General features: G+C 41.8%; 5 protein-coding genes across 7 annotated transcripts; 3 read left to right on the top strand and 2 right to left on the bottom strand.

The window, feature by feature from the left end:
* Positions 1-10,236: 10,236 nt before the first annotated feature.
* Positions 10,237-35,517, bottom strand: LGI2 (leucine rich repeat LGI family member 2). The gene is made up of 8 exons (XM_067562545.1): positions 35,321-35,517; positions 34,255-34,326; positions 31,189-31,260; positions 26,542-26,613; positions 25,820-25,891; positions 24,532-24,701; positions 16,764-16,928; positions 10,237-12,203 (listed from the first exon to the last, which is right to left on the bottom strand). The coding sequence occupies exons 1-8, from the start codon at positions 35,515-35,517 to the stop codon at positions 11,386-11,388; spliced, it is 1,638 nt and encodes a 545-aa protein (XP_067418646.1). The 3' UTR covers positions 10,237-11,385.
* A 24,190-nt stretch (positions 35,518-59,707) lies between these two features.
* On the bottom strand, positions 59,708-121,439 carry SEPSECS (Sep (O-phosphoserine) tRNA:Sec (selenocysteine) tRNA synthase). 2 transcript variants are annotated; one of them, XM_067562563.1, is made up of 11 exons: positions 121,263-121,439; positions 113,342-113,496; positions 110,366-110,484; positions 110,118-110,276; positions 107,633-107,786; positions 100,040-100,142; positions 96,137-96,266; positions 95,930-96,021; positions 84,998-85,091; positions 84,191-84,281; positions 59,708-59,833 (listed from the first exon to the last, which is right to left on the bottom strand). In XM_067562563.1, exons 1-11 carry the CDS (start codon positions 121,374-121,376, stop codon positions 59,812-59,814), a joined length of 1,233 nt encoding a protein of 410 aa, XP_067418664.1. In that variant the 5' UTR covers positions 121,377-121,439; the 3' UTR covers positions 59,708-59,811. The 2 variants fall into 2 exon arrangements, with proteins under 2 accessions (XP_067418664.1, XP_067418663.1); XM_067562562.1 differs by lacking the exon at positions 59,708-59,833 and adding an exon at positions 80,941-82,760 and having other exon boundaries at positions 121,263-121,432.
* Positions 121,440-126,424: 4,985 nt separating this feature from the next.
* Positions 126,425-157,637, top strand: PI4K2B (phosphatidylinositol 4-kinase type 2 beta). Its single transcript, XM_067562561.1, has 10 exons — positions 126,425-127,048; positions 132,034-132,191; positions 140,441-140,641; positions 141,734-141,865; positions 145,489-145,642; positions 147,916-147,983; positions 148,607-148,706; positions 150,377-150,510; positions 151,754-151,813; positions 155,924-157,637. The coding sequence occupies exons 1-10, from the start codon at positions 126,775-126,777 to the stop codon at positions 156,095-156,097; spliced, it is 1,455 nt and encodes a 484-aa protein (XP_067418662.1). The 5' UTR covers positions 126,425-126,774; the 3' UTR covers positions 156,098-157,637.
* A 3,307-nt stretch (positions 157,638-160,944) lies between these two features.
* On the top strand, positions 160,945-186,384 carry ZCCHC4 (zinc finger CCHC-type containing 4). Its single transcript, XM_067562543.1, has 13 exons — positions 160,945-161,081; positions 162,785-162,903; positions 164,278-164,360; positions 165,201-165,476; positions 166,109-166,189; positions 166,489-166,561; positions 169,291-169,441; positions 169,976-170,076; positions 177,145-177,266; positions 177,463-177,538; positions 181,711-181,762; positions 182,696-182,840; positions 185,392-186,384. The coding sequence occupies exons 1-13, from the start codon at positions 160,979-160,981 to the stop codon at positions 185,519-185,521; spliced, it is 1,512 nt and encodes a 503-aa protein (XP_067418644.1). The 5' UTR covers positions 160,945-160,978; the 3' UTR covers positions 185,522-186,384.
* An 8,579-nt stretch (positions 186,385-194,963) lies between these two features.
* On the top strand, positions 194,964-232,614 carry ANAPC4 (anaphase promoting complex subunit 4). 2 transcript variants are annotated; one of them, XM_067562559.1, is made up of 28 exons: positions 194,964-195,228; positions 196,352-196,457; positions 197,385-197,517; positions 199,060-199,134; positions 199,296-199,322; positions 199,409-199,453; positions 208,731-208,815; positions 209,325-209,435; positions 210,122-210,205; positions 210,447-210,533; positions 211,475-211,539; positions 211,635-211,677; positions 211,777-211,853; positions 212,333-212,433; positions 212,507-212,558; positions 214,826-214,881; positions 215,498-215,544; positions 219,923-219,979; positions 220,187-220,243; positions 220,890-220,983; positions 222,184-222,281; positions 222,785-222,846; positions 222,939-222,977; positions 223,061-223,162; positions 223,778-223,855; positions 224,777-224,947; positions 225,730-225,853; positions 226,286-232,614. In XM_067562559.1, exons 1-28 carry the CDS (start codon positions 195,121-195,123, stop codon positions 226,499-226,501), a joined length of 2,400 nt encoding a protein of 799 aa, XP_067418660.1. In that variant the 5' UTR covers positions 194,964-195,120; the 3' UTR covers positions 226,502-232,614. The 2 variants fall into 2 exon arrangements, with proteins under 2 accessions (XP_067418660.1, XP_067418661.1); XM_067562560.1 differs by lacking the exons at positions 194,964-195,228; positions 197,385-197,517 and having other exon boundaries at positions 196,372-196,457.
* The last annotated feature ends 53,283 nt before the right edge of the window (positions 232,615-285,897 follow it).

The following is a 285,897-nucleotide window of genomic DNA, read 5'->3' as shown; positions in this document are numbered from 1 at the left end:
ACTTAAGTCAAATTCTCGTTCCCAGTCTCTCTCTTTCTCTCTCTCTTCAGATCCACAGAGATCTGGAGTTCTGCAGTGATAGCACATTCATCTTCTGTTGGGTAGAGAAGAGACTGTCTGATGTTATTCAGCAGTAATCATTCTGGACACTGAAGAACTTACTGACAAGCTCCAAAGGAAGACCTGTCAAGACCTGCTTGGCTAGAATACTGCCTGTCTATCGGAGGGATGGATGGTTAAAGTGGAGCAACTGAAGGATATTCTCGGTGTCCCAAGAAAAGGTAAAAATAACCCCAAGATGTAAAAATCTGTTAATGCAATGGAGGGCTTTATATGAGCTGTAGGCAAGGGGCAGCAGCTAAGGAACAACAGAACAGTGAGTGCGAACATTTGTCACTGCAGTAACACGGGTGGGTAAGGGAACCATCTTGGATGCTATGTTACAGCTGGTGCAGAAGGCACATAAACAGCTGCATGAGTCACTCAATTCTCCTAATTACTGACCTCTCCTAGTTATTCCAGCACTTAATATGGTGTGCCATCTCCCAATACTCTCTAAATAGGAGTAGCATCTCCCTCAGAATAGGATGCTGTGTTATGTGGTGTTAGCACACAAACTGCTGAAATTCATGGCAAGTTCATTGAGGTAGTGTAGTATTGATTTTAAAACATTTTGGCACCATGAAAGATATGAAAATGTAACATTACCTGCATATTGCGGTGAGGAAATGAGAAGCACTGGATTAGGCTTGTCTTCACTACATGGCCAGGTCAATGTAAGGTATGCAAGCTACGTTACACAAGTAATGTAACTGAAGTCAACGTACTTTACATCGCATAGCCAAGCTGTCTTCACCACGCTTCTTGTTCTGGTGGAGTACCGGAGTTGATGGGAGAATGCTCTGCAATCGACTGAGCATGTCTTCACCAGTGATCATAGAATGAGTGGCTTTCTACTTGCACTATTTTATTTTTTCATGTTGCAAATACTGTTTACTTTTGGCTTGTGTTCTGGGACTTTATTTGACAACCCCTTTGATCCATGAATTTCTAGCATCTGTCTATCTCCCACAACATGGATGCTGAAACTAGGTACAAGCTGCAATTTTCAAATGCTATCAAGATTAAATGCTTTAACTCCCTCCCCCCTTCTTTTCTGTACCTTTAATAAAAAGTTAAAGTTTTTTAATGGTATTTGCCATGGTACTAAACAGGCTGAGGTCTCTGTAAACCAAATCAAACCCAGACCCTGGTTTAATACTGTTTAATGATGACAGTGAAATGTTCATGTTAACACCTTTGATTCTTTGGGCCCATATATTCCCTCTAATTAATACAACTAGGCTAGGCAGCTGAAACTTTGATTACCATATAAAACGTTTAATCTTGATAGCATTTGGAAGTTGCAGCATGTACCTAATGCAGTGGGCTACTCTTAAGCAGTGTTTCTCACCAAGAACATGTTAAATCTGTGCTCCATAATCAGTACCGGCTACTAGTTGGGTTTTTTTTTTAAAGTGAAGATTAATGTGATAAGCTATGAAGCCTGAAATGATTTGGGCCACAGCTACTTGAGCAACTGCTGTTCTCCCCATAGGATACCATAGCAGTAACTGTCTCTCTCACATACAACACTAGGATTTATGTGTAAGGCAGCTGTCATCAGCATACAGATGCCACTGCAGCCCATGCTTCCTCCAGGCTGTTTTCCATTAAACATGTGAAGTCTGGAGCCATATACTTAACCAATAATGGATGGTAAATACTTTATTAACCACTGACCTTGCATTTACCAGAATGAATTGGAGAAATAATTGCAAGAGAACTCCTGCAGCTGGAGGATGATTCAACCCTTTATAGGACTGCTGAGTTAGTTAAAAGAATTGAAAAAGCTATTAAAGTTAGAAAATCATCACTTTTCATACAATCCAGTATAAATGTGCAAGCAGGAACTAGAAATGAGATTCAGGGGGGAGGCTGCAATTGCAAATGAACAGAAATGCAGGCTGCATTACCAAAAGCAAAACAAAATTATTTCAGCATGGTGATGTCAGTCTTTCCAAAATGCCCTTCAAAAATGCAAATTGCAAGCAATGTAATAAAAAGGGCATTTTGCTAAAGCGTGCAGATCATGCACAGATTAATTAAGCATCAGTTAGGGTGACTCTGAAGAAGAAGAAAGTGATGTGGATTTCATTCTCTCTGTGACCTCAGGAATGAGCAGAGGCCCTAAGTGCACTGTAATTAGTAGCTATGCAGGGACAATATTTAATAGACTCAGAATCTGCATATTCTGTCATTGCTGAACCTTCAGTTTATTTAAAAACCCCTGTCACAGGGTACATTCACAGCTAGGGTGTGTCCTCCTGGCTACTCTGGGAATTTCTGGTCTGACACTACTTTCTGTCACTCCTTAGCATGCCCTGCAGCCTCTCTCAGCGACTTAGAGCACTCGCTCTTTATAGCGTGGCCCCCCAGCCAGGTCACACTGCATTTTCCCATTCTTGAAGGTGTATCAAAGTCTCTCCATGCCAACTGTCTCAGGTAACCTTCCCATTCGCTGTCCTGACTGCCACTTCCCCAGGGGCTTGTAGGGGAAGCCAGGTGGGTTCACCTGCCCACTACTCTGGATTCCAGCCCAGGGACCCTACAACCTGCAGTCAAGGTCAGCACTGTCCCAAATCTCACTGCTTTTCCCTGGGCTGCTTCCTACTTTATCTCTATCAGGCTCCTTCTCCACCTTCCTTAGGGTACCCCTTCCCTCAGGCCTAGGGTCTCCAGATATCTAGTTTCTGCCTGATTTCTTCCTTTCCCTTTCTCTACACAGAGAGTGACTGTAGGCTTTCTAGTCTCAGTTTCCTAGCTTAGTACCAGCCCAGCCTCCATCTGCTCAGCTGAGTTTTATCTTCCATTAGGGTTTGTCTAGCCAGCCTAATTCTCCCCCAGATTTGGCCTACTAAATTAATTAGCCCCTTCCAAACTACCTGATCCCTTCAGGTGAGGTGGGGAGTGAACCCCCGCCCCCCCTTCCCCCACACATCTAACCTCTTACTAAATCTTCTCACCTCTTTCTCCGCATTTAGAAAATCTGACTCTTCCTTTCTCTCCTTTCAACTGAAGCACTTGCCTACAGCCTGGTTATCTCTAGTCTTGTCTACTGTAGGCTCCTCCTCTTTAGTCTTTCTTAGGCCTTCCTCTCAATCCATTCAAAACACTACAGAAAACTTATCTTCCTTGTCTACCAATCAGACCATACCGCTCCCCTCTTTGGATTACTCTTTGGATCAAGTTTAAGCATCCTACATAACATCTGGGCCCTCCTCTCATATGTTCCCCCTGGTCGTTTTTCACTCTGAACATGGATACCAGCCTCAACAACCCCTTTGACTTCTTTTTACACTCCTGTCTTTGTACATTCTTCTGTGGGATGACTTCTAATTCCCAGTGCACTAGGCCACCACCTCTCCTCATTTAGCACCCTCTTGAAGACCCATTTCTTCAGTGGGAGGAGGAGGGATTGAAAATATGAGATTAAAAATGTATCTAGGGCAGTAATTCTCCAAATGTTTCATAATGTGCACCTCATCTTAAAAGAGAGGTTGTCTTCTGGACACCTCTCCTCCCATTCATTACCTCACAGAACACCACCTCCCCTATTCATGATTCTGGATGAGTTATGAACCCTGTGGTAATGACAGCAACTGGTTACATGGAAAAGCAGTATACTAGGAACCTATTTCAAGTATTCTTAGCTGTCTATTCATGTGATTTAGCAGTTGGAAGTGAGGAGAGCCAGCATCATGTGACAAGTCAGTACTTTCATAGCTTTGAAGGACAGAAGGGAGCATTAGATACTCTATCGTGATCTCCAACCTTTGCAGACCACAGGTGGTCCATGGATTTGAGAACCACTAATTTGTGAAGTAGAGGATTCCGTCTAGATCTCTCAGCATGAGGCTTTCCACACTAGGTAGGTGAAAAAGCCTGGCTAGAGCTACCTGCAGTGAGAAATAGGAATAGAAGCCTTAAGAGAATGATACTTTAGGAAACACCAGGCATCAGGATGAGGATTTTTGGGAAAGAAATAGAAAGCCCAGCAAGGGGATGTATAAATGTGGGGAAAGACTTGTTTTGATTTAAGCTTGTGCTTCCACTGTAATGTTGTTTTAGTTAACAAGGCCCCAAGGAGTGCTGTTATTTGACTGGCAAGCAGCTGGAGACAGTTTTTGAGAAGCCAAGAAGGGGAAACTGAGGCAATGGCAGGGTCTGACAGGAGCTCAAGTAAAATCTTGTTCAATGTAAAAGACATTTATGGTACTCTAGGTCTGATCATAAATTATAAGGGACTAGGGCATAGGCAATCTGGCCTAGCAGTCACAGCTGGGCTGCAGTCTACATATCAGGGATGGTAGTCAGTGAGCAGGGATCAGAGGACTCTCTAGACCAGCTTTAATAAGCAAGAGTCAGGGTCAAAGTTAGACCAGGATCAGAGAGCAGAGACAGTACTGGGCTGTAATCAGGAGGCAGGACTCAGCATCAGCGTCAGGCTGGAGTCAGAGACCAATGGGCTGGAGTCACAACAGACCCAAAAGCCATATCATTGCCCAGACAACTTGCTGGGCCACCCTCCAGGGTTAAATAGGGTGGTGGGCCAATCAGTAGGCCACAGGGTACAGTCACCTGGCTCCCTTGGGTGGGACTTCCTGTGGTGCCTATTCTCCACAGTGCTCCCTGAGTACACCACTACATTACCTCCCAGTGGTACAGTGGAAATGTCAGTTGCTCAAGGCTCTACAGCCTTGCGTTCTAGTCCTCACCTCCTTACATAAATGAGCATAAAGAAAATTGGGTTATTCTTGAAAAACAGAAGGGGGATGGAAGGAACATCTCTAGATTTTTTTCAGATATGATGTATTTAATGATAGAAATTCTAACATTTATTCTTGTTATATCTGAATAATTTTGAAGAATATAATAAAATTCATCAAGTCATAAGGAAGAGTAAATTTTAGATACAAACGCCCCTAAGGTTATTTTAGAGTTTGGTTACTACTATACCTATTAATTATAAATGTATGAAATCTGCTTAAGTATCTTACAGTTTGAAAATTCAGATACTTTTCTGGTTTTGTTATTTTTTTTAAAGACAGGAGAGGAGTTACATTTAATGCTAACTGACTAGATCGGGAAATAGTAGCTGCAATATACATGTGATAATACTAGGGTAGGTGTAAGGAAAGCATGTGGGAGGCAGCAAGAGAACAGCAGGATGTTGGAGAGCTGAGGTATCTTGAGTAAAGAAATCAGCTTACTTCTACTGATTGTTCATTACTGCAGCCAAAATACAACACTGAGTCTTTCTGCACAGAGTGAATAATAGAAATCAGAGACGGAAAAGATGTGTTACGTCACCTAGTGCATCCCCTTGATGGTACAAAATATATTGCTTTCTCCATTCTTGTTTTAAATATTTTAAGTGGTAGAATTTCCACCATTACTTTTGGGAGCCATAGAATCATAGAATTTTAGGATTGAAAGGGCTCTTGAGAGGTCTTCTAGTGCAGTCCCCTGCATTCAAGGCAGGCCCAAGCATTATCTTAACCATCCCTGAGAGGTGTCTGTCCAACCTGTTCTTAAAAATCCAATGACGGAGATTCCACAACTTCCCTAGGCAATTTATTCCTGTGTTTAGTTATTCTGACAGTTAGAAAGTTTTCCTAATGTCCAACCTAAACCCCCCTTGCTGCAATTTAAGACCATTGCCTCTTGTCCTATCATTAGAGTTTAATGAAAACAATTTTTCTCCCTCCTCCTTGTAACAATCTTTTACGTACTTGAAAACTGTTATCATGTCCCCCTTCAGTCTTCTTTCTCTAGACTAAACAAACCCAATTTTTTCAATCTTCCCTCAGAGGTCATGTTTTCTAGACCTTTAATCATTTTTGCTGCACTGCTCTGGGCTTTCTCCAATTTGTCCACATCTTTCCTGAAATGTGGCGCCCGGAACTGGAGACAATACTCCAGTTGAAGCCTAATCAGTGCAAAGAAGAGCAGAAGAATTATTTCTTGTGTCTTGCTTACAACATTCCTGCTAATACATCCCAGATTGATGTTTACTTTTTTTTGCAACAGTGTTATACTGTTGATTCATATCTAGCTTGTGATCCACTATGACCCCCAGATCGCTCTCCGCAGTACTCCTTCCTAGGCAGTCATTTCCCTTTTTCTATGTGTGCAACTGATTGTTCCTTCCCGAGTGGAGTACTTTGCATTTGTTCTTATTGAATTTCATCCTATTTACTTCAGACCATTTCTCCAGTTTGTCCAGATCATTTTGAATTTTAATCCTATCCTCCAAAGCACGTGCAACCCCTCCCAGCTTGGTATCATCCACAAACTTTATAAGTGTATGCTGATAGTAGCACCATGTAGGTTGTATTTCCCTAGTTTGTTTATGAGACGGTCATGCAAGACAGTATCACAAGCTCTACTAAAGTCAAGATACACCACATCTACCAATTCCCGTCTATCCACAAGGCTTGTTACCCTGTCAAAGAAAACTATTAGGTTGATTTGACATGATTTGTTCTTGACAAATCCATGCTGATAGTTACTTACCACCTTATTATCTTCCATGGCTACTACCTATTATCCTCCCTTAATAAGACTCTAGTGCAGGATCTGTTACGTGCTTCTTAGCACAGTGCACTCATGCAGACACAAGCAAGAAACAAATCTTTATTTAACGAGCTATTGGCTTCTGGGTTGTGGTCAGTTTCTCGGCTCTTTCCCATGGTTCTTTTAGCACACACTTAGTTCAGTCATTAGTACCTTGTCATTGTGAGCCAGCTGCACATATGGACACAAAGACTGGCTTGTCCTTAATATTTGGTAGTAGTAGGGAATAGACACAAGATTATTTGCTCCGCAGTTGATTTGAGGAGAGTTGAGGTTCCTGAATCACACATGTCGGATGTCACTCCCATGCTGTTCTGCTGGAGCTCTGGTGTTACTGCCCTGGCGTAGACTATAGATTGTTGTTTTGGCAGACCTTGATGTTAATCATAAAGAAAGACCACAGGCTCAGTTTGGTGGTGAAGGCTCGGCCAGGTTTATTATCAACAAGACACGGTCTCAGTGCCCCATCCAATGAGTTACACATACACTAACCCATGTATGCTGGTGACAAGCTCAATCAACACAGTGTTGTCTCCTAGGCCAATATGAAACTGTCCCTTCTACCACTCTCCTTTTGTACATTGATGAAAACAAGTTCTGTATTACACTCCAGATATTATCAGTTACCAGTCTTGTACCTGATAGTTCAAACACAACATCCTCATCCGTTATCCTGTCATTCCATTTTTATCTTATTAGGCATCTTACTAGGCACCTATCCAGTACCATCCTCTTAGGAATATGGTTACATGGTTACCATTTTCTTAGGAATGTGCTTTTGTTAGCTTATACCTAGTGCTTACTATTCTAACAAGGCCTACTTTGGTTCACAGCCTTACTGCAGTCCATACTTTTAACCATGCCTAGGGCTCCATCAAGGCCTACAATATGTAGGCTCTAGTCTATTATTATTGAAGTCTGCAGAAATTCAATGTTGTTTTGGGAATATTCCTTGGGAAATCTAGTCACGACATAGTTACCTTACCACCTCATAGTGGGTGCTTCAACCTTCTGAGCAAAAAAACCCATCATTTTAACATACAGAATGCATCATTTCTTGTCTCATTAACTACTTTTTATTCATATACTTAAAGAGTACATATGTGTATTAGTAGCACAGATTATGTCATTATCTCCTTACCAAAAAGAGCTAAATGTATATACAGCCTTAAAATGCTCTTCCATTCTAACTTGCATACCATATTAAATGTATTTTATATAAATTACTGCATTTTACATAAGTTTATGCATTTTAAAATACATAAAAACTGTACCAAATGGTATGTTGTGTTGTCCTTTGCCAGGGTCCTTGTACTTTCCTGATGTTTCTGATAGTTTCAGTGAAATGATAGGGTGTGCATAGTTTATTTACTATTCAAAAACAAAGTTATATTACAGAATATATGCAGTGGAGATAATATAGTAGCTGTATTTGGATAAACAGAACAAAACTTGTCCTTTGCTTTATTGATGTTTTGATCTATATGTTTTAGAAGCTTGGTTACTTTCACAACAAAATCCAACACCTCCTTTTACCCCTTTTTTAATTTCAGTTTTCATGGTTGTGTTGTAGATCAGCTCCTTGGTGCAGGAGCAGTGGAGAAGAGGACTCACAAGGATCCTTCCCAGATACAATATTTATTTAATAATGGGAGACAATGTAATCCCTTTCCCTGATCCACTTATTTTCCTTCAACCTCCCTCCTAGTTCCTTTGATCTCACTACACCCTTGGGCACTATTCAGCAGAAAAGTTGGGCAGCCTTCCAATTACACACTCGCTGCAGAAGCTGTGAAAGGGCTGATGATCTCAGCTCTCTGGGCAACCGACCTATTCAGCAGAAACATCAGTCTACCCAAAGAATCTGTTTTCATCAGCTCTTCAGGGCCCATGTGAATGAGCTAGCCTCTATAGCTCGCTTTGTCCTATTATTACAACCAGGGCTACAGAGACAATGTTAATTTCACTGATCCTAATATAGCTGAGCCTCAAATCCCTTTCATTCCCCTCAAGTGACTACCTCTCTCCACTCAAAAAAGATATAGTCTCTTGCCATTGGACAAAAAAAAATCCCTGATCACCATCATCTCTTTTGAAATCAGGTCATGGACTTCAGGATCCATTTTTATTGCCTTTACGTTTTCTCATTTAGGGACTTAGGGATTTTTCTCATGATAGGGACTGTGCCTAAAGAGGCCAATTGTGTATATTTCAACACTGGCAATGATCCCTGAAAGAAAGAGTTAGCACACTGGGAAATGATCCTCTTGGACAGAAAACAAACATGTATATACATTTTCATACTGAATAGATATAGAAGAGCAGCTACCTTATGTACAGACAATGTTTTCTGACAGCTCCCAGATTTAAAGAGCCATCTACATTGTGGTTGTTCCAATACAGGTGCATCGTTCATTGATAAGGCTTCATAAAGCCAGCTGGAATAACTGAATAAATCTGGTTGGCTGTCAGCCATGTGGTTATCATATCTTAGTCACATAGGACTCATTAGCTTAGTCCTAGAAGAGCTATTAATGCAACCAACCACAAAAGATCTGCCTTCAGCAACTAAAGGCCCAATCATATTAGGGGATGAGCATCCTTAGCTCTGAGTGAAATCAATGGGAATTGAAGACCATTAGCACCTTGCAGTAAGCACAGAGTACCTCAGAAGACAGCATCATTTAAAGCCTCCAAAGCTTTTATATTTAGATAAAATAAAACCTGGGATTATCAGCTAAGTGGAAAATATTCTTAAATGAAATTTACAAATTCAATAAAATTAACTATTTTTCTGGCAAGCCAGTAATGTTTTGATTTCATATAATCTAGAGCATGTTCGATGAAAGCCATGACACTCCAGGTCCTTGGTGGATTATTATTTCAAGGAGAAGAGCTGTCACATCCTAATCCTCTCATGCAGTACTGCTTACATGCTTAGCATCTTTACATTTGCATTTGTAACATGTTGCTACTTATCCATGATGAGAAAAGTTAGGCTCCGTCAGTGCAGTGAGGCTGTGATAACCTTGCCTGGGGAAGGATATTGACCTGTTTCATTTGTTCATCTTACTTTACAAAGCCTTATAAATTGTATAGAGTGAAGTAAAAACAGTCTCATGATAAAGTAGAAAATTTAATATGTGAATCTAATATGAAAATATAAAGTGACATTTGTACTGGTGAGTCAGAGAAGGTCTCTGTTATAATATAACTGTCTGTAGAGTATGTAGAGAGTATGGAAAGTATGTAGAGAGACAGAGTGCTTCCAGCATAAGGCTCTGTTCATTTGACTGAATGCACAGTCCCTCTCTGCCATCTTGGAAGAGTGACTATGCATGGCAGGACTGACCTATTGGTGAGGATGAATGAACATTATAGCCTGTATTCACCCAAAAATGTTTTTAAAAGGCTGCTGAATATGGTTTGGTTCTGTATCTAATAGAGCTTCCATAGCTTGGCATCCCCAGAGCCTTTTGTCAGCTGGATAGGCTGGGGTGATCTAGATGAAAATTCTTAGTTAGCACTGTTGTCTTATTGCTAACATTAGCAGTAATCTGAAGCAGCTACAGTCAGTGGACTTGATTATACCAGAGGAAAATGTGGTCCTCAAATGGTAGGAGGATCACCCAAAATAGAGTTTGCCATTTTCAGAAATCTAATTTAGGAAATGAAGAACTTTATGGAATGAAATGCTCTCTTTATGCATGGAATACCTACAGCAAAGGCAACACCAATACAGACTTCCCTGCACTGACCCATGAGTATGCTTCAATCAAATGTAAGCAGGACCTCCTCTAAGCGTGAGAGAGTAGTTCAGTTTCCATACTCATTAAAATCTTTGGCACACTACTGAGATTGCCAGTAGGGGTGTGACTTAGTGCCAGTTAGAGAGTTTGTATTTGTGAAATAGATACTTATGAACTACAAATTGGACTAAGACCAGCTGAGTTCAGATATGCCATCAAACGACTATCAGCCACTTTCACTCACTATTGACCTGAAGCTGTTGGAAACCCATTATCTAGAAGTGAAAGGACCTTTATTTCATTGCCATCCAGTCACCCACAGTGAGTTTTTTTTACCAACACTTTCTCTTTTAAATGAACAGGAAGATATCAAATAATTTTAACTTTCCCTCTCATCTAGTATCAATGTGAGTTAAAACAATGACCTTGGTTTTATTATAAAGAACAAAGATAGATGCTCCCCCTCAATCGCAAATAACCAAGATGACCAAAAAACATTTTTGAATGTTGATGTCAATATATACACTTCATCAACAAATATGTGCAGTAGACTTTAGTCATAAATATTATTATTGAAATGTTAGATGTAGAGGAAAGAATAGTTTCCATGTTTGACATTGTTTTTCTCCTCTCTTGTATCTATGAGATGTCCAATCTAATCCAATTTCTTAGATAAAACTCACATAGCTGTGTTAGATACCAGAATTAAGCCTAATGCATTGCACACTCCTCTGAATAATTACAGGTTTTAAAAAGGTCTTTAAAAATGGTAAAATGGACATGTCATGCAGTTAATCAATCAGTGCAATCCCTGATTAAGATGCAAATTCTAAAAGTTCAGAAAACTTCTTACTAGTTCCACAAGTGCACCCTATTTTTGGAGATGAATAATCTGTCTTTTTTTGTTGTTTCTGTTAAGTGAAAATGTCACTGTACATGAGTTTCACTCCAACAGCCTTCATAAACTCAAGTCAACAATTATATGTTCAAATATCTGTGTGTTTCCTTTAAAACTGGAAGCAAAGAAAAAATCTCTTCGATCCGTTGACACAGCTGTGAAAGAGCGAGGTGCCTGCACGTAGATTTCTTTAAATATTCTGAAGAGGTTCTTCTCGTTATCCCACTGGTATATCTGTGAGAAGGTGTAGTCACTTCCCAGAGCTAGGTAGTGATTATTCTTAAAGGAGAAAGGCTGCAGTGTCATTGCCCCTCGAGATGGGAGAGCCTGTATCTCCACAAACTGCTTGCTATTCCACTTCATCACTCTGGAGTCACCAATAAATCTTGTGAGCGTAATGTAGAGGCTGTTTTGCATCCTAAAGCTCTTCACAGCCAAGACATCCTCCATGTTGGGGATTTCACTGTGTGGGACAAACTTTTTTGAATTTTTGTTCCACTGAAGTATAATAGGAACCTGTGAACGACTTGACAGGATTAAATGAGATTTTCCATCTATATCAACAAACTCAGCATCTGTGTCCCTGAACCACTCATGCAGAGACTGGTAAGAGTAGAATCCTTTGCTATTCCATTTATAAACTGTTGACAGACCAGCTTTAGAGCTATCTGCTATGACAAAAAACTTTTCGCTGTCTATCTGAAACAACTCTATATCATTTGGCTTGGAAATGCGTGAGACTTCGATGTCCTGGAATTTGACAAACTTTGTCCAGCTTTCATCATACTTGTAGATGTGCGAGCCACCGAAGAGCTGTGCCACCACCACAAAGACCTGGTCATCAATCAGGATTGCTTTGCATCCCACAATGGACTGACCTGTTGCTCAAACAAAAAGCAAAAATACTAGTACAGTACAATTCAACCACTCAAACAAAAAGCGAAATTTACTAAATTCCCTCCTTCTTTATCCCTCATTTTGTTGTCACTGCTACCAGTTTCTTTCCATGTTCTACATGGCAGCATGAGGCAATGCTTTCATTCATACTGCATGAGGCATATCACATTTTTTGGTCCAGCAACAGGTGAGGAAAGATCACCTCAGATATTAAGGAACAGCAGGGTTCTCAAGTCATGCAAGGGTGATATATCCTGAAATGCAAATTCATTTTTAGCCAGAATTCCACTTTTTCCTCTTGTCCAAACACCTCCCTAACTCCCTCTTCCCCATCATATCCAACAAACCTAACTGAGCTGGATTTTATCACCTGGAAACAACAAATTTCGAGATTGGTCAGTTCTGGCTCAGCTGGATTGAGGTAATGCATAATGTAGTCCTTAACAACAGGAAGTGGGAATTCTTCCAGTGTAGTGATGTTTGATGTTTCCATTGGAAGCACTGTAGAACCTCCTCTCAGTTAACCAGAGTGAGGTATACTCTCTACCTATTTTTCCAAGAGGGTCTGAATGTGACTTCCATTAATGCCAATGGGAATTATAATGGCTGTATTCTCAGACAGCAAGTTGAGAAAGAGAAAATAATCCAAAAATACAAAACTCAGCTCTACTTTTTTGTTGTTGTTGTATTTGCTAAAACTTTCCAAGTACTTTTCTAGAACTTCCAATTTTTGGAGAAAAGTATGCATCATATACCATGATAATGAGTATGGAATAAATGCTTTACGATTTTCAGTCGCACAGTAGAGCAATGCTGTGTGTAAACTTCTATAGAATGAGTCCAGAAGTTGACCATAATTGAACTCAGAATACTTTGGAATACAGCAATTGCCAGACTGAACCAGACCAGACTGTTGATCCTTATTGATAAATATCAGGGCAGGATACAAAATGCTTGTCAGGAAGGTGACAACCAGACCAATTTGTGGAAGTGCTATACATGGGAAGAAAGGAATTCTTCTCTGGCACATGAGGTTTAAATGAAACTGCACCTATGTGCATGAAACTGACAAAGCAAATATACAAAACACTTGCACTAAAATGACCCTTCCATTGGCATCCTATGTGGGTCCATAGCTCTTACAGATCTGACATGTGCTGTTTTGTTACCCTTCCAGCTCTGATATATGTACTGATATATGTACAGCTGTAAATGTTGTTCGTATTTATATATTCATGAATTAGAATCCTTCTCAATGGCGAGTTGTCAGCTGTGAGACAAGCTTTCCCCCACTTAGACATGTGAATTTGGAACACAGAATTCCCCTTCTCCCCCTACTGTTTCACAATTATTTTTAAAACATTTTTATTCAATATTGTTATGTTGAAAGGTGCTAATGGCTGCCATCAGGGGGTCTTGGATCCAAGACATTTGCAGAACTCATTAAAGCCAATGGGTGTATGAAACACTCTCTGTCTGACTCAACAGAGGGAGCAATAAAGCCCCTCTATGCAGTAAGAACAGCTGCTGACAAGACAGACTACTGCCCAAGGCCATAAGTCCCATGACCAGGGCACAGCTAAGCCAAGGGTTTCCCTGGTTGCCAATCCTGGGGCTAAGATATTGGTTACAGGCTGTGTGTATTGAAGGGGGCAAGTCAGTAGAAGGAACTGTGACAGTGACCCTGAGAGGAAGCATAAAGACAGTTTCTTGGGCACAGAACTTGCTGAAGTGGCAGACTTGGGGATTTCGGAGCAAGGAAATTGCCTGCTGTTGTTTGTTTCCTCTGTATTCAAGAAAGCAACTCTGTGTACATTTTTTGTGAAGAAACAAAAGCACACAAGGATACGCCTGACTCATATTGCTGATTTCTCATCCAAATGGAATCATCCTGCAAGGCCCTGAATTCTGACTAACCATTCAGGCCAAAGGGACAACACGATTTAAATTCGAAAGCAGCTTTCCATTCTTGTCGGGTTATCAAGCCATTCATGTGTAATGCGCCAAATCTGCATTCCTGAAACACAGCTGTTGTTTCAAGGCATGTCAATTGAGCACAATGAAGCGAGCTGGGCCAGTGACATGAAGTCTTTGAAATGTGCACATTTGGAGTGTATTCTGAAGCCCTGTTTTAACATTGTGAAATTCAAGTAGGTAGAAACATTGTTTTGTGAAGGGTTAACAAACGCCCTTCGTACCCTCTCTCCTTATGCCCCTGCTTCTAATCCAGTTTTTTTTCTTGTTAAATTCCTGTGTAAATTCAGCAAAACATAATCACTTATACTTAACTTCAGTATCTTCCTGTACATGCTGTATAAAGCTGTAAAATAACCCTAGGTGGGTAAAGAGGTTTTGGAAGGCTACACCTCCCTAAACAGCGGCCACCAGAAGTTCCCGCTCCATCTCTCCTCCCCGCCCTCGCCCCCCCCCACTCTGCCACAGGCCCCACTCCTGCTCAGCCCCTCCCCTGAGAGGTGGGTGGGCCCTCGAGGGAGGAGTCTCAAGACCCTCTCACCAAATGCGCCGGGATCCTGGCTTGTGCCTGGCCTTTGCAGGGGCTGGCGCTGGGCACTGAGGTGCCACAGGGCATTGGCTGGCTGCGCAGCACCACAGGAGTGTTCTGCATGCTGGAGCTGAAGATTGAGCAGCTCCAGGAGCAGGGAAGTGCTCACTCCCCATCTGGGGAAGTGCTCACTCCCCCGCTCACTCCCCGCTCACTCCAGCGCTCTGATGGTCCCCAGCGCAGGGCATGACCTGCTCCCCGAGCGGCTGCAGTGGGAGAGAACTGGGGGCATGGCAGAGAATCAGCACGGGTAAGTGCTTGCAAATGGTGCTAGAGGTGTCCCGGAGGAAGCACCCTGGGTCAGGGACAGCAGGGAAGGCAAGGGTCGCAGTGGTTTTGCCCCAGGGCAGCTGCAGCATCCCCAGCCTGTTTCTCCCCCCAGATGCACTGGAGCAAAACCACTGTGACTCTTGCCTTCCCCACTGTCCCAGGACAGCCCCCATAGTCAGTCCGTGACCCAGGGCACTTTGGGAGCACCCCGCCTCTGAGACCATTTGCAAGCAGTTACCCATGCTTATTTTCTGCTGCGCCCCCATCTCTCTCCAGCTGCAGCCGCCCAGGGAGCGGGCTGCACCCTGTGCCAGGGTCCCTCGGAGTGCCAGGGCCACCAGGCGGGGAATGGGTGCTTCGCTGCTCCCGGAGCTGCTCGCCTCCAGCATGCGGACACTTCTTTGGCCCTGTGCAGTCAGTCAGTGCCCTGGGCCCCTCAGTGCCAGCACCAGCCCCCACAAAGGCCGGGCACAAGCCAGGCTCTAGGAGTCTTTGGTGAGAAGGTCTTAGAACTTCTCCCTTGAGGCTCCCGCTCGTGCCTCTCAGGGGAGGGGACTGAGCGGGAGTGGGGTCTGGGGTGGAGCAGGGGTGGAGCATGGGCAGGGCTTCAGGGGAGGGAGCCATGGTCTGAGCGGCGGTGCCTCCCTGCCCAGCCTCCCCAAAGGCAGAAGTCATGTGCTGCCCATGAAAATAACTTTGAAGAGAATTCCCCCGCATCCTTTCTAAAGGGAAATATTTTATTTCTGCAACAGCAAAATAAAAAAAACTAAATCAAATTTATCAAAATACTCCTCTCCCTTATGACTGTGCAGTCCCATTGATTTCAGTGGGGTTGCAGAGGTATAACAGAACAGAGTTTGGGGCTCTGCATTTATTTGCCGGTGTGGTAGTTCGTACCTTTGAAGGTCAGCATGAAGGCAAGATGTACATCCCTGAGCATTAACAAGTACATGATGCCAACTTAACCCTAATGGTTAATCTTCTAGGTGAACTGTACATGGAAGAGCCAGATAGTGCATCAAGAAGATTAGTTTGGGATTTCACACTCTCTAGATCTAATGAATGCTGTTAGAATGGAAGACTTCAAAAAGGATAGGTACTTCAAACATTTTACTGAATTAATATTGTGCCTACATAATCTGCCTCCGGTGGGGTCCTTATACCATCCTCTGAAGCATGTAGTGCTGGCCAGTCTCCAAGTCAGGAGACTGGACTAGATGGACCTTGGGTCTGACCGCATATGGCAGTTCCCATGTTCCTGAACACAAGGTCCCTATCTTGCAAGCTGTTCTACAAGGACAACCCCTGTGTGGAGGTCCCACTATCTTCAGAGGGGCTTGTGGGGATGTAAGGGTCCACTCAAGAAGAACAATTTACAGGAGCAAAACCCATCCCTGTCTACCCTGTCCTTTACTAAAGGCTAAATATCACAGAGACAAATGCCAAGTTTGTGTAATCTGTTATGGTAAGAGCTGTATCCTACTAGAAAGATGGGGCACTCTGAGCAATCGGTCTAGTCCACATTATGGTCTTGATCCACTGACTTCAATGTGGGGGTTCAACAATGGTGGAATGATAACAGGATATAGCATCAAGTGGTCACTCCATAAGGCATCGGTGAATTCCGTATCCCAACTCTTCCCTTCTCCCATTACACACTGATGATACAACCAGTTCATGAATAAATCCGATATAGTCCTGTGTGTACCTGTGATGTTGTCATAACTTCTGAAATTCATTTCAATGTGATCCCATTCCAGTACCATGCAGTTCTCCATACTAGGCTGTGCGATGGCTACGTACACATCATTCTTAGAGTTGAATGTATCCACTGAAACTGACTGGTACGGCAAAATCTGATGAACAACAAAATCTAGAAACAGACATTAAAAAAAATTACAATAAATCCCCAGTTGAAAACACAAAATAGTTGACACATGGTTCGTGTTTTCTAATCAATACGATTAGAAACTATTTTAGGATTAAGACCTCTGGCTTTAGGATTAAGTTTGTAACAGCCCTAACACAGCGAGTGTCAGTGAGTGACAATGAGGCATGCAGCAATAGGAGGGAATAGTTTGGTCCTCTGTGCAGTGTAAATTTCTCTTCAGAAATGCAATTCACAAGAAGATAAATACATGTCATTGGTGTTAGTGGCAAAATCTGCATTCTCTCTTGCCTGATAGCTATGAAATCAGACCACTGTCTTGCCTAGAAAGAAAGCTAGAAATTGTACTATATAGGAGTACTGTATATGATTAGAACGTAAAGTGTGAAATCCTGGCACCACTGAAGTCATGGGAATTTTGCCATTGACTTCGACTGAGTTAGGATTTCATCCAAAAAAACCAAGACTCCAAGTTCAACAGTAACTTTTAATATGTGGTCACTTATTGCTACGCACTGCGTTTTACACATATGCAATAACGAGATTTTTTTTTTTAATCTGAAGCTGGAATTGAGCCCATAGTCTGCATTTGCAAACTGTTATTTATTCAACATAGACATTTTTGCACATTTCAAATTAAAGCAGAGAGAAAGTGAATTCCATTGTACACTTGCCTTGGGATAACCCCATCCCAGCTACCCCACACCTGCAATGACAGAAATGTATGGCAGGAAGGGGCCTTGAAAGGTCATCAAGTCCAGCACCCTGTGCCAAGGCAGGACCAATGGAACTAATGGAACTTTGAATAAAAAAAAACTGAATAAAAGTAACATTTAAAGGGACACTCTGAAGCATATTAGGTTTAAAGTTTGGCCTATCTTAATGTTATCATCTATTGGAAAACCTAATCTGGCCTCTAAAGATGAAGTTTCCAAAGCACCTAAGCAAGTTGCATGTCCAACTCCCAAGTGCATCCTTAAGTCTCTTTTGAAAATCCCAGCCTATGTCAATTTTATTCTAAAATTGAGCCTACAGCTGATTTTATATGTTGCAAAGCAGGAGACTCAGGTCTGAATCTGATACTTGTTTTGTAGTAATAGTAAGGTGGAGGGTCAGAGCAGGTGACTGTTATGAGGAAAAGAGACTTAGGGTGACACCTGTTAGCTAGTGAAGAGCAGCATTAATAGAGCTCTGAAGGGAGCTCAGGTCTAGATTGGGGGACACAAGTGCTGTATACAAATAGGGGAAAAGATGTATGTGGGAGAAGATGCGTCTTTCATTAAGATGAAGATTCATCTCAGACCCACAGCGACCATTATGTCCGAGGCTCCCTATGCCACGCTGTACATGCTAACTTTTCCTATTTAGGAAGGGCCTGATGGCCCATGAATTTTAGCAATATTTAAATCACTCTGACTCTTAAAAAGACTCTTGCCCAGTTCTGTGCACTTCAGTGGTGGTTAAAGGCGTGTACCTATTTCCTCTCCAAAGTAACTATTAATTGCTTCCAAAAGCTGGCCTTTACCTCTATGCACACTTGAAAGGCCCACCCTGGGGGAATCATACTGCAGACAACAATTAAATAAACAGAAAATCTACCACACCACAGATAAAAAAAGAAAATAGTCACCATTTTTCTGGTGACTACGAACAGCAAAGCGTGAGTTTTTGCAGCAAGCTCTCCTGCAACACTGAAAGAGCAGATCCTATTTCCAAACCCATGTTTATTTGTGCTGATAATATTAATGATGCTGGTGTGAAAACAAGTACATTTAGAAAGCAAGGGTGTTGTTATCTTCAATTTCATTGGGAACATTAAAGGATTGGAGAAAATTGGTACATAAAATATATGGAGAGTAAAAATAAACGAAAGCATAAAAATGTAGTTAAGGATGAAACAGTAACTCTAGCTCTTACTTTTAAACATGTATTTAAAGTTTGTGTGTCACAGTGGGGCACTGGCCCGTTAAGAAAGAAGAGGCCATTGTACCTGTGTCTCATCAGCTGCTTCCCAGCTGGGGTTAAGAGATGGTACCTGAGCCATACACATGGGGAGACACTGGCAGGTGAGAGCTGTCTGGGAGTTAGGGGATTGGCAGGTGAGAGTTGCCAAAGATCAGGAGACTGGAGGTCTCCGAGGAAACCTGCAGAAAGCTATGCAGGACCTCTCTGGAAAGAGGAAGGAATTGCCAGGAAGCCAGTGCAGGGGTTAGAGAGGGCTGAAGGCCCAATCTGAAGTTGGAATTGAGCCCATAGTCTGCATTTGCAATCTGTTATTCATTCAACATGGACAGGGAGATGCCTGCTGGTTCTCTGAGCTGGAGAGCTGAAGCTGGAGGCCAGTGAGGCGTAGTGAGAGATGCCGCAGCAACGCTTTGGAGGTGAGTGCGGTGAGGGGTGCTGGAACTGCAGAGAGCCTAAATGTTGTGACAGGTGCTGGGGGTACATCTTGATAGACTGTTCGGGACTTGATTTGTTATGGGACATTATCTGTAATAAATTATCTGTTATAAATTAACCTTACAGGCACATTGGTCATGCTGAGGCCTGACGCTCAAGGGTGCCCCAGATAAGGCCGCTATATCACAATGGGATACAAAAGAGGGGGGAAATTAAATGAAATGGTATTTGTCAGGACATCACAACAGTTTTGAAACAGTCTCAGGGCAAATGTATGAAATTGCTGAATTAAGACAAACCTGTCCATTGGCATCATATGGTCCACAACTTGTTCAGAAATGATACTATATTGACAAAGCTATTTTGACTCACACCTAACACCGGGTTTATTATGTCACTGGATCAGTAACAGTGAAAAATTACTGATCAAACTCCCACTGAATCAACAGATAAATAGGTCACAGTAACACAATATTTTTACCACATATTTAAAAAAGACCGTCCATTGTAGTTGGTACGGAGTTACGCAGTAAAAACTGATGCTGACTTCTGTCCTCAAACTTTGACTTTATGGGTTGATTTGCATTTTCACTAAGGCCCCTTTATACCACTCTACAGTAAAGAGGCCATAAAGTGGACATAAGGGTTTATTCACATAGGGACACTCAGGGCTCATTTAGGGCAAAGTGCAATAGAGGGGTGTGATTTGTAAAGCATTCCAACGTGTTGCACTCTAACAGGTATGTATAGACGCTGTTGACTTGCTCAAGAATGATACACACATTAATGTGAACCAGGTACATTTCAGAGCATGCCAGCAGGGTCTACATGAGGGAGTTAGAGTGTAGCATATTAGAGAGCTTTATAGATCTCACCTCTCTAGTGTGCTTTGCCACATCATGTAGACAAGCCCTCAGGAAAATTAATCCAAATTAACTAAAGATGTGAATTTAAAGCAGATTAGTTAAAATGACTTAAACCTCTGTGTGGACAACCTCTTTCCGAATTAAAGTGTCCGTAATTTGATTTCTTTTAAATTAATTACATTAGGTTAAACAGACTAAAGACCACTTTAATTCTGAATGACACACAGGGGTTTAATATAGTTTAACTAGCCCACTTTAAATTAGCACTTTTCATTAATTTGGATTAGTTTTCTGGATTATTCCCATGTAGACAGGCCCACTTTAAGTTCTCTTTACATTGCCAGATGTGCACCCACTTTAAGACCTTTCTATGCCGCCAGAGATGTGTAAAAGGACCTTCGTGTAAAGCGGGCCGTATAAAAATAAGCTTTAACAAAACTTGGAAACAGTCTTTAAAAATAAACAAGCATTGCTTTGCAGTTTTTGCAACCAAACCTCTGCAGCCTCGGGCCTTTGTAGGAGAACTTGAAAGTAAAATTGAAAAGTAGAAATTAGGAGCAAAAGTGAAATAGATTAATCTATTTTCATGGTCCAAACTGTGAGACATGCAAAAACTAACATGATAAAAAAGTTAAAAGTAAATTAGATTGTTAAAAAATTAGGGCTATCAAACGATTTTTAAAAAGTAGTCACGATTAATCTGTTTCAATCGCACTATTAAACAATAATAGAATACCATTTATTTAAATATTTTTGGATGTTGGGGGGAAGTGTGTGTGTGTGTGTGTGTGTGTGTGTGTGTGTGTGTGTGAGAAAGAGAGAGAGAGAGAGAGAGAGAGATAACGAGAGTGACAGAGAGTGTATGTGTGAGAGAGAGACAGTGTGTCTGTGTTGGGGGAAGTGTGTGTGTATGTGTGTGTGTGTGTGAGAAAGAGAGAGAGAGTGTGTTTTGGTGGATGTGATTGACAGCGTGCTCTCTTTAAGCAGAGAACTCACCAGACTGAAAGCTTGTTCAGACAGCAGCAGCCGCCAGCAACTCCCATTCTTGACCCAGAGGGCAGCACCACAGACCGGCTCCCTGTCCCGCCACCCTGGCTCAGCAGAGATGGGATACATGGGCGGGGGCGGGGAGGAGAATGGGGATACCCTGACATCAGCTCCTCCCCACTCTGCACAACAGGGGCAGCTTGGCCAGAGCCAGCTCCAAGGTGGGGGGCGGGATGCAGGAGGGTAGGAGCAGCAGGTGGCTGTAGATGGCAGCAGAACAGTGGGAGGAAGAGAGGCACCCTGAGCATGGAGCCCAGGGTGATGGTCCACCTGCCCTCCCTAAGGCTAACACGGGCCCCCTCCCACACACATACCCATGGGGGTTACAGCCTGGCCCCAGTAAAGTGTACCTTTTTCCCCCTCCCATGTGGGGGCCCTGGGAGCAGGGCAGTGAGAGAAGGGGCACTCCTGCCCTGGAGGCATGCAGCAGCACCCTCTGAGCATGGTGCCCTGGTGTGTGATAATGCTCGTTTAAAAAAAAAAAAGCACTACTTTGTTTTGAGTTAATTGCATAAGTTAACTGAGATTAATTGACAGCCCCAGTTAAAAATATTTCAGTTTTAATAATCAATTGTGTTAAAGAGTGTTTTTTAATTTTGTATCATCCCTTTGCTTCACTCCTGTTCTTCTGTTCACCAGATCTGCTATGCCAGTGGAGCCACTGAGATGCAAATCTTACTAAACAAATTCCTGTTGAAATCAAAGGTATTTTGAAAGTTACACTTATTATACATGTAATGCTTGATTGAAGAGTATAACACGTTGAAAAGTCTGGTAAACCATGCATGAGAGGGAAAGATGATATTGAAGATAATGTGAACAACTTTGTGAATGTGACTTGTACTCAGGGATAGGAACAAAAAGCAGAGTAACCATCTGTCCTTCAATGAGTAGGAGAAGGGAGAAGAATACATTTAGCACTTACACTATGTATTATAATTTCAAATAATTGTACTAACATTAACTTGCAAATTAATTAATCATCACAGAACAAACAAAGGGAAATTGAATAGACGTGCTACAGTGGAACAAGCTATTCTGCAATAGCTTGGACACTCTTATTCTGCCTTTTCCTTATCTTACTTAACACACTTTGGAAATGGATTAAGAAACTAGAAACAAGCACTTTTATTCCACAATTAAAATGTCCATACAGGGAGCTATTCCATAATAGCTACTGCTTTTTAAATTCCGACTCTGCCTTATTCTGGAATAACTTCCCACTGTAGACAAACCTTAATTCTCACTGTACAGATAGTGAAAGTAAGAGCAGACAGACTATGCCATGTGCCTGATGCCACAGACAGAGTCAAGGCAGAGTATGGATTAGAGCTCAGATGTAGCGCACTATGCTGCCTCAGCCATGGTGCACTCCCTGAATAATTTTTTCTCTATTCCAGAAACTGTTTTCTCATAAAGACTGTACCCCTCCAAACATCTTTTAAGGAGGCCCTATGTCAACGGCTCCACCTTTTCTACACTTTGCACTCATGCTGTTATTAAAAAAACTGGAAGGCATGTTGCTGACTGTGCCAGTGTAGGTGAGGTGACATGCTCTTCTTCGTTCAGGTCAACTAGCAACTGATTGCCTGGGGGAATTTGAAAATATCCTATACTCCCCTGTGTCAACACTTCTCTGACTGCACTTTCACAAGTATACAAGCAGTCAGTCATTACACCACATAAAACCCTAGCCTCTAACATAATCCCTAGAGCATATGGGGTCAGATTTATCCCCAGTGTAACTTCATTTACACCAGGCCTCTGAAGTTACAGCAGGAATGAATTTTGCCTATGCCAACTGCACAGTTACACATATACCATCATACATATACAGAGAGAGTAGGTCTAAACCAAATCCACAGCTAAGACAACGAGAGTTCTGTGGCACTTTAAAGACTAACACATTTAACATAAACTGTCTAAAAATATTAAATTTGTTAGTCTTTAAAGTGCCACAGAACTCTCGTTGTCTTTCCTGTATACAGACTAACACGGCTATCCCGCTAGAACAAATCCACAGCTGTTGTAGATCAGGATAGCTCTGAAGATCTGGCTGTTAAGGTTTACACAGCTCTAAGACAGTGCTTGTGTGACAGTAACCTTTTAATGAATGCTGATTGAGGCAAATTAAACTTTGTGTTTTAGCATCATTGTGGATCAGCAGACACAGTAATGGAGATTTCTGGTACAGTCACAGCAATTTCAGTGTTCTGTTTTTGACATCAGTTTGTCTACATAAGGAATTATCATTTTTCACCTCTGCTGCTTCTCCTGACATACCGTGGAGCTTTAATTTAGAGTTTATTCTTTTTTACTTTTGATATATCCATGCCTTGGCTTGGAAGCTTATCTTTACTATACTGGCAATCAATTTTTATGTTGTCTCTTACACAAGATTTTAAGAGCTCTATTGCATTCCTGATAGCTTGCTTTTGTAGAGTTGGGAACTCAAATACCTTTAGCATGACTGCCATTCCTTCAGGTGAAAGAGAGAAGGTAGATGAGGTAATATCTTTTACTGGACCAACTTCTTTCAGGTGCAATTTGCTCTCATTATATACAAGAACAACTTAACATTAGTGGCTGATGTTCTTAATACAGTAAGATTATATTCAAACACAGATAATTGATGGTTATGTTTGGTCTGTAATTCTCTTCTGACAGTCAGAACTTCATGCAAGTTTGTCTCTACGTCCTTGAGAATGCTTTTTACTATCTAATATAAAACAAATATCAGGTTCCTAAGCTATGCAGTACTAGTATTATCCAATATTTCTCTCCATTCTTATGGATCTATATAACTAAGTGCTGGAAAAACTGCTGACACATACTTGTGATAGTGCTACTAAAACTGTGGCCTAGTGAATGAAGACAACAGGTACAGCGGTATTATTTAGCATTCTGTGAAATGTAGATTGATTTCAGGAAGTTCTTCTGACATAGATACATGGCCTTATTCCTGACAACAGCAAGAGATCTGTGACTGAGAATTGAGTCACAGAGTCATGATGAAATTTTATGGAATTTGAAAGTCATAGCTCTTGTCCCTTTTATCACTTAATCCAAATAAAATCTCATCTACTTACTTTGGCTTTTAATGTAACATTCTCAATGTTTAGGCTTGTTCTGTTATTCTAAAGTGTTTTATATAGAACACTCTTCTCCCTTCTCCTTAAATCATCCTGACATAGAGTCAGAGTTAATATAGAGTTAATCTAAATTTCTAATCTTTAGTCATTTGTATTATGCTTAGAAATATAGATTCTGAATACCTGTAGTGGTGCATTCATAATCAAAACTTGTGACATCATTTAACTTCTTATCCTGATATTCTGCTGGACCAATACAGAGGACATCAGAAACAGTGGAATTTGTCATCTTTAACCACAAAAACAACCACTTGGCTTTGCAGTCACACTCAAATTTATTTCCCCTTAAATCTCTAAAAAAACACACAGAAATAAACATATTTGAAATGGTTGGAAGTAACACGAAAACTGCAGAATTGTTAGCAGCTTGACATTTAATTCAAAAGTAGTTGAATTGTTTTAAATTGATTCTGAACAGAGAATGGAAAAGATTTTCCATTTATTATTCTGGCTGTATTGTTTTTTACACTTCACTCAAGCATTGTTTATAGCAAATACAGACCCCAATCCTAGAACACACATGTGTAACTTTCTGCATGGAATGGGTCTATTCAAGTGCTTCATATTCATAAGCATTAGCAGGATTGGAACCATAATTCACTAAATCCTCACAACTTTTCCCATTGTCCAAGAGCTCCACTGAAATGTCTAGATTCCCTTGCATACCATTCCAGTACACAGGTGCCTGACAGTAACAGTCTTATCAGTGATGTTTCTATGTTACATTGAAACAAAGCATACAGAAACTAATTTCACAAACATCTGAAACATTAACAGTGTATTTAAATTCTTAAAGGGTCACCATCAATGTGAAGTCGAGTCAAGTCCAAAAAATAAGCTATCTGGAGTTCCAGGTACAATTCCTGCTCCTGAGCATCTTGACAATGTTTGTGGCTTTATAATCACATTTCTTACTTTAAAAAAAATGTTTTGCTCTCCCTTGTTGCTGTGTGAAAGACTCTGGCAGACAATAGGGGAAGCTGAGTAATCACAGGAAAAATATTGACTCAACCTGAGTAAAGTGTTGTCAAATACCAAGTGAAAAAATAGGGAAAAATCTTGTTTTATCTAATCTCTTTCAGTAACCGTAATTTTAAGGGCTACTTGTAGCAACAGTAGATTAAAAAATGTTCTCACAAACTGATTTAAATTGATGGTGTCCCTTCAACTCAAGAATTTTCATGAAACATCAGAAAATAAGTAATAATGTGCACTATTGTGATAAATAACAAATGAAATCTAATTTAATCCTACTGAGCAAATAATTTTAAATGAGAAAGCTAATACAACACAATAAGCATTTGTTTGTAGCATGGATTTCAGCTACAAAACAAAAAAAAAATAGAAATTAGAGCACAGATTAATAGAGTCATAATGACAGGCAACCAATAAAAAGTTTTTCATTACTTACAGTTCAATCAGAGAATCTAAATCACTGAAGACATCCCTTGGCAGAGCTTTAATGTGGTTATTAGCCAAAGAACTAGAAAAAAAAGTTAGATCTTAACATAGTTATTATCTTGACTCCTTTCGAGTCTAATGTCACTTGAATAATGATTTGACATCGTCTAATTCCTAGCACTGATAATGACCAATGGGATCATGAATGAATTAAACAAACATTGTGCTTCCATTTTGTGAATCTTTGCTAATGTGTGAGAACAGAAAGTGAAGATGACTAGAAACAAAAGGGAAATTGATCAATCTGTTTTTATTGTCCAAGAGGAATGAAACACACAAACAAGCAGTAAAATGCTAAGAAGTAAACAGAATTTTAACCATAATTGAATATGTAGTATCTAAGGTATTACTAATAAGAACTGCTTGCATAAGTAAAGGTTGCATATTCAGGTTGTGAGTGTGTGTAACTTAGGTGAAAACCCTGCAGTATCGTCAGAACAATTAATATTTTTAAACTTACTAGAAGCCCTGTTGTAACAGTCTGAATTAGCCCATGTGCAGAGATTAAGATGGAAATGTTCTATGCAGCACAAAAACGAGTTTTCTTTAAAGGAGCGAGAGCCTCCACCATTAACAGTAAAAACAATTACAGAAGTGCTTGAGGCATGAGTCTTGGAACATCTGGTTTTATTCAATGTATAAATGCTTTCTAAGAAGTGTTAAAGGACTTACAGGTGAGTCAGATCATGAAGGCCACGGAATGCATTTCTTGAAATGGTTTCTATTTTGTTTCCTTCAATAAATCTATACAGAAAAATAAATATATATTTTAAATTTCTTAATTAACAGTATTAATATTTATGTTTTAACCTGTCACCTCCTAACTTAGTAAGTGTCTGCCTAGGCTCCTTCATATATGAAGCTGAAGAAATCTCAGTAGAACTATTTACATTCCCTTTTCCTCTCTCTTATGGCCAAAGCACAGAAGAAGAAACAGGTGACAGACAGAAGAAGAGAAAGAGTGTAAGGGAAAGAGCTGAAAAGAGAAGAAGGAAAAGCATGGACAATGTGGATAACCTTATTCCCCACTTCTCAACTAGTTAATCATCCTCTGTGGCGTTCTACTGACAGACCTGAGGGGGAGTTGGCAGGGGTTCCACAGTGCTTAGCAGTGCCATTGATATGCTTGGTGGTGTGAAGATAGATTGTAAACTCCTTTGGACAAAGTAAGTTAAGAACAAAACACAGATAGATAGCAGCAGTAGACAGCAGCAGAGAGAGGGAATAGGAAAGGAGTGGGACAAAAGTGAGGACAATAAGATTAACCTATCTACATTTCAGCATCTGGACTGAAATCCTTATAGTCTCCTTGGGGCTACACCTTGTGGGGTCATCACCAGGACTGGCCAGGGAAATTGCAGAATGACTTCCTACATTTAGAGGAACTAAGATGTTGGAGAAATAATTTTGTTTTGGGGTTAGTGTGACACTTTGTACCACAAAGCAGCACACTTGAACACCCATATTCACCATGGTGATATGATTATGATATGTTTTATCCAAAATATGCCTTGTGAGGTATCATTTTAAAAGTCTTGACCTGTTGAACATATCCTATTGGATTGTATGTGCTATCATTATATGTGAGGTTATGAAGTATTGCTGTATATGTTACAGAAATATCCTGTGAGGTTGGGAACACCCACAACCAGTCTTTCAGTTATAACAATGGAGTAGCCAGACAGCATTAAAGGCTCATCAACACCCATCAAGAAAAGAATCCATTATCTGGGGGTATGTCTACACTGATGGTGGCAAAGTCACCGCTGTCTGATCGACCTTTCTGGATTGATTGAGCAGTCAGTGAAGACCCGCTCAATCAATCCAGAAGCTGACGCTGTAAAACCACCTCCTCATGTAGCGTAGTGCTGCGTCTACGGGAACGTGGTTCCCATCGGTGCAGTGCAATGAAAACACCGCGCAGAATGGAAGCATAGCAGTCAATGGGAGTTACGCAAGCTACTATGCATAGCTTACATAACTCACATCGACTGCTGCCGAATCGCCAGGTAAGTGTAGACCAGGCCCCAGAGATTTCTCAGAGGAGGCACATATGCCATAGGGGTGTACAAACCCAGCTCACAGCAAAGATCTTTCCAGCAAGCTGGAAGAAAGTATAAAATAAGGGAAATGACATAATCACTTGGCCTGTCTCACCCTTCCCTTCCCCCATCCAAACACCTGGAAGAAGGACTGGTAGAAATTTTTCAAGACTGAATTGAAGGAGTTTGGTCCCAGACTGGAAAAAGGGTCCAGTCTCTATACTGAGGAACAGAAACCTGCTTGTACCATCTGCTTGATTAAAATCCTGTTTAGTTTGTAGAATTTAGACTGTGAATTTATTTTTATTTCTTTGATCTCTATGCTTGCTACTTACAGTCACTTAAAATCTATCTTTCTGTAGTTAATTAACTGTTTTATATTTTATCTAAAACAGTGTTTTGGTTGAAGGCTTGAAAAATCTCAGTTCAATTTACAAAGGCTGGTGTGTGTCCACTCCACACCAAGGGAGTGGTGAACTTAATGAATTTACACTGCTCAGTCTTCAGACCAGTGCAAGACGATACAGTTCTGGGGTGCAAGGCTGGGGAGCTGGGGAATTGGCTGGAACTCTCTATTGTTGATTCATGAGTGACTGGGAGTCATTCATGTAATTCAGTTGGATGTCTGTGTAAGTGCCGTGCCTATCAGATGTTTGTAACTGGACATCAGCATCACAGTTTTGACAGGCAGCCGTCTGATAGGACAGAGGGCTTAGGAGTCCCACAGTCCAGGTTGCACCCTAGAGACCCTGTCACAGTTAGAGAGCAAAGTCAGCTGCTGTGAGTAGTCACATTGTCCTTGGCTCTTCACTATCTGTCTAGGTTCTTATATTGGTGCCCATCTCTGCAGTAACTGTTCATCTTCATGAAGTCACAGGGACCCCTCTTCACATCAAGAGCATAGATAAGGACATAAGAAAGGAGTCAGTGTACTCCATCAGAAGGTTGTCTCAAGGAATGAATTTAATCTGCACTCCAACAGGCCAGATTGTCCCCAAACACCATACCCAATGCAGCTGGAGCTACTTTCTCATCCTCTCAAGAGACAGAAGGCTTTTCCTGCCTTGCCAAGATCTGTTGCCTCCTCAGTTGGTGTAAATAACCATACCTTCATCAAACTCAATGTTTCAAGAGTGTGAAAGTCAGAGTTGGGACTCAGTAACTGCATGGCCCAATAAAGATAGATTCCTGCATCGTTGAATCATAGAGGTTTAGGGTTAGAAAGGACCGCAAGAGGTCATCTAGTCCAATCTCCTGCTCAAAGCAGGACTAACTCCAACTAAATTATCCCATCCAGGGCTTTGTCAAGCTGGGTCTTAAAATCCTCTAAAGACGGAGATTCCACCACCTTCCTAGATAACTCATTCCAGTGCTTCACCACCCTCCTAGTGAAAAAGTTTTTCCTAATATCCAACCTAGACCTCCCTGCTCTACCCCCTAATCATTTTTATTTCCCTTCACTGGACTCTCTCCAATTTGTCCACATCCTGAACCATCTTTGAAGGTACTCTTCAGTGAGAATGCACCTATCCCTGACCGTATATTAGCCCAGTCCTTTTTCAGAGCTCCTAGGCTTATCTGTTCAGACACTATTAACATAACCTTGTAGTCTTGGCAGTATTTATATATACTGCTCTTTATATATTTGCTCTTAATAGTGTAGACATGATGTAGTTATTTTTAGCGACATTATCTGTTGTGCATAGTCCCTTGGCTGCCCTCCTCCTTGATCACTTATTTTATACACAAAGAAACTTTCTCATTTGTCAGAGGTTTCTTTATTCCCTATTCTGGTCTGGTTTCCGATACAAGGGAGAAATTGAATACTGGCATACTAATGATGCTTAGCATTCATGTGGAGGAAATAGAGCTGTGAAGGTTCAATTTACAAAAGGTGGAGGTGAGGTTACTTGGCAGGAGGAAACATTTTGAAGAATTGGCAGAGATATTGATCACAGCTTCAGCTTTGAGCATCTCTCCGGCAATGGCTAAAGGGGGTTGCAGTCTTGGGGTCTTGTTAGATTTATCTATTTCTTGATAGAATGCCACCTTTGATCAATTGACTAACAGACTCCATCCTTTTCTTTCAAATGTGGGGCCAGGCCACTGCATCTGTCATGACAAACATAGGCTACTGTATCACGCTCTATCTTGGGTTCATCATTAGCACACACGGAAGCTTAAGCCAGCCCACAACAGACCCAGATCTGAAGGTTTGTACAGTTTTTTGCCTTCCACGGGCTTTTTACATTTTGATGCCTCCACCTGTACATCTGATTAATGTCTAGATAGCCACTGCTGCCACTGAAAAATCCAGGTGAAGTAGAATCATGGATTCCAGCATATGTTGTTTACCATATTCCACTATTTCTGGGTCTGTTACTTCTATTGCTGGCTGCTCCTCCATACTATAATATTAGTTCTGAATGCACCGCTTTTAGCAACAACTGCCTACAGACGTATAAAGGCATTAGCAGAGGTTAGCGTTCATGACACTACTCCAGGCAACAATATGATGCTGAGAATCAATAGAAAGGGAAGTTTCTTTCAACACCAAAAAGTTATTGGAGGAGTGTATCTTGTATCCAGAATGTGTTCAGGCTCTACAAACCTGGTTTCAGATACAAAAGCAGATGAGTCTTTGAAAATCCCTTTGAATGTGAAGTGAGGCTAACCAGACAAGCGGATGAATATACTTTCTAAAAAGAGAAAGAAAGGGTAATGAGAAAGAGGAAATGAAGCAGAAATAGAGGGAAGGAGTATACTAAGCTAAGAAGAAAGAGGATGAAGGATAAATGTAATACAGGGGGTGGCAAAGATATAGCCAAGAACGAGTGGGAGGGGAGAATGAAGAAAAAGCGTATCTTGGCTACACCAGGCAGTAACTGTGATACTCTGCATCTCACCTGCTGGGAGTCGTCAGCAAGCCATTATCTACTGATTGAGATTTCAAATTCCTCTACTATACTTTAAAAAAAAATGGAATTGTCCTGCAAATCTAGCACCAGTTCTAGATTGCCAGCCCCCTTTCAATGAATTGTGTCTATACAGAGTCACCCCAGCATGTATGGCACATTGTAAAAATACTCTACAACATCGGAAAAATGATAGGCAGCTGTATGAGACATTTGAACAGAAAATGGAACATACATTCCTCCATTTTCCTTGGCCCTGGTAATCACAGGGAAGACTGTTTCTCCAAGGCAGGACTTTTGGCAACTCATCAGAATAGCTCGATTTATAAAACACTGGCAAATACGTAAAATATAGAACTTACAGATACTCTAGATGGAAGAGACCAGCAAAGGCATCATCTCGTATGATAGTAAATGAGTTAGAGTTCAGCAAGCTGAAAATGGAGAGCAGCCATTAGGAAAGATTCTGAAAACCTGACACACAGGATTATGCCAGTTACATTTATTGACTATCATCAGACTAATCTGACTGACTCAGGTCCATATTATCCCATCAGTGCTGCATGTGGAAAATATTATGGAGTGCTGCTTTAAAAAAATCGATAGCATAATCTGATTCCGGTTAATGTCTTCCTTGCTTTAGAAAGTATGCTCCATGTACCTTGGAGCTCATCTACCTTGGTTGAAAGTCACAGTGGGCTAGATTTTCTGGTGCGCTAAGGCTACCTTGTACCAACTCAGTGGTGAAAAGTGGCCTTAAAGTGGCCAGAGACAATGAGCAGAGAATTCCCCTTATATTCTCTACCGGCTGAGGCAGCTTTGCCTCACCCAAAGAATCTTACATCAGTAGTGTAAGTTAGGAAGCGTTGGAGAGGAGCAACTCTAACTTGTGCCAAGGCTGTGAGGCTGGGGATCAGGGAGCTACAACCAGCTTCAGCTTTGAGGCTCTGCTCAGTGTGGGGTGGAGAATCTGCCCTGTAATGCTTGCATTCAAATGCATATGCAAGTATCTGATCAAAAATATGCTCTCTTTCTTCATCCTGTTCATCTGTATGAAAAGGCAACCTCACTCAAAGGAAAGACTACTTCTATAACCTCATGGGGGCTCTTGGAACTCCCAGCAGCTACAAGTGAACATGTCTGCATTTATCACTTATTATAACCACTTAGTGATCCTCTTTTTGCATAGTTTTAGGCATTTTACTAAAATTAATTTGGAAAGCTAATGAATATGAAATGCAAACTTTCTCAGTGTTCCTAGGTCATTATGCTAATTCTAGACAAACACTCATTAAAATAACCCAAAGAAATCAGAAAGATTGAGATGGCAATTAAAATAAGGCCCAGTATTGCTATTTTACTAACACATTAGAACCAGTACCAAAGGCTGCAACTAGCAATGGTTATTTCAGTTCACACCTTAAGCTACTTCCTTCCTATTTTGAATCATTCAAATTCCTGTGTTTGAAAGGCAAAATTATAGAATACATTAATTAGCAACATTTGACCGGGAGGGGGGGTCCAAGATAAGTGGTTAGTATGGCAATTAGATACCCCTCCCCAATTCTGATCTCCCCAATAACCTCAACAAATTAACCAAGCTGCGGCTCTTCCTCCTCCCCCAATAAACCATCTGACACCCCCATTTTACAAAATCCTCCCCTGGACATCTCACCACTACTCCCCTACAGCCCCTCTCAACATTGCTCTCACCTCAGGACACAGGCCCCTACCTGCCATCTCCTTGAAATCACAGCAGGCCAGGACCTCACTCCCTTTGCCTTGGCCTTCCCTTCCTTGGGACTCCTCACGCTGCTTCTGAGGGGTGGAGGCCGGAGCTCTGCACTGGGGCTGCGTTTGCACTCCTGCTCTCTTGGGGAAGTCTCCTATTGCCCCCAAGAAGGCACTATAGGAGCCTGCTCTGATCTCAGCCTTGCTCTATACTTTCAATGAAGGGAAAAGCTCTTTCCTTCCCCTGAGCGCACTCCACGGCCTTGTCTATAGTGAGAAAAAGCACCATATTAGCAAGCATGTAATACTTAGCACAATGTGAAACATGGTTTTTCCCTTAGCGCACACACAAGTGTTTTCAAATATGGCAGCTGGTTGGTTAACACGTTTTTCTAACTTGATGCATTTTCCCACTATACACAAAGCCATGGGTGCTGCTCTGCTGAAGGTGCTAGGCTCAGCCAGCTCCACCCTTTTCTGGGTGCACTCCATGGCGCTGCACTGAAGGGGATGAAGGCCTCTCCTTGTCCTGTCTTCCCTTCACTCCCCAGTGTCCTCTCCATGGTGCTGCTGGAAAGAAGGGGGAAAACAAAGGCATTTGACATAATTTTAATTGTTTGGTTTTGCTTATTCAGAGAAATAAAGATCAGGGGATTTAAACTAGTGCAGCTTAGCCCCATTAATCCCACATCACCAGACACCACCTAGGGCTATTCTGTGTCAGCTGACTCCAGTTGTAATGTATCTATCTGCTATCTACTTATATGGCACCCATGACTGTAGTGCCGTACAGTCTTTTAATGTATTTGTTCTCACAACACCCTCTAACACCCTCTATTTTCCACAGATTTACTGATGTGGCACTGAGGCACTACTACCAAGAAGATCTAAGTGCCTAAATTCCTTTTGAAAATGAGACGTAGGCTCCTAAATCAGTTCGGCATTGCAATACTAAGCACAGCAACACCTAAATACCAGTAAAAATCTGGGCCAGAGAGACTAAGCAGCTTGACCAATGTCACCCAAGAAGTCTGCAGCAGAGCAGAGAATTGACCATAGGGCTCCCATGTTCGGGCTTAACACCCTAACTGTTCTTCCTACAGAATAGTCCCCACTTCCTAGACAGGTTAGTTGGGAGTGGAACCTGGCAACTCCAAGCCCAATACTTTCCTCTAGGCCCCATTCAACACAACGCAATTTGCTTAGGAGACTTTGAGCTCTTATGGTTAGTACAAACTTCTCCTCTCAAATGTATTTGAATGATCTGAACTCTGACAGTCCTGTCTCCCTAGAAGAGCAAATCACCATTGATATCAATAACTGCCCCACTGTGAACGTCAGATTCACTAGCATAGAATGAACATGATATTGGAGTTAGACCAACCGTGTGACTCCAAGAGGGGAATTCTAGCCTAAACTTTTTTAGTATGGGCCTTAAAAGGAATTTAAAACAGCAGGAAAACATATTGTCTTCATTTAGTAAATTAACAAGCATTTCTTAAACTGTTTTATGCCATATTGTCAATGAAGCAAATTCATCCCTGGTGTATTGTTACACCACTAAAGTCAATGGAGTTACACCAGCGATTAATTTATCCATTATCTTCTCTTCAAAGATACCACGGTGCCCATATCTAGGAAAATATCGGCAAAAGTTTTAGTTAGAGCTGTGTTTTGTTGGGAAGTGCAATACTTACAGCAGCTGCAGGGAGGGCAGATGGGAAAACATTCTGTCCTTGACTTCAGAAAAGGTTCCATTTACCAGGCTTCTGAGAGATAAGAAGCAGGAAAATCCAAGAACTAAACAAGGCTCATTATCATCACTTCCCCTAGCAGCATCCCAATATCCTTCCCATTGGTTGGCCTGGCCCCTTTTTATAATATCCCGACAAATAGGGCCAATATTCATGTTTAAAAGATGTTTAATTCTGCTCCTGTTCCTGCTTCTCCCCACTAAGCTTTGAAAGTTCCCTTTTCACCGTATCCTCACATTAATCTTTAATACCATGCACTTTCAGCCTCTTGGCAACCTCACTCCATGGGGGGGAATGTTTTGTCTGCCCACTTGTATTTTTGGATTTTTACAGAGAAGGAAGAAAGAAAGAAAGAAAGAAAGAAAGAAAAATAAAATTAGTTTGTGTGTTTAACAGGATTAACCCTAACTGGGGTTTAAAAGCTCATGAGATTTAAAAGCAGTGCAAGTTAAATACATCCTCATTTCCAGTTCTACTCACATTAAAAATGCATCTAACTAACTCTCAAGTTCCTGAAGTCTGTGTAGTCTTTTTGCCAAGGTAATAATGCCACATAAGCGAATTACCGGGGAGTAAATCATTCTTTAAATCTCCAGCACTTTAATATGGCCACTTGCCACCTCTCCGGGTACATAAGATTTACACACGGTAAGTACATATATACATCCATTTTCCTTGCTACAGAATGATGTAACCAAGGTTTCTCACTTGAAAAGGTCTTTCAGATATAAAAATCGAACTCCTTCGCAGCTGCATGGCAGTACAATATTTCAGCAATGGAAAGCACAGACACTACCATACACTAATTACATTGCACATTACTGGGATCTTAGCATCCATCAAGAAGCCAGCATCCAGCAGGGAAACTAAAACCCCAACTTATAGAAAAGAAACCCAAACCACAAAGAAGGAATGGAGGGGAGGGGGGGGGGAAGAGGAGAGGAGACCCCCCCCCACCCCACTCCTGCTGCTGCCCAGGAGAACTCTGGTGAAGGGAGGTTTCACTTACAAGGAGCTGATGTCGCTGGGGACGATTCGCGGCACCGCAGGGGATCCCACACAAATGATGGATTCTTTGGTGCAGCTGCATGTGGCAGGGCATCGGACTGGCTTCTTCACCTGTGCACGCTGCAATAGGCATGCCACTGCCAGAACCAAGAGGCAGAGAGAACCACTGCTGCAGCCACTGCCTCGTAGGACAGCCATACTGTTCCCTCCTCCTCTTCCTCGTGGTCCCCCTTTGGCCCTGCACCCTCAGCCTGAGCACTGCTTCTGCTGCTGCTCAGGAGGCTGGGACAGGAGTAGGAGCCAGGCAGCATGCTGCACCCTTATGCTCAGGCTGAGTGTCTCTCTGCAGCAGAAGCAGCAGTAGCAGCACCAGGGCTGCTGCACTAGACTCCTGCCTCCTGACATCAGCACTTCAGCTGCAGCCTTTTCGGTCCCATGAATAATTTATCAAAGGCTCTATTGCGAGGCAGAGTTTAAAAATAATCCCCCCAAGTAGCCAGGGCTCAAAGGACTCTGTTTCACTTTTCCCCTCCCCCTTCCCTTGGTTTCTCCTTGAACACTCGAGAGGAGAGGACGCAGCTGGGTCACCTTGCGGGGGAGGAGGGGAAATGATGTGGGTGGTATATATGCCATATACATGACTTGGGCCAAATGTTCATTTCCAGCGCTGGAAGGGGTGCAGAACGTCCCAGGGACCTGGCACACGGGGCGGGGGGGATTCCAGGCCTCACATTTACACACTGCATATCAGTACCTTTGTGCAGAAGTGGGGAGGGTGGGTGTGGGGATGGTATTAGTTTAAATCATTTAAAGACCCCCCTTCAAATCACTAGGTAGTGGAAACAGCATTTTATGAGATTGGAAACCCTGTGACACCCTTTCATGATTTCCTCAATTATTCTCTGTAAAGTGTAGGGCTGACAAAGGTCTCAGTGCTGGGCAATACACAAATCTGAAGGCAGTCCCTGCCCCAAAGCCCTTACAGTCTAAATGACAGATGCACAGAAGATGGGACACACTGGGATACTCAGATGGGAATAATGTACAAGGTTATTTTTTTTCCCACTTCATAATTATTGTAAGCTCATATCTGCTGGGCATTATGGAAGAAAGGAATTTATGGGAAGATTAGGAGCAAGAGGGTGGCAGGGCAAATTGGCACAGTGTGGGAAAGTGCACGGAGATGGGAGTCGGAAAAGAAAACAAGGGGCGTTACTTGGACAGTAGAACAACCGTTGGGTAATACAATGGGTCACAAGATCTGAGCTGCAGGGTCTGGCCGGTTTGTGCAGGGCCTTGAAAGTGAGGAAAAGGAGTTTAAACTTGATTGTAAGAGGCTTCTGGCAAAGCTGGGAACTGAGCACAGAGCTGATTTTCAGTCCACAAGACCGTCCTTCCTCCCGATAGCTCTAATACCTAGCCCTTCGCCCTTTTCCTCTGTAGCCTTCAAAAGAACTCTACAAAGGAAGGCAAATACCAATACCCATTCTACAGAGGGGGGAAGGATAGAAAGAGGATGTCTTGCCTAAATTACTCAGTAGGTTGGTGGCAGAGCCACAAACAGAACCCAGATCCTCTGGGTCTGAGATAATTGCCTTGTCCACAGGCCCTCATTGCTCGCTATGATTTTGAAGGTGTCCATTCCCATACTAACTAGGTGCCAGAGTGAGCAGACAAGTTACCCCCAACAGCCGGCAAATGCAAGCATTGACCAACGCAAGGAGTTGTGGTGCTCTGAATCACAGGATATGTACCCAGATAACTGTATTGATTCTCACAGCCAGATATCGTCACATGGGGCATGACAGCCATGTGCCAATATCAGCAATGCAGTGGGTTACACAACTGCATGTTGACTAATCTGTGACTGATGGTCATAGTCATGGTCATGGTTATGGTTATGGTTAGCATGCAGTGAAGCTATGTCCTGAGGGCATGTCTACACTGCAACTGGGAGGTGTGATTGCAGCATGCACCAGCCTACCAAAGCTAGCTTTGATCGAGTTCACTCACTAAAAATAGCAGCGCAACCAGTGCAGCACAGGCAGCAATGTAGGCTAGCCCCCAACTATAATCCCAGCTAGGACCTTAGATACGTACTTGGACAGCTAGCCCTTGCTGCCGCCTGTGCCATTGCAGCTCCGCTGCTTTCATTAGCAAGCTAGCTCAGTCAAAGCTAGCTCAGGTTGGCCTACGTGTGTTGCATTTGTAACCCAGGCCTGACTTGTGTGGCACCTAGCCCCAGCTAGGTAGCTTTTAGCTCATGCAGTAGAGGCTCATAAACTAAGCTTCAGAGGCCCTAGGTTAGATCCTGTCACTGACGATTGGCGGTCTGTCAGTGTTACACAATCACACCTCAACTGCAGTGTAGACATACCCTTAGAGCAGTGGTTCCCAACCTGTGGCCCGGGAGCCAAAAGTGGCTCCTTGCTGGTGTAGGCTCCTTGCTGCAGCCAAGGGGATGGGAGATCAGTGTTCCCCACCCCCTGGATGTAGCAGGGAGAACGGCAAAGCGCTCTGCCTGGGTCCATAGGCACTGGGATCCCTGCTGGAGCCAGAAAGAGGGGAGCACTGATCTCCCGTCTCCATGGCTGCAGAAGGGATCCACTGCTTAGGAAACTAGGTGGAGCGCACGAGGCTATTGGGGCTGCAGCCAGGGGGATGGGAGATCAGTGAGGAGGCAGCCCCCTTGCTGAACTCCTTCCATCTGGCGGGAGCGGGGGGGAAGAGAGGAGCACTGCTGGTGGAGCAGCCAGGACCCACCATGCTTGAGGAGGGGCAAGACTTTAAAAATCAGTGCTTTCTGGTTTGGCCTGTACTTAGCAGGTCACCCACCGCGACTTAGCTCCCTGCCAGGCCATGTGCTTCAGTGTGTAGTGACAGTCACCCACCTACACTAGTGCCCTGTCTGTGAGTGTGTGACATACTGCGAGTAATCTGTAGGTGTAAAATAGTGAACGTAAAAATGAGCACAGTCGCATCAAACTGTTTACTTCAAATATGTAATGATTTGTAGTCCTTAATGGTGTATAGATCAATACATTTTTATGAGTTGATAGACTGGTGGCCCTTCAGGGTTGTAAAAATGGTATTTGTGGCCCTCGAGCCAAAAAGGTTGGGAACCACTGCCTTAGAAGCTTCCCTGACTGATCAACTACCAACAGCAGTGGTGTTGAGTGATGAGAAGGCACACCTGCTCTCTCCCAGCTCGTGCTAGTCCCAGTGGATGTTCTATCCACGCAAATAACTGAGTCTCTGCGTTTGAAGTTAACAGACTAAAGGCATAAAGTGCAATACAATACAACAAAACAAGCCCTATTTAGGCGACTACAGCAGTGTGTAGTCTTTAAAGCTGGGCCACTTCACAGAATCGTGTCACTTTCAAGAGTTTCTTTGCAATATTCCACACTTTATTTTATGTGCAGAATTGTCCCTCCTCCAGTCTCTGGAGCACTTCAGGTCCCTAAATACACCTCTTCTGGCCTTCAAAAATGACAATTTGGTTTCAGTTCCAGGACGATGCTATCTAAATAACAAGCAGACAGAAGCTAAGCAATGAAGCTAATTTGTGTGCTGGAAGGTGCTTGAAAAGGGTTAATACTGTAACTATAGTGGCATAGCTAAGGAGCTGCAGTTGTGCTGCTGTAGTTTAGATGCTTTCTACACAGATGGAAGCAGTTTTTCCATTGCTGTAGGTAATCCACCTCTCTGAGAGACTGTAGCTAGGTCGATGGAAAATTTTAAAGCAAAGAATAATTTTGTAAGAAAGGTATCAGAAAGAAAAAGCTATAAAACTGATTTACCAGAACAGCTGCAATGTTGCTGCAAACCAGAAAAAAAAAAAGGCCACCATGAAATAAAATCTTCTAAAAACCGTTTCTCAGTTTGATCCTGTCCAAGTGTTTAACAACCACTAGACCTTATGCCAGTACATATAATTCCAGGATTTTGATACTGCCACAAGGTCTCAAATGTCTACAAATTCTATACTGAATTTAATAAAACTTCAGTGGGATATACACTGAAGTTCATCCATACAGTTGTTTATACTCCTTACCCCAAAAGAGCTTACAATCCAAGGGCTCAATTCTGCCACTTTTACTCATGCTAAGCAGTATCATACTTTGCAAGTAGCCCCACTGAAATCAACAGGACTAATAATAGCCAGGGACTATTATAATAATTAAAGGTATGTAATTTGATGTAATTTACCAGATTAGGTCAAATCCTGCTTTACATCAAAGCAGCACTTCTACATTAGTATCAATATAGCTGCATCAACAGAGTTATACCTGTGCAAATGTCTCTAATGTAAACAGAACCTAAATTACAAAACACCAAGGAACAAAAGACAAGAAAGAGAACAGTTCAGTTAAGAAAGCACGTGGGTATTATCAAAGGGAAGAAGAAATGCAAGAAGGAGGAGAGACAAGAACAACAAGACTGTTCTGGCAGAAGGGTCAGCCCCATAAAAGATGCAAAACCAAGAAAGAGAGACAAGGCAGCAGAACAACTAAAGGAAAGGGAAAAGCAAGATAGCGGGCAGAAGAGAGAAATAAGAGCAGAGACATGCTTGGGGGCAAGATTATACAGATGAGAATGAGTTATTTGAATTTGATACAGTAAAAGTTAGGGAGTCAGTGAAAGGATTCAAGGGGGATGGGGGTGACATGGTTGGAGTAGCAGGAAAATATTACTATAGAAGTAGTATTTCAGCTAGACTGGAGTTGGGAGAGATCAGAGTCAGAAAGGCTGGACAGTAATCAGGTCTCCAATGAATCAATGTTGTAGGAGACTGTGATGGTGTGTACACCCATGCCTTGAGAAGGTTAATGTGGGCCAGAAGGGGCCAATTAACCTTATATGCTGCACCCTGAGGGGAACCAGGGATTGATAAGGGCTAGTGGCAGATGAAGCCCAGCTGGGGCAGGAGCTGCAATGAGGTTAAAAGCCAGAAAGTGAGAGCAGGAAGAGAGTGCAGGGAGAAGCTCAGAAGTCATCCCCTAGAAGAAAAGGGTGTTTGCTAGGGACAAGACAGAAATCCAAGGGGCAAATAAACTCTGGTCTGGGGGAATCTGGTAAGAAGCCAAGAAGGGTGAAGTAGCTACAGGAAGTAGAGGAATCTTTGGTAATAAACTCAGAGACAGGCTCAGGGATAGGAGCTGGGGTAGGAAGGACCCCAGAGGTACAGCAGTGGGTCTGAGACTAAGCAGACCTGGATTACTAGCCATAGGATCCCTGGGCTGGAACCTGGAGTAGTGGGTGGACCCAGGTTCCCCTACTAGCCCCTGGGAAAGCAATACTGGACCTGGAGATGTGGAATAGAGGGCTGTCTGAGGCAGCGTCTGGACAGCTTCCCCAGTGGGACTTTGTTAGCCTAGAAGCAGGGAACTACACAGTGACCTGGCTGAGTGATGAAAAGCAAACATCCTGAATGACAGAGAGGAGCTGCAGCATAAGAAACCAACAGAAGATGGCATTAGCTGGGGCAAGGGCTAATTCCCAGTCACAAGGAGGTACACCTGTGATGAGTACAGACACCCTTAAAAACCCACCTGCCTGCTCAAGGCTGCCCCTAGACCAAATGGCACCCCAGGAGAGGAGTGTCTTTGCCCTGCCCCTCCATTTGTTAAACTTTTGAATACCTTATTTTTTATTGCATATGTGGTGACACTGCATGATTTGCATGTATGATTTATCCCTGTCCTATAAGAAGATAAATTTGCACCCTAGGATCTGTAAATCTGTATATATTCATGCCATATATAAGCAAATAAAAAAATTCATTTCCTCTAAGCTTATGGAAACTTTTTACATTTAAGAATAACTGAAATCAAGAAATTGAAGTGTGCACCAACACTGGGTGGACCAGTATTAAATAGCGTTACCGTAGCTGACAGCCATAGAACATTAACCCCAGTCCTTTAGTTCAAAAGGTCGCTTTTGCCCTTGTGAAATGAAGCTTCAGAGAGATCCAAAGACTGGCCAATGGCATTTTCAAGCGATAAAATGCAAGCAATGTCTCTCTCATTGGCCACCGTTGATCGAAGATTGCTTTAATAAGCCTGAGGTTTGAAAACTGCATGCACCACTCGCAACTGTGACTGGCAACAAGAGCAAAATCCTCAAAGCTAGCCACACATTAGGAAAAGTGTCCTTCAGCTCTGCATCATGAATGAATTGGAGAATGTGGAGAGTGCTGCCCATGTGGCAAAATGGGATGGATGTTGTCCAATTTGACATAGAGATCTTTATCGGACATCCAAACATTCCCCATGTGTCAGCATCTGGTGACTTCTCTAACTTTTTGTAGATGAGGTGATTTATTTTTTTTTAATGTAGATTTGGAGATGCACCTTTAAGTCGTCTCACAAATAAATGCAGTCAAGTGTACATGAATGATCATGCTGTCAACTGTCCATAGGCACATGAATTTAAAATAGGCAACACAATCAAAAAAGCACTCAAATACCTCAGTGATGAGCATGAGATAAAAATCAGCACAGATACATTATAAAGATAGAATAGGTCATGCATTTAACTAGTCAACACAATCAAGTGTGAACAAGGACATGCAATTCCTGGATCACACATTAAGGGCAGTCACGTACAGCTGAATTGTGTGCTCATTCAGGTGCCTGGTGGGAGAATAATTTTAAAACGTTTTAAAATGTAAATGTTCTGATCATCTAACTGCCCTGGGCTCAGACACGCACCTTGCCACGTTTAGAAGGTCATGGTCATCACTCCTGCTAAGAGGGCCATTTTCCTCCTTTTCCCTTTCTCCTAGATCTCTGCCTGCCCATGTTTTCTGACACATCTTCACTTGTGAGGAGGGATGGGCGCATCCAAGCTTGGTGTAACCACTAAATAAAGAGCACAATGAAATATCTCCATGTTTATGAACTGTTTCTCCAGGTCTTGCAACGCTGTCCCCAACTCACTTACAATTTCTATCCTCACATACTCCTTTGACTAACAATGTCTCCTACCTGATCAAAAATAATGTCAGCCTGGTCCAATATCAGCCTGGTCCATAACTAGGGCTTATAAGCACTATGGAAAGACAAATAATAAACACTTCAATATATCTTACTAAAATGTCCTGACTTTGGCAGTGTACAGAAAGCTGTTGATTGACTCACCCTAAAAGCTTCATGGCAATGAAGACTGGGGAAGGAATGATCCTTTATCCTTTCACCTATGGTCATTTATTTTAACTTGGGCTGCTCACAAGTGAAAATGATTTTGGTGCTGTCATCATTTACTCTATTTAGCCACACTACAAAATTTGGAAACATTCAGGCAAGGGGATAGTGTTATAAGAATTGTTTCCTCCAGTTAGGGATATTAATTCACTTCTGACTCTGCTAGAAGAGAGTGCAAGAGTCCTCTGAGTAATATTCATATTGCTGAGCATTTTCCTTCTCTTCAGTGATGGGTGATTTTTTTTTTTCGTTGATAGCTTGACTTGCTACAGGAGAGGGACTACAAAGTGCTTTGTTATGCCTTATCTTGAGTCTTTTTCACTTTCTATACTGAATGCTTAGTCTGCTTGTTCAGGCTTAAAGACCCTTAGCTTTTGACTTTTCTACTGCATGTTACAATTCCAGAAGGTGTCTGTTGTGTCATAACAAGCCTCTTTCGGTGAGGCAACAGACCAGTTTTCTCTGTTACATTCCCAGGACTGTTTTAAACTGGGCAATATATTAAAACTTTTATTGGAATCCAACAAACAAAACCATAGCTTGCAAAAACCTGGAGAGTCTTCCAGGAACACCAAAGCCTTCTGCAACCACAACCTGCTCACCAGAGCTGTATCCCTCAACCTCTTCAGCAAAGTTCCAACTCTGAAAGGGACAGGATGCTGGAAAATATAACCCTAGCTACCATTCCATCCAGTTCTTATACCAAACATAGTCTACATTTCCACTAATACAAGTGCTACATATAGACCCCTCCATGTACACACACGGAGGGGGGATCTGCACCTAGAGAAGAAGAGAGTTCATCTTCTGTTGTATGCTTGCCCTTGCCTCTCCCTCTGTGGAGACTTTGTGGGGTGCCAAATCTATGGATTTGTAGAGGAGTCAAAGTGGGGAGGGGGGATGAAGGGAACCATCTGGGTTCCTCCAGTCACTTCCACACACAAATCCACAAGGGAAACCAGCAGAGATTAATACACCCTGTGGCCGTACTAACTTAGTCTATTTTCCTCTCCATGTGTAGAACCACAGCTCCTCTAGAGGTACAGCCACACGAAAGTTTAACTTGAGTTGACTGATGCTAATTAATTCTAGCTACCTACACTGTAGGTCTGGACACTCCACAAACATTTGTTTCAAGAGACAAAATGTGGTTTACACCAGGCAAATCAACTTTTGTTCAAAAATCATGGGCTCTTTGGCTGGAAACTTAAAACCATCTAAAGCCTTGAAATGATGGTCTTTAGTAACTATATCATTTTTGCCTGGGGAGAAAGGAACAAGTAATTATTTCTTCACACTCTCTGATTTAACATATACACCCAGGATGAAATTCCAACTCCACTTAAGTCAAATTCCGATTAACTTCAGGAGACCCAGGATTTCAGCATCAGTGTTTAAAAGGCTTTTTGATTATTTTATTAACAGGTTTCTTATTTTTAAGACTTGATTATTTGTGATTAATAGTTTCATGTTATGTAATTTATGCCAAATTTATCAATCAATGATATTCCCATATCTGGCAGCTACAAAATTAAGGTTAGAGATAAGGCATGCATTTTCAACAGTCAGAGCAATTAATCATTAGAACAATTCATCAGGGCATGTGGTAGATTCTACATCACTTTAAATCAAGACTGGATGTCTTTCTAAAATATACGTTCTATCTCACACCAAGATATGGGCTTGATGGAGAAATTTCTGGGTGAAGTACTCTGGTAGTGTCATGTGGGTGGTCAGATCAGATGAACATAATGGCACCTTCTGGTACCTAATATAGAAATCTATGAATAAAAAAACCTGTGCGATTTCTTTGATGGTCAAGTTAACTACTTACTTTCCAAGAGGGCTGTCACTGGCACTTCAAGAGACAAGTGCACCCGTGACTCATCAGTTGGCCACAGTTGGGCTTAAAAGTGATCATTTGGGCCATAAAGGGAGGAGACTGGCAGACAAGAGTTGTCTGAGACCAGTAAAGACAGAGCCTGAGACCTGGAGAGTTAGATCCTGAGAGCATTCAGAGATAGGAAGCAGCAAGGAAGAGCTGGCAGGAATTGCACAGCAGAGTTTGGAAGGAGAGCAGTAACTGAGCTGCTGCTGAGAACTGACCAAAGCTGGGAACTCCTGTGGTCTGGAAGCCTCAGGCAGTGACACCCAGGAAAAGGGAAGACCCAGCTTGATTGAAGAAGATGAGCCTGGAAGCAAGAAGGTTGTTGCAGGAGGATCCTTTGATCAGGGTCTGTGACCAAGAAACCCCTACTTGACAAGGGGCTTACAGGAATGTCCTGGGTCTGGTCTGTCCAGTCTAGCTCACCAAACAATGTTATGTGAAGTCTTAAATGAAAGCTGGAGTCACACTGGTCATTACTATCATTGTGAAAAGTAGGTACTTTGTAAGGAGTTTTGTAGGTACGTACTGAAAATGTGTTCTTAGATTCTGTATCAGAGCACAGCTGGAAAAACAGGTTTTCTAACACACAAAAGAGGTTTATTTACTTGTCTCTGTCGGCTGTTAATTAAGCATTGTAAGCTAATACATTTACATATGGTAAGCAGAGAAATGTGAGGTCAACAGAGAAGCAGCACCCAGGAAAATTTAAGCCATGAATAGTTATTCAATCTGAGTACAGACAATGAACTTTGGGGATATAGGCAGGAGGCAAAAAAGACACCCACTTACCCTGCACCTAGGAAGTAAAGAAGCAGTGCATTTATCATCACAAAAAGAGGATCTCATCCTCACTTGATTGAAAAACTGCAGAGACATTGGGTGAGAGAATCCTTCTTTAGATAGGAGGCTAACCTGTTTAGTTAGTTTCTAAAAACATGTTATAAGTTTGTTTTATATGTAACCATCTGTCTCCAATATTCTTACTCACTATCATGTGAATCTTTGATAATAAACTTGTTTCCACTATAAACATATCTCAGTGCTGTGATATTAAGCTAGGTGCCAAGCCTGAGTTGAATCATACAAGTTGGTATGTATACGGTTCCTTTGGGGACAGCAGGTCTAGTATTTCTGTGAGTGTTCAGTGGATAACGGGCTGAACACTACAGGAGAATGCTTCAAAGGAATCCATGGACTGGAGTGCATCAATTGTTAACCTGTAAGGCAAAGTAAGGGCTGGGAGAGCCCAGAAGAGTGCTTGGGAGGCTAACAGGCTGGTGGTATCAGGGAGCTGACACCCAGTGAAGAACAAGCAAGACTTCCTACACTGGAGGCAGGGTGTAACAAGGTGACTCAGTCCTCAGTACCCAAGCAATGTCAGAGGCCTGGAGGAATGGAACACTGCAGGATGGGAAGACCTGGGGGTGAATTCAAGAGAAGGGCTGCAGGAAGACTGGTCACTCTCAGGCAGGGAAGTTTGGAGAGGAGCCCTAAATCATGGGCAAAAGAAACAGGGAGCAAAGTGCTGCTATTGAGTCTCAGGTGGGTGACTTAGAGGTAATATCCCTGGAGAGAGGAATGGGAAAAACCTGCTGTACCTTTATGTTTATGTAAATTGGAACATGGCTTTGTTACAAGGTTTGGAGGAATTACTGCACAGGTGTAAGTGAATTAATTATGGCCAGAGGTGGGCTTTGTGCTGGATGCTGACTGTCCCTTTCATGGGCAAACAGAAGGGGAAACTGAGACAGATGCTCCTGTCATGCTGCAGCCTGCTGCAGGAAGACACCCTCAGTGGGGATTGCCCTGTCACAAGGGGATATTAGTTTTTTATGTATTCTGTCTAGCAATACTCAGACCAGTGCTTTTTTTTTTTTTTTTTTTTTTCTTGTTGGTTGAAAATTGGCCTGGAATCCATGAATTCCCCTTTTTCATGTTAATTATTTATATTACAGTAGCATGTAGAGACTTCGAACCAAGCCTAGGGCCCCGCTGTTCTAGGCACTGTACAAACACTTAGTAAGAGACAGTCTGTGCCCCAAACAACTTACAGACTAAACAGTCAAGGCAGTAAAAAGATGGGAGAAAGGAAGCATTACTAGCTGCATTTGAGAGAAAAGAAACTGAGGCACAGAGCGATTAAGGCCTAATCCAATGCTCATTGAAGTCCTTCCATTGACTTTTCTGGGCTTTGAATCAGGCTCTAAGGCACCTAAATACCTTTGAGAATCTGGGCCAATCTCCCATTGAAATTAATGGGAGTTAGGCACCTCCTATATACCTTTTTGAAAACATGGGCATCAATAATTTGTTCAAAGTCATAGAGAGTCTGAGGTAAAGCCAGGAATTGTACCAAGATCTCCCAAGTTCCAGCCAAAAGCCTTAACCATAAGACTACGTCTTCTGAGAGACTTCACTGGGTAGCATAAGATGAATTATTCAAATGTTCAGTTTCCCATCTGTAGAATGGGAGTGGTAATATCTAACTCATAAGGCTGTTATGAGGATTCATTAGTTAATGTTTGTACATGACTTAAACATATAAGGAGCCTATATAAATGCTAAGTATTATTAAAAATAGCTAGTATCAATCTGATGCAAGCTCCAGTTAATCTTGAAAGTACCACAGTACATTCTGAATTTAAGATGCTAATTACACCATTCTTTATTTGGAAGGGGGCTGGGAGAAACAGTTCCGATGAGATCCAAAATAGATACTGAACACCTTGTTTATTTTGGCAAAATAATACTTGGCAGTGTCGTTGGAAGATTTCTTTATATACATCCTATTTTTCCCGTAATTTCAATCCATTGCCCTGGTACCCTCCTAAATAATTCTTATTTAGCTTTTGTATTTACATCACTGGACTATTTGTAGATTTTGTCCCCCTTCGGGTCTTTTAATCTTTTTTCATAAATCAGTCCATCAAAGCTCCAAAACACTCTTTGTTGTTGCTTTTTCCTAAATTTCCGCCAACTTGTCTTTTTAGTTACTGAAGTGATCAGAACTGAATGCAACTCATGCATTACAGTGTATAGTCCATTTCCATAAAGGATACCATCAATTAGTTTTCTTTTATCCTAATACCATAAATTATTATGACATTAACATATCACGTTTCAGCTCTAAATCAAATAATAGAAGTCTGGTGGGAGAGGTTGCCACTCCCATCAAAGAGGGGTTAAAGAGCTCTTCTAGGCACAATCAACTCCAACTTGGCACATCTATGAGGCCTATCAAGCCTGGAAAGGAATGGCTCCTTAAAAGGAAGGATCCAAGCCCAGTGCAGGGTGGCACTCTGAAGTAAGCAAGGGTGGCACACAAGTGCCATAGCCCCACACAGCAGGGGCTGCCTTCCAGGAAAGATGCTGAAGAGCTTCTGCCACTGGGCCTCTGGACCAAGCTAGTATAGATGAGCCTGCTGGTGAAGGAGAAGGGAGCTCAGATAAGTGTGTGCCCTGGGCCTTCTGAAGATGGCACATGGGCCATTTTTACTATGTTTTCTTTTTCAGGCCTGGTCTAAACTATAAGGTTTGGTTGACCTAAGTTGACTAGTTTCAACTTAGTTTTGCATGTGTCTACACATGAATTTGTCTCCCACCAACATAAGCATCATGTTATAGTAACACAATACCACCTCCCTGAATGGTGCAGAGGCACTGTCAACCTACTTCTGTCAATGTAGTGGAAGTGTAGACACTGCACAACTTGTGTTGACCCTAACACTTTTCTGGCAGTTGCCCCACAGTGGCCCAATCCCTGTGACACTAGTTGCACCAGTCACAATTTTGAACTACACTGTCCAGGGTCACAGAGACCAGGAGCTGCCCCTTGCTAGCCCCTCACCCCCCTTAAAACTCCTAGAGTTTCTGAAATGCCACTTTCTGAATGCCCACCTTGGCAAAAACACCGACTAGCCCACCATTGTGAACATTTGACCAGACCAGCTCCATGCACACAGAGCTACTGGAGCTGTTCCTGCCTGGAGCAATTACTGTTCTCTCCCATTCTCTCCGCAACTAGGCCATACGCACCATGGCTCACGCTGCAGAGGAGTACTGTAAATGCAAGTCTCATTCTGATGGCTCCATGCTGGAGGGCTAGGATGAGCTCAGCACACATCTCCAGCAACGGGGCCTTTCTCATCTGCAAGTTCTGCAAGTTGCTCATCATCCCAAACCCACATAACAATGCGATCCCACCAGTCAGTGATCATTTCCAGGGCCCAGCAGCAGTGGGGCACTGTGTGCAGCTGTGGTGTGAATGCCTGGAGCAAGCAACCTGGCATTTTTATCTGCTGTGTTCATCCAGTAATGGTCAAACATCTCCTTCTTGCTCCTCAGACAATGGGTGGTAGCAGAATTCAGCAGAAGTTCCTCAGATACAGGTGAATCGTGCATCTTCTCTTGGCAACAGGTATTAGAATTGCACTAGGCTCTGCAGGGTCCGGGCTGCTGCCAGAGAGATGGTGGAGACCGAAAAAGAGCATGGGATTGTGGGAGTTTTAAAAATAGTGCAAAAATTATGGGATGGAACAAACATTAGGGGCTGGAGAAAGTGACATTGAGGGAACTTGGCCCCTTAGTTCCCAGAAATCCCTCAGCGAATAACTAGAATCACACGCAGCACTGCAAAAATGTCCCACCCGGCACTGCACCGGATGGCAGCAAGGGCGGACTGGGATACTTACCTGTGATGCATCATGGCTCAGCCACTCACAGTGAGCACACACACACTGCTGAAACAAACAGCATGAGCCGGAGCAATAGACACACTTCAGCTGCTGTACAGCAATGTAACTTACGGGGAACCAAACTTTAGAGTGTAGACATGGTCTTAGAGCCCAGAGGGCCCAGCCTGGGCCCCTCAGACGGGCCAACTTCTCTACTGATCATGTTCTGTAAACCAACCTGGTTAAAAAGGTACAAATTCCTATGTAGATACACTCAGTTACATGCCTTAAATGGATTTTAGTTTCATTTGACAAGTTACAATCACAAACTAAGCTTATTTAAGCAAGAGTTAAACTGGTTTACGTTCATCTACATTATGGGTTTGGTCTAGTTTTAATAAGAGAAATTTTAAATCAATTTTGTCAATCAGTGCAAGTTTTCTAGCATAAACAAGGCCTTAGACTGCTATGTCTATGTTGACACACATACATAAGTGGCCTGTATATGTGGGAAGGCCCTGATCCAGCTATCACTGAAGTCAAGAAGTCTTTAATTTCAGTGATGCAGTAGCAGGCCTTGAGTGCCCAGCAGATCCTGCTGACTTCAGTGCCTGACACGGTTTACAAATATTGCCTAGGGCTGATAGCCCAACCCCTCCCAGCATTGGAAAAGTCCTTTGCAGTGGCTTTAACTTTGGCTTTAAAATTGTCCTTAGTTTTTGTCAAGAATGTCCATTTAAAATTTTTCAACCAGCTATACTGGTCTGTTCACCTGCTAGGCAGTCAAATGAGGGACACCCCATAATGTTTTTACTCTTTAACTGCTGCTACATATACTCAACCTTAACTCCATTGTAATACAATTTGTTTGTTTGGGGAATACTGGCTACATATACGATAGGAGAAACTGTATGGCAGACGCAGTAAAACAGATCACTATACACACCAGGGGCTGAGTTGTGGATACCAGACTTCCCAACTTTCAAGTGGTTAAAGTGGGACACTGCGCCATTCAGGTCTGGCCCATCTGCTGATGTAGGAGGGGTGGATGGGTCAAACCTGAGTAGCACTGCCACCATACACATTCGGTTGCAATGCCACTTGGTTTGGGGGCCCTCTCAAACAGGAGACCTGGGATAAACCGCCCTGCCTCTGGGTGGTCCTGAATGTGGGAAATATTCTCTTCAACCAGGACAGGCAGGTCGGGGAGTCAAAGGGGGGCAGTCCTGGGATTGTTGGCAGCTCTGGGACAGTGGTATTGTGAATAGGGACTGAAACTTTGAATTTCTCGACTTCCATGTGTTTAAACTCCCAACAATACAGAATTATTTGGGGGAAGGGGTTACAGCACATATATATATTCACATACCTACCTATAGAGACTGTATTTTCTCTCTTATTTATATACCAAGTGTATGCTTTATAAACCTTAGCGTTTTGCAGTGCTTCACTGTAATCTGTTTCATTCAGTAGTTACTCTCACTCAGTAAATGCACAACAGCCCCGCTGTTCTAAATATAGGTTGCCAGGTAAATTGTAGCATAAGCTCATTTGAATGCAGAACCCTGTGTAAAAGTGATAAGAAGCCAAATGCTCCTAGGAAACAGCATAAATGAAATATGGCATGCAGCAAGGGAGATATTTATAGAAACAAAATATCAGCATTTTCCACACATTTACACAAAGCAATTTCAGTCCTTTCATTGGGGGGGAAAAAAAGAAAAAGCACTGGCACTCACTTATCCTTTTCCCTGCAGTCACATATTTTGCCCAGAAAGCAATGACAATGTGGAAAACCTCCCGGTCATTGCAGATTAAAGATCAATGGCTACATAAAATAGAGGCTGTCGTATTTTTACTCCTAACATGTCTTGGTAATAAAAATGTTGTTTTATTAAATGAGGTGAAAATCTTGCTGAGAGATAGGTTTATCTTCCTGGACCTTACACTCAGCACTCAGAGCAAAAGTCTTCTAAGAAAGGAAAAATTATATCTGCATTTGAGTTAGTTGGGCCTCTGGATTAATTAGCTAATGTTTGGAAAGTGCTACATCGGGGTTTATTTATTTGAAAACGACACTGCTCCCTCTCCCCTCACACACTTGTAAGAGAAATGGTATTAACTAGGGGCTCTATTGTGGAATTTAAAACCCTGAGTCCATTTTCTGTGAGTGTTCTCTGCCCTAGCAGCAGGCGCCACATGAATTCTTGCTAAATGCATTCTGGCCAACTGCGCCAAAATGCTTCTGCAGTGCATGCCAGAGCAGGAACCATGAGCCCTCTTAAAAGGATTAAATGTTTGCTTTCCCCTTGTGCTAGGACTACTGCACTGGCTGGGGAAGAAGGGGCTGAGGGTAGAGATCCAGCCCCTTTAGACTGTTTAGTATAGCTACTGGCTCTATACACCACCTGTCTTTGGGTAGATCTACACTTAGAGTGGTGTGAAGAGCACAGACTCTGAACACCCAGCTAGCAAGGGCATGAAGAGCAGTGTAGACGGTGAGGCACAGTTTAGGCCATGTTGAGGCTATGACGTTTTGCTGACACAAGTTATGTCGGCATACTTGGCTCTTTGCCTCGGTGTTGCATGCACTCACCCGAAGAGTTTATGTCAATGCACAGGGCAGTGCACCATGGGTTGGTATCCCTTCAGCACACTGTCTTTTGGTTAGTTTTGGCAGTGCATTGTGGGGCAGAAATGAGTCACACCCGGATGACTGGGAACAAGGGGACAACTTCCCATAATGCAATGATCTCCATCCCATAATATTATTTCTAGCCCATAATTTTCACACCTATTTTCAATTTCCCACAAACCCACATGGGACATGTCACTGTCTGCCATCTCTCAGAGATGCATGGAGTCTGCACAGCGCTGCACGACTGTCATGAGCATTGCAAGGATAGGATGCACGATCCTCCGGTATTGGCAGAGCCACAAGAACCACCGCAGGGAATAGGATGATTCCTTGGAGGAGAGATTGCTGTGGGACATAGTGCGAACCAATTCCTGGTGGTTGGTGGCGTTCACAGAGCAGCTGCCGATGGTGAAGCACTGCTTCTGAGTCTGAGAAACAAGCACAGACAGGTGGGAGAGCAACGTAATGCAGGTTTGGGATAACGAGCAATGGCTGAAGAACTTTTGAATGCGCAAGGCCACGTTCCTGGATGTGTGTGCAACCTCGCCCCAGCCCTCCAGTGCAGGGACACCGAACAAGAGAAGCAAGTGGCGACCACATTCTGGACACTTGCAGCACTGGAGTGCTACCAGTCAGTAGAAAGTCATTTTGAAGTTGCAAAATCCACTGTGGGCACCGTAGTCATGCAAGTGTGCATGGCCCTTAACTGTCTCCTACTACACAGGCCTGTGACCCTCGGCAATATGCAGGATGTAGTGGATGGCTTTGCAGCTATGGGGTTCCTAAACTGCAGGGGAGCAATAGATGGCACAAACACACATCCCTATTTAGGCACAAGTCCCCCTTGCCACAGAGTACACCAACAGAAAAGCCTACTTTTCCATGGTTATGCAAGCTCTGGTGGATCACTGAGGATGCTTCACTGACATCAGCGTTGGCTTCTTTAAGAACACAGGACTGTTCAGAAAGCTACAAACAGGGGCCTACTTTCCCAACTGACCATTGCCGCTGGTGATGTTGAAATGTTGAGCCTGGGGGATCTTGCCTTCCCCTTACTCCCTTGGCTCAGGAAGCCGTACACAAGCCAAAGAGAGATTCAGCTACAGGCTCAGCCTCATAAATCCTCCCATCCCTTCTCCCCTAAAGTGTTAAACAGGACATGCTCATTGGCACTTTTGCTTCAGCGTGTTTGATCACAGCACAGCTAACGGCACCAGCCAGGGTGAGTTTGACCTACCTGTGCTGAGGGAAACCGGGAGGTAATTGCTGGGATGCATGAAACTGAGTATAGACACGGACTGAATTTTGGCAACATTTTCCACAGGTGGTGGCTTTAGCTGATATCTCACTCCTGAGGATAACAAAGGCAGAGAGAGCACGGCTGCTACTGCTATCCCAAAGTCACCTGCGCCTATACGCCACCAGTTGTTTAAGGCAATGTTGCCTGCCAAAGTTATTGCTGAATGGCGTGTGAAAGTCTCCTTCCATGAAGGAAGAAATAAGGCTGCAATCCCTAGAAATCTTCGGGGTAGAATTGCTGCTGGTCCCTGTCATACTCCTTTTCCTTCACGCCCTGCACAATCTGCTCATCGATAACATTTCTACAGCTGGTTCGGAGCTGTGCCTGCACAGACTCTTCTCTGTCCAGGCCCAGGAGATCCAATATTTCCTGTCTACTCCAGGCAGGAGTGCATCTGGAGCACGTAGCCAACATGATGAACTTGGCAGTTGTACATACAGGGGAGAGCTGCTAGGTATGCTCGCTCAGCTGGACAATCAGGAACAGCCATTTCAAAAATGCGCAGAGGTTATAAGGGGGAGGGGAAGTTCCAGTCTCCGTGACCCCTGGGCAGTGGAGTTCACAAATGTGACCAGAGTAGTCAGTGTCAGGCATTGTGGGACAGCAGCTGGAGGACTGTTAGGGTCAACATAGGTAATGCAGTGTCCACACTCATGCTGCGTTGACCTACATACATCTATCGTGGCTCAGTGCTGCTCGGGGAGATGGTGTTACTATGTCAGCGTAAGAGGGTGCTTACGCTGGTGGGAGAAAACTACGTTTTCTAGTGTGCACAACTAAGTCGACACAAGGTGGCTTATGTCAACCTAACTTTGTAGTGTAGACCAGGCCTTAAGATAGCAGAGTGCCCTACATACCTGCACGATAGGGTATATACCATACATACCCAAGCAGTGCCCCCCAATGTACACTAAAAATAGCAGTGGAGAGTCCCACTGCTGACGCTTTCCCTGCCACAGTGAAAGCCTTTGGCAGTGGGGAAAGGCTTTGGCAGGAGGACAGCAGCAAGGAAAGGCTTTGGCAACTGCATTGAGGTGGAAGTCCTATAATGACTATGCCACTGTGATCTGAATATCTGGGGATCACTCGGACCAATGGGGGGAGGGGGAGTTCTCTTATCACCTGCCGTGTAATTTTGGATGCCTCCCTGCTATGCTGCTATGGCTCAGAGCCCTGATACTGGTAGCCAGCCCACAAGCATCTAGTCTTACCCTGGCTCTCACAGCCCTGTTTCTTCTTACAGGGTGACCCCAACAGTCCTTCTGGTCCTGAGTATCCCCAAATCTGTCTACCCCAAGTTCTTAATGACCAGACACTCAGACTTTTCTCCTGTAGTTCATCACCCCTGAAGGAGTGAAAACAGCCCAGTTACCAGTTCACTTTGAGGGAGATACTCTTCACAGTTTGCCCAACAGATTTGTTTGGGATAACAAACAAAAAGTGTAACAGAAAAATCATGGATTCAAAGTGAAATAGTAAGGACAAAAACACATATATGCTACACAGCCAATAAACAAAAACACAACTTCAGGCTTTACACTTCTATATATACTAATTCCCTTTTCTAGTATAAATTACCTATTGCCTCCCCTGTTTGCTAGAACCTTTCCCTGCAGACCCTTCTCCCTCCCTCCTTCCCCCGCCCCACTGGCCAGAGCCATACACTACAGTGAGTGTGGAGGCTGCCTGCCTTTCACTGAGGCATGTAGCTCCATGTACCCTACATGCCGTCACAAGCGTAGCAAGGTCTTTGTGTGCTAGGATCACAAGGACAGAGCATGGTGACCCTGCGCAAGAGAGTGGGAGCTCCTTGTGCCTCCCCAGTACAGAGCTAGTTACAATTTAGCCTTTACTGTTTGGCAGAAATAGCAAACCATATCCCATATCATGGGGTGTTGACTTTGAAACACAATGGTGATGTTTTTAAGGCTCTGATTATTTGGTTATGCGCACCCTTGACCTTATTCAGGTGAGTGGTTCCATTTATTTCAATGGGACTATTCACATGCGTATCACTGAGCAGTTGCCTAAGCATTTACAGGATTGGGGCATAAATATTGCCACTATTAACTATTTCACTGCTGTTCAAAGCATGGATACATTATGGCAATCTACTCCAGGTACTGCAAATGGTATTTCGTCTTGCCATCATGAGTAGGTGAAGGTTGGGATACAACATTCTTTTCCACTCTGACCTTTGGACTTAAACAGTTTGCTACCCACAAAACGTTTTTGCTCTGAGAATACAGGGAGAATGACAAGTAAGAACCCAAGAATCAATTTAGTCATTTATTGCTCCTTTATTATAAGAGAATTTTAATAGAAAGCTCTGGTAATAGGAAAAACAAGGCAAAAATATTGTAGTTGATCTTTAACAACCTAACATAGCTTGAAAACATAAACCAAAGAAAAAAATGAAAACAACTAAATCAACAAATAGCAAAGACAAAAAATGTGTGTGGTATCACAACTGAGTCAAGATGCTTTAAATACTTTAATGCTTTAAATGGAATCTAAGTCCTTGTCTATGCTAGAAAACTGCACGGGTTTAACTAAGCTGCTGCAATTAAACTTGTTCAAATCACTGTTTTGACTTTGTCATCATTAGAGTACTTAACTACCTACCAGCTATCTAAAGGTTAAATAGGGTAACAAACAGGTTCCTGGTTAGTGCTCAGTAGGTGTAGATGACTTACAAAGTATAAAAGACAGTTCAAACCACCAGTCAACTCTTTAACAATACAATAAATGCTGTATGGCAGGAGTCACCAGATGGCTGTTACAAATAGTTTTACAAGTTCTTTAAGTTACCATTTAAGCATTACTCAGTCCTTGAATAATGCTGCATTGTTGTTAATTTTATGAGGTATTTCCTTTTCTAGGAAGCATTGCCAGAAGCATGAGAATTTGCTCACTGCCTAAATATCTCTAACTAGAGTCAGAGCTGCTACCTGGAAACTGGATATTAGTATTTTGTCTGAGATTCCTGAAAAAGGGTATTTACTGTATGCTGTTTAACCACCCCTGTTCCAGGACTGGATTATATAGTGTAAAATAAAGAAGTTGCACCAAAAAGATACCCAGACTGCACATAATTGATTTCTCCTTGAACAAGAAAGTTAACTGCAGGACCCTAACATCTGCTACTGCTTGGCAACAATACGTAAAACTCTTTAAGTAAACGCAGCTAAATAGATTAAAGAGAAAATAAGTGATCAAGTTATAAAAGCCTCTAGGCCTTATCCTGACACTGCTGTAAATTAGTAGCACTTCCACTGAAACCACTATACTACTGTAAAACCTGTGGGAGACAAAAATTAGACCCTCTATATCTGGATCAGGACCTCAGTCTTCACCCACAAAATCATGATCTAAAGCTCACTGAAGTTAATGAAAGGCTTTAGGCCTTATCTACACTAGAGAGTGTTGTCAACAAAAGTTATAGTGATGATCAAAAAGCGCTATAATTAAAACGCTTACGCCTATACACACAGCACTCGTGTCACTGAAGCACGTCCACAGTTAGAGCTCTAGCACTGACAATGAGACCAGTGCACTCTGGGTAGCTATCCCACTGTGCAACTCGCCATCTTGTGCCACTAGGAGTTGTGGGAAGGTGGAAAGGATCACAGTGTATCAGAGGTGCAGGCTCAACATCCCATTATGCAGTGATTTCTGTCCCATCATTCCATGGGTTTCCTACTGTGTTTCGTGGCATTTTTCAATGGCCCCAGTTTCCTGTGTACCCACCATCTCTATCTGAAAGGATGGATCCTGCACTGCTCTCCACTGTTGTCGTCAGTGTTCTGAACACATCGCGGCTGGTCGCACAATATATCACGAGCTCCCACTCGGAACAGGAATCCAAGATGCCTAACCTGCTGCGTGCCATGCAAACAACGCTGGATTACTGTTTGCATTCACGGAGCACCTGCACACAGTGCATGGCTGCTTTTGGGCACGTGAAACAAGCAGTGGCTGCAGAACTTTCGAATGCGCAAAGCCACCTTCATGGAACTCTGTGTAGAGCTCGTGCCTACCCTGCGATGGAAGGACACCAGAATGAGAGCTGCCCTCTGGTGGAGAAGTGCATGGTGATCGCCGTGTGGAAGCTGGCAACTCCAGATTGCTATCACTCAGTCACTAATCAGTTTGGAGTCAGGAAGTCCACCGTTGGCTCTGTGTTATTGCAAGTGTGTAGGGCCATTAAATCACAATCTGCTATGAAGGACTGTGAGTCTTGGAAATGTGAGTGAAATAGTGGATGGCTTCAGTGATGGGATTCCGTAACTGTGGCGGGGTGATAGATGGCACACATATTCCAATTTTGATCCCAGTCCATCTTGCAACAGAGTACATCAATAAAAAGAGGTACTTTTCCAAGGTACTGGTGGCACTTGTGGATCACTGTGGGCATTTCATTGACATCAGCATGGGTTGATCAGGGAAGGTGCATGGTGCACGCATCTTCAGGAACACTGGCCTGTACAGAAAGCTGCACGCAGGGACTTTCTTTCCAGACCAAAAGATTCCAAGGGGGAGTGTTGAAATGTCCATAGTGATCCTGGGAGACCCAGCCTACCCCTTACTGACATGCCTCATGAAACCTTATATAGGCAACCTGTATAGCAGCAAGGAGCATTTCAATACAGGTTGAGCATGTGCCAAATGGCGGCGGGGGAAGGATTGTAGTGTGTATACCACCACTGTTTTGGTGCAAAAAGCTGATTTTGGTCAACAAAAGTCTGTAGTGTAGACCAGCCCTTATATCAGGCTCTTAAAACCCAAAGTGGCGTAGGGGGACTGATCTCCCAGCCAAAAGGGATTTAGTGTTTTCAATTCATGCATCTTTTTCCTCATGTCAGATTTCTCTCTCTCTCATTAGGTATCTTGACTACATGTTATCACCCATAAATCACAGAAATGAGATAAAGAAAACCATTCTATGAAAAAGGCTTTTACACAATAAGTTAACTTAACTTACCTTGAGTTCAATGAGTTACAATTTGTGTTTTATTGTTGTATCTTTCAATTAAAGAAAAAGACAGTAGGGAAGTAACCCTAATAATTATCACTACAAGGAATATAGGCTGAACTAAAAACCCTACACAAAATATCTGGTACAATTTGAAGATTGTGCAATAGAAGGCCAAGACGGGGCTGTGATGACTGATGAATTATTACTCCCCCCTGGTCTTGAGTCTTTTAATAAGGGCTGAGTACGAAAGCTTAAATCCTGGAAAAATAGAGGATTTACTTATCCAGTTAAAGCTCCATTATGAAATGAACCATAGTGAAAATATGCTAAGTGGTAAATCTACTGCTTTCTCCTAGGGAGTGCTGACTCTTTCTGTACTGGAAGAAAGAAGTGAAGCTCAGCAGGGCTCTTTCAAATGCTCTAATATACATATGTATCCCCAGTGTTACAGCTACAGAAGAACTAAGTATATAGACCTCATCAGTGGAGACATGGCTCATCAACTTCCATTCTTATGATGTAGTCACTTACACTTCATGACAACTCCACAGGTCCCCAGAACAACTGTATCTGCAACATTGACATTAGCTGAAAAAATACAGCACCAAATGCTCCTCATCTACTCAGGAGTAATTCCATGGATTTCAGCTGAGTAACTGATTTACCCAGTGTGACTGGAAGAATAATTCGTCCTACAATATCTGCTAGCTGCAGTGGCATGTCACACTGAACTAGGGAGTCAATGAAAACATGGAATCAATCAACTTGAATTTTGGACCCAATGAATTCCAAGAGTATTCCTGTTTACGTCAAAAGACTGTAGCCAGCAGTTATTCTACATCTTAGCATCATTTTGCCTTCCCTAGAGTTGCTATATTCTGTGTAGCTTCATTTCTTTACATTTCCCCTTTGCTTTTCACAATAAAAAAAATGTTATTTTTGTGAAGATAATTTGGAGTGAGTAATTATATTAGCGCAAGTACACAACCTTGTTAGAACAAGGGAAACACCATTAAGGAATGAGGAGTTTGACCAGGAACAACAGAACCTGGCTAGAGTTTGCAACCGAAGTCATGGGCATGGGAATCTCATTCCCAAAAGGTTTTGCCAGGATGCTAGCTGCAGCCAATTGGAGAAAAGGGAAAGCCCAATGACCAAGAGGCAAGGCCACTGTGCGGACCTGAAGGTGACCATAGCAAAGGAGTTCCAAAAGTGGCTCTACCAACATTGATAGCATGGGTTGGAAGGGGGCATCTTATCATGCAAAGTAAAGTTGAACGAAGATCCTCCTAAATGATCACTTGTTGGAGGAGAGAAGGGAGTATGTTATACTGAATTTAATAAATGTTAGCACAATTTATTGGTGAAGATGTAGAATGGAAAATGTTGTTTGTTTATTCCTAAGTAAGCCTATGAAGAGAGAGGAGAGCAGTACTGCTCCTATGATGTGTTAATAGTTACAAGATAAAATGTGTGTGTCACACCCCTTGATATCTCAAGACTGTGGGTTCCACTTCAGGGCAGACGGTTCAATAACAGTGAAGTTAACCCAGTGCCAGTTGTGGCTTTAACTCCTTAGACATACCAGTTAACTGCATGGCTTATTACCTCACTAGGCTTTTGCCAGCCTCAAGACAGAGTTTAAACAGTCCCCTTGAAAACCCCAGTACATCTTGACACCAAATGAACCTCAGTGATGTTGGGCCCGTTTACTGTAATGTCATAGAAAATCCAAGTTCCTCTGGTCCAAAGGGACCAGACACATATCACTGGTCAGTTCCTTCTTAGATCTCCCTCTTGTACCCAATCACGCAATGCTCAGTCCAATCCTGTAATAAACGTATGTAGGCTTTATTAATTGAATGAAAATGAAGCAAGAGATATTTGCACAATGCTAAGAATACTAAAGACACAGTCAGAATAAGGTTATCTTATAAAATTTCTGTTCAACATAATAAGATCTTATAGGTTCAGCTTCTGAGGCTTATCCCAGATCTGGCATCTAGAAGTCCTTTACCTAGAAGACAAAGTCCTTGCCTCTTAAGATCTAGTCTGGTAAAAAAAAATCTTGTTCTCTTCCACCAGGCAGCTTTTATCATTAACCCTGCCATGTGACCATTCTAACTCCAGAGCTCACAGGGGTCTAGGGGAAGGTCCATGTGGTAATTCTTTGGTGAAGTCATCCTGTGTGATTCCTCCCTGGATGGACGTTTCACCTTCTCCACTGTCCTATAAGCTGGTTATAACTGCTGTGTTGAGAACTGAGGCATTTCCTCTAGACGCGTTGCTACAGTCATCCATTCACTGGCATTTAGGAAAGTCCAAACACTTCGCATTTTACCACAGTTTTAACAATTTAATAATATTCTACCAGCATTAAGCCTGACAGACTCCTTTGATGCATAGGCCTAGAGTTTGCCTAAGTCCCCAAAGTCACAGGTTTGTAAAGATGGGATTCTCTGTTTGCACTCTATGTCTGATGTATTTTGGATTGATTTTGAATAAGACACACAGCACTGGGAAAATATGTAGATTTGAATATAACAGGCAAAGACCCAGTTTTAGATCTGCTCCTGCTCCTACTGACTTGAATTAGAGCAAGAGAAAGCAGACAGAGATGAAGAATGCTACTCCTATATTCATTTTGCTAATGGGTTTACAAAGAACATGCATGCTTAAGCATCACAATGTAAACAACAAAACAAAAAAAAATGTATAATACAAAGACTTATGCATCCTTCACAAAGTTGACTCAATCGGTCAAAATGTAAATTGCCTTTGGTATTTGCCCACCATAAGTAACCGTTTAACCTGTGAGACTGTCCTACATTTATCAACCACCTCTTCAGGAAAAGCCTAGGAGTACAGATGTCTAGCACTCCTGAGAGGTTTTTAGATTAAGGTTTTATAAATGATAGATGATAAATGATGCAATGCTCCTGAGGGTCATTTAAAAAGAAGTAGACGAGGCTTGTTTGTATTTACAGCTCTATGTGCTTACTTACTATCATTAATAATAATAAACCTTTATTACAGCAGTGCTTGCGGACCAACCAAGAACAAGGCACCATTGTTGTAGTCACTGTACAAGCACAGAGTAATAGATGGCCTCTGCCCCGAAGAGCTTACACACTAAATATCTTACTTGTTCATTTGACTTTGTGTTATTTTTTTGTAAGACTTTTGAGAGGAAAATGAAATTCCTTCTAAAGAACAATACTTATGGAATCCCAGCAAGAATTTAAGAGGATTGTTGGAAAATATTGTTAGGGTTGTAATTAAGGCCTAAAATTAAAGTGTTCCATCTTTGCTTCACTTGCACTGCCTCCTCTTTGCTTGACAAATTGCACTCAGAGTGCTCAGACTGAATTGCAGTTCAAACAAGTGTTAATTTTAGTATAAAAGCCTGTGTAAAGAGGCTTTAATTAATGTCTATTAGAAGCCATAGTCCTCAACCAAAATGGTGCTGAGCACCTGCAGCTCCCTTTGGCTTTAGCAGAAGACTCCTTGAGGGTGCTAAACACTTCTTAGGGTTAGCCCATATTTCTGCAAACCCTATTATTACATACACAGCCATCAGTGCTTTATCTCATACCTTTGTTATCTTTCTTTCATCTAAAAACTAGTTAAATAAAGGGCACAAGCAATAGTGAACAATTCTGTTGGGACTTGCTTGTTCATGATCTGCCAGTGGAAGTAATCAATATTCTACTTATGTTACACTCCATTTATGATCACAACTTTGCCTGAAATGCAGAGTGCATATTTTACGTCTCTCTATAGTATGCATGTATATTGTTTACAAGTCTTGGAAGAAAGGTTGGCCTTAATTGGAGGTTTCTTCATGTTTGATGTCTTTTTTTTTGTTTTGTTATTTCTGTATGCCTTAGAAAATGTCAGGACTGCAGGGTGCTAGTTTAAAAGTTCTTCTCTGTTATGAGTATGTTTCAAAGTGAAATCTAAGAGAAAATCTTTGGGTGTGGTTGGAACCAGTATGGTTTAAATGGTCTGATTTTGTGGCATTAGTTTTACTAAAACCCATTCAAACTAAGCATAAATTGTTAGTAACTGCTTATTTTATTTCTCCAGAAGCATTTCTCAGGGAATGTCCTCTCTTCAAGTTGTATGTCTTCTGTTGCTTAAATCTTTGCAGTGAAATTGAAAGTGGAGCTCAGTGTGCTCTATACTGAAAGGGAAATCAACACCAATACATTAGGAAACAGATTACTCTCCAATTGGGAGTATATATGTAGAGGATACTGCTGTTCTTGACTCTCTAACCTGTTAAACCTGGAAAAGAAAGATCTACTATGAGATACAGCCAAATAGAAAATGAATGAGCTGGGTGAGTTCTGATTCAATGGTAGTATTGGAAACATTCATTATCAAAATGTTATTTCCAATAGGCTACATCTTGAGAAAGGAAGGATTCGTTTGAAGAATTTATATAAACTAACAATCACTCTGAGTTATTTGGCTAACTTTATAGGAGCTGGATGAGCATTGCTAAGACCAAAGAGTTAAATGTGGGGCTGCATGGTAAAGAAGGGGTCATTCAAATAATATTGCAGACATTCTTTAGGTTTGTATGAGAAGTGCCTAATGGCAGTGCTGGAAACAGACATCCTCTGCTGTGCCTATCCAGAGAACAGGTAGCTGTAGGGTTAATGGCAGTGTAGTATTACCCACGACGTTCATCAATGCATCTCCCTCCTGAGCTGGAGGAAATTCACAAGTTTATGCACTTTCCATTGTCCATTATGTCCTGGGCCTACACTGAGATTGCCAAAGGGGCTAGTTAGTCTACTCTAAAGCATGAGATTGGGAGCCAGGAACTCCTGAATTTTACTCCCATCTCTGCCACACTCTGGCCTTTGGCTTTGTACTTATAAATCCTCTTGCAAACATTATTTAGTTCTGCCTCACAGCACTCCATGAAGTAGGTAAATATAATTACCCTAATTTTAGAAATGCAGAAACTGAGAGGTTAAATCATTTGTCCAAGGTCACACAGCAAGTAAGTACCGCACCAGCATAGCAATCAAGTGTCCTGACCCCCACACTTATGCCTAACCACAGTGTTACCTCAGGCACATCACAAACTTTTTGGGCCAGAACCTCAGCTGGTGTAAATTGACTTTAATGGAGCGAGGCCAATTTACACCAGCTGGGGATCTGGCCCTTTGTAGCTCAGTTCCCCCCCATAGGACATACTTAGCCACTTCACAGCAGTGCTGAGGGAAATGATGATCCAAAACCAGTTCCCTGAAGTCCACCAGCAAGTGCTCCATGGACTAACAATGATCCACTGACCACAGTTCGAGATCTGTGCCGCTAGACAAACATGCAGGAGGGGACTCACACGCACCATACAAATGGACAGACTCCTTCCATATAAGGTTAGATATTCACAAATGCAAATTTTCAAGCAAAAAAATTGCTTCCGTTTTTTTGCATGTGTAAATGCAAAAGAAGTCCATTTTCCTGAAATGCTGTAAAACCAAAAAAAATTTATGGGGCTTCAAGGTCACATGAACTAAAATGGCAGAATGTTTCAGACATTTTTTGTAAAAGCATTTTGTGGGTCAATTTTGCCCATTTCGGATTCAAACATTGGGAGTTTACTTGGCCTTTCAGAAAGACTTCGGAAAAAGCCACTCATGGTCACTAGCAACTTTATCAAAATTTGAACCAGGGGCCTGACTGTCACCCTGACACACTGAGTTTCTCCCCACCCCCACCAAACATTGATTATACTGTTATGTTTTCTACCTAGATATGTATATGGCCCTTGGTCCAGATCAATCAATGGAAGTTAGGAGCCTTAATACCTTTGTGTATCTAGGCCCTTGTCACTAAAGAATCTGATACACAACTACGTACTTTAAGTCCAAATGGCTCTTCATATAGATTAAGGCAAAACAAGAAAAAGCAAATGTAAACACTTCAGAGAGTGTTGTCTACACTAAGGCTTTTGACAGAAAATTCCCACTCTTGCTAACAGCTAAATCAGTATTAGCGATTCTGGGAGCCCTCATGTAATGGCTCTCCTAATCCATGCCACTTACCACAGTGTCATTTAAACCCACCCAGAGCAAGTCTAACCAATACAGCGCTGATAAAAGCTGCTGTCACAGAAGCCTTGCTAATTTAGAATGCCCAGCATTGCTAAACGCTGGTGCAGCTGGCTCATGAGAGAGCATAGCACGTCTCTTCTGATACTGAATACACCTGAACTGAACACAAAATGACAGCTGCCTCCAGCCGACTCTTAGAAATGTAAAGCTGTAGCATGCAGAAAAACAAAATGATACGTTCCACAGCAACAATTCTGCACAGACTACAGTTACAAAAACAAAATGTAGTGTATGAGAGCAACCTACTAAATTAAAAAAAAAGGAGAGAGAGGCGCTGGGAGGATGAGAAAATTTCCCTTCAAAAAATAAGTTGTACTTCCCAATGTGTTTAGTCCAGGAGCACATTTATTGTGCATATGCTACTGTTATCCATCTTGCTCAGAGAACTGTATAGATCAGTGCTATGCTGTCATTTTGACTAAGAGACGGACATTGCTGCAACAGAGTGACAGCTGAAAACCTGCATGACGACTGATTCCAGTAGCGTCTTACTCCATTTCAGCTAATGAGAAACCTGTGCTCTCATAATACTACAGTTCATTCCACTTTTATTGAAGTGCTGACTTCTAATTGGCTGTTTAATGTTCTTTTTTTTTTTTAAATCAGGAAATACGGATCAGCATTTCAGCAAGCTGATATCCAGGCAATATTTGTCACAAAGAGAAACGAAGAGTTGCTTACTCTCAACACACATGCTGGAGAGGAGTAAAATTAATGATCTTATCAGGTAAAACAGGTGCTGTGGTCACATTATCAAGGTCGCTAGCACTGAAAATACTCTGAAAACTTAACAGTGGTATGTTTCCAGCAAGGTGCTGGAGTGTTGTAGAGATAATGCGCTCAGCTTCCTGGGGAAAAGAATGCGATATGTTTTACAAAAACATCTTAATGGCAGAGCATGGTGGACAGGGAGAAGGATGTTTAATCTACTTATCCTTTGGACTAAAATGTAAAAAATGGGTCCAATTCCTCACCTCCTTGCCCTGCGTGCAATCTGTACACCTGTGCAAAGTGAGTGCAGCATATATGTTAAATGCTATCAGATCAGAGCAGTTGATTATTGCACAGGTGGAAATGACTATACAAGGTGCAGGGGCAGGGATGAATCCAGCCCAATGAATGCAAGGTTATGGGGTTATAAGAACAAAGTGACAGACTTAAAAGTGCAGTTATGGTGACTAAGTAAAAATGGCATCTTCTTACTTAGCAGAACAGTTCCCTGAGTGCATTCTGAGTCGCATCTTCTTGCTTCCATGACAAAAATACATTTTAATTACCTTCTATTCCTGGTAGTTGTGCAGAACTATCACATCTACAGGAAAGAGATGAACTCTTTTCTGACTCATACATCAACAGAATGTAAACTAATTTACAACTGCTCAATTCTGACCCCAGTTACATCTATACAATCCTATTGAAAGCATTAGTGTTGCACAGGTCAGAATATTTGCTTCCCAGATCTTTACTGATGATGAAGCCTGAGCAAGAAAGAACAGTTTTTCCTGTCAAAGAAAAACAACAATTCTTTGCTTGTAAACTTAAATACAGTCTGACCTAGAAGTCACTGACCTACAGTCATCGTGAAAGCTCATGGTAATGTTTACAGTCACTTTTCAGAATAGAACTTCACCTAAAGGAATAGATGAAAATCACAGACAACCTTCTCTGACTCCAGCTGAAGTAAGCAGAAAGACTCTCATTGATTTCAAAAGGACTGGAATCAGACCCATGATTCCTAGTAATGTAGGCTCAGAATCCTAAGTCACTATCTCAGAGAGGTGAGAGGCATTGGTATAAAAAGGTACAAAAAATTAATATGGTAGACTGGTGCTGTCTTTTCCTGAAAACTAAGGTGCTGCATTGATACAGCTCATGAATTTGACATTCAGCTGAATTTTTCTAAAATAAAAACAAAAAACTGAGCATTACAGTTTGTGCCATCTGCATGAAATACAAACTCAAGTTACAATGGCATCAATTATATCATTATTAAAAACCATTTCTGAATCAAAATCCATTTACTAATAATAAAGCCTAAAAAAAGCTGCCTGCATGTGCATATGGACCTGCTGCCTTTGTGTGCATCAGTCAATTTCATGCCTATGAAATTCTGCATCCAAGGGGATTGTAATATACTGGTAAGCAGTTTTTTTCCTGTACAGTAACATTGTAAACTTGGTTCAAAAACACATACAGAGCAATAATGGGGAAAAAATGCAAAGGAAAATTCACCATTATTGGAAATAAAATTGTAACATGTCCTAATATTAACAGGTGGACACTAATTCTGGTAAAATAAGCAAATGTGTATTTAGATAGTATTTACTGACTCTAAAAGAGATTAATATTTATCATGCGGTGGAAGGTCATGGCCTTATTATAGCTATTCATTCAAATCCTGTCGAAAGACACTCTGCTTCTACAATGCCCCAGGAAGCATTCAATTCCAGTGCAATTTATATTTTATTAAAACATACACACACTCTCAAAATATGTATGTATAAAAACATACCTTTAAGCATCTTGCCTGTTTGCTGCCCGCTTCTTCTAACATTACAATGATAGCTGCTATGCAAAATCATAAGCTAGATAAAAGCATTGTAATTTCACTGCTGGAGAATCTAGAGGAGGAAGATGGACTGTCAGAGATTGTTGAACAGCTTTGTATTTATACAAGGGTTATTACACTATATTGTAAGAAAGCTTATAAAAATACTTCTATTTAAATCTCATCTGTTGGAAAATCCTTCTTTCTATATCTACATTCCTTTTTCTGAGCATATCAAGGGCCAAACTGAAAACCCGTTGCTCACACTAGTAGTTCCATAGACTCCAGAAGGCCTACTCATGGAAACATTATTGACAATTATTCTGTTTATTATAGTAGTGCCTAAGAACCAACCACGACTGGAATCCCACTGTGCCCCAGAGTAACTCTCACCAGTCATTTGTAATCTAGGACTAAACAGCCTCTGTTTGTTCAAACCAAAATGCTCAATCATTCTGCTTTGCCCCGCATCAACGTGGAAATCACCAGCAGTAAACTCTGAAGTGACAAATTCAACTTGGGGTGTTATAGTGATGCAACTCATGGGACTTCAGTCCAGTTATTCTGATATACAGCCATCCGGGGAGGAAATGAGGCCCTAAGCATTTTTGACAGTTTATATACAGCAAGAAGAACTTCCAATGTCAACTTGTAAAACAGTAGACTGAAGAAAAGGATACAGTCTACATGTGAACAGCTGACAGCAATGGAAGATGCCATTTTCTTTTTAGCCACAGATTGGGTACAATCTGGTCAGTACAGTAGAAGCTTTTTCACACTAATATGGCCAATCACCTCATAATCTACCAGACCTTCCTAAATCTAATGCTAGAAGCTACTGCTCTTTTTTCCCCCTCATATTTCTGCTAAAACTTTTTTCCCCCCATAATCCCTAAATTCACAAGAAGAGTGCCTGAGAAACAGTACTTGGAGAACAAAGTCAGCAGCAACAGTGCAAACTTCCCCCACAGTGTTCTGACAATTTGACTTATTCCTATCCAGAGGAGACCACTGAAAAGTGTGGGAGGATAATTTAGTGTTTTGGCTCTTTGGCTCCTTTGCTTTCCCAAGCAGTGTCAACTGTGATGCACACGTCCATCTGCTGACAGCCACCATACTCGCTCCACATATAGTAGGCCAAAACTTAGCCAGATTTATAACTTTCCCACTACTGACGGGCTAGATTTGAATCCAAAATCTAAAAATCAAATGTTATGTCTCATTGTTGGTCCCTGTAAAAGGGGTTGCTCACCAACAATGCCTCCTAAGGGTCAGGCAGGGGTGCAGCGGGTTGTCTCCCTCCCTTTTTAGTTATAGTTCTGTCTTGTGGGGGGTCTGTCCCTTTTTATGCGACTCAGCCACTATCATCCAGATCACAACCTCCCAGTCCACCCCTTTTGGAAGTCTTTCAGTGCTTGTAAAAGCTTTAGGGCTTTCATCTTAGTTCAGGAACTTTGGGGTCTGGGCTCTTGAACAGTCAGGGTCATCCCCAGCTGGATTTCCTGAAGTAAAGGCGCCTGTTGTCACATCTTTTGGAGTTGGTAGGTGACCCTCTCCACCAGGCTTCAACCCAGGGCACAATGGTGGGAGCTAAGTTGTGAACATTGGGGTGCTCAGCAGTTGCCTCCCTGGATTGCTCCTACCTAAGTCCCATTTTTTCCCATGGGGTAAATTGAAGAACCACAAATAAAGTTTGACCTCTGCAATCAGTCACCGGTCTCTCCTTCGCAGGCTTTTTCAGGTCTGTGTGTCTGGTCTCAGGCAATGAGTGCTCCTGGGCTGTCCTTCCCCAGAGCTCAGATCAGCAGTCTACTCCCTTCAACTGCTTGCTCCCTCTTAGCTTTTCTGCTTCCCTTTTTAAATTCTGCCCCCAGCTTGTACAGGCTTTGCAGGGTAGGGCTGCCTGGCCCCAGAGCTGTTCCTTAACCCTGGCTCTCCAGTGAGGGGTTTGTATACCTACATAAAAATCCCTACAAAAAGAATGCAGTTTCTATATCAGATCAGCTGTGGTATCTTACTGAAGCATATTATTGAAGTGTGGCATGGAGATGAGGACTCCAGATCAATTGGAACTAAGATACAACCATAAAACTGATTTTAACTGTATCATGGATATAAAACTTAAGTCCCAGAAAGGAAAGTTGAAAGCTCGGTACAGTATGCCATCAAGGTGGATAGATTTAGGATACTATTTCTTTGGTATGACAGTCATTGGATGGATTGTGTGACTGGGCGCTCTCAGCAGCCCCAGATCACTGACATTGCGGAAGGCTGCAAGCCCAGCTGAGGGCAATTATACACTGTCTGTTGGGGGGATTGTGAGAACCTGGGTGACAATCACAGGGCTAACAAGGTAGTTGAGGAGAATATAAGGGGAGGAAACAGGAAGCAAAGAACAGCTCAAGAGGAACTCAGGAGGAAGCTTAGAGGGAGAGCCTGAGAAGTGAGGGCTGTAAGGAAGCCCACCTTTGCTGGAAGCTTGTATTGCAAAGAATTACTATGCAAGAGAGAAATAAATACACAGCTTGGTGTAAGATAAAACAGCCAGTGTGTGTTTGTGACTGTGAAGCCATCTGAACTGGCCAGGCAACAAGGTTTCCTAGGCAGTGATGGAGGCACCTTGTGACAGATGGCCAGAGACAGTGGTCTTTAAACCAATATGTTTTAAATAGAATGATTACAATGCACCCTAGTATGTATCACTATTATTTACAAAGGTAGTTTTATAAATAAATGAAAAGCAACAATTTTTGAACACACACACACACACACACACACACACACACACACACACACACACAGTACAATTATTCAAATATTGGTTTCTCACCACAGGTCCTCTGTTTAATACCAGAGGAGGGTGGGTCACTTTGTAACCAGTTAAAGTCTGTAATTGACGTGGTTTAAGAAAATGATTGTCAGCTACTTAAATTGTCTTACTTGGGATTTCAAAACAACTTCGAGCCAATTTTATTAAAATGTTACATTAAAAATAAGAAGTAATCTAGATACCCCTAAAACAAAAAAGTGAAAACAGCAACTTAGTCTTTAAAGCATCATGAATAAAAGGCTGTAACTCATCTATCATCCATCTGTGGATTCATGTAATATTTCTTCAATTAGATTTATTATCTATTCAGCAGCAGAGGACTGAGAACTGCTGATACACTGCAGATGAGGACATTTGTTAGTCTCTGGACTCCAGCCTTTCCTAAAAAAATGATGATCACACAATATAGATTACTTGGCTTATATGAATATTAAGCTGCAATGCCAGCATTTGCATTTGCAACATTACATTTTTGCTTTCTTAGGCTCAAGAGAGTTTGTTGCATCTGGTAGACTTTATTTGCTCTGTTTCCTATGCAGTCATTTCAAAATATGAACATATAATATGATTACTGCACAATTGGTTCTCAATTTTGTTTATCTCACAGATAGTAAGAAACTATTACTTACCTTACAGCAATACTGGTTCTTTGATATGCATTGTCCACACATATTTAACTTTTGGTGCACATGTGCTCTATGCATTTGAGTTCCAATTTTTTCAACACCTGTGTTAATTAGGGTGTGGGGTGTTGTGCCTGCACCCTGAGTGTTCTTGAGCCTTCAACAGAGGGCATAAAGGGTGGGGCTACCCAATCTGCTCCTTTATTCCTTCCCCAATACAGCATACAGATGTTATCAGACTCCTGGTAGCAAGAAAGGCTGATGGATCATGGAATATATAAGGGCTACGCATCTTTTAGAACCACAGTTACTGTAAGGTAAATAACTGCTGTTGCTTCTTTGAGTTCTTGGCCATTTATATGCCACTGTTGGTGACTCTCAAGTAGTGACGAGATAACAGGAGGTGGGAAAGATTCTACCGAAACAATGATTGTAAGCTCTGCCAAAATGGGCATCAGATCTTGATACTTATACTGTAAGTAATGCTGCATAAACATGCACAAAACCCCACATAGCTGCCTACATATCTGTAGTACTGGAGCATTTCTCAAAGAAGCTATGGAGGCTGCTTGAGGTCTTGTGGAGTGGGCTGTCATTCTCACTGCTGGGTCTAAGTTGACTATTTCATAGCACAGCTTAAAACCTGCAAAAATCCAATCAGAAAGTCTCCATGTTGATATGGCCTGACCTTTCACCCTATCCCCTTCAACTACAGATAATCTGGGGAATGCCCTAAATAGCTTAGTCTTACACAGGTAGAAGGAAAGTGCATTAAGAATATCTAGGGTGTCATTTTAGAACCATTCCTTTGCTGGAATGTGGCTTTGGAAAGAAAACAGGCATTAAGTATTACATGCTCAAGATGGAAGTTGGATTACTTCTGTGAGATCTCCAGGTTACTCTATCTTTATGATAAGCCACGTATGCAGATCCTGCCAGGCAAGGAGGATCTTTCCGGCTGGCGTTATTGCTACTAAAAAGGATATTTTGATGGATAGTTGAAAGAAGGAATACGCAGCTGGTGGCTCAAAAGATTAGACCCATCAGTACAAAACTGAGATCCAAAGGAGGGGGAGGCTCTCCTCTGACTGTGGGATATACCTGCACAAGGCCTTTCAGGAACCTAGCTACTGTAGAGTATGAAAAAAGTAGACTACCACTGAACTGGAGAGTTGAAAGCAGTGCTAGGTGGACCCTCAGAGCACTCAATAGGTACTCCAGAGTTCTTTAAGGACAAAAAGTAATCTCTTATACCTAGTGTTTAAGTTTGAAATGCAGACAACTGGTGATGGTGGTGTGCCCAGATAGGAAATCTCTTCCACTTGGCAGAGTAAGAAAGCCTTGTAGAATGAAAATGTTCGGAACTTTATTGGACCAGGTCCTTTCTACTGATGTTAACCAGCTACCATCCATGCTGGGAGATGCAGGGAAAGTGAATCTGGATGGAGGATCTGTCCATCTCTTTGAGATATCACATCTGGCTTACCAGGCAGTTGGACTGGAGGTTGAGTGGAGAGATTCATCAGGTCCAAGAACCAGAATTGCCTGGGCCAGGCTGGAGCTACCATGATCATCTTGGAAGAATCGTGCCTGAGTTTCTTGACAATCTCAGGATCAATGGAATTGGAAGGTAAACATACGTTAGACCTAGGGAACAGGGATAAGGAATGTGTCAGGACAGAGATCCCTGGTTCTGCCCTCCACTGGAGCAAAACTTGTGGAAATTCTTCTTCTCTTTGGTGGCAAAGATGCCTATGGTTGGATGACCCCACCTGAGGAATATGTTTTGAATAAATAATGGTATCCTTTACTGACCACTCATGGTTGTTTGCAAACTGTCTGCTGAGGTGATCCAACAGCATCTTTTGCAAGACTGGCAGTAGTACAGTTATTGAAGTAATCTGGTGACAGATACAGTAGTTCCACAGATGCACAGCTCTTGACACAGAGGACTGGTTCTTGCTCCCAATTGATTACTTATATAAAACAAGGCTGTAGTGAAGGCATCATGATCTGAATAATCAGGCTTTTCAGAACTGAGAGGAAAACTGTGTTCAGTTGATGAATGCCCCTTAGCTCCAACATATTTATGTGAAGTCAGGTTTCTTGAGAAGTCCATAGGTCATGCGTTGGAAGATTGTCAGGGGACTCCTCTTACTAGAGTGGAGGCACCTGTCACCAGTGTCTTTGATGGAAATGGTCGAGAGAGGGGTACTCACTTGCAAACTTTTAGAGGGATCTTCCACCAAGTTAATGACAAGATTTCTGGAGGTACCTGCATATCTAGGGGTGAGGTCTGTTGGACTGATATACAGACTTTAACCATCCTTGCATACTCTGAAGGTGAAATATGGCATGCTGAATTATATGTGTACAGAAGTCCACGTGCCCTAGAAGCCTGAGACAAATTCTCACAGAAGTCTGCGTATGATCTTGTAGATAGCTGATCAGATCTAATATGACTTGGAATCTTTTTGGGGGCAGATAGGTCATTGACATAATTGAGTCCAGAACTACCCCATAAATTCCATCATTTGAGTAGGAACTAACACTGATTCATCTTTGTTTATTTTTAGTCCTAGGGAGGTGAAAAGTGGCAGATTTGGTTGTAAGGAGTTGGTGTCTGTTGTAGGAATTTCCCATAAATGAGCCAATCATCTAAGTGTGGGTAAACCGGAACTCATCTTCTCAGGTAAGCTGCCACTGCTGCTAGGCATTTTGTGAATACCCTTAATGCTTTTCATAAACCGATTGGCAGGACCCTGTATTGGTAGTAGGAATTGCCCACATGGACATTAGATATTTTCACTGGGCAGGATAAATTGCTATACAAAATTAAGTATCCTGGAGGTAGAGAGCTATATACTAATCTGGTGAATCGAGGACGGAATTACCAAGGCCAGAGCCGCCAGCCGCCACCCCCCAATCATGAGCTTGCAAATGAAGGTGTTCAGTTGTCTAAGGTCCACAATCCGAACCTAGGCCCACCCTTCTACTGTGTTCTTGAGGCACTTCTTCCAGTGCGCCAAGATTTAGAAGTGACTGCACCTCTTGATTCATAGAACATTAGATTCCAAGGCCAGAAGGGACCATTGTAATCATTCAGTTTGACCTCCTGCATAACACAGGCCATAGCATTTCCCCAAAGTAATCCCTGTTTGAACTAGAACAGATCTTAAAAAAAAAACAAACAAAAAACACATTCAATCTGGATTTAAAAATTGTCAGTGATGGAGAATTGACCACTATCTTTGGTAAATTATCCCCATTAAAAACATACATCTTATTTCCAGTCTGAATTTGTTGGATCTTGTTATATCTCTGTCTATATCAACTGTTGGATTTTGTTATATCTGCTAGATTGGAGAGCCCTCTATTATCAAATTTCTGTTCCCCAGGTAAGTACTTATAGACTGTGATCAAGTCATTACTTACCCTTCTGTTTGTTAAGCTAAGTAGCGGGAGCTCCTTGAGTTTCACAATAAGACATATTTTATGTACATGTTCTTGTGAGAGCAGGCCCTAAAAAGGGCCTGGGAAGATGGTTGGCGACTGTTGATTCTGGACACTTTGTGATCAGTGTGGATATTAGTGAGACACGGTACGCCCGATTTGCAGATCAATAAGGTTTAATGTGCAAGGTTTTCTATAAATATACTAGTTAGATACAAAGCCTAAAATTAACTACAATATATCATACTCACTAAACCTGGAGAGCTAAGCAGTTACTCAGAAGGCTGTATACAGGAACAACTTTCTTCAGGGGCCCTGTCAGGGAGTCAGTGGACCCTCTGGTCCAACCGGCAGCACCTGCGTGGAGTCAGATGCTGATGGAGCACGCCCCTTTGTCTACTTATACCCTTCCATAAACAACCTTCACCTAATTATTCTCTACTCATTATCATATATGCTAATTACCTACATTGGGTTTCCACCCTTAACTACATTTCATTCTTACCATGATAATTGGGGTCGTCAAAAACAACATCTGGTGATAGGAGGGGTGGAGTAAAATATGCCCCTTGGCAATAAAACAGTGTACCCCAGACATTCAAGGATAACTTGTTGTTCCCATCACCGTTATCTATATGCAGCTGCAAACATATAGTGTCTGCATTTTATCTTGATATGTGCCATGGTATGCAGAAACTGCGACATCTACAAGGTTATTCAGTCTCTGCCTGGAAGATTTCATGCTACAGGGGTCAGAATAGCCAAGCAAGCAACTGAAGCTATGCTAGGCCTGTAGGACGGTGGTCAAGCAACTCAAATTGTACTGGGCCTCCAACAGTGACATTCTGGAATTGTACGGAGTAACCCACCTCTATGATTTCTAGGATGTAATGATTTGCAGCAATTCACACCCCATGAAAATAAAATAAATGATGCTGAAATGGAGGGGATATATGAGGGAGATCCAATACAGGTTGTATAACATTCCCAGCCAAGGAATCAAATCTTCTACCTTGATGATGATGATGAGGGCTGGTGAGAAGACAGGGTGGTGATGTGAGGTTTCCTCCTCTCAAATTTCTGGCACTTCCTGGGTGGTTTAGGCCCCTGATGTAGTTGAGACTTAAGTGGTTTCTCTTTGATGCAGGAGTGTAGACTCCTAAGGACCTCAATGTCATTCAAGAATCCTCATCAGTCTTTACATTTAAAAATCTACATCCTTCAAATGGACAATCTTCAATTGTAATGTTTACCTCCTTAGGGATTCCTGAGGATGGGAACAAAAGGATTTCCTCATGACAAATGAGGAATCCATAGATTTGGATGCTGTGTCTGCAGGGTCCACTTGAAGAAATGTATATATGCTAGAAGTTGCCTCTTCAAGCTCAAGGACTTAAACTCCTCTCTGCCATCTTTATGAATCCTGTCAGCAAACTTGGAGATAGTGTCCTGTGATAGGGCAAGACCCTTCTGTCTCCCTGCACAAATGGTTATGACATCTCCAGTCTGTAACCACTGTGTACTTTATATGTGTTATATCAACCACCACCCTCTTACAGTCCCACACAGCAGTTCTATTCACTGAGTCATACAGTCACCATCTTCCCCTTTTGCCAGAGGGAAGAGATCTCTCCATGCAGATATCTCCCTTTACTCTGGCCCTGCTGGTCTGCCTCTCTCAGGCTGATCTAGTATTTAGCCTCTTCTTCCCTCAATGAGGTCCTCTCAGAGAATAAGATTAGGGTTGGAAGGGAGCTCAGGAGGTCATCTAGTCCAGTCCCCTGCTCAAAGCAGGACCAACCCCAACTAAATCATGCCAGCCAGGGCTTTGTCAAGCCGCACCTTAAAAACCTCTAAGGATGGAGATTCCACCACTCCCTAGGTAACCCATTCCAGTGCTTTACCACCCTCCTGATGAAAAAACAAGGTTACTTACCAGTAACTGATGTTCTTCGAGATGTGTTGCTGATGTCCATTCCATTATAGGTGAGTGCACGCCTCCATGCACAGTTACCCAGAACTTTTTTCCCCTTAGCACATCCCGTAGGGCCAGCTCTGGCGCCCCCTGGAGTCCCGCACACATGCTGCGGTATATAAGGTGCTGCTGGCCCTATGCCCTCTCAGTCCCTTCTTTCTGCCAACTCCAGCAGCGGGAACGGGGTTTTGGGTTGTGGAATGGACATCACCTTGCACACGAGGTGAATGACCCTCAGCTCCTTCACGTTGATGTGCAGACGCCTCTCCTCCCCCAACCAGAGCCCCTGAGTGCCTAGTGGGCTCCCCATCCTACATCCGACGCGTCGGAAATTAGGGTGACCAACGGAACCAGTTCCCTGAACGGAACGCCCTTCATCACTGCCCTTGGAGTCCTCCACCAGTTAAGGGAGGCAACCACTATCGCCATGCACTTGGTGAACACCCTTGGAGCCAAAGACAGGCCAAAGGATAGGGCTGTAAACTGGTAGTGGGAGCCAGCCACCGTGAAACGGAGAAAACACCTGTGGCTAGGGAGGATAGACACATGAAAGTATGCGTCCTTGACATTGAAGGCAGCAACCAGTCTCCTGGATCCAGGGAAGGGATTATGGAAGCTAGGGAGACCATGTGAAACCTGAGTTGTTTGACATATTTGTTTAGATGACGCAGGTCTAATATGGGTCTCAGACCCCCCTTCACCTTGGGGATGAGGAAGTACCTCGAATAGAACCCCTTCCCCCTTCTGCCTTGAGGGACCATTTCCACTGTTCCCAGGTTGAGGAGGGTGTCCACCTCCTGCCAGAGGAGTTGCTCATGAGAGGGGTCCCTGAAGAGTGACAGAGGGGGAGGGTTGTGGGGGGGGGGGGGTAGACGTAAACCGTAGGGCATAGATCCCTGAGACTATCCCAAGGACCCAATGGTCCAAAGTGATTTTTGCCCATTCGGGATAGAAGGGCCTTAACCTGTTTAGAAAGGGGCGGGGTGGACCCAGGAGAGCAGTTGGGGCGCCACCCTCGGGTGCACCATCAAAATTGCCTCTTCTGGTTGCCTGATCTCCTGGGGGGCCCCTGCTGGGGAGCTGAGGACAAGCTAGGGGGCTGATTTCTTCTTCTAAACCCCCTATTCCTATAGGGTTGAAAAGGCCTGGGCGGATGCCTTGGCTACTGCTGCACCTGGGGCCATGACTGACACCGGGAAAACTGGGGCGTGTAAAGGCCCAGGGAGCGAAGTGTCGCCCTGGAATCCTTAAAACCGTGCAACTTTGCATCGGTCTGGTCGAAGAATAGGGCCAACCCATCAAAGGGGAGGTCCTGAATAGACTGTTGCACCTCCAGGGACAGGCCCAAAGATTGCAGTCATGAGCACCTTCTCATAGAGATGGTGGAGGCTATGGCCCTGCCCGCCGAGTCAGCAGCATCATAGGACATCTGGAGCACTTCTCTAGCTACCGTGGTTCCTTCCCCCACAATAGTGCTAAACTCTGCAGCCTGGTCCTGGGGCAGAGCCTCAGCGAACTGCCTGAGGGAGTCCCACAGGTTTGAAATTATATCTGCCCAGGAAGGCCTGATGGTTGACAATCCTGAACTGCAGGCTTGCCGTGGAATAAATCTTTCTCCTAAACAAATCCAGCTTCTTATTGTCATTGTTCTTGGGTATGGACTCTGGCTGACCTTGCCTGTCTCGCTGGTTAGCAGCATCTACTACCAGGGTTCCCAGGGCAGGGTGTGTGAACAAATACTCAAACCCCTCGGCTGGGACATAATATTTTTTCTTGGCCACCTTTGACGTAGGGGCGACCGAGGAAGGGTTTTGCCACAGGGACTTTACAATCTTAAGGACCCTTTCATAGACTGGGAGGGCCACTCTCGCTGAGGCAGCCACCACCAGCACATTAAAGAGTCTATCTTCGGCCTCTTTTAACTCCTTCACCTCCAACCCCAAGTTGGAGGCCACCCTCTTGAGCAGCTCCTGGTGCGCCCTGAAATCCTCCAGTGGTGCCAAGTGGTCCCAGGAGACTGCCTCATCAGGTGAGGAGGAAGAGGACTGCTAAGGTGCGTCCTGCGGGTGCGCCCCCTCCTGGTGAAGGGTTGCATCCGCTGAGGATCCCACCATGGGGTCCAACTCCTCGTCTGAGGAATGGTGTCTATAGATCTTCTCCTGTGTCGGAGGCACGGACTGCACCCCCTATGACATAATGGATTGGGGCCCCGGCCCCACCAGGATACCCCATGGGGCCCAATTATCAAGCAAGTCCAAACATGGGGAATACTACTTGCTGAGAGCAAGGCTAGTTCCAGCAACCGTCACGGGCGGAAAGAAGGAACTGAGGGGGTGTAGGGCCTGGCAGCGCCTCGTATAGCGCGGCATGTGCGCGGGGCTCCAATGGGGTGCCAGAGCTGGCCCTATGGGATCTGCTAAGGGTAAAAAAGTTCCAGGTAACCATGCACAGAGGCGTGCATCTATTCCACCTATAGTGGAATGGACATAGGCAGGCACTTGAAGGTTTTTTTCTATATCCAGCATAGACCTCCCCCACTGCAACTTGAGACCATTGCTCCTAGTTCTGTCATCTACTACCACAGAGAAAAGCCTAGCTCCATCCTCCCTATTGAGGGGAACTAATTGGATTTCCATTGACCAGAGTGCTGGTTCAATTGCTGGTCTCAGCACTCTGTCACAAATCCCAATTCAAATAACGGTACTTCACCAATACGGTCTGGTAAGTGGTGATTCTCATTAGTAGGCTTGATGTTGGATAATATTTGTGGCCAACTAAATATAGTTTCTTGGACTCCTTGTTTCAAGGTGTTGTTTTTTGTTGACTTTGTCTAGTTTTTTCTTTAGGCACTGTGACAATCAGCCACTTAGGTGCAGGGTCCATATAAAATTGTTCAAAGCTTAGGAATGGAACTCAGGAGCAGCAATCTGATCTTTTAGGATATTGGTGCCAAAGAAGCATGCATCTGCCAGCATACGTTACCTGGCTCTAAGAGCCCGCTGTGATGGGCCACACAGGATTGGAAGGGGTTAAGGTGGCCAGGTAGGTCAATTAACTCCCCAGGCCACACCTGGATGAGCAGCTAGGAAGCAGGGGTTGATTAAATGAGGCCCAACTGGGCAGGAACAGGAGGGGCCTGTATAAAGCTCAGGGTCTGAGAGCAGTAGGAGGCTGCAGGAAGACAGGCTGCAGTCACTCCCTGAGAGGAGGGAAGTGTGTTCAGGACTAGAGAGAGTAGTCCACACTTGGTCCCTGGGAGAAGGGATTTGGGGGCTGACAAACACAGACGGGGGAAGTGAGGAAGGTAGACAGCTCAGGGGAATAGGAGCAAGGAATAGCAGTGTAGGCCTTGGCTGAGCTGGACCCAGTGTAGAGGGTGAACCTGGGCTCCCCTACCAGTCACTGGGGACAAGGGAAATACCAGGCAGGTAACAGTGGACTGCCTGGGGATGATTTGGTCTGGGAAAGACTTTGTTACACTACATCACCCCCCACTTCCCAGAAGCAGGAAATCACGTGGTGACCTGGCCACGGGGCTGAGTCACAAAGAGGAGATTGCAGTTCCTGGAGTGAGAAGGGCCACAAGGTGAGACAGGATAGGTGAAGACACTTCCAGAGTAGAGTGCAATACCTGGTAGAGCTCATTCCCAGGAGGGTCAGGAGGAGGCGCCACCAGTGGTGAGTGAACCCCATGACACCTTCATTGATGATCATTTTAAGACATCCAGGCACTGAGGTGTGAAAGATGTCTAAGAGCTTGTGCATCTTCTCCTGGACAGCTTCCACTGGTATCAGCCATCCTGAGCAGCAAGTCCTGGAATGTCTTGTAGTTGTCTGGAGGCAAGGTAGATGTCACAGGTACAAAGACTCATCAGGAAATGATGATGAGATGGGTGCTTGTATGGGATGGTCCTCCACCTGCAAATCCTCCTCAGAGCTCTGACCACTCAGTTCAGATGGCAGCACTGCAGTCTGAACTGACTGTAATGCACCTCTGTGAAGTGGTGGGGAAAGGAATCTAGACCTGGACTGGGATACAGACTGGCCTTTTAGGGTACTGTCAGGCCTACAGAATAGATGGCCGGGGGGGGGGGGGGGGGGGGGGGGGATAGGAAGGGGGAAAGCTACCAGGGTATAATGCCCTTTTAAAATCTCTTGTCTGATGTAATAAAAATGAACTCTAGACTCTTCTCTGGTGTATACTGTCCTGAATAATCCAGGCTCCAGGGAATGAAATGGCGACACCTCCCCCTTATTATCAGAGCTTGAGGAAGAGGAGTACTGCAGAGGTGGAGTCATTCCATCTGGAGTGCTGTGAACACTCCCAGGCTCTACTCTGATATTACTGATGTATTCAGAACTGGTGTAGTTGGTACTGGGGTGAGATACCTTCAGTATCAATAATAGCAGTGACTGATATTCTTCCAATATAGAAGAGACCATAAGGTCTCTTGATACCATTCAGAATTTTAGTACTGAGTATCCCATCACCACAGGCAAGTGAATGGAAGGTGTCAGTAGCAAGGGCTTTGGTACCGAGAAGTCAATAACAGAGTTTTCTGAGGTACCAAGGAAACCAGTCTGGAGGCAAAGTGAATGATGCATGAATACGTGGGCTTTGAGATATCCCCTCATAATGCCTCAGGAAGGGGTATCTGGTTTCTCAAGGAAGGTCTCCCGTGAAGGAGACCTGGATCTCCTGTCTTTTGTCCCCTTGTCCCTTGAGGTTTTTTACCAGTTAAGGATGAATCTTTAGAAGTGGTTGCTTCAGATCCTCAAGCAGAGCGCCAACAGGCACACTTTTTGAGAATCAGTGCTCTGGAATTTTGGCCCAGGGTCTGACGACAGATGTGGTGACCTCTCCAGATGTACTATCTCTTTGGGTTCTCTTTGAGAAAGATTTACAAATGGCACGCCAGTTCTGTGCCCCTTACCCAGACACAATAAGCATCAGTAAGAGGCATGACTGCCTTGCCTTATGTTCAGCCATAATGACAGGTCCCACTAACAGGGAAGCATCCCAGGCAAAAGAAAAAACAGATTTCTTCTTCTTAAGATGAAAGGAAATGCTCTCAAGACCTCTAAAACTAACATTATCTGCTAACTATCTATCTATTTACAATACAATGGACAGACCACACAGTGAGCATGTTGAGACATTGCACGTTCCAACTCACAGGCACAGATGTAAGAAACTGGGTGGTTGGGATCACCCTCCACACTTTGGAAACTCAGGGTTTAAGGTTGGCCCCCAACGGACATGATGCGCATCAACAGTGCAACATATGTGGACAAGCACTTAAACAATTTGCTTGAGCCTCTAAAATGAGATTTCCAAACTAGATGACAAAAAATATGCAATGCTGCAAATACAAACATATTAAAAAGTTTATTATATGTATTTTTGCCCCAGATCATTTAAAGTAAGACATTACAGGCAATCTTAGTACACAATTTATGACATGTCAAACATTCAGGAACATCTAATTAGCACAATTTATTATATGGTAAAGCACAACTAAAGCACTGCATCTCGCACACCCTGAGACGAAATTGCACTGGCCCCCTTTTGCCCTTAGAACCACTCCCTCAGCCACTTAATTTGGTTGTCTTTGAGGAGCTGTGGGAGGCCCCCTGGCCTAACTTCTTCCATTTTGTTAAGAGTGCAGTTGCTCAAGTTCACCATGTGATCATCAGGCCAAAAGTCAGTTCACCCCTGCCCTCCTGTGAACTTTGTGGCTGGTGTGGTAAAGGAGCTTCCCCTTTCCCATACAATCTCACTATAAAATTTTCATGGAAGGCAGCCATTGTCACCCTTTCCCTCTCACCCTGCCTGCAAACAGAGCTGTCTCTATTCTATCACCCCTTCTAGCAGCCGTGCTATGAAACTCTGCCCACTTCCAGAGGCTACTCTCATAGTCTTGAGGCATAGTCTTGTAAATAATTGGTTATTACAAGGGAAATGTGGAAAGACGGTTAGTAACCGAAGCATCATTAGAATGTACATTACTTATTTTATTTTAAATACTGGCAGATAGTGGTCAATGACTTTATAATATTCCTTTATGAAAAGCATTCTGTTTAATAATTTGGCTCATGTATCTTTTGTATAGAATTAGCTCCGCATTGTAAGCAACCAACACAAAGATTTGGTAATTGTTTTCTATTTATTTTTTTAAAATCACTGGCATTTGGTTTATTGAAATCCAATTTCATTTTGTGTTACTTACCATATCTTATACCCACAGTATGTGGCCTCAAGAGCTTACAGTCTAAATTAAAATGTGACATGATGTAACAAATGACAGTGACATAGCAAGTGAAAGTGACAAACAGTGGGGTGAGGAGGAACAAGAGTAGCAGGGCAAGGGCAGATCATGATGGTACAAGGTTTGTTTTTTTTTAAAAAAAAATTAAATTGTCTTGCTTCATGAGGGCATTTGCTGAGTCTTCAAAGTGAGTCGGAAGAACAGATCTGACTGCAGAGAGGGTAGGCCTTGTAGGGCATTCCAGGCATAGAGATTAGTGTTGGGGGAAAAAGCCGTTTGGAAGAAACAGACTAATGGGGCATCAAGGCTGGTGGCACTGGCAGAGTAGAAGGGTAGTTCTTTGCCCAACTCCAATCACAATGGGGCAAATTTACTTCTAGACAAAGACCCAGCTTAAGGCCTCCAGACCATTGAAGCCCTCTTTTGTATATTTAAGTGGATTTTAAGTGGTGTAAAAGCCTTGTGGCTTGTCCTCTGCACGGAGGTGAATGTCACCCAATAATTTTTTTAAATTTGAATTTCATCCAAGTTTTATTTAAATGAGGGTTAAAATTTCCATTCCCTGTATTGCATATTCCACAATGTAAATTGGATACAAACTTCACACATTCCAAGCAAAAAAAAGAAACCCAAAACTTTTTATGTTCCAAAATCTACATCTTGTTCTAGTCTTCAGTCTCTCCCACACCTGTATCTTTATTACAGTTACCCATTTCAGACACATCTTTTCTATTGCTCTTTTCTTTTCTAAAAGTTTTCATACACTTATCCAGTTTTTTTAGGAACAGGTCTACATCTTGCTTTTTCATTCCAATTGCTGAAGCAGCATTGAGGTAAGCACAGGGATAGTTATTTGTATGTGACATAAAGCCTTTGAAAGTGTGGTCATTCACTGTTTGCAAAGACCCAAGGGGAACCACTCTGAAACAAACAATCACAATTAAATTAAAAAAACTCAGGGCTATTTACAGGAAGTGCAGTATTCTGAAATAACTTACAAGCATTTCTATACATAAAACCACCTGTAAATTATAAATAAGTTCATGTAAAAGTACCTGATCTGAACCCATTATTAAAGAACTTTAAAATTAAGAACTACACAAGCATGGGTACAAATAGGACTGGAACCTTTGAACTTGATGAAACCCTGAACTTTTCAAAGATGGTATCTGTTGAGCCAAGTCTATCCAAAGAGGACTGTAATAGCAGGACAAATGAAAGTAATCATCAGGCAAAACAAAAAACCCCACCAAATCTAACTGCAGTACATACAGATTTACTGTAGTTTATCTGTGTTGGAAGCGGAATAATCCAAGCTAATGAAGCATGTCTTCTGATGTGAAAATACTCAGCTCTGCTAGAGAAAGTGACATTAACTCTGTAGCAGAAGCTAGTACAACAGCAACAATATTCAGATGAAGGAATTCTACCAAAACAAGTTTTAGATCATCCTCCTCTTCTAAAAGGTTTAAATTGAAATAATTAAAAATGATATGGCCTGCATTTCCCTTGCCATGTACTGGTATTTCTAGCAGTAAAATTTTTCCACCAGCATTGGCTCAAGCTGTGGAACCCTCTTTAACCGAGTTAGTTCTGGAAGGTGGAATTTTCTTTCAAACTACAAAAAGCAACGAACAACATTAAAGTTTATTAATATATTTCCCAGGTGTTTGGCACAAAGATGATTTTTTTTTAAATACAGCTGAAGCCATGTTAAATATTCCTATAAAATACAAACCTCGGTCTTTATAAAGTACAGTAATGGCTTCCACAACTACTGAAAGACACATTATTACTCATTTGTATTGTGTTGGCACACTTAGAAGACCCCAATTAGGGATCAGGACATTGTGCTAAGCATTACTGTTAACATAACAAAACAATGTCCTTGGCCCCCTAATTCTTCACAATCTTAAGATTAGTGGGAACAGGTGCTACAGCAAACAGATGGGGATAGTACAAGGTAACATGGTAATTAGCATAGTAATCAGTGGTCATAGCACACCAATTGCCTAACTAGCATTCAGTGTTTTGCAGGCATCCTGACAGAGGTAAGTTTTAAGGAGAGATTGGACAGACATTATGTAGTTAGGGAGTTCCTCATATGTGTAAGCAGCAGCATGGGAGAAGGCATGAGAATGCTTGTGGGAAAATTTAACTAAAGGACAGTAAAGGCTGACAGCAGCAGAATGAATGATGTATCACTGACTCTTTACAATCAGACTCAGATTTGTACTAGAGATACATATGTACACATTATACCTCAGTTAGTTTGTAAAGTTCTAAGAACCATCACAGCACAGTAAGTTTCACTGAATATGAGAAACATTTAAAATACCTCAGATGCTCACCTTGCTCCTGAAACTTGTCTTGTGAAAAGCATAGATCCAAGCTGAGTGACAGCCATGTCACTGTGTTCATATAGGGTCTCTAGGGACATAGCTGAAGACATAAATAGCTGTGTTATAACAACTATAATAAAGCTCCTCTTTTACCAGAAATGAACCACTGATAAGTTTTATCTAACAACGGTGACCTGGCTAAGTATGTGGATTAGAATACAACTAAGATGAACTTTCTTACAATTATATTTAATTCTTTTCAGTTTTCTACTAAATATATCCATTCCTTATTTGATTAGACTATTCATACAGCTGAGATACAGTGTGGAGGAGAAGTTCCCATTTTCCATATTCAGCAGAGTTATTGCTTACAATGAAAAACCTAAGTAAATAAAGAGACTCACTAATAGTCTATTTTACTGAGGTTCAGCACCAACCAGTTGTGGTTGAAATACCTATTAAACTGAAATAACTATTAAACAGTATAAAAATAAATAAATTGAAACTATTTATAATATAGTATTAAATGCTATCATGTCAGTCTTTTTACTGTCATGATTAAACTAAGCAGAAGAATTGCTTCATCAGAAGCAATTATGTATATAAATACAGAGCCTGAGTCACTACGGCACTACTCCACTCTTAGGCTGAGGAATACCATTGATTTCAATGGTCTCACACTAGCATAAGAAATGGAATGGAGGAGTGAATCATATGCAAGCCCACTGTATGCAAACCTATCTCGTGCTTGCAAATTATTAAAAATATAGAAGATATCAGAAGTGTTGGCTTATTTCAATAGTGAATGGTAATTACCTAAGGAAATAGGGTTGTGTGATGTGTTCAACAGCCTCTCATTGTAGACTTCTGCTAGCTTCCTCAACTCACTTGAAAGATAGGTAAACATTTCCTGGAAAAAGAAAGTAATTTTCAACTAATTTTCTTTGTTGAGTAGTTAATATCAATTTCAGAAAGTTGTCTCTAGAATATATCTTAAAGTATCCATGTGATTCCCCAGTTCATATGTATTAAGCTTCGGCAATTTATGAGAGTCAATGTGTCAGTCTGCCCTTCAGCTGTGCATGGAAGCACCTTCTTTTGTAGATCTCTCCCCGTACACAGAGGGGTGCCAGTTACCTGCCTTCCCTCCTGACCTGATGCAGCAATTCCATGTGGGCCAGCACCTGTGCTCAGGATTCCTATCAATCCCTCTCAGGCGCTGTAGAATTTACACAGAAAAGGTAATCCTCCCTTGAGGAGATTGTTGCAGCAAGGCCCTTCCCTGGATCCTGCTGTGGGAAGGGGCAGGTTGGCCTTGTTGTGATAGAGGCTGCATCGCCAAACATAACAGACCACGTACTCCCACACCACCTCTGGCCTCAGCTATTTACCACCACAGGGCATGGCTGCCAGGAAGCCAGTGCATTAGGGCAGTGTTGCCAAAGCCAAGCCAATACAGGGTTGCAGCCAGGCCGCTGTGCTTTCAGGCAAGAGCTTTACCATAGCTTGGCATACCCTGTCCCCCACAACAAAATGCTGTGGGGGGATTGCCACGAGGAAATCCTTGAAGAAATGGCCAGATGCAAAGCCTTTTTTTATGGTCTTTTACCGGGGCAGAGGACAAACTGGCCCAGTGAAAACAACACAGCAAGAAAATCAAGATATCATTCCTCAATGTATATTTTATATTTCTTGGCGAACACAATATTTAACATTTATTTAGTGTCCTTCATCCTGAAGGAGCCCAAAGCATTTCAAATGTACATAACATATAGCACCACTGAATTGAGGATGGCAACCAACTAGTGCATAGCTCTGGAGGTCAACCAGATGTGGTGGGAAGACAAGAGGGAAATTTTGGCCCATTATGGCATGACAAATTTCTACTCTTAGAAAAGTCCCACAGCATCTTTCATATCCAAGAATAGCAGAGAGGACTATAGCTGTAATATTCATGATATAAGAAGCTGAACCTTTGGTGAAACATGATGATATCTTTGAGAACAAATTCTATTAATAAATAGTCACTTCAAAAATGTAACCCTGCATGATGCCGAAAAATAAAGAGGAATTAGCATTCCTTTCATCCATCTTTTGTAGATTCCCAATACAACTAAAAACTACATTTCAGAGGTGTGCATATTTTGTTCCCATTAATATCTGATAAGGAAATATTCTTGTTTCTGACTAGCTGAAACAGTTGTGTGATGAATCAGAATATTTCTACTGTTTAGCATCACATATTTGAATACAAAAAACTGTTACAATATTAACTCTTAACCAATCAGATCAGATGCAAATCTTTGCTTTTTGATCGGTTTAAAGGTAAAACAGTTGGGGGGTGAGGTGAACACTGTTTTACCTTCACTGATGGTCAAATCATGCCAAACTGCTACTTGCACTGTTTTAATCTGGAACAGCGTTAGTGTAGGAAAAAGTGCAGTTTGGCAACTGCCAACTGTTCATTCCTCTTTTTCTGCATAAGAAGGACAATAGGTCAACAATTGGTCTGCCTTTACATTAAGCAAGAGACCATTGGTATGGGTATGAATGTAGCCACACGCTATATTCTCCTCCACAGTCGGTAATGCCATGAAAATAGTTCCCCTTCCTGTCCTCTTTCTGGGACAAGTAGCTGCAGCTGTTGCTCATGCTTTCTAAACATCATAGATGGGTGTCAAAAGTTCAGATGTCATTTTATCAGACAGTTCCTTTATTGAAAAGGATCACAAAAGCAGAGATGCCTATGTGAATTGCCTAGCTATCCTGGATAATGAATATGCGACATCATGACAGCAGGAAAAAAAAAATCCTGCACATCACAGTTGCTTCATGTCTTCAACTAAACAATTCAGTACTAGTGATGCTCCCCTTGCACCTCAGCACAGAACACACATGGAGAAGAGTCAGAACACCACTCTTCCTAACACCTCCTATGGCCTCTAAGTTGTCATTTGCAGCACTTCACATCCCATCAGCACTCTGTGTGTGTTTGTTTGTTTGTTTTGCAATGGCAAACAGGTTTCAGGTTTGGGTAACCTCATTTCTGGTCATCAAGTATCAGCTTGTTCCTCCTCCTGACCACAAAGATTTTGTTCACCATTCACTTCAGTACAACTGTCCTCTTGCTACTTCTCCCTATCATTTTTTCTCATGGTCATTGCTTCAGCATCCTCATCAATTTCAGGACCTGATAAAAAATTCTCCTTTCTACCATCAGCAGACTAGCATCTTCTGGAAGTGGACCATCATCCAACCCTCTGACATGTACCTCTCTGACTGATACCATTTATATTTGGTAAATTAAAGATACCTTTTTAGGTAGCACCTCAGAGATTTTACACCTGCTTTTCCTGGGCCACTGCAATTAACTGAATTGCAGTGTCCAGCTTAGAGAAATCAACTGAAAATTACCCTCTTAATCACATGGAATGGATTCACTCAGACACACAAACAATATCATGTCACCTACCTAAATGAATCAAGCTACCTTGAAGTTCACTGACAAAATTAGCATGAAGCTTTTGAGATGTCCAGTTAAAGCAAAAAAAACTTGAAAGAAGCTTCTCTGGGCAGTTAGGAGGACTATAAACTTGTGGCAAACCATTGCTGCTTTGTAGTGGCAGTTTGAAATCAAACCGAATACTTCTATAGTTTGAGTACAACAGCTTGCACAGTTTGCAGTGGGCTTTATTTACAATATCATTTTAGAAACTTAAAAGTAACATTTGTTCCTTTATTCAGGCACTTTTTCTTGTTCCTCATGGAAGACAAACACCATATTCATTTGTTATTCACTTTCTTGTCACAATGAACATCAGATACGCTGACCTGGTTGACGGCTTCCTGCTACTCACAATGTTAGTCCGCACAAGCGCCAAGCAGCCTTGCTCTGCCTCACTCAACCACAAAGCTTCCATGCCGTCAGATACAGAGACATGAGGTTCAAGCGGAGCAGGTGGCCATGCTCCTGTGAGATCCGGTCCAGGAGCATTAGGAGGCTGATAAGCTTATCCGCTGACAGGTGCAGGAAGGTAGAGAACTAATGTTGTCACGGCCATGTCCGGGCTACAGGGATCATCCTCGCTTTGTCCCTCCTGACCTTTAGCAGCACCCTGTTGATCAGGGCCATGGGAGGGAAGATATAAAGCAGATTCCTCCCCAGGGAAGGAGAAAAGCATCTGAGAGGGATCCTGGGCTGTGCCCGAGGTATGAGCAGAACTAGGGACATTTTCTGTTGAGCCTAGTTGCAGACAAGTCTACTTGGGGAAACTCTCACTTCTGGAAAATGACATTCAGGTCATCAGGACGAATGGACCATTCATGATGGTTGACGAAGGATCTGCTCAAGTGGTCCGCCAGCTTGTTCTGTGAGCCAGGTAGGTAAAATGCCTCCAGGTGAATGGACTGAGCTATGCAGTAATCCCACAGACTCAACGCCTCCCAGCATAAGGGGGAGGAGCAAGCTCCACCCTGTTTGTTTATATAGAACATTGCCGTAGTGTTGTCCATAAGCACAGAGATACATTTGCTCTGCAGGTGGGATCAAAATGCCTGGCACACTAAGCATACTATTCTCAACTCTCTGACGTTAATGTGAAGGGTCAGTTCGTCTGATGACCATAGGCTCTGAGTAGCCACAAGTGGGCTTCCCATCTCATATCTGAGGCATCAGTGACCAGAGACATCGAAGGAACTGGCCTCGTAAATGACCTCGCACACTATGTCATGTACAGTGGCCATTGCAAGGCGAGGATCTCTGCCAGTGGGATTGTATGTTGCATATACCGACGCCAGCCAGGATTGGAGGGTCTCAGTCTGAGTCGAGCATGCTGTACCACATAGGTACAAGAGGCCATGTGACCCAGAAGCCTAAGGCAGTTTCCTGCTGTGGTGATGGGAAAGGTTCTTAGACCATTTATGAGGGCTTTGATGGCTCTGAAAAGGCTCTCTCAGAGAGAGCCTCTGGCCCGGGTAGAGTTGAGGACTGCCCCTATAAATTCTATTCTCTGCACTAGTGAGAATGTTCACTTCTGCTGGTTTATCAGGAGCTTCAGGTTCGAGTAAGTAGGCTGAACTAGTCTTATGTGCTTTTCTACCAGTTCCCTGGAGCAGCCCCTGATCAGCCAATCATCCAGGTATGGGTAAACCTGCACTCCTGCTTTCCTGAGGGAAGCTGTCACCACTGCCATGCACTTCATAAATACTCTTGGAGCTGTCGACAGGCTGAAGGGTAGCACCGTGAACTGATAATGGTTGTGACCAAGATGAATCGGAGGTATTTCCTGTGGCCCCAGAATATCGGTGCCAGAGCTGTCCCTTGTAGGCTACGGCCAGAAGGAAATGGAGGTGCCGGTAGGGTCAAAAGACTCCTTGCTGCCTCATACATCTCTGGCATCGATGGTGCTGCCAGGGTCAAATCTCTTTCATGGCTCATCCTTAGCGGGGAGTCCATGCATACCAGACTCAATGGTTCCCTCTCTGGGGCCAGAGTCAACAGTGCCATCTGGCTGACAGCTGTCAGAGTGGTCTGGCATGGATCTCATTCTCTCCGTGTTGTTCTTCATTGGGGAACATCCCCAGTCAGACTTCTTCATCTTCTTCGGCACCAGCGATGGGGAGCAGTGCCGCACCAATGGTACCAATTTTCTGGGCACCAGGGAACTGTTACAGTGCTGGATGGTCAGTGGTGTATTGTGCGTCTCTGGAGCCCGAGGACCAAACCTGGATTTCTCCCCCCCCCGGGGCCTCATTCCTCCCCTCCCCCGTGCAGGGCAAGAGGAGTCCCAGCACTGCCCCCCAGCTGCCCAAGGGAGAGGGGAGTTCTGTACCGGGGGAGCAGGGGTGAGGCCAGGGGCAGTGCAAATGCAGGCTTGGCTCCGTTGCCCCCTCTCCCCCACACTTACTCACTGCACGATGCTCACCTCTCCTGCTGCAGCCCCACAGCCTGGCGCTGGCTCAGACGGGGCGGCCTCACTCCCCAGTCGGGGGAGTGGGGTGAGCACCAGGCCAGCCCTTCACGATGCATAGGGGCATGCTCAGAGCCTCCTGCGCCCCCATCCCCTTTGCATCATGCAGGGCTGGCCCAGCACCGCCCACACATTGGCACCTGGGAGCTGGTCCCCCCCTCAGTATGCCACTTTGGATGGTCATCGGTGCCGATGTCCGGCTCTGCTGAGGCTCTCTGACTGAGGCCAGGATGCTCCTAACTGAGAAGATGCTCGGTGCCAGGACTGGTTGTCACTCCAATGTGGGGCGAAGTGCAGCCTCCATTAAGAGGAATTTTAGCCTCCTGTCCCTATCTTTTTTCGTCCTTGGCTTGAAGTTCTTACAAATCCGCCACTTCACCAGGACATGTCCCTCTCCCAGGCACTTCAGGCAGCTGTCGTGTGGGTCCCTTACCAGTATATTCTTTAGGCAAGTCGCACACTGTTTGAAGTCCTGGGATTAAGGCATGCCCTTGGGGCCCCGAGCAGGCTAGCCCCACAGGGCACAGATTCTACATACATTAAGTGTTCACTTTAATTAACTATTTACACTCTATTTACAGGAAAACAACCACTGTGGCATATCACTTATGAAGCAAGAGACAAACAGCGTTCCAATGACCGTCACCGACGGAAAGAAGGAACTGAGGGGGCGTGGTGGGTCGGCAGCTGCCTATATACCACACCGTGAGGGCGCCACTCCAGGGGGGCACCAGAGCCAATCCGGCAGATAACACTAGGCAAAAACTTCCGACGACAGTGCGCATAGCCTGTGCACATCTACATTGGAATGGACTTGAGCATGCATTTGAAGAAGAACCTGGGTACACGCATTTTCATCAAACTGATTGAAAACCTCTGTATACAAATTTAAATGTTCTCCTGTTTTTGTAAAATAGCATGCCCTGCATTTTAAAATTTTTACTTTCCATTTAACAACATTTAGATCGTCAATGAATAAATCACAGGCTAAGCAGTTCACCGTACAATAAATTAATGGCTTTTCAGATTTGACAACCTTTTTTTTTTTTTTTTTTTGGGGGGGGGGGGGGGGAGTGTCAAATCTATAGTTGACCTCTATTATAAAATCTTTTTCTGCTGCATGGAAAATGTATAAGTACCCCAAGCAAATATATACAATGAGTTCATACTTAAAAGAAATGTAGCTGAATACAATTGATTTTCTATGTGGTAGGCACTATAACTCAGTTTTTAAAAGACTTATTATACTAAAAGGTGCATTGAACTACTTACACAGTAAATGTCAGCAAAATTGCTAGAGGAAAGAGTGAATGAAAATGTGAAACACTGTACCACAAAACTTTAGCTAGCTATTGAGGTAAATGCTGTTATATGAAAATTTATTGCACTTTGTCTGGCATTCCAGTTTGATTTTAAAACCCTAAAACAAAACATTGTGTTAGGCAACCTGTAAACACATAGTAAGAGACGGTCTCTGGGCCAACTAATATAAAATGCATTAATCAACATGTGTCACCAGGTCTTAAGTGTGATGATGGAAGTGACAGGGCTAGAAGAGTCTAGAAAGAAAAAACTGCTTTTGTTCCCTCTCTGGAGACAGCCGAACAGTGGTAAAGAAGGTGCTTGTGATCAGTTCTTCCTCCCCAGACACACTCACTGTTTTTGTCCCTTAAATAGACATCAACCTGTCACGTAGGTTTATGAGGCACTTGCACTCTTGGGGTATGTCTACGTTGCAATTAAACACCTGTGGCTAGCCCAGGCTTACTTGGGCTAAGAGGGTTGGGCTAAGGGGCTGTTTAATTCTGGTGTAGATGTTTGGGCTCAGGCTGCAGCCTGAGCTCTGGGATCCTCCACCTCACAAAGTTCTAGAGCCCAGGCTCTAGCCTGTGCCCGAATGTTGACACGGAAATTAAACAGCCCCTTACCCCAAGTCCTGTGAGCCCAAGTCAGCTTGCACGGGCCAGTCATAGGTTTTTAACTGTAGTGTAGACATATCCTCAGATCCCTTCACTAGTCTACCCATGGTCACATGACCACTCCCGCCATATTGCCGTAAACCTCTGGGCCCACCCATTCCATACACACTCCTCTCTCTGCCAGATAACATTTTACCCCTGGAGACAGCTCTCCCCAGTGAAGGGCAGAAACTGAGTAGTCTGGTTCTTGCTTCCCTCTGTTGCAAGAGATTATTCTCCCATTTTTTTATTTTTTTTTTAAATCTGGGCTCTTCGTTTTGAGTTGAGCTCAAATAACCTGAAGTAACATTTGATGTGGATAAGGATAAGCTAAGAATAGACCAAAAAAATACTTGGAGCTTTTTTAAAGCCTCACTTATTTTTTGAGTAGATGTAGGCTGCACCAATATAGAAAGAAGTACTCACTGTCAAGCTATAAATAGCTCCTGCTGAGAGCATAATAGCTCTGCCTCTGCCTTCCCAGAGCATAGTCAATAAACTATCACTATTAGATTTTTACAGTTCAGAAGCAAGCACATTTAAACAAAAAAGGTTCTTATTTCTACCACAAATCCAATAAAAGAAACATTTACACCATACATAAAGTATGTTTATAGAGTATAGCCACATTTTGAATAAAAAGATTTGCCTATTGAATGAAGTTGTAAATATCTACTGTTTTATTCACTTTAGAATCCTAGTTCCAGGAAAATAATGTGATTGCTTTTGAAATATACAGCTATCCAGTAAGGCATTTTATTTGCTAAAAATTACCATATTATTTGTGACAACAAAGCTGACAACAAAACCAACTTTATAGAAAGACATAATTAATTTGTTTAAGATTATTTAAGGGAATGGGCGGAAGGAAAAGCAAGTTGATTTACTTTTGATGCAAACATGCATCATTTCTGAAAATATATACAAATATTCATAATACAAAAACATTACACAATTTATTTCAAAGGTAACACATTTTTTAAGCATTCCATACACCACAGGTCTTCAAACATTAATTGCCTAGATTGCCTCCCGTCTCCGGTTCCCACTCTTAATCTTATTCACAACTGCAACATTCCTGTGATAATTATAGCAACTGCATATGTTCAGCTAGGCTGCCTCTTCCTCCTCCTCCACACATCAAACTTTACAAGAAAGATTTTGGATTCCTGTAGCAACAACTGAAAACAAAGTAGTAGGATCCAGGACCATGTGACCTGCCAGATCTCCACAAACCATCAGCAAGTGGTCTGCTGATCAGTTTGAATACCTTTGGGTCTATTCTAAATAAAGGAATGGAACAGATGCAATAAAAGAAATAAAAGATATCTATCTATTTTAAGCTTAGGTAAGTTACACACAATTTCTGTCGACATAATTACATACAAAAAAAAATGTTAAAAATATTAAGGTGGCAAAGACAAACATTCAGAATTTAGGAAATGGAAGAATCAAGGGTACCTAAGCAAACTTAGATAGGCCCCCTTCAGTGAATGCACTACATCACATCTTGGCCAACAACACAAAGGAAGTCTGTGGCTGAGTCCGAAACAGAACCTAGCTCTTTTTGAATCCCAGATGAAAGCCCTAAAGAACACATCTCTCTTTGTGCAAACCTCGATATCATTCACTGCCCATCTGGGGCACTGAATGAGACAGGGATCCTATAGAACAATAGTATATGATCATGTAATTAAAGACCATCATATAATTCAAGCACACAAAGGAGCTAGATCCAGAAAAGGATTTAGATATCTGTGACTGTAGGCACCTAAAATAACAATTTAGATCCCCAAAATTCCTAATCCTTTGATCTGCCACCTAAATTCCTAACGATAAGGTGCCCAGTAGTCCCCTGCCTAAATCCTTCTCTCTCTCACCCCACTCATGCCTAAGTATGACCATGTGGGATTCTCAAACCAAGCGTTCCCGGACAGCAACGTCTACCACTGTTGCGAAATCCTGTGGACCAGCCTCTGGAGGGGACATGATGCATGCTTCACCAGTGGCTTATACAACCATTTGCTAGGCTGCAGAGGAATGTTGAAAATCAGGAATCCTGAGTTTGAATCCCAGCTGTTAAGGGGATTATAGCCTAGTAGTCTGGAGCATAGCCAGATATATATATTGAAACTTTCATTCTGAAAGGCAAGTGTGGCTAAATGGATGAGACTTTGATCTGCCATGTTAGAGATCTGGGTTCTAATTCTTAACTCTGCCAGACATGACCTTGTGTAACACCTCTCAGTTACTCCATCTGTAAAATAGGACAATCATACTTGTCTGTTTCTTAAAATATGACTATAAAGGTCCTGTTAAATAATAAAGACAATGAAGTGCACAGAATTATTAAAGGCAATCAGTGGAAGAGCTGAAATTAGAATTAATTGTCACCTCCTAGTTACCACTCATCACACCTTCTCTTAGGCGAAAAGGAGGGCTGCCACTACTAGTGTATCTCCATTGTCCTGTTCACTTGAGGTTTATTAGGAGCTGGAAGCACATTCAGTGCAAATTAAATATTCAGAGATTTTAGAAGTAAATGTCTCACAAGCTCTACTGAGTATGTGCAAATGGGGATTTTCAGAGGTTTATGACTACCACATGAATTTTCATAGTAACAGCAAAAGCAATCTCTGACTCCAATTATCCCCTACTGAATTTTCAGTTTGGGCTTCAAACCCTGAAAGTGCTACAGATCTTAAACGAAACAGTTAAGGGGGCTGAGGGGGAATTAACTTACTGAACTTTTTCACAGAAATAACGCCAACTTTTTCTGTTGAACCCAAACAAAACAAAAAAATTCAACTTGTGGCAAGGAGCAAACAGAGAAAACGTCAGTCTAAATGCTTTAAGTTTGACAAAGTTATAAGCAACGGAAACAGAAGCATGTAATGAAAAGTTTCAGGCAAATTTAGGCACTGCTACCCCCTCTACCTATAATGAGGTGGTTCTCAGTTTGTAGAATGTGGCTCTCATGAAAAAAAATTGATACACACAGTTCAGGACTAGCCTATACAGTAACTAGATTACATACAAAAATTACTTACATCAGCAAGTAAACCCTATGTCTTCATTAATTAATTATATTTACAATTTGAACAAATCACAAACTTTCCAGCTCTTTTGTTCATTAGTCAAAATCTAGCTAATTACTGTATGCCAATTTATTTGTGTATCTAGTGACTAAAAGTGTTAGATGGAATTGTATTTGAACAAGAGAGACTATGACATTCAGACTGATTTATTTCACCCAGGTGACGTGCAAATAGATAACGGACAAGAGACACCACATCCCAGATCAATGCAAAATAAAACAATAGAAGATACAGACACCTACATAAAATCCACTCCTCACAACTTTCTTTTAGGTCATGTGTTACTGATAGTTGTAAAATGCCTGAAATTAGATGGTCCAACCTAAAACAAAACCACTGCCATTAACTCTACTACAAACTGTTTTCAAGTTTCAAATAGTATTCCTCCTGTGAGCTGTGTGCTTTTGAAGCCAAATAGTCAGGCCAAACATGTGAATCTTTATTTTAAAAAATTGATCCATTGTTGAAGCAATTTTGTTTTCAAAGTCAGAACCAGCCTGGAATTTGCACTGCTGTTGCCTTCAGAAGTAAAAGATCTATTTTGGAAGTCACATATATTTTTAAACATTGATGTATCTGGTTCCTGAAATACAGTAAAGAATTTTCTAGTTTAGGATCCAGTGATAAACAGGCAAACTGTGTATACTCATATGTGAATGCTCCTGGGCTGAAATGTGACTGTGTTTACAATGAAAAAGAAATGTTGTTGGCCAAAAAACTTACCTTTCTCTCTTTTAGTAGCTGTCTGTAGCCACTTTCACCCAGGGACAGTAGCGTAATGAGGACATCTAAGGAAGGAGATGCTGACGCTCTTCCTGAAGCAATCACATACGGATTATCCTCTTACACATATATTTGTACAAAGAGAGGCATTTATTCACGTTCTTTGTTGTTATTTCACAAAGATGAATCAATCTGTAAATTATTTACCTGGGTACATCTTGCTGATATCCTGGATGAAGGAATCATTGAAGCCAGCAATGATAGCACCACCTACTGGAACCATAAAATTTTTGTCCAAGCTCTGGATGAAAGCATCTATTCTACCTACTCGAGCACCCTAAAGAAAAAAAAAACCACCACAAAATAAAACAAACACACCCCTCCATATACACCTTAGGAGCAAGGATTTGACAGCATCCTGTTGTATTATGTTTAAAAATAACAGACAGTGAATTACATTAATAAAACACTCTCAGAAAATACATCAAAGCTAAAACAAAATTAAAAATTGTTACAGTTCCTTCTTTTAGTAGTGTTTGCTAAGAGCATTGTTGCATTGCTACAGTTCACCACAGGTTCATTCATCTGTAATTCAGTTATGAATTCCTATTTTGCAAGGAATTGGAACACTGAACTAAGTTGAAGTCTTACACATTGTGGTACATTTTTATAGTACTGCATGGATTTTTAACTGTATAATTCCAATAAAAGTCAATAACGCACAACATTTCAAAAATTTACCCAATAAAGTCTCAATTTTGAATTATATTTTTAATATAAAAATGGCTTAGTGTGGCTATGTTTAATTGAGAAAACAGTCTTTTCTCAGTGCCGACACATAATTCTCATTAAAACCAGTGGGTGATTGTAAGAGAACACTCACACACCGTCCTTTCCAAGATTTCAGTTAGTTGTATCTTATATGATACAATATAATACCTATATAATTGCCTATAATACAAAGATCCAAGTAATTCCAGTTCTGCAAAAGGGGTCAAGTTCCCCCAAGAGAACACACTATCATTATATCCAGAGGACTGTGTATTCTCCAACACACAGGATATAAATTCTGCAGCAAGGCACCGATTTCTAAAGCACAAACCCTGTGAATTCAGAGAAATCCTATACTAATATCTGTACAAAGTACAGAAATGTATTGTCACTTCTAGTTTTTAAACAGCTGTTTGGGTGGGGAGTGGGAGGGAGGAAGCCAAGGGGCTTGGCAGCTTTTTGGTGGGGAGATGAATGCCAGAGGTTTAGCACTTGCATTTAGTTGGGGAAACGGAAAAGTGGGGCAGCTGACTGAGAACAAGATCTTTCTTCCCACACTTCAAAAAAAATCAGTTGTTTTTCTCCTCACCTTCCTATTCCTTTTTGGTTCCTTGGATCCATCCTTCTAAGCATTTATTTTCCAGCATTCATCATAGTACCTATGAACCATTCATTGATCTATTAGTATTGAGTATGTACAGAGGTAAGTGGGTGCCCTGGGAACTTCATGTAGTTTCCTCTTCCATCTATATCTATCATTGCACTGGAATGAAGAATGGAATGCCCCAACATCCCAATCTCTTGAGGATGATGGTTGTCTGGGACCTTCGAACTTCTTCTTCTCTACCCCGGGGTCAATTGTTTTCCAGGACATCCCATACCACTGGCAAATTCTGCTGCTGCTATCATGGAATGCATAGGCTCTTGACTATACCCTAAAATTAAATTCTTCCTAAATTATATAATTTCTACTGAAGAAAATAGATTTCTTTTGTTAACAAACTCTGAAATAATGACTTCAATCAAATGTTTAAAAATATATCATAAGAAATATAGCAACAAGCCAGAAAGAAATGCACAGCCCAATACACTAATGCATGTAATTGTGCTTTTCAGTATTTCTTGACAAGATTATAATTAAAAATAACTTTTTCCATTTGAGATGAAACAGGAAATTAAATTTCTTAACATTTTGATGACGTTAAGTTTAGCCTATAATAATATAGTTTCTCTGATACAAAACCCTCATGATCTGTCAGATAATACTCAGCAATTACACAGCCCCATCCAGGTGAGGATCAAAATGCTTCACTACTACATTTCACAAAACCACTGTAATGGAGGTACAAATAAACATACCAAGTAAATTATAACACATCAGACATTGATTTTCCATCCTTACGTGTCAAGTGTGTTTTGCCAAGGGCCTTCTACCACTCAAGAGCACATAGTAGCCATAATCTCACTTCAAATGTTGTTCTTTTTATTTAAAAAATGCTTTTGAAGATTAAACAAAATTTTATTAAAGGGTCATCAACCTGAAATCTAGTCCAGTTTAAAAAATAAAAAGGTAGTTTTAGACACTAGACTCAAACTAACATTCCCTCTCTGTTCTTGTGATTTTTTGAAAAATAGGGATTGTAAAATGTTTTCTCTATCCTGTTGATGTGTGAGAAACAAACACAAGAGGAAATATTAGAATTGATGACATAAAAAGTGTTGTCAGATGTACAAAATTAAACATGCTGAAATATGTCTTCTCCTCTAATCTCTTTCAGTTACAGCCATATTAGACGTTATTTATAACAACAATCAGTAAAACATTTCTCAGAAAGAAGGTTTAAGTTGACAGTGTCCCTTTAAAACAAGCAATTTCCACAAACTTCTAGTAAAAGGAATGTTAATAACTAAAGACTTTAGAAGTCTGTTCAACCTACACTTCTGAAGGTGCTGTTGATGAAACAACACATGCAGATTGCAACTACCAAAATACAAGAGTTTTAAGGGCTTCCTGGCTGATGCTGCATGGTAGGCAATTTCCATTTAATAAACAACCCCCAAAAACCAAACAGGCATTTAAAAATATGTGGTTATAACAAAGCAGCTTTTTCACTGCTGGTCAGTCGTTCCTTTCCATGGGACCAGGCTATAGCAATTAACAAGGATGAAGTGGGTATTGTAGGATGTTGCTGCACTCCTGTCTCATTCCTTCAGTTAACCCACAAGTGCATCAATAATAATATGGTTAATAATTCACATCTTAAAGGGGGTCTTCATTTATCTTCAAGTATGTCCATTATTTTATATGTAATTGTTTTAATAAGTTTAGGAAGTAGTTTTAAGAAGACTTATAAAACATATCCTTTTGCTATGAAAAGTATTTCTGAGTTACAAAATGAAGTAAAGATAGGGGAAAGTGTCATGTTCCAGATAGCATAGAAAAAGTGAGCACATATTTGTTAATTTCTTCTTCCCCCTCATTTCTAAAAAGGATTATCTGGACTATTTAGTTCCATCCCCAACTTCCCCACTTTCAGAAGCAGTTTGCTTGCCCAGCTGCCAGTTTTAACTCATTTTCTTATATAAAAATGACATCTGGAATACTGAACAGCCTCCAGCTTAATTTTTACATGAGAAAAAGAATCAGAAGTAACTAAAAGGGCCACATACCGTTTGGCATTTGAGGAAAGAAACAGTTTGAAACTCATTTTTTTCTCTTACATAACTCTTCTTTTCCTTACTCTTCCCTCTCCTACCTTTCCTCTCCTCAGCCTCAAATTCACATGGTGCATTATCTTTGACAAACTATTTATGTATACTTTATTGATTTAGCACCATGAATACCCTGAAGTCTCTTCCATATTTTTGCCAATTAAAAAATCCCAGGTGATTTGAAAAAAACTAATTTTCTTCCTGTTCTTTCAATGTTACTTTGTATACTTCTGATTTTAAAGGGTGAAAAGTAATCAGGAGTTGATGAATGCTGCTTCAAGCCCCTAACCACCATAAGTTGGGAGGAGCCCAAATAACCCTTCATTTTAGACTAAAAGGGGTTTTGTATTAAAAAGCTTGATGGAGACCAATTCTGTATAGATCGGTGACGCTCAATCTGGCCTACCGACTTTGTGAGCAGTGGGGAAAGCAGCTTTAAAAAAGTACTCTCTGTCCTTTGAATCTGCTCAGGCATGCAAAATTGCCTAGGATTAAACTCAAATCTGTGAAAACATTTGACAGAATGTGCCCGTGTTGTGCATTTTGTAGTTCCATATAATTGCATTATCAAAGGTTAACATAAATATATAATTTTAAAAAGGCTCATTTGAAACACAAGCCTCATACCTGCTGGATGAGATGCATACATTTTGAAGACTGAACTCCATATGCATTGTTGACAATATGAGGAATGTCATAATTAGCACAAATCACAGCCAGTTCTTCCAGCCTACAAACATAAAAGTGCAATTTAGATAATCACTTAGAACTGAACACAGTAAAATTATGGTATGAGTCAGGCCATTTAAGGACCAGTTAATGCAAGGTCAAAATGGGGACAACTGTGGGAAAAGGAATCTTCTTCACTATTCTATTAGGGTGAACTGAAGCTGGGAGTATACTGCCCAACCTGGGTAGACAGATATGTGCTAGCTTTGCTTGAGCTACTACATTAAAAATAGCAGTGGGGACATTGTGGCATGGGCAGTGGCACAGACTAGCTGCTCGAGTAGAGGCCCGAGTTCAGGGTCCGAACTCAGGTGGCTAAGCTCAAGCTGCAATGTCCACACTGCTATTTTTAGCTTGCTAGCTCAAGGAGAGGTAACATGTCTCTGTCTACCCAGGCTGGGAGGCATGCTCCCAGCTGAAAGTAGACATACCTTAATATTACAGTTGTGACCTTATAGTTAAATGGAAGGGTTTTTTTTAAAACTAACATTCTCAGGTACGTACACCCACTCTTTAACCTTTTGGGCTGGGCTCAAATTTTTCATGCTTAACATCAGTCCAGAAGAACTTTTTGGTAAATAGCACTCCCAAAAAAATCTTCATTGGGGTTGCTAAATTTTTTTGGTTTATTTTTTAAAAAGCATGTTTCAGCTTACTGTATTTTTTCAATTTTTTTATTTTTTTTTTATTTCACTCAACACCAAAAAGGCTTTGACTGAAGTTTCAAAGTCTGTGTGGGGGTCAAAATGTCTAAAGAGATTGGAAATAGCCTAGGACAGGGAGCCTTTCACCTTTAGGTTCTCAGTTCAATCTAACCCAGCTGGGTAGTGACTAAAATCGTTACTGTCTGATAGCTGTTGAGTGCCCTATATTTAATGGGTTGGTAGTCTCAGTACAAATCCTAGTGACCATATTTCAAAAACCACCAGCACCTTTGACATCAATTGGCACTCGTTTGCATTCTAAGCAGAGGCTTAGTAGTAAACTGGCATGGAGGTAACACTATCCTCTTGACAATAGAAAGTGGTTCCTCCATAAGACGGGAGAGAAGTATTGACATCTATGAGGAGAATCATGCACTACTGCTACTCATACTGTGGGAAATAGACTTAGGGCTTCCATTACTCCAATCTGGCACCTTTGACCACCAAATTATTTTATTTTATACTTGGTCTGTACATGAACCTACAAGAATGTGTGTTTTGGAACTGAGGGGTTTATACAATTTTAAAGTAAAAAGCCTAAAAAGTCAAATAATGTTGCACATAAATTATTACATCTTCAGATGAATACAATATAGTAACCAAAGTAAGTTGCAGTTGTGGGGTCAAAAGGTGATGCTTAAGGTCCTGAATACAGGCAAGCATGTGCTTAAGTCCATTGACTTAAGTGCTTTCTCAAATACGGGTCTAAAAGAGGATGGCCATACTAGTTTGAGTACGCTTAATTTCAGCTGAGTTTAACTTAGTCCTAGTTAGTACAATACTTGAACGGCTGGTATTTTTTTGTGTATCGGTATTCTCTACCATCTACATGTTATTTTACTAGATACCAATAAATTATCCCTTTCCACTAAGTTGAATCCTATACTCTTCTTTTTCAAAGAACTATCATTTCAAGATTTTCGCCAAAATCTTTCCTTTCATATCTCAGATAAACTATTGCTAACAAAAGAGGTTTTCCTTAGCCTTAATAAATAGTCCTGTTATTGTGGAATGCAAAGATCCATGGATCAGCATCTTCCTGGAATTGATTTCTTATAATCCAGATAAACTTTCATTTACCACATAGGCTCAGATGCTGCAATGAGCTCCATGTGGGTGAACCTCAGGCCCCACTAAAGTCTATACAGCTCTGCACAAACAGGGGTTCACCCTGCAGAGCTCACTTCAGGTTCAGGGCCTCTTGTATTTTTTAACATCCATACTTTTAGTACATTGAGAAGGGTTCCAATTATTCTGGCATCTCTCTCAAATCCCTGGATTTCCCTCCAACCTGTGTACATTTCTTAACTTTTCAAATATAATATTTTCAAGAATAAACGTATGTGCGAAATACAATTTAATGCAATGTTAAAATTGATATTCCTTAGAAATTAGGAAACAAAGTTTTCACAGCATTGTTTTATTCTGCCTCTTGCACATACAGTCTCTCATTGCTACATATCTGCATTAATATAAAACGTAAGACAGAATATATTAACCTAATATTTTAAATAAAGATGACGTTCCTTTGCACTGTATTTCCTCAATTGTCGCACTATCCACTGTTGTTGGTTCATTTAATGTTAGACCCCTCTTAATTACCAAATGCTAAACTCAGAGTTAAGGTTGCTGAAGTAAATAATTTAACCCTCACACACACAACATACTGGCAGTATTACCATCAAAAACCTAATTATTAGAAAGATTGGAAACAGCCAGTTAAAGATACTTACATGAATATTCTAATACTCTTAAACAATTAAAACATTCAATTAAAGACCATATTTGGCATATAAAAAAATCACTTCACATATCCACCCTTAACTATGCTCAATATTACATATTAATGAAATCTTTCAGGAAACATCAATAACTTTGTAAGTATATCTTGTGGGTCAGAATTAAGAGTGTTATTGGAATATGGGAGATGAATTTCACATGTTGATACTGTCATTCTGATCAGCTGCACCCAAAATACTGGTCAGGCTCATTTCCCAACTTCTAAGGAGAAGAGTTCCCCTCCTGTGGACTTCCATCAGTGTGCAAGTTTTACTAGCTTGAAGTTTAGGTGTATATCAAAGGAAATGCTTGCCTTCTGGGGCTCCTAAGCTTCAGCGGAGAAAGGAACCTGCTTCAGTGGACAAAGGAACCTACTTTCTGCTGAACTTGGAGGTACACCAGGCAGACTCCTCCCCTTTTTCCTACAAGATTTTCCATTGCATAATCAGGGAAATTATCTGTATAATTCTGTTTGGATGTACATGTAGCTGATGAATAACAATTTGGACAACAGAAATTGTATGCCAAATTATTATGTACTAGTATTTCACATATAAAGTTTATCAGTGAACTTTTGACCATTAAAAAAAAAATCTGCTTCCATGGCTTAAATATAAACATCAAAGGATCTAGTGAGTTTAAACAAAAAGCATTAAAGGTAAGTTCAGATACTACACAAAACTCTAAGCCCATTTTGTGGTTTTAGGATCAAAAGTTTTCTATTTTTTAGAAATGTTGTTCTCTCCCCTGTTGTTCTGTGAAAGAACATCACAAATGAGGGAAACTTTATTAATTATTTGAAAGAAACAGTGCAAATGACTATACACAAAGTGCTTTTAATTGAAGAAGGTAAACAAACAGAAAAAAAATAAAAGTATGTTTTCTCCTTATTCTCTTTTGCCTATCTTCATCTTAGGGGTTACTCACAGCAACAGTAGATAAAATATTGTCAGAGAAGTGATGTCTCTAAGGAATGGGATTTATAACAATGGTGTCTTTTTCCACAGACATAATCAGGGTGGGGCAAGCAGGGCAGCGGCCCAAGGTGCAAAGCTGGAGGGGGGGAAAAATGGGGTGGCATGGAGGCGGGAGCATGCAGGGTAACATACTCCCACACATTTCTGTCTTCCATTTAGCACAGAGGTTTTCAAACTATGGGGTGCGATACCTTCGGGAGTATGAACACTGTTTGAAAACCATTGCCTTCTGCCAGGAGCTGGTGGATTGGAAGCTTGTGGGAGCTGCTTGGCCCGCTTGGGCCCCTGGCTTTCTGCACTGTAGGAGTGGGAGCGCTGGCTGGCTGCTCGGCAGCCCTCTCTGCCCTACTCCCTGAACTGGGCCACCTCTGCATGGCTGGGCGTTCTCAGGCATGGTAAGCGACACAACTCCAAGCTGCACCTCTCATGCACTCTTGCCTCTCCCCTGAAGGAGCCCAGCACGGTTGGCAACACCTCCTGGAGCTGTCCCCTGCCCATGGAGCCTGGCTGCTATGAGACGCTCAGTGAGATGCTCACTCAGCAGCAGCAGAGCAAGGAGCGCCAGGGCAGTGGCAAGCGAGTGCCTCGGGGAGCATCTCATGGCAGCCAGGCTCTGTGGGCAGGGACCAGCTCCAGGGGGCATCTCCAGCTGGCCTGGCTCCTTTGGGGGAGAGGCAAGAGTGTGTAAGCAGCGCAGCTCAGAGTGGTGCCTGGGGCACCTGGCAGTACAGAGGTGGCCCAGCTTGGGGAGCAGGACAGGGAGGGCTGCCAGGCAGGCAGCCAATGCCCCGGCTCCCACAGCACAGACAGCCAGGGTTCCATTAGCTTCCATCAGCTTCCAATCTGCCAGCTCCTGTTTCCCCTAGGGTCCCCTAGGGTGGCGTGCCCGAGTTTGAAAACCTCTGTTTTAAATGGAAGGCAGAAATCTGTGGGAGCATGTGACCCCACGTAACCCATCCACACGTCGCCTCTAGGAGGCGCAAATATGCTTGCTCCCCCCCAAGTGCTAAAATCGCATGTTATGGGTCTGCTCTTTCCAATAAAGAGAGGTGATTAAAAGGGGCATACAACGTGTTACATGGGCTGGCTTGCGTGGGGGGGCATTTAGTATACTGTGTGACATCAGTATGGCAGAATCATAACGATTCATGTGAGATCTATCATGTCTGGTACTGTTAGAAAGGATATATCATGCTGAGTAAGATAATAATACTTATGTTAATGTATTACATGAAAAGTGAAAGTTATGGATGCATTTGATATTTCTGTATGTCAATTTGGGCTGGCTGGGACACACTCAGACAGAAAGGCGGCAAGACAATAGCCTGCTTAAGGGCCCATTAAGACACTTACAGAGGCAAGGGACCCAGGAAGAAACCCCAGGCATATCTGAAGAGTCACCAAGATTGGCCCATGTGACTCTCGACTCCATATTAGTTCTTGTGACTTTCCCCAGGCCGAATTGCCCAGGACAGAGGGTATATAAGATCAAACCACAGAATCCATTTTGTCTATGTTCCTGTCCAGTCTGCAGACACACACCTATCTCTGGATCAATTCATCTTGCAACTGAACCGAAGGACTTAGACCCATCCAGGTACTGGATGTGTACCAGAGAGAACTATACAAGCCTGCAACTCCACATTTCTTCCAGAAACCTGATGTATATGGACTTTTAATCATTTGTATATCTGTGATTGCTCTAATCCTTTAACATGGTTTATATCTTTCTTTTTACAATAAACCTTTAGTTTTAGTTACTAAAGGATTGGCTAGCAGCGTGATATTTTAGGTAAGATCCAAACTTATATTGTACTGGTACTGTGGCTGACTCTTTGGGGTCAGAGGGAACCTTTTTAGTAAAGAGCATAGAGTTTAAATAACTGGTGTCTTTATTGGACCTAGTGTTGATTGGGGAGCCTGGAGCTAAAATGCAGTAAAGGGGACTGTGTGCATTTGTGTACTGGCTTCTGTGGAGATTCAGAAGTGCAGTCTGTGGCTGGTTGTGAAGTCTGACTTCAGTGCCAACCACCAGTGCTGGGAGAATCTGCTCTCCTTTTACAGCCTGCCCTGACCTTGGCATTTTCAGGTGGCTGACCTGGCATGAACGGGTCACACAATGAACATAGGCTTAAAAAATTAACCTTTATTTTTAGAAGGTCATATCTCATGTAGCATGTACATTTTAAAAAATGAAACATGTCATTTCAGCTCATTTCTAGACAGAGGATTAAAACAAAAATGTATGTTTAAAAATAAACATATAAAAAGGTATTCTTCTGGAATGTTGTATGGGATTTACCTTCCTTTTAAGAAGATGCATCTTGTGACCTTTGATAGTTGGCAGTATCCCTTTAATAAAACGTTCAGAACCCTGTATATCTGTAGTATACTCTAATGTAGCCATCATATTTTATCTGAGTCACAGGAGACAGAACACTACCATATCAAAGGAGGCGGCAAAGGAGTCAAAGAAATGTACACTAGTTCTAAAACAAACTATTTGATTTGGTAGTCTTGATTCAAGCTAACCAATACATTTTCCAGCTCATCTTCAGGTAATGTTCATAGTATTCTGACAGAATTATTAGTCCCACTTTTTACTTTCCTTCTACCAACACGTATAAGTGTATTATTTTTAACCCAATAAATCAATATAATTTAAGATTGTTTTGACTAAGTAGGATAACAGAGTGAAAGATATTTCTCACTACCCATTTTTCATCTGTAAGATGATAGTATTTCATTTAAAAAAAATCACACACATTCAGCTATACATTTCCAGGTATCAAAGTAATTAATGAAAGAAAGAAAATAACAACAGTAGTAAGGTTATTTAAACTTGGTATAATTCCAAAACAAAATAATTCCTAATGCTCAAGTTAAGGTACTATATGTTTTCAAAAACCTAAACAATAAATATTATTAAAACCTACACTTCAAAAAATTTTTACTGTGAACACAACTGAACCCACAAATATATATTTGTATACTGGCAAAACCCAGTATTTGTATTTATTATTGTCTATTTGCATATACAGACACCTATTTATATTCACAAAAGCAGGTTTTCCAAGCAACAACAACCAGTCTCATTTTGAAAATCTGTCCAAACATTCTGAGTGTTTTTAATTTCTAGTTTCCAGAACAAGAATTCTCAAAGATTTCATAGTGTGGACCACCTCTTAATACAGTGTCTCAAAGACCGCATTATCTCCCATTCTTGATTGTGTAGTTCATCTCCCTTGTCACTAGTGATTAAATAACATCCCTGTGGCAACTACAGTAATAGCTTACATGGAAATGTAATATTAGGAAAGAATGTAATGTATGTTAAGCTTATTTTAATTTGATTTAACAGCTGGAAACAAAGAGCCAGCATCATGTGATCAGCCAGGAAGTGCTCAAACCAAGGTAAACCACAGCAAATCACTTTTTATATCAACGCAGTACATCTACATTTTGGGTTTGCAATGCTGCAGCTATGCTAATATATTTACACTGTCCTAAATTAGGATTTCTGAATTCTCACAGAGCACAGACACCTCACCTTGGGCTACAAAAAGGGTCAAATGAGAATAATTCATCCATGATCAGCAAACTAAAGGAGACAGAAGCACAGGGAATTGTAACTAAGAAAATGTGACCTCTGACTTAGCAGGGCAGTTTCTTTTGTATGTTCACAGAAGACTTTTGTTACTCACTTCTGTGGAATCACTGAAAACTGCTGGCTACAATCACATTTATATCACCGAAAGCAATGAGAGATTATTAGCCTCAGTCACGTAAGAAAAGGAAGATCTGCCCTATTTCTTGTCCTTCCTTTTCTGCTCCTCCTGGTATGATTTTCTGCAGAAGGAGCATTATTTCCATCCTCATGCTCCCTGAATTCCAGAAGGAAACTTTCACGGTCGTGTCTATTTTGCTTCATTAACTATCGACAATAATTAAGCAATTTTAGGAAGATGAGCATAAATGTGAAGATTATTAACACAATGAAAATAGCTACCAAACATTACATGAGGATTTACCTGTCAGGTACCCTTGGAGCAAAGCAAGATGTAGTAGAATGAACACAGAGAACGTTTTCAGCCCCAAGATCCTGGATTTTAGCCTCTACAGCCTTCAGGTCTGTGCGCAGCTCATCACCTTCTAATACATTCTCTATCACCACTGGCTCAAAACCTAATCCAGCCAATAAAAACAAGACATCAGTGTGTATTGAGCAGTAATTTTACATGTCTATATCTTCAGACTAGATGCACATTTGTTGGCTCTGATTTAATTTCAGATTTTTTTTTATTTCTACTCATTTTTTCTGGTAACAGGCTACTTCAGAGGCTCAGAATCATTTAGAATACTTATACATAAATTATTTTGTTATGTTGTCAATGTAGCAGACAACTACACTGCAGCCCACTGGAGAGCTTGGGCTTTAGATAAAAGCTAGTGCCCTTTGCAAGCTGAACAATGTAGCAGTAATGGGTTCAAGGTAATCTCCTTTACTGAAGCAGATTAACCCTTTCACTCCCAATTTATTTTTTAAATGTTCAGGATGAGGGAGGCAAGTGAAATCAGTCAAAAGAACTTCCTTTCAAGTTTCCAAACATCTGGTCTATTAAAGCATAGTGCCGCAAAAATCTTGCTAAAAATACAAATCACATTGCTTCTCAAAAATAAAACCAGTTTGTAGAAAAACCTGTAGTTAAGGCTGCATCTCAACTTTCACCAAAATCCTCTGTTTTTACTCATTTACAACTCTCTACAAAATACTCCTCAGAGCCTGGAAATGTCCACGTTTGGTCTCATCCTAAAATTGACATTTTTGTTTTTGGAAAACCTGAGTGAAGTTTACTAATCCATTTTTGAGTTAAGTAATCCCTGAAGAAAAAAATCACATTAAAAAGAGTTTTTGTGCCTAAACAAGTCTTAAGAGTCAATAAAAAAGTTGAACTTCACAGCTGCAAACTTCATATGTGGCTATTTCTCACTGAAGATCATACCCAAGATACAGTGCATTTGAAAGAAATATTTTAAACACATTTACATTAAAAAGTTTAAAACTTGTTTTTGTGCACATGTATTCATTTATCAGTTGTGCCACTACCTGAGGTACTATGCAGTTGCATGAGTCCATAGTGCCACAAGTAGTTTTTTTCAGTACATGACAAAATGACATCATTTAAAATTTGCAGAGCTACTGAAAAGCTTAATTATGCATGTTAACTATATGAATAGAGCTGCAAGTTAAGACTCTATTATTATTAAAATTCCAAACACTTAGTATCGAACTAGTAAGTTTCAAACGAGACTTAAATTATGGTGTGATTTTGAGAACCATACATTTTCCTCCACAATGGGTCTAGCAAGTTTAGCCTCCATACTTTGCATATCAATTAACAGGTAAAGAGAAAGGCACTATAATCTTCTGTGTTTCTTTTTCCTCCATCAGTTTTTGTTGAATGGCATACAGCAAACAGGAAAAAATAAAATAATTTAAACAACTATCCCCAAGCAAAATAAGGATTAAAAAGTAACTTTCTATTATGGAGGGAAGTCACTGATCCATCTATATCTGGTCACCTATTTCTGTAACATTTGTACCCTGTCTTTTTTAATTAATTATAATTTCTTATTTAATTTTCAAACACCCCAACTTGCCAATTTTGGCAGTCCATTTCACACATTAATTTTCAACTGTGTAAAGAAGTTTGTACTGAACTCCCATCAGGCCTGCTCCTTCTCCCAGGGCTTCTTCAATTTCCACTCTAGAATGGAAGCATCAGTGTGGGTCTTCCCTCCTTGGGCCATGCCTCAGCTCGAGATGCAGGGATGAAATTCTGAAGTGAGCCCCTGTCCACAAGATTTTGGACTAGACAACCTGAAACTATCATATTGAATTAGTTACTGTTGACCTAGACTGGTTTCAGACTGGTGAGGTAGGGTAAGAGACCTTGCATGCAATTGCCATCCCTAGACATCCAGTATGTGCCACTTTTTTTTGAGCCATTATTCTTTCATTAATTTTGTGACATCCATCTTATTTAAATCTTCAATCATGTCTCTTCTTACGCTCTTCTTTCTTACTATAAATCTATTTTTCTTAACCTCACCTCGGTATATAAGCAGCCATTACAAATACCTGAAATAAATAAATAATGTTCCATACAATAAGCTATGGTCAGAGAATGCTATGCCTGCCTAGTTAAACACTCAACTGCTGTCCTCTTCTGAACTATTTCCAATTCTTTGGTTTCTTCTAATATGGTACCTGAAATTGGGTACGATATTCTAGACCTGTTCCTCACTTTCCTTTTATGCAGTCATATCATCTTTATCTCTGAACTCTTATTACACATCCCAGTACTCTATTTAGATTTCTACACTTGTCTATCTGATTGCTTCCAGACACCAAGTTTTATGAATCCAGCACTATTATCAACAGGATAGTTTTAAACACATGTAGTACATATTAAAATGCTACATTATATGCTCAATGCACCTTCTTCCCCTTACCTGCAGTTATCATAGATTTAAAGCAGGATTTCTGGTCTATGCGTGGCCAAATAATATACTTCGCTTTTGGTCTCTTGTGCCGCAGCGTTAAGAAACACAGGGTTAGACTCATGCCAGTTGCCATAGGAACCACAAAACAATTGGTCACAGTCCGGACACCTGTATATAAAAAACAAATCAGGTAAAAACAAAGTATTTGCTAACTGCCATATGTACCCACAAAAGAGAAATATTAATTTCACACCTACCAGCCATCTTTATTATGTCCAGAACTACTGAATTAGTAAGTTTGTTCAAAAGGCTAGAACCTGCTGCTTTAGGCTGGACAGCAGAAATATCTCCTGACCTTCCAATTCCATGGATTAACCTGACCCAAAAAGGTTGAAAACATATATTAAGAATTTTTCAAGTCCTAAAACAATATTTCTTGTTTTCCGAAGAGCATTTAGTTTGATAAATATAACTTAAAATGTCTTATCCAATGTACACCAAAATCTGACAACGAATTTCATTACAATACATTTTATAATATTAACACAAAATTGGCTATTTCACTCACTTCTGTACAGTAAGTCAACAAAAACAACATCATCTTAAACAAATAAAGTAATTGAGAAAGCCTATAATAGTGATTCCTTTCTCCACCAAGTAGATTTACCAAAGAAAGTGCAATGAAATTTCAACAGTGCCTGATGTCCCTCAGATTGTGCTACAAATGCTGGCACACTTTGCACACTCAGCACCCATATTTTCCGAAGAATAAAAATCAGTAGTATACAATGCAATGTATACCCATGGGATTTTACAGATGCTTTACCTTCTAAACATTTCACATCCGTAGAGCAGTGAAGTGGCTCACGTAGCTTTGTTAAAAATAAATTTAAAAAACATTTAAATGTAAATGCACTACTTTGTTTCCCTCCACATCTTCTCTCTACCAACCCCACATTCTACCACCTCCATTCTATGCAGTCTCATCTTTCTTCGGTTCTTGCATCTTTCTGACACCACTCAAATTACATTTATAAATATGGAATATTATTTAGCACCTTTAAGGCTTGAAGGATCACATAACCCTTTATAATCTACACACTTACAGAAATAACTTCACCCACTGGTGAAATGCAGCAGCTGCCTAAGAAAGCTCAGCAACAGTATACTTCTGCTGAGGCCTTTAATTCCGTTTTTGTCTTGGGAACAAGGAGGACTCCAGCCATCTCTGAAAATCAGATGGATTGGAGAGAACTCAGAACATTTAGGACAGTGGCTTTATATCTGAAGCTTTTTTCTCCCACTTCCAGTGTAATTACAGCAACAGTTAATTGGTTTGATAATTGAAAGAAAATTACACATAATACTCACTTTACAGTTACAAAAATGCTTTCTCCCCACGCTATGCTCTCAATAGCTTTTCCTTACTGGTCCCCTTTTTCTCAGAGCTAGTCTACGCTTAAAACTTACATCAGCACAGCTGTATCAGTACTGCTGTGCCACTGTAAGAATACTTGTGTAGCTGCGTTTTGTCGATGGGAGAGTGCTCTCTCGTGTACATAAGAAAACCACCTAAACAAGCAGCAGTAGCTATGTTAGTGGGAGACACTCTCCTGCCAACATAGCGCTGTACATACAAGCTCTTACATTGGCAAAATTTATGTTGCTCAGGGGGGTGTTTTCTCATACCAATCAAAGTTTTGCTGGCATAAGTGCTAGTGTAGAAAAGGCCTCAGTCTACACGTTCGCTTTCTCAACCTAGTCTGTGTGTCTAGATGCTGTGCTCGCTCTGCGAATTCATTCTTTTTAATATGGCTGAGAAGAAGAGATTGCCTGACTCTTCCTCCCACCCTTTAACTTATCTATCTAATTGGCAGGAGAAATGAGTGGGGATGGAATTAAGGACTCCTCTTAGCAAAATTCCTTCTCTCTCCCATTGCTGAAGCTAGTAGGTATAAGTGGAACATAAAGTGACAGAGCTGTCCCAGCCCAGCAGCAGCTGACATCCTTGGCTCTGTCATCTACAATATGTTCAGCTCCTAGTCTACCACATTCCTTTAGAGAGGCCAGGTATCAGCACTTTTGGAAGGAGAGAGCAAGAAGCTCTGAAGATGCCTATGATCCCATAGCTCAATCAAACCAGAGACTGACTACAGAATTGAGTAGGTGGGATGGGAGAAAGAAGCCAGAGGTGATACCTCCAGGTCTGTTCTCCACTAATTATTCCTTAACAAGAATTGCAGGGGCCTTTGAAAACTGCTAGATCTCTCTGACCATGCAGTAAATTTAAAGAAGTGCAATTTAGATCAAGAAGTGAGGGAAAATACCATATCTAGTTGCAACTGCAAAAGGAATTTAGTTCAATGGTTTTCTTTGCAGGTCTCCCCTATTATACTTGGCCAAACTGAGCTTAATTTATGAAAGTGGAATTTACTAGAATCCTGGTCTCTAATATGTCCTTTGCCAACACTTCTGAGATGGGAATTCCAGTTAATTTCACTTTACTGATGTTAGAGATGACATAATAGAACACAGATAATTGGCATAGGACAACAACCCAGAACAGTGGATCTAGATAAAGCAATGTCTCTAAAATTCAATATCCAGTGCAGCCATCAAGTGTCGGAAGACTCAGGATTTCAAGCTATTAGGAGCCCTCTCTTCCCATAGTTCTGCCTCCTTTGAATGAATCAATTTTAATGGACTTGGTTTATGGTCGTGTCAATTAAACTCTGTCATAAATGCAGTTAATAATTACAACAATCAATATGCAGGCATTTGGATGCCAGGGATCTTTTCTAATTAATTATAATATTTAGAAGAAGGGAGATGTTTTGAATATACTAATGGGTTAATGCTGTGCTCTATAAACTGAATTTTAAAGCACAAGTAATACAGAACTTATTTTTTAACCATGGAAGTCTCTTCTTCCCTTCTTGCTTTGTCATGTGACCAGTCAGAATTGCAAAATTTTGAATAAGCACAATTTCCTTAAGGGCAAAGTTGTGAAAACACATTGAAAAGATAATTTTAACAAAAGAGTTTTTTTGTTACATAACTTTTCAATGATTTGCTAATGGAAAAAACAGTATATGAAACTGATGTAAATTTTCTGTAGTGAAATTTTGTTTTTCAAATGCTTTCAAGCTCTCTGATAACAAGACATATTAAAATGAGCCCTTTACAAACTTTAATAATAAAACATTAGCATTAAAATTCCCTGTCAGACTTACCTGTAATGCCGACGGGCAACCAATCCTGATGCTACTCTTCCTTCCCTCTCACCCACACCACAGTTGCCCAGAAAATTGTTGCTATCCATAATGGCAAGTTCATGAAGAAAGAGTTCAATGGTACTTTCATCCCATCCATCTTCAGGACACTTGCCCTTCAGAAAGAATTATAATGATAATAAAACTACTGCCTAGACTTGAATAATTAAAAACTGATGACAAGATTTCTTTTAGCAGATTGTTTATTTATTGATTTAGTATCTTCTTTAGTGCACTGAGCAGATTTAAAGCATTATAGAAATCTTCTAGTCTCACCTTCCTACTATCTGGAATTGGAACATTTAATAATAAAAGCCATATCATAAACTCCTCCTCTATGCAATGCAATTTGATATTAACGCTCCCAAAAAGAATAAAACTAAAACGTATTGGTCTCCAAGTACAGTATTTTAGGATGCATAATCAGAAGCAGCAACCAGCAGTTAGGAAGTTCCTTATAAAGGATATACAGGATATTTGGTGTACTGCATGTAGTTCTAGTCCATTATGACTATAACACTGATCAAGAGACATGGAGAAGATAAAGTAAAAGACAACAGAGTAAAGAACACTAATGATCAAAGGAAGTTAAAAGTAGTTTCAGGTACTACACGTTTTCCTACTTATTTTTTCCTCTTTGTTACTGTAAAAAGAGACTCACAAAAGCACAGGAAACTGACTATTTATGCTGGGGAAACAGTGAGATTGACCAAAGTTCTTTACATTCTTTTGTGTAGTAAACTCACCTTTGGAAAGTGCTCAGAGATCCTTAAATAAAAAGCACTCTGAAACCACAAAGCTTTACTACACTGCCACAAATAGCTATGCAACAGTTATTCTCTACTTCTTTCAGAACGTTTTAAAAAAAACTAAATAAAAGAGGCTATCTTCCGCTAATCTCCTTCAATTATCTTAGTTATTTGTTGCAATAGTAGGGAAAAAACGGTAGACAAACAAATTGAGATTTTTAAATTAAGCGTGTCCATTTAAAAGGTCAGAAAATTAGGTCTGAACACACGAGAAAAGAGTAAAGGAGGCACCTCAAAATTCCACATTAATAACAGGGAGATTCACTGATAATTACTGATTTCAGAATATTTTAGAACAAAAACAATAAAAATCAAGGGTAATGAATCACAATATGTACTTATACCATACATTTTACAAGTGAAATTTCATTTCAATTATAAATAATACTTTATAGTATTTTAGTAAATATTTATTAATGTACAAGGCTTGAAAAATTCATTCAACCACTTGCCAGTGGCAGATGGAGAGCTTTCCCTGTGAAGTGTGGGGTCTAACCTATTAATTTTGCAGAATTTAAACTTTCAGTTAAGGCCTGGTCTTCAGTACACAGGTTGACACAAGACAGCTTATGGCAATCTAGTTGTGGATGCGTCTTCACTTAAATTTGACTCCCACTGACGTAAGTGTCCTGCTACTCTGATTTAATAATACCACCTCCTCAAGCGACACTGAGTCCCGGTCAATGTAGTTAGGTGGACATAGCGTGAGTGTAGACAGACACTGTATTATTTATGTCGTCAGTTACTGGCCTCCTGCAGCTGTACCACAATGCCCCAAACTGACTGCTCTGGTTACAGTTGTGAACTGTGGTGCCCAGGGGTCAGGGAGACAGGAAACCCCCTTCTGCACCCCATAGCCCGGCAAATTTTTGAAATTCCTTTTTCTTGGTGGCCCTGTTTGACGAGCACACCTAGCAGCCCTCCAATGTTAAGTGTAACTGTCTAGATGACCATGTCAGCTATATGCTCTTGACTGGCTCTTGACTGGAATGGACAGAAGATATTAGATCTTCTGAGCCTGTGGGGAGAAGATGCTGTGCAGACACAGGTCTGAACCAGCTGTAAAAACATGGCTATCTACAAGCAGACTGCTCAGGAGACACAGGAGAAGGGCTACAACAGAGACCAGCAGTGACACGTGAAAGTCAATCGATCCGGTGCCAAGCTGCAGAAAGTCGCTTTTACCAAGAGCTACATGCCATCCTTGGCAGAGACCCCACCACCATCCCATGAAGAAGAGCACCATGGATACTTCTGAGGAGCCCAAGTCACAAGCCCCTGAATGAATGAATGAATGAATGAATGAATGAATGAATGAATGGTGAGGAGGAGATGGATGAGGATGAGGAGGAGTATGGGGAACAGACAACCAGGGGATCCAACTGTGCAGCGAGCCAGAACCTGTTTTTTACTCCATCACAGTCCAGTCATTCTTGACGGTCGAGCATTGGCAAGCCTGAAACAGAAGAAGGAATCTCTCGAAAGAATCCAATTTGCTTTGAAATTACATAGAGAGAACCCCCAAAGTAGCAGGAAACATCTGAGGATTTACTCTTTTTTACTTGTACTAGAAAAGGTAGTGACACAACCAAAAGAGGCAGATTGTTATCTGCTTTTCATTCCTCTCTCGAGTTAGGCAGAGGGAGCCACATGGAGCAATTTATTTATGAGCACCAGGATGTCTCATGAATCCTCCATAGAGATCTTGATGAAACTTCCATGGGGGTATGCTGCAATCCTGTGCTGAAGGTTTCTGGGGAGGACTGCCTTATTTCTTCCACCATAGTAGGGCACACTCCCACTCGTCGATTACTTCAGCAGGCACCTTTGCAGTCCACAGACAAGCAGCATGTGGGCCTGGTGGCATCCGGACAGCAGCAGCAGCTGTGCTCTCTCTGCCTCCGTTATCCTCAGGAGTGAGATAGCAGCTAAAATCACCACCCCCTGTGCAAAACGGTGCTGGTATTCAGTTCCATTGTCCTATACTACTAGAATCATGCAAGCAAGCTATTCCCCAACCCCTGAAGGGCCATACTCACCACGGTTGGTACTGTGATTGGTGTCATGCTCTATCAATCCCAAGCAGGAGAGAATGTAGTGGTTACAACTATTGGGGAGCAAGGGGAGTGAGTTCAGCATCTTAAGTGTCAATTTCCATCATGCATACACTGACAGTGATACCTCTGTGTGCAGTATCTGCAGTTGCTGCCATTTCAACCTTCAGGGTCTCCCCCTCCATACCCGCTGAATGCCTGAACCAAATAAGGAGGAGAAAGAGGAGGACTCGGGATGACATATTCCAGGAGATCCTGCAAGCCAGTGTTGCATCAGAGGATGAGCCCAGCGCCTGGAGGATCACTCTTTCAGACACCATAAAGAAGCAGAGTGGAGGAGAAAGGCACAGCAAAAGGAGAGGGACTTGCAGCAGGAGATACTTGTGTTTCTCAGACAGCAAACAGATGCTGCAGACTCTGATGGAACCTGCAGATTCAACAATCCCGTGCTCGCCTCCCTCTGAAGCCCATAGAGAACTGTATATTGGGACATCCCTTCAACATTCCACATGGCATCGGGGATTTGTGCAGTACCATTACCACACCCGGCAAGATATTAAAGAAAATCACAGCTTCACGTACATGAACCAGTGAAATCCACAGTTAGTGTATGTGTACCTGAAAGGGAAATGACTGTTTCCCCTTCATAAATTCTGTTCCCTTAATTTATTAAGTTTTAAATGTTTTTTTAATTGCCTGTTTCATGTTACAGAATACAATTCTCTTTTTGGAACAAAATTCATCTTTATCAGTTCACAGCATATGCTGGCTGGTGCTGAACAGGTCTGATAACAAACAACTTCCTGCTGCTGCACTGTGTCACAGGACCCGTAACATCATTCACAAACAATATTAATAGGTGTATTGACAATGTTATAGCTACATACACAACAATCGCTGCAAGATTCATTTGGGGCTGCAAAAGAGCAAGACCAGGTAGAGCACACTACAGTAGCACACCCTACTCTGGTTCACTATTAAAATATTCTTTCAAAATCCCTCTGTGCTGTATAGCTCCGCTTTGAGCTCTTCTAATAGTCCTTGTAACTGGCTGTTCAAATTCAGCAGACAGCCACTTTACCTCCATGCCGGCAGAAACTTTTCTCCCTTTGTTTTACAGATATTACAAAGGACACAGCAGGCAGTTATAACCACTGAGTTATTTTTCTCCTTGAGGTCCAATCTTATAAATACACAATTCCAGAGACCCTTCAACCAACCAAAGGCGTATTCAACTGACATTCTGCACCGGCAGAGCTTATAGGTGAAGTGCTCCTTGGTGCTATTGAGGTGGCCAGTGGATAGCTTCACGAGCCATGGAAAAAAGGGGTAGGCTGGGTCACCCAGGATCACTACTGGCATTTCAACATTCCCAATGGTAATCATTGGCTGGGAAAGAAAGTCCCTACTTTCAGCTTTCTGAATAGTACTGTGTTCTTAAAGATGCACGCATCATGCACCTTCCCTGATCACTTACACTGAGGTCAATAAAGCAACCCCAGTGATACACCAGTGCTTGCATAACCACAGAAAAGTAGCTCTTTCTGTCAATGTACTTGTGGCAAGGTGGCCAGGTGCTAAAATAGGGATATGCATGCCATCTATCAACCCGCTGCAGTTCGGGGACCCCCCTGCTGCAAAACCATCCACTATGCATATTGCTGAGAATCATAGTCATGCGTAGCAAGAGGTGATTAATGACCGTGCACACTTGCATGACAACGGCCCCTGCAGTGGATTTCCTGACTCCAAATTGATTTCTGACTGACTAGTGGCAATCTGACATTGCAAGTTTCCACAGTGCAATCACCACCTGCTTCTCAATTGACCATGTAACTCTCATTTTGGTGTCCTGTGCTGGAGGGCTGGAGTGAGATCAAGACACAGATTCAGGAATGTGACCTTGAGCATCCAAAAGTTCTCAGCCAGCACTCGTCATCCCATACCTGCATAATGATGCAATCCCACTAGTCAGTGCTTGTTTCTCAGGCCCAGAACTAGCACTCCACCATCTCCAGCTGCTCCCTGAACACCAACAACTACAATGAATGGGTTCTTTCTATGTCCCACAGCAATCTAGCCTTCAAGGAATCATCATGTTCCCCATGGCTCCTCTTGTGGCTCTGTAAATACTGCAGCATCACATGCCCTGTGTTTGCAACGCTCATGACAATAGTGCAGAGCTGTGCAGACTCCATGCTTCTATCAGGGACAGTGGACAGCAAGGAGGGATGTGTGGGTTAGTGGGATTTTGAAAAAAAGGTTAAAAAATTATGGGATGCAGATCAAATTATGAGATGGAGAAAACAACTTCCCAGAATGCAGACCCCATGCTCCCAGTCACCCCTCCATGACTTGTTTTGGTCCCATCAGGCACTGCAAGAACTTCCCAAAAGATCATGTGGCTGGATGGTGGCGAGTTGCACAGTGGAATACCTCCCAGGATGCACTCCGCATCAATACAAGCGCTCCTGGTGAGGATGCACACTGGTGACACAAGAAGCCACATGTTCACACACTCGAGTGATGTAAAAACTGCAGTAGCTGTATGCTGATATAACTTATGTTGACATAATTTTGTAGTATAGACATGGCCTAAGTGCTAAAAACAGAGATTTTATAGTTGAAATCTGCCAAATGTAAACTGACACTGTGCTGCCTTTCTTGGGGCTTGTCAATCCCTAATTAACTCCATTCAGAAAATGATGCCTTCTTTCTTAACTCATGTCTGAAGACAAGCCCTCCAGACAGAGTGCACCTATGAGGCTCACAACTTCACCAGGCAGCAGGAGAATTAATTTAACAAGATTCTGGTCAGTTTCACAATTGATACTCAGAGTCCTACCCGCAACAGTGCTATCACAAACCATGTTGGTATCAGGTTGCTGCTTGTCAAAGCCATGAGCAGCAGCCAGATCACTGCAGTTATTCACAGTAGGGCTGTGAGAAGGGACTTGAGAAAGACCTAAATATGCAGTAGTGTCTCAGGCCCCTATCTCAGTGGCAGCAAGAAAGCTCAGGAGTGGGAAAAGGATAGAATTTTGAAGACCCACCCCTTACAACCACTGGGAATATTCTGAAAGGGAGGAGAGAAAGCTCCTTCTCACTTCTAGGAGTTAGGGGATGGAATTTCAAATTTATCAAACCCATTCTAAGAAGAGGTTAATCTGAAATAAGGAGCCCTCAAACAGGACAGAAAACAGGTAAAAATCTGAGCAGCAGGTAAAGGCTATGCTTCTCATAGGGCACTGGCTCCAGATCTTGCCCATTGGGCATCCCCTCATTTGTCTTTGTGCCTCTTGTTTATAAGTATCTAATAATTTTTTTCAAGCCATAGTAGATTCTGCAAAAATACTGAAGTTAGTTTACACTAGAAACTGCACTGCTATAGTGTAGACTTACGCACTACAAAATTATGTCATCCTAACTTACGTTATTAAATCGCTTGTGCATGTGCATACATGGTTTCTTAAGTTAGTGGTGTGCATCCTCACCAGGAATACCTGTATCGATTGTATTGTCAGTGTAGGGTATTGTGCAACAGCTCCTGGAGGCCAGTAACAGTCGACATAAGCAACGCAGTGTCTATGCTGACACTGTGTCAATATAATTACATCCACCATGACTCTACACTGCTTGGGAGGTGGTGTTACTAAATCGGCATAGAGAGACACTTATGTCAGCGTGAGCCAAATTTAAGTGGAGACACTTCCACAGCTAGGTCAACACAAGGCAGCTTACATCAACCTAACCATGCAGCATAGACCAGACCTTACTTCAGCAACAGAAGGACTTCTTCCCCTACTGTAATAAATCTAGCTCTCTAAAAGGAATTGTTCAGTTGATCTAGCTGTGTCTACACTGACTGTACGTCTTCACTGACAGCAAATTCGCTGCTGTCAGACCAATCTATCCAGATCGATTGAGAGGTCAGAGAAGACCCGCTCAATTGATCCGGAAATCGACACGTTAAAACCACCCCCTCAACTGGTGTAATGCTGCGTCGACAGGGATACATTTCCCATCAGCACAGCACAGCGAAGACGCCGCGTAGAAGAGGAGTTACGAAGTCAACTGGAGTCATGCAAGCTACTCTGTGTAGCTGGCATAACTCCCATCAATTGCTGCTGAATTTCAAGGTAAGGGTAGACCAGGTCTGGGACTTAGGTTGGCTTAACTAGGTCTCTCAGGGGAGTGGATTTTTCACACCCCTGAGAAACATAGTTAGGTCGACCTAACTTTGTAGAATAGACCAGCCCGTGGTAACATATGGGGCCCCAGCAAAGCGCACTGCTAAGAAGCAGGAAGACAGAAACTGCTAACCTGCTTTGAGTACATATCAGCAAAGCTCTAGCGACACAATGCTGAAGCGAGACCAGGTGCTGCATGGCTATTTTGTGGGATATATCAATGTTTTGAGTATACCACTGCAGGAGGTCTTACTACGACATAATGGGCCTTGGGGGCCATAAAAACAATGCATTTTCCCCAAGGCCTTCCATGTGCTTCACAAAGGGGCGTGTCCCTATGCAAAGGAACAGGCGAAAGGCGTTGAGTGAAATGATGAGGCAGCTGTTACACGGTGCCATGCTAGCTGTTATCTCACTGGTTTCTCCTATTTCCCCATCCATCTGTCATCTCTGGAGTTACACTTAGCTTGTAAACTCTTTGGGCGCAGGGGCTGGATGCCTGTTCTGTATTTGTACAGCACCTAGCACATCCCCATGGCTGGGCTCCTGGGCACTATGGGGCAGACAAAGCGTAACCAGGTTGCATGTCAGGGAAGGAGACAGCAAACACGCTCTCCTGCCCTAAGAGGTGCATTGGGGGTCAGGGGACCTTTGCTGGGGTTCCTCACCACCACCCAACCAAGTGCCTCAAGCTGAGGTCAGGGAGGGAGGGGTTGCTCCGAACCACATCAGAATCCAGAGCGAAGACAGCAGAGACGGAGGACGCGCGCTGAGCGATCGACCTTAGAACCCACGGGCAGAGGCGGGGGTGAGGGGGAACGACCGTTACCTGCTCCAGCAACGCCCGCAGGCGCAACTCGTGCGCGCGCCGGCCCTGCGCCCCCTGCCGCACGTAGGCCGCGTTCACCAGCCTCTCGCTGGCGCCGAAATTCTCAACGTTCATGTCGGAAGGCGTGGGCGGGGAAACTGAAGACTAACACGTTCTGATCAGACGCCAGGCTGCGTCTATCAGTCTGTCTCCTGCCGCCGACGCAGGCGCGCGGCGCAGCCCGGTGGAACGAGAGCCGTCATACCACGTGACGTGACACTCTCGACTCACAGGCTGGCCGTAAGCGGAAGCATGGGCGCGCGCACGCGCGCGCGGATAGCGTGCGGCGCCGCGACCCCTGGCGGCGGGTTGTGAGCGCAGCGTCTTTCTGAGGCGCCGAGCGTTCTACGGCTGTGCCTCGCGGGGGCGCTGTTACTGCTTCAGCCTGCCCCGACCCCGAGCTAGCCCCGCGACGGCCGAAGAAGAGCTCGCAGCCGGGGGGAGCGGACTGCAGCGGAGGTGAGGCGGGTTCCGCAGCATGTGGAGGGCCGCAGACCCCCATGCTCTGCTCGCCGCTGCCCTGAGCTCAGCCAGAGCGAGCGAACCCGGCCGGGGGAGCGGGCTGCTCCGGGCACGCCGGCCGCAGCCATAGCCGAGCCGAGCGGTGGGCTGTGTGGAGCCCGCAGGGCAGGACTGCTCATGCTGAATAGCGGGGCGCGCTGGCTGCCCTGCCCTGCCCTGCCCTGGAGCGTACTCCTTGCCATTGTGTCCAAGCCTAGCCAGACCTGAGTGCACACGTTAGAGAGGTGATCGGTTTTGTCAGCTCGGGAAACCCTGGCTTTTTTTCTGTACGAGGGAGGGCAGGGGAAGCTCGCCACTGTCTTCCTGTCCTGCAGGGGGCTAGCTAATAATCCTAGATCTCCAAAGTGCTCACACTTCCCTGGCTGTTTAACTTTAAACCTGGGATTGGTCCCCTTTGTGGTCAATGGGATTGCTCACAACTCTTTGTGTGGACACAATTATCAAGGTGCCTTCTGCTAGAATGGCTGTTCCCCTAAGAATGGAAATAAACTGAACCACTATAGTCTGTGAGCATCTTTATAGTGGTATAGCTCCGGCCATAATAGGGGTGTTCACTTTAGCTATACTGGTCCAATTAAAGTGGTATAACTTTTGTGTGTAGACAAGTCCTAGTAAGTGGGTTATTGAATAGTCTTTCATTTGGGCTCCTAATTTGTTTGGTCCCTCCACCTGTGGAAGTTTGTATCTGTTTCCCCATATTCCCTGCTTGTGCACAGCATTTCCAAGGTCAGTTATGTCTTTGAGACCAAAAGACTTGGAGATTAAGATAAACATTCTTTAGTTTAAAAACAAACAAACAAAACTAAACTGGCTTCATTAGCGGAGAAAGCTGTTGAGCTATCTCAAACCCTTACACAGGAGCCTTATATTTAAGTAATTTTTAAAAAACCACTTGAAACTATGATTTTATCAAAATAAACTTCTCAAAACTTGTGACAGAGCCCACATTCATTAAGACTTTGTCTATGCTAGAAAGGGATTGCTGGCGCAAACCAGCAAACCTTCCTAGTTTATTCTGGCAAAAGAGTGCTTTTACTGATATAGCAGTTCCAAATGAAATAAGCTATACCAGCAAAAGGACATTAGGGCTTTTGCTGGCATAACTGTTGGTTAGGGATGTGATTCCCCACCCCAGGACATAAGTGTGCCAGCAAAACTTTTATGTGTAGACCAAGCCTAGAATACCCACTTCATGACATTGCCAAGCAATTTACAGTATTAAATTATTGTATTGAAACCTCTTCTTTGATGCACTCTAAAAACAACCAGAATTAGTCCTAGAGACAGTAGCACCCTCTGCAGTCCTATGAACCCACCTGAAATACATAAGATGTAAGGCATGTACAAAGGCTTTGATCCAGCAACCCCATATCCTTATCTTTACTTATGAGTTAAAGTTAAGTGGGATTGCTTACATACTTAGTTAGGCATGTGTGTAAATATTAGCAGGATTGGTGCCATAGATTGTGCCTAGAAGACTGCATTTTGCATAGTTCTGTGTGTTGCTTTACATTTTGTATTATAAAACAGACAGAAACAAAATATATTTTACACTTTAATTTCACCAATGGGATAGATAGTTTTATATTTACACTACATGAGACTTATGCATTGAACATCAATTTTTAAGTATTTAAAGTATTTTATTAAAATATATTTGTTTTATTAAATAAGTGATACAATATATTTAATATCAATAAGTGTTTACTCTAAGATTTCCTTTTAGCTTTTTAATAAACTTCTCTGGCACCTGTATTAAAAGGCCACTTTACTTAAGAAACTACATTTTTAAACTCTCCTGAGTGATTCCTTACTTAATGGTATATCTTGACTGCAAAGTAAATTTAAATCTAAAACTAGACACAAACAATGCATTGAAACAATGTTTAGGTTGAGGCATAAATCCTCAGAAGCAAGCAGAAATTAAGTTAAAACTGCTAGAGTCACTTTTATTCAGCCCAATTCTGTTTAGGTGTTGAGTATTGTTTCTGTAGCTGGTCAGTTTAATCACAGTGAACTGTTTGTTAATCAGAATTAGCCCTGTTTCAGTTTAATTTGCTCTCAAGCACATAATTTTTTTTTGAATTTTTAATTATTTGAAATAATTAACAATTTAGTATGAAAATATTTCAGGCTATGGATTGCTTGCCAACTCTGTACTGTTTTGAGTATTTGACATGTGAAATTCACTATTAGAACTGTTTGTTTCCTGCCTGAGTTTTATAAGCAGGAGGAGTGCCCAAACATTTTTGGGGGCTTTCATTTTGTCAGGATGAGGTTGGAAGGACTAAAAGAAGAGAGAGGAATTAATGGATCTGGAATTTTAGGAGCAATGTATTCTGCCTGTGGGAGGGTGGCATCCCCACAAAATCTCTTCTAGTTTAGAATGGGTTTGTTTTTGTTTGTTCTTTTTACACAAAAGAAATAAAGGACTGACTGACATGTATTTTTAAAAGTAAGCTTTTAGAATAGGTTCCTAAATTCATAATTCTGATGTCTAGTTTAGAGCAAATATAACTGACCCCTTAAAACTTACTTTTGAAGTCTTATCTGGTTCTTCCACTTTCTAGTTTTATGTTTTAGATGATTAAATAACATGGGAAACATATCTCTGACTCTACTGAACCATAGCTTTAATCAGCTTGATTAACAACTTATGAGGCTTGTTGGTGAAGTAATGTTAAACGTATCTGAATAACTGTTGGCTCACAGTTTACTGTTAATAGATTGTTATACCGTCTATGTGAGCATAAAAGAGCCATTCTAAATGATCTTTTCTTAGAAATTAAAATACTTTGAGTTATACTTGGAATGTTATGATGCACTGAATTAATCTTGATTCCATGCAGTAAGGGACATCTACTTATTTTGTTGTTCTTTATTTGAAAGTATCACAAGAGGGCGCCCGCCTCAAGCTAAAAACTCACTGAATGTGAGTGAGCTACCATGGGGATTTACTTCTATTTGTGTTTATCCTCTTTTTGTATTTCCTCTCCTCTATGGCTCAGAAATGTGAAATATACACTATTAATACGTAGACAGTGAGATACCCTAAAGGGTTAGTTTCATGTTCAAACTGATCCAAAAGGTGGTGGTGATGAAATAATCCAGATTTTTCAGCATTTAAAAATATACGTTTGTTAATCCAGAAACATGAGCTGCTAATTTGAATTCCATATGAATAGTTTGTAAATGTTTACATTAATAGTACTTATTATTTAATAATAGACTATCCATGTTTGAGGCCTGTACCCTAAGTCAGTGAGTGAGCTATCATGGAAGATTTTTAAGTAGGAGTGTATGAGCAAATCACAGAACTCCCATTATGTAAACAGAGGATCCAAACTGTGTTAACATTTCCAGTATACAAAAGTGAGGTAGGAAAGGAAAATATGTTTAGTATATCCTCCATTATTGGAAGTAAGAAATCCCAAACTTGTTAGGAATCTCCTAAAGGGGGTTCTGTCTCACCAATGCTACAGGACAGTATTGAAACATCCACAAAACTCTAGTAGCTAACTTGCCTATGTGGAGAAGCACTGGGCCTAATTATTTACTGTGCAGAGTGGGTGTAAAATTTCCTGCCATTCTGGTTTGGTGGCTTTTTACACCCACTTTGCACAGGGATTAATGACTATATAATATGCAAAACTGTAAAATAAGGCCTATTATCTTTTGTCTCCATGTAATTGTTTACTGGGCATAAAGGGACAACTCATTTGGGTTTACATTAGGGTCCATTATGCTCATCTTCAGCAGAAACAAATGAAAAGAAATGCAAATATGAAGAGATTCAATGAATTACAGATATTAATAGCTATATGAGCAAATTATACACAAGGTGGCTCCAAAGTCCATGACAGCAGTTAAGCTGAGATAAAAACCAAGCATTTGACTGGCTGTTAATTTTTTCAGTGATTGATTAAAATAACTTTCTTTAGGTTTTTCAAGCAGCACATTGAAAGCTTGCTACAATTTCATAAAGTGACGCATTTCCCACAATGCATAGCCCTCATTTTATCTGAATAGATAGACAATTGACTTGCTCACACTGCACTGAAGAGGAGAGAATAGTTTGGGATTCAGGAAAAAGCAAAAATGGTGGAATGTTTCTGTTCAAATGGTCAGCAATTAAATAGATGTGTTGTGTGATAGTTCCATATTTAGGTCTCAAAATTAATAATCTATGAAACTGAAGGTAACAGTTCACACTTGCTAGAATATAGTCTCAAACTGCCTGCAAATTGACATAATCTCATCAGTTACACTCAATTTATGTATTCAGCATTTTCTCCCCCTCCCTCCATGAGAGCTACAAGCTTTTTAAAAATAAAACGTAGGTTCTGGGGTCTTATTTGGCAGCAAGCGGTCAATGCTGTAGCAACTTCATGTATCAGTCTCACGAAACGCAGCCAGCCCAGGACCGTATAGATCGCTTCCAATCCGCCTGGCCGTATGGGGGCTAATCTAGCATTACTGGAGCTGGTGCCTGAGCCCCCACATTCACTTTCATCATCTTTCATTCTCGTGCTTTGAATGTGTAAAGAGAGATGTTGTCAAGCGTCCCCATGGGCGAAGAAGCCGGGGCTGGGTCTCCGCCTGTCTGTGTGTTCATGCAGCCCCGGGGAACGCAGCTCTCCCCGTTAAAGCGCGTGCGCTCTAGATCGCTCCCTAGGTGGGCTGAGGGGATAAGGGGAGGCTCAGCGGCCGAGTCTCTCCCGACGGTACCCCCGGCCTGTCCCTCCCTGCGCCTGGCTCTTTAAGTCAGGTAAATGCTCGCGACTCGGCGCTACGTCCCTCCCCGGCCACGGTGCGCATGTGCACGGAGGACGGAGCGAGGAGAGCTGCGCTGCTGCGCCGCGGAGCTTGCTAGTCCTGTCTGCTCAATGCGTTCCCCCGGCGGGGTCTGAGCCTGCCCGGCGGCTCCCAAGATCGTACCCGGCGGGCGCCAATGGCGGAGCCGGGCCCTGAGGAGCCCGACGAGCGGCTGCTGCTGCTCTCTGAGGCGGCGCTGCAGGACGGGCCCCTCGCGCGGGGGCTCCACGGCGTGAAGGCGGCTCCCGGCGGGGCCGTGAGGCTCGGCGGGGCCTTAGGGCTCAAGAAGGAGGAGGGGGACACGGACTCCGAGGGGGATGGTGAGGAAGAGCCGCTGCTGGGAGCATCTGCCGCCCGCCGGAGCCGGAGAGCCGGTGCCTCTTGGGACCGGGAGACCCGCATCGCACCAGGTGCAGCCCGCTCCACGGCTCACAGGGGAGTCCCCTATCCACACGCACTCCCCATCCCTGTGGGACGGCCCCACTTATCTCCACGGCGCCCCCCCTCGAGTCTTATTTTTTGTTTCCTCCTTGGGAACGGGGACATTCGCTCCGCCCCCTCGTGCATGCCTTGTCTTTGGGTTTGTTGATCCCTTGGATCAGCGTTGATTCGTGTCCACTTTCTCTTTCCTTTCCGAGGTGCTGCTGGCTACCTAGGGTAGGAGATGGAAAGGGAGGATGCTTCCTCAGTCATCCTATACACACATACAGCCTGTCCCCACACCGTACGAGGGTTTGCGCTCCTTCCTCTTGTTTGCACATTGTGGACTACGATTTACTTCATTTAAATATATTTTTTTAAAAGAAAGGAACCTGAGACAAAACGTCAGACGCAGTTCCCGGAACAAGATCAAAGTTGTAATTGTTATGCGATTTCAGAGTGTTCTTGGAGAGGGAGGAGCTCGGCATAGCATGAGATCATTATAAAGCTAATTTTGATACTTACAAGAGCTGCCTGGCTGAAGGCCTGTTTGCTCACCCAATGGCTACGGTACAGGCAGTGACAGTCCCTACCCTGCTAGTTTGTTTGGAAGGATACTTAAGAGGGTAGTTGAGTCTCCATACCCAATACCTCTTTGAAAGTGCCAGCAAAGGTGCATCTCAGGAGACCATCACCAATTTGTATCATGTAATGTGTGTGTCAGTTGCATAAAAACTTTTTTCAGTCACTATTAGTCTAGAAAGGTGGGAGAGTATATTGCAATGTAATCATTTGGGACCACTATCCTTTGAACAGCGCTTTAGGGAAAGCTGGTACTGTAAACTTAATTTAAAATTCAAACTCCTTATCTTTTTTTTAATGTGCAAGGCCCTATGTGAAGTCACTTGCATCTCCATCTCGTGTCTTGCTTCCTCTTTTCCTCCCAGTTCTCTCACTTATGAGCTCCTGTCCTCTCTTTCAAGTTCTGGCTTCATACCTGCAGTCATGCTGCATCTAGTGATTGTAATAGTCTACCATTCCTGACAACTTGCAGAGCTTTCTTATTTTTATTCTTCAGACTTGCTTGTTCAAGGACTGTCCAATTTCCCTTTTTTTGTAAATACTATTTGTTCATTTTCCATTCTGCAAAAAGTGGTCCAGTGCTTGTTTTTATAACCTTTTATACAACTAGGAAGGTCTGTATTAGAGCATCAGGTGTGTAAATTTCTGGCAATATGAAAGTGACTTTTAATAACTGCTTTCTGATCTTTGAAACCCAGTGTTTGAGGAAAAAGTATCCAAAATTGAAAGTAAATGTAAAGGAATGTGTTGGTGTAATTCCAAACGCAGAAATGCCGAAAAGAGGATTGTAACAAGAAAGTAATAATAACTAACAAATTGTTTCTTTGTTTGTGACTTTGTACCTCTCTTTGAGCCTCTCCAGGTCAGTAAAGGGGTGTAAACCTCTGGTCTTGTCTCAACTGCTTTGCTTGCACTAGGGAGGGTTTGTTAGTAAAGCTGTACCGGCAAACTTTGCTAGTGGGGACACAGCTTAAAGCTGCAAAATAATCTTTTTGCTAGTATATCTTAAATCAGTTCCCCAAATGAAATAAACTATATCATCAAGAAAGTCATTTTACCCTGTGTAACTAGAGCCCTGCAAATCTGCAGATAGCTGTTGACCATTTTTTGCAGATCATGGATTAGATGCAGATCTCAGAGGTGGGGAAGCATCTGTCTACAGCTCAGAGCCTTTGATGCTGCTTCCCCACCTTCAAGATTTGGAGGTGAAGGCTGGGCAGGGGGTTATCAGCTGTTCACAGGGGGCAGGGGAGGTTGGCCACTGATGAGCTGATCAGTGGCCAAACAGCTGATCCATGGCAGGGTGGGGTGCAGATGGGGATAGATATAAAATAGGGAGTGTGGATTGCAGGTTGGATAGAACCTGATTCTCATGGATGTGGATCCATGTTTTTGTATCCATGCAGGGCTCTATGTATAACTGTGTCTGCATTCGGGCTGTTGCTGGCATAGCTATATCAGTTTTTGGGGGGAGGATAAGAGTGAATGATAGGATGGGGAAGTTTCATATTCCTAACCAACATAGCTATTCTGGCAAAACTTTTAAGTGTAAATCAGGCCTAAGATTTAAATAAGTTACGTTAAATTGTATTAGCTAAAGTGTTCTTACATAACAAGCTTAAAAGTGTAGTGTAGATGAAGCACATTGCCTTTAATATGTGCTAAATTGGTTGTGTTATAGCTCCAGAATGAAGACTGTGGTCGACAACTTTGCTTCTTTGGCACGATGGATCTTTCTCCAGTAACGATAAAGCTTGTCTGTGCAAGAGACGGAGCTTTCTCAGGGGCCAGCCTGAGACTGTAGATTTAACTCTCTCAGGAACTAGGGACCATTACAAATCTCCCCACTTTCCACTCTTAAGTTCAAGGAACATTTCTTTGACATACCTTATCAAACATGTGCACATGTTGCTATATGTTTATGTATAAAAAAATTAAACATAACATTCCATTGCACACACTTTTGTCACTGGGGAGGGTCTGAGAGAATAGTACATGGCAGATGATAGTCGTGTTGCTTAATGCACTACTGAAAAATGTTCAGATATGGTGGTGAGCATAGTGTAAGAACCTGTAAAGAATAGAAGGGGGGAGCCTTGGTTTTAACTCAGTCAGTTTAGCATGTATTAAAGTATTTGCTGCTTTGTCTATCTTACACCTTTAAAATTTATTGTGTTAGCTAACATGTTTTAATATTGCACATTTAAATCCTAGTTTAGACAAAGCCTAAGAAAGGGAAGTTGTGGTATGTGAAAGCTATATCATCTAGACTCAAATCTGAATTTTATGCTTTCTAGTGATCTGATGTAGTTAGATGTGGGTGGACTCTTGTTCCAGCATAGAGCCCTAGTGAAGTGAAGTATACACAAGTTGAGATGAAAGGGGCTCTATGTATTTCAGGGATCCACCTGCCCAGATTTGGTTGCAGTATTGGAGACTACATCAGAAATTGGTTGATAACGTATCTCCCAAAAACTAAATCTTGGTTTAAAAAACAGCATTGCTTAAAGGGAACCCCATCCACAAACCCTTAAAAGCGAGAAAATATCCAGTCATGGTATCCTTTGACATCCTTTAGCCCCCAAACGTCATATTCACCATTTTCACTGATGTTCTGACCTTCTATAAAGATCCCATACACTTTGAACATATATGGTTTCTCATACCACTTTCATCACTGTAGTATCTGAGTGACAAAAGTGACGTGTTAACATCTGTCATTTGTCATTCATTCTGTCACCCTCCCCACAAAGGGAGAATTGTGTGTGCCTGAGCAGTGGAGTTGCTGAGCACTGTCCTTATCCTGGAGTTTTCTTGATTTTCCAGATATTCTGGGCACATGCAATTGAGTGCCTTGAAGATGAGGACTAACACCTTGTACTTAATACGTACAGTAACACAATACACACACCACATTCTTTGTAATCATGTTACAATGCAAAACCTTAACTCTGACTTTAGTAATATCAATATGTCTGTTATATATCTGTGCACCATTGAACTGTATGGTGTAGTGTTCTCCCATAAGGAAGGAATTAAGGGTGAGAATCAGAAGATAGTGGTGAGACAAAAAGGGATAAAGAGGGAGAAGAGTAAAATATGTGGAAGACAAGGAAGAAAAGAAAAGCAAGTACAGCTTTTTTCAATAAGGATCTGTTTACATGGGGCTGTTGAGAGAAATTTGGGGCCTTGCTACATCATGTTTGCTGGGCTCTAGTTAGAGATGTTTGGAGGGTCCTTGAGCTTGGGGTTATGATATAACTGTTTCCCCTTCCCCCAAATCATCCCTGTCTACATGTGGAACTTATCTCACTTAACAGGATCAAGGCACTCCTATTCTGGAATAAGTGTCTACATATGGAGTTATTCAGAAACAGCTTGAATAACTCCATGGATAGACCATCCTTAACCTTTGCATCAGAATCTCCAAAATACTTTCTCTACCTATAAGAACTTTGTGTGTGAAAAATATAGTCCTAACCAAAAACAAAATAAAAAAAGATGGTGAAGAACTTGTCACATACTTCAGATTTCAAAACTTTTGGTAACACCAGATTTCAAAATGTGTCAATTGTAATAGAAGTGTGAAGTCATGGAAAATGTTTTCATAATATTTTAATTTTTTTCACACTTGTACAGAGCTGTAATTTCTATGTTCATTAGTATGCAAAAAAAAAACCCTCTGGTGATCAGCTAATTTGAATGCTTTAACGTTGGAATGTTAACAAGCATTTCATAACTTAAATGGGATGTTAATGACAGTTGCAAATTATCTTAATAGATTGCTAGTGAACAACATTATCATACTGTAGTTTGTGGCAGAGGGTTTGAAAATTTAAGAAACAAGTACATTAAGCAAAGCTGTTAATTGGATTATATCCTTGAATTTTCAGTTTTGCTTGAAATGCTTTACTCATCTAGCTTTCTTTACAGGGCCAACTTACATATGTGGACAAATGGTCAATACAAGCTTTTTAGTTCACTCATCTGAACTTCTTTTCTTTGGCAACAAGTCTATAAGAACAAAAGAAACATGACTTGTTTACATGTTTACATTTAATTTTTATTCTTATTCCCTTGTGTTTATTCTCTGTTAAAGTTGAACAATAAACATTTTTACAATATTGAATTCAGATAAGTTGACACAAACTAGGCTTAATATTTAACTTTTTAAAACAATAGATCCTTTATAGGCACTTGGTGAAATAAATAGCAGAACTCCACTAACTTCAATGGGGCCAGCATTTCATCCTCAGTCTTTAGTGAACACCAGTGCCTTTTTCTAATTAAAGGAGGAAAAACTGGTAATTTTTTTTCCTAATGGTCATCTATTCTGTGAACAATGTCTATTATAGTTCATTAGCACTTAGAGGAATTACTTTTTGTGTTTTAGGAAATGCTGGAAGTACTGCAGAGATGAACTTATTTTTGGATGATCCAGAATTTGCAGAAATTGTGCTGAGAACAGAACAAGCTATAGAGTGTGGAATCTTTCCAGAAAGAATTTCCCAAGGATCTAGTGGGAGCTATTTTGTCAAGGATCCAAAGGGGGTGAGTGCATTGTTGACCAATCAGACATAGTACATGCAACTCATTTTATTTAAAAAGGTGGAAGAAACTGACATTCTCTATGGCTGTTAACCAAAGCAAGTGTCTCCCTTAAATAAATGGTACCATGGTTAGTTTAGTTTATTTTGATGCATTAAGAGCACCATTGTGAAAATCAATTTGATCAGGTAGCTTGCGTAATTACCATATCTTGCAAAACCGGATGATTTGAAGAGAATTCTTGTTCCTTTGTAGTGGTATTTATTCAGGCACTCTTGAATGGCTAATGCTGATCAAAATATGTGGGGAATGAGATCTCTCTTACTATTGGAAAACAGGTCAAAGAGTCTTACCTTGTGCAAAATTCTGATATTCTTTTATGTTAAAAGGACACCATTAACTTAATAAAGTTAAAAAACTTGAATGTTTTGAAGTTTTTGATAGAGCCTGACTTTAAATTTCTTACAGAGGTCTTTCAAATTTCTCTTTTAGAAATCTTTTAATAAGGATTTTTATGCTCCCTGCTGATGTTTTGAGTGTCTTGTGCCTCTTATATTTCAGTTTCAGCTTTGCCTCTCTTGTTAAATTAAAATGATCTGGACAAACTGGAGAAATGGTCTGAAGTAAATAGGATGAAATTCAACAAGGACAAATGCAAAGTACTCCATTTAGGAAGGAATACTCTATTGCACACATACAAAATGGGAAATGACTGTAGGAAGGAGTTCTGCGTAAAGAGATCTGAGGGTTATAGTGGATCACAAGCTAAATATGAGACGACAGTGTAACACTTGTCAAAAAAAAAAAAAGCGAACATCCTTCTAGGATACATTAGCAGGAGTGTTGTAAGCAAGACATGAGAAGTTAGTGCTCAGTAGTCTGCAAACGTCTCATAGTTGGAGGCAGACTTAGGAGCCTGTTAGTCCTGAACACTTATGGTGACCTTGGACATATGGGTCTTGAGCACTGTACAGTGTGGGTACAGCATCAGGTTTTCAGAAAACCCTCCAGATAGTCATCCTGTATCCCCAAAAGAATGATCCTGTTATTTGGTTCATGTGGGGATTGACCACTTTTTAAAAAACTTTTCATTAAAAATTCCTGTGTCTTCAAATATTAATGTGGTTATGACAAAGTGGATGCAACCTCCTTTTGAAGCACCCCTGTGAGCTTAAGTTTCTTAAGTGGAAAGTCACTTTCCTGATAAGTGATTTCAGATTACAGGGTGAGTGAACTCTTCAAGCTATTTTAATTAACCCATCTAATTCCAGATTTTACTAGGATAAGGTAGTGCTGTGGACTCATTCTAAATTCCTCTCCAAGGTGGTACCAGAGTTCCACCTTTAATGAGTTTATAATCCCATTTTTCCCATTGCCACATGTCCATTGCACTGAAGCCTTTCTCCAGTTGTTTGATAAAAGGTTTTTGGATGTCTGTCTCAGTGTCTGTCCTCATTTTCAAGGTGTTTAATGGCCTGGGTTCAAGATTTCTAAAATATTATCTCCAGGATGAGGACAGTGGATGACAACTCCACTATTCAGCCAAAATGGGAATTTCCACCACATGAGTAAGCAAAAGTTCATTAGTATAAGCAAGACAGCTGTCTCAGAGGTTGCTCTGAGACTGGAATGAATTCCCATAGGAACTAAGGACTATCATAAAGCTCACCACCTTCCATTCCTAATGCAGCATGCATTTTTTCAACCTCAAGTTATCTAATATAAATACCTAGTAGTGTGCATATTTTTAAAGACCTACTAAAACAAAACACTGCACTGTGCACAAGTCCAACTCCCCCACCCACCCTCAATGGGGAGGATGAGAGAATGGACCACACATGAAAGATAGTGATCATGTCACTTATTGCACTTCTGGAAGGTATTCAGCTACTGTTGTAGTTAGGATGCTATAAGCCTTTTTTATAGAAAAGAGCTCGGAGTGGACTGAAGCATTTGGAAACTCCATTCAACCAGTCTTCTGGGCAATGCTGTAACCAAAAGGAGCAGGCCTAAATAGCTATCTGATTGCATTTCAAATTGCTGTGATTTGGCTGGTCAGAAATCTAAAAAATTATTTTGGATGGCCTTTAAGTTGGAGAACTTCTTGCATATTTTTTGTGTGCAGGGGGGAGGATCATTCTACAGGTTATGTATTGTGTCTGAGTTGAGGTATCTGTCCTCTTACACACCAAATATTCACTCCTTATTTATACACTACTGACATTGGATTTATTGCTATTGCAGGTGGGAGCTTTTTACTCCTATCCTCTTGGAACAGCCCTCAGTCTTTTTCTGCGTTTTGGCGAGATCATCATGCACAAATGATTTCATTAGAGAAGGGGAAATTGCTTACTAATTTTGCTTCTCTGAAAAGATCAAGTTGCAGGATTTTTGCTTGCCCACCCATCTTTCCTCAGAGGTTGGAGGCTGCTAGTTTTGGATGCATCTTTTTCTTGTGCACTCTTATTCTAATGATCCTGAATTGACTTCTTTCTTTTTGTGATATATGCAGTAAGCTAATCCCAGGATATTAGAGATATAAGGTGGTAAGGTAATATCTTTTATTGGACCCACTTCTGTTGATGAGAAAGAGAAACTTTTGAATTTACACAGAGCTCTTCAGGTCTGAAGAAGAGCTCTTTCTAAGTTTGAAAGTTTCTCTTTCTCACCAGGAGAAGATGGTCCAATAAAAGATATTACCTCATCCACCTTGTCTTTCTGTGATATGTCACATCCAGCAATTGAATTAGCATACTAGAACTTTTGGAAGACAGTAGTGTTGGGCAGTCACTAGAAATCCTGGCTCATGCTTTACCCTGCTGCCCTCAAAAGTTCAAAAAACAAACAAACAAAACCCCAAACACATCGAGTGTAGTTCCATCACACTCATAGGAAGGAGCTAATACTCACAAATAGAAATCATAATCTAAGACAAATCTTGTGAAAGCTGTTCAGAGCAGGGATTGGTTTTTTCTGTTTATACTGCATCTAGCACAATTGGTCCCTGATCTGTGATTGGGGTCAGTAGGTGCTACTGATATTATCTGTTGAAACTTAAAAAAAAAAAAAAAAAAAAAATTCTGCCAGTCCTATTTATGATCTGTAACAATATCTAACACCCTCAGTCCTGTCCCAATGCCTATGATAGCCTTACACAATCTTCTTTGCAGCACTTTTTTGGGAGAAGCCTTTTATTTCCTTGTTTGTTTCTTAGTGCTTAAGCCGTTTACTTTTATTTCCAGTCAGCATCCTTTAAGGTCAGAGTTCAGTTTTCTTTCCCTGCTCAGTACCTGACAGTGATTGTCCCCAACACAAGTCATTTCTTCATACTTATCAAAGTATGGGGGAAAAAATCATAAAATGCTCAACCATGCCTGGACTAAATATTTACAAAAATATTGCTAGGTAGGCGAGAGCTTTATTTCAGAATACGAACATATTGGCTAGAATGTGGCAAGGATGTGGCAAGAAGAATTATTACATTTGGTTCACCGCTTAGCCTCATTCTCCCTGCAGTCTCCATACTTGTCAGTTCAAGGTTCTGTCCAGATCCATCATGTCTGTTGGACACTACAGGCTCTCCTTTGTCAACCATTCAAGCCCCTTTCTTTTAAGCTGGCTTTCAAATCCTGTTTCAGCTTGACATTTCAGTGTTGCACCATCTGTCATCAAACCAGTTTTCTGATGTGTTTTTCTTGCTTTTCCTACCTGCAAGGGAATGGAAGTCCCCTCCTTCTTGTGTTGGGAAATAGGCATTCAGAATATATTGTTTTCTTGCTATGTGGATTGTATCATTGCCTTGATAATCTGTTTTCCCACAGTATAGGTACGTTTAAAGTGTGGATTTTTGTCTCCCTCTCTTTAGCTCTTTTATTTGTTGCCAACAGAGGTGAAACAATAAACTGCCATCATGCTTATAGTTCATTGTGTCTTGAAGTACCTATGGGCAATTCAGTGGCAAATGAAAATAAATACAAAAATAGCCTAATAAAACCTCAATTCAAGTGTCATTCAGTACAAGTAATTAGGCTGCAGTTTAAAACGTTTGTATTAAGCCTCCATACGCTAATGTATGTTGCCTTTTACAGAACATAGATGATATTATCGTTGCTCCAAGGACTAACTGTCCTGAAATCTTGGAAGTGTAGGATACACAAAACCATTAGGTAACTTGTGGAGCCAGTCAGGAGACTTGTGTAGACTTCAAATTCTGCTAGGAAGACTTCCTCAACCATAGAGCTGTTTGGCTATGTAGCTCCTCTTCATTAAGAGATGCTGCACAACTGTGCTGCTCAATAGCTTTGACCCTGTAGAACTCAGCAAGATCAGAGCTTCAGTCAAACTTTGGAGGCCATATCTGGGATTGGATAATCTAGGTTTGACAATACAGACAAAATACACCAAGGTCTGGTCAAATGGTGGAATGGGTGGAACTCCTTTAATATGTATGGCACATGTGTTGCTTCCTCGATAGCTTAAAAGTTCAAGGAGGAATGAGACTGAGGATGGGGTTGGTGGACTAGCATATACTACTATATCTACCAACTCATCACTGGAAAATTAAAAAGTCACAAGTATTGTAGATCCTTCAAAGAAATGTACTGTGCTTAGACTACTGGTTTGGGTAGCAGCAACTAAATTACCTGTCAGTGTTTCCTCCAAGCTTCTGATTTAGGACTTTTGACTAACAAAATAAAATAAACCCAGTAAATCTAGTATTCAAAATGTTATGGAACTAAAAAAGCAAAGAAATATAAAGTTGTTTTAAATAGAAATATTCCTCTACAATGGTTGCAAACCAGATATTTCAGTATTGTACAAGTACAATGAAAAGCATCAAACTAGTAAAGCGTGCACTATTGCAAATGATGGCCCTCTACTCCTAGAAAGTTCACAAGCATCCGTGTTCAAACAGTGTTACGTCATTTCAGTTCAAGTATATTAAGTTGTCTTGGCTCTATCCATGCTAAATGTTAAATGGGTTACAAAAACATGACTGTAACACACTCATCTGACTGACTCAGAACAAATGTGGTTTGAGTTGTCTACTCTGCAGCTTTCTGCCTTGCAATTAGAGCTGACCCATATTTGTGTGTCTTCATCCAGCATCTCCTTATCATTCTGGGAAAATGTGGGCAACTGTCCATACTACCCCAGTAGAATATATGTGCCTAAAGGGCTTATGCAGAGTGGCATCAGCTGCTTGTAAGGGCACTGCTCTTTGGATATCCTCCATAATGTTAAGAGTAAGAGAGACTGGACAAATAGAAATGATGCAAAGAAATGGTGAGTTGAAACTCTTGCAGGAAGAAAACCATGAACCAAAGTAGAACTTTGATGGAGTGAAATGCTGTACCATGTTCACTGTGTATTAACCTTATGGTGTATGGCCACTAACCTTGTTTTGAGCAAAGATTGTCACTAATTGTTTATAAATGTAGTTAAAAATTCAAGTGTGGGCAGCACCTTTCTGAGTGTTTTAATGCAAATGTGTGACATAGCTAGGTGGACCGACCTGTTCCTTTCAGCTTTGCACTTTGATTTTTCATTATCACCTTTTGTAAATATTAATCATTTGAATATTAAAATTCTGAGAGTGCTTACTTTACTGATGGCTGCTTAGTTTAAGAAATTCCTTTATAATAAACAGAAAAAATTAGCATAGAAGTAAAATTTAAATGATATTTTTCTACATGGAGAAACGGTAAAAACATGAATAAAATTTGTATTGGTATTTCATAATGACTGCTTTGCTAGTCAGGATAGCTTCTTTATGTAAATACAATAAGGCCTTCAGAATTGTTCAGGCAAGAATGATCTATTATAGGAAACATTCTTATGGGAAGCTTTGACGTATACTCTGTCAATGCACTGCTGTTGTTCCATGAGTACATAGAACTAAAACGTGAAGCCTGATTTCACATGTTCCATTACTGTTTGACAAGCCCTAGGGTAATATACAAAGTAATCAATCATTGTTTTGCTCTTTCTGCATCTGAATTAGCTAGTGCAAGTCATAATTAAAGTTGTTTGACTGTGGCATTATTTATTTAGAATTAGAAATGTTCAGTCTTCTAGTCAAGCCAATTACCCTTTTATTTTTGTAGCTTATCTTTAAAAATATAGTAATGGTAAACTCTTATTAAATCATTCATAAAAGAGGATACTAGATTGGAAGAACTCAAATTGTTAGCGTAATACTAGCTTGACAGCCGTTCTTTGATACTTAGAAGAAACTGTTTGATTATCAATATATGATGAGTTAAAGTATTAAAAATGTCAATAAAATGGAAGCCGTCCTATATTTCTGATATATGGATAAATAGATAAATGTCCTTCAAAGGGAATTTTTTTTAAATAGTTTTTGGGCAAGACTATGTACAGCTGTTAAAAAAGAAAACAAAACTCAACTGTTTGGTTTAACAAAAAAGCTGTACTGTGGGGAATTAGTGTGATGTTGTCCCTGGTAGTATGAGCTGTTTCATTAGCATATATGTACGAATGGATTGGCTTTTAAGGCTTTCACAGGACAGACAAAAACACAAATGGTTGAGTCAAGGGGAGTTGGTAAATGAGCTTAACTCTTTTCCAATAAGACCCTTTATACATAATAATTCAAAAGAATAATTTAGAGTTTTGGCAGCTAACTGGAAACTCCCATTTTCTCTTTTCATATATTAGATATCCCAGTTCTCTAAATTCATAACAATGTCCCAGCTCTTCATTTTAGGCTATGTCTACACTAGCACTTTTGTTGGACTGACATAAGTTTTACCGACAGAAGCACAGGTGTGGATAGTGCTATGTCAGCAGGAGATGCTCTCCTGCTGACATAGCTTCCGCCATTCATTGGGGGTGGTTTAATTATGCCAGTGGGAGAGCTTACAGCGGTACAGCTGTGCTGCTGGAAGGTCTCTAGTGTAGACATAGCCTTAGAGCTGTGGTTCTCAACCTGTGGCCCTATCAGCACACAACTGTAGCTTTGTGACAATCTCAGAAGCATACAGGTAGTATATATATATGGTGTGGATGCAGCCCACATAACACACAGAGAGCTGCATATGTGGCCCACAATGGTAAATAGGTTCAGAACCACGGCTTTAGAGCTTCTAAACTTTCTCTCATTTCTTCTCTGATTTCCCCAGCCTCTCCATTACCCAGTATATTGATTTGGCTACTACAATTTTGCATTGAAAGTAAGGAGCATTGTTAAAAGTACATTTACATCAACAGTAATTTAGTTTGTTGCAATTCAAGAGAGAATCTGTTTTAATTCAATACTGAGAATTAATATATTTGACTTCTGTATGAGATTAGTAAAACCTCATCTAATTGAGCTGATTCATCACTACTTATTAATGCTAATTGCTTTGTTGGGTCCTCTTTCCCCAGTATAGTTGAACCAGCAGCTGCTAGGGAAAGTAATTAGCTTCCAGCCCAAAGGAAGTTTATTGATGATTTTTGATTTAAGGGGTAAACCCAACAGCATATAGGAGTGGATAGCATCTGAATTACCAGGAGGTTCAATTATAGATTGATGTTAATTAAAAAATACTGTAGGAAAATCCTCTCAGAACTGGTATTGGTTAATATTTATTACAATTTAATGTTTTTCATTTAGTGTGGTGTGTGACCCTGTATAGAGAGAATGAAGATAGGGTCTTTACCTGAGCCTTACTGTAGTCAGCATATTGATTCACCTGAAACTGAGTTTGGATACATAATCAGTCAGATGGATATTTCTAACAATAAACTTAAACCCTAAGATCAGTTTTACCAGTAAGGACAATTTTAGTTGTCTTTCTGTGCATCTCTTACACAGCATTATGATAAAGAAAACAGATATAAATAAAAATCCAAGCACTAAAGATATTAAAAAGGGATACAGTCAACCTCAAATTTTAAAAAATGAGTTAAAAGTAGTACACTTGCCCCTTGGTTTCCTTGCTGATTTTAGCTTTACAATCAGATTTTCTTATTTAAGCTATCTTAAAAGTTTTATTTTAAATGGTACTTTTTAGACAAGCATTTTGTTTTACTAATAAACTTCTGAATTGAGATGACTATTTTAATGTGTAGACCCAAATAAACAAGCATTAAGCAGAATATCATCAGTGATGGGGAAACTGCTTTCTAAGTCTATAAACCTTAATGCAAGTTGTGAATTTTTCTATAAAACTGTTGTGACTCATTCTTATACTTCAAATTTATTATGTGAATACATGTTACTTAATTTTGCATTCTTTTCTTAGAAAACTATTGGAGTGTTCAAACCAAAATCTGAAGAGCCATACGGTCATCTGAATCCAAAATGGACCAAATACATTCACAAGATCTGTTGCCCTTGCTGCTTTGGCAGAGGCTGCCTTGTTCCTAATCAGGGATACCTTTCTGAAGCTGGTGCCTGTCTTGTAGACACCAAACTAGGATTAGGAGTTGTACCTAAAACTAAGGTAAAAGAGTTTTATTATAGAGTACGTTTGGATTTAAGTATGCAGAATAAATGAGGGTAAGATATCGCAATGTAGAATCAAACTGGCTGAGTATTTTTATCCCCAGAATGAGGGAGAAACTAATATTGGAGAAAAACAATGTAATGAGCATTGCATGAGCCAGCAAGAGAGGGTTGGATAAAAGCCGTGTGGGGGAGAGGGCAAGCTGGTGCCTAGTGGCAAAATTGTGTCTAACCACTATAAAATGCTTCTCTATAGAACTTGTAATGGAACCTACGAGTCTTGGGAAGGGAACCTTTATTTTTCTGCCTTCAGCAAATAGCTGTTAAACCCATCGGTAAAATGCATGTCTCGTCCTTCTCCAGTGGTTGATCCACATAGGAAATAATGCCTACTATTGCTACCAAGTGTCCCATAGCTCAGGTGGTGAGGTCTGCACTATGGATATAAACGTCCAAATCCTGCTGATGACTAATGTGGGGGGATCATTACAGTTTTACATGATGGAATTTTGGTTTTAAATTTTTTTGCATTAAAAAAGCTGCTTTGAAGTTACTTTAAAGTTGTAAATTCAAGCACTCAGAAGTTAGGAAATGCCAGAATTAAGAATGGTCTTGCAGCCTTAATTTACCCCTTTTTGTATATGTATAATGAGATGGTCTTTAATTATGTGATCATATTATTATTTCTTCAAAACCACTCCCTAATTGAGTGTCTAGGACAGCTAGTGCTGTCTGACTGTATCTGCACTGTGTAGTGAAGAAGAATGTCTGTAGGATCTTGTCTTGTGTGTTGAAGAAGGTGGAAGTGTAGTTTTAATATAGTTCTTTCGATATAGTAGTAATACAAACCATTGTATATTAAAAAAACCAGACCAGTTCTAAGGACTGTAGTGTAGAATATCCAGACCTATATGTACATTTAAATTTTCCATCATCTATAACATTGTGTATGCATTTTGCATTGAATTTGCTTGTATTTTTAAATATTACTGTTACATGGTATATTTGATTGCTAGAGAAATCTTATTGTAAATATGTAATTGAAATTATAAGTAATTTTGAGCCATGTTTTAACTTGGGTATTTTTAAGGTTGTCTGGCTTGTTAGTGAAACCTTTAACTACAGTGCAATAGATCGTGCAAAATCAAGAGGGAAAAAATATGCTCTAGAAAAAGTGCCAAAAGTTGGTAAAAAATTTCATCGAATTGGACTACCTCCTAAGGTAAGTTCTTCTGAAAAGCTTTACATTATAGTATTTTGCTAATGCCTTGTTTATGTAGGATAGATACTTCGCTGAATCAAAAAGAGGACATTCATAGGTAGCTTCAGCCACAGAACAAGAAAGCTGATTTTCTTTAGGATGTGTCTACACAGCAGTGTAAGCTCAGGCTCAGGCCAGACCTCCCTTGCGTCCACACGCCAATACAGCTAAGCTAGGGCTCAGACCTAAGGTCTCAGGACCGTGCAGAGCTGGAAGATCTGAGCCATGTTAAACTGGGACAGGGGGTCTGAGACACATTGCTTTCCTTGTTGCATGTGGCGCTGGCATGACTCAGGTCCTGAAAGTCTTCCAGATGTATCCCAGAGTTCTTGGCTGCAGACAGCCAGCACAGTGGCCGGAAGTGCCATTACTGCCTGGCTAAGCATGCTTCCCCTTCCTGCTTCAGCTCCTCCTCACTGTTGTGTGAAGTTTGCCTGGAGCTGGGAGCAAAACTGACAGGTGGGAAGCAGCTTCTGAGTGCCAGAATGTGTGTGTGGGGGTCATCTCTCTTCTCATCATGTTGAGCTGGGAGCCCTGCTGCTCCCACTTCCTGCAGGCCAGTTGCTTGGTCCCCGCTCTGCTCTCTGCCCCCTCCCCGCATGCCCTCCCTGGGCCTGTGTATGCCAGGGGCCTGGGCAGCATGCATTATCAGGTTGGCAAGTCAGAGCCAGCGCTAAAACTTCCCTGCAGCCTCCCATGGTGGCTCCTCCTTGCCCAGAACATGGAGCAAAACTGATGGGTGGGAGGCAGCTTCTGACTGCCAGGATGTGTGGGATCATTCCTCCCCTAGAAATGCTGAGCCAGGAGCTCTGCTGCTCCCCTCCTTGCAGGACAGCTGATTAGTCCCTGCTCTGCTGTCTAGCCCTGGGTCCTGGGCACTCCAGCCTTCCCTGGGACTACATGTGCAAAGACACCCAGGGAATGTGCACTATGAGGGCAAGGAGTGGGAGCCAGCCCCACAACTTCCTTGCAGCATCCTGAGGATCCCTTATCCCTGTCCCCGCCACACCCCCGGAAGTGGGGATAAGGGATCCCCCGGGGGTGATGGAGCACACTGTACCCCAAGCCCTGGGTATGCAGTACACTGCTCCCATAGCTGCTAGGGTGTGTGCGGGTGGGTGTATGATTTAGCCTAGAGAAGGAGAGCCCAATTCTCAGATTAGATGGTAGTTCAGTATAAAACCTTCTCAAACTGCAGTCGTACTACGACAGCCACCAAAGGAGCTAATTATGGAGATTATGACTAATTATGGGCACTTGAGTCCCACCATTAACACCACCACACTTAGGAAGCAGGGTGGGCAGTATAGTTTTGCCACAGTGCACCACATTTCTAGGGCTAGAATGTTAACGTTGCAGGGGGAGGCGGGGTGCGAGGTACTTTGGGGTATATTTCTCAGGTCTGTGCACTGCAGTGTGGATGCCAGAGCCCTAGGTGTGAGCACAGGTCAGAAAATTCTTAGCCTATGGTTAAATGCAGTGTACATGCTCAAGACTTGAGTCCCACTAACCCTAGGCTTACATCGCTGTGTAGACATACCCTTATTCAACAAAAAGACTGCCAGCCTGGGCTAGCTTTAAGCAAACTTCTGTCCATACAGCATGTCATACTTTATCCCTTTATTTAAACATCTTTTAAAATCCAGTGACTTTACCGCATCATTTTGAATCGATACTTTCTACTGAGAGCATTCTGAAATCTACTCAGTCTCCTCTGTATTTGTTCTTTACATCTTTCCTTTCCTGTACTACAGTGGTCCCTAGACTTTTTACCCCTCCTTACCTATCTGTGTCTTCCCATCCAGCTGGGGCTGGGAGTGAGGCCATGGTTGGCGGTTGGGGCCGAGGGCCTGAGGCTGGGAGTGGGACTGCACACTGAGGCCTGGGGCTGGGCACTGAAAGGGGGCTGCAGCCAGGCACTAGGGCGGGGGTCAGGCCCGGAGCAGAGCTCGGGACTGGGTGATGCTCCCTCCCTGCCCCCTTTGGAGGCTGGCCTGGGCCTGGCCACTGCCCCCTTCTCTCCTCCCCCCCTCCCCAGCCTCCGAATGTTCCTCTCCGCAGTTTGAGGAATTCTGCTCTAGTAGGTATTTTTTCCTGCCTTTGCAGTCTGTTTTCCCTTTAGTATCTCTTCTGTATTGTATAATAATTGTTCTTTCTCTTTCCCTCCATCTTTATGGTGGCGTTTTCTTGTCCACCTGTCCAGTGTTTTCAGTCATTCCCCTGTAGTTTCATTCCTTTCCTCTCTTGGGTTCCCCATTTCTGCGTTCTCCCCATTTTCATTTTATCTTATAGAATCTCCTGTCTCCCAACCTAAACCTCACCTATTACAGCCTCACTTATAAAATCATACACATGCTTTTCAACAAAATCTCACAACAGTGTTCTCTTGCAAATCAAGCAAATGCAGGCTCCCCTGTTATCTGCTCACACATGCAGGCTACCCACAACAGCATTCTACATGACCCTTGTTACTCATGCATTGTCCAGAAAGTCTCTGTCCACTTCCAAACGCAAATACAGCCTCTCTTCCTCCTAAGTATACTTTCTTTGCTGTTTTCCTTCCTTCACATACAGCCTCCTTTCACACAGTTTTCTTCTTCCTCAGATAATATTGTAGAAATGAGTATCGGGGTCATGAAGTTGTACAAAAATACTCTTATTTTTAAAAAAAAGTGTGCGGTATTGTCGTCAGTTTTCCAATTCAGCCATGAAAGATGCATATTTCTCAGTGTGGAGGATTTTCTCCGGTAACTTAGTGTTATGGATGAGCTTATTATGAAACACTGAACTAAGTGTCACTGATGTTTACTTTGAGCAAAAGAATAGCTTCAGTAGTGTCTACTGATAATTGACTTTCTTGTTGCTCCAAACACTGTTCATGACAGCGAACACTCGCTCGAGTGCCCGGTAAATACGCAGCAAACTATTGAACAGTTGTTTAGACTGGTAAATAGAAAAGCTGGGACATTTCAGGCATCCCAAAGTTCTGAGATACCAAGGTCCATATGAAAAATTAGGACTGTTCTAAAAATCAGGACATATGCATACAGTCACTTTAGTCAACTTCTGTTCCTCCCAGTTATTTCATTATTGCTGTGAAAAGTTTCTGTTTTTCTTTTGCCATCTCTTGTATGGTTCCTGAAGATGTTCCAGTTTGACTGGATTGAACTGCTCTCAAATTATGACAATGGTAAAACTTTTTAGTTGCTGCTTTTCTTTCGGCAAATTTATTTCATGCATTAATATGCTTGCTATGTTTTGTTTTTGAGCATTACAATTTTCTTTTCTGACATACTGCTCATATGCAGCTTCGCCAAGAATGCTGTTTTGATGTAGTACTCTAATCATAAAGAAATCTGAAAGTGGAAATAGTTCAGTTGTATGTGAACCCATAAAATATAGTTATCTAGAAATTGGGAGCAGGAAACTATTTTGTTGTCTTAATACTTTATATTGCTTACTCCAAGTAGTACGGTCAAACCTTTGTGTTCAGAACTCAAAAGAACATTGTCAGTTCTTTCTGTTAACTTTTAAACTTCACCTAGTTGATTACATGTTCTAAATGCAGGTTCTTAAAATTTCAGGTTGGCTCCTTCCAGCTGTTCGTTGAAGGATATAAGGAAGCTGAATACTGGCTCAGGAAATTTGAAACTGATCCTTTACCTGAGAATACTAGGAAACAATTTCAGTCCCAGTTTGAGAGATTGGTTGTTTTAGATTATGTCATCAGAAACACAGGTATCTAACATACTGTCCCCCAATTTATATCTGCTTACTTAGCTGAGTAATAGAAGTAGTGCTGGGTGGAAGTAACATTCTTCTAATACATTTCATATACTTTTCACAAATCTGAAACTCTGAAAATTGTTGGCAGATGAACTGTGAAATCTGTTGTAGCTACCAATATTTCATCTTTGAAATGTATCAAGTATTATAGCAGCCTTTTAAGCAATTTTTGGCTTTTGTAAGGAACATTGAGGGCTAGAGCAATATGTAGCAAGTCAAGCACACAAACCTAGCCAGGGATTAGCCTTTTGATGTGAGCTGAGGATATTTGTTCTCTGGCTTCTCCTCCATTAGTGGTAGAGGGAAGTCTCCTAGGACCTGTGCTCTTAAGTTCCACTTCCCATATCCTAGCCAAGGTGTGAGGGACGCACTGGGGTTTCAAGACTACTTGAGCTGGAAGAAGAGCAACATTTGCTGCCAGATCTTTCTGCTGAATGGAAGTAGATGGCAGCCTAGTTACACATCAGTTCAGAACTGGTCCTGTTCAGCATGAGCCAAGCCCTAGAGGAGAACAGTGAACTTTGGCCCTCAATCTTCAACAGAATCTCCTTCTTTGTAGCAAGAGGCTGATGTTCTGTAGCTGGCTATATAGGTACCCAGTTTCCTCATGAGCATGCAAGTAGATCGTATGGATACTTCCTCTACTGTTTTGCCAGTAGTGGGTTCCTTCTTTTGCTCTTCTACAGGTACCACCACTGTGATTTCCTCTTGCGTTCCTCCTCCTCATTAGGGATTCAGCAGACTGTCATGGGAAGTCAGTAGAGGATGCATATCACTTTAATCTCACTGAAGAAAGAAAGTATGAAAATAAGGATATCACTATGCTTTCTGTTGACTGTTACGGTCTGGCAGCCATTTTCCAAGCTGGATCCCAGTATCTCCAGACTTCTACTGATTTTCATGATTTGTGCCATATTACTTTAAGGAGCATAAGTTAAAAACAGAACATGTTATGCAGCATCAATACAGCCAGATTATGTACAAAATTAGCAATAGTGAAACAGCAAAAGGTTCAAAGTTTGGATGCTTATCCAATCTTATGAAGGATCTAAATACACCAGCCCTCTGTCTCAAACAATCCTCCTCTAGTCAGCAGACCCTGTAAAAGATTTTTACAACACCCCTGTTGCATCTTCCTGGTAGAGAATGGCCTCTTAAGAATTGAAGATTGCCTTCTGTTTCCCTCCTCTCAGCATCTTTTGATAGACCTTTACTCCTGGGGGAATTCTGCGCACAATATTTTAAAATTCTGCTAATTTTATTTGTCAGAATAATGCAATATAATCATGCCAGTTTCAATTACTTTTTTAATTTACTTCAAAATATCTTTCAGCAAGTATGTCTAACTATACAGACAATAAAAAAAGACTAAGCAAATGTTTTTTGACAAATAGATTCCTTACTAGGTGTATTAATATAGAACTTTGAGTAATAATTCATTTAAACTACAATATAGAAACATATTTCCTGCACTCCTCAGAAACAGTGCAAAGGCTTGGGGGGAGTTAGGGGTAACAGAGGAGCTGAGGGAGAGGGAAGTAATTGCTGGGAAGAAGCCTGGGAGTGAACTTGGAGAGTTTTTGGGTATGGGTGGGAGAAGCTGGAATGGGTTTTTTGGGGGAGGAGAGGAGGGATTGTTAGGAAGTTGGGGAGCCTCCTCCACGCAGACTGTGCGGCTGACCCCTAGCCTCTCCCATTCAGTCAGGCAAATCTGGCCCTGTCTCCATGTGTCCCCCACTCCCTATTCAGCGAGGCATAGCTGCCCTTGCCCCCACCCTCACTCCCATTCAACCCCGGCTCAGTGTTCTCACCCCAGTAGCTCCTGTGTTCCCAACCCCCACTAGCCTTCTAAACCCCAGTCTGTGTGACCCCTCCAGCAGCCCTGTGTGCCTTGCTGTGTCCTGCTCACCATATCCTGTGCCATCTACATGTGGCCCTGCAGGCAGGGCACTGTGAGGAAGGCAGCCTCTGCCCCCTTCCACTCCCTGGCTGGCTGCTCTGGCTGGTGAGCCAGCTGCCTGCCCCTTATGGGCTAAAGATGTAATTGCTGCTTCCCTTTGCCTCCCTGCTAGAATCAATTATTCCTAATTAATTATTATACGAATAAATATCTTCAATTTACAATAGAAACAGATTGATTTACAACATTATTTTAAGATCAGCTAATGGTAAAAAAAAAAAAGTCTTGCAAGTCCCCAGAACAACTTTTGTTTCCTTTTTTGAAGACAGGGGCAATGATAACTGGCTAGTCAGATATGAAAAGCAAGATGATGAAACTGATCTTTCAGATAAGGTAAGAAGAAATTTTTTTCAAAACCAATGAATGATTTGATTCATAAAATTTCAGCAGTTTAGCTGGAATGCTGATGTACAATGTGCCTTAACTAGGAATGTGATAGTGTACTACTTCTGGTGAAATATGTGGTTATACCCTTCTTGTCAAATTAGCTACAGACTAACCTGGATATAACAATTAATGGACTTCATATTTAACTAAATTAACAAGTGGAAGAAACATTTTGCAGAACATGTGCTATAACAATAAAGCTGTTTGCTCACATATACAAGCAGTATCTTAGCTACTTTATTGATATGCTCTGTTCATCTAATATTTCTTTTGGTTTTGTTGATTTAAGTTAGATCCTTCAAGATGTCTTAATGTAGCTGCTTTTGGTCATTTATACTGTTTACAGAGATGAATAAAGTGGATCCAAACCTTATGCACCTGATGTTTGGCCTCATTTTGAGTACTCCCGTTTAATGTCTTTATTTTTTTATTCAGTCTAAAGCACTTGTGGTGGTTTTGCTAAACCAGCTATATTTTAAAAATGTTAATGCATTTTACTGTATGCTTAATTTTGCATTTACTATATGGATATTTCAATTACTAGTAATTTGGAAATGCTCTTACCCTAGGATATCCAATGGACTCCTAGTAAAGAACCTGTTATTAAAATCGCTGCAATTGACAATGGTTTAGCTTTTCCCTTTAAACATCCTGACGAGTGGCGAGCATGTGAGTATCGGGTTCTTTAATCTTCAGTTTGAGAGAATAAATCTTCAAACAGTAATTTGAAAATACTTACAATAGTTTCACAATCGTAACTTGTTTTTTATTAAACAATGGTGTATTTTTCCTCAAGAAAATAAGCAATTATTGACTGTGTTTTTTTACTATTTTTGGAATGTGTGCTTTGTAGTCCCTTGCCAGCTTTTTTTTTCACTCCACCAGTTTAGTGAATGGATGCTAATAATATGCATCCTATGAATACCTATTTAGGCATGTGGGGCTGGAAGGGATGTAGGGATGCATCTTCCTTGTGCACTTTCTGCTTGCTGTCATAGAATTTTACTTGAGTGCTAAGATTTCCAGTTTCTCTCTCTAAATGGGAATGGTCCTATTTCGTCCTATTACAAAACAAGTTATTCTTCATCCTTCTGTGATGCCTATTGAAATTAATAGACAAATACAAAGTGACATATAACTTCAGTCTTATTCTATTGTACAGAAGTAAAGGTGATATTTATCTGGAACAGCTTTGGGCAAGCTTAAGTACAGTGGATGCTGAGTAAGAGGAACATTTTGGGAGCTGATCCCTATCCCAGTGACTTTAATGTTAATGGGATATGGCTGTTGGCCGCAGGTATGCTGCTTATTAACACTTTTTGGAAGAAAAGCCTGCCTGCAGCTTAGGACCTGTGATGCTGCAGCCAGGGAAGGGAAGCCATGAGATGTGCCAGGCCCTGGCTGCAGGCTGGTGTGCAGAGCTGCAGCCAGAGAAGGCATGTCCCAGTGCTTTCTTCCCTAGCTGCAGCCCTGCAAACCTGCCTTCTGCTTATGGGCAACTTCCAGATAATGTAACTTTTTGCAGAGAATTGAGAGGTTGCTAATAAGCAAAATCCACTGTATTGTGATGCTAAGATCAAAGAGCATTACTATTTTTTCAGAACAAATTTTATAACTCAGCATATAAACTTCTTTAGGACTGTAATGCAGTTGGACAAGATTGATGCAATACTATTTGTAAAAATAAAACATGAATCTCTGTTTTTCAAAAGCCTTAGCTTTGGGGTGTAGAGATGTTTCTCTCTTAAAAAGTGTTACATAACTTACATAAACTTCATCTTATGTTCTTTCACAGATGAGAGCATTGAGAAAAGACCCTTGTTAAAGTTAATATTTTTGATTTTTCAAGCTATTTTAATGAAAATAAGTTAAAATTGACCTTTTACTTAAAAAAATTATAATAGATTATATTTTTAAGTCAAATAAATCTGGAAGTAGTTTTATTTTACCATAGACACTATTTCACTCCAAGACAAAGGGAGATAGAGAAAGTAGATTGTATTTTATTTTGGAAGAAGTAACCTTTTTAACTTTTATTTTTAGTAAATATTTGTTACCCTAGATACCTTTTTAAATGTCTTCTATAATTTTTGAAAAAACAAAGCCTCTTTACAGCCATCAAATTTAACTTGTAATTATGGGCAGTGAATGTAATAGTGGCAAACAAATTTGGGAATATGATATATGTAAATAACCTTTGGTAACTGTTGACTGACAGATGGTGTAGCATTTTGACACCTAGCAGTAAGTTATTTCCTAAGATTTCTGCCCATGCGCAGCATTTGATTCTAACTTCTACCTGTTAATTAATCAAGAAATTCAACTGTTTTTCCCATTAGATCCATTTCATTGGGCTTGGCTTTCTCAAGCAAAAGTTCCTTTTTCCCAAGAGACCAGAGATTTGATTCTCCCTCGTATTTCTGACATGAACTTTGTACAGGATCTTTGTGAAGATCTTTATGAACTGTTTAAGGTGAATCAGAATTCATTTTCAATTGAGAGAGGCTCGTTAATCAAGTAGTATATGTGAAAAGAAAACTTAATTGTTAAAAGTTAACTTAGAAACTTGTATTACTTTAATTATATTGCAGTTTATGATACTACTTATGCTTTAGCTCTAATGTGTCTTCAAAGTGATATTAAAACCTGTATGATTCCATTAATGAATGGGCTTCCAGAAAGAGGTTTTGTCAGTTTTAAGATATGCAAACTATGTATAGTCGAGAATACACACACACCTCCTTTTACCCTGTTTATTTGAAGCATTGCACATAACTTTAATCTTGGGAAAGGTGATGTATACAAATTCTAATATTGATTAATGTTCATATTTTTCATGTTGAATGTTCCAGTTGACTATAGTAAGGAGGAAAGGGGCATTCAGCACAGCACACAACTTGCATTTCTAAAAATGCAGTTCTGGTTGGAAAACTATGGTCCTGAAACACATTCATTAATGTACTTTTGTATTTGTCTGACTTAAAATGATCAAAAAACCACAATCAAAATTGGTCTTAACTAGCACCATTGTTAGTCAAAGCAGAAATGCCAAGGATTTAATGGGTCTGAAGATAAACCTGTCCTTTTTCCCCTATAGGGGAACTCCACATGTTGGGGTTGAGTAACATTTGTGGGAAGGTAGTTTTAGACTTGCACTGTTCCTGCTCATGCTGTTCCTGTTATGTCTTATAGGGTACTATCAACAGAAATACTCCATTTCTATCTGAAACTTTTTTCTGTTATAGGTAATACCTAAATAAAACTGAATGACAATACAGAATCTTTTTTCAGTTACTTTGTGGAGTTTATAACACTCTGCTTTACAGTCTGCTTCCCTGTTTCCCTTATATAGTTCATCTTGTGTGGTTCTTTCACACAGTAGTAGGTGTGAGACATTTTAAAATGCAGTAGCAAAACCACAAAAAGAAAACTGGGGACAGGTGTAGCATCTGAAACTACTTCTAACTTGCTTTTTGAAATTGACATTGACATTATGCAAATCCAAACTGTCACCTTTCATAGGTACTACACTTAATTATATAATTGCTTTTGTACATGGAATTTCCTTCATGGTTTTGGTTTGTCTCAGTCGTAGACTTTAAAAGTTTACAACAGGTCAGCTAAATTCTTAGAATAAGCTTGTGGTTCCAAATACATCTGATTTTAAGAATGATAAAATGTTCTGAAAATAACTGCTGTTTTTATTTTGGATAAAGACCGATAAAGGATTTGACAAGGCTACTTTTGAAAACCAAATGTCAGTGATGAGGGGACAGGTATGACTAATTTTTAAGTTCCTTATAATGACATATTTTAAATATGTTACTACTTGTTAAGATTGTTGCTATATTTTTTTAGTAATTGCCTGATTTTTCAGATATGCCGAAACTAACTGCTATTAAATGGAAAGGGATTTTTGGGTGATCAATATCTCTGAAAAATCTAGCCAAATGGCCATGAACACTGAACTTAACATTTAATTCCTAGTGGCTATTTCCATCCATTAGGATAGAAATTAGGCAGCGGAGAAGCTTATATTGATGATGGTCTTTCTGGTGTTTTGCAGCTAAAGAACTTCCCTTTTCTGATGCTTCTAATGTAGCATCTCTAACAAATTTATAATAATTCAAAATCAAAGCTTAGTAAAAGGATTTTATGAACTTTCAACAAAATATAGTGTGCAATTTTTATTAATAAAAAGCTGTATTTAGAGAAATGGCATACAGCTAAATCAGCAACTGAGAAACTGAATTAAGCTAGTAGTTAACTTGAGATAAATATAAATGTTGAGGAAACTTCACCTGGCCTTTGACAGTGTGTTTATTTCTCGGAAGTCAGTTTTGTGAAACCTAGCATATTCTAAGTGTGTGAGAGGGCAACAGGGACTTCTTACAAATCATTCTTTGTAACAAATGTTTACACCTTAGGATTTACAAATGTAATTAGTTTAACTGAAATGCACATGAAGTATAGAGTTCTGTGTAGTGGTTTTATTGAGACTGAATTCGGATCAAAATGCATACTTTTTACTATAATGTTTAGACAGTGAATTCTTCCAAATTTGCGTAGTTTAGCAGTTTATGTAAACACAGAGATACCTTTCTCCCAGAATATTGAATAAAATATCAAAAGGATAAATCTTTTTTCCACCTGTCTTGCACACCACAGGAGTACCAGATCAGTGGTTCTCAACTTTCCAGACTACTGTACCCCTTTCAGAAGTCTGATTTATCTTGCATACTCCAAGTTTCACCCCACTTAAAATATACTTGCTTACAAAATCAGACATAAAAATGCAAAAGTGTCATAGCACACTATTGCTGAAAAATTGATTACTTTCTCATTTTTACCATATAATTATAAAATAAATTGATTGGAATATAAATATTGTACGTACATTTCAGTGTATAACATATAGAGCAGTATAAATAAGTAATTGTATGAAATTTTAGTTTGTACTGAGTGTTTTTTGTGTAGTCTGTTGTAAAATTGGCAATATCTAGACGAGTTGATCTATCCCCTGGAAGACCTTTGCATACTGCCTGCCCTCACCCCCCCCCCCCCACCTTTCCCCCCCCACCACACCCCGGTTAAGTATACCCCTGGTTGAGAGCCACTGTACTGGACAATCTAGTTGCTTGGCTGGTTTCTAGCATGTAACGCACAGGATGTTGTCATCTTGCATCAGTCATTTAGTTAGTCAGATCGCTTTGGTGTTTATTTTTAAAGCAAGTAATCTATAGTAATCCTTTTGGAGACTGAAGTCTCTGGCACCATAATTGTAGAATTTTACATCTTGTAATAGCTATCTAGTCAAAATTTTGTAAACCAATCAAGTCTCCCACAGAAGTTGCTGTTTTAAATTGAAGTGCTAGTCTGTGTACTAATTAACATATGACTTAAACATAAGATTTCGTTTGACAGAAAGTAGGTCTTGTCAACAAATTTGATTCGAGTCTTGAGGAGATTACGAGTTTGGTTGATTAAGTATGTTACATCTATGTAGTTACCTTTTGACTTTTATAAATCATTTGACTTACTACTGTGCAACATTTTGTTTTAAAAAGAGCACAATAAAATATAAAGCACACTTTGAATTAATTTAGAACTGGCTCACTGACAGATCTCCAAGTAGTTGTCAGTGGGGAATCCATCATTGAATTGTGGTGCTTTCTGAGGGGTTCCACAGGAATCAGTATTAGGCTTGATGCAATTCAACGTTTTTTTTTTCAGTGATCTGAAAGTAAATATAAAAATACTAATTAAAATCTATGAGACACAGACTGGTGGAGAAGGCCAGTCCTATAGAATAATCTGGATTGCTGGTAAAGTGGGCCAAGTAAAACAAAATATTTTTAATCCAGTCAAGGGCAGAGTTATAGGAATGAGGATTGTAGGCCAAATCTACAGTAATAGGGACTGTATCCTGGAAAGCAGTGATTCTGCAAAGGATTTAGAGGTCATAGTGGACAAGCAACTAAACATGAGTTCTCAATGCAGTGCCATGGTGGAAAAGGGCTAATGTGATCCTTGGAGGTAGGGAAGTGATTTTTACCTCCTATATAAGGAATTGGTGAGACATAATGGAATGCTGTATCCAATTCTGCTGTCAACATTTTAAAAAGAATGTTGAAAAATTGGAGCAGGTACGAAAAAGAGCCATAAAAATTATTGTAACTGGAGAAACTGCCTTGTAATGAGAGTCTTAAACTAAACAGATTGAACTCTATCAAAAAGAAAATTGAGATGACTTGATTACAGTGTATAAGTACCTTCACGAGGAGAAGAGAAAGGGTTCTTAAATCTATCAAAGAAGGGCATAATAAGAACCGATGACTGGAAGCTGAAGCCAGACAAATTCAAATTAGAAATAGGTTACACATTCTTAACAGAGTGATTTAACCACTGGAACAAACTGCCAAGATAAGTCATAAATTCTCCATCTCTAGATGTTTTTAAATCAAGACTTGGATGCCTTTCTGAAAGAGAGAGTTCAGCCAAAAACCAGTTATGAGGTTCAATACAGGGATTGCTGGGTGACGTTTAATGGCCTGTGATAAATAGGAGGTCAGACAGGATGATCTAACGGTCCCTTGTGTCCTTAAACTCCATGAATCTGATTTCCTTGTGCTCATGATTTCAACTTGAAGGGTATAGAAATTATGTATGTTTGGTTTTACGGTGGCATTGTAAGGGATTAATCTGACCCCTTTCCACAGAAGTCCCTGGCATTGTTACTGCTTTTTTGCTCTTTGAGTCAACTATAGCCCTGGTAAACTAAGTAGCTTTTTTGGCAAAAAGCCAGTAAAAGCATATTTGTCAAAATGAACTGTTAGGCTGGTTTCTGAAAGAACCTGTGAAAGAAGTTTGGTGTGCGGACATATGAAAGTCATAGAGTTATCATTGGGAAGTAGTTATCAAGTACCAAACTGATTGAAGTGAGTTACCTTCTCATGACAAGCAGGTAACTTGCCGCTGAGAATTGATTATTTAACAAAAGAGTTCTGCAAAACTTTTAACTTAGAATCAAGACAAATTCTAGTTTAGCAAAGCCTTTTTAAAACAAATAAAGATATTCAGCTAAGATGTTACTGTTAAAATTCCATATTCTCAAGAATTCTTAGACCCTTTTGTATTTCAGGCAATTTTCTGAAGATAGTTCACTAATAACTCCAGAATGTCTGACTCAGAGGAGTCACTGGATTCAGCACAAATGGAGTAGGCCTAGCAGTTACTATCTGCGTAAAGAGACATTCTCTTCCCTTAAGACATGTGTTGTTCAAGGATCTGTGTAACTAAAAACTTAAACACCTCTCTGTGTAAAGGCTATATCACTAAAGTTCATCGTGAACTGCACGCCCTAAAACTTTCCATCTGGTAATGAAAATAGAAAAAATGTTCTGTTTCAAAGGTTCCAAGGTTTCATGAAGGACATAACGAAAACTAGGATAACTGCATTTTAGATAGGTTATTAATGTAGCCTGTAAACAGTCTCGTGAGACAGTCATTTCATCTTAATTAAAATCTTAACTGACAGACTTTTAGGCTAAGAAAATGTTGATGGTCCTCCTATTTTTTAAGATACAGGTTTCTTTGGAGATGTATTAGACGAGGTACACCTGAAAACATTTCTACTTCCATAATTTATTCCAATAGTTCTGAAACAACTTGCTTCACAAGATGTATTTAAGTCACGGTTTGGTGTGTACGCGCTCAAAGGAAAAGATTAGTGGAACATTCAGCTGCCCAGTAGTATCTCATGTTTTTAAACTGCAAGTGAAACAACAATTACAGGGATTGATTTTTAAGAGCAGCATCTAAACTAACAGGCTGAACAATTAAATTTTCATGGGGTACCTCTTTATTTTATTTTTTTATTTCTGCAGATACTAAACCTTACTCAGGCATTAAAAGATGGAAGGAGTCCAATTCAGCTAGTTCAGATGCCACGTGTGGTTGTGGAGCGAAGTAGTACTGGAAGTCAGGGCCGAATTGTTCATCTAAGTAATGCATTCACACAGACTTTTCATAGCAGGAAGCCTTTCTTTTCCTCCTGGTAGCAACATAAGAGGAAAGTAAATGTCTGTAATTTAATAAACTACTTTACACAAAAGGCTCTGTAATAATGTAATTTGCTGTATACCGAGGGCTGTGACTGCCAAAACCTCAAAACTTAACTTGAAAATTTAAAGATTTAAGAATTGTATTTTGAATGTAATCAAAGTTTACAATTTTTGTGTCAAAATTGTGAATCCTTATGTCAGGGAATGAGAGGAATTTGTCTATATTGTATTTTTATAGGCTGAATTCATACTAAAGGGAAAACTTAGTTTACATATGCTGAAAGACTACTTTTGAATACAACATAGGAAAAAATGCTTATTGTTGGATACAAATGTGAGAACATTATTATTATAAACTGATCCTTTTTATATGCGCTTTAGAAATGAAGCGCAGCATGTTATCTCTTTCATTGATTGTAAAAATGCTATTCAGTGTTACTGCTTATGGATGTCATAAGTTATTCCATGGGTTTTCATAGCCTAGTGAATTGGAAAATATTAAAATAAAATTGTCATGTATTTAAAAAAGTGCATTAGTTACAATATTTGACACTTGAAAAATATGCCAAAGGTTTTTGAGTTTGGGACCAAAAAAGCACATCTTAGTTTAATCAAAATTAGGACAAATTTTTGCCCTCTTATGCTCATACAACTTCATTTGGCCTCAGTCAGAGTTATGTGCATATATTGTAAGGGGAAATTTGGTCTTCAACCTTATAGGTTATTTAACTAACTTATGGAAAATTGTCTGTAATATATTACTCCATAGGTAGCATTGAGGTTCTTCTATAGTTCCATCATGGCAAAAAATAAGGCATAGTTTTGTTTAGAATTGAAGGATTGATTGCTAACACTATGTATGGCAATTGAATTGGAGTATATTAATTGACACCAAAGTAGTTCCCCGTCATTGTTGATTGATAGAAACACTGGAGTGTTCATTATTGAGCCACCTCACATGCAACATTATTTATTGAGGAGCAGTGAAAGCAGAAAATATTTTGCAATGTATAGAGTACAGAAAATGCTATCAACCCCATGTTTGTTTGCCACTTCGTTGTTATGTTGAAGCTACACAGTTTAAAATATAGATTCATCATTCACATCTGTGGCTTATGTAATGTAATGATTTTTGCTTCAGTGATGTCCTTGAAGGTTAGGACCTGGAGGGGGAAGCCTTTGTTACAAATATTGTTGCTTTTAGGAAACCTACAATTTTAACTGTAAACCTACAGTTTCAGACATTGCTGCGTTTTATAAATCCAAGCAATACTATTAATCTCAACAACAAAATCCTTGTGTACTGTTTTATATAATTTTGGGTCGATATAAATTTTGTAGCCTATCAGAAGTTCACTTGATTTACTAAAATGTCTAAGTTTTAAATGTAAAACTTACTGGACTGTGGCGTTTAAAATTAGATTGAGGTGCCACCTTTATAAGGTTCTATGGCTTCAGTTTTTAGCTGAATTTTAAAGAGTATATTTAAGGTATCAGACATGCCTACTTACAGCAATAAATGTCAGTCTGAAATGGACAGTTTTTGCCTAAAGTGTCTTATTTCTTCAGCGGGAAGGGGGCCTTAACTAAATCTTGTGTAAAGTCTGCATCTGAACCACTTTCTACAGTATAAAATGTATATGCCATATAGTACATCATTAGAATTTTTTCAGTATTACACATAATGGGAAAGAGGACAACAAAAAACTACTTGCAATGCCATTGGTACTAAACTAACACTTACACTTGTTTCTAATAAGCAATTGGATACAAACTTTATTTTTTGTACTTAACATGCTGTGTTAAGGTGAAGCAAATTTGTACATGCAATGACTGCATGTTGTAAGGCTGTCTGAGTTTTAGTGAGCATGGAGGTGGATTATTACTATTTATTTAGTGCCAGAAGTGCGTTAGGTGCTTTACAGGCATAGAAAAAGACCAAATCCCTGCCTTGAAAAGCTCCGTCCAAGTGGACAACTTACAGAAGTGAAAGCCAGGATTTTGTTTTTTAACACTAGCCTCTTATCCTTTGCTCCTTGACCTTTTAGTAAACTGATGTTAAGTATTGTGTATATAAAATCGAGGCCTATTTTTATGCTTCTCCCTAACAATCTTTCCCTTGAGCCACATCTTGGGTTTTATTATTGTATTCAAAATTGTGCTAAGAGTTTACAATCTAAATTGACAATACAGATAAAGTAGTGAGGGAAAGGCTGTAAGGCTTAAATGTTTCCTTTCTATTTTCTCTCTCTAAACAAAACCTTTGAATCTTCCCATTTATCTTCATACCATCTCCTAGGCTGTCCCTTGAGTATAGAATTCCAAATGGCCTCCCTTCACTCAATCCCTTCAAAACTTTTCTTACAGGAGGACTTTTACTTCCATCCATCTCTTCCCTAAGTGATCTGTCCTCCAATATACTACTACTACTACTACCTAGCTCTTATATAATGTTTTTCATCAGTAGATCTCAGTGGTTTATAATGGAGGTAAGTATCATTATGCCCATTTATGGATAGGGAAATATAAATCTTTATGCCCAGTGTGCATATCTGACTTGGAGCAGAGAGTGTCTTCCATGCTTGTACAGTGATGTTACTGAACATTATCCATGTACATCTTTTATGTCCTAAACTGTCAAAACTCAAGTACTTGGTATGAAGAAGCTGTTCAGGCAGCCACGAGACATTGGAGTAATTCATCTATGGTGAGACTGAAACAAGAAATAAGTATACTGAAAAGAGTTAAATTATTTAGCTATTTAGTAAATATTCTTTACCTATCTAAATTAATAGTAAGCACCAACAACAGAAGAAAAGCGTGAGTCCTGAATCCTGCCATTTCTAGGAAAACTCCACAAGTTATAAAAAAAAAAAAAAAAAAAATACTTTTCAGTTTCTGCCTTTTCCCCTTACAAGTGTCACAGGGTAAACCCATGTGCTGCTACTCTGTTAAAACTTGTCTTCAGCCAATGAATAGTAAGGAGGAAAGGAATTCCTCTTGGATGAATTTATGAATACTGTCAGCAATATGTGAATAATATGTTTGTGAAACTAACAAGTGCAGGCAGCTTGACTCTAGCTAATGATCATTAGCTAGATCCTCTTTTTAAAACACAGTATTTATTTTCACCTAGTCATTTCTTTTTGTGTTCTATGCCAATATGTTATCCAAGGTAGGATATTCTTGGCACGTTTTCTGCATGTCTACAGAGAAGGAGAAACCCATGACTGACCCATGCCACTGACTTGGGCTTGCAAGGCTCAGGCTGTGGGGTTGCTTCATTGCTGTGAAGACTTCCGGGCTCGGACTGGAGCCCAGGCTGTAGGACGCTGTGGAGCAGGAGGGTCCCACCTCCTGGGCTCCACCCAAACCTGGAAGTCTACACAGCAATGAAAGAACTTCAGAGCCAGAGCCCAACTTGGCTGGCACAGGCCAGCCACAGGTTTTTCTTTGCTGTGTTAGACATACCCTTAGTTACCAAGGAAGAGAGTAAGATTTTCTGCATCCCTTTTTTCTTTGCTATTTTAGTGGATGGTAACTCCTTATAGTGCACATGTGTGTTGGAGAAGGAGCAGAGGTCCTATGGAGTCACAAGGATTGCACTTTTACCAGGGGGAGATATGCTCTTCACCCTCTAGTTTCAGAACCAGTTCCACTTAAAGAAGCAACTGTCAAAGTCAGTAGGGCATTGTGTGGTCAGTGATTTTTATGTATTTATGTTGTGGTTGACAGCCTCCATCTGCCACCTCAGAGACCAGCTGGGTTCTCTTAATCATATTTCTATGATGGGTAACAGGCCATGTAGGCTAAATTCTGTTTTCATTGACATCTGTACAACTCACCTATGTTCAGTGGGGTTATATAAATATACCTGAGTAGCGCTCACTAAACAATTTTGACTATAGAAGGAATAGAATGCAGTTCCCTCTCAGCTGCATTGGTTCTGTGGGTGAAAGAGGTGGCGACAGCAGTAAAAACTTGTTTATATGGGTGAAGTTGTGCAAAGGGAGCAGCTTGGAGTAAACTTTTCCCTGTGCTGCAGCCATGTGTCAGAGTAGGCCTAGGGCAGGTCCTACCCTTAGATAGCTAAATTAAAGTCTTGACTATAGAAGTGCTTAATTTGTAATAAAAGAGGTGCCTGTGAACTGCCACTTGAGGTGCTGGGGCTCAGCCCTGGCACCAAGTAAGCACGGACTATAGTACATCATTAACAGACATAGCAAAACCTATTAAAACACAGTTCCAGTTCAAGTTGTTTCTGTCGCAGTCTAATTACAGGAGGGGAGCAGGCTTCCTCCTGCTTCCACTTATGTTTGAAAAGCCTGTTTTGACTAGGGCCATGTAGATTTATGAGAAGTGTGGGGAAACAACACGCAGCTCTTGCAGAACCAGAAACCCAAACCTGGCCATACTCTCCCACACAGCAGGCTGCCCTTTCCTAAAGCACTGACTGGGTGTGGCATCGCTGTAGGTGGGAGGAAGGACTTATGCACTTGAGGCTCAGCGAGGCAGCTGGGCCGGCTCCCAGAACTACCTTTCCCTGCCTCGGGCAAGCAGAGCCTGTTTTTAAAAGGTTTGCAGTAATGGGTTTCCAAAACGGGGCTTGGGCCGGGCGCATGCACCGTGCATCCGCAATCCTGTGTGGGGTGGGCTTCTCCAAACTGGCAAACGCTGAGAACTTGTCGCTTAGCGCGTAGGATTGCAAACTCCCGCCAGGGCCGGGGGCGACTTTGCAACCCACGTGTGGCGTGCGCTCCTCCGGCCAGGAGGTGGCGCTGCATCCGCCGCACGCAGCCTGGGATTTGCGCGTGTGCTCTAGCCCTGAGTCGGGGATGGTAAATAATTCATCACGCGAGTGCTGCCTGGGCGCTAAGGATGGAGGAGGAGGCGGCTGGGCCTGAGGCTGCTCTGCGGGGCCCCGGGGTAGCGGTGCTGCTGGGTCCGGAGACCGGCCGCCCCGCCCCCTGCTGCCCGCACGGTGAGTCGGGGGGTAGCGCGGGGCGGGGCGGGGAGAACGATGGGGGCTGGTTGGAGCGGCGCAGTGGGGAGGGGAGGTCGGGGGGAGGTTGGAGGGGAGGTGGGAAGTTGGGGGAAGGGGGCAGAGGGGAGGGGAGGTCGGGGACGGGGACGGGGAGGGACATGAGGGGAAGGACAGGTGGAGCTGGGGAGAAAGGTGGCTAGTTAGAAGAGAGCAAAGGAGAGGATGAGGCTGTTCTGAGATTCCTTTTTGCAGGTGATCTTTGGCTTCAGTGCTCAGTGTTTTCTCTCTTCCACTAAATTATTCCTTTGCACGTGTCTAGCCGTTACAGTGCGTCTGCTGGTATCTGATAAACTGACTTGTAGCAAACTTTGTATATTTTAGCTGAGTGATTTTTCTATGCTGCAGATTAGTGGTTTTGTATTTTAGTATGTTTCAAAGTTGCTTTAGTTCTTTTGTGGTATTTTCTGGCCATGGAAAAAGTCCAGATGAACCCTGCAGTATGAAAAATGCTTCAATTTGGGCTGCACTTGGCATGTGATATCTGCATTTTCATGTTGTTTATATATGTTTTTAAAGTTACCCTTTAAACTGACATTTTTCATGCCCATTGACTTATGCATAAGGAAAGTGTAGTTTTGCTTCAAGATACTTTTAAATACACATTTTTCCTACTCATAATTCAAATGTTACATACAATTTACATAGGTTTTGCATTGATTTTTGTTGGCTTTTTAAAAGTAGAGATGCATGGGGGGAGGGGATTCTCTCTGACTGATTTGCAACACGAGGACCTGAAATGCATAGAGAAATGCCTTTAAATATCAAAGTACTTATAATCAAATAAATGCACAAAGATTAATTTCAAATAAATATACTATAGCACAACCTCAGGTTTACAAATACCAGAGTTACGAACTGACTGGTCAACTACACACCTCCTCTGAAACTGGAAGTACGCAATCAGGTAATAGCAAAGACAAAGGGGAGGGGGGGCAAATATACTACAGTACTGTGTTAATTTTTTTTTAATAGTTTATGTTTAAGGTAAAATTTTCAAAAAATAACAAGAGTCCTGTAGCACTTTAAAGACTAACAAATTTCTGCGGGTATAAGCTTTCATCAGATGCCTGCAGAAATTTGTTAGTCCTTAAGGTGCTACAGGGCTCTCGTTTTTGCTGTATACAGACTAACACGGCTACCCCTTTGGAATTTAAAAAAATGTTTGACAAGGTAAGGAAACTTTCTGTGCTTGTTTCATTTAAATTCAGATGACTAAAAGCAGCATTTTTCTTCTGCCTAATAAAGTTTCAAAGCTATATTAAGTCAGAGTTCAGTTGTGAACTTTTGAAAAAGCAACCATAACATTTTGCTCAGAGTTATGAGGTGTTCATAACTCTGAGGTTCTACTGTATATGCATTTGCTTTAATGTTTAGTCATTGCAATTAATTCAGGTGCTTTATCATGTCTGAATATCCAACACGTTTCTGGACAGAGAACAAAATCATGAGAAATTTCAACTCAAAAGAATTCAGGAAAATACAAGATGCTGGAAATATGGCCTTAAAATGAAAGTGGGATTTCCACCATAAATATGTCTCTCATCTAATTCTATAATCCTTTATAACTTGTGTTACAGCAAATGGAAGATTTGCATATTTTTTCTTTTGAGTGTACTGATCCCAGCCCATTTCTCCTTTAGGTCCTACTCTTCTGTTTGTAAAGATTAGCCACGGAAAAGAAGAGGGAAGAAGATTTTATGCTTGTTCAGCATGTAGAGATAGAAAAGACTGTAGTTTTTTTCAATGGGAAAATGAGAAGGTAAGAAAATACTGTTTAAGATATGGCAAATATATTTTTCTTTTGAGTATATATATTTGAACTGAAGATTTCTTCTATCTGACAAGTAATAATATTTATTGTCTCTAAAATGCAAACTGTTGGACAGAGAGAATGGGCTAAGTGGTGCAGTACCCCTGCAGCTCTGGGAAACCAGTTTCAAATATGATTTGCTTAGAAAGTGGAGTACATCTGACATTAAATGTCACTCTCCATGGATATTACAAAACACAGCACGGTTCTTTGCATCCTTTTCTGATTTGTGTGTCTTTGCTCAGACAATTTAAAAAAAAGTTAACTCAGGAGTGATGAGTATTGGTGGAGCTCAGAGGGGAGAGCTTGCCACAACATCTTCCCACTGGGCTTGGTGTTACCCACTCATGAAAATGAAGAGATGATAACCTACATCTTTTTCAACTGCTGTTCTCAACATCTCTCTGCATGATTCAAACTGGATCTTAAAACTCACTTCTTGGGAGATAATATTAGTGTGGAAGTTTAATAATCAGATTCTTCAGGCTTTTACCCCTTGGTCTGCTGTTCAAACCTAGCTGTTTGGTAGTGATGGAAAGTTGTGTAACTTGAAAACTGTGTGATGGCTATTCACTGGATTGTGTGGAGTGAAGTGGTGTTCCTAGTGAATAGATGTATGTCCGTACAGGAATTATACATACATCACAAACTTTAAGTTCCTTGGTTTCTAGTCCATTAAACTTCACTGCCTTTCATTATCTCCTTTAAATAAATTAGTTTTATGGCTTCTTTATAGATATAGATGTTTTATAGCTACATTAAAAAAATAAATTAAAATTTGACGGAAGTGTGACTTTCATAAAAGAAGAAAACGATGTTTAGATACTTGGGGAGGGCTAATCATACCTTTATGACAGTTACAAGGCCTTAGTTCTCATTGACCCATTGAAACCAATGGCAAAATTCCCATTGTCCTCAGTGATGTAGGACCAGGCTATAATTCCTTACAGAGATTAGGATCTCCTTTAGACTGCAGCATCCTTTAGCAGTGGGTAAATCCTTCTCTCTCTCCACTGCAAAAGAACATTTTTTTTTTAATTTCCCTCTCCTGGTTTTATTCATTGTAGAAGGATGAAGAGAACGGAATTTATCCCTTCATAGATGTTTGAATTCTTTCAGGGAATCACCTGTCCAGTGTGTCGAATGCTGCCAGGGATTGTGGGAATTCTTCTGAATAGTATGATTTTTTTGCTGGGATATTCAGATGCTGAAATGGAAATGTGAGATCTGGGAATCCACACTTTTTTTCACTGAGAGGTTGTGTGAACTTTTCATATTGCACAGTTAGGTTCACATCTCTGTTTACATTTTTCATATCTACAGCTGTCAGAAGCTAGACTTGCAGCACGAGAAGAAGTTAATAGATGTTGTCAACCCTCTTTGTCACACAGACAGAATGTGGAAAGGTATTGTTGTTATATGCATTTTCATTACAAAATATGAGCATGTGATTAGTTTAGATACATCAGATATACCGATCATCCCTCCATTATGCTAATTAAAAATAAGAAAAGTTACAGACAAGATTTGGGAAAATCAAGAACCAGTCAACCATGAAGGCAAAAGTACATGAAATATTTCCTTAAATTCTGATCTCTTCAGAGCAGTGATTGTATGAGTGGACAGTGCCTAGCACATCGTGGGCACTTATGTAATGAAAATAATGTAGATCAGCAGTAGTGTGAGTTCAAGTGGTGAATGCAGTTAGAAAATAATATAAAAATGAAAGCCCATTACACAGCCCAAAGGAAATGTACACTACTGAATGATTACATAAAGCTTGTCATCCTAATCCAGAGTTTTTGGAAGAAGTTTTTGCCAGAGTCCAAGGCTATTGCTGACCCCTCTGTCTGTTCAAAACAGTGTTGCCATTAGAAGTCTGGAGGGAGACCAGTGTCTTAGTTACTACAGTCATTTGAACCTTTAGCATCAAAAGCACCACTTGAGTTAAAGGAGTAGCTCTTTGGCTGGTAGCAGGAATAGGCTCTTCGCTGTGTGGACCCAGTCTCTGGTGAAGTTCACAACACACTTAGCCAGCATGCTACACCCTTCTCTTGTCAAAGGAGGCTTTTCCCAAGCATGCTGTTGAACATTTTTTTTTAATCATTAATGAATTGAGATGCAGTACCTTTGAAATAATGCCATTGTGGTGTTTAAACTTTTATAAAATACTTGGGCTAATTTCATACCTTTGTTCAATGATTTGTTTTGTAAAATTGATTCCTTATTTTATCTTGTATTTGAAGGTACAAGCAGTTTGTTCTGTTGCCATTATCAGAAAGGAAATTTTGTCAAGAATGCCAGCAGTTATTATTGCGAGTGGAGTGGAGAAAACACTCCGGCCATCAAGTACTTAGTGATCTCTCCATCGCTCATTTACAAAGGCCCAGTCAACTTTTGTGTCCACTGGAGAATAAGAAGACAAATGCACAGTATTTGTTTGCAGATAGAAGCTGTCAGTTTCTGCTGGATATTATTATTGCACTAGGATTCAGAAGAGTGCTCTGTGTTGGCACACCAAGGTATATTAGTGAGCATCAATATGTCTTTCAAGAAATACTTGTTACTAATTTGCTTAGTCCTTTTTCTTATGTGATTCAGTATCTAGTAGAAGAGATCTCTTCCTCTCTATGTGACATTAAAGTGTCTTCATGAGCTCTGGCTTGAGGTGTTTAGTATTGCCGAAGCAGTTCATGGAGTCTTTTTGATCTTATAAAGACGCAGGTAGGGAAGTCCTTATAAATATTATAGTAAAGCCTCAGTAGTCACCTTTCACTAGAAAGCAGAGTTTTGCTGTCTTACCTGGTAGTGACACTGAAGTGCACTGGATTTCCCTTTCACACAAGAAGCCTCTTTTTATTTAAAAAAAAAAGAAAAAAGTGTTAGAATTGAGAATTCTGATGGGCTCAACAATCTCTACTGCTTTATAATCTCTGGTACCATGTTTCAGATAATGGGACATTTCTTTCTAATTTTAAACATTAGTGACATTGAAAGATTGATCACACTAAAACCTCCCAAATTCTAGTTCTTTTTTCATCTGAAAAATAAGTTGCCTCCTTTAGAAAATTATTGGTCATTCTTTGTCGAGTTGACTATTGTCTGAAGTGTTCATGATATAATACGTTAAACTGCTTTGCTTTAATTACTTCAGGCTTCATGAGTTGATCCAATTAAAAGCATCACGAGAACAGGAGTCCAATGTTAAAAGCCTTCTGCTAGATATTGATTTCAGGTGGGTATTAGGTGTTTGTCTATATGGGGAACATACACAAACTTTTTTTGTGTGTGTGTGTGTGGTTTATTTCATTTTTAATTTTAGTCAGCTGTTCTTTTTTCCCCTCTGGCCAGGATTCAGGAAGTATACTTTATTTCCAACTAGCTCTGTGATTGGCCAATATAAGTACTTATCCTCAGCACTCAGCCTCTTGAGATAATTCGTAATTAAGCAATCATGGCCCTGCGCTCACAAGTTTTCTCTTTAAATCTTGTTACTAGCATACAGGAATTTATATGTTTTCTGTTACTTTACAGGTATTCACAGTTTTATACGGAGGAAGACTTCTGCCACTATAATATGTTTAACCATTATTTCTTTGGTGGAGAGGTAAGGGCCAGTCAAATTCCCTCAACATTTTCTCAAAGCTATGTATGTTCATGTAGAACTTTGTCCAAATTACTGATATGGTAGAAAATATTATTAAAAAGTTACCATGATGTAATGACTAGCAAATTCTACTTTAGATCAAAGAATAGCTGTTTATTGCTTCAGTAACTTATACCATTATATCCAAGGATAACACTGCTTATTTAATGTATTTTAACTAATTCTACTTAAATATTTTAGTTACTTAGTTTTGCAGTACAAGTTATTTTCTTACAGAAGCAAAGAAAGAAAGCATCTCAAATGACAATATAAAGGAATGCAACAGAATTAAGAATATAGTGGATTAGAACAATGGTCTACCAGTCTAGTATCTTGTCTTTACAGTGGCCAAAGTCAGATGCTTCAAAGGAAAATGTAAAAAATGCTATAATGGACAATAATCCATCCATCCATAAGAAAAGTTTCTCCTTAACCCCAGACAGTAGTTGGCGTTCTTTTAGCTGGCATACTCAACGATGAAAGTTCTGCTTATCTTATTTTTCTGTTTCTACTAGCTTGAAGTGAGGCTCCACTCTGAGAGATGGCTTTGTAAAAATGGCCCTGCCTTTCTCAGCAGATTACTCCCTTTATGTCTGTTGGCTACTGCTTTTTACTCCAGTTAGTCTTGGAGATCTGACACAGCAAAAGAGAGAACAAGCTTCTCTCTTGTGAATCATTAACAGAATTGTTTATTAAATTCTCACTGAAGACAGTGGGGTTACACCGTTCCACTGAGGGCAGGATTTAATACAGGTGTGCAAGATCAAAATATCTCATCTTAAATGTCTGACATTAGGACAAATATACAGCGTTGACAGTTAGAAAAAATCTTTTTTTTTACTGATATACTGAGCACTTTTGGTCTGGAAATCATTTAGAAGAAACATGCAACCTTTAACATGATCCATCTCACCATCTTGGCGCCTCCTGCTGGCTATCTGGGGAATCAGCTCTCAGCCTGATAAATGCCCCTCTCCGCAGTGTCTCACACTCAGTCCTGTCTCCGCTGGACTCTCCTTCTCATGACTCAGCCCTCCGGTCAAGTCCCAATCCATGCTCCCCCCTTTCTGGGGGATTCTGCAGTCCATTCTAGCCACCTCTCACTGTGGCCATTGCAGTCCTACTACCAGTCTTATGGCAGTTGGGTGCACAGGGGACCCAGGCTTACCTACTACTCTGGGTCCCAGCCCAGGCACCCTGTGTGTGCAGCAGCCTTCCAAAGCAGTCTTCCGCTGTGCCTCCCACATAACTCCTCCGTCAATTTCCCTTGACCGCTTCTCCGAAGCCCCAGTACCTTCTCTGGCCTTGCTTCAGGGCCTTTGGCTCTGCTGAGTCTCAGCAGCCAGCCACTGCTCTGTCCTAGGTGCTGACAGTCCTTTCCCTTTAAGCTCCTGGGAGGCACTGTCCTTGGCCTGCTCTGCAGCTCCCTTATATACTGGCCTCCTGGGCCCTGAGTAGTTGCCACACAGCCCCTTCCTATTGGCTACTTCTAGTGCAGCTTCTCCAAGGGCCCTCTTAACCCTTTCCTGGCCAGTGAGGGGCAGGCACCCCTTCATACAACCCCACAGTGCCATATTTATAGTCACTTTTCAGAGTAGGACCATTCTGTAATATAATCTGCAAATTTGAGGTGGTTTGACAATCCAAGTATTACTTCAAGTAATTTTACACAATAAATGTTAGTCACGTCTGGGGCCACTGGTACTTCGGTTACACCTAAATTTCAAGTTTTTGCATCATAAACCATTGCTTTGACTCAAAATATTTACTCAGAAATAAATAAAACTAAATTTCAGGAATGTAACTAGTCATTCAAGGTTTCAGGTGCATAATAAACTGAGAATGATCTAAAAGCTTTAACCCTGAATTTCCTTGCTTTATTGGTTCAGATCCAATCCTTTATCATTCTATTCAAGTATTACTGTATCTCACTTTTTTAAAAGAAAAGTGAATTAGGGATAGTCATCCCATTGTAGTTTAATTTTTTAACTTCTGGGAAGTTTCTACAATGATTGGCACTGTACAGATATATGCATAATATAATAAATCATTAGAAGCTGTTAAACCACCACACTTGTTCTTGGAATAGAAGATAATATAAAGAATATTTTCCCCAGACAGAATTGGACATAGAGGAAAGAACAGTACATTATTGTTTGGGTTGGTGGTCGAAGTCTAATCTTTCACATCTAGGTTATCAGTGGAAATCCAGCTCCAGAATTGAATATTGGTTTCTGAAAGTGATAGATGTTGTAATGAGATGGAATGAACTGGTGATTTTATCCTAATTCCCAGTGGGCTGGCTATTCTCCTTCATAATTTGCACTACATGCAAGCCAAGGGAAAAGAGCAAGTGTTGAATAGGCATTGAGACTGAACTACTTTCTCACTCTTAGTTGCCTCCATCCCTCCAGATCAGGGTTAGGACACAAGAAGGAGGACAATATTGGAAGCTTGGACTGTTTCTGTCCTTGCTATATCTGTCCTATAACTAAATAAAGGACTTGTTTTCAGTACTCTCAATCTAACAATTTTCACAAATACTAAATTAATTTTAAAATTAAAGGGTAATATACATCATGAGGCTTCTAAAAGGAAACTACAAACTATTAAAAAAAATTTTTTTTAAATGCCCGATGCTGTCTTCAAACTTTTTGAGCCTTTCATCTGGAAAGCTATATCTCTTGCAGGCTGCACATGAAATCTGTAGAAAATTCTTGCATCGAGAGAAAGGCGAAGGAGTCATATTGGTGACTGATCCCCCCTTTGGAGGTTTGGTGGAATCCTTGGCTTTTAGTTTAAAAAAACTGATTGCAAAATGGAGAAAGGCACAAGAGGAAGGTGTGTATTACAAGCCAATAGGATGATGAGGTTGATAACTTCATCACCTTGTAATAATAAATTACTGTTTAAAACTGTATATGACTCTTCACATTAGTGCACACAAATTTGCATTCTAGTTTCTAAAGATGTCAGATCAATAAGCTAAATTAAATGTATATTTTAATTAATGGTTCAGCTACTTCTTCAAAAGTATGACTACTGATCTGATGTTGAAACAAATTCCTCTCTTTATACAAAGTTTCATTTGCTTTTTAAAAAATGTCTTCTATATTTGTCTTGTGGTTAAGACATTAAACCAATGTCACTTTTACCTGTCATTGGTAGTTGTCTAAATGGAAGTTAACTACTTAGGGGAACGTACAGATAGGAGCTGAACATAACCATACTGGGCTGGCCAACATTCTGCCCTCTTAATGGAATTGATTCTATGTGAGCTATTGTCATCTGTATAATAACTGGTCTGAGTGCATAGATATTAGTAAATTTTTCATTCAGTGAATTCTCCTTTCCTCTGAATCTTTTTATTATTAGATCACAGCAACAAAGAGTTGCCAATTTTTTGGATATTTCCATACTTCTTTGAGTCTCGCATTCTTGAATTTTTCCCAAGCTTCTGTATGCTGGATTACCAGGTATGACCAAATCTAATTAATGCACTTAATTTACACTACTCATACAGGAAATGAGCTGGACTGGGGATAACCAGAATACTTCTGTGCAGAAGACAATTTGTCTTCAACTTCATACCTCATTGTGCAACAAAGCGAACACCACAGCATCTGTCATGTTGTTTCTGTACTGAGATATATATTTATTTATATATATATACCATATTTATATTGGTACTAGCTTTGATAAACTCTAGAGCAACGTGAGGAGAGAAGTTAGTATTTTTAAACATTGTTCATGTATATGTTATAGTGGTTAATAACTAAAGCAGTTTGGAAACTGGCTTACATTTTTGACTCTGTAATTTTGGTAGTGTCCAATATAACAGTTCTCTCTTCGAGTGTTTGCTCATATGCATTCCATCATAGGTGAGTGCGCGCCCCGTGCACGAGCCTCCGGAAGCTTTTCTGCCCTAGCAACCCCCTGCGGGTCGGCTCCTGCGCCCCCTGGAGTGCTGCGCTCATGTCGCGGTATATAGGGAGCCTGCCGACCCCGTGGCCACCAGTTCCTTCTTTCCGCCCGTGACGGTCTTTTGGAACGCTGCCCCTTGCTTTATCGCAAGTAGCAATCTCCTCAACCTGTTCTAGTTATAGTTTTATAGTTGTAGTTAGTTGTTAAAAGTTCATAGTTTTAACCTGTATAGTTAAAAAAAAAAAAAAAAAAAAAAAAAAAAAAAAGTAGTAGTAGTTTTAGTAGTTTAAGTACTTAGTTAGCCCTTACGGGCTCCCGGCGCCATGCTGGGCACTTCGGGGTTTAAAGCCTGCGCAGAATGCTCGAAGGCTTTCCCCATCAGCGACCCGCACGACCGCTGTCTTCGCTGCCTGGGCGAGCTCCACAGGAAGGACAAGTGCCGCATCTGCAAGTCCTTCAAACCCAGGACACAGAAGGAGCGAGATGCCCGCCTTCGGACGATCCTAATGGAGTCGGCGCTTCGCCCGGTCTCCGAGCCCTCGGGATCTCCATCGGCACCGAGCGTCTCATCGGCGCACAGCGCGCCCCCGGCACCGACAGCGGCACCGGCGCTAAAGGTGCCAAAGAAGAAGAAGCGGCTGGACCCGGTGCCTATGGACTCCCCCCTGCTACCGGTACAGCAGGGGGTACAATTAGAGCCGACACCAGCGTCGCCACGCAGAGAGCCTCCCCCGACCCTGGGGGGTGGGGGACCTCTCCTGCAAGGGCTGTCGACGCCGGAGGCGTTTGTAGCGGCACGAGCCCTCATGGCCATGCCAACGCCTCCATCCCCCCCTCGGCCGAGGGAGTCAGGGTTGGCGTCTCGGGGTAGATCCGTGCTGGGTTACCCCGGTGGGCAGCGGAGACAGGAACCATCGTCTCCCCCCAGACGGTCGAGGACGGGGGAAGCGGGATCCCCCCCTCCTCGCTCCGACCTTATGTCGTTGAGCACCTCGGTACCGCAGCAACTGGAGCGGTCCCGAGGTTCCGAGAGCGGCCACTCTCCATCGCCCACCAGATCCTCGGCATCCCTCCATCGTCAGGAGAGCCTGCCGGCACCGAGAGAGACTGACCATCCTCGCACTTCGGTGCGTACCTCTCGGCACCGATCTGGTTCACAAGCGGAGCAGAGGCGCTCTGAACATCCACGCGGGCGCCACTCTCGCTCCCCGGTGCGCAGCTCCTGGCACCGAACGCCCTCTCCTGGCGATGACTGGCACCGGTCGGGCTCTCGGCACCGGTCGGGCTCTCGGCACCGGTCGGGCTCTCGGCGCCGAGCTATACGGCACCGGTCGGACTCTCGGCACCGGTCGGACTCTCGGCGCCGCTACAGCCCTCGTCACCGGTCACGATCTCCGGTCCGGGCCCGTGAGCGTTCCCAGGACAGCCATCGCTCCCCATCCGCTGGCAGCCGTCGGGGTCGCCCTGCCCCGGAACCCTACCACCGGTCGCCGTCGGCGAGGGCCCCCAGAGTTACCCCGAGGCGGTCCCCGGTGCCGCACGCCCGGCCACTCGGAGACTCTCCGGAGCACCGGAGAAGACGCAGCCGAGGGAGAGACCGCTCTAGGTCGCCTGACCACGGTAGAGCCAGACGGTCCCGGGGCCACTCGTCTACTTATAGCCGCTCCCCGCCCCGCCGGCATCACAGATACCGCCGTAGCCGCTCCCGCTCCTCCAGGAGCAGATCACTGCAGGATCGGGGCAAGGACAAGGGGAAGCGCCCGAAGTCCCGTAGCCCGGCACCTTCCGGGCCCGCAACATCCACGGCACCGGGACCGGTGCCAGCATGGATGCATGGGCCCTGGCAATGGCCATATTGGGGACCATGGCCTCAACAACAGACCCAGGGTGCGGCGTCGGTCCCCTCAGTGGCGGTCCATCCCCCTCCCCCACCTCCTAGTCAGGACAGACCGGACTCCTCGGATGAGGAGTCCGACCCGATGGAGGGTCCATCTACGGGTCCCCTGCACCAGTCCTCCTCCTCCTCTCCTCCTGACACCACCTCCAGGGACCAGAGAACACCCCTGCCTGATTATAAGACCCATCAGGAACTGCTCAGGAGGCTAGCTGACAATCTGCAGCTCGACCTAAAAGAACTTTCGGAGGAGGAGGATCCTTTTTTCGGGACCTCTAGCTCAGCAGGCCCCTCCCGCGTCGCGCTCCCTGTCCACGATAGGGTGTTAAAGGTGGTCAAGCCCCTGTGGGAGACCCCAGCGTCAGTGTCGGCCACTTCTAAGACTGCGGAACGCAAATATTACATTCCCGCCCAAGGGTTTGAATACCTCTACAACCACCCCCCCCCCTGGGTCGTTGGTTGTAGATGCGGTTAATCAGAGGGACAGACAGGGGGCCCAGTCCAGTACACCAAAGAACAAAGAAAATAAAAAACTGGACTTATTTGGTAGAAAAATTTATTCGACTGCGGCATTACAACTCCGCATTGCGAATCACCAAGCGCTCCTCGGCAGGTACAATTTGAACCTGTGGGCTTCCCTCCAACGGTTCCTCCGCGCCTTGCCACCTGACATGGCGGAGGACTTCAACACCATCCTGCAGGAGGGAGCTACAGTCGCCGGAGCGGCCCTCCAATCCTCAAGCGATGCCACCGACGCAGCGGGAAGGGCTATGGCATCGGGCATCGTGATGCGCCGGGCCGCGTGGTTGCAGTCTTCGGGTCTGTCATTGGAGGTGCAACAGGCCATCCAGGATCTGCCTTTTGAGGGCGTGGGCCTGTTCTCGGATAGAACAGACAGTAAATTACACGCCCTCAAGGACTCTCGAGCCACCCTTAAGTCCTTAGGCCTCTATATGCCACAGGCCACGAGGCGCCAGGGCAGACAACGACCCCAACGGCAGCAACAACAGCAGCCTGCCCCTCGACTGCCTCCTCGACCAACTCCATCCAGGCGAGGTCGAGACCGCTTCAGGCAGTCGAACAGAAGAGACCGCCAAGGCCCTGCAGGGGGCTCCCAGCAGGGCCAGCAGAAAAATACCAAGCGGTCCTTTTGACGGGACGCTCGAGGGCAGCCCAGTAACCATCACCATCCCACTGGTTTCCACCCCCCCCTTTATGAACAGACTACATCCCTTCCTCCGAGAGTGGCAGGGAATAACCTCGGACTGCTGGGTACTCAGCATAGTGAGACGAGGCTATGCTCTCCAACTCTCGGCATTTCCTCCAGACTCTCCCCCTACCCCGTCCCTCTTCAGGGACCCATCTCACGAGCTACTCCTCGTCCAAGAGGTTCACTCTCTTCTCCGCCTTGGGGCGGTAGAGGAAGTTCCTCCTTCGGAGAGGGGCAGGGGGTTCTATTCCCGCTATTTCCTTATCCCCAAGGCAAAGGGAGGCCTCAGACCTATTCTGGACCTTCGTCGTCTGAACAGATTTATCAGACGCCTCAAGTTCCGGATGCTCTCCCTAGCCTCCATCATTCCCGCACTAGATCCAGGGGATTGGTATGCTGCCCTCGATTTACAGGATGCTTACTTCCATATTTCTATCCTCCCTGGGCACAGACGTTTTCTTCGTTTTATGGTAGCAGGTGTCCACTACCAATTTTCGGCCCTACCATTTGGCCTCTCCTCAGCACCCAGGGTCTTCACGAAGTGTATGGCGGTGGTAGCGGCCCACCTCCGCCGCAGAGGCGTCCAGATCTTCCCCTATCTCGACGATTGGTTAATACGGGGAAGATCCAGGGTTCACGTACAGAACAGTCTAGCCCTGACCTGCACAACCTGTACCAGGCTGGGCCTGCTCGTCAACGAGCAGAAGTCCACACTTACTCCAGTACAGCGGATAGACTTTATAGGGGCCACCCTGGATGCAGTCCAAGCCAGGGCCTTCCTCCCGCTGCCCAGATTCCAGGCCATGACCGCCATCATTCAGGAACTCTTCAGTTTTCCCACGACGACAGCCAGGCGCTGCCTTCAGCTGTTGGGTCACATGGCGGCATGCACATATGTGGTGAGACTAGCTCGCCTCAAACTCAGGCCCCTACAAGGTTGGCTAACCTCGGTGTACACCCCAGCCAGACATTCACTTTCCAGGGTGGTCACCATCCCAGCCCAGGTCCTAACCTCCCTCATCTGGTGGACGGACCCGAGCGAGGTTCTTCGGGGGTTCCCTTTGCAGACTTAACCCCATCGGTGACGCTGATAACAGACGCTTCAGATGTGGGTTGGGGAGCCCACATGAGCAACGACCTCAGCACACAAGGTCTATGGTCGCCTCACGAACGGCACCTGCACATCAATGTCAGGGAGCTACGTGCAGTTCGTCTCGCCTGCAAGGTCTTCCTCAGGTTCATAACGGGCAGAGCAGTACATGTCCTCACGGACAATACAGCAGCCATGTTTTATATAAACAGGCAAGGGGGGCACGCTCCTCCACTCTGTGCCAGGAAGCCATACAGCTATGGGACCTTGCGGTGAGGCACGATTTTCACCTCTCTGCCTCTCACCTCCCCGGGGTCAGGAACGACGAGGCGGACCGCCTCAGCAGGTCGTTCGTACCCCGCCACGACTGGTCACTCCACAAGGAGGTGGTGTCTTTTCTCTTCCACAAGTGGGGCACTCCCCAACTGGACCTGTTCGCCTCTGCGTGGAACAAGAAGTGCCAGAGGTTCTGCTCACTCCGGGGACGAGAGCAGGGCTCCCTCTCGGACGCCTTTCTAATCAACTGGACGGGGCCCCTGATGTATGCGTTTCCCCCGTTCCATTACTCCCCAGAGTGCTCCTGAAAGTCAAGAGGGACAAGGCGAATGTCATCCTCGTTGCACCAGCCTGGCCCCGGCAGCACTGGTTCACTATGCTATTGGACATGTCCATTGCCGAGCCGATACCGCTGCCGAGGCGATACGACCTCCTCTCCCAGGACCGGGGCCGCCTCCTTCACCCGGACCTGGACTCCCTCCACTTGACGGCATGGAGGCTTTGTGGTTAACTGAAGGGGAGAGAGCCTGCTCAACACAAGTACAGCAGGTTCTCTTAGGGAGCAGGAAACCTTCCACTCAGATGCTGTATAAGGCTAAGTGGAAGCGCTTTACCCTTTGGGCAGAGTCCCGGGGGATCTTACCTAGTTCATCGCCCATACAGGCAATCCTAGAATACCTCCTTCACCTAAAGATGCAGGGCCTCGCACTGGCTTCCCTGAGGGTGCACCTGGCGGCCATCTCGGCCTTCCACCGGCCGATGGAAGGGAGATCTATCTTCTCTCATCCTATGTCCTGTAGGTTCCTGAAGGGGATAGAGAGATTATACCCGCAAGTTCGCGACCCGGTACCTCTCTGGGACCTGAACTTGGTTCTCTCCATGTTAACCGGACACCCATTCGAACCCATGGCTACATGCCCTTTGCTGGTCCTGTCCTGGAAGGTGGCTTTCCTAGTAGCCATTACTTCGGCCAGACGGGTCTCCGAGTTAAAAGCCTTGACCTCGGAGCCCCCTTACACTGTCTTCTATAAGGACAAAGTGAGACTGAGACCCCACCCAGCCTTCTTACCCAAGGTGGTGTCCCAGTTCCACTGTAACCAAGACATTTTCCTCCCCGTATTCTTTCCCAAACCCCACGGATCGGAGGCGGAGCAGAGATGGCACTCCTTAGATGTCAGGAGGGCCCTGGCCTTTTACATCGATCGGACAAGGCCTTTCAGAAAGACAACCCAACTGTTCGTCGCGGTTGCTGAGAGAATGAAGGGTTTACCTGTGTCTTCTCAACGCATCTCTACATGGATTACCGCATGTATCCGCACTTGTTACGAGCAGGCGAAGGTGCCGCTTCCCAGCTCAGTGACGGCACACTCGACCAGAGCCCAGGCCTCGTCAGCGGCCTTCCTGGAACGGGTGCCCCTGACGGACATTTGCAGGGCAGCAACCTGGTCATCTGTCCATACCTTCTCTTCCCATTACGCCATTGTACAACAGGCAAGAGAAGACGCGGCCGTAGGCAGAGCCGTCCTAAGAAGGGCTACTCAACAGTGACTCCTACCCGCCTCCATGGTATGGCTACATAATCACCTATGATGGAATGCATATGAGCAAACACTCGAAGAGAGAAAACAAGGTTACTTACCAGTAACTGTTGTTCTTCGAGATGTGTTGCTCATATCCATTCCAAACCCACCCTCCGTCCCCGCTGTCGGAGTCGGCAGAAAGAAGGGACTGGTGGCCACGGGGTCGGCAGGCTCCCTATATACCGCGACATGAGCGCGGCACTCCAGGGGGCGCAGGAGCCGACCCGCAGGGGGTTGCTAGGGCAGAAAAGCTTCCGGAGGCTCGTGCACGGGGCGCGCACTCACCTATGATGGAATGGATATGAGCAACACATCTCGAAGAACAACAGTTACTGGTAAGTAACCTTGTTTTTCTGCAGCAAGATTTTGGTTTCCAGCAATAGGCTCAGAAATAGTAATTGTTTCACTGGGGATGGAGTCTAACTCTTAAAAACGTGAACTTTTTGGGAGGATGTAGAAAGAGAATAAACATGATAAATGCCATTGTCACTTCTTATTCAGCACAGTACTTGGCTGGAAGTTTAAAGATGTTTTTAATTAATTTGTTCTTCCTGTGCCTCCATTTTCTAGGTAGATTATGATAATCATGCACTTTATAAACATGGAAAGACAGGGCGTAAACAGTCTCCTGTTCGTATTTTCACCAACATTTCCCCAAGTATGATAGTACTTCCTGTGGAAGAGGGTTACAGGTAAGATATAAGGATATGCTTACAATATATGCTCAAGTGACTGCAGCCAATTTTTTTAAAAACTAGTTGATTATTCCATAGTTAGATGTACCGAACTAAATTTGCATCCCTCATGTAACTTTATTTGTTGAACTGATTCATTGATAAGGTTCTTTGAGCAAACAGCAGGCCAACGCTTTTGTAACTTTTTTTTCAGGTTTTGCTCTGTGTGTCAGCGATATGTTAGTTCAGGAAACCAGCACTGTAAGATCTGTAATTCATGTACATCAAAAGTAAGTCTCTCTTTCTGGAAAGGAAGTTTAGCAATTTTAAAGTGATGTATTTGCATACTTTTGCCTTGGTATAAACCCCTTCTGATATTAATATTGACAGTATAGTTTTCGTGGCAGGGAGCTCAATATGGGAGTCTTTCTATTGATTTGGCTATGAATCAGGCCCTGTGGGATTGTCTATGTCCATTTCCTGATTGATTTGTGTTGGAAAAAGGACATCGGAAGATTATACATCTGTCTTTTTACCTTTATGATCCCATTCATCAATAGTATGCTGCCATGCACCATTTTTCCTATGTTTTCCTACCCTTTAAGACACATCAGTTCCATTAACAGCTGCCAAAGGATGTTCAGGATCAGTGTTTTCAGGTTATGTGTGTATGCCACCTATGCACATGCCATATTTCTTCTTCGAGGAGTGTCCTTGTGGGTATTCCACTTCAGGTGTCCAAACGCCCTGCACTTGAGATTGGAGATTTATGGTAGCAGTGCCTGGTTGGGTCGCACATGCGCTGTCATCTTGCACTGTTTTCGGCTGGTTACATAGCAACCAACTGTCCCTCAATTCCTTCTCTACTGCCTTTGGTTTGAATCGGAGCCCATAGCATCACCCTTCTTCTTAGATAGTTAATACTTACTAGTTAGTCGTTATCATTAGAAATCTAGTAAATCCTTATTTTCTTTCCTTGTTTCTCCCTATATTTAAAAAAAAAAAATTCATCCTATTTCCCCAGAGTTTTCCCCCCTGTTTCTTCCTATAGTTTATAGTTAGAAAATAGAAAACTAGGAATTTACACAACGGACAAAACCCGGGCATGCCTGGTTTCCCAGGGTTTAAGCAGTGCCTAACCTGTAGGCTTTTCATTCCGCTTTCAGATGGTCACTCAGTGTGTATCTGTTGCCTGGGGGAATCGCACATTCCTCAGTAGTGCTCTCATTGCCACAATTTGAAGGCGAGAGCAAAGAAGGTTAGAGACCTTCAACTGAAACTCCTCCTAATGGAGAAATCACTGTGACCAGCATTAGAGCCTGAATCAGGGTCTTTTCCAAGCCACTGGTAACCCTTGGTAGCTTCTGACACAGGGTTAGCCCCAAAACGACTACCAAGGAGTCTGGTTTAAAAAAAAGACCACCAAAAAGTGCTCTGCAAGCTCACCTGAGACGGAACCATCAAAGAAAAAGCTTCCCTCGGCCACATAAACCACTTCGGTACTGAGGACAGCAAGTGCTTCAGACTCCAGGACTTTCGTACCATCAGGTACCGTAAGTACCCATACAGCTATAGACCCTAAGAGGGCAAGCTTTGAGAAAGGTGTACTAAGGGCAAGGAAAAGCGCACAGCCCTAGTACCCACAGAGCCAAAAAGACAGCTGGTACCAACCACTTTGACGGCACACCAGCCTATGCCACTGCCTACAGTACCAGTGAAACCTTCGGCGCTGACGGCAACAGTACCTACACCAGCCGCACTAGTGCCGGTACCGACCTTCCCAGCACCACAGCAGTTTCTCAGGCAGGGAAATCTGGTAGTCTCAGCAACTCTAGAATCCCCCCTTTTCAGTACCGACGTTACACCAGCACGTTCGGTACCGAGCCACATTATTACAACCCCCACAGCAAGTGATGACGAGGAGGAAGAGGAAGGTCAAATACATTCACCTCGCCACTCCTTCCCCGTGTATTCTCCCAAAGCAGGACCATCTCACCACCCAACATCTCAAGCACCCAGTTGGTGCGGACATCCATGGGTACCACCTCCTATGCCATTTCCACCTCAGTGGCAATATTGGGACTCTTGGGCCATGTACAAGATCCATGTACAAGCTACACTTCAATTCCACATAGCTAATTATGAGGCATTCTTGTCAAAATACACCCACACAGTCTTGGACGAGATCCAAGGCCGATGGTCCAAATCAGACCAACCTCCATATAAATCTGCTAGAGCTAACAGCGGTGCGAAACGCATGCAAATACTTCCTCCCACTAATCAAGAGCAAATCAATCAGGATTCTAATGGACAATATGACATGCATGTTTTATATAAGCCGCCAGGGCGGTGCAAGATTCCCTATGCACAGAGGCAGTTCACCTCTGGAACTGGTGCATCAGCCACAACGTTAACATAACAGCATAATAAATTCCAGGCTCCCTGAACACCACAGCGGATGCACTGAGCAGAGACTTTGTACAGAACCACGCATGGGAAATGGACCCCAGAGTCCTCAACATGATATTCAGTCGATAGGGCTTCCCTTCACTAGACTTATTTGCAACAGCACAAAACACCAAATGCCCACAGTTCTGCTCCAGAGCAGGATTAGGTCCGAACTCACTAGGCAATGCTTTCCTCAGTGGAATGTGCCCTAATGTATGCATTCCCACCCATACCACTACTAGCCAGGGTCATCCACAAAATCAAGGATAGTTCCAAGGTCATCATCACAGCACCTACACAGCCCAGACAAACCTGGTTTCCCTACCTTCTCCAGTGGCATTGTGCCCACCACAGCACCTCCCATAAATACCTCATCGCCTCTCCCAGAACTCGGGACATGCCTATCATCTCAACCTGACGATCCTATACCTCAAAGCATGGCTACTTCATGGTTCATGGAAAGTGAATTAACCTGTTCAGATGAAGTAAAAGATGTTCTATTAAACAGTAGAGGGCTAAATACGAGGAAGATCTACACCTACAAATGGAGAAGATTCTGTGTCTGGTGAAACAACAAATGCCTCAACCTGGCTTTCTCTCAGCTACCACGTGTATTAGATTACATAGTGGAATTGAAGAAAAGCGGTCTTGCTATAAACTCCATTAAAGTCCATCTGGTGGCCATCACAGCGTTTTACGACAAGGTAAACAGCACTACCATATTTGCCCATCCAATAACTAAACGATTCTTCAAAGGCATTAAAAATACTTACCCAGAGACCAGAATCCCAGTCCCTACCTGGGACCTCAACCTGGTTCTACACACACTTATGGGACCACCCTTCGAACCACTTGCCACATGCCCCTATTACACCTCTCCATGAAGGTTGCCTTTCTTATTGCCATCACATCAGCTAGACGAGATAGGTGCATTAATGGCTGATCCTCCATGTACGATCTTCCTTAAAGACAAGGTCGCCTTGAGACAACATCCAAAATTCTTACCTAAAGTCATTTCTTCTTTTCATCTAAACGAACCTATTTACTTACCTGCATCCTTTCCAAAACCACATGCAGACAAAAGGGAGGCAGCATTCCACACTCTTGATGTCAGAAGAGCACTGGCCTTCTACCTAGATAGGACAAAAAGCTTTAGAAAATCAAAGACTATTCATTTCTATAACTGATCGATTGACAGGACAGACTATCTCCAAACAAAGACTGTCTAAGTGGATATCGGGGTGTATTTACCTCTGTTACCAGAAAATGCACCAACAGGCCCCAATTGGGATTCGCACGCATTCTACAAGAGCACTCTCAACCTCAGTTGCCTTCCTTAATAATGTCTCTATTACAGATATTTGCAAAGCAGCTACTTGGGCCTCAATGCATGCTTTTTGAAAACATTATGCAATAGAAAAACAATCAGCCTCAGATGTCCTATTCGGGCTGACAGTCTTATCAACGGTACATAACACAGCTTCGAAGCCCCTTCCTTCCATTGCTCCTAAAGTGAAGCATCCACAAGGACACTCCTCAAAGAAGAAGAGAAGGTTAATCACCTTGTGCAGTAACTGAGGTGCTTGTAGAGGGTTGTCCCTGTGGGTGCTCCACTAACCTCCCTCCTCCCCTCTACTTCAGAGTATGTAGATATAAAATGCGCTCTGTAGTAGAGAAGGAACGGAGGGATGTAATTGTCGAAAACAGCGTGAGACGACGACAGTGCATGTGCGACCCAACTGGGCACTGCTACCATAAATCTCCGATCTCGCGTGCAGGGTGCTCGGACACCTAGAGTGGAGCACCCACAGGGACAACCATCTCGAAAAACCTCAGTTACTGCACAAGGTGAGTAACCTTCTCCTTTGAAATATTTCAGTGATGTATGCCAGGAAGATTGGGAGTACAGTACAGTTTAAAAATGATAGTAAATATAGTGAAGATATTTCATTAGTAATGTTTGAAAATATTTTTGTTTAAAATTAACAAATTACTTACCAAATTTTTTTTGTAGGATGGAAGAAGATGGAATCATTGCTTTCTTTGCAAAAAATGTGTAAAGCCCTGTAAGTACAGAAAATATTTTTCCAAGTACTATAAGTACACTTACTATATAAGTTACAGTCCAAAGAAAGTCAAAACAAAAATTAGAAATCAAAATAGTAAACTATAAGACACAATGATTTGGTGCAAAAATACCAAAAAAAAAAAGCTTCCACACACAGCCCCCAAAATTCAGCTTGTGTGGGTGGATGTCAGCTGCACAAAAATGTGATATTTTTTTTGTTGTTGAATCAAGGCACAGCAAATTCCTTTTCCTTTAGTTGTAGATTAACTTAAATAGTTTGATTCCTGTTTATTGTAGAATCATGAAGAAATTCTTCTATAGATTTCTCAACTGAATTCTAGAAACATACAGGTGGTTCTTAAAACCTGGTAGGGGGAGGGGAGGGACCACATTATAATTTCAGATATGATGCAGGCAACTCAGCAGTTCTCATCTGGAGCTGTCTGTGCATACAGAGGAGTGGTTCATCAATTTAGAGCCAAAGCTGCTTATCAATAGTTCCAGTTCACCTGACTTCCTGATCGATTGCGCGGGTCTCCCATTGCCGCTCAATCAATCCCTCAGAATTGATCTGGCGGCGTCAACAATGCCACCATCAATGTAGACATACCCTAGGACTTTCATCCTGTGATGATCTTGTATTACAGTATAGTGTTACTACATCAGAACAGTTTTATCAATTTATTATATTTATTAAAAGGAAAGCAATGAATTAATGCTAAAGTCTCTGGTTATTTTTTTCTTTTCCCCCAGCACATTTAATGAAAACAAAAAAATGGCTGGTGAAATAGAAACTAAATGTAAACCCTAAAATATCTTTTTTAATTGCAAGCAATCTATAAACTTCTTGGTGTTAGAATCATATTTAAATTTTGATATGTAAGTTTGTGAGTCTTTTCAAAATCATAAATCCCTGTTACTTATTTTGCAGCTTGGATTCACTGCAACACTTGCAATCGCTGTGCTCTTCAAGGTCACACTTGTGAGAGTGCTGAAGTTGGCTGCTTTATTTGTGGTGGAGTAGGTCACAAACGCAGCACCTGTCCCAATCTCTCTCTGACTGAAAGAACTTGCCAGTAAGTTTGACACTGCATGAATATTTATTTGAAACACCTCTCAGTTGTGGGACATGACTATTATTTCATGAAAGTGATTTGATCGAAGTAGGGTGACAATTGTTCAATAACCGCAAATTGTCTGTGATGGAGAATAAGATGAGGAAGTTTTGAGGGTTTTTCCATTTCACGTGCTGTTTGCTGCCTGTGTCCTTTGTGACTTGGGCCAAATCATTTAATCTCTCTGTCTAAGTTCCTTGTGTGTAAGAAGGAGATAATACTACTTCAAGTGTTGTTCCACATGGATTGCCTCGTGAATGCAGGATCGTATTTTGGCTAGCTGTGTCTATTGGGGCTGCACATACACCCTGTTCTGGAGCCCCTCACTCAATCTATGACTGACTGACCTTTTGTGGGGGGATTTGAGACATAGACTCCACCTGCACTGATAAAATGCTTGGTCTTGAAGAAGTTTAGGAGACCTGTAATCTTGGCATAATGTCTTGGGTAGCCAGAGCACTGGCTGAGTGAGACTTAGCTGTCTGCTCTTCAATCTGAGAGTGTAATTCCCAGCTAATGGAGACATGTCTGCACTGATTCTGATTGAGCTAGCACACTAAAAATACTTACCCATGGGAGATGCTAGGCACGTATTTGGGACAGCTAGCTGCTCACAATGCCACAGCTACATTCTGTTTTTAGTGCACTAGCTTGATCAGAGTTAGCGCACGTCTCCTCAAACTGAGAATCACACTCCCAGCTTAAAGTATAGACGTGACCTGAGAAGAGGCAGGAGATTTTTTTCCAGAGAGCTTAAGAATCTCTCACATGGAGCACTCTAACAAAAAACATTTTTTAAATAAGTGTGTCTGGCCTTTTGTGGGTGTGTTTTGAAAAAGATGCATATTGAGCATATTCCAGGCACATACCCCTCTCCAAGGTAATAAAGGCACTTTAACATGCCCATCATTGAAGGGCATAGCTGTCTCACAGAACAGACAAGTTTCTAAGTCTGGAAACTTAGACTCAATCATAATCAGTGCCTCTACACCAAGGTAACTATTAAAAAAAAGCAAACCAAGATTTTAATTTGCCAACATGCTTAACTAGATACTAAATAACTAACACGAAATAACAATAACAGAAGATACAGTTACAAGGACACTGTTCCATCTCACTGTCATCAGTGGTAAGAAGGAACTGAGCAGAAGTTGGGACTGTGCTGCTTCTATGCACTTGGGTGAGGGACTCTAACTAGATGGCTCCATTGGTCACCAGCTGGCCAAAAGAATATGATTTTGTGTATGGGGGTTCATATACACCTAAAGATGTTTTGTCCACATGGATCCCCACTCTAAGAACCACAATTACTGTAAGGCTTTAGATTTGTTGAGGATATATCCATTAATTTTTGTCCTAAGTGGAAGAACCAAGATGATGATGATAAGATCATGCAGTTACTCTAGTTCAGTAAGGTATATGCCTATCTTAGTGGCTTAGTGGGTGATGTAGTGTTAACCTTTTTCTTTTCATAGGTGAGATGGCAGAATTTGTGGTTCTATGAGTAGATGCCTCTGGATATACAGGCAAAACCTGTTATCATTTTGTATCCATACCATATTGTAAGCTCATTTCTAATGTGCTGTCTATTATCACTGCAAGGCTTAGCCCAGTATTTCTGTTTTCCAGTAATTCAAATACTGGGCTAAGCCTTGCAGTGATAATAGACAGCACATTAGAAATGAGCTTACAATGTGGTACGGATACAAAATGCTAACAGGTTTTGCCTGTATAAATCTAATCTTACTAAATAAGTCTAACCTTACTTTTCCATGAAACTTTGCATGCCTGCAGGTTTTGGTGAGATCAAGGACATATGTCTTATTGGAATATTGAATTCCTTACATACCATTTTTATTGTTCTTCATATGTTTCTACTGCATCAAATTATTGATTAACATGGGCTTCCTTTGCTAGTTAATTTAAACACCTGCAAATATATTTAATTGTTAATATAAAGATTGATAACATGTTCCATAGCATTCCCATGACAGATGGAAAAGAATCCTCTTGTTAAATTTAGGTTTTAATTCCTATACTCCATACAGATTATGTTTGTTAAACTTTGTGCAATTTCTTCAATAATAAAGTGAGCAGTTCAGTTCAGTGTTGAACATGTAATGTCAACAATTGCCTGTTTTATATTTGATCTGTGATCATATATATACTTTTAAAAGTTTTAAAAACATTTGAGTCTAAAATTACAATACTGAGTAAAGATATATATATATAGATATATAGATATATATATATGCAAAATAAATATAATCCTGTCCTAGTGTTGGCATTAAAGTGGATAAATTTATCTCTGGGGAGATTAATTAGAATTACACAAATCCAATTTCAAATAAAATTTTCTTTTAATAATTGTCTGTGACCATACTTCTTGAGTTTTTGCTCATGGACAGTCAAGTCTTTTAACTTGTATTCATGTATTTGTTTACGAAAATGTACAATTCACTGTATTCTGATAGCATGTAGTAATGTGTTTGTCTATCTCCTTGTTTTCCAGAGCTGACAGAAAGCAGAGGCTAAAGAAGAAGAACAAGATAAAAATGGGTACTGTTAAAAGGTCATATGTGAAGCATGCTACATTCTCAAGGAAAAAAATAAAGAAAAAGAAAAACACCCTTGCTTGTTAATGTCCAGTTACCTAAAACTGAATGATTTTACAGCCAGCTTTTGCTTCCATTTTCTGTAAATGTTAATATGATCTTTCAGATAAAATAAGGTTGAATTAAAAATTACTACTACTTGTAATACTACGTTAGAACGTTGATGGCAGTAGGCCAAAACTGCTATACAAGCTGCTCTTTCAGTTTATGAACATTTTCAAATGAGAAATAAAAGTCAGTTTATACACTCTAAACGACGTCTGTGCTAAAATTTTGAGTACTGTTATACAGGACTTATAAGTTAAATGGACAGAATTTTAATAGTTTTAAATTAACTTGGTATTGACCTCATAAAACAAGCCATACGTTTTTGTCCTTTTTTCAAACACATTTCCACCTGACTTTTACACTCAACACCATCCACCATGGCCATCTGTCAAACACATGTCAAGTCATTCTTTTGTTGTTTATCTAGATATATGTTGGTTGCATCACTGCAGTAATGGAAAGATTAGGTACATGAAGTTTTTAAATTGTAGCCACAGTGGAGACATTGTAGAATGCATAGACAACAAAAATACAGAGGATGTTCCTCTTCAGCTGTAACAGTATTTTTAGGAATTTAGTGATGAACTTGACAATAGATTTATAGGTTCTAAGGTCAGGGACCATTGTGATCTAGTCTGACCTCAATAGCACAGGCCATAGAAATTCCCAGACAAGAGCCCTTTTTAAAAAAACAAAAAAAATTAATAACTGAACTTAAATATGTAACCTCGTTTGCTAGTGGTGATGAGTCTACAGTTCAAGGAAACCTGTACATATTATTCTTGATGCTGTGCTAGACATGAATATAACAAATTCAAAGGAAAATGAAATGAGCAATGCAATGGAAATAAACTCTTTTTATAACTATACTTGTTTGATTCAAGTAATTGATTTTTCTTAGTATTAAACATCAAAGACATCACTGACAATTTTTTCACAGTGTCAGTCTTCTCACACCTGTCAGTACACATTTTCATTGTGCTGAGGTGTGCAAAACAAAATCTTCCACAGGGATACTTTTTTAGGTTTAAGAAATCTTTCAACAGTCCCTCTGCTAATTTCACACACTGATCATCTTGCTGTATGTCTTGGACATGATTGAAACAGAAGATGTGAGATGGATATAGAAAAAGCAGACATAATTAGTGAGACTTTTTTAGGGCTCATGGAATTTCATATCATAAATATATACTGGGGACTGGACTAGAAGACCTCTCATGGTCCCAGTCCTACACTTCTATGATTCTGTGCTCAATTTGTAGTTTTAAAAGATGGTGTTCTCTAATTGCTATTACTGCTAACTCAGTTGGGGATCTGAAAGTTAAGCTCTCTCATTTGCACAACAGAACCAGTATTAAAGCTCTGCAATTGTAATACATCTATTGATGAGTGCAAACAAAAAAAATCCATTTTACAGCTATGTTGGCTCTGCAGGACCAAAAAGTACTGAATCATTATGAGATTTAGAGTTGTCTGCTCTGTTTCTGTGGTTCCAAATAACATTAGAAAATGTTTAAAACGAATAATGTGGAAAAAGATGGGGGCACAGGGGGTTAGGAAAGGTAGTTATTTTTTCAAGTTGATCTGTTAAGCTCACGGTATGTTTCTAGTGTAAATCCCTCTAAAGACAGACTTGCATTAACTTCATCACACTACTGTGTTGCCATCTGCCTAGAACTGGCAATTTATCTCTGAGCTCAGCAGGAATCCTGAGTTTGAGGGGCTGCTTCAGTAGAACAGATATGCTATTCACCTGAATGTGAAGTGTAGGACTAAGGTTACAACCCTGGTTTACTCCATTTTCTTGATTGAAAAACATCTGTTTTTTATTCTACAGGTTTTGGATTGGTACATAATTAAACTTATGTCATAGATGTTCACACTAATTTTGTTTTGCAGCAGTGTAAGGTTCAAATTTTGAATGCTAGGCTGAATTAAAGTTGGGGTTTTTTAAGTTTATAAAGCAGGCAAATACCTTGTTCTGAATGCTCCAACCTTAAAAGGAGAGGGTTACAGTGTTTCTCTTTCACTCTAATTCCATGGCCTATTGAACACCAAGAGAATATTGTCCTGGGACAGCAAGAAGAAAAAAATAGCTTGATAAACCATTACATTACAAAATAGCTTAATCAGTCCCATTCTTCTACCCAGTTGTGAAGAGTGGGCTCCAACTCATCTGCTAACTGGGACATTATTTCCATAAAAATCTGCAAATAAATATTACATGCAAACAGGAATTCCTCCAGAAGTGACTAAGGGATGCCTTCAGCATGTCTAGGACAATTTGCCCTCCTAATCAATAAATGAAAAAGAATACATGGCACCAGCTGCCATTACAGCCAGAGCTGTATGTCACACTATCTTGCAGCCCAGGCAACCTAGACTAAATCAAGAATCTCACATTCCAGGTTACTTCCAGTCCCAAGATTCCAGTCACTCAGGCCTGGGCTACACTGCAGAGTTAGGTTGACATAAGGCAGCTGTAAGTATCTACAATAAAACATAGCTTCCACCGATGTAACTGGCCCATTACACACTTACTTCACCTCCATGAAAGGCATAGTACTTAAGTCTACGTAGATAGGTTGACTAAGGCTATGTCTACACTGCCGCGGGAAGTCGACTTTGTTTAATTTGACTTTCAGCAGCCAATTTTTAGAAATCGCAGCGGAGTGTACACACTATTCTGTTTGCGCTGGTCTCTTGCATTTACACGGATCAGCCTTAATTCAAATTAGAAAGCAGTGCAATGTGGGTAGCTATCCCACAGTGCAACTAGCCACTGTGGCTGTTGGGATGAGTGTCATCGTCCCATGATGCAACGCTGCTTCCCCCACCCTTCTACCCCCCCAAACAAACAGGAAAAATATTTTCCTGACGTTTTTTTATCCCCGCAATCGCCATTGCTGCAGAGACATGGAGCCAGCTCAACTCTGCACTATAATTGTGAGTGTGACAAATACATCGTGGCTTATCATTGATTATTGTAGAAATAGAGCAAAACGCCGAAGCAGAGACAACACCGATGCCACCGAGGCTGCCCTCCTACGAGACATTGAACAGAACAATTCCTGATTGCTGCAGGCTGTAACGAGTCATCTGTAGTCCGTGGAGCGCCAGTTCTGGTGCAGGGAAACAAGCACAGACTGGGGGGACTGCATCGTTATGCAGCTGTGTGATAATGACTAGTGGCTGCAAAACTTTCAGATGCGAAAGGCAACTTTCATTGAACTGTGCTCAAAGCTGGCCCTGTCCCTGAAACGCATGAACACTCACTTGAGACAAGCTATGACAGTGGAGAAGAGAGTGGCGATCGCTCTGTGGAAGCTGGCAACCCCCGACTGTTACCGCTTGGTTGGGAATCAATTCCGAGTCGGTAAATCTACAGTGGGCATAGCCGTGAATCAAGTATGCAGTGCAATGAATAGACTTCTGCTTCAAAGGCTAGTGACTTTGGGAAATGTGCAGGACATAGTGGAGGGGGTTTGCCATGATGGGCTTCCCAAACTGCGGGGGGACCACTGATGAGACGCACATCCCTATCTTAGCGTCTGCCCACCTAGTGACCGAGTACATAAACCGCAAGGGGTACTTTTCCATGGTCCTGCAGGGGCTTGTGGATCACAGGGGTTGTTTCACTGACATCTGTGTGGGGTGGTCTGGGAAGGTGCATGACACTCATGTATTTCATAACTCGGGGCTGTTCTCTAAGATGCAGGTAGGCACTTTCTTCCCTGACCAAAAAACTCACATTGGGGGTGTGGAAATGCCAATAGTGATCCTGGAGGATCCTGCTTACCCCTTGCTCCCTTGGCTAATGAAGATGTACACCAGTCACCTTGACAGTGACAAGGAGTGTTTTAATAAGAAGTTAAGCAATTGTAGAATGTGCCTTTGTGCATTTAAAGGGTAGATGGAGGAGTCTCCTCACTAGGCTGGACATGAATGAGAAGTACCTCCCTTCTGTGATATCTGCGTGCTGCGTTCTTCAGAATGTGTGTGAAGCGAAGGGTGAGAGGTTCCCCCAGGGTTGGGCAGTGGAGGCAGAAAGACTGGCTGCCAATTATGAGCAGCCAGATGCCAGCACTACGCTGAGAGCTAACTGTGGAGCGCTTTGCATTAGGGAAGCTTTGAAAACCAGGTTCTGCAATAAGATGCAGGACTGATTTCTGTTCCTGTATGTTGTTTGCTTTTGGTGAACTCCCCACCCTGATATCTGTGCTTACCAAAACCATCCTGAACAAGATATGATTTAATAAAGAAACGTGTTGAAATGATGCAAAACTTTATTTCTGAACATTCACAAGAGGTAGGGTGGTAGCTTGCTGGCCAGGTGTCAGCGTTGCTGCCGCTGCTTTCTGCTCACCTCCACCGTGGTGGAAGCAAGCATGTACTGCAGCCTGGGGCGGGGGACAGGGATGGCGGCAAAGCCCTCGGTTGAGGAGCATTATGGAGGGGCTGCAGCGGGACTCTGTCCTGCCTCTGCTCCTCCTGAAGCTCCACAAGCCGCTGGAGCATGTCTGCCTGGTCCCGCATTATTCGCAGCATTTCCTGCATGGTACTGTAATCATGCTCCGTCATTTCTCGGCGACTCTCCCTGTCCATGTCCATATTCTGTGACAAGGTCAGCCGCCATGCTCAGAGCTCTGTCTCTGCAACTGCTGAGGTGTTCATGAGCTCCCCAAACATGTCATCTCAGGTTTCTTTTTTTTTTCCTCTTCGTAATCTGAGACAGTCTGTCCACAGCATTTCTTAAGGGTCTGTCCAGTGCCAAGGTGTCTACAGAATGAAAGAAAAATAACAAGGTAGCCATAGTTAGCATAGTGAAGAAAAGGATACAAATGTAACAATTTAGATAATGGTCCCCTGAAACAATGTAGCAAATGATTCTCATGATACAGTGTACACAATGATTCCCTGAAAAAATATAGCAAATGATTCCCTCTGTCTGCTTGTATTTTAAACCCTTACAGAGAGGAACTGCGGATACCGTTGGGGCAGGGGGAGCTATGCTTAAAACACAGATTTGCTGGACACAGCGGGGTACCAGCAGTGTCCCGCCATGATGCAGGCTACCTTAATTGCAGTGAAGAATCCTACTTTGGAGGGAGGAACAAGGCAGCCCTCACCTGAAAAGTTTTTCAAAGGATAACAGATTTACATACATGATTTTACCTGAGAAATCAACTGATGATAAACGTAGCATTTTTCATCACATTAAAAAACTGATCCCTGGGTAACCCCCCAGTACAGTCACCGAAACGCCTGAGATCCCCTTCAAGCCCCCCTTCCCCCCCAATGTAAAAGGACAGAAATGCTCATAAGAAAAAAACCTCACCAGATGTGCCTTCCCCAGGATCATTTGTGCTGTCCTGTGTGCTGCTGGACTGCTCAGGGGTCAGGAATAAGTCCTGACTTTCGGGGACAATGGACACCCCGCTCTCCTCAGCTTCCTCCTTCTCGTCCATGGAGTCCTCATCGTTGATCATGGATTGTGACCTAGCAGAGATATCGATGCTGCAGGGAGGGATTGCCACAGAGAATTGCATGCACCTCATCATAGAACCAGCATTTTTGGGGCGAGGAGCCAGAGCAGCTGTTAGCTTCCCTGGCTTTCTGATATGACTGACGCATCTCCTTGATCTTCACGTAGCACTGCTGAGCATCCCTCTGGTGTCCCTTCTCCAGCATACCCTGGGATATCTTCCCATAAATGTCCAGATTTCTTTTTTCTGGCTCTGAGCTAAGCCAGAACGGACTCCTCACCTGACAGTCCGATGAGGTTTAAGACCTCTGGTCGACTCCATGCTGGAGTAGGTTTGGGCTTTGCAGTAGCCAGGCGGAGAACAGTGACAAAGCTCTCTCCACGCTGGCAGCACAGGAAATGAAAATTCAAATCTTCCCAGGGCTTGAGGGGAGGGGACTTTTCCTGCTAGCGTGACCACTGAGCAGCATAGCACGACTGTCCAGAGCAGTCAAAATGGGGCATTGTGGGATACATTCCAGAAGTCAATTAATTCGATTTAAGTTCCGTTGTATCTACAGTGACACTAAATCGATTTAACAAATTCGAATTAGGTACTACGCCACTTGCAGAGGTGGTCTTAAGTTGATTTCACAGGCACCTTAATTTGAATTAACAGTGGTGCCAGTGTAGATGCAGGTGTAATTAAGTCAACTTAAGTGACTTTAAGTCGACCTAAGTCGCCAGTGTAGACCAGGCCACAGTATCAGTGTAGCATCAATTCTTGCTGCCTTTAAGAAACCATCCCACAATGCCCCACACTGGCAGTTAAATCGGTGCAAGTGCTCCTAGTGAGCATGCACACCACTGACACAAGGAGGGTAGTGCGGCTATGTAAAACCGATCCAATTACTGTGGTGGCTGTACATCGATGTAACTTAGGTTGACTTAATTTTGTAGTGTAGACTTATCCCCACCCAGTTTAAATTGCATTCTAGATCTCACACCAAAGACAACTCTGGTAGGCAATTCTATATGTAAACTAACTAAAGGTTTATTAGCTAAGAAAAGAAATGAGTTATTGAGAGGTTAAAGCAAGTAAAATATATGTACAGGTAAATTGCAGTCTATAATTTCAAATGGTACTAGAGATGTAGTGTGTCAGTTTCCCAAAAGTCTCAGGGCTAGCCAGAACAATTCCAGGGATCTCCATCTTCTCATTATTGTGTCCTGTGAGAATCCAAACTAGTCCAGAGATGAAGACTCTTTCCCTTTCTATACTTACATATTCTTCTCAAAGAAAACAAGCTGACCTGGTCATGACCCATGTAGGCTCTTTCTTTGATTGGCAGAGAGAGGAGCACATTTAGCATCTTTGATCTCTGACCATCACACACACTGACCACTTGCCTTCACATGTTCAGGAACTAGTACTTTCCTGCTAAAGTTCTTCATTTGCATCACACAAGGCTGCGTTCTCATTTGAGGGGTTATTTTGTTACAGAAGCATATACAATGTAAATGTTTGCTATTACATTATAACAGGCACACAAGAGAAAACAATGCATGTAACATTCCATTAGTTTTCATGAAGTTTAAGCACCAAACACATTCTTACCTATTTAACAATTGCTTTGATCTATATTAATACACAAGTGAATTGGCCTGGTTTCCAGCTTTGCATTTGTTAGTGTTCAGTTAGGTCTGGGGCTTTGGCATGAGCTGGTACTTGGTCTGCTGGCATCACACAGCATACAAACTCTCTACCACAAAAAATGGATGATCAGAAATGAAAATACTCATTCCTATTTAGCATTACAGCCAGGACTCCAATCTGTGAAACCACAGGAACAAACTACCCCACCCAAAGGCAAATGATAATTACATCCCCAAATCTGCTAATACATAGGTAAGTGCTTAATTTTAAGCAACTAGTTTCATTTAAGCCAAAGGAACTACTCACCATATTAATATTAAGCATGTGTACTTGCAGAATAGGGATCTGAGACACTGATCCAAAATGTCATTAGAGATACTGCTGAGAACAACTGATCAAAAGTAACTTGGCCTGCTACAGCTCTCTCCAGCTTTTACACTAGCAGACTACCACCTCAGTACACCAAAATCTGCAAAATGAGAGTGAACTCTTTACAGTGTTGCCAGCTTTCATAGTTTTATCATGGGTCTTGTGCTGTTTGGTATTTTGCTTAAAGCCTCAGCTGCCGGAATCATGACTGCATGAATTTCAATTTTAATTACAAAAAAAAGTTTCTGTTCTTCATGGTTGCAGAGAAAGATCTGAAAAAGCTGTAATAGACAAAATACAGGGTAAACTCAGAAGAAAACAGAGGAGATAGATTAATATTTGTATTTCAATAACACGTAGAGGCCCATGATGAGATGGGGATCCCTCCGTGACAGATTTATACCAGCACATAGTCAGTCCCCATGTCTTAAATTACTCTTCAGGGATAGGGACTGTCTTTTTTCTGTGTATGTACAGTGCCTAGCATGATGGGGTCCTGGTCCATACCTAGGGCTCCCAGACACTATGAGAATACTGCTACTACTCATAGACTATATAGACAGAACAGGCAAAGATGGGAGAAAGGAAGTTATTAATTTCACTTTAGAGATGGGATACTGAAGTGCAGAGAAAGGGCTAGGTTTTTAACGGTATTTAGGCACCTAACGGTGCACATAGACTCTTAGTGGGATTTTTCAAAAGTACCTAGGCATCTCACTCTTATTAGTGACTCATTAGGTAACCAGCTGCAGCTTTAGGTGCCAAAGTACCTATCCCACAGTGACTTGTCCAGATCCACAAAGGAGTTGCCTGAGAGAGCCAAGAACTGAATCCAGATCTGCTGCATCTCAGTCTAGTGCCTGGTAGGAAGAGTGAAGTGAGGTGACAAACAACAGTGTGGTCAAATGGTTAAGTTTGTGTCTCTTGAATTAGGTGTTTCAAAAATTCCTTTTAGCTGTAGAGAAGAGGGTGTGATGGCTGGCTGGTCAGCTGCTGCAGGTGACTGTTAGGCCTTGCAAGCCTTTTAGACAAAGTGTGTTTTGAGGAGGAGTGTGTGAGAGAGCAGGAGGGGGTTCTAGATGTAAGGTACCTGGCGGAGAGGGAGGAAGGCACCCAAAAGGCAGTGAGGCATTCTTTGTGATGTCTAAAGGGGAAAGTTGCAGTGGTTTAACTTACATTGGTTTGTAACCATATATGGTGAAACCAGCTGCGGGCACAAACTCCTGTGTGGATGCGCCTGTTCCGGTCTGAGCAGCTCATTTCAGTTCTTCTTCCACCTGTTCCCAGCTGACTGGAGCTAAGCTGCGCAAAGCCACTTGCACCCAAGGAAGAGCGTCCACACGGGGGCTACAGCAGTTGACCTAACCCGCTGTAAATGCCCCCCTGCGGCTGATATCCCAAAGCCCTCCCCGCTCTGCTTCCCGCGCTCAGCGAGAGAAGGGGCTTTCTATGGCCCGAGCGGCAGCGGAGCGGTCCCCGCCTGGCAGCACGAGTGGGGGGCAGGCCGGTGGCTAAGAGAGGCCCCTCCCCGGGGCCATGGCCATCCGCCCGCTCCGAGGAGGTCAGCCACCCCGCGTCCCGCTGAGCCGGGCGCCGCGTTGTGCGACTGCCCGAGAGCGGCCCCGCCGCCCGGCTCTAGGCACCAGCTGCCGGGGGGTGCCAGGCTGCGCCACACACGCAGCGCCGCGCGCGAGCCGCACGGCGGCGGTCGGGGGAGACCCGGCGAGGCGGAGCCCGGCGGCCGCGCAGTGACAGAAGGGCCGCCCCGGAAGGCGGGAGAAGTGGGGCGGAGCCGGCTTCTCGTGAGCGGGGGGCGGGGCAGTCGCTGTTGCTGCGCTGCGCTGGGCCTGTTACCGGTGTGCGGCGCCGGCGGGCCCGGCAGTGATACCCGGCCTGAGAAACCCGGCCTCCCGTCCCGTCCTGTCCCGTTCCGTTCCGTCTGCTGCTGACGGGCTGTGGGCTCCGGGCGGGGAGTGGAACTGCCGGGGGTTGTGTAAGCGGGAGGCGGTGAGGGGGGGATCGGCGGTGACAGAAGGAGGTTTCCGAGCAGGCTCTGCCCCAGCCAGCGGCTGCAGGAGCCCCCCCGCCATGCCTGCTTTCCGGCAGGTCGGGGAGAAGCAGCTTCCCCAGGAAATCATCTTCATGGCCTGGTCTCCCAAGCGGGATCTCATCGCCCTTGCCAACAGAGTGGGGGAGGTAAGGGGAGGTATTATCAGTTTGTGGGGTTTTTAATAAATGTGGCCCTTTGTTCACAATATAAGGGTTCTAGTATAATTGGCCCAAATAATTTGTGATAGGATAATTTTATTAAAGTTCACCTTACTTCGTTAAAAAAATCAGAAAGGATCATCTAAGTAACTGGGTAATTCCCAGCAGAGTGCCTGTCAGTGTATGATTTAACAAATGTGTAAAAGTTAATTTATATTTAAATTGATTTTAAAAACAATAAAAGCATCAGAAACTGTGTTTAGTGGTGCAGAGGCAGGCTGTATGCTCTGGAACAATGTTGCAGATCTCAGTTTCTTTCTTGAAGTAATGTAATTCAGAACTTCTCTTGCCAGTTTGCCACATATTGCCTCTGATCTTATCGAAGCAGTGCTATCTGCTGATGCTGGGGTCCGGGGTTGCTTCCATCAGAGAAGTTTCTGACTTCCTTGTTTCCCTCTCCACAATACATTCTTTTTATTCAAATTTTTTCTCTCTACACCAGTGGTTTTCAACCTTTGTCTGCAGGCCCCTGGAGGTCAGTAGACTGTGTCTAAGGGGTCTGCGAAAGGTGGTTGTTACCAGAGAACAGTGGTTTTCAACCGATGGTCCACAGCCACTGTGTCTAAGATTTCCAAAGGGGTGCATACCTCCATTTGAAATTTTTTAGGGGTCTGCAAATGAAAAAAGGTTGAAAACGACTGCTCTTCACTTTGATCTCCTCATGATTAATCTGGCTATGCATCAGAAGATCAACTGCAATGCTTCCACAGCTGCTATCTACGATGGGGAGCCTCTCTAAATACCATATTATTCTGGTTAGCTAGGTTGATTGTAGATTTCGGTCTGTACCCAAAACCCTTTTCATTGCTTTATAGTATACAGTATGCCCCAGAACTGTGTTCATATGTAGAATGACTGCTTAATAGGAAGAGTTCTAGATCTGACTTTCAGGGTGTAGAATTTATCTAAGTTTAATAAACAGGTGAAATCTAAAACCTGATTGCAATTATGGGAATATTATTTTTCGAAGATCTTTATTAGCTGATTTATGAAATATTGTTAAAGGAGGAAGATGTTCAATTTTCCTACATTTATTTGATCTGCTTTTCAGGTTTTACTTCACCGACTTGCAAACTTTCAACGAGTTTGGAGTTTGCCACCAAATGAAAATACAGGAAAAGAAGTTACAGCCCTTGCTTGGAGACCAGATGGCAAAAGTAATGTTGAATATACGATGCTTTGTGCTGCAGTAAAAATGGTGTTGGAAATCAACAGATACATTTAGTGAATACGGCACCACCTATCTCACAAAGAAAATACTCAGTACAAAATGTTAAGAAAAGGGTAGCTTAATTTTATGTAGGAATACTATTAACATAATAGCAAAAAGTACCCCTTTGATATGTGATGTATAAAGAATGACCAAAATATAGTGGCACTGAAGTAACAGGTGAGATCTAAAACCTGATTGCATTTATGGGAATATTATTTTTCAGATTGCATGGCACAACTTTCAACTCTTAACAGTGCAAAGTTGTTCCATTTCAATCATGCATCTGTGCATATGGGCAGAATCTTCAATTATAAACTGGCATCCTTTGGGAATGAATGAGTTCAAAAAGATGAATATAGTCATGTAAGTTCTGATGCAAATGTTGCCCAATGAATATTAGACATTGTCCGTGTTCTAATCCAATAGGGATGAGTTCTTGTGAGAATCTTAGAATTATGTTATGTTGCAATAAAATATTCTTGCTAATTGAATAGTGTGTGTCAAATTTGCTAAAACATTAATCCATACTTAGCTTATGTTTTCTCCTGTGAGTAACAGTAAGATAAGCATGGACTAAGGTTAAACGTGCATAAATCTTTGCAGGATCAGGTCATTTGTTAGGTGTGACCCCATATGCCATTTTAAAATAAAAAGGTTGACTTCAAGTCTTCCTTCTAGTAAAATGGCTTAAAATTAGAAGTGAAATTAATGTGGTTTTCAAGTACTATAAGTAGAAAAAGAGGAGAAAATTGTATATAGTATTTGGATATAATGACAGAAGGATCGTTACATTTCTTAGCTTGTCATATGTTTCAAGTAGCTATAATGTTTTGTTTATTGATTGTTTAACATTATTCTATTACTACTTTAGTTTTGGCTTTTGGCCTAGCTGATACCAAGCGTGTCATCCTGTGTGACGTAGAAAAACCTGAAAGCTTACACTCTTTCTCAGTGGATGCTCCTATTACTTACATGCATTGGATGGAAGTAACTGAAGAAAGCAGGTAGCTCTAAGAAACTCTACAGTTAAATAGTGGAATATAGTAGTTCAGCAAGAAAAACGTAACTTTGTCACACAGCTGAGTAACTTTTCCCACCACTTCCTTAAAAATCCTCTTTTGTTTCTAGAGTAGATTTTTTTCATATACTTATAGACAACAGTGCAGTTCTAGTGCTATAAATTTGATATTTTTGTTTTCTAATTATAAGAGCAAGAACACTTTTAATAGCATCTTGTGCATCCATTAATTAATTTATAGTTTATTATAGCTTATATACTTAGATATATGAGCTAGTATTGACTTGCATAATTGCTGCTCAGATTACCTAATGGTGCTGTTCTATCAATATCAAATTTATTGCTGTAATCTGCTCCATTGTACCTGAATAATGGAAGGTGTTAAATTAAAATATTATTTTATCCCCATTTTTAAGAATTTTAGTGATTTATTTTTAATGCATTTATGGAAGACCCAGAGCTATTGGAAGTACTGTCTTCATTACTTCAGTTCCCCCACTGTCTTCAAGTTGTTTGCCATTAGTTGTAAATCGTGTTTCCATTTGCTCTATGACAACTGCACAAATCTGATCTGTACCCTCCATAGTTACACAAGCTATAGGGAAAGTTGGAGGCATCCTTGCCCACATTTCTGTGTCTTCACAAACCCTCCTACGCTGGCTGTATTAAAAGCCTAAGAAATTCCATAAACAAACATTTTGTTTAAAAGGGATTAAGGCTAAGTAAGTGTGACATTCTTCCCCATCCCCTCAAACACAAACCCTGAACCAGCAAGGAAATAAAAGATATCCCCTAATTTACAGTAGCCTGATGCCCTCACGGCCTATTTCCAGACTCAGCATCTTCATAAGAAACTTCCTGTACCTTCAGCATAATGTATTGTGGGTTCCTTAATCTCTCCTTACAGTATAATACATAACTTTAATTGAAACCACATGTTTCCACCATAAACATGTAGCACGTTGGACCCATATGTTAACCTAAAATGAAGTTGTAATTAAGGCTTTGCTTTAGATTGAGGAGTTTCTGTTGATTTCAGGGGGGTTTGGATCGGCCCATAGACACCTGATAGGAAATATTCAAAGCTTTTTAGGGCAGGAGAAGTGAACATGTGTGTGCGTGTGCATGCATGTGTGTGTGTTTGTACAATGTCTAGCACAGTGTGGTCCTGTGCTCCAGGCCCCTTGACCCTGCTGTAATACAAATAATAATGATGGAAAATTTTGGAGGCAAACCACTGAACCAGCAAATATAAACTTGTACTTCACCTTTCTATTTGGGAAACACTAAGTCAAGAGAAGAGGATATAAAAACTAAAAAAAAAAAAGCTCATTAGCCACCATGTTTGTGTTTTTAAAGGTCTATATTTAGAAAACTAAAAATATGCTTGTGAGATTTATAACTCTTTGAACATATGTGGTATGTTAAGTCTAAACTACTACCTGGCATTTACAATTTTTTTTTTGGTACAACTTTTAAAGTCTAGCAGCGAAGGCAAAGAGATTGTTAATCGTTTCTTCTTTTTCAGTGTTCTCACTTCATTTTATAATGCTGAGGATGAGTCAAATCTTCTCCTGCCTAAATTACCTGCATTGCCAAAAAAGTAAGTGTTAGATTAAAAAGCCTAAAAATCTTAATTTGTCATTTGCTGTCATCTTCTGGGTTCTTTATGTTTAATAGCACACAACTGTTCTGAAGTAAATGAGAAGACCTCTTTTATTGAAGGCACTTATTTTCTCAAACTTTATTTTGACTTCAATTTAGCTACAGTACCACAGCAAAAATCTTCAGGTAAGAACTGATGACTTCCTATGTCTTTTTATAATGATGCTTATGATTGTATATAGGTTACCATAATCACATTTTTATATTTTTAGTGAAGAAAAATCAGATGAGATTATGAAGCTCTTGGGTGATGTAAGGTAATTATTGTTCTTTGAAATCTGTAAAATAGCAGAAAGTTCGGATTTAAAGTAATTTGTAATTTTTATTTTTTTTCTTAATGGTGACCTACGAACGGGTTGGGGGGAAGTTTTTTGTTTTTCATAAAATGTAAAGAAGGGTTTAATGGAATCAAGTCTCTCTCTTTTTGCTGGAAGGCTCCTTTAAGGAATATAGAACTGGAGTAGGATCTTTATGGACAGGAACAGTTGAATTTTTCACAGAAAGCTTTCTTTTAAATTGTTAAACCAAAATGTTATGTAGTCTGATAAAGAATCCCTTCACTTCTCAACTGATCGTTTAAATTTTTTGTGATGTCATAGTTCAGCTAATTCTCCATTCCTCCAAAGAATCCACCAGCAAAAAAATAAATAAAAAAAATCAGACCTGGTTTATGAACATTAACCATACAAATTCTTATAAAAAACACCCTTTGTCTCATTGGCAGTGTAAGAATACTTTAAAGCTCACTTTAAAGTCACTTTAAAGCTAGTTTATTTAAAAGAAATGGAAGTGTTGAGTATTCTTTAAAACGATTTTCCCTTCCTTTGTCTCCCCCATGTGCACTTTGGATAGGTCCTCTTCTTAGGCTAGAGGAATATGCTATCAAACATACCATCAGTGCTTTAAAAAAAAAAAGCTAATAGTTGCTTCTTCCTCTTCTTTTAATATAGTCAGAAAAAAGATCTCCGTTGGCTTGTTTTTGCAGGGAATTGTTTTGTTTGTTACTTCAGCTAGGCCTGAAACCGCTTGGAGACATGAAAAAAGCTTATTCCATTTAAAATTACAGGGTCAGATTCAGCCTCATCGTAGGGCAATGCAACTCCATTGACATCTATGAAATTGCGCAAACTTACAAGATGGCTAAATTTAACTCTGATTCTGAAACCTATTTAATTAAAGAGAGGGTCTTTTTCTTTAAGGTAATGTATTTATAAGTAGATTTTCTTTTCTTTGTGAATTAAATAAGACGCAGCTAGAGGCAGCATAGTTTGGGGGCTGAACACCTGAATTCTGAACTTACTTATGGACTTGCTGTGTGACGTAACCGTTTTGTTTTTGCTTTCCCATTGGTAAAATGAGGTATTCCAGTGGTATTGCAAGGAATAATCAAAGGTGTTACAAGGTTTTGAAGATCTAAATCTTTACACAAGTACTAATATTAATTCTAAAGAGTAGATGTTTCCTCTTACAGTGAATTTGTAAGGTTTCTTTATTCTGCCACTGACCTTCTGGGTGACCTTGGGCAAGTCACGTCACATCTCTGTATCTCAGTATCCCCATCTATAACATTAGGGTGTAGTGTTTTGAGATCTACTGATGAAAAGTGCCATATAAGAGCCTTAGGTAAGTTAGCAACATTGTGAGTTAGGTGTAGGAGGTTGTCTGATGGCCTCTCCTTCCCTCCATCATCATTTTACTTTTTTTTTTTTTTTTAATCTAAGCCTCTGGTCTGTTTGTAAAGAGAGGTCCTAGGGCACAAAGAAATCAAGTCCACTATAATGTTCATACCAAGCTGAACACTTTGTTACTGTATTGATGAGTATTATCTCAATTTTAATGGAATCATTTTTCTCTTGTTAGTTTTACTTAAGAGCACCTATATATTAAGAGGAATTTATAAATACCATAAAAACTAAATGTAAAGGAGCATGTAAAGCATTAGTAGCTACTTCTATTTTATACTTTACTTTATCTATACGGATTGTCTCTACGCAAAAAAATAAATGAACACAAATCAGACATCAGGAATGATAACATTAAAAAACCAGTAGGAGAGCTCGTCAATCTCCCTGAACACTCAGTAACAGACTCGAAAGTTGCCATACTTCAAAAACAAACTCCAGCGTGAAACTGCAGAGCTAGAACTCGTATGCAAACTTGACACTATCAGACTAGATCTGAATAGAGACTGGGAATGACTAGTCCACTACAAAAAACAATGTTCCCTCTTTTGACATTCACACCTTCTCATCAACTGTTGTGAATGGCCTCATCCGCCCTGATTGAATTTACCTCATTAACACTTGCCCTCCTCACTGTGATGTAACTCACCCATCCTTGCATATGTATATATACCTACCAAATTGAAGTTTCCACTTCATGCATCCGATGAAGTGGGTTTCTGCCCACAAAAGCTTATGCCCAAATAAATTTGTTAGTCTTTAAGGTGCCACAGGACTCTCGCTGTTCTACTTTATAGAACACTATAGCTACTATTAATTTATGTTACAGTAATGCAGTAATAGTAATACCTAGGCACAATGGCATCCTAATTGCTGTATTATAAAACATAGTAAGAGAGATCCCCTATCCCAAAGAGTTTACAGTACAAATGGACAGACAAAGGATGGAAGAGGAAACATAGGCGCAGAAAGATGAAGTGAGTGGTCATAAGTCACACAGCAAGTTAGTATTTAGAACCAAGAATAAAATGCCAGTCTCTCAGGCCTGTCCACTAGATGAGGTTCCCTCTTCTGTTGCTGTTCTCATTGGTGCTTTTTCTCAGCTGTTACATTTGTTTTCAATTTTCATTGCATTTGAAATTGAGCTGAGCAGTGCCATTGTGTGACTGCAGGTGACATATTCAGAGTTAAATTAGAGTCAAATTAGCTGCATATGAGAGAAGATTTAAAAGAGTAAATATGTTATTGTCTACTCTTTAGAAAGTAGATTGCTAATTAGGATTTGTGTGTGTATAAATCATATTAGATATTATGTGGTGGAAAAACATTTATCTATATTAATGGCATTGGAACTAGGAACTTTTTTGTAGAGCTCTTAATTTCTCTGTTTAAACAATATTTTAATTCTCTCTTCGAGTGATTGCTCATATCCATTCCAATGTAGGTGTGTGCGCGCCCCGTGCACAGATTCCCGGAACTTTTTTCCCTAGCAAGCCCCGCATGGCCAGCTCAGGCGCCCCCTGGAGTGCCGCGCTCATGTCGCGGTATAAAGGGCGCTGCTGGCTGCGCGGGTCCCCAGTTCCTTCTTTCCGCCTGTGACGGTTACTGGAACTATCGCCTCTTGCTGTGTGCAAGTAGCTCATTCCCTAGTTGTTTGACTGTTTTCAACGTTTCTTGTTATAGTAGTAGTTATAGAGTTCGTTAGTTTGTAGTTGTAGTGACAAGTTAGAACCCCGGACGGGGTCCTCTTCTGCTGGGAGTCATGCCGGGGTCCACAGGCTTTAAGAACTGTGTCTTGTGTACTAAAGCCTTTCCTATTAGTGACCCGCATGACCGCTGTCTCCGGTGCCTTGGAGAAGAACACCGTCGAGACAAATGTAAGATTTGTAAGTCCTTTAAGCCTCGGACCCAGAAAGAACGAGACGCGAGGCTAAAGGCGATTCTAATGGAGTCGGCGCTCCGTCCAGCTTCCGAGCCGTCCCGGTCTCCGTCGGCACCGAGTGTGTCGTCGGTGCGGAGCGCCCCCCCACCGGCACCGCTTTCGGCACCGCCGCGGGCCTCTAAAGTGGCCAAGAAGACGGCACGGCCTTCGGCCGCACCCAAGATCTCTCTCCGGCCCGCGCAGGGTGGAGGAAGTACGGAGACGCCCCAGCCAAGCGCCGTTGAGATTACTCCGGCACCGGGGTCTCCACGTGGGCTGCCTCCCCCGACTCCTGGTAGTGGGGGAGTGCACCTGCAAGGGCCGTCGACGCCGGAGGCGTTTACTGCGGCACGAGCCCTCATGGCCTTGCCCACGCCTCCGTCCCCCCTCGGCCGAGGGACAAGGGACCCGCGTCTCGGGGCAAACCCGCGCTGGGTGGTCCCGGTGGTTGGAGACGCTCCCAATCTAAGTCTCCTGCCAGACGGTCACGGAGGGTGGAGAGCGTCGGCTCCCCTCCGAGCTCCGACTCTAGGTCGTCGAGCGACTCGGCACCGCGGCACCGTGGGCGGTCCCGAGTCCGTCGCCGGAGCCGCAGATCCAGCTCCGATTCGAGCGGGGACCGGGATTCGGGCTCACGATCTACGGTGCGGAGCCCGTCCCGGCACCGATCGAGGTCACTGTCGGTCGTTTCGAGAGGCAGCGACTCACATCTGGCGGCACCGCCGATCCCGGCACCGACGCCTGCTTCGGCACTGTTGCCGGCTCCGGCACCGGTGCAGCCGGCACCGATGATGGCACCGTTGCAGCCGGCACCGATGATGGCACCGTTGCAGCCGGCACCGGTGATGGCACCGGCACCGACCTCGGGACGGCTGGACTCCCTTCAGCGTCACCATCGTCGGCACCGCTCTCGGTCTCGAGGGGGCAAGCGGCATCGCAAGTCCTCTCGCCGCAGGGGCAGGTCGGGTGCGTCGTCGTCGTCGTCCCCGTCCTCCTCTCATCGCCGGCACCGCAGACGTCGGCACCGGTCCACGTCGTCCTCATCGGACCGCTCCACGCGTCGGCGACATAAGCGACGCACGGGGGGCTCTGGTGACACTAGGGCGGTGCGGCTCCATCAGCCTTCCCTGCAGGCTGCGGGGTGGGCCCAGGGACCTTGGCAGTGGCCGTATTGGGGACCCTGGAATGCCTCTATGCCCCAGGGCTCGGTGTCACTGCATTCTGTGGTGGCCCCCCCAGTCCCCCCGGCCCCTAAGGTTCATGAGCAGGGTTCGGAGGACTCGGACCCTGGGGAGGGACCCTCTTCCGCACCCCTACCCTTCTCTTCCTCATCGTCACCGGATGAGGCAGCAGCAAGGGATCGTAAAGGGCCCCTGTTTGACTTCAGGGCCCACCAAGACCTCCTAAAGAGGGCTGCTGAGAACTTGGGCATGGAGTTTAAGCTCATGTCTGAGGAGGAGGACTCCCTCTTTGGGCCCTCGGGCTCTCTGGGACCCTCCCGGGCGACCTTGCCAGTGCATGACAATGTCATGAAGATAGCGAGGAAGCTGTGGCAGACCCCTTCCTCCCTGCCTTCCACCTCTAAGGGGGTGGAACGGAAATATTATGTCCCCAAGGAACCCTTTGAATTTCTATACAGCCACCCTGCGCCCAGTTCTCTGGTGGTCGATGCGGCCAACCAGAGGGACCGTCAGGGGGGTCAGGGTAGCACCCCTAAGGACAAGGAGGGCCGTAAACTGGACTTGTTCGGGAGGAAGATCTACTCTACTGCGGCGCTGCAGTTTAGAGTAGCGAACCACCAGGCCTTGTTTGGGAAGTATAATAAGAACCTGTGGGCCTCGATGCAGAGGTTTGCTTCCCAGCTGCCCCCTGACCAGGAGGCGGATTTTTCCACGGTTCTGCATGAAGGATCTGCGGTGGCTACCGCTGCGCTGCAGGCGGCTAGCGACGCGGCTGACACAGCCAGTAGGGCAATGGCCTCGGCGGTGGTGGTGCGCCGCTGCTCGTGGCTTCAAGCCTCTGGCCTCACTCGAGGTTCAGCAGGCTATCCAGGACCTGCCGTTTGATGGCCTGGGTCTGTTTTCGGAAAAGACAGACGACAAGCTCCACGCTCTCAAGGACTCTCGGGCCACCCTGAAGTCTCTGGGGTTGTATACTCCTCAGGCCTCCAGGCAGCAGTCCAGACCGCAGGTCCAAGGGCAACCACCGCCCCCGCCCAGGCCGGCTCCTCGACCACCCCAGCAGAGGAGGGGTCGTGAGCGCTACCGCGGTCCCAGCAGGGGAGGCCGTCAGGGGTCCTCTGCGAGGGGCCAGCATGGGCCTGCAAAAGGGGGTAATCAGCCTAATAAACGTTTTTGACCCAGAGCAGGAGGGTAGTACTCTTCCTTCTCTCTGGGATCCTGGTCGGCCGTTTGGGGACAGGCTTCGCCCTTTTCTTTCAGAATGGGAAGCCATCACTACGGACCGCTGGGTCCTGGAGGTGATTGCTAAAGGGTATGCCCTCCAGCTTACAACCTCCCCTCCCAACACCCCCCAAGGCTGTCCCACATTGGGGATCCGGCCTCGGTTCAGCTCCTGGTGCAGGAGATTGGGTCGCTCCTCACGTTGGGGGCAGTGGAGGAAGTCCCACTGGCCGAAGAGGGCAGGGGCTTTTATTCTAAGTATTTCTTAATCCCCAAGGCGAAGGGAGGCCTTAGGCCCATTCTGGACCTCCGTGGCCTAAATAGATATATTAGGCGAGTTAAGTTTCGTATGGTCTCTCTCGCCACTATCGTTCCGGTCCTTGACCCAGGGGATTGGTATGCCGCCCTGGACTTGAAGGATGCATACTTTCACATCTCGATATTACCGGCCCATAGGCGGTTTGTGGTAGCGGGACACCATTATCAGTTTCGGTCCCTACCCTTTGGGCTTTCCTCAGCACCCAGGGTTTTTACTAAGTGCATGGCTGTGGTAGTAGCCCACCTGCGCCGTAAAGGTGTTCAAATCTTCCCTTACCTGGATGACTGGTTAATCAGGGGGAGGTCGAGTGCCCATGTGAGACATAGTCTGTTCCTCACACGCGACTTGTGTGCTAGACTGGGGCTGATTATCAATGAGCAAAAGTCCACACTCACTCCGGTTCAATGTATTGAGTTTATTGGAGCCAGGTTAGATGCAGTACAAGCCAGAGCCTTCCTGCCTCAAGCAAGATTTGAGGCGATGGCAGCCATAATATCGGATCTCCACTTGTCCCCCATGACGACAGCCAGGCACTGCCTGCAGCTGTTGGGACATATGGCGGCTTCTACATATGTAGTGAGACTGGCCCGATTGAGGCTTAGACCTCTCCAGGCGTGGTTGAATTCGGTGTATGTACCACACAGGCATTCTCTAACTAGAGTGGTCCTGGTTCCCCCACAGGTGCTGTCGTCCCTCGATTGGTGGAGGGACCCCAGGGAAGTGATGATGGGAGTCCCCTTCAGAGAGTTCACCCCATCTGTGACGCTCATCACAGACGCATCCGATCGGGGATGGGGAGCCCACATTTCTCACGATCAGGGCACCCAAGGGCTTTGGTCTCTGGAGGAGAGAGCTCTGCACATCAATGTGCGCGAGCTCAGAGCAGTCCGGTTGGCCTGCAGGGCCTTCCTCCCCTTCCTCAGGGGCAGAGTGGTCCAAGTCCTTACGGACAATACGGCAGCCATGTTCTACATGAACAGGCAGGGGGGGCACGCTCCTCGGCACTTTGCCAGGAAGCCATTCACCTCTGGAATTTCGCGGTGAGACACGGTTTTCATTTATCTGCCTCTCACCTCCCGGGGGTACGAAACAGCGAGGCGGACCGCCTCAGCAGAGTTTTTCTCCCCGCCACGAATGGTCCTTACACCAGGACATAGTGGCTTCCCTTTTCCAACGGTGGGGTTCTCCCCGTCTGGACCTGTTCGCTACAGCGGAGAACAGGAAATGCCCGAGGTTTTGCTCGCTCAGGGGTCGCGAGCCGGGCTCTCTGTCCGATGCCTTTTTGGTTCCCTGGACAGGGGAGTTAATGTATGCTTTTCCCCCTGTCCCGCTCCTGCCCCAAGTCCTCCTAAAGATCAAGAGGGACAGGGCGGACGTTATACTGATTGCTCCAGCGTGGCCGAAGCAGCATTGGTACAGCATGCTGCTCGACCTCTCCATCACCGAACCGATTCCGCTACCCAGACGGTGCGACCTGATCTCCCAGGACCATGGGAGATTGTTGCACCCCGACCTGACCTCCCTCCACCTTACCGCCTGGAGACTTTGTGGCTGACGGAGGGAGAGAGGGCCTGTTCTATGCAGGTTCAACAGGTCCTCCTGGGCAGCAGGAAGCCGTCCACGCAAGTAACATACAAAGCTAAGTGGCGGAGGTTTTCGGGGTGGGCAGAAGCGAGAGGGTTACACCCTAGCATCTCCCCTATTCAGGCCATCCTGGAGTACTTACTGCAGCTTAAACTGCAGGGCCTGGCTTTGGCCTCCCTCAAGGTCCACCTGGCAGCCATCTCGGCCTTCCACCAACCCATGAAGGGCCGCTCCCTGTTTTCTCACCCTATGTCGGTGAGGTTCCTTAAAGGGGTGGAGAGGACTTTCCCTCAGGTGCGGGACCTGGTGCCACCCTGGGACCTCAACTTGGTCCTCAACGGGCTGATGGGTCACCCATTCGAGCCCTTGGCTACATGCTCCCTTCTACTCTTGTCATGGAAGGTGGCCTTCCTAGTGGCTATCACCTCGGCCAGAAGGGTCTCCGAACTGAGGGCGTTAACCTCGGAGCCCCCCTACACGGTTTTTTATAAGGATAAGGTCCGGCTGAGGCCTCACCCGGCTTTTATGCCTAAGGTGGTGTCTCAGTTCCACTGTAACCAGGACATTTTCCTTCCTGTGTTCTTTCCCAAACCCCATGGGTCGGAGGAGGAAAGGAGGGGACATTCGCTGGACGTCAGGCGAGCCTTGGCCTTCTATCTCGAGAGGACCAAGCCTTTCCGGAAGTCGACACAGCTCTTCGTGGCTGTGGCGGATAGGATGAAGGGCTTGCCTGTCTCCACCCAGCGCATCTCCAAGTGGATTACTGCCTGCATTAAAGCATGCTATGAGCAGGCAGGAGTACCCCTCCCAGGGCCGGTGAGAGCACACTCCACTAGGGCCCAGGCTTCTTCCGCAGCCTTTCTAGAGAGGGTTCCCCTGCAGGACATCTGCAGGGCAGCGACCTGGTCGTCAGTCCATACGTTCACGTCGCATTACGCCATCGTGGAACAAGCAAGGGAAGACGCAGGGTTCGGCAGAGCCGTGCTGTCTAGAGCAGGTCACCGATAACTCCTACCCTCCTCCAAGGTACGGCTACGCAATCACCTACATTGGAATGCATATGAGCAATCACTCGAAGAGAGAAAACAAGGTTACTTACCAGTAACTGTTGTTCTTCGAGATGTGTTGCTCATATCCATTCCAAACCCACCCCCCGTCCCCGCTGTCGGAGTTGGCAGAAAGAAGGGACTGGGGACCCGCACAGCCAGCAGCGCCCTTTATACCGCGACATGAGCGCGGCACTCCAGGGGGCGCCTGAGCTGGCCATGCGGGGCTTGCTAGGGAAAAAAGTTCCGGGAATCTGTGCACGGGGCGCGCACACACCTACATTGGAATGGATATGAGCAACACATCTCGAAGAACAACAGTTACTGGTAAGTAACCTTGTTTTTTGTATTTTAAATTTTCATTTTGTTTTGATGTTAGCTATATATTGGCGATCATCGGAAAATCTGTAGTGTGAAGATTTCTTTTAAATATTAAATCCTAAGACTAGGTATTCATATGTAATAGAAACAGTCAACTAGTGACTTATAGGCTAAGCGTGTCACTATCCAGTAAAAATGGATTTTTTTCCCCCAATTTGGAGAAATTGCTGAGTAGTTTCTGTGCCTTATTTGTTTTCAGGCTAAATGCCCTTGTCCTTGGAGGCAGTTCTGGATTAATTGAGATTTATGCTTATGGAATGTACAAGATTGCTACAGTAACAGGGGTATGTATTGTTTGTTTATTTGGTTTTGTTTTTTTAACTTTCCATGTCATTTCTCCTCTTAAAATACATTTTGTTATTTAAATGCAGTTTTTAGTTCATCTTTGGGAGTGTAAAGTTTTGCAACTTCAACATGTCAGTATTACTATGTTTAAAACCCAAAGAGAGGGATAGTTGTGTGGTTTTGATTTTGCTGTTTGTATTTTTGTTTTTTGTTTTTCACTTTGGAAAACTTCAAATCTGGTATCGTTTGAAACAAAGTGCACTAATCTAATACTGATTATCCAAAATAAAACATTAAATATACATTTTTGTTTCCCCTCAATAGCTGAGACTTTTGTTTCTCTTTTCAGTTGGTATTTACACAGAAATAGAATGCAGTTTCTGTATGAAATAAGGGCATATATTTAGTTCATCAATGAATAAATCAGTGTAGTTAGCATATGTACTTGTACCTAGAGGGCTATTAAGAAAACAAGATACTCTATCACCTTCATATTGGACTCTTCTAGGTGGCAGGTTCTTGCCTTGGATTATGCTTGTCTAGTGATTTGAAATCACTATCGGTCATTACAGAGGTGCAAGTTTCCCCAGACAGTGCACCAGAGATTACATATTTTCAAGTGAGTAAAAAGAAAATTGCAAGTGCACAAATAGTGGTGTTTTCTAAATGTTCTGTTAAAATATTAAAACTACTTATTACTAACCATATCAAACAATTCTAATATATTGCCCTCATTTCTATTTACATAATGACAAACATTATTTTTATTTCCACCATCTCTAAAGTTCATTTAATATTTAGTTCTTCATGTTGATGCAAGTTGTGATATGTGATTAACAGTGATGAAGCTCTGAAGTATTTGCATTTTTCTGAACACCCATATTCTAAAACCTTTTTACATACTGTCTCCTTTCTGCCAAACTAACAACTAAACAATTTCACTACTCAGTATTATATTGACTCAGATTGCTAAACCTTTCTATACTGACACAATTTAACAATCCTGCACTTAAGACCTCAGTTAGTCTGTGTCTGTTGCATTGCCTCTATGCCAATCAAAACACACAATACTAGTATCAGATTTCTAAGATGGTATATAACAAGAATTGGCATGCATGTCTTAAGGAAATGTCTGCTTCAACTGTGATCTAAACAATCATTTTATCTGTTGAGTTGAAAAGAGGGAAAATATTTTAAAATGGAGAATGGACAAGTTTTTGTGGTTTGTTTTTTGCCTTAATGCAAATGCAGTCTATCATTACTGAAAATAAAAAGATCATCTATCACTTGTCTTGCATAATGCAGCTGGACACTAGACTGCTATCAGTTTATTTACCTGAGGTAACTCGAATGGCCAGGAAATTTACTCATATTTCAACTCTCCTACAGGTACAGTTTTTTGTTTTGACTTTTTTTTTTTTTTTTAATACCACAATTATTACAGGCATTGGATTTTTGTTAACCCTATTAGTATAAAATGCTCACTTACTTATGGATTTAGGTTGATTTTTAAGTTAATATAGAGCACAGTTTTAGAAATGTAAGGAGAAGATTCTTATGAGAAGAACATATGAATGTTTAGTATGAATTTTAAAAAATTCATTGCACTAACTTTGTATTTGTGTTGCAGTATATAAAGTTGTCATTGACGTGTATGTGTGAAGCATGGGAAGAAATATTGATGCAGATGGACTCGCGTTTAACCAAATTTGTACAGGTATTGTGGTATAAGCAGTTTGGGAAAGGCAGACAATGAATAGCTTTCTTATTTATATTAAATTATTTCATATATCAGTTCTTTTTCTTTCTTGTATAATGAACAAGTATTACAGGATAATGGTCTCTGTAAATTCAGAGGCAAGCCGGAGTCCATTAGTAATTAATGTTTGTCAAGTGCTTTGAAGTTGAAAAAGCATTGTTTGAGAGTTAAATAATAATTTTCTGTGGCTAGTCCAATGATGATGTTATATCAATTGACCACTGTAAATCTCATTATTTTAATGGATTCACGTTCATGCAGTAGTGTTGGCTGCCCACTAATATAATTTTTGGCTGGTTGCTTTTTCATTAGATTTTTGTTTTCTACCACACTGAATATACTTCTATCAATGACTGACCAGCCTACCCATGAAAGTGTACAACTTGAGCAGCATGTGTTCACTCTTAATTTGCAAGTGGCTAAAGTTGAATTCTTTTTTATAAGCAAATAATTTCCTGGTACAAATTCCAATAATCATAACTATTGAACTGCAGTACCTGGAGCCCAGTTCATCTCACTGGCTCTACTTCAAGTGGGGAAAAAGCACAGGAGAAAATGTGTAAGGGAGCTATCAATGAGATGCTGTTGGAGTGGTTTAACTTTTGTAATCCTTGTTAGTATTTAACAAACACACACACATTCTAAAAAAAATTGTTTTGTAACATTAATTTTTATTAATTCAAAATCTATGTTCAAAGCTCTTATCACTAATGGAATAAATGTGATAGTAGTGAACATTTTTTCCTATTTTAATCATTGAATTTCCAATGATCAAAAATGCATTTTCAATGATGTATTTTGTTTCTCTGTATTTTAAATGAGGTGTTTGCAATTCTAAGGTAGTAAATTGGTAATTAAATAAAAATCATCAATTTATTTCACTAATTTTGGATTAACAGGAAAAGAACACAACCACTTCTGTACAGGATGAGTTTATGCAGCTGCTTTTGTGGGGCAAAGCAAGGTAGTTGCTGCTTGGTTTTTTTATATTCCAGTTTAAAATTGTAAATGCATATGCAGATTAAAGGAAAAACACTTACTTTAATTTTTGTCACTTAGCCTTGAACTTCAAGCACTTTTAATGAACCAACTAACAGTAAAGGTATGGTAATGCTTAATGTCTTTAAATGGTCTATTTCAGTATATATCCTAACAATGTCCTATTAATATACTGTAATGAAGCATGTCTCTTTTCTATCAGGGTTTAAAAAAGCTTGGTCAATCCATAGAGTCTTCCTATTCCAGTATACAAAAGTTAGTCATAAGTCACTTGCAGAGGTATGTCATATAACACCTAATAAATTACAGAGATAAATTTATTAGTAAACATTCGTTTAAAAGAAACGGGGGCCAACAAAAACTTAACAGCACTTCTTGCTATGATCATGCAAAGTTTAGTTTGTTGTTTTGTGACCTCAGAAAACTATAAAATGTAATTTAAATATTAACTTCCTAAAACACTGTAAGGGAATAAGTACGTGATTTATATAACTGATTAGTGCTAGAAAAGCCTAATACTGTACAGGAGATGTGCTATAACTGATGGTAGGGCTGGGGGCTGTGATTCAAAAAAGTAGGTAACACTTTTTGGACAGAATGTTTGATCTCTGTAAAATGAGGATAGTGATAGATTTCAAAGAACTTTACAAAGTATGTATGAGAAAGTGCTATATTAGAGTAAGATATTTATTTATAAAAATATTTCAATTAAACAATGAGTCTCCACTTAATTGAGAAATTTTGCTTTTCTATGATAGTGGCTCTGAGGCATTGTTGTACCATTTGAGTGAACTGAAAGGAATGGCATCATGGAAACAAAAATATGAGTCTCTTGGACTAGACTCAGCAGGAATTGAAGGTACAGTAATTGGCTCACTACTCATCACTCTGATGTTCATTTTGAAAACTAAAATGGGTTGCTCTCTTTGCAGATGCTATTACTGCTGTGGGCTCCTTCATCTTGAAAGCAAATGAGCTTCTTCAGTAAGTATTTATCTGAAGAATTGCAACACAATTTTATTTTCAAATATCAAAATGTAACACACAGCTGAACTGAATGAAGATTTTTCTAATGATGTCATTTTATGTATTAGAAGAATCTAGTCCTGTAACTGTCCTACCACCTCCTTTATTTAAAACATAACTGAAGTGATTTAGTGAGATATTGGAGTAATGAATAGGGCCACCAAAAAGAGTTCTTAGGAAAAGAAGAAATATAACTGGTACAATTAATGCTATTTTTTCCAAAAGACCTGAGTGTCTATAGTGCAAGTACCAATTTTGTAGACACTGGGGTCCTTTGGAAAAAATAGCATGTGATCATGTCATTGGAGACTATCGTAATGCCCATGCACAAGGGGTCGAATTAAGGTTGCCCAGGCAACCTTTGTTTTGGCATTTACTACCTTTTGAGGGCTTGACTTTGCAGCTTTAATAATGGTAAATTTTTTCCTAGCTAAATTTATGGGTAATATAAAAATTTTGTTATTGTTTACTCCATAGTTCACATTTCAACAAAATTGGTTCTCGTAATGAGTAATTTCCCATGACCAGAGTAGTTTTAATCTTAGGTAAATATTCACTTTTTTTATATTTTCCTTTCACATAGTTTGTCTATGCGCCATATCCTAGGTGTAAAAAAAAAACCTGAAAAAATAGAAATTCCATTAGGTGGTGGCATTTTGATACCCACATGGTCATCAGTAGGGTTGGAACCTTTAGATCCTTGGTCAGTTGAGGTAATGGAGTAATAGCAGTAGTAAGCAGTTACTGTCTGTATTAACCAGCATTACAAGAAGATGAGACGTACATTTTGCCAATGGGTTTCACAGATATTTGCTGACAAAAGAGGAATGGTGAGACTTGGGAATCTTGAGTTCCATTCCAAGCTCTGGAGGGGAGTGTGGTGTAGTGGTTAGACATTTCTGTCTGTTCTCCCAGGTGTAACCCCTTCTGTCCCATCCCCTCCAAACCTATCTTAGTCCTTTATCTCTCCCATCCTGGCTCTTTGTCCCAGTCTCATTCTCTTTGCTTACCAAGACGCCACTCCTCAGATTTTTCATCCTAGTCCATCTCCTTGCCCAGCCAGTTCTAGTCTCCCCTTCTGGGCTTGCTTTTGGAGTCCCAGTCTTCTGCTGACTTCCAGTTTTATTTAGTTCCACACTGTTAGTGCCAGTCACCTGTCTCATACTTCTCTAGCCTTCCCCAGCTCCTTGTTCTATCTCTCTCCCACTTTCCGCCCTCTCACTGAGTCCTGGTCTCCCTCTCTGGGCTCCTCATCTAATTTCAGTCTCCTGCTCCCCATCCTGTCCCTGGTTCACTGCTCCAGGCTTTTTGCCCATCCAGTCCCTGCAGCACCTTCTATATGATCTATGTATTGTTCTTTCCACACCTCCAGTTACCAGTTTTTCTCCTCTTTGGTCCTAGTCTCTCTAAACTTCTTGTCCCAGTCTACTCCTTTCCCTCCCTCCTGTCTGGCTTTTATCCCCTCTGCATTTGAATCAAATGGCTTCCTCCTCAACACTGTTGGATGTTAGCAGTGGATTGTTCAGAGCACAGAAGAGACAGAGTTCTCTGCTGTCAGTTCCAGTGGTTGGCCTGGAGCACCAATTACAAGAAAATTCCAACTTCACCCCTTTAGCCCTGGAATGGCAGGAGGATGCTCCATTGCTCTGTGGGGATGGTACATGCACAGTCATGTAATCTGTAGGAGATGTGAGAGGATGGAGCATGCTTAGTGAGGATGGAATCTTCAGAGATTTTAGCTGTTAGGCTCTAGCAAGTCTCTACTGAGCATTTGTGAGCTGTGATTCCCTCCCCCCTTCTCCCCTGTTTATTATTTGGCCAAAGGCACACTCCTGACACAGGTACCTGCCCTCCTTCCAAATTTCAAGTCCTTGTTCCAAAACAAGTACCGCTACAACATATCAAAGAAAAGGTCACCAAACTCTCTTAACTGGGGAAATGCATTTTCCCTTAGTCTCGTGTTCCAAAATGGCTGAACCATTTTGGCTGAAATTTTCCAGAACAATCCAGCCTGAGGCACACGTTTGGGAAACTGCTCAAACAGTTACAGTCTGGCAAGGTTATAAACAACTGAAAGAAATCTTGTAATGAGAAGTTTAAGACCAGCTTAATAATAGGCATTGCTACCAGCCCCACCTATAATACAGATAGAACTTCTGCATAAATTTGCAACTTGTGGTCTTTGTATAGATCAAATCTTTTACCATTTTCTTTCTTTTATACAGAGTTATAGACAGCAGTATGAAAAACTTCAAAGCATTTTTCCGATGGCTGTATGTGGGTAAGCTTAATTATATCCTAAGTATTTCATAGCCACTTTATATTTTAATTAATCACTTTGGAATTATCATAGCATATCAGGATTCGTGTCAAAATATTTGCCTATAGGTAATCTGTGGAATTGACTTCTAACAAATTTAGTTACCCAGTGTGATAAGATCCTTGATGGCTTTTTAAAAAAGAAATTAAATGATGAAAAGAGCCAGTATTATATTTAAATATTGACATGTTGGCAAAGAATAGATTGATTAAATCCAGTTGTGGAGCTGGTATTATGATTATCTGTTTATTGCCATACTGGAAATTCATACAAGTTTAAAGAGACTTTTTTCCTTATATATAATATAATAAAGGGCCGGTGAAAGAAATTTCTGGCTATGGTTTATGTCTGTATATTAACAGTGGCAGCTCTTGGCCAGTCTAAATGAAGAGCAGTCACTTAATTGAGGAATCATTCTTTCCCCTTATTTCAAAACCTATATTAATACTGAATCATACTAATAAATAAAACCCAAGGAGCCTTGTCCCCTGTGCTAGTCAATATTGCATCTGAAGACCTTAGGGAAATTTTGAGTGTATTGGAAAAATAACATTTTTGCTATTATCATTTTCCCCAGCCATGTTGCGGATGTCAGAAGATCATGTTCTTCCAGAGCTGAACAAGGTAGTAGTAACAACTTCTTAGTAGGTGCCTTTTATAATATTGCAATATTAAGTTTAATTCTGAGGGTAGCCAGTGGTATAATAAAGAACAAAAATGAACTTTTTTTAGGATTGTTTCTTTGAAATAAATAAAATTTTAATTTTAAAAATAATGCTGTCCATGCTAGTCCTTTGGGATAATTAATGTGCAACTGAGGACACTTAACACAATATCAGCTGTAATGTGGTCAGCCTTATGTCTATTACTCTTTTAAGAAAATTCTCACTTTTGTTTTTGAGGTTGAGTAATCAGTGTATGCTGACAACTTTAGTGACCTGGCAGTATTGTAGATCTATTTACCTCTTGAAAGAGGCTTACTCTCTGCTCCCCTCTCCAGTGGTGCCCCTTGGCCATGACTGGGGTGTTTACTTCCACCCTTCCCCTCAGCATTGCTTCTGTTTCTTTAGATATAAGCTAATATCACTGTTGTTGCATGATCTTCTCTACAGCAGTCCTTTAGACACCACACAAAAGCAGTTGCTGCCCATGTAAACTTTTACTAATGTGGTGCTTTGTGTTTGATTTTACTTTGTCTTTGAAGAAAGTTGTTGCTTCCCAGTATTCTTTACCAGAAAAATTGCCACACTGCTGCTATTAAGGTGCATTGTATAGAATCATAGAAACAGGGCTGGAAGGGACCTTGAGAGATCATCTAATCTCCTGCGCTGAGGCAAGAGCAAGTATACCTAGATAATCCCTGACAGGTGTTTCTTTAACCTGTTTTTTAAAGTCTCCAGTGATTGTGGATTCCACAACCTCCCTTGGAAGCCTGTTAAGGTGCTTAACTATCCTTATAATAAGAAACCTAAGGACATGTCTTCTACATTCTACATGTCAATCTACATTATGCTAGTTAAGTTACATAAATAACGTAATTTAAGTCACTGTCCCTTAGATCGTCTTGTAGCAGTGTCCATACTACGCTATGTCAGTGGGAGAGGCTCTCCTGTTGACATAGCTTCCATTTCTCATTGAGGTGGATTACAAAGATCTATGGGAGAATGCTCTTCCATCAACTTAGCACGTCTTCACCAGACCTGCTAAATCAATGCCGCTGCATCAATGGCAACGGTGCCAGTTTAGTGTGGTAGTAAAGATGTGCCCTGAGTCTCCCTTGCTGCAGATTAAGCTCATTACTTCTCATTCTACTTCCAGTAGACATGGAGAACAATTGATCGCTGTCCTCTTTGCAACAGCCTTTAACATATTTAAAGACTTATCCGTTCCCCCCTTCAGTCTTTTCTCAAAACTAAACATGCCCAGTTTTTTAAATCTTTCCTCATGGGTCATTGTTTCTAAGCCTTTTTATCATTTTTGTAGCTCTCCTCTGGACTCTATCTAGTATGTCTACCTCTTTTTTTCAAGTGTGGTGCACAGAACTGGACACAATACTCCAACTGAGGCTTCACCAGTGCTGATTAGAGTGGGATAATTACCTCTTGTATGTTACATGTGACACTCCTATTAATACACCACAGAATGCTATTTGCCTTTTTGGCAAACAAGGCAAACTTTTTAGGCTACAAGGGCATCACATTGTTGACTCATTCAATTTGTGATCCAGTATAATCTCCAGATCCTTTTCAGCAATACTATTGCCCAGTCACTTATTCCCCATTTTGCAGTTGTACATTTGATTTTTTTCCTTCCTAAGTGTATGCTTTGCATTTGTCTTTATTGAATTTTATCTTAATCAATTTCAGACTAATTTTCTAATTTGTCAAGGTCGTTTTGAATTCTAATCCTGTCCTCCAAAGTGCTTGTAACATCTTCCAGCTCAGTGTCATTTGCACATTTTATAAGCATGCTCTCTATTTCATTATCCAAGTCATTAAGGAAAATATTGAATAGTACCAGACACAGGATAGACCACTATGGGACCCTGCTAGTTACATTCTCCCATTGATAATTGCTTTTTGAGTATGGTCTTTCAAACAGTTATGCACCCACCTTGTAGTCATTTCACCTGGGCCACATTTCCCGGGTTTGTTTATGAGAATGTCATGTGGGACTGTGTCCAAAGCCTTACTAATACCAATGTAATCACATCTATATACTCCTCCCTATCCACTAGGCCAGTAACCCAGTCAAAGAAGGCAATTAAGTTGTTTTGGCTTGATTTATTCTTGATGAATCAATGAACACTATTACTTATTTTACCCTGTTATCCTCTAGCTGCTTACAAATTGACTGTTTAATAATTTTGTTCCAATATGGTTCCAGATATTGATGTTAGGCAGACAGACTGGTCTATAATTCCCCAGGTTCTCTTTATTTCCCTTTAGATACTTTAGGTATTATGTTTGCCCTTCATCAGTTCTCTGGGACCTTACCCATCTTCCATTAATTCTCAAAGATAATTGTGAATGGTTCTGTGATTTCATCCCTCCCCTGACCCCCCAGCTAGTTTCTTAAGTACCCTAGGGTGCATTTTCATCAGGCCTTGCCGACTTGAATACATCTAGCTTATCTAAATAGTCTTTTACCTGTTCTTTCCCTATTGTGACTTGCTACTTTCCCTTTGTTTAATATTAATTGTGTTAGATATCTGGTCATGATTTACCTTTTTAGTGAAGATGGAAGCAAAATTGGCATTGAATACCTCAGCCTTCCTGATGTTGTCCATTATTAGCTGTCCTTCCCCACTAAGTAGAGGACATACACTTTCCTTTCTCTTGCTCTTGCTCCTAATGTATTTAGAATCATAGAATATTAGAGTTGGAAGGGACCTCAGAGGTCATCTAGTCCAACCCCCTGCTCAAAGCAGGACTAACCTCAGCTATATCATCCCAGCCAGGGCTTTGTCAAGCCTCAGCTTAAAAACCTCTAAAGATGGAGATTCCACCACCTCCCTAGGTAACCCATTCCAGTGCTTCACCACCTTCCTAGTGAAAAACTTTTTCCTAATGTCCAACCTAGACCTCCCCAACTGCAACTTGAGACCATTGCTCCTTGTTCTGTCATCTGCCACCACCGAGAACAGCCTAGCCCCATCCTCCCTGGAACCCCCTTTCAGGTAGTTAAAGGCTGCTATCAAATCCCCCCTCATTCTTCTCTTTTGCAGACTAAAAAAGCCCAGTTTCCTCAGCCTCTCCTCATAAGTCCTGTGCTCCAGCCCCCTAATCATTTTTGTTGCCCTCCGCTGTACTCTCTCCAACTTGTCTACATCCTTTTTGTAGTGAGGGGCCCAAAGCTGGACACAATACTCTAAATGCGGCCTCACCAATGCCGAATAGAGGGGAATAATCACTTTTATAGAATGTATATATAATATAATATATATTTTATATATATATATATATATATATATATATATATATATTATCTTTGGATTGCCTTTTATGTCCCTCACAAGCTGTAACTCCTTTTGTGCCTTTGTGTTTCTGATTTTGTCCTTACATACTTGTGCTGGTTTTTTTGTACTTAGTAATTTTTCCATGTTTGCACTTTTTGTAGGATTGCTTTTTGCTTTTCTGGTCATTAGAAAGCTCTTGAAGGAGCCGCATTGGCTTCTTACTATTCTTTGCATCTTTCCTTCACATCAGGATAGTTTGCTGTTGCACCTTTAATATTGTCCATTTGAGACAACTTCCAACAATCTTGAACTCCTTTTTCCCCTCTGATTTTTCTTCCTGTAGGACCTTATTTGCTAGTTCTCTGAGTTTGTTAAAATCTGCATTCTTGAAGTCATTTTTTTTCTTATTCTGCTGATCACTCCTTCCTTTTCTTAGAATCATGAAAATGTATCATTTTATGATCACTTTCACCCAGATAGCCTTCAGATTCGCAACCAATTCCTCCCTCTTAATCAGAATGAAGTCTAAAATGGCTGGTTACTTCTTCTACCTTCTGAAAGAAAAAGTTGTCCCCCATACATTCCAAGAACTTATTATACACTTTGATTTGTCTTATGACGTACCCAACAGATGTCTGGGTAGTTGAAACCTATGAGATTTATGTTTTGGATATTTCTGTGATTTGTTCAAGAAAAGCCTCATCCACCCGTCCTTATTTGTTGGTCTGTAGTAGACTCCTACAGTGACATTGCCCCTGTTCTTTCCCCTCTTTTTATCTTCGCCTAGAGGGTTTCCGCTGTTCTGCCTCTCGCCTCCTTCTGAACCTCATAACAAGTGTGTATTCTTGATGTACAATGCCACACCTCCTCCCTCATTCCTCTACGCACCCTTCCTGAGTAAGCTGTACCCCTCTATACCAATGCTCTAGTCAAGAGATTTTGTCTTTTAGGCTTTTGTCACCTGCCTCCTTGTAACCTATTACATTTTATATATGTTTGAATTACAGTTCTTTTATAGTCTTTCCACTTTTTTATTTTCATTAGATGACTCAGAAAGATATCACATTTGTTGCCGATTTTCTTACTGAACACTTCAATGAGGTAAGGTATTTCAGTTTACTGAGTGCTTTTTTACATGCATCCTAATTCTGTCTTGCTTCAGACAATTGAATTGGAAAGGCTAGTTAAACTAAATTGTTTAAAAAAAAAAAAAAAGTCTCACTATGAAAAAGTATCTAATTTCTCTCGTCTGAAGTATTGTAAAACCCGTATTTTGTATTTTAAAAATTGTTTTTATGTTTGGTTCAGGCACCAGAACTCTACAATCGTAAAGGAAAATACTTCAATGTAGAGAGAGTTGGTCAGGTAAAGTATGAGGCTGTATATTGAGATAAGAGAGACAAGGTATATGGACAAGCACCAGCTGGGGAAAGAGTGACAGGAGGACAAGGGCTAGAGTATTAAGATACGTGGTTATTAAAGAGGGCATGCACTCCTTCTACCTTCCTTCCTGCTGTTCAGCACACACAGAGCTGTTAAGAGTGAAGGACACTATTTTACCTCTGCTTGATTATTAGGGAAAGGATGAATTAAAAATAAAACTAATTGGATTAATACCTTGTAAATTATTTTCCTCCTTTATGTGGTGTATTAAAAAAATAGTTTAAATAGTGTTCTAATGGTGATGGAATGAAGCTGAAATCTGTTTGTTTGATGTCTTCAAATCATGGGGCACTAATATTCTAATCTAAAATTTTTACAGTTTTTCAGAGAGGAAAGGTTTATATCTATCTCTGATAAAATGTTCCACTTTTTTTTGAGTAACTTGTTTATAACCTGATTTAGAATGGACAATAAGACATTTTCTAAAGACCTGGGAAGAAGGCATAAAAAGTGGGTTATATTTTTTTGATTGAGTGAACACATGCATTCCTCCAACACAGTCCTTCAGTGAATGTGTCATAATTATCTTTATTTTAAATGTTTAGTGTATGGCTCTCATTTCTTCCAGTACTTGAAAGATGAAGATGACGACCTTGTATCCCCACCTAACACAGATGGAAACCAGTGGTTTAACTTTCTCCAAAACAGCACACATCTTAAAGGTATTTCATGCTGCTATTATACTGTGAATAAAAGATACATGTGCAGATTTGACAAAATTAATCATGCCTGTTTAGGCATGAACACAAGTAGATTATACTGTGTCAAAAGCAAGCTCAAACTGTGTATAAACAAACATGCAGATCTCATTTCCTTGTAGAGTTGATTCCATACAGGTCCCTACTCCATTTAGAATAAGGTCATAGTTTTGTATAACTTTTTTCCCCTATGTATTATGGAATCCCACTCCCTTGTACATTCTTATCTCCATAATGTAAATTATACATAAAAAAGTTGATGTTCATAAGAATTGTTTTTGTCTGTGTCTTGGTGATCTAAAACTCTTCTATAGCATGAACCAAATTATAACACAGAGGCTAACTTGTAGGTCCTTTCTGCCTATTCACAATCATGTAGCATCCTTATGGCAACTACAGCAATTGTTTATATGGCAAAATATATCTGGAAAGACATTTAATATAATTTAGGTATCTTTTCATTTGAGTTAGTGGCTGAAAATAGTCAGCACCAGGTGACCAGTGAACTTTCTGCCACCAGCAGAGAACACTGCATCACACTTTGAGGATGACTGTATAAACCAGCTTCTTGTTAGCATCACAAGTCAGCAAGTATTAAGACATTCACTTGCCTTGTTATCTGTAGATAACTAAACTTGAAGGAGCTAGAACATTACAAGTGTTTTTGTGATTGATGCTATATTTCATGTGCATGGTAGTTTATATTACACCTTCTAATTCAGCATATATTTATTATTTTTCCAGTGAAATATTTGTAGAGAAATGAATTAGATATAGTAAACCCTCAGTAGCAAGATGTACTTCAAAACATTATTAGGAACAAATACATTTCATGCATACACATTTAAGTTTATCAGGCAAGGAAATTCAAACTAAAAATATTTCTGTTGTCTGGACACAATGGATATGTTAAGAGGAAAGAAACATTTCTGGTATAGCAGGATGCTTCTTGAAAAATGTATTTCTAGTTGTTGGCTGGATGCAACTCCCCTGTTTATACCATTTGATTTAGTTGGTGGGGGAGAGAGCTACAAAGAGCAAATAAGACTCCAATTCTGATTTCTATATCCAGACCCACACTTTGTTGTTATTAGAATGCAAACTCATTTAACTGTATCTTTACAAAAACTATTTTTCACTAAAATCCTCATTATTTGTTTGCAGAAAGTCCATTGCTGTTTCCCTACTACCCTCAGAAATCACTGCATTTTGTCAAAAGGCGAATGGAGGGGATTATTGATCAGTGTCTCCAAAAACCAGCTGTAAGTCCTGTTTGTTACAAACTGTGTGTATTTTGGGCCAGCAATTGCTGCTGTTTTGATCTTTTGATGAATTACTCCAAATTGTTTAAATTGAATTTAGTACTCAGTGAAGGTACCACATAGCGTGCCCTAAGGGCTGAAGTTAGCCATAGACTAGGTACGACATACGTGGCAGTACTTCCAGTGTGTCTCAAACCTGTCATGGGGCTGAAAGGGTAGTTAAATCTCCCTGCCTGTTCAGTTCGTTGCTTCTCCTGAGAATCTCACACACAACCAGAATTCATTTTATTTGCCAAGAAACAGTACAGTGATTTAAATAAATAGATAGATAAATAAGTGTCAAGTGATACTAGGTTTTGTGATAAGGACATTTATTCAGTAGGAACTGGGATGAATCTGTCTGTTTCAGGTAAGTTATGATTACTTTGAAAAAGGTAGGGAGGTATGTGTGTAACTGAATAATTCTTTTCTGCATTTTGGAATGTTTTAATGGTGTGTTTTAGGATGTGATTGGAAAATCAGTGCATCAAGCAGTCTGCATGCCTCTGTACAAAGCATCTAAAAGGTATACTTTTTTCCTACATTATGTTTAGAGTTAACTTGTACAGAATTATTTTAACTGTGACCTTCTGACTTTTTTTGGTTTTTCTATTTTAGTGAGGACTCTACACCTCAATTATTTAAATTACCCTTTATGTAAGTATATTGCTGTTCTTACTGTACTTCATTTACCACGTTTTATGTTTTGGTCTAACTTTTTTTTTTTTTTTGTATTTTAGGTGGAATGACAAATCCTCCAACTTGCATTATGTTCTCTTCACAATGTTAGAAAGTTCTGTTTCTAAAATTTACATTTTGAGGAAGCAGACTGATATTTCTAGGTAAGAAATGCATTGGAAATTAAAAAATATGCTCTTGGGGCCTGATTATGTAGCCAGATCTGTCTTAGATCCCATTGCAGGCTTAGGACATTGCTCTACAAAGCCTTCAGTGCTGGACTGAGTTAATTACACTTCCGTGATTGTATGCTTCTTTATTGAAAAGAAAATCTCAAGTATACTCTGCTCCTTCCTTTCAGTGAGTTCTTCGTCCTACTTTATAAATATTCATCTTGGTGAACTCTTTGTAGCTTGTGATATACATTGTATGGTTGTTACACAGATTATCACAGTCTATAAAAATGGGAAGATGGTCTCCTTTTACTCTTAATTTCTTAGAGTAAATCACTTTGTGCCAGTGATCAATAGCTCTTGATGCCAAGATCTACAACACAGTTCTGCAATTTCAGTCCTTTCACCGATATTGTCTTTTGTTTTTCGTTCTCCACACCCCCTCGGTTACTCTGAAAGTGGAAGCAGCATAGATATTGCTTATCTGTCCAAAATCTAAATAGGCTACATAGTCTGTTCCAATAGTTCGTGTAAATCTTTGGAGCCTCGTATTTTGGCATGAATCTTTAAGGACAAATAATACAATTAGTTTTTTCCCTCCTTTAGGTCTGCTAATAATGGACTACTTGCTGTTGATTTTGGAAACTTCTTGAACAACAGTATAAATGAAAGCTCAGACACAAGGTTAGTGTATCTGAAAAATAGGATCTTTAATAATTTATCAGATTGTTTCTTCTAGGGTTTGCTTATTCTATTTGATAATTTGCCCCTCACTATTTACAACTTAGAGCAACTTGCAGGATCAGGTTCTTTGTGGGCAGACCCCTGCACCTGCTTGTATCCTCATTGACTTGCATGAAGTAACTTACATTATTTTGGGCAGGTGGCTTACTTTGTACTTGAACTCAAGTTTAAAGAAATTATCATAATTTTCTAGATGGAAACAAAGTTAGCTTAGCTCTGAAACTGCTCTTGTCTAAGCATGGAATACTGACACATAAAAATAGTGACCCCAAATAAGACCCTAACAAATAATAACAGTATTCATGAAGCGTGTAATGATTGGGCATAATTTCTTCAATGCATTGTCTTTGGGGAAGTCTCTTCCCAGGATTTCCTTTTTCTCTGCTCTCCACATCTCAGAAAATCCATGTCAGGCCAACTTCTCCTTCCAGTGAGGGTTAACTAGATATGGCTGCCTTCAGAGCCAACCAACCAATCAACCCTCTTTTAGCAATGCCAAACATTCCCTGGCGGTTTGCTTGCTGTTTTTGAGTATTCCCATTCTCTACCATTTTGTGCATAGGATCAGACAAGCTTTGGCCCTGAACATCTATCACGTTTTCTGGCATTGCCAGAAAAACCGTGGACTGCCAAGCTTTCTATACCCTTATGTTCATGACTCATGTTTTTAAGTCATTTATGGTCACGGATAGCCATTACTGGGTTAAGAATGTTTTATATGTGGGCTGAGGCAAAACTTGGATCTAAAATATCAAACATAAATACTGATAACTTACTTTAAGATATTTCATTCAGCTTTTTCATTTAGTTTTTGTAAAGCTCAAAGGAATACAACTAAACACAGCATCTGTTTTGCTATAGCTTCTACAGTTGTGTAGATGCACATTTTTATGATGATGAAACTATAACAGTAGTTTTGAAGGAGAATGCTGAACAAGAAGGGAAAGAGAGAATCTTGGCTCAGTTGCCTTTATCTTCAGTGTACATTGACGAGGACCAAGAAAGGGAATTCAGTTGGAATTCTAGTAAAAGGTACGAAAACATTTTCACTGACCTCCTGAAAATTAAGAGCTGAAAAGTGTCTGAGTTGTGTAGTTATGCACTTAACAAGTATGTATTTTAAAGAGGGGGAAAAAGTAAGACCTTTCTTTCTTTGAGGGAAGGAGATGATTACAATTGATTACAATTTCCAATTCTAATGTTTGTGCATGTTTGAGATTGCATGCTACTTATTATAATAAAAGTTCACATCTCTTCTTTTTAAATAATTGGGAGAGCCAATTTTGAGAATGTACTGAGGAAGTAGAAACTTTGTCAGCTTTTGTGTAAGAGAGTTTGAGCCATGCCACTCATAGCAGTACTAAAGCCTCGGGAACAGGAGTGAATGCACAAGATCTGCAGCTGCACTGAGAGGGATAGGGTAACAGAAAATTGAGAAAATATTTCTCTCTCATTCTCACAATGGTTGCATCTATGAATATTATCAATATCTGTTGAAAGAACAGAACTGATTTATCCTTGGAATGAAACATAGAATCAATGCCTTCCCATATTTATTTACATTGGAGTAATAGTTTCAGGGTGAGAAGAGAGATTTTGGGTATACTGTACAGGACTATATATATGTCCAGTAACAAATCTAGACTATATGCAATTGGATAATTATGGTCTTAAATACTTATTATTTTGTTGCCTGTGATGCAGTAAAACTTAATTCTGTCATTTTTGTCTGAAGTTAGTCAGTGGTATAGTTGCTGCTTACACATGTGCGTGCACACACACACATACAGAATTTCTGTTTTTACTACATATAGACTGGATGAGCAATCTGATGATATTCCTACACGGACTGTCTTTTTGGAGAGTCAGTGGAGAGTGCTGGAGAATATGAAAGCTCAATACGTTGCTGTGAATGGCATTCGGAAAGTTTCCTGTGTGGTAAGTACCATGTTTACAATCTAGCCTAAGCATCATTAAGGGAAATAGTTTGCTGGTGCTGTGACTAAAGCAGTTGATACTGTGCATCTGTTACTCCATTGGCACTTGTTTTTTTAAAAAAAATTATTTATATCCTCTGTTTTACTACAAGATCTTTAGAAAGGAGGATGCAGCCATGCATTTTCATTCCATAGTGGAGAAAATTTATAATAATAATTTTAAATGTTTGCGTGCTCCTGTGTAGAGAGATTAGAACAGGTTAGTTTAGTCATAATATTTACCTTCTAAATCAATCGTAGCAACGAAATCACTTTGTCACTTTAAAAGAAAATTAAGGTATATTAAATGCTGTTTTTAAAGGCATTGGCCAACATTTTCAAATTAATTTTTTCTAATTATTTTATTAATGAGAATGTCTAAATATTTCCATAGCTAAGTTCGAATCTCCGTCATGTCAGAGTGTTTGAGATGGATGTAGAAGATGATGGAGAGGCAGAAGAAGAGGAGGAGGAGGAAGAAACAACTCAGGTTGTGTGTGGTGAACATGAAGAGTTGAATCTGTCTGCAGATAACCATGATAGTGTGTGTGGTGGTTCTGCTGAGCTGGCAGATGAAATAGAAGGACATGAATCAACCCTGGATCCTTGACCTAGTCCTTGATATTTGTGCCTTTACTATAACAAAGAAAGGTGAAGAAACTAACAGCTAGCTTCAAACCATTGATATTTTTCTTTGTACTGTACTAAATATAATATCAATGTTATGGATGTTGTAGAATACTACACGACACCTCAAACAAAACCATTTCTCCAGAGTGTGTTTACTGAATGTTTTTTCTGTTGCAGTGAGTTTGGCGCAAACACAACAGTTTCTTCTGGAGTACTGCAGTTTTGAATGTGGTGTGGAGAAGAGGGTGCGGGGGGGAGAGACAACCTAGAGTTTTAAAAGGACATACCCAGTCTGTCACCCAGAAATGTATCTACCTGAGAAGAACGTGTTATAGGGGCCAAATTTTCAGATGGGTGCTTAATGTTTTTTGTCCAATTGAGGGGTGCAAATACTGTGCCCTTGAAGCCAAGGTTTACGTACCTATATGACTGACACACAAGTTTGTAGACTTGTATATGGGCATTTGGCTACCTAAGTTTAGCTGGTGCACACTTCAAAACTTTGACCCATACTTTTGTTATTCTTGCTTGTGTTATTGGGAATCCAGACATAGTTAAAAGAAAACCCCCTGACCAACCCATTAAGTTTGTTAGACCCCAACTATGTGTGTGTTATATTGTATGCAACAGAAGTATATTGCAACCTGTGGTCTGGTGTATGAAACAATTCTAGAACACTTTTCCCTGTGTATTTTATGATGAAAAATTATATTATTAAGAGAATATATTTTTCTATTCTGATGTGTTGTAAGTGCCATGTATGCTTTGAATTTTGCCATATTTCCCTCCTTTACTAATTTATGGTTTTTGTAGGAGTGGTGCTCAGTGTGAAACTTGTTTTAAAAGCTGAAAATGTTTGCTTGTTACTTACTACTTGGCCTCCTCCTTTGTTCAGTAAGTGTAGCTCAACTCTTAGAATTAACAGTGCTGCTCAACACAGAATCCTTTTATACAACTGGTGTGAGTGAATTTGTGTAGTTTGAGTTGGGAAAGTTGACTCTTAAAAAATTATCACACTTTAAAAATACACAACTATTCTCTACTCTCCCCCTTCAAAAATCCAATACTTGACCACGTTCATGTATCAGTTGTCTTTGGAAGTGGAGAGAGAGGGGCAAAGATGGAACTTAACCCCCTGAAAAACTAAGTAGTTTTCAACCAGCCCCATAGTCTGTTTTTGCATCCTGTGAATGATAGCTTTGAAGAGTTTTCTGAATACATAGCCTATAGAGCTGGGCAGGAAATAGTTTTTCATCTTGCAAAAATTTGAGATTTTGAAAAACTTTCCTTTTTCCACATTGGGACAAAAGCAAGACTTTTTGAAGTTTTTCTGCCAAAACTAGAGCGAGAGAGACTGACGCCAAACCTATAGCTATGGCACTCACCTATGATGTGGTAAATCCATCTTCAAGTCCCATCTTTGCCTGATTTGAACTTGGGGAAAAAGAAAACATAGGAGAGAGTTCTAATCATTAGGCTATAGAGTCAGTCTGTCTTTCTCAAAGTCTCCTCTTGGAGGGAGCTCTTCCAACTTGACACTGATTAACTATTCCTTGGGGGTTCTCTGTCCTTCTCAGGTTTTTGATCAGCGTTTCCATCCTGAATCTGAGAAACTATTTTGTCAAAACTGACTCTTCCCCACACAAATTTTCAGTTTTGAAGAATCTGCATTTTCTGACAAAAAACCCACCACTCCCATTTTGTTGAAAAAGAGTTGACCGGTGCTGTTCATAAAGGATGTAGTTTTATGGCTCTTAATTATTCATTTATTTGTTTAGCTTAGACATAGGTTGGGTTTGGAAGTTTGGGAAATGATCCTTTTGCCTGTTCATGTTTTCAGAAATGTTTGAGAGATGAAACATGGCTTTTTGTAAACTCTACTACTCAAGGATATAACCATATCCCTAAGCTTGGTGTAATATATGAACTACACGTGCTCCTCTGACTCAGATCCTTATCTTGTATGTTGTTACTGCAGCAAGCCTGTGCCTCTGCTCTCAAAGTGCTAATCTAATTTTTTTTTTTTTAATCTAGCACTTGTTGCAGATCAAAACCTACAAAATATAAATCTATTGTTCGTGTTGGATGTTTCTCAGTGATTTTTACTAAAAACCATGAATTGGTCATGGTCCCCCTACTGCTGCCCAGTCCAAGTCTTTGGCACCCACACATCTGTGGTGGTAGATCACCTGCATTTTAGTGGGACTCCTGTCTGATCTGTGGATGTGGTAGCTGCCTAAATTTTCCCTGCTGCCATCTGTGCCACTGAGAAGTGCTGTCTTGCAGTTTCAAAAGAGCCACCTGCATCAGCACTAGCTCTTTTGAGCTGATGTCCGGCCCCAAGAACTAACTATCGTTGCTGACTCAGGCACATGAGAACTGCAGTAATAGTCCTCCAGGGAAGGATACACGAGGGAAGAGGAGCGGAGTCTTCACCTACCCTTGGGACCCTCCTTGGAGGCAGAGTAGTTAGAAGAAGGCTGAACCTCGGTGAGGGGAGAGGAAGAAGAAAGGTGTTGCCATATGGAATACCTCAATGGCGGAAGTGGAAGAGAATGGGAAAAGGGGAGGTTTAAAGTAGAGAGAGAACAGTAAGGAGAAAAAGGAGTGTGGAGGTGAGAGAGAATGGTGACACCCTCTAGGTCAGCCCAGATCTGAAGAACAGCTGTGTGTGGCTTGAAAGCTTGGCTCTCACCAACAGAAGTTGGTCCAATAAAACATATTACCTCACCCACCTACACCCTCTAGGTTAGTGACTTGTATTTAATTATACGCCTCGCTACCTGGACAATATAGTACAATAATGTTCAACTGAACAGGGATACCAGGAAATCTCCTGAGCGACCTCTGGCCCCAGCAACAGTGCAGGTTTAAAGTAATTAGGGTATGGTGTTAATGAGGTCTGCCTCTTTAAGACAGACAGAGACAGGTTTCTTGGCATTCTCCCCACCTCTAGGGGGCACCACACACCCGCCTCTGTCTCTTGGAGGGTAGCAGCTTCTGCCTGCTTGGATGTTGTGAGCCCAGAAGGCCCTGCGGGGGTGGGCAGCACTGTGATGGTCTCTAGGGAGGCTCCAGTGCAGTGGGGCTAACGGCACTCAGGTGGAGGGCACTAACCGCAGCAGCCACCTGGTAGTCCATGCCCTCGCTCTGTGGGGCAGAATGGGCTGATAGGTGGCACCTAGCAGCAATGGCAAGAAGGAACCTGGCCTTGCAGTTAGACGAAGCTGAGGTAGGTGAGTGACTCAGTGGGAGAGAAGAACAGACGGGGAGGGCATTTCTCTTGATTTTGGGGGTTGATTTGATTTGTGGAGGGTCTTTTGATGGGATGAGGTCATGACCGATCTGACTGAATGGGGAGGGTTTTTAAGAGAGGCTGTGCTGCAGGTGAATGGGTCAGTATGTGCATAAGGGGAGAAGAGGGATGGGTGAGTCCATACGTTTTCTATGTGGTGCACTGAAATGTTTGTACTGAAAGCACCTAACTGATTTGTAGAAGTCAGTGGAGGTGCATAGCAGTGGGCTGGAAGTTTTGGCAGCTGAAGAGGCCATAGCCAGGGATTTGGCATTTGAGAAAGTACTTGGATTATTGACACTCTAGAAGAGGCACCTGTGCTTTTTGGCAACTGGGCGGGGTTGGAGTTCCTCTCTCCTTATAGGCATGGTCTGTGGTGACTTGAATTTTTTGTGGCAGTGCTTGAACTCCTTCATACCCACTCTTACCCACTGCATCCACTCCAGTATTGGCCACAGCAATCAATAACAATGGTAAAGCAAATTAGTTTAGATATATTGCTAAAATGGTGGCCAGCTAATGTTGTACAATGCTATCAGTAGGCTTCATAGTCAATACCACATGGAGCAGAAGGGGGACAGTTAACATCTTTCATTAAGCTGTTGTTTCAGGCGCTGCAGACTCAGGAAAATAATTTTGTATTGGCTTACGTTCAATTTATGTTTGGGAGGTATTTTTACCAATGATGAAGGCTAGAAACTCACATTTTAACTGAAAGCAGTATTACATGCAGCGAATTCAGCAGCCCCAGAAGTGTGGAATACATTGGGCTCTGCTTACGTTACATCAATATTATTGGATTCTGTAGTGACACAACTGGAGTTAAAGAGAGAAAATAATCTAAAATTCATCAGAATGAGCCCAAATTTTCCAACAGCTGGGCCTTAGTAGCCACCAGCCCTCCAATATAATTGAAGACCTATTAGCAATTGGTGTCTGCATACACAATATTGAACAGAAGTAGCTGAGCTCCCCTTCTGCAGCAGAGGAGGCTTGGGGGGGGGCAAAAGATTCCTCTTAATTGAAAATGAATTGGTTAAAATCAAGGATTTCCTCAGAGACTCATTTTGCTGGACCTCCCAAACAGCCTTAGATGAGCTCCTTTATAAGAGAGTCTATTAATCAAGCTGTAGACTCTTCCTAGGATGCACTCCATATCCTCCTCTTATCTGGTCAACGATTACAGATAAGCATTCAGGGGCAAAGGTAATGAAATACTGGTGAGATATTTATTTTAGACTAAATTGATGAAGTAACCAACCATTTCCTTAGGCAAGCTCAAAAAGAACCTGCTTAAAATGTTACTGTGAACCAAAGAATAATAAATTTTATCTCTTGGATGTGGAATTGACTGACTTCCCATTTATCACTTGTTGGGGGAAGAGGAAGGATTTAGATTAAAAAGAAATGGATAAAATGTTTGATTTCTCTTTTAGATACATATTTTTTAATTTTCTTGTCCTACAGTAATATAACTATATTGGAATCCACATCTCTATTCTTTAGTCCTCAGAATTATGGGAGTTTATGGTGTGGCATTGTTTTTAAATATATATTTAAATTGTTTTCAAAGTAGGTTCATTTTACATGTTGGTCATTTAAATGAAAATATATAAATCAATACTAACTTTTAATTATTTTTAAAAAAGTACTAAGGTAAGAAAACAAGCTAGTGAAGTAAAGCAGATGAGAGCTGAAATGCTATCATTACAATACATAAAAATAATCTCCTTTAAATTGGCCTGTTTTCCAGAGTTTATTTAAATATGTATTAATCCTTTGAGAACCTGAAGTTATATTTTATAAATGGGTAAATGTAAAATCTCATGTTATACTGTTAGATTAAACAAAATGTAATATTATGAGTGACTAAATTCTAGTTAGTTGCTTTTCTGATTTCTTGCCCTAAATAGTTGGTTAGTTTTGCTGTGTACTGTTAAAAGTTCCTGTGTTTTTCTCCTGATGTGATTGCATTTACCCATAGATTCATAATTTCTAAGGCTAGAAGGGGCCACTATGATTATCCAGTCTAACCTCCTGTATAACACAGGCCACAGAACTTCCCCCAAAGTAATTCCTAGAGCAGATCTTTTAGAAGAACATCCAATCTTGATTTAAAAATGGTCAGTGATGGATACTCCACAATGACCTTTGGTAAATTTTTGCAGTGGTTAATTAATTAACTAGTGTTCACTGCATAACAGAAGTCATGGAGGATGAATATGGAATAGACATGCTGAGATATGGCTAGAAAAAGGTCATTTGAAATCTTAGATCAGCTTTGGAGAGTATATACAATTAAATTGGAGAACAGAAACTTAAGGAATTGCTTGTTAATTATGTGTTTTGATGAGACTCCTGTGGGGGAGAGAGGGGTGGTCCAGGGATGGCTTTTAGTTTTTCTATAGCATCTATCATCCTGGTATCTAAATGTTGTTGCATTGGTTAAACAGAAGCAAACCAGAAATCCTTACAGGCCAAATTCCACCCTCTGTTATATCTGTAACATCTCACTGGAAATGGCTGGGAGTAACTGAAAGCAGAATTTTGCTTTAAATCCCTCCTATCTTTACAACAGTCTTTGGTTTCATCTCAGGACTCACAATAAGTGACTGTAGTTCATCTGTCTAACTCATGATGAGAGATTCCATCATCATTATTCTTATGACAACCGTCTAATGTCTATAGATTGTTTTAGCTGCACCTGACCGACCAGTTTATTAGTTTTGGTTCTCACTGATATCTTTCACAGAGATATGCAGTACTTCCAGTCACATGGAGTCAAGGACACAACAACTTACAATAAAACAGAAGAAATCATTTGCTGATCTCTATGTCATTTACATCACATACTGCGTCAATGTCTAGACCGCAATAAAAATAGAGATTAAAACAGTGCTGAGTACATGTTTTGAAATTAAAAGGCTGCTACCATGTTTAAAATGTTACATTAACACTATAATACATGATTAAAGCTTTCAGTGTCCAAGTACACATTCCACTTCCAACACTCCAAGTTTCAGCTCTCTGCCTTTATAGATAAGGCTATATGCCTGTCTATATGTACTGATCAAACCTGCGCAAGTTACTTGGCTTAATAGCAGGACTTTCACTTTTATGTCACCCCAGATTTTCTTTTCACATGCCAGGGGCTCACTCTTTATAATTATTATTTATATTACAGTAGCATCTGAAGCATGCAGGGTGCTGTACAGAGGAATAGGAACACTCGGGGTATGGCTGAAACATTACAGCGACAGAGCTGGGCTGCTGCAGTGCTTCACAGCAGACACTCACTACAGCAATGGGAGGGATTCTGCCATCGTTGTAGTTAATCCACCTCCCATAGCGGTTGTAGCTAGGCCAATGGAAGAATTCTGTTGATCTAGCACTGTTTACACCAAGGGTTAGGTTGGCATAACTACATCTGTCAGAGTTGTGGATTTACCTCTGAGATACATAGCTATGTGAGGCCTGGTCTACACTGACAATGGAGGTTGGCGTAACACCGTTTACGTCAACCCCCTGAAGTATGCACTGACACGTATTTATGCCTACCTAAGTCGCAGTAAAATTTGACTTAAAGCCACCTCCACAAGTGGCGTAGTGCTGACATTGAATTCAGTGGGTTGAATAAGCATCAGTGTAGGCATAGCACAACGTAAATCAACATAATTGGCTTCTGGAAGGTATCCCGTAATGCTTTGTTCTGACCACTCTGCACATTGGCACTCTGCTGCACTGGGGCCACGTAAACAGGAAATAGCTCCTTCCCGCAAGCCCTGGCAAATTTTGAATTCCCGTTTCCTGCTTGGTCAGTGTGGAGGGAGCTTGCCAGCAAGGCTGATCATAGCGACTGCATGCCCCAAATGCACTCCAGCTTGGAACCAACCTGAGGTCTTGGATCTCATTGGTCTGTGGGGCGAAGTGTCTGTTCTGGCTCAGCTCTGAGCCACCAAAAAAAATTTGGATACCTATGAGAGGATATCTCGCAGCATATTGGAGAAGGGGCACAACAAAGATGTGTAGCAGTGCTACGTTAAGATCAAAGAGCTGAGGCAGGCTTATCAGAAAACGAGAGAAGCTAACAGCCATTCTGGCTTCTCACCCAAAACATGCCGCTTTTACGAGGAGATGCATGCAATTCTCAGAGGAGACCCCACCACCCTGCCACCATGCTGTGTCGATACCCCTGGGGAATCTGAATCCAGGATGAATGAGGACGAGTCCATGAACAAGGATGAGGATGAGGAGAATGGGGGGCAGGTGAGTGTGGTATCCCTTCTCCCTGAAAGCAACACAGGAGCAGCCCACCCAGATGCAGGAAACCGTGACTGACCAGGATGCCGCGGAAGGCACATCTGGTTAGTATGTACTGCAAATTGCATGTCTTTGATTATATCCCCTGTGTAGATTCTTGTACCAGCAGGAAAAAGTGCGTGTGGTGGTGGGGCTGTGCTTCCTCGTACTTGGTGTGCTTAAGCACCGAGTTCACCCCGGCAAAGATTATTTATTTGCACAGGGATGCTTTGAGAATCCTTCATGCATATATCCAGGAAGCTTTCATGCAGGTACTCTGCAATCCTTCGGAGAAGGTTTCTTGGGAGGGGAGCCTTATTTCTTCCACTGCAATAGGACACTTTCCCCTGCCACTCTGTTATTAATTGTGCAGGCATCATTGCGGAACACAGCAGAGCAGCATAAGGGCCAGGCCTGTAGCCAGGTGCATGCAGCAAATCCTCCCTTCCTCTTCGAGTGATTGCTCTTGTCCATTCCAATGCATGCCACAGGGCACGGGTTCCCGGAACTTTTTTCCCCTTAGCAGACCCTGTAGGGTCGGTTCTGGAGCCCCCTGAAGTCCCGCGTACATGCCGCGGTATATGTGGCACTGCCGATCCTACGGCCCCTCAGTTCCTTCTTTTCGTCCCTGGCGGTTGCTGGAACGACTCTTGCTCTCCGCAAGTACCATTCCCCTTATTGAACTTTGTTGTCATTGTTAGATAGTTAAGTAGTTGTTAAGTAGAGTTAGTTAGCATATATTACAAGCCCTCAGGGCTTTGGGTGGCCAAGCTATGCCCGGGTCACCTGGCTTTAAACCTTGAGCCTCCTGCAGGAAGGCTTTCTTGCTTAGTGACCCCCACGCCCACTGTCTCAAGTGCTTGGGGGAACAGCACAGGAGGAAGAAGTGCAAGATTTGTAAGGCTTTTAAGCAAGGACCCAAAAAGACCGGGACGTTAGGCTAAAAGCCATCCTGATGGAGGCAGCGCTCTGTCCGGCCTCCGAGCTGCCCCGATCCATCTCGGCGCCGAGCGTCTCTTCGGTGCAGAGCGCACCACCAGCACCGGCTTCGACTCGGCACAGAGAGGCATCTCCGGTGCTGAAGAAAAAGAAGAGACAGCGCACGGAGCACGGACACTCCTCTGCATCACCAGTATGGGCAGGGTCGAGTGAGGAGGTGCACCAGCCGCGGCCCGTTGAGTCTTCTCCAGTGCCTGCATCTCCGAGCAGGGAGCTTCTCCTGACTCCTGGGAGTGGGGGAGTGCCCCTGCCAATGCCGTCGACACCGGAGGCTTGCCAAGCAGCACGAGCCTTGATGGCCTTGCCCACGCCTCCGCCCCTTCTCTGTGGAGGGAGAGAGGGCTGGTGTCTCCCAGGCAAGCCCACAATGGGTCCCCCCGAAGGGCGGTCGAGACCCCCAGCAGGGGTGGAAAAGTCTCCCGCTGGACGGCCAGCGAGGGTAGAGCATGGAGGCTCCCCTGCCAGCAGCTCCAAGTCCAGCTCGTCGAGCCAATCCTCCCCTCAGCACCGAAGTCGGTCCCCAACGCCGGAGGCGGCACAGACAAGGGTGCGCTGCTTGAGGGCTACCTCACGGCACAGGGACAGTTCACGCTCCCAGTCCCCGGTACAGAGCCGATCGCCCGCAACTATGCAGTACAGGGCCCGGTCACCGGCGGGGACCCCAGCGCCGAAGGCTGAGCCTGCACCAACGTGACACAGATCCTGGTCCACCAAGTCGGGTTCGGCACCGTGAAGCTCCTGATGGCACCGCTCCTGTTCCCCTCGAGGCAAACGGCACCGGAAGATGTCGGTGCCGAGATGGCGGGGGTCCACATCGAGCTCTTCAGAGTGTGCCTCCGCTAGCTGGCACCGATCGCGGAGGCAGAGGCGGTCCTCGTTGTCTGATACATCAGGGACATCGAGAGGTCGGTCCCCGGCATGGAGCGGCACCAAGGGCCGGAGGTGAGCTCGGCGCCACCGCTCCAGTGGCTCCGGATCTCAGAGGAGCAGGGATGCCCGGGGGACCAGCCGACACCCCCATGAGTCTCCTCAGCTGATGCCGATGCCAACTCCTGGTTGGCCCCAGGGTCAGTGTCAATGGCCTTACTGGGGGCCATGGTGAGCCCCTTTGGGACAGGGGACGCTGTCAGTCCCATCATCAGGAATCCAGTCGGTGCCCCCTGCACTGGACAAACCCCGTAAAGACCGTTCCTCGGACAAGGAATCAGACCCTGGGGAGGGACCCTCCACAGGTGCACCGCGTCGCCAGGGGGACAAGTGGCCGCAGACCTCCTCCTCCTCCCCAGATGAAGCAGCCTCCAGAGACCACCTGAGGGACTTCAGGGCGCATCAGGAGCTGCTTAAGAGGGTGACCTCTAACTTGAACCTAGAGGTCAAGGAACTAGTGGAGGAAGAGGATACCCTCTTCAACGTGCTGGGGGCAGAGGGCCCATTGACAGTAGCTTTGCCCGTCCATGACAGGGTCCTTAAACTCACTAAGGCCCTGTGGCAAACCCCTGCCTTGGTCGCCCCTACATCCAAGGGGGCTGAGAAGAAATACTGTTTCCCAGCTGAAGGGTTTGAGTTTCTCTTCACCCACCCGGCCCCGGGAACCCTGGTGGTGGATGCTGCCAACCAGCGGGACAGGCAGGGGAATCAGGGGTCTACTCCCAAAAACAAGGACAACAAAAAACTAGACTTGTTTGGGAGAAAAGTTTATTCGACTGCGGTACTGCAGTTTAGAATTGCCAACCACCAGGCCCTGCTGGGCAGGTACAACTTTAACTTGTGGGACTCCCTCAGGTGGTTTGCTGAGGCTTTGCCCCAGGACTTCGCCACAGTCCTGGAGGAGGGGATCACAGTGGCTAGGGTGGCGCTGCAAACCTCCAGTGACGCAGCAGACTCGGCGAGCAGGGCTATGGCCTCCGCCATCGCTATGCGGCGGTGCTCGTGGCTGCAGTTCTCGGGTCTATCACAGGAGGTGCAGCAGTCCATTCAGGACTTTCCCTTTGATGGGTCGGGCCTGTTTTCAGATAAGACTGATGCGAAGCTGCACGGCCTTAAAGACTCCAGGGCCACGCTTCGCTCCCTGGGCCTGTACACGCCCCAGGCTTCCAGGTGGCAGTCACGGCCTCAGGTGCAGCAGCCAAGGCCCCCGCCTAGGCCCTTCCAGCCCTGTAGAAACAGAGGCTTCGGAAGGCATAATCGGCCCCCTAGCTCTTCCCCAGCCTCCCAGCAGGGGCCCCTCAAGGGGTCAGGCAACAAGAAGGGGCAATTTTGATGGTGCGCCCGAGGGTAGCACCCCTACCGTTTACCTGGATCCGCTCTGCCTCTTCATGAACAGAATAAGGCCCTTCTATGCTGAATGGGCAAGCATCACATCGGACTGTTGGGTCCTCAGTATAATTCTCTGGGGCTATGCTGTGCAATTCACGTCACTTCCCCCAACAACCCTCCTCCTCCGTCCCTCTTCAGGAACCCCTTTCACGAGCAACTCCTCTTGTAGGAGATCATCATCCTCCTCAACATGGGGGCGGTGGAAAGGGTCCCCCAAAACGAGATGGGGAGGGGATTCTATTCCAGATACTTCCTCATCCCCAAGGCAAAGGGGGGTCTGAAACCCATATTGGACCTGCATTGTCTAAACAAATACATCAAACGACTTAGGTTTCACATGGTCTCTCTAGCCTCCATTATTCCTGCTCTGGATCCAGGAGACTGGTATGCTGCCCTCGACCTAAAGGACGCATACTTCCATGTGTCTATCCTCCCCAGCCACAGCCATTTCCTCCGTTTCATGGTGGCTGGTTCCCGTTATCAATTTACGGCCCTGCCTTTTGGCCTCTCATCGGCCCCCAGTGTGTTCACCAAATGCATGGCAGTGGTGGCTGCCCACCTCAGGCTCACGGGTGTGCAGATCTTCCCTTACCTGGACAACTAGTTAATCAGGGGCAGGTCCAGGTCCCACGTGCAGGACAGTGTAAACCTCACCTGCGCCATATGCGGCAGGCTGGGACTGCTCATAAACAAGCAGAAGTTGACATTAACCCCGGTGCAGCTTATAGAATTCATCGGGGCCACTCTGGACGCTTCCCAGGCCAGGGCCTTTCTCCCGCAATCTTGATTCGAGGCTATGGCTGCGATTATCGCCCAGATGCACAGGTGCCCCAGGACAACAGCCAGGCACTGCCTACATCTGTTAGGCCACATGGCGACCTGCACGTATGTATTGAGACTAGCTCGCCTGAGGCTCAGACCGCTTCAGGCATGGTTAGCCTCGGTATATGTTCCGAGCAGACACCCACTGGACTGGGTGGTCACAGTTCCCCCGCCCATCCTAGCCTCCCTAGACTGGTGGCGGACTCCCCGTGCAGTGATGAAGGGCATTCCGTTTGAGGAACTGGTCCTGTTGGTCACCCTAATTTCTGACGCTTTGGAACTAGGTTGGGGAGCCCACATCAGCGCCAACCTAGGCACTCGGGCTCTGGTCGAGTGAGGAGAGGCGCCTGCACATCAACGTGAAGGAGCTGAGGGCCATTCGCATAGCGTGCAAGGTGTTCCTCCGATTCCTAACAGGCAGGGTGGTTCAGGTGCTGACGGACAACACTGCAGCCATGTTTTACATAAACAGGCAGGGGAGAGCATGCTCCTCAGCCCTCTGCGAGGCAGCTATCCATCTGTGGGACCTTGCCATGAAGCACGATTTCCACCTGACAGCCTCTCACCTTCCGGGAGTGAGGTGCATCCCTGGGATCTCAACCTGGTCCTCTCGAGACTCACAGGGCCCCTCTTCGAACCCATGGCTTCATGCCCTCTGCTCATGCTTTCATGGAAGGTAGCCTTCCTGGTGGCCATTACCTCATCTAGGAGGGTCTCCGAGTTTAGGGCCTTGACCTTGGAGCCCCCTTATACAGTGTTCAGTTGAGGCCACATCTGGCCTTCCTGCCCAAGGTGGTTTCCCAATTCCATTGTAATCAGGATATTTTTCTCCCCATGTTTTTTCCCAAACCTCACGGTTCGGAGGAGGAGAGGAGATGGCACTCGCTGGATGTGAGATGAGCCCTGGCCTTCCACATCGAGCATACAAAGCCCTTCTGGAAATCGATGCAGCTCTTCGTCGCAGTGGCTGACTGGATGAAAGGTTCACCTGTCTCCACCCGGCGCATCTCCTCCTGGATTACATCATGCATCAAGTTCTGCTATGAGCAGGTGAGGGTGCCGCTTCCGGGAACCAACATAGCGCACGCAACCAGAGCTCAAGCTTCGTCTACAGCCTTCCTGGAGAGAGTGCCCATGCAGGACATCTGTGAAGCTGCCACCTGGTCGTTGGTGCATACCTGCAAGTCCCACTACGCCATTGTCCAGCAGGCGGGAGAGGACGTGGGATTTTGCAGAACAGTGCTGAGGGCAGCTCACCGGTAACTCCGACCCACCTCCAAAGGTATTGCTTGTTAGTCACCTAGAGTGGAATGGACATGAGCAACCACTTGAAGAAGAAAACAAGGTTACTTACCAGTAACTGATGTTCTTCGAGATGTGTGTTGCTCATGTCCATTCCACAACCCCCCCCGTCCCCACTGCTGGTGTTGGCAGAAAGAAGGGACTGGGGGAGGGCATAGGGCTGGCAGCGCCTCATATACCACGGCATGTGCCTGGGGCTCCAGGGGGCACCAGAGTTGTCCCTATGGGATCTGCTAAGGGGAAAAAAGTTCTGGGTAACCATGCACAGAGGCGTGCACACACCTATAGTGGAATGGACATGAGAAACACATCTCGAAGAACATCAGTTGCTGGTAAGTAACCTTGTTTTTTGTTAGTGTGTCTTTTTTAATATAAATATACCTGTTTTGCTTTATGTTAGAGAAAGCAAGATGAAAGAATTGTGCTTTGAAGTGGAAGATGGAGAGATCTGTGTTGATCCTTAGTTCTTGGGGGAGTTCATTCCACAGTCTCAGACCACTGCCATTTTCTGCACTGATGAGCTTTATTCTTATTGTAGAGTTCTGTTGTGCCAGAGGAGCATAGTTGTTGATCAGTCTGTCCTGGAACTTTAGATGATCTTTTAAATATCCTGATCCCAGACTGTGAAATACTTTGAACATAAGGACAGAGACCTTGAACTTGATTTGATATTCTGTAGGAAGCCAGTGTAGAGAGCAGAGGACAGGTTTGATGTGTTCCTGGTAACCTGTATTGGTGATAAGATGTTCTGCAGCAATCTGTACTAGTTGAAGTTTCCTAAGTGTTGAAGGCTTCATGCCCAGGTATACTGCATTGCTGTGTTCCAGCTGAGAGGTGATGAAGGAATGAATACCAAGGCCAGGTCTTGATCTGCCAGGATGGGATGGAGTTTCCTAGCCAAGCAGAGATGATAGAAAGTGTTACTTGTGGATGCTGCTTGTGAGAGCTCAGCATCAGCGAGGAATCCAAGACTATTCCTGAACGAGGGACTGAATTGACCAGTTGTGGGTGTATTTCTTCAACCACTGGAGGCTTTACTAGGGCTACAATCTCTTCAAAATACTTTCTTCTGCCCACCAGCATCACCTCTGTCTTGCTCAGGTTCAACTTCAGCCAGCAGTTCTTCATCCAAGAGTTGATCTCATCCAAGCACTGGCCATCTTGGTGGTTGTGGTGTGGTCATATGTGGTGAAGGAGGGGTAGAGCTGTGTATCACTTGGATATTGATGGCATTTGAGTCCTTGTTGTCTGACCAGTTCTCTTAGTGGTTGCTTGTAAATGCCGAAAAGGATCAGAGAGAGACTTGATCCTTGTGGAACTCCACAAGTGAAGGGTCTATTGGTGGAAGGGCAGTTTCCCATCACAATACATTGGGACCATCCTTCTGGGAAGGACTCAAACCATGGTATCACATTTCACTGCCACATCTCTCAGGCAAGATAGCAGAATCTCCTGGTCAAAAGTGTCAAATGCTGCAGAGAGGCCCAGTAGGATGAGAATGGAAGTTTGGTCTTTATCTATTGACAGGAGGAGATCATCCATCAGTGCAACTAAAGCAGTTTTGGTTTCATGTCCTGGCCTGAATCCAGATTTTGCCTGGTCTAGAATGTTAGCTTCAGTTTGATGACCTTGTAATCTGTCTTTTCATAGCTTATCTATGAGCTTGCTCAGGAATGAGAGGCTTGACAGTGGGCAGTAGTTAGGTAAGATTGAAGTACCCAGGGTGGGTTTCTACTGTGTTGGTTGGACTGTGCTTGAAGAAGGAAGATAAGATTCTTTCTCTTTATGTGTCAGTGGCTCTTTTTATGTCAGGAATGGCACCAGGAATGTTCATGATGCTCTTTCACAAGCCAGGAAGGGCATGGGTCAGATTCACAAGTCTGGGGTGGAGACTCCTTTGGGTGTCCAGAACTTATTGATGAATGAATTTACTAAACTCCATAAATGTAGGTGAGCTGTTGGTTGGTGAGTGCAGGTGGAGCCAGATCCATGTTATCTGAGAAAGCTTCTTAGATGTGTATGTTTTTTTCAGTGAAGTAGAATGATAGTTCTTCACAATGCTTGGTGCTCGGCTCTGATGCAGGTTGAAGACATTCAGGATTGAAGAAGTGGTTTACCTCCTTTGGGCCGGATTTGGCAGCCTCAGTGGAAGCTGATAGGAAGGCTCTCTCAGCCTGTAATACAGCATCTGTATAGGCTTTCTCAAATTCATTATGTTTTGTCCTGTCTGAATCAACCTTTGTTTTCCAATATCTGCACTCAAGTTTCTGGCCCTCTTTTCATCTGGCACATGGTGTCATAAAACTAAGGAGATCTGTGTGGGTGATGGGGAGGAAGAGGCCGTTTGGAGGCCAGCGTGTCAATGGCTGAGGCCAGGGTAGAATGGTAATGAGTCACCAGATCCTAGACTTTTTCTCTTGTGAGTGGGATGCTATCCTTTAGCAGGATTTGGAATTTGTTGGACTCCATTAGTCTTCATGGTTGAATCAGGATCATTGGTCTTGCCTTTTGCCTGGGCAATGGTAGATCTCTGACCACTGCCCTAATGATGTGGTGGGCTGTCCACAGAGGACATCACAACCCAGCCACTATCTAGACATCTAGGCTGAAAATCAGAGACGGGGTGAGACTGGCTGTGTGGGTTGGCCAGAGATGATTTGTGAAGTACTAGGGAGGCAAGTGTGGAGATAAGCTGTTTTTGGTTTTGCATCTGTGGCCTTGTCAATATGCATGTGCCCAGGACAAGAAGTCTGTAGTATTTTACCACCATTGCCAACAAGGCATTGGTGAGCTCTTTTACGAATTATTTTGTTTATGGCGGTCTGTAGATGAGCATAAAATGTATGTTAGCATTGGTTCTATGGTAGCTTTTGGTTTTCTACTGTCAGATGAATCAATTTAAATAAAGTTGTGGTACCTAAGGCACCTTTCTTGTATTTGATGCTCCAGGCTTGCAGCATCATCCAGCGAGGTCTCAGTGATGCAGGTTATATTAGCTTCATCACTGATAATGTCCTATATTGTTTGTTGTCTGTTAGCAGCAGATCTTCTGCAGATCATCATCAGTTTTAATTTGTGATGCTTTGTGCTATCTGCTACTAGTTTTAATCTTAATCTTTTTAATTGGTCTTCATCTTCAAGGTCCTCAGTGGGTCAGGAACCGATTGCATCATGATCCATCAAGACAGTTGCATTCTTTGGGGACAATTCAGATAGCAAAATCCAAAACAAAGCTTGTGAAAACCAGATGCTAAGTGTTTTGGATTGAGAGAATGTGTTAGTTTGGAACAAGCTACTGGAGAAGGATAGACTAAATTAAAGCCTACTCTTTTTCAGATCACTCTGCAAAATCCATCTATTTTCCATAATCTTTCATGTTGTAATCAAAGATAAGGAATTGCTGACATTCATGCATAATCATTAGATTCATACTCACATGAACCATCCTCTTCCTTCCCCCCCCCCACACCCCCAACCAAAAAGTCTCAAAACAAACAAGCCAACAAACCAATGATTCTGAGAATTTAGGAGAGCAGAAAAGCAGGATTCGTTATGAAGTCTGTTTTGGACGATGCTATGTGAATCTTAATTATTTAGTGCTTAGATAGCGTGGTGATGGTTTTCTAGAAATACATAGCGGTCAAACATCCATCCTAGTTTCAAAATCTGCTAATAGTTATAGAAATACTATCTATTGTTAAGTACTGCAGATCTGCCAAAGGGACCTAGCTGGTTTATATATAATAATGAAGAGTGTCAAGCTGGTTTTGCTTTCTTCTCTCATTTCCTACTATGTTGATGATAGGCAGCTACTTCTGCTCAACAAGGGACCTCACTTATACAGTTCTGCAGATGTCAATCTTGTCACTGCTCCTGTTTGACAGGCAATATATATGAAACCATTGGGGGGATAGCATAAAGTGCTCTGGGTTGTAATACTACCAATATTCTGAAAACGCCCACTTCTGTATCTTATAAGCACAAGCAATGCTGACTTCTTGCTCTCCTAGTATTAGGGGTCTGGATCAAGCTCAATCCAGATAAAATGGGGATATGATGTTCATTGGTAAGAAGAAACACTTTGACAAGTTAACAGGAGCTTTGAACACACCTTCTGTACGCAGCAGTTGCTAGAACTGTCTTTCTTTTTTCTATCTGGTCAGGAGATTGCACTTCTATCTCCTAGATCAGGATCCAAATACATGTTGATGCTGCTGCGTCAGGTTGAAATGAACTATTGTAATATGTTTTATCTTTGTTTGACCTAGAAACCATTTGGAAACTACAAGTGATTCAACATGCAACAGACTGCCTATTAGGTATAGCGAACAGATAGGAACACATCACTCTATGGAATTCTAATTCACTTCCACGTCTGCTTAAAGGTCCTTTCCTTATTTCTAAAGCTCTAAATGGACTAGAATCTGGCTACCTTGACTGTTTATTTCTCTTCCTCTATTTGAAAGTATGCTTTCCGGAAGTGCTACATCTGTGCTCAGCAACTTGCAGGAGCCAGACACATGGTATCCCCAAGTGAAAGGACCATAAGATAGAGAACTGACTGCCACAGGATATCATGTTGAATCTGAGGCTATGTCTACACTGATGGCGGCAAATTTGCTGCCATCAGATCAATGTATCCGGATTGCTTGAGCGGAAGTGGAGACCCGCTCAATCGACCTGGAAATCGACGCTACTAATTCACCTCCACCAGGTGGAGTAATGCTGCATCGATGGAAGGGCATTTCTTGTCAGCGCAGTGAGAAGTACGTGGAAGTTAGGAAGTTGACGGGAGATACACAAGCCGAATTTGGCAGCAAGTGTAGACATAGTCTCAGTGTTGTAGTCTCTAGGACAAGTCTCATCTCTAGCTGAAGGCACCATCTGAATAAACAAATGAGCTGTGGCAGGGACCCAAAATTCTGGCCCTGCAGTATCTACATAAACCCTAATTCCTCAGGTGCAACAATTTCCATAAAAAGAGAGGAGAGTTATGAATTTTTTTCCAGATATTTTTCTTCTAAATTGCATATTGGTGCCTTAATACTAGTAGAAATGTATATATATAGAAAAAATAAAATGTTTGTCTGTAGTGTATTCTTAGAATTTTGTGTCTCTGATGGACATATCAAAAGTGTGCCCTGAACTTTAATTTGGTCAAAAAAGGATTTATGTGCAATCCATGAAGTTAATCTGAAGTCCAATGTGAAAGAGTTATACTTCTATTTTTTCAGTGCAAAGATCAGCTATAAAAAGGTGGACTTGTTCCTAGTTCTTAATTTAGCATTTATTATATCAGTGAGTGACTACACTAACATTCACTACATAACTCCTCAATAAACTGACATCTGCTAGTGGACAGAATCAGATATACTGTTTCTGAGACAGTGCACAATAGAAATCCATTCTGTTTTCCAGGAAATATTGGCAATAAGGACCGAGAAAGTACTGTAGACACAATTTAGGGCTGGTTAAATTGTTTTTGTCTCAGCCAAAAGGTGGCACTGCAGCAGTTTTGTGCATCCTTTCATTATGCTGGCTCACAGGGAAGTAATTAATATTTTGTGTTAAATATTATGATATGTTAGGGTTGGCTGGAGGGAGTCCATCAACTTGTAAATCACATTTCTGTCTGAATTTTTTTTACCTACTGTTGGTACATGTAAAGCCTAAGATTAGGGGAAAATATATTTTTCTCTATTTTTCCAGTTAGTTTACTTTGTGAATTTGATAGTACTTTGCAGACTGTTCTACTGTTTCCCCTTTATAGTCTGTAAGTTTCCTCTATTTGTTTGTGTGGATATTTCACACATGAGCCAGGCAGTGAAGGAGGAGAAGATCACTGTAAAACCATTACAGTTGGAACCTGAACTTGGGGGCAGGGTAGAGCTTGAAACTACTTATAATTAGAACTTGGTGAATAATGGATCGTTTACTGGCAATTCTGAAAAATCCCAAAAAGTTTTATTTAGGGTTGAACAGCAAACAGATTTTTTTTTTCCTTCAGAATTTTCAGTGAATTGAAAAGTAGAAAAAATTTCATGCTGGATTGAAATGAAACATTTTGACCTGACTCAAAATTTTTCATTTATATTTCAGGCATCTTGACAAAAGCAAAGGAGGAGCATGCTCTGTGCTATGGGATATTCTGTTTTAGGGCATGCTCCTACCATGTAGGAGACCTCTGTTCAATTCCCTTTTCCAAGAAGGGGACTTGAACCTGGGTCTGTTATGTCCTAGGACAGTGGTTCTCATGTACTCCTGTGGGTATGCATATATCTTCTGGGTGGGTACGTGAACTCATCTAGATATTTGCCTAGTTTTACAACAGGTTACATAAAAAGCACTAACAAAGTCAGTACAAATTAAATTTTTTTATACTGCTCTATACACTGAAATGTTAAGTACAATATTTATATTCCAATTGATTTGTTTTATAATTATATGGTCAAAATGAGAAAGTAAGCAATTTCAGTAATGGTGTGCTGTGACACTTTTGTATTTTTGTGTGTGATTTTGTAAGCATGTAATTTTTATGTGAGGTGAAACTTGGGCGTACACTAGACAAATCTGACTCCAGAAAGGGACACAGTAGTCTGGAAAGGTTGAGACCCACTGTCCTAGAAGAGTACCCTAATCACCAGGTTAAAGGTTAAGGAGATTTTCTTCCTTCTCCTTGTGAATCTAGTCTTTCTTTGCTTTTGTCAAAATGCCCAAAATATAAATGAAAAATTTTGAGTGAGGTTGAAATGAAAAATTATTTTGTATTGTATATTAACAAAACATTACAATTTTTTTCCTGTTGAAACTGTTGGGTGAACTTGATACAAACTCACAAATAGTTTTGGATTGATCAAAAGTGAATTTTTCAGCAAATAAATTATTATAATTCATTTTTAAGAATGGTCTAGTGTCTTTAATGAATGACAAATCAGTGCTGTTCATCCAACACATACTGTTAGTATAGTTAAACCCTGTGTGTGTATGTGAACTGTAAATCTTTATCATAACTTTTTTCCAATCTTCAAATGACAAAAGATTTATACAGCTTCTACTAAGTACAGTCAAATATTTTTCCAAGTACAGTAACTGCATTGTTGTATTCTTGGTACTGTAAGTTATTTATTTACTAACATACAGTTAATTGGTTTACCTTAACCAACATTATGGCTGGACCTCATGGAATATTTTATCATTGGGTGCAGCTCTACACTTTGCATAAAATGCTTATATTTTCTTTCATTTGCCAGATGACTTTCTTTTGCTTCAGAGTTATCATTGCTGCATGCAGCGGTCTCTCTCAGCCCCTCTGGCTGATTAATCCATTTATTTAGCCTGTTTAGTCTAGTGTATCCATCTTCTAATAACAACAACATTATTTGAGCATTCTGATAATAATAATCAATTACAAAGATTGCAATCAAAATGCTATACGTCAGCATGTTCAGTATGATTCCATTAGATCTTAGACTTATTTTTAGAAGCTTATAATGCAGTAGTTCTTCTCCAAGCTCTCTGATAAGCTTTTGGTCCATTCTGGGCTCCACAGCCTATTCAATATTGAGGAAATCCCATTCCTCCACCACGGAATGTAGACCTCAAGAGGGACACCACATTCAGCAGACATCTAATGAACCCAGTAAAAGGAGCAAGTAGGAGAAGTTGCAGGAGACAGAAACCCAAGATGTCGCAAGAGTGATCTTGTTCTCTTCCTTGAATGAGGCCATGATCCCAATTATTTTAAGCCAGCCTGATGACTATCAGATCTTCCAGGAACTTCTCAGGAGGATGGCTAACACCCTGAAAATCTCAGTCGAAAGAATGCAAGAGAAATCAAATCACATAAATTGCTTAGCATTGTCCAGTTGTTGGTCCCCAGTAGATTGGCTATGCTTGGCTTTTTGGAATTGGCTAGAGATTTTTGGCAGACATCTGCCCCCATAGTGCCTGTATCTAAAAAAGCAGACTGGTGTTATGAAATCCTCTCCAAGGATTTTGAGGATTTCTTCACCCACCTGACACTAGGCTCTCTGGTCAGAACCATGTCCAGGAGAAGTCCACATAAGCAATAGGTCCCCTGAAGCATCTCCCAAAGATAAAGAACCAAAAAAGTTGTACCCATTTGGCCAGAAGTTATATTCCTCAGTCAATGTACAAATATGCACTGTGAACTATCAAGTAGTCCTGGCCAAATATGAGTTTTCTGAATTGGGACCCTGTTTCTCTGTCTGCTGACAGACTCCTGCAGAATCACAGAAAGGAGATCTAATCCTTCATGCAGAAGGGATAGCTGGACACATGTACTTCCTTGCAGACCACACTTAACATCTTTGATACAATGGCCTGGGGTATGACTCCTGTGATAATGATGGAAGGTCCTCCTGATTGCAGTTCTTGGAACACTGAGGGTGATTCACACCACAGTCAAGAACCTCCCATTTGAGGGTTGAAATCTTTTCAGTAAGAATACTGATGAACATTGAAGGTCTCAGGGGTTACCTTGTGTTCCTGGGCATGTATATACTGGCTTCCAGATGGAGACAATACAAGCCTCAGCATTATTAGAGGTAGAGACAACCATCCTCATTAGCAGATATCATCTGAACCTCTGAGGAGATCCTCTGTCCCTTTCTCTTCCTCAACTGTACACCTTCCCATTTACCTCACAACAGCAGATTTGATGATGTCATCTAGAATCTTGCAGAGACAGTGGATCCAGTTTCCTCTCCTCTCATAATCGGAACAGTTTTTAAGTCTGTTTTGGAGCCATTAAACCATATTATGTTGGACCAGCATATCCTGAAGATTGTGGACAAGAGATACCCTTTCCAGTTTTAATCCCTCATGATCCCGTCCCCTTCGGGGACCCCACTCATGAGATATTGCTCACAAAGGAAGTGGACTCCCTCATGCAACTTGAAGCCATGGAAGAAATGCCTCTGGAATTCCAGGGAAGGGAATTCTAGTTTCATTATTTACTGGTACCAAAGAAGAGAAGGGGCTGGCACCCCATCCTGGACCTTTGATAGCTCAAAAATTTCACCTGTTGGTTCAAGCACAGGATGACATTGGTATCCATAATCCCTAGATCCTCTAGACTGGTTCACAGATCTCAATTTACAAGAGAAATACTTTCCTATTGCTCTTCAGCTGGCCCACAGGAAATACCTCAGGTTTCTTGTAGAAAAGTCTTACTACCAATACAGGATGCGCTCTTCAGTCTCTCCATGTTCCCAAAGGTGGTAGACACCAAGTGCATAGCAGTGGTGGCAGTATTCCTGAGATGGCAATGGATCCAAGTCTATCATCATGAAGACTGGATAATCTGACGTCAGTCACCACAACAAGTGAACAATTCATTCTGAGTAATCCTGGATCTTTTCACTGAATTTGGCCTCAGAGTCAACAGAGCAAAGCCCATCCCTACTCAGAGCATAGAATTCATAGAGACAGTGAGAAATTCCTCAGTGGGAAAAGCTTATCTGCCACATAAAATTTCTCACCATTCTAAATCTTGTCAACCATCTTCAATCTCACCCGAGAACATCAGTCAGAACTTCCCTGAAACTCATGGGTCACTGGGTCCCCTGCACCAGTATGATGCCATTTGCCAGATTTCACCTGTGCTCCATGCTGAGGTGACTGAAATCAGTCTGTATACCAGGCAGACATCACATAGACATGTTGATTTTGATTCCCCAGGAGGTCCTTTCCTCATTAGATAGATTGGTGGAAGGACTCTTTACACATCTGCAGCAGAGATCCCTTCTCGTCTTTCTCCAACATGATGCTGGTGTCAGCTGTGCCCACAGTAGGATGGGAAGCTGATTTTGACCACCTTGGGACCCAAGGCCTCTGTTCCTCCCAGAAGATGAATCTTCACATAAATGTTGTGGACCTGAGAGCCATTTGTTTGATGTGCATAGCTTTCCTTCTGACACCATGAGGTGCACAGTACAGGTGCTCATGGATGACACCACGGCAATCTACTATATTATTGCTGCTGTGCCAGAAGATGATCTACCTCTGGGAATGGTGTTTCACTCATTGCATCTCTCATCGTGTCTCACCAGTGGCCCTGCACCTTCCCGACAGAGGCTAGATTTCCCAAGATTTCCCATTTATATTTTCCCATCAGTCAAGAACCTCCACCCTCCTGGGACTTCAACATAGTTGTAACAAGTTTGATGGGACCTCCCTTCGAGTGCTTGGCTACATTCTTCTTGTACCATCTCTCCATTAAGACTGTCTTCCTAGTGGCTGTACCCTCAACCAGACAAATAGGAGAGATTCAGGCCTTTGTGGTTGGGCCAGCTCATACGGTTTTCCACAAAAATAAGTGATATTAAAACCTCACCCTTACCAATCTGGCTTCTGTTTTAACAAAGGAAGTGGGCTTTATAACCTAACCTACAGGGAGATGGAGAATATGCAGAGTGCGTGCGTGGCCCCAATGAACTCGAAAAGATTCTGATCTCATGTCCATGTGCACCAGAAATATAATACACATGGGCAACATATCATAAAGAACCACAGTTGCTGCAGTGTAAATACCCATTTAGTCTCATATTAGGTCTATGGACCATTTATTTGTGGGTCACCAACCAAACAGCTGGTCACATAATTCTTGTTCTCTTCCCTTTTCCAGATGTTAGTAAGCATTAAAGATATCTAAAAATATATCAAATACATTTCCATATTAATACATGCTGTAACTTCCAAAGAGATTTTAAACGGTGTGAGATGGCCAATGTTATCATGGTGGGGTAGGATAGACAATCTCTGTATTAAGATGTAATCCATAATCAGAAAAGATTTGGGTGCAGGAGTGTGGGATTGAAAGGCTTGTCTTAGTTTGGGGAAACAAGAGGGAAGAGTTTTCAAGCTGATTGCATCCTGGGAAATCAATTTTTTTTTCACAACATATAACATACTTTACAATTTTCTAAGTTACTGAGAACTTCTTGGTCTAAAGCCAAAGAATCAACCTTATCTTTTTATTGAGCATGTTTACAGTATGTTTGCAGAGACACAGCACTAACCAAAGTCCTGTGCCAGCATGTCCTGAGCCCAATAACACGGACCCAGGGACAGCCTCTTTTTACTTGGTCTAAAGTCCTGGTCACAACCTTAGTGGGGGTATTCTGAGGACCTAACAATCCCTGCCCCCACCCAAATGAAATCGGACTGCTAATTTTTATGGCTGGTGTCTGCACAAGCAAAGTTTATAATACAAGTGCTAATGAACATCCCTGTCTGGAGCAGCTAAAAAGATTAAGAAGAACAGGAAGCAGTAATCCTTTAGCGTTAATGATATCCAAAGGAGAAGACTAGAGAGCTCCAATCCAGGTGGGAAAGCAACCTGAAAAGCCAAATTTGTTTAGGGTTTTAATAAAAAAGTGCTTTAACGAAAACACTAATTATATTTACAAAGAAGACTATCAGGAAGTCTAATTGCAAAAACTACCAGCTAATCTCCTTTATCTGTTTTAGTTGCTAAAGTCCTTGCAGCTAAGGACTTGCAGCTGGAATCGAGCTAAGATGTAAACTATGATCAATTTGGAATTTTTTCCCTTTAAATTTAAAAGATACAATTTGAGTTAATTTGTATCTTCTAAATTTATGTGAGTTAATTTGCTGTGAAAAAGACCTAAATCCTGCTATCACTGCTGTTTTCTTAGGTGATGGAGGGGCATTTGATTGTTTGAACAGGATGGTGTATACACCAGGAGCAATGTGAAGGCGTTGGTTGGGACAAAAAGGCTTTAACTCCCTGGCAGGGACGTCCGTCTTTCCCTGCTGTTTATATTGGCATTAGCGCCTGCCCATAAACCTTCTCTTTGTAAACATGTAATTTTGCTTGTGATCCCCGGTCAACTTAGTTTGCTGGACAATTTTAAATAATGGGTACAAAATAAATTGGAAAAAATCCAAAGTTTGACCTTTAAGCCAACTGTGTAGCAAATCACTATTCTCCCCCCTCCCCCTTTTAACTAGCAGCTCTGTAGACTGCCACAGTAATCCTCACCATTTCCCTCTTTACTCTCCTCCACCCAGTGGCCCTCATCTGACTGAAATCCAGAACTTCCTTCCTTTGGAGTTCATCAGCACCATTTCCTGAGCCAGCTAGATGGTTCATGGCAGAGCCAAGCAAATTCATCCTTCACTGACACCCAAGGGACTGAATATGCTTTCTCAGCAGTACTTGTAGCACCTACCGCCTCAGAGAGGACATCCTAATCTTTAGATTCAAATAAGGATTATTTTAAAAAACAAGACATTAAAGAAGAGTTAAGATTAGAGAGGGGCTGAAATCAGATTCTTGTATCCACCTCCCTCCACTGAACTTTGTGGGTAAAATAAGATGCAGGTCCAAACCCCATTCTGATTTTGCTTTTGCAAAATCAATACCTGATAAACGATTTGCAAAGCTAAAACAGCCACCATTAATATTTGCCCATCTCTAGCTACACTGATGTATTGGTCTTAACTTTGAATCTCCTGTTTTTATTTAGATGTTGTCAATATCTTGGGATGCTTCCAGTAGGAAATGGTTGAAACACCATGGGACTGTAATGTGAATGCCAATTCCTTCCTTGTTCTTATTCCTATCATTTTGATAAATTATGTAACCATTACAACTAGTTTCATAATCTAGCTCTGGGGATTTTTAGCCTGGATGCATGATATTAAGTTATTTCATGACAAGCCTATTTTGAAATATAATCTCACTGAAGCAAATAACTAACTTCAAAGTTCCTACAGTCCTTAAAAAGTAATTTTTATGGCATTCAGCCAAACTACTGTGGGCTATATCTGATTTCACAAACTAAGTATGATTGGGATTGAGTCAGGAGTTGTATGGGAAAAACCTCCAAGGAAAAAACGTGGGTGCTGCAGGGAGTGGTGCTGGTGATTCAGTAGGTGGCATTCTTCCCTGTGAGCCTTCACTAAAATAAGGCTCTAGCATATGTTATTGGCCCCTGTGCTGCTGCAAGTGCCTGCTTTCGGGTAAAATGTGAAATTGAGATTCCAATCACCTGTGGTTATTAAAGATTCTATAATTTTTTTTGCGGAGTAGAGGTGTTAAACTTGGTCTCCTTGCCAAATTCCAGTTTGGATAATTAATAATAATTTGCACAAATCCAGCAAGACTGAGACTCAAAATGCTGTACATATGCTAATCGGTTTTTCTTTGCAATACCCTGTGAGGTTGAGAAGCATTATTATCTCCATTTTACAGATCGGGAAGCAACTGTGGTGTGGCATGGATCATGAGATATCCAAACTACCTTGTCCTTATTGTTTCCTCCACTCTTTGGATTATGATGATGGCCTTATCTGTAGTTTGGATTTGCCATGGTTGCAGCTACTGGTGGGTAGCTACCAATATAGCTGCACTGGTGAAATCCCTAGTAACTTCTGCTTAAAACTGGGGTAAGTTCCACTGATGCAAATAGCAGCATTTCCTTTAGATGTTAAGGGTTTGCATTCATACAGCTACACCAATGTTTGCAGTGGTTGCTGTTTGAATACAGAAGTTGCTTAAGGAGAATGACTGTTTCCTTTCCAATAAGAGTAGCTTGTCCGTGTGTGTGTCAGTCTGAGTCTCAGCCAGAGTATTTGAGAGTGCACTACAGCAGAAGGGAGCCTGAACTACAGCAAGCTCTACAATACTCAGTGCTGCCAGAAACATAGGGGAAAATGTAAAGAGATAATGAGATGAGGGGCATGATCCTGCTATCACGCAAGCCAATGGCAAAACTCTTACTGACTCCCGTGGGACCAGAATTAGGCTGTATGCTCTTTGGGGCAGGGACAGACTTTTAGTTGTGTTTGCACAGTGCCTGTTACAATAGGGCTCTGATCCCTGACTGGGGTCCCGAATCTTTCCAACAACACAAAAAATAAATTAATAACAATAACGGAGGAGCTTTTTTAGTATTCCTTTCCCTGTATTTCTTTAAATTCACAGATGCTCTTTGCTTTGTAACAGAGTGCACAGCAGTGCATACCTGGTGCTGTATTAGTCTCCTTTGTTTGAATTTGATCCTGTAATCTCTTCTTGTATGGAACTCCAAGTGAGTTCAATGGGAATTTGGCCTAAATAGGACTTGCTGGATTGGGAATTTATTTCCATCTTTGCAGACATACTCTCAGTCCTTTGAAAAACGGAGATGCAGTATACTCCAGTAATAGGCACATACACTAACGGGTACAACAGTGCTTCTACAGCATTTGGGCCTTAAAAATAAAACGGAAAAAACCTTACAGCGTCGACAGTAATGGCCAAAAACTCTGTAGTAATGCTACTGTATGGGTTAGTGTTTTCTGCACCATGGCATCATAACCCTCTTTAAATGGTTCATAAAGGTATGCCAAAAACTTCTGAGTCTAACTTAAAAAAGACTCATAAAACAGAAGATAACAATCTTTCTTTAAAGTAAGGAGCCTCTGCAATCTGCAACAATTGTAACAAACTGAGATTGAAATCTGTTTGTGTTTTTTGCTATTGCCATGTGTTTTGGTCATAACCTTAGTTAACCCCTATTAAATACTGCAGTACTGTACAGTCATGGTCCAAAATACTACCACTTACAGTAGTGTTAGTTCAGTGTTTTGGACCATGACTATAGTATATTTTTAGTAAAGGAGGGCCTGGAACACCTTGAACTTATGAGTTTCCCTTCCCAAATTGTACAAAATTTTTCTAAAACTCTAGGTGGAAAATATTTAGCTGGTGTAAATTGTCATGAATCCACAATGGACAGCTGAGGAGCTGCCCGTAAGAACCCAAGGATAAATATTAGTGATGGGTGACTTGCAAAAATTCAGATATTGGCTTTGAATAAGCAAGCAACTTTTGCATGCTTATCTGAACCTATCCAACAAGCTTCCTGTTTCTAGTGAATTTGAATAGACTTTCTCTCATTATTTTGGTCCTGACTGAAAACAGAAAGTGGAGTGGCATAAGTATATCTGAGTGAATAATTGATTTTTTGGTTTTGTGGCCAAACCAAAAAATCTGAAAAAAATCCTTAGTTTGTTTTGAACCCAAACTCATAGATTTTTTTCACCAAACAATTTTGTTTAGGTTGAACAAAATGTTTTGAATGTTGATTTGAAATGATATTTTTGAAATAACATGTTAATTGGAAATGTTTTGATATTTCCAAAACAAAAGTCAGAGTTTGTTTGGCTTAAAAAGTTTTCTGAATTTAACCCAAATTCATTAATTATTTTGGTGCCCCCAAAAATGCATTTTTGGTGAATTTACCATTTGCCAATTTCCTCTTCCCCCCCCTCCAGCTTTAGACATATGATAGGACAAATGACCATGCAAATTCTTTTCGACCTTCTAAAAATTCTGGTTTAGTTTGAGTTTTGGCTGAGGTTCAGATCAGCTCTGATTTTGTCCACTTAAGCATGTGCTCATGTATAAACACATGAGTAATTTCATCATGGCTTGGCAAAACACTTAAGCACATGAGTAGTCCCATTGATGAAAGATTTTTTTGGAGTGGTGGTTGGTGATTTGAGAGTGATACATAGGAGGCTGCATGTGTGATTGACTAAACCGATAGTCTTTGACATTTTTTATTTTTAAATCTGTTTTTTTAGTCACTTTTATTTCCAGTATTTTGTTTCTTCTATTTGTGAGAGTTTGTAGAATAAAATGGGGAAAGATTGATTTCATACTATGGAAAATAATCTGACCAAGGGAAATAATTATTTTGGGCACTGCACTAGGCTCCTCAAAAACTGTAAAAGAATTATTTATTTTTTTGCAGCATTGAGAGATTATTGAAATTTTAAAAAAGCTTTATTTTGTCAAAATCAGAAAGCAACTTTGGAGACATTCAGAACTATTGATACCATCCACAGGAAATGAAACTGACAGGCTAAGTACAGAATATCTGTTGCTACATGGACATTATTTACATTATAGTGAAAGAATTTCTGATTCAGATGTTTCAGCCCTCGCTGTGCTGATCATTTCCTGTTGAGACACAATATTATTGTAGAGCTTTTAGTCATTTAAGAAAGTAATAATGTAAGGGAGTCATTAATTTTATTACTGGATACTTAAAGCTGCTCCAGTGTTTGGATGGAACCTAATGTTTTGGTCTGTAATATAAAACAATCCAAAAATATCCCCAGCTTCAGGTCTCTCAGATTAATTTAGATAATAAAGGGAAAATCCATTCTTTCTCAATGCCTTCTAAGCACACCAAGGAACTCAAGTTGGGGTTGTGGCTTCCTGAAATAATTTCTTCCTGAGTTACATTGCTCTCACCACAGCCAACATACCTTACGTTACAATGATTGTTTACAGGAAAAGATAAATGAGTTAAATCATTTTGATCCATATCTCCACGCTTCAGGACATAAACTGCTCACTTGCAGGAAGACCTGGAATGAATTTGATTTAGTGGGGTTGGTCCTGCTTTGAGCAGGGGTTGGACTAGATGACCTCCTCAGGTCCCTTCCAACCCTAATCTTCTATGATTCTATAACTTGTTCTCCTGGAAGTGCAAGGGGTATGTGGATAGGTGAGTTTTGGGAGGTGTCATGTTTCTGTGACGCATAAGACACAGGCCAATACTGAGACATGACACCAGAGTAGTCTGTAGAAATTCTACTAGAGCTGATTAATTTATTTTTCTTAAAAATGTTCAAGGTCTCATAAAAAAATAACATAAAAATAAAAATGAAAACCAACATATTTTCTGTGGCCAAAAATTAATTTTTTTCAGTTTGGGTGTTTTCATTTTTTTGACAAAAACATGAAAAATGTTGAAAATTGACACTTGATGTGAAAATTTCACTTTCACCAAAAAAATGTGATAGAATATTTTTGACAAGTTCTAAATTCTATTTTTCATTAGACCCACAAGTCAACAGGTCATAGACAAGTTAAAAGGCAGGGTTTTTTGTTTTGGTGTTCAGGAAGATTAGTCAGTGCAGTGGTTAGCATTTTCATCATTCCAAACCAGCTGAATTGTTGTGACTTACACCACAGCCTTAAAAAAGGGAGATAACTGTGTTGTGGGGAATCTTAAACCTAGTGAAGAGGATTCTGCACTTTTGGATTTGATAATCCAAGTGAATCCACTGGACAAAACATTCTTCAAAGCTAAAAGATGGGTAGATCTGATTAAGTACTGATGAGTGACTCACAAAACTGTTTAATTTATCCAATATTAATTCTTATTTAAGATTGTTTATGTCAGAATAAAGAGGGGAGGGGAAAGAGGTAAGAATATATAATTCTGGTTTTTTTTTTAAAAATCAACACTCTTAACAAAGTATTTTAAGAAATTGAAACTTTTTATAATTTTTTACCATTATCACATGACCGTACTGAGTATTATTTCTCTAAGTAATGTGTAAATATATACTGTTTCAGAACATACATTTGGTAACGAATTAAAAGTGTAATTATAATGGGCAGACAATAGAGAGGTATAGGAAATGGAGGAGAGACGTGAAAATGCTACAGTATGATTATTTATCATGGACTGTATATAGTGCCAAACATGTGCCAGAAAAAGAGCAGATCTTGTAGTCCAAGGCACAAGTTAGTACAATACAATACAGAGCAAACACAGAATGGGGTGGGACCTTTAGAGCTAGAATATTTCACAGAACAGGTGTGTCCTTAGGAGTTTTTAAGGGAAGGGATGGTGCTTGGTGACTATTAATTAGGAGGTTGTTCCTAATGTGGGTGGAATAAAAGGAAGCCCAGAGTTGGGAGTTGGCAAAAGTATCAAAGGGAGAAGTCGAGACTAGCTTGGGCAGAATATATTGAGTGGGTGGTGGGTGTAGAAGGAAATAGGGAAGAGATGTAGGTGCAGAGTTGTGCAGGGCCTACAATGTGAGGCCTTGTACCTTGAGAATGGGAGCTAGTGAAGGAACTCAAGAATGACCAATGACCAAGACTTGACTGACTTGGCAGCAGAGTTTGCTGCACCATAGGGAATTAAGTCTTTCTACAAAGTTTCAATAAAAATTTACCCTGAAGCTAGCTGATCTCCTGGAATTGTTCTCATGTGGTTTTCATGATTTCATGGTTTTATTAACACTGATAGACAAGGAGATGTGGATGTAATGCTGTTAGAACTCACAAATGTGTCTTTTTGACTTGCTACAAGTAACTAGAGAGGGAAGGAACAAGGCTTACACAATATAAGGGCATGAGATGATGTCAATGTAGTTAGGCCTCTTGCTTATTCTGTTATTTAATATATAGATATTTTATGATTTGGTACCAAAGTATCAGCATTGAAAGTCTAATGACAAGAAATAAGATGTGAAAAGAAATTTGAAGAAGGAATTTTAGGTTGTATGGAACAAGTGATAAGGAAATTCATACCAGTTTCATTTTATTCCAGGCTCTTTTAGAGGCTGCCTTTGAAAACTTAACCTCTTGACTGCCAAGAAAAGAGAAGCACCCATGTGTTCTCTTCTGAATTAAGGGCACATCTCAAAAAAACATTCTCAAGAGACAGACCAGTAAATGGAAAATTGTTCATGTCATCTGTTTTCCTAATCCTTTCATTTTTGCCTTCCATGAATAGTGAGGCTTTCTGAAGATATAGTGTGCTATGTGATTTTTTTTCCTGAAATGTTGTTGTGGGTTTTTGGTTTTTTTTTTTAACATGAAATTAACAAAATGTCAAAAAAAATTAGTCCTTTCCTTATATCACACCAATTAGACAGGAGGGCCAAACAAACTTCTGTTCTGAGCCAAGACTGGTAAACATTGGTGAGCAACTGTGTGGAATTCAACTGAGGAAATTGTGTGTCTCAGTGTTTGCTGTTTAAAAAAATATGAGGATGTACTTCAATCTATTGGTAAGATTATAAGTGCCAGAAAAGGAAAATAGCTCTAAATTTACTACCTGTATTCAGGTGATAAAAGAGGAAATTGGCAATAGGTCTAGGCTCTTATTTTTTATTTATTCACTATTTATTAGGTAGATTAAGGGTGAGTAATGTTTTCCTAAATCTTAAGGATGAAAGACTCCAGTAAGTAGATGGATGCAAATCAGTGTAAAATAATTTTTGTTGAAAGGATATGCAATGCAAATCAAATCTGGACATAATGAAAGATCTGTTCTTAAAGTGGTATGGGTAACTAGGAATTATTTTAGGGAAATTCTGTGGCCAGTGTTATGCAGGTGGTCAGACTAGATGATCACAATGTTCTCTTCTGGCCTTGGAATCTATTCATCTAATTGTTAGCAACTATGCACAGAGTGTCTCAGACACTTCACTCATGAAGACAGAGAAGTACTCTGAGATGGTCTATGCTGAATCTGTTGCTTCTTTTTCAGTCCAGGATTTTTTTGCTGTACTCCTCACCATAGTAAGTTAAGAGCAGGGCTTAATTTGTGCCAGGGCTGAGCCCTGGCACATCTAGGCATGGTAGTTCATAGCCCCAGCACCTCTGGCTTCCTTCATCAGTTATAAAAGTAAAAAACTGCTTGAGCCCCAGTACCTCTTTCATTACAGATTAAGCACTGGTTAAGAGACTTGACGTTGGTGTGATAATTGTTACACAGATGGGGAGAAACAGGAACATTATTTATGTTTTTGAGTGGGATGGGAGGATACATTTGAAGAGCAAGTTAGTAAGCAGGGGAGGCAAACTTTCAGTTGTGTTTAACTTTTAAAATAGCGAGTGGGAGGGGGAGGGAAGAGTCTTTTAGACAGTGAAGCTGTGACACAGAGCCTGATTTATGAAAATATTTAATGATCTAAAGATTCAAATTAGTGCACAGTGGGATTTTTAGAAGTGCCTCGGTGCCTAACTCCCATTGATTTGAAATCAGTAGTAGCTAGGTGCCTAGGTGCTTTTGGAAAATCCCACTAGGAGCCTACCTGAATCTTATGGTACCTAAATATCTTTTAAAATGTGGCCTACCATATCTACTAAGTAATGGCTTCACAGCCTTGTATTCAATAAAGTTATTCTTATAAAAGAAAAATCTATACTCTGCACCAGACATCACACTGATGGGCACCTTATCAATGTGTATAATACTTGCCAGATTTGTCAGTTGACATCAGCCTAGATGGGTTCTAATTGCTGCACAAGTATATACAGATCATGTCTTAAATGTGTGTATTAGAGGTTTTGTGTGCTTCTGAAAATCTGGCAAACAGTGATGAATTTATTTTCTCCCAGATTGGAATGAATTGAGGATGTGTGTGCTTCTGATTATGCTTAAGGAATGTCTTTGGGGTAGTTGTATGCACATAACAGCATGTTCCAGATTCTGCTAATTATTACATGTGAGTAAATTCAGAGCTACTGCATTGACTTCATTGGAGTTACTCCAGATTTGCACTGCTGTATCTTAGATCAGGTACTGGTGTCATGTTTATTTATATGTGTGTTAAGGGTCTTGGATAATTCCTTTGAATACATCTTGATTTTGACAGATCCTGGTTACAGCATACTTTTGTATTTCTAAATATTTCAAACACTAAAGACTTTCTCTTGTGTAAAAATTTTTGTTCTATGTTTTTGACCCTATTATTACATTCCTTAACTCAGATCTTACCTTTGTTCCTAAGGACAGAAACCTGGAATGATTTTTGATGTAACACTTTTTCCCCTCTCCCTGGTCACTATCTTTGCCAAAATCTGTACTCATCCTTCAATTATTTTCAGTCTTGACTATTGGCATGCTCGCTTTCCAGTTTCAAAATCAGCATGGTTATACTGGGTTTGGCACACAGAATGAGGGTCACCAAAACCATGCAAGAGTAATTCCATAATATGACTGAAAGGGACTTATATAAACAATTTCAGAAATGCAAAGAGAAATGAGGCAGTACTGGCAATTAGTACAAGTTAAGGGAAAGTATCAGTTTTTCTGCCATACTGATATTTTAGCTATTTTTAATTGGTTTGGGAAATGATCTTCTTAATTTGTTTTCAAGATCCTTCAAGTTACTGCATTTTTCACTTAATCATGTTCCATATAATTGTATTACAGAATTAGTAAATTTAATTAAGAAGCTTTTTTTCCTACACTTTGAGGCGCCCAGTAGTTTGACCAGAATGTCTTGCTGATACTGAACTTGGGAGGTTAATTTTGAAAATATACAATACTTCTAGGAGACTATTTAGATAATAGACTGATTTTTGCATGCCTACGATGTCTAATCTTGTTTCTGCCTTGCCTTTGAATCTTAATCATCTAGGACCTTTATAATCTAGCTATAAAAATCCCACTGTGCACTCATTTGAATCTTAAATCATTAAATACTTTTTAAAAACAGGCCCTGTGTTACAGCTTCACTGCGTAGACGACTCTTCCCTCTCCCTCCTACTCGCCACTTTACATTTTAAACACAAATCAAAGTTTGAGGCCCCTGCTCACTAACATGCTCTTCAATCTCTCCTTACATCGCATTAAAAACATAAATCATATTCCTGCTTCTCCCCTTCTATGTAACAATTATCATATTAACATCCAGAGGAGTAGCTGTGTTAGTCTGTATACAGCAAAAACAACGAGAGTCCTGTAGCACTTTAAAGACTAACAAATTTAACTTCTGCAGGCATAAGCTTTTGTGGGCTGTAACTCACTTCGTCAGATTCCTTACATCTGATGAAGGTTACAGCCCACGAAAGCTTATGCCTGCAGAAAATAAATTTGTTAGTCTTTAAAGTGCTACAGGACTCTCGTTGTTTTTGCATATTAACATCATGTCTCTGGGCTTACTATGGTGGGGAGTGCAGCTAAAAAATTCTGGACTGTTAGAGAAGTGATAGATTCAGCATAGACCATCTCAGAGTATTAAGGTCCTAGATGAATTACCTAGGTAACTTCAATTAAAGCAGGTTTGCATCTGACAGCAAGAAAAATATCTTTGGGCAAGGATTGCACTCTCTACTTTATTTGATTTGAGCATCATTGAGTAATAACACCATGTGGTGATTATGGGGCATCTAACAAGTTGTGGATTAATTCATCTGTCTGCAGTTATTAAGGACAGTGAAGGTTTCAGTTAGTCAGATGTGTAGTGCATGTGTATTTTCAGTGAGATTGTTGAACTAATATTAATAATAATTTAATGCTTTATACTTCCCTAGAACACAACACTTTGCTAACAAGACATTTGTAAGCCTCACATCATCCCATGTGAGGTGGGAAACATTATCACAAATTTACAGATGGGGAAACCAAGACACACAGATTGAGAAAGCTGCTTGAGATCATGCAGAGAGCCTTTGGCAGAAACAGAAATGAATGGACAGGACTCTTACCCTCCTACGGCAACTAACTATTAGATCAGTGTTTCTCAATTAAATTTGGCCACGGAACCCTTTTGAACTCAATAAATAATTGCGGAACCCCCCAAACTCTTAACAGTATTTTTACATATGGGGCCAAAAAAAATGTCGAAATGAGCAAATTATATACAAACAACTAGGTCAGCGTTTATCCTCCACCAAAAAATCCCGGACATCTTCCCTTCTTCGGCGGCGCGGAGAACAGCTGCTCGTGGAACCCTAACAGTGTTCCCGCGGAACCCCAGGATTCCACGGAACACCAATTGAGAAACACTATTAGATACATTTTCCCACTGACAAAGATTGAAAAGTACTTGATAGTCCACATCTCTCCCAACCATACAGCTTTTTCCTAAAATGCTAATGCCCTTCAATAATCCCAGAGACCTAAATATGCTGATGGGATATTTTCTTTTCCCATCCAGTGCAACTAAACACTCTTCTGTCTGACAAAGCCAGCTTGCTCCTTCTTTATGAGACTAGCTTGCTTCTCTTCGGTCTGACAGGACCAATTCACATTGTTCCTACCACCCAGGTTTCACCTGTTTTACTCCCTCCTACAGCATGCACATGGCTTCCACAGATTCAGAATTGGGGTCAGTTGAATGAGGAGCCCACACAGCCCTTGTTTCTCTACTAGAGATTAATGCCTTCAGGGTGGAGTTCAACCATTGCTTTGACATGGCAGGGGATTGCATTTTTTAAAGTGCTAGAATGCCTGTACTCCTCTGCAGCTGTACCTAATGCATGAGACAGTACGTGTTGGGTACAATGAGTAGCATTCACATGCTTAAATTGTGTTATAATTAATTATTTGTTAAGCTCCAACTGGTGTGCTCAGCACTGAACAAACATAAGATAGTCTGTGATCCAAGGAGACTGTAATCTAATTCCACAAGTGTCTGTATCAGCAGGACACATTTGTTTGTTAAGGGATAAGACGGCAAAAAGTGATTTCAGAACGTATTATCTCAAACTGTATAGCTTGCAATGTATTATTCCCCCTATTATCAACCTCTATAGATACTAAGGTGAATATTTATCTACTTAATAAAATAGGTGCAAGTTTGAAAACTGTTCCCACAATTTCTGAAGTAAACTCATGATGCAGTGTGGTGTCTTTGACTCTTCAGACTGAGATTAGCATTAGCATTAAGATAGTATCACCTTAATAAGGTGCTATTAACCCTGAACTTTATCTCCTAAGAGCAAGATTGTGTCCTGCGCTTACATGGCTATGCATGGGGCCCAGCCCTCCTGAGTAGCCACAAAGAACCTATTCTGATTGCATCCCAGGTATGAGGGGATAGCAGGAACTGCATGCCTGATTCTCCTTCAGGTGTGTAGGAGGGGTAGGAATAGGCAGAACCATGGTTCTGCCCCCCTTCACATGCAGATAGAGCTTTCCCTTGGATCAAGAGGGGCGAGAATAGGAGTAGATAAGAAATGGAGACTAATTTATAGTTCCTTCGTATGGCTCTGCTGGGCCAGTGTAGCTATATGCTGCCACATACTCAGGGCTAAGCTGAAAGGTTCCAAAGGAAACTGCTACTGGAATACAGACCCCTACCCAGCTTGGAAGATAGTTAACTTAAGTTTGATTAGGAATGTTTTCATAATACAAAGAGTTTAAAAAATGCAGTCGGTAGAACAATTTCGCAGAAGGGACCATTGTAATAGTCTAGTCTGATCTCCTGTATGACACAGGCCATAGAACTTCCCCAAAATAATGACTAGAGTGTATCTTTTTAAAAAATGTCTGATCTTGATTTAAAAATTGTCAGTGATGGAGAATCCATCATGACACTTGGTAAATTGTTCTAATGGTTAACTTCCTTCACTGTTAAAAGTTTGCACCTTATTTCCAGTCTGAATTTGTCTAGCTTCAACTTCCAGCCATTGGATCATGTTATATTTTTTTCTGCTAGATTGAAGAGCCCATTATTAAATATTTGTTCGCTATGTAGGTACTTACAGACTATAATCAAGTCACCCTTTAACCGTCTCATTGTTCAGATAGACTCTAGGAGCTCATTCTGTTTATCACTGTAAAGCAGGTTTTCTAATCCTTTGAATCACTCTCATGGCTCTTCTCTGAACCCTCTCCAGTGTATCAACATCCTTTTGAATTGTGGGCACCAGACTGGGCACAATATCCAGCAGCCACTTCACCAGTACCAAATACAGAGGTAAAATAATCTCTGTAGCCCTACTCGAGATTCCCCTGTTTATGAATTCAAGGATCACATCAGCCCTTGTGCCACAACATCCTACAGGGAGCTCATGTTCAGCTGATTACTCACCTCAATTCCCAAATGTCTTTCAGAGTCACTGCTTTCCAGGATAGAGTCCTCCATATTGTAAGTATGGCCTACATTCTTTGTTCCTAGATTACATTTAGCTGTATTAAAACATATATTGTTTGCTTGTGCACAGTGTTCTAGATCGTTGTTTAGGGACTTGTCTTCTTCACTGTTTACCATTTCCCCCATTTGTGTGTCATCTCCAAACTTTATCAGTGATGATTTTGTATTTAGTTCCAGGTCATTGATAAACATGTTAAATGGCAATGAAAAGATCTGCCATGTTATTTTATCAGTAGCAGCACATATACCTGATGTTTAGCCCCACTCTTTGAGATTAAAAAATGATGCAAGATCAGACCCTATATCTACTTCAGTGGAGCTTTGCCACTGAATTCAGTGGATGCAGGATCAGGCCCAGACTGCATAAATTGAATCTTACAATGTTGTCGGAAAAGGTCAGGGTTCAGTCTTTGGATAGCCCAACATGTTGATATGACAAGGGTACTAATATGATTCAGAAAAGGAGTCACATAGAGGCTTTTTATTTTATTTAATTTTTTTAGCTTAGATACAATAACTCATGTACAGCATTTCAAGGGTGTAAATTCCCAAGAAGTGAGAGGAATTGTTTCGAGGATACCAGGGTTATAACTACACAAAATAAAACTAAACTACGGAAAATGTAGGTTAAATGTTGGAAATACTAACAAGACAGGACAAAATCCATGAGCACACTTAGGTGTGGCAGAATCAATTTTTTTCCGCAATTTTAAGAATCATTATTCTTAGTTCTCCCCCTACCCCCTAATTTTTAACAATTTTTTTAATTTTACAATCGCAGGAAAATAAGGGGGAGGTAGGGCTGGTGTTAGGGTTAGGGCAATGCTGACAGTGGGACTGCAGGAGGCAGAGCAGAGACCTCTGAAAAGGGCTGCAAGGAGGAGGATGAGCCCCTGGCTACAGGGGATGCCCCCCCACTACTGAATAGTTCCTGCTGAAGGACGGCCCCCACACTCCTGGCTGGTGAGTGAGTGGGGCTGTGATAGTGGAGCTGCAGAGGGCTCCTTGCACGACTGTGGGGCCAGTGACACCCAGTCCCTGCAGGTGTAAGCTGCAGGGAAGTCTGTGGTCCTGGTGGGGCAGGGCAGAGACCCCTGGTCATGACTGCAAGAAGGAGCAGAACTAGCCCACAGCTATGGGAGAGGCCACATTGCTGCTGAATGGCTCCTGTCCAGCAATGGGGTGGATTCCCCCATGACCAGTGGCTTGTCCTCCTCCTTGCAGTCGTGACCAGGGGTCTCTGCTCTGTCTCATCAGAACCGCAGCCTTCCTTGCAGCTTGTGCCTGCAGGGATTCAGTGTCATCGGCCCCATGGCTGTGCAGGGAGCCCTCTGTAGCTCCCGTGACAGCAGTGCTGCAGAGGGCTTTGGCTGCACTCCTGTTGACTGTTATCAATGGATATATTTTCCCTTCGAAGGGAAAAAATCACACTTTTAAATTACTTGCCAAAATCTAAGGTATATCATGTAAGCGATGGCAAAACTGGGCCCTAAGTGTATTCATTATGGCTTTGTGTGCTTGTGAGAAAGTTCTTTTTCAGCTTAAGATGGTTAAATATCTGCAGTGAAGCTGCTATTTTTGGTTTCTACTATTTCTGCACTTTTGGTCTGAGCAGAAAAGACAAACTGGGCTGACAGTTTGATTAAAATCAAGTACAGTATCAGATTAATGTCTAATCACTCTGTTTTGGACATGATCTTCTGCACTTGTCCTCTACTCAGTGGATGTACTCAATAAGCTTAATGGTTTTTTCCTTCACTCACTAGTTTGTGACTCTAGTTTTGTACTTGTGCACTGTGCTTATGAAAATTTTCATAAAAACATGGATTTGATTTAATTATACTTCTCTCTAACCCTGATCTTTTTCTTCATTTAATATGAAAGAGTGAAGAAATGGATTGATTTTTGTTGAGCTCAGGTGTAAAGTGTTACCTCTCCTAATAAATCCATGCCCACAATGGCTTGAACCACACAGCATCACTAAGTAACCCATATTAATCACCAGATAACATTCCTTTTTCTTGTTTACAAATCATTACATTTTATTACTTCCACTATTTTTAGAAGCAAAGTTACTAAGTCTTCTTCCAAACTAATTAAAAGGTGAACTGTTTTAGGTGCGGTAGAAATATGGAAAATAACTATATTCATGTTTTTTTCTGAATATGCTTTTTGATGATGTTGTTCTGATAACTCTGTAGTATTTAAAACCTACATTGTATGTATTAATAATACTGTGCACCTTCCATTGAAGATTCTCATAGTAACTTGTGAAATGTTAATGAGTTTGGATTCCCAATACCCCAGTGAAAGTAAAATTAAAAGGGAAAAGGAAATTACTTATCTGTAATTCTGTTTCTCTGAAGATATCATCATGTGGGATTCCCAGTCTTGGATCTCGGCTTTTTAGCATGTGGCAAGCCAGAACCCCCCTCACTACAACATTCATCCCTCCTGAGGTACTGCTAGTTGACCATGACCATAAAACACTCCACCATATTCCATTCCAATTGCCAGAACTCACTCCATAGTCTTCCAAAAGCATAGGCAACAGGTGTTCCCCTACCAACTCCAGGTATATACAATCCTCAGTGATAGTGGTTCTGAACCCACAATCAGATGTTTTCACTAATTTTGGGTGCCCAATTTGAAAAATCAGGTCCTAATAATCTCAGAGTTCTTAGTATTATAGTACTTCATATATTCAAGCACAGCTCCTATTAACTTCAGTTCAGCATTAAGTATCCAGCTCTTCTGCAAATCAGATCCCAGATCTCAAATTGAGCACACAGAAAATGAGGAACACACAGTTAGTGACCACCTGTGAAAAGTTTGGTTTAAGTGACTTGCCCAGCATCACACAGGAACTCTGGCAGAGGCAAGGATAGAATTCAGTTCTCCAGAATAACATTCAGCTGTCTCCAGCATGAGACCCTCCTTTCTCTTCCAGCAATCTCCTGCCTCATTCAGCACACACCTTCCAACATCTGCAACAAATGAGGCATGGGTTCTACAGACAACAACCTCCTTCATTTCACAAGTCTGCTCAACCTCTAAAGCTGGTCCTTCCTGTGCACTGAATGAGGCAGGGGTCCTAGTATGTGATCATGTAATTGAAGACTGTATCATAATGCATATACGAAAGGGGACTGAATTAAGGTTGCTCAGACAACCTTAATTCTGGCATTTCCCAAATTTTGAGGGCTTGATTTAGCAACCTTAATAATACTCCTTTCATGTAGGTTTTTTGAGTGTAATTTGCTGTTTTTTTTTAAAACAAGCAAACTGAAAAACCAGAAATTTCATCAAGTGGCATCATATTGACACTGACATGGGTCATCAGTACCTTTTGATCCACTTGATAGACCTCTTCCACTTGAGCTAACAGAGAAACTGATAGCTATAATGGGTTGTCATCTGTGTAGGCCCAGCAAAAAAGGAGAAGGGGCACACACTTTGTTTGCCAGTGGGTTTCACAGATATTTGCTGACAGCAAAGGAATGGTGAGACTTAGGAATCTGAGTTCCATCCCAGGCTCTGGAGGGAAATGTGTTTTTATGCTTAGAGATCCTTCTGCCTTTTTTTCCCCAAGCTTGATACCTTCCTCCCCCTCACCTCAACCTGTCCTTGTCCCAATCCTGTCTCTTCCTTCCTAGCCTCTCATTCCAGTCCCCATCTCCTTGTCCACCCAGTCCTAGTCTCCCCCTCCTGGCTCACGGTCCTAGTTCCAGTCATTTCCCCTTGCCCTGCCAGTCCCAGTTTGCCCTTCTGGCCCATTGTCCAATCTGTCTCTTCCTTCCCCCACACCAGCTCCCAGTCCTAGTCTCCCTCTTGGAGTCCTCATACAAACTGTCTCCCCTGCACCTCCTCCTGCCCCAGTCTCCCTTGTCCCTGTCTCCATGTCCCAATATTTGCCCAGACATTCCCATTTCCTCCCTGCACCCCAGCTTTTTGTCAGATGTTTCCCTCCTTTCCCTCTGTTCCCCTTCCCTTACTAATTCCTAGCTGCAGTCTTCTTGTCCAGCCAGTCCCAGTGACCCTGCTCCTACTCCAAGGTTAGGGTTACCACCTGCAGCCACTGGCTCCCAATCCTGGTCCCCTTTTCCTCACTGGCTCCCAGTCTCTTTGCTCAACCAGTTCCAGCCTCCCCAGCTCCCAGTTCCAGCTTGCCTGCCCAACCAGTTCTTCCTTTGTACGTAAAAACTTTTTTCAGTTTTAGAAAAAGTATATAGATAACCAATCATTCAATAATAAGACTCCAGACCCTAACTACAAATGTATACTTTATTTTTCCAGTGAGATACACTGGAGAGACAAGAAGAGGCTGTATTCTTCCCATAACTTAAGCTCTTGTTTAAAATCTAAATAGTTACTTAGTAGTAGATAATTAAAGGCAGTGTGAGAAGTTCTGCCAACTGTTTCCCTTATTCTCTTCACAGGTATTGGAAGCTTTAATACCCTTGTACCTCTGTGAAAATAAAAATAAAATAAAATCTAAGATTTTTAATACTAAAAATATCTCAAGCCTTTAATGCTAGCAAGATGTCCTTGATGAGGGCTTTGTTATTTAAGGAAAGAGGTATCTTTTCAAAAATACTTTTGTTTATTTGCTGTTCAAACATCCATTTATCTACACTGTTTGCAAGAGCGATCTGAAGAAAGTTTAATTGAGATGCAATCCAGATTAGTTTTGTGAAACCCAACTCTTCTCATTTCACAGAGGAAGAATCCTCAGCAGAAACCAAACAAACACATCCAGCACTACACAACCAACCAAGCAAAAAGAGGTCTGGTAGTGAAACTAATTTCATATATTGAAATTAGAAAACCAAAAATGAGATTATTTCATTTTCTTTTTTTCTTCACTCTAATATTAGGGCAGAAACTGATTTCGATCCTAGTCTAACAATTTGGTAAAGGTATAACACAGGATGATCATCACTACTCAGCAATGTGTTCAGACTTCAGACGGATTAATTGATTCATATAATTAAAGCGTATAATTGTGGTATATTTCAATGAAGGCAGAGATCCCACTTGGGACTGTGCATTAATTATAGCAAGCATGGTGTTTGCGGCTGATCCTATTGACTTTGATGGGAGCTTTACTGGAGTAACTAAAGTAGGATGGAGCCACCATTTTTGTTGTTGTTCCAGCAGTCATTTTACCTTTACAAAGGGTTAGTAGTAGGAAGGACAATAAATGCTCATGAAGGTCTCAGTTGTGCCATTTGCATGCAGCCCTGTGTTGGGGTGTATGTAGAGCGCCACTGTGCTATGGGAAGCTCACAAAGACAGAATTCTTCCTTGAGTTCATCAAGCAAGGATTGCATGCCTGTTGCCTTCATGGATAGCCTGAAAATATTGACTTATATTTTTAATTACAGACTTGTAAATACAAAAATGAAAATTGCTGCATGAAATGTTCTTGTAGATTGCCTACCTTCATTTCCCCTGCAGTGACTTCTGATCAGCAAGTCCTACTATGGTACTGGCACAAAAGGCAGGTGAGACTGTCTTTCCTCCTCTGCATGTCAATTCCGTCCCCTGCTGGTGTTCCACCAGTGTCTGTCAAGAGCAGAGAGGAGGTAAAAAGAGGAGGCAGCAGCTGGCCACAGGGTCTTGTCTGCAAGGAGGTGAGAATGGGGAGACAGACTCAGCAGGGAACAGGCTGGGGTGAGAGATGTTGGGATGGGGCACAAGGGGCAACAGGCACAATGGATGAGGATGATCCAGGATCCCCCAAATAATCCCTTGTGGCTCCAGGTTCCCATTGCACCCCGCCCCCCGCTCCCTCATTCTTCTCTTCTGTAGACTAAACAAGCCCAGTTCCCTCAGCCTCTCCTCATAAGTCATGTGCTCCAGCCCTCTAATCATTTTTGTTCCCCTCTGCTCGACTCTCTCCAATTTGTCCACATCCTTTCTGTAGCGGGGGACTCAAAACTGGACACAGTCCTCCAATGTGGCCTCACCAGTGCTGAATAGAGGGGAATAATTACTTCCCTCGATCTGCTGGCAATGCTCCTACTAATGCAGCCAATATGGGCTTCTTGGCAATAAGGGAACACTGTTGATTCATATCCAGCTTCTTCTCTACTGTAACCTTTTCTGCTGAACTGCTGCCTACAGTCAGTCCCCATTCTATAGTAGTGCAAGGGATTCTTCTTTCCAAAGTGCAGGACTCTGCACTTCTTCTTGTTGAACCTCATCAGATTTCTTTTGGCCCAATCCTCTAATTTGTCTGAGTCAGTCTGTATCCTATCCCTGCCCTCCAGGGTATCTACCACTCCCCCCAGCTTACTGTCATCTGCAAACTTGCTGAGGGTGCAATCCATCCCATCCTCCGATCATTAATGAAGATGTTGAACAAAACTGGCCCCAACACCTACCCCTGGGGCACTCCGCTTGTTACTGGCTGCCAACTAGACATCGAGCTGTTGTTCACTACCCATTGAGCCTGATGATCTAGCCAGTTTTCTATTCAGCTTATAGTCCATTCATCTAACTCATACTCTGTAACTTGCTGATAAGAATACTGTGGGGGACCATATCAAAAGCTTTGCTAAAGTCAACATATGTCACATCCACCACTTTCCCTACATCCACAAAGCCAGTCATCTCATCATAGAAGACTATTAGGTTGGTCAGACATGAATTGCCCTTGGTGAATCCATGTTGACTGTTCCTGATCACCTTCCTCTCTTCCAAGTGCCTTAAAATGGATTCCTTGAGGACTTGCTCCATAATTTTTTGAGGCACTGAGGTGTAGCTGACCAGCCTGTAGTCCCCTGGATCCTTCTCCTTCCCTCTTTTGAAGATTGGCACTATATTTGCCTTTTTCCAATCATCTGGGACCTCCCCCAATTGCCACGAGTTTTCAAAGATAATGGCCAATTGGTCTGCAACACATCAGCCAACTCCCTCAGCACCCTCAGGTGCACTGCATCCAGCCCCATGGACTTGTGCATGTCTAGTCTTTCTAAATAGTCCTGAACCTGTTCTTTCAGCACTGACGTCTGCTCACTGTCTCCCCATTCTGTGCTGCCCAGTACAGTGGTCTGGGTGCTGACCTTGTCTGTGAAGACAGAGGCAAATAAAGCACTGAGTACTTCAGCTTTTTCCATATCATCTGTGACTAGGTTGCCTCCCCATTCTGTAAGGGGCCCACACTTTCCCTGACCTTCTTAATGTTGCTAACATACCAGTAGAAACCCTTCTTGTTATCCTTCACGTCCCTTGCTAGCTGAACTCCAATTGTGATTTGGCCTTCCTGATTTCACTCATACATGCTTGAGCAGTATTTTTATACTCCTCCCTAGTCATCTGTCCAAGCTTCCACTTCTTGTAAGCTTCCTTACAAGATCTATGGCTGGAAAGCACTTAAGTACTAAGTAATTAATTTGGGCCAGACTGTGATATTCACCGTGACTAATATCTTACAATACAAGTAGTCCCACTGAAGTTAATGGGACTACTTTTTGAGAAAGTTTTCACTCAGTGTGAATAAGGATATTACAGTCCAGCCCTTCACTTATTTATCTCTGCTACAATGCATCATTGTTTATAGTACAGTTTGAACCTGGATTGATGTCAGGTAAAGGCACAAGTACATTTTTTAAAAGCGGATGTCCAGAGTTGGGCACCTAAATCCATATTTAGGCACCTATCTAAGAGACCTATTTTTCAGACGTGGGACGCACCCACAGATAAATTAAATTGTGGATGCCTGCAAATCTGAAAAAATCAAGCAACTTTAGGTATCCGAGTTTGAAAAATGTATCCTAGCATTTTTTGCATACATCTTGGTTAGAATAAAGACAGTTTGTGTGAAGCCTTTTCTCAGGAAGCTGTTTGCTTTCTTTCTGTGAGGTGCTAGATGGAAAGCTACTCCCTTTTAGCTGTAATTGTAAAGAGCTCAATTCTCCTCCCAGTTATCCAAAAGTCAACGGGAGATGAACCTGTGTCACGGAGGGGAAAAACAGATTTATGATCAGTGACCTGGGGATTAGGATTCCTGCATGCTATTATTCCAGGCTCTGCCACTGATTAACTGTGTGATCTAGGTCAAATCATCATAATATTTACTTATCTCACAGTGGTGTTATGACTCTTCATTAAGGTGCATAGGCATAATTCCTCTTCCAGGCACTATACTTAACACTCTTCAGTTTTACCACACATCTAGGGATTGGATAATTTTTTTTCCCCAGTGTGCTCTGTCTTCCATATAATTTTCTTTTAGAATATAAACGTTTGAGGACAGGATTGCCTTTATTTTATTTATTGTTGTACAGAGATAAGAACATAGTTGGTGTTTAAATATAATAAATAATAATAATGATTATAAGATTAAGGAACACTAAGAGGTAACTTGGGAGCTGGGAGCTTTGGACATGTGGTTCTTCAGGTTTGCATGTTATTTGGCCATTTGTACTTGCTATTGTATATTTTTATTTTGTAATGAAATGAAACCTGAATTGATTTTCACGTTAAGTGATTTCTTTTGAATCCCCCAAAACTCTGAAAGACTGTTTGACTGTTATATGACAGGATCATAGTTATTCTATCTGCTGCAGTGTAAACTGAAAAAAAAATGAAGGGAAACACTAGGTGTATTCATTGCTCACAAGGGGCCTATTTAGCAGAATGTTGAAATTTTTGATGCCGGAAATAATCTAGCTTTCTGTCAACAGATGATATCATGAGACATCTCAGTCTCTTTAACCCCATCTGCAGTTCATCTACGCCCCAGCTGGAGGTCAGCTGGCCCCTCACAGACTGCAAGCTATAATAAAAATAATGAAAAAGTTCTAGATGTAAACTAAAAATGTCACCCCATTATGTTGGCGAGAGACCATCTGTTACTGCATTGCTTTTTGTCTTATTTATTTATATATTTATTGCTAATACTAACTTTTGTAGCACCTACTGCCATGGCAACTGGGAGCCTTAATTATGCAGGACAAAACCCAAATAAAAGCAAAACAAAAACTCTTAGTCAAAAACAAATTAATAAAGAATGTGTCTTAAATCATGCCCTAACATTCATTACACTTGGGTTTGATCAAAGATATTATCTGAGTATTGCAAAATTAGTCTATGGGACAGAGGGAAGAGGAGGTTTGTCAGTATCGTGGAAAAGGAAAGGAGTGATCTACAGAACTCCTGTTCAGGAGTGAATTCTTGATGTATTACTTTGAACTGAGGGATGTATTATTTACTGTCTAATATGGGCTGAAAAGTAAACAAGAACATTTGTTTTCTCCACAGCTTTGGGTGGTGAAAGCCAAGCTATTTAGAACTGTAGATTCCTTGCTGCACATGATTGCTGTTATGAGGGAGAAAGGAGAGGAATATAGAACACAGATGGAGGGATTCTAGATCCCAGGTACAACCATCAACCTTGCCCCAAAGTTCAAGCCTATCTCCATGGAAAGCCACACAACTAAAAGCCTACTGAAAACTATGCAGGAAAGCCTCCTGTTGTGGGCAAGCTGCACGACTGCAAGGTACAATTCCTTAATTCTTAACCCACATCTGTCACTAGAGTAGGTCTTGAGCTATGGGGAAGAGGAGTGCTGCCTTTGGCTGTTCTTGGGAAGAAGCTGATGGGACGTATTTGCAGTGTTGTATCTTCTATATGACTCTCTTTTAGAATGGAAGCTCTTTGGTGATGGGACTGTCTTCATCTTGTTCATTCTACAGAAAGAAAATCGTTGGTTCTAAAGAAATAATAAATATTTCTAAGAATAATGAACACCAAGGGTAGGTCTACGCTTGCAGTGGTGTGTAGAATATAGACACTGCATATCATGCTAGCATGGGTATAAATAGCAGTGTAGATGGTGAGGTACAGCTTAGGCAAGTCATGCCAGAACCCTTGAGTATATACCCTGCACAGCTCTTTCCATGCCCAAGCAATGCCTCTTATATCTATTCTGCTATTTTTAATAGTATAGGTCGTGCTGCCTCAACAAAAGACTCTGGCTGTAAGGGACTGCAGGTCTTAAACCCAGGCCCATGGGTTCCTAGCAACCCTCACAACTGTCTGCCACTAGGCAGCTTACCCAGAACCATTAGAAGTGAGGGGCTAGCAGAACTCTGACCCGCGCCCCGAGGCACTGCCCATGAGCATCCTGTCTGGGGGCCAATGACCAACCCCTTTGATTGGCCCAACCATACTATTTAAGCCAGAAGGAGGCACAGGAAGTTGTCTGAGCAACTGAGAGACATCCTGACTGGCTGCTGAACTGAACTGGACTTTTGTTAATCTCTGGCTCTGACCCCTGGCTTGATTCCTTGACTCTGATTCTATCTCTGACCACAAGGCATAACGGTCCCTGCTAGTCCCAGGCAGAAGGGAAGCAGCAGGGAAAAGCTCCAGCAGCTCCCTCTTCCAGAGCCTTCCTCATGTCTTTCCCCTGCTAGAACCTCATTGTAGACTGTAGCTACACACCGCAGTGTGGACTGGGCAACAAAATGCAATGTGAAATTCAATGTTGATAAATGCAAAGCAATGCACATTAGAAAACATCATTAGAAAACATATAAAATGATGGGGTCTAAATTAGCTGTTACCACTCAAGAAAAAGATCTTGGAGTCATTGTGGATAGTCCTCTGAAAACATCTGCACAATGTAGAACAGCAGTCAAAAAAGCTGACAATTTTGGGAATCATTAGGAAAGGGATAGATAATAAGACAGAAAATATCATATTGCCTCTTTATAAATCCATGGTATGCCCACATCTTGAATACTGCATGCACATCTGGTTGCATCATCTCAAGAAAGATATATTGGAATTGGAAAAGGTACAGAAAAGGGCAACACAAATGATTAGGGATATGGAACAACTTCCATATGAATAGAGATTGATCAGATTGGGACTTTTCAGCTTGGAAAAGAGATGACTGGAGGGGTGGGGTGGGAATATGTGATAGAAGTCTCTAAAATCATGACTGTAGTGGAGAAAGTAAATAAGGAAGTATTATTTACTCCTTCTCATAACACAAGAACTAAGGGTCATGAAATGAAATTAATAGGCAGCAGGTTTAAAATGAACAAAAGGAAGTATTTATTCACACAACGCACAGTCAACCTGTGGAACTCTTTATCAGAGGATGTTGTGAAGGCCAAGACTATAGCAGGGTTAAAAAAAGAACTAGATAAGTTCATGGAGGATAGGAGCATCAATGGCTATTAGCCAGGATGGGGAGGAATGCAAAACCATGCTCTGAAGTGTCTCTAGCTTCTGTTTGCCATAAGCTGGGAATGAGTGACAGAGGATGGATCACTTGATGATGACCTGTTCTGTTCATTCCCTTTGAAGCACCTGATATTGTCGTCTGTCGGAAGACAGGATACTGGGCTCGATGGACCATTGATCTGACCCAGTATGGCTGTTCTTATGTGGATGCAGCCTGCCTTTCACTGCAGTGTGTAGTTACACGCCGCTGCCAGCATAGACAAGGACTAAGTAGTAGCCTGGGACCTGGGAACTCTGAGTACTCCTCTGAAGTATGTGTTACTTGACTGTTTATATTTGCCAGCATGGAAGTGCTAATGGTAGTAAAGTTAAACACATGAGTAAGTGTTTGCAGGATTGGAGCCTTAGGAGCTTAAGCCACATTGAAAATCACTGAGACTTAAGAACTTTGTGCCTAAATTACACCTAAGAACATTAACCTGAATCTCATGATTCTGCTTAGTCCCAAATGCTGCTTGCTCTACTGATAGGAGTAATTCCAGTGAAGTCAGTGGGCTACTCACGTGTGTCAGGTGAGCAGGACTTGGCATCTAGTATTACACAGCCTGATCTAAATAAAGAAATTCATGGTCATTCACTAGTATCACAAAACTAGACACATTGTTGACACTTGCATATTTTCCCACATTTGTCGATCCAGTATCTGTCCTTAATGTTTATGCTGAATTCTATGAATTGTGCAGTAGTCCTGTGCATGATTCTTCCTTTTTAAATCACTGTCAACACTTCCATCTCATAATAACAACCATAAAAATATTTGATTGTATTGTTTGTTGTTTCTTATTTCACCGGTTGGATAAAGTATATGTTCAACATACATACGACATTTAGGGCAAACCCACTATAAATAATAATGATAATGATGTATGAAGTGTAGGTGTAACCATGTTGGTTTCAGGATATTAGAGAGACAAGGTGGGTAAGGAAATATCTTTTTTTGGACCAACTTCTGTTGGAGAGAGACAATCTTTCGAGCCACACAGAGCTCTTCTTCAGTTCTGGGAAATGTATTCAGAGTGTCATAGCTAAATGCATGATGGAACAGATTGTTTAGCATAAGGAGTTAGCACATATTCTGAGGGACCGTTCATGGTAGAGTGGCATCTTAATACCTCTGCAGTGATAGAACAAAAAGGGGAGGTTAGTGGGTTACAGATTGTTGTAAAGAGTCATAAGACACTGGATTCAAAGTGCCTGGGCTTTAGGACCCTGTGAGGTGGGAGGGCCTCAGAGCTCAGGCTGCAGCCCATGCCTGAACCCGAATATCTACATCAAAATTAAGCAGCCTCTTAGCCTAAGCTCTGTGAGCCCGAGTCAGCTGGCATGGGCCAGCCCCTGGTGCAGTGTAGACATTCCCATAGAGTACTAGTTAAAATGTGACCCCAAACTGAAGGTAAAATAAGGAAGAATCCCTGCCATGGATGGAGTTTACTCACTCCCAGAATGCTGCTAATTCATCCCAATTAGAGATGACTGGTCCCTGATGCTCATAAAAATATTTCAGAAGAGCAGCTATTTGTCTTTGGAGTGTATCAAGTTGCACCAGATGACATGCATTTTTAAAAACAAATGTGAGGGAAAGTTACCCCTAAATCTCTCTACAAGGTCATTTCACATTATGCAAGTTAAAACCTGTACCATGTTCAGTAATGTCAAGAACAGATGTGTACCCATGTACTCAGCCTTCTCACAGGATTATGGTAAATTTTGTATAAACTATATCTTGTGATGTATCATTTGAAAACTCATACTTTGCTGATCATTATTGTCCTGGTAAAATATGTGTGGCAATATTGTATGTGAAGTTATAAAAGTCTCCTATATGGTGTTACTAAGACATGTTCCAAGTCTGGGGAGCAGCCATAAACCAGTTCCCATGAGACAAAAGGCAAGCTGATACCTCAGCCAGAGGCTGTCAAAATCAAATGGACCATCACCTGATTAAGTGGCCACTCTTTGGCAGGAAAGAGGCTGTGGACGAAAAACTTGCATCTTGACAAAGAAACAGCTTGGGGTTTCCATTGATACAGACTTTCTGTCTCCTGAACCACAGCTGGAGATGCTTCTCAAAGACGAGAAAGAACTACAAGAAGGGAAAGTGGATGCCCCAAATCATCTCTCCCTTTCTCTTTATCTAGGGCATCCGTGACACCTGAAGAACAAAGGAAGCAGGATTGGAATGGTGGAGGGATCGACTGAAAGAAGTTCAGCCAGTAAGACTGCTGAAATATGGTGAGAGAGCCCTTTGCTTTGAATTCACTCTTGTTTGTCAAGTCAGGCATTTGTTGCATTTTACTTTTATTTTTCTTATAATCTATCTGACTCTTATATGTCATTACTTGTATTCACTTAAAATCTGTGATACTGGGATTGTCATGCTTTTCTATTGCAATCTCTAAAAATGCTCCATTTTCTTTACTGATGAACTGTTTGGTGGTGTTAATAAAGAAGCTGAAGTCATAGGGAATTGTTGTGATTAGAGCTCTGAAACCCATACTATTTATTTTGGTACTTAGATATGGATGTAAGGCCTGGGTTGTTGAAAAGTATTACTGTGTTCAGCATTGCAGCTACCTAAATCTCATTTTCAAAAGGGTTTTAGGCACTTAGCCAAAATCCCATTGACTGTCCCTTTTGAAAATTATATTTAGGCTCCTAAATCAGTTAGACATTGTTACGCTGAGAGCAGCAAAACCGAGCTATCTTTAAAAATTTAGGTCTAAGTGCCTAGCTATGGCACTCATTTTTGGAAATGTTGCCCTAAATGTAGACACTTTAGGAACATGGGATAAATAACTTCATTGTGTTCCTCATGTTTGTCAGGATTTCCACATATTTCAGAGTTCTCAAATCAAAGATCCTGTGTCTAAGCCCAAGGCACTCACACCACCAAGGAGAGGAATGCTATAAAAATGCCTGAAAATACATAAATATAATTATATACATTTCCTCCAAAGTGAATTGCTAATAAGTTTGAAGCCGGTGTTCCAGATTTGAGATAAGATTCCAGCTTATCATGCTGACCAGTATTGTCTGATTTGTTTCCTTGTACTCCCCTGTCTGTATCCATCCTTTGTCTCTTGTCTTATACTTAGGTTGTAAGATCTTTTGTTCTGTATTTGTACAGTGCTTAGTACAATAGTGTCCTGATTCAGGACTAGGTCTCTTGGTGCTACTGCAATACAAATAATATTGCTCAAATGCGTATCACCTTGTCTTTACTCACAGATCTTAACACTGACTACATGATAGTTCTTAAATTGTACTACTCAAGCCATAATATCCAAGGATCTCCAATAACACAGTCTTTTCTTACCTCTCACCTATCCTTTTTTGGGTAAGAGCAGCGTTAAAAAAACGCAGCATCTGCGCACTAATAAAACAGTGAAAGCTCTGCTATGTTTTGCTATCTATTCACTGAAGACTGGTCTACAGACACATTTGCCCTGAAGTAACTTTACTGGTTTTAATTCACTCCTTATGTTACTTTGGTTTGGTAGAAGTCTGTGTGAGAACACTTATTTCACAACAAGTCTATTTTATCTACTTAAAAAAAAGACACTTATTTTGAAAGAAGAGTGTCCATACAGGTTGCTAGTGAAATAATACAAGATATTAATTAAACTTATTTAGTTATTTTGATGTAAGTCTGTGTGTGGACAAAGCCTTAAATGTAATGACATTAGAGGGGAAGCTTGGGGACATTGTGCCTGATTCTTCCCAGACCTACTACACTGGTGTAAATCAGAAGTATCTCCATTGAATTATACCAGTGTAAAGCTAGTTTATGTGGGAGAACAATCAGGCACTTGTGATCATTAATTTTAGGTGTGTGGTTTTTAAAAATAGTATTTAATATGTGCGAAGTCTGTGACTTGGGCACCCTGTTAGCTAAAAAGTCTGTGGCCTGGGTGTCTCAAGCTCTGGCATCTACACAGCGCTATTATAGCCCTGGAACCTGAGTCCCATGAGTCCAAGTCAGCTGACCTGGGCCAGCCGCAGGTTTTTTTATCCTTGTGTAGACGTAGCCTAAGATATTTTGTCTCTAAGATTTTTTGTGTTGGCTGCCAAAAGTTATGAGATCTTTGTCTTGTATAGTCTATCTTAGTTCTTCATACACAGAAACCTCTGTTGTAAGGACACCATAGCCCTATTTATATAATAAAATTCTAGGATTGTCACTCTGAAGCCTAGAATGTCTGAGTCAATGTGAAGTGATAGAAACAGCTACAAGCATGGTTGAGAACTCTTTTTGTTTAGAATATATCCAAATAAGTACTGAGATGCATGGTCTATTACCACACAGTCTTTAATTTCTCACCAACTTGTGACTTTACAAATTATACTGTGCAATAGCATAGGCTTTCAGCTACAAGTGTCATTGTAATGTCTGGTAAAACATGCAGTCGTTTTGCAGACTTTGGGTTGTCAGTCATGGTGCCCCACTGTTGTCTCTGTAGCATTTGTGAACCATACAACTGGTACTGGGTAATTCAGCTTCCCTTGAAATATGAGAAACTCTGCTGGAGTTTTAAAACCATGCTTAGTTTTTAAAAGCTCATGCCAAGTCCAAGATCCCTTATGTAAGCCTGACTTGGTCTGCCAGACTTAAAAGTGAATGGGAAATGGCCTCAGCATGCTGACAATCCTAATTCAAAATTGAATAACTTCAAAAACAGTTGGAACCATCTCTTGCAAACGCCAGTAACATTCACTAGAATTAAAAAAACAAACCCAATTTGAAGTTTCTCAGCCTCACTCCGTTTGGTATATCATCTTTCAAAAAAGCATTAGCATCTCCAAATTAGCCAAAACACCAACATTTTATACTCTTATATTTCCAAATCATCTTGGCCAATTTGCATTATATTCGGTGGATTGTAAACTCCTCAGGGCAGGGACTGTTAAAATCTCAACTACAAAGAGGCAAGTGCTTCTCGGTTTGTTATCACTTGACTGTATCTTATATATGTAGCTTTGTGTACATCAGCAGTTAATACAAAGACTTACATGAGAAAAGCAAGTGGTGAAATGTACTCCTTGTCTTACTATCAAGAGTATTTGCCTCTTCCCTCTCACATCAGCTAGGCATACTTTGAAATCCATTTCCATATCCATATCCCTCTGCTTTCTCCCATCCATCTGTGCAGACTTTTATTCTGTGCTCATCGGTCTAATGCCTGAGGACCTAACAAAAGATTCTTGCAACCAAACATCTCCTATTGCATTTGGGACCACTGAATTGGGGGAGAAGGGGTGCCTTTTTTCTTTTCCTTTCTTCTACTCCTCCTCCACCTCCTCCCTTCTTTCACTGCTGTGGTGTTATGTCTGCAGGGATATTACATGGAAGAAGTGAATTTTGCACTTTGCTTTGAAGGTGCTGATATTTTTGGATATTGTATTTTCTCATCGCAGTGAGTTTCTTATCCTGGGGCCAGCTTTCAAGAACTCTGTCTCACGCTCTTGCAAGTTCCACCCTTGACAGTTTCATAGTTCCTGAGGAATGTAACTGCTGTAGATCAACATTGTGGGGAGAGAGGCTTGGACAGTACCACAGAGAGTCTTTTAGATTATAACTGAGATTGAATTTCAGCAAATATATTAGGAGTAGGCAGTGTGCCACAGCCTCTGGAGTGATGTGATCTCAGAAACTATTACTGATGAGATGGGCTGCTGCTTTCTGGACCAAATTAAATTTCTTTAAAGTCTGTGTGCTTATTCCTAAATTATAGTGAGTTGCAGTAGTTCATCTTGGGGGTTACAGAAGTGTGGATCACTTGGGCCAAGTCATTTGCTAACATTGTAAGGTTCAGCTTCCTGCCTAGCCCCAGAAAAAAGGAAGTATTTTTAGCAGCTATGACTACATATGCATTAGTAATGAGGACCCAGACCAATGGATTCAGTCCAGACAAGGCTGTGGCTTCATAAGAAGCGTGTGTGGTGCAATTTACTTAGTTTATGCCTGGCTGAACAAATTCCAGAGTGGCAAACTCCAGACAAGTGTGAAGTTTTTAAGATATAGGCTGGGCAACTGGGAGCTTCCATGTCAATAATATACATCAAATTGACATTGAGATATTCTTTTTTTTCCCTTTTCTTCCTTTTTTTTTAAAAAAAGAGCCCCAAACCAAATGAAGTTCCTGGACTGAAAAGCTTTGTTTAAATAGGAATTAAGAATGTTAATTTATCTCCATAATAAAACCTTTGTTTGAAAAAGTAGTTTTAAAAATCAGAAGCATCTGAAATCTAGGAATGTAAAAAAAGTTGTAAAATATGGAAATTCAGACTTACGATAACCCAGAAAAACTTAAATTGCCCTCTTATTTGTGACTGCTTTTCACACACAATCATAAAACGACCATACATATGCCAACCAGACATCTTCAACATATTACAAAACTGTGTGTTCCTTCAGGATGGAAGTGCTATATAAACATAAAATATTATTTCATAGAATCATAAAAGATTAGGGTTGGAAGGGACCTCAGGAGGTCATCTAGTTCAACCCCTGCTCAAAGCAGGACCAACCCCAACTAAACCATCCCAGGCAGGGCTTTGTCAAGCTGCACCTTAAAAACCTCTAAGAATGGAGATTCCGCCACCTCCATAGGTAACCCATTTCAGTGCTTCGCCACTCTCCTAGTGAAAATTTTTTCCTAATATCCAACCTACACCACCTCCACTGCAATTTGAGACCATTGCTCCTTGTTCTCTCATCTACCATCACTGAGAACAGCCTAGCTCCATCCTCCTTGGAGCCGCCTTTCAGGTTGTTAAAAGCTGCTATCAAATCCCCCCTTATTCTTCTCTTTTGCAGACTAAACAAGCCTAGTTCCCTCAGCCTCTCCTCATAAGTCATGTGCTCCAACCCCCTAATACTTTTGTTGCCTTCTGCTGGACTCTTTCCAATTTGTCCACATCCTTTCAGTAGTGGGGGACCCAAAACTGGACACAATACTCCAAATGAGGCCTCACCAGTGCCGAATAGAAGGGAATAATCACTTCTCTCAGTCTGCTGGCAATGCTCCTACTAATGCAGCCCAATATGCTGTGTAGCTTTCTTGGCAATAAGGGCACACTGTTGACTCATATCCAGCTTCTTGTTTACTGTAACCCCCAGGTCCTTTTCTGCCGAACTGCTGCCTAGCCAGTTGGTCCCCAGTCTGTAGGTGTGCATGGGATTCTTCCGTCTTAAGACAAGGACTCTGCACTTGTCCTTGTTGAACCTCATCACATTTCTTTTGGCCCAATCCTCTAATTTGTCTGAGTCACTCTGTATCCTATCCCTGCCCTCCAGTGTATCTACCATTCCCACATTTACTGTCATCTGCAAACTTGCTGCGGGTGCAATCCACCATATCCTTCAGATTATTAATGAAGATGTTGAATAAAACTGGCCCCAGCACTGACCCCTGGGCCCTCTGCATGTTATTGGCTGCCAACTAGACATTGAGCTGTTGATCACTACCCATTGAGCCCGATGACCTAGACAGCTTTCTATCCATCTTATAGTCCATTCATCCAACCCATACTTCTTTAACTTGCTGATAAGAATACTGTGGGAGATGTATCAAAAGCTTTGCTGAAGTCAAGGTATAACACATCTACTGCTTTGCCCATATCCACAGAGTCAGTCATCTCATCATAGAAGGTGATCAGGTTGGTCAGGCATGACTTGCCCTTGGTGAATCCATGCTGACTGTTCCTGATCACCTTCCTCTCTTCCAAGTGCCTCAGAATGGATTGCTTGAGGACCTGCTCCATGATTTTTATTATATAATAAGACATTCTATGCATTTTCCCCTACAAACTACTTGAAAGATGTAGCCTCCTGGCTGGGAAGCTCTGTTTTATAGAGTTCCAGAATAAATTTTACTTGATTTAATACTAACAACACTTACATAACACTTTAATCATCAAAGTGCTGCAAAATATTAACTAGTCTTCCCTGAAGTAGGTAAGTATTCTTCCTATTTATAGCTCTGAATTTGATACACAAAGACATAGTAGCTTTGCAAAGATAATGCAAGTCAGTGACAGAGCTAGAATTACAAGTTCCTGTGCTCAAACACCTAGACTCTTCCCCTCTCTTTTAAACGTCACTTATACTTAATGCCTGTCTTTATGAATCCCAGTACTTCTGTTTCTTCCCTCTCAAGCTAAGCCTTGCTTTGAAGAACTTAGTTCTGTCAACTATAACTCCACAATATCGGTCTCCTACTACTCAGTGTTTTATTTTAGCAGTGACATTTTTAATGCACATATGACTTATTAGATGCCCAATCACAACTGATAAAGTTCATAAGGTCCATTGAGGGAAAAGGGATCTAGAATTGTGGTTCCCAAACTTTTGTTGGTTCACATATCATCTTCCTAAGAAGCTGATGTTAGAAAGCACCACATGCAAATTTCTCCCTTTTGTGCACATTTATTTAAGCCTCAATTGGCGTAATGTAAGTGATCCAGACTCAGTTGTAAAATAAATGTCTAAGGAAGCCTAAAATGTTTGTTTACAACTAGGCTGGCTGGAAAACAAGAGTTCCATTTCACTAAAAATTTTGAGGTTTTGACTTTTGTTTTCACTGTGATGTGGAACAAAACCAAACATTTCAAAATTTTGAGAGGGAGAGAAAAAGAATAGCTAATAACCCAGTGCCTAGGTCACTCACCTAGGATATGGAAGAACCACTTTGAATCAGCACTCCTTTCTTAGTTTTGATTAAACTTATATAAAGAAGATTTCTCAGGTCAAGGATGGAATTTCTGCGGTTGGAGGGGAGGAAGAGAAAAAGACCTATCCTGGGGTTGCGGGGAGAGACCTATCCCAGAATGGGGGGACAAGGGCGGGGAGAGGGAGAGAAACTTTTTGGACTTTTAAAACACTTAATAAAATCAGTACAGAAACACAGTAAAACAAGAAAAAAATTAAATTAAAAAATAATAATTGCCCATCCCTAATAGTACAGAATGTTATCCAATAGCCCACAGCTTGAATGAATTGATCCAAATCGCTTATAAAAGAGTATAATATTTAAGCTCCAAATCAAGGCATAAAACCACTGGAAAACTTAAAACAACACACACATACACACACACATCCCTACCCACACTATCGCAACTCCAGTACCAAATAATTTACATAGTCTACTTTTTGAAATGGCCATCTTTGCTTGACCCAAAATAAAGTTTGCAAGGCATTCCATAAATCTATTCGTGCACCTATACTTAGTTTTCCTGTATTTATTTTTACTGTTAAGAGACTGAGACATTGGCGTCTGGAGGAGCCACACTGACATAGCTTAAGTAGGGCAAAATCTTGTCCATCATATGAAAAGTTCTAGTAATCCAAAAGGACCAGACACATTACACACCAGGTCACTGAATATTTCAGATCTTACTCAAATACATGCTTACAGACAATTCTTATTAATTAAACTAATATTTATTAAAAATAAAGAATATTAGTTAAAAGATCAATATACATACAGATGAGAATAAAGTCCATAGGTCAGTTTCATAGTAGAGATGGTAAACTGAGTTGCAAAAGTTCTTTTAGAATCAGTTTACAGTTTATAGTCTAATAGACAATCCATATGCAGAGTCTATTTAGTTTTTTCCATGAGAAATAACAGGGAGAACCAGTCTATAGCTGTGATTGTAGTCTTACGACTTGAAGTCCCTCTGACGAAATCCAAGCAGATGTAAGATAACCAGGATCAGGACCCTATTGTCTTTTATAGACCCGTGGCAGGTTAATGATACCTTCTTCATAGCAGGGGTTTCCTTAAGTGAATAAATAGGTAGTTACTCCTGGCTTTGAAGCAAAATCCCCCTATTTCCTATGCAAATCAGCAACTAGCTACATTAGCATAAGGTAATCAGCTATCTACAGCCAACTCACACTGCTCAGACTTCAAAAAGAAATAAAAACAATGATATTACTACATACAAATCCCATCTAAATGTTAATATCTTCTTTTGATTTCTAAATTAACAGAATATAATGACAGACAGGAACTATTTGGTTACACAGATAACCACTAACAAGATTATAGCTAAGTACAGATATACATAGCCATTATTTACTTTCAATTTCCTAACAATACAAGCTTAAACTTTAAAGTTGTAACTATTTACAATGAACAACTCTAATTACCATTTGTATCTCCTTTCAATAAGTTTTTGAAGGCTGCATTTGGGTCATTCAGCCTACTAGGGCTTAACCCTTTCTGACTTAGTGTCACAGAGACAATAACCGAAAAATACCCTGAAGTAAAACAAAGAATGGCTGTAACTTGGAACAAGAAAGAAACGTATGAAAAACAGTCTCCTCCATGTCACGAAAAGACATGGCACAGACCCCTCTGGAGTCAAACAATGCATAAACACATTCATG

This window comes from Emydura macquarii, unplaced genomic scaffold, assembly GCF_026122565.2.
Source record: "Emydura macquarii macquarii isolate MOO-44397 ecotype Brisbane River unplaced genomic scaffold, CSIRO-AGI_Emac_v2 contig_2448, whole genome shotgun sequence".
Classification (NCBI taxonomy): Eukaryota; Metazoa; Chordata; order Testudines; family Chelidae; genus Emydura; species Emydura macquarii.
The sequence above is the reverse complement of the archived record's forward strand: the minus strand, read 5'-3'. Positions and strand labels throughout refer to the sequence as shown.

Excerpts from the sequence above, each read along its gene's own strand:
- LGI2 (XM_067562545.1), bottom strand. The coding sequence starts at position 35,517 with ATGGCTGTCCTACGAGGCAGTGGCTGCAGCAGTGGTTCTCTCTGCCTC. Across the intron at positions 31,261-34,254 it reads CTGCCCTCCCTGCAGCTGCT|CTTGCTGAACTCTAACTCAT; the intron begins GTAAGTATTGCA and ends CTCCATTTTCAG. Across the intron at positions 16,929-24,531 it reads TTATGAATGCACCACTACAG|ATTTTGTTGTTCATCAGATT; the intron begins GTATTCAGAATC and ends GTCTGTTTCTAG.
- SEPSECS (XM_067562562.1), bottom strand. The coding sequence starts at position 121,376 with ATGAACGTTGAGAATTTCGGCGCCAGCGAGAGGCTGGTGAACGCGGCC. Across the intron at positions 110,277-110,365 it reads GGACATAATAAAGATGGCTG|GTGTCCGGACTGTGACCAAT; the intron begins GTAGGTGTGAAA and ends TTTTATATACAG. Across the intron at positions 100,143-107,632 it reads GCTCCAAGGGTACCTGACAG|GCTGGAAGAACTGGCTGTGA; the intron begins GTAAATCCTCAT and ends TTATGTTTGTAG.
- PI4K2B (XM_067562561.1), top strand. The coding sequence starts at position 126,775 with ATGGCGGAGCCGGGCCCTGAGGAGCCCGACGAGCGGCTGCTGCTGCTC. Across the intron at positions 132,192-140,440 it reads TTGTCAAGGATCCAAAGGGG|AAAACTATTGGAGTGTTCAA; the intron begins GTGAGTGCATTG and ends TTCTTTTCTTAG. Across the intron at positions 140,642-141,733 it reads GAGTTGTACCTAAAACTAAG|GTTGTCTGGCTTGTTAGTGA; the intron begins GTAAAAGAGTTT and ends GGTATTTTTAAG.
- ZCCHC4 (XM_067562543.1), top strand. The coding sequence starts at position 160,979 with ATGGAGGAGGAGGCGGCTGGGCCTGAGGCTGCTCTGCGGGGCCCCGGG. Across the intron at positions 165,477-166,108 it reads CTCTGTGTTGGCACACCAAG|GCTTCATGAGTTGATCCAAT; the intron begins GTATATTAGTGA and ends TAATTACTTCAG. Across the intron at positions 166,562-169,290 it reads ATTATTTCTTTGGTGGAGAG|GCTGCACATGAAATCTGTAG; the intron begins GTAAGGGCCAGT and ends TATCTCTTGCAG.
- ANAPC4 (XM_067562559.1), top strand. The coding sequence starts at position 195,121 with ATGCCTGCTTTCCGGCAGGTCGGGGAGAAGCAGCTTCCCCAGGAAATC. Across the intron at positions 195,229-196,351 it reads TTGCCAACAGAGTGGGGGAG|GTTTTACTTCACCGACTTGC; the intron begins GTAAGGGGAGGT and ends TCTGCTTTTCAG. Across the intron at positions 220,244-220,889 it reads ATGTAGAGAGAGTTGGTCAG|TACTTGAAAGATGAAGATGA; the intron begins GTAAAGTATGAG and ends CATTTCTTCCAG.